This window comes from Anomaloglossus baeobatrachus, chromosome 1 (genome assembly GCF_048569485.1).
Source record: "Anomaloglossus baeobatrachus isolate aAnoBae1 chromosome 1, aAnoBae1.hap1, whole genome shotgun sequence".
In the NCBI taxonomy this organism is placed as follows: domain Eukaryota; kingdom Metazoa; phylum Chordata; class Amphibia; order Anura; family Aromobatidae; genus Anomaloglossus; species Anomaloglossus baeobatrachus.
The window spans coordinates 423,499,044-423,704,242 of NC_134353.1; the positions used below are offsets into that span (position 1 = coordinate 423,499,044).

General features: G+C 46.2%; 2 protein-coding genes and 1 long non-coding RNA gene across 5 annotated transcripts in view; 1 reads left to right on the top strand and 2 right to left on the bottom strand.

Annotated features, from left to right (window-relative positions):
• Positions 1-1,077: 1,077 nt before the first annotated feature.
• On the bottom strand, positions 1,078-69,322 carry ZBTB7A (zinc finger and BTB domain containing 7A). Of its 2 annotated transcripts, none has more exons than XM_075352604.1 (3): positions 66,701-67,224; positions 44,685-45,808; positions 1,078-1,505 (listed from the first exon to the last, which is right to left on the bottom strand). In XM_075352604.1, exons 2-3 carry the CDS (start codon positions 45,794-45,796, stop codon positions 1,157-1,159), a joined length of 1,461 nt encoding a protein of 486 aa, XP_075208719.1. In that variant the 5' UTR covers positions 45,797-45,808; positions 66,701-67,224; the 3' UTR covers positions 1,078-1,156. The 2 variants fall into 2 exon arrangements, with proteins under 2 accessions (XP_075208719.1, XP_075208718.1); XM_075352603.1 differs by lacking the exon at positions 66,701-67,224 and adding an exon at positions 69,253-69,322 and having other exon boundaries at positions 1,079-1,505.
• LOC142316212 (uncharacterized) lies at positions 66,562-115,248 on the top strand. Its single transcript, XR_012754629.1, has 3 exons — positions 66,562-66,688; positions 111,105-111,255; positions 111,333-115,248. It is a non-coding gene; the product is annotated as an uncharacterized LOC142316212 (long non-coding RNA).
• Positions 115,249-198,308: 83,060 nt separating this feature from the next.
• Positions 198,309-205,199, bottom strand: part of PIAS4 (protein inhibitor of activated STAT 4) — a 104,172-nt gene continuing 97,281 nt past the window's right edge. For both annotated transcript variants that reach the window (XM_075352605.1, XM_075352606.1), the window contains 2 exons: positions 202,144-202,274; positions 198,309-201,991 (listed from right to left, as the gene is read on the bottom strand). In XM_075352605.1, the coding sequence (XP_075208720.1) occupies positions 201,786-201,991; positions 202,144-202,274 (337 nt within the window). In that variant the 3' untranslated portion in view covers positions 198,309-201,785. The remainder of the gene's footprint in view (positions 201,992-202,143; positions 202,275-205,199) is intronic.

Sequence of the window (205,199 nt, forward strand, 5' to 3'; positions counted from 1 at the left end):
GAAACACAGATTTCAGTGATGTGTCACTTATTAACCTAAGCTAAACCTGTTGTTTACTTACTGTGAAGGTTTTTTTTCTATTACATTATCATGGCTGGGACTAGCTGCCTTGTGCCAAGTCGGTCAACCACACCTCCTTCTCTGATAGGCAGCTCACTGTCAATAGACAATGTACATAGAGAGCTGTGGGGGGGCTTTCTGAGCTCTGCTACATGAAAGAACTCTGTGTCACAACTGCTTAACCCAATAAACTAAGTGACACATGCCTGGAATCAGGATCTCTTTTCCTACATTATGCTGCTCTCAGATGAGGTAGCAAAAACCTGCTGACCAATTCTCTTTATGGGATATCTATAAATACCTTTTGGCATTTGAGTTTTGGTTAACCAATTGACATATGTTTTTCGCACACTGTATTTAACTTGAAGTAGTTTGTGTGTTGTAACAGTCTATTTCTAATGTATTTTTGGAAGCCTATTCTCTAGTATATACAGTTATGGCTTCTGATATAGTTCTACACAATCAAAAGAACCAAGAAGGATATAGTATACACTAATTTCAGTAAAAAGTGCACAGTTACAAATGCTTCTCTCCTTTAGCTACTATAATACACAACTCAACAAGTGTACACTTTCTTTTGGAAAATTAATTCAAATGTCAATATAAAATTAATCAATAATTTTGTCTATTATTTTATATTCTAAACGATGCCAGAATTACTTATTCTTTAGCGATGACAAACATTCTGGATAACTAAACCCACAGCTGCAGGAAAAGGTAAGCTGAAAAGGGAAATCTTACTGTTCCTAGAGTAGATGAGAAGTCAGATTTCAGTGTTGCTATTGTGTATAGCAGGTATATAAATAGTGCAACCTGCTCAGATATCTCTCAAGCCTATTTGCTTTACCCATAGCCATTCATTCCAAGTATTCCCCACCTCCCACAATCCCAGGAGAACACAGTTCTCCACCCTGGTCCCCTGTGCTGAGTATACACTCTCAAGTCCCATCCCCCCATGAGGATAGTGATAATAAGGCAACCCCATATATACTTTGAGATATATATATATATATATATATATATATATATATATATATATATATATATATATATATATCTTGATTTAGAGACATTTCTAGTTTGTTTTTGGTTTTCTTTAAGAAGTGCTTCCAGCCCCTGTAATTGGACACCCAGCTTGAATTTCTCTCGGGCCAATGACATTTCCTGGAGGTGGAGAAAGTGGGGCAATCCCTTCTCGAATCCTGGGTTTACGTCCTCTGCGAGAGGGGATCCCATTGCAGCCATCCTTCTTTAGGTGTCTGTGAAGGTGGTCAGAACGCACAAAGGTCTTGTGGCATGCCTGGCATTGGTAAGGACGCAGCCCTGTGTGTACTCGAGTGTGATTTTTCAGGTCGTAGTTATGAGCAAACGTTGCACCGCACTGCTGGCAAAGGTAAGGCTTCTCTCCTGTGTGCTTCCGCATGTGGACCTTTAGCTTATCCTGCCTTTAAAAAACAGAAAATTTCAAAGTTAGAAAAGAAAAAACAATAAAATATTCAAAAGTCCCTGAACCAAACATTCTTAGGCTGGGTTCCCACAATCAGATTTACAACCGTTTTGGATGCAGTGTGTTTTCCGTGCATCCAAAATGCTGCATTGGATAGTAGAATCACAGTGGATGGGATTTATAGAAATCTCCTGCCCACTGCGCTTCTTTTCCCCACAGCAAAAGTTGACCTATGGCATGGCTTACTGAGCTGCGGCATTTCAATTTATGTTTGAGGAGACAAAGTCTGCAATACCAAAAACCCTAACTGTGGGCATGGACGCTGCGTTCTCCTGCGGAGAACACTTGCGTCTCCAAGGGAGAGCTGACGCTGTGTCTAGGACGCAGTGTCAACGGATCATGAGCACTCACCCTTATAGTATGACACAGAGTTATTAACGCCTTATAAAGGAAAGGACTAGAAATGAGCGGACCTGTGGAAGTTCGGGTTCTGCGGTTTTCGCCGGCCTTTAGATAAAGTTCTGTTCTGGAGCCGCACTTGACCTGAACCCCAATGGAAGTCAGTAATTAGGCAGGTCTGTCTCCACCCAGATGCAGCCAGCCAAAAACAGAACACTTCTAGGGTAGGGAGGTCAGAGATTTTTCAATTTTCTTTTTTTTTTTTTTGTGCACACTACATCCGATAACGCTGTTGTTATCCGCAATGCAAGCTATTCAAACACTGCCAGCGGCTCACACTGGGCTGAGCACAGAATGTACCTGGGCACAGCGAAACTTGAGAGATTGGTTTGCATACATACATACATAAAGCATCTGAACTCGAACACTGTTTTGTTTTTTTTTTATAAACTCTTAAGTTTGGGTCTGATCATCTCCAGACAGGACCTTATTTTTCTTTAGTGACCAAACATTTTCATTGCCACATTCTAGTTGCCATTTTTAATTGTTTGTCAATGTAGCTGTATGAGGGCGTGTTTTTTGTGGACGGATTTGTATTTGTTGTTGGTGTCATTTTGGAGTATATGATGACATCATCTAACTTCATTATTAAGAGGTTACCAAATTTATTAAGTTTTATCACTTTTGCATAATAAAAAAAACTGCTTGAAAAAAAATAATTCTATTTTATCGCATTGTGAGAGCCATGGGTTTAAATTTGTTTGCTAATAAGACTGTGTGAGGACTTATTTTTATGTAAAAACATATAATTTTTAGTTAGTGGCATAATTTTGTATGACATGACTTTTTGGGAAGTGGAATGAACAATTAAAACTGCAATTCTGGAATGTGTGGTTTTTGTGGTCCAAAAGGCATGCGTTTTGATTTTGCATGACAGTCTATGGAAAATGAAGATTTCCTGACCGCACTTTGCATTTCAAAACGCGGCGTTTAATTTGCATAACTTGTGGCAAAAAACATGCGTTCAAAGAAGCAGCATGTCAATTGTTTTTGCCATTTCTGCAGCGTTTTGCTAACATTGACGTCAATGAGAAGTATCAAAAAGCAACAAACATCAAAATTCCAGCGTTTTACATGCTTTTTAGGTGCAGAAAGACTGCGTTTTTGACCTAAAAAACGCATGCTTTTCAGACATTAAAATAATGGAATAATATGTCCCTTTACACACACACATAGTCCGACAATTAAATTAATGAAAATTATGATTTTATTGCTATTTTAGCAATAAATATTATAAAACCGCTATAATTTCATGAAATATTACTATTTTCTTTATTAAATCAAAAAATATATGTTTTGCTTTTTTTTTCTCTTTTTTCATTCTGTTTGACTATTTAATCTTTATTTAGCAGTGTCTTGATGTTCAAAACGCATCTGTCAAAACGCAGGTGAAAAAGCATGGAAAAAGCGCTGAAAACACATCTAAAACACGGTAAATATGCATGCGTTTTTAGCGCTAAATTTCTTAAAAAGGCAACTTTGGCTAAATCAATTAAAGCCAAAACGTGCGTTCTGAACTGCAAGTAGGAGAACGCAAAGTGCGGTCATAGCCTAAATCCCACCTAGGACAATATCTGCAGGAGTTTTTTAATGTTCTCCCTGTGTTTGCAAACGTTTCCTCCAGGTACCCCAGTTTCCTCCCACACACAATAATGATGTCTGTAAAGCGCTGTGAAAATAACGGTATTATAGATCACAAAAGTGAGTACACCCCCTTCACATTTTTGAAAATATTTTAGAATATTTTTCATGGACAACACTGATATGACACACAATGTAAAGTAGTCAGTGTACAGCTTGTATAGCCGTGTAAGTTTGGTGTGTCCTCTAAATAACTCAATACACAGCCATTAGTGTCTAAACCGCTGTAAACAAAAAGTGAGTACACCCCTAAGTGAAAATGGCTAAATTGTGCCCAATAAGCCATTTTTCCACCCAAGTGTCATGTGACCCATTAGTGTTACCAGGTCTCAGGTGTGAATGGGGAGCAGGTGTGTTAAATTTGGTGTAATTCTTCGCAATCTCTGTGACACAGGTCACTGGAAGTTCAACATGGCACCTAATAGCAAAGAATTCTCTGTGGATCTCAAAAAAACAATTGTTGCTTTACATGCAGATGGCTTAGGCTATAAGAAGATTACCAACATCCTGAAACTGAGCTGCAGCATGGTGGCCAAGACCATACAGCAGTTTAACAAGACAGGTTCCACTCAGTACAGGATTTGCCATGGTCAACCAAACAAGTTGAGTGCACATACTTAGCGTCATATGCAGAGATTGTCTTTTAAAAATAGACGCATTAGTGCTGTCAGAATTCCAACAATACAGGTGTGGTGGGTACGCCTGTTAGTACTCAGACCACACGCTGTACACTGCATCAAATTGGTCTGCATGGCTGCCGTCTCAGAAGGAAGCGTCTTCTAAAGATGATGTACAAGAAAGCCCACAAACAGTTTACTGAAGACAAGAAGACTAAGGACATGGATTACTGGAGCCATGTCTTGAGGTCTGAAGAGACCAAGATAAACACATTTTCTTCAGATAGTGTGAAGTGTATGTGGTGGCCACCAGGCGAGGAATACAAAGACAAGTGTGTCTTGCCTACAGTCAAGCATTGTGGTGGAAGTGTCACGGTTTGGGGCTATTTTTGATATTTATCAGTGTAGGGACCTGCAAGCATGAGGATCCGTGATGAGGATTGCAGACTTATGTATATTGGCCAATTTACTAACTAATATCTCATATATATTTGATATATTTTTTGCACTTTTTTATATGGGGTGCAGCCAGGCCTCTTAATACAGGCCGTGCATAGTGGAGTCTCTGTCCCTTGTGTGTTGCAGTGAGTAGTGTCCGGGTAACCCGCCTAACCTAATAGTAAGGGCGTGATAATCGGTTGCTGGCTGGATACCATGCGCATACGAGTGTGAACAGTGCCCTATGCGCTGTGTGCAATTTACCTTGCACCTGTGAAGTGTCCATCATGTTAAGAGGTTTGTCTGCATCCTGTTGGTGCATTAGATGTGTTGGCCTGAGCTAACTGGACTGGTTGCCCTCTTTTCTGCTGTGAGTACACATGGCGGGGCTCGGAAAGTGAACAGCGCTATTGATTTTTGGAATGCAAATTTGGACAATGTGTTGGATTTGTACAGCTCTAATGTGCCAAAAATGTAGAAACCCCCACGTGACCCCATTTAGCAAACTAAACCCTATAATGAATTCACCTATTGCTGTGGTATTTGTAACCCACAAGTTACATAGAATTTTATTAGATTGGGCAGTGAAAATGAAAAACAGAGGTTTTTCAGCTAAACTTTGACTTTACTTCAAAATTTTAATTCACACAAAAGGTAACAGGAGAAAATGGACAGGGCAATTTGTTATGCAATTTTTACCTAACATGATAGTATCCTATATGTGGCTGTACACTATTGTTTGAGTACACGCCGGGGATCAGATGAGAAGGAACGCTGCATAGTAATTTAGAACACAGATTCAGTTTGAATAGATTATGGCCTCAATTAGCTGAGCCCCTAAGGTGCCAGATCAGCAAGAACCCCACAAGTGACACCATATTGGAAATGTCACTTTGTAAGGAATTGAGTATTTTGAACCCACAGGTGCCTTACAGAATTTTATAACATTGCAATGGAAATATAATAGTTTAATGGTAAAATGTAATTTTTTTTATTAGCTGAAAATGTGTCAGTTACAGAAGGGTTAAAAGATGAAAATGGACCAATTTCCCAAACGTGGTGATGCCCTATATGTCATCAGAAATTCCTCTTTGGCTACATGGCAGGGCTAAGCAGAAAGGAGCACTATTTGGTTTTTGGAGCACAGATTTTGCTAGAATAGTTTGCGGTCAACATGTGCAGCACACCTAAGGTGCCAGAACAGAAGAAACATTTCTAAAGTGACTCCCATTGTAGAAATTGCACCTCTCAACTAATTTATCTAAGGCTGCAGTGACTATTGTGTAGCACCCATGCCATGCTCTTTTTCTGGAGAATTACAGATATGCCAGTTTAGTGCCCATACATTGTGCCCCCATATATTGTAGCACCCCCATACATTGTGCCCAGCTTGTGCTTCTGAAAACACGCATGCTGTAAAATGTTAAGTTCGCTCTCCCCACTACAATAATCCTATACACGTGGTCACTTACTGCGGCTTTGGCACAATATGGCTAAGGAGCAAGGGTGGGGATATATTGATTTGGGATCGTGCAGATTGCACTGGATTTTATTTGAGAGGTAGGAGCCATATCGCTTTCCCAGAGTCTTTGTTCTACCAGTAACGTGAGATATCCCTATATTTCCAGTAACAGACGATGGACCTGAGTGGGAGCTGGTTTTGTGGGGATCAGTTACGGGTTTTATTGATAACATTTTGAGGTACAGTATATTTTTGGGATCACATTTTTGTTTCTGAGCACTTACGTCTGGGTTTCCATGTAAATCCCCCAAAAATATGATTCAGATGAAACCTCTGACGGAAACATTCACTATAATGAGGTAAAAAGCGATACTGTGGATTCCGTTTGGCATCTATTTCGCTGGTGTCCATCTCTTTAGGCAAGCACAGAGTTGTGGTCAACCACATTTGTGAACTAATAAGACGCCTAAAATGATGGCAAATTGTCGGGCCGGAACAGAGACCACATTTATCCTATGCTCTATGTGGAACACTTACATTGGGGTGGGGGAGTGTCTAAATTCTCCCAAAAAAGCAATTCAGAGGAAACCCCCAAATGGAACCATTCCCTATAATGAAGCAGATGTGGTCACCTTGGACTCCATCTGGCCTCTGTTCCACTGGTGTCTGTCTTTTTAGCGCACAAAAGTATTGTCGAACCTCAGTTCTCTGCATGTATAAAAATATGGAACTCTGCTGGAATATAGGTCATATGGAGTTTAAAATGACTAAATCTGCATGATTTTAGTCAATGGTATGGTCTCAAACTCATTTGTTTGGTTTAGATGCAATCCCCATTGTTAATGCTTAACATGAAGTTGAGGATAAATGTGAACCTTGGATCCTGAAAATTAGATCCAAACTCACCAAAGGCACTGCGGCACGCTTTTTGCAAAGAAAAAGTCGTCTCACACTTTACAACTTATAATGATAAATATGCAATTTTTTTCTTTACTTTTCTTGATTTCCGAGTAATATATATATATATATATATATATATATATATATATATATATATACAGGCATGGCCAAAAGTTTTGAGAATGCTACAAATATTAATTTTTACAAAGTCTACTGCATAAGTTTTTCTAATGGCAATTTGCATATACTCCAGAATGTCATAAAGAGTGATCAGCTTAACAGCAATTACTTGAAAAGTCAATATTGGCTAAGAAAATGAACTTCAAACCCCAAAACACATTTCAACATCATTGCATTCCTGCCTTAAAAGGAGCAGGTAACATTGTTTTAGTGATTGTTCCATTAACACAGGTGTGGGTGTTGATGAGGACAGGGCTGGCGATCAATCAGTCATGATTAAGTAAGAATGACACCACTGGACACTTTAAAAGGAGGATGGTGCTTGGTATCAGTGTTTCTCTTCAGTTAACCATGGTTATCTCTAAAGAAACACGTGCAGCCATCATTGCTCTGCAAAAAAAATGGCCTAACAGGGAAGAGTATCGCAGCTACAAAGATTGCACCTCAATCAACAATCTATCGCATCATCAAGAACTTCAAGGAGAGAGCTTCCATTGTTGCCAAAAAGGCTCCAGGGCGCCCAAGAAGGACCAGCAAACGCCAGGACCGTATCTTAAAACTGTTTCAGCTGCGGGATCGGACTACCAGCAGTGCCGAGCTAGCTCAGCAATGGCAGCAGGCTGGTGTGAGTGCTTCTGCACGCACTGTGAGGCGGAGACTGCTTGAGCAAGGACTGGTTTCAAGGAGGGCAGCAAAGAAGCCACTTCTCTCCAGAAAAAACTTCAGGGACCGACTGATATTCTGCAAAAGGTACAGGGAGTGGACTGCTGAGGACTGGGGTAAAGTCATTTTCTCAGATGAATCCCCTTTTTGATTGTTTGGGACATCTGGAAAACAGCTTATTAGGAGAAGAAGAGGTGAGCACTACCACCAGTCTTGTCTCATGCCAACTGTTAAGCATCCTGAAACGATTCATGTGTGGGGTTGTTTCTCAGCCAAGGGAATCGGCTCACTCACAGTCTTGCCTAAAAACACAGCCATGAATAAAGAATGGTACCAGAATGTCCTCCAAGAGCAACTTCTCCCAACTGTCCAAGAGCAGTTTGGCGCCCAACAATGCCTTTTCCAGCATCATGGAGCACCTTGCCATAAAACAAAGGTGATCACTAAATGGCTAATGGAACAAAACATAGAGATTTTGGGTCCATGGCCTGGAAACTCCCCAGATCTTAATCCCATTGAGAACTTGTGGGCAATCATCAAGAGACGGGTGGACAAACAAAAACCAACAAATTCTGGCAAAATGCAAGCATTGCTTATGCAAGAATAGACAGTTATCAGTCAGGATTTGGTCCAGAAGTTGATTGAGAGCATGCCAGGGAGAATTGTAGAGGTCCTGAAGAAGAAGGGTCAACACTGCAAATATTGACTTGCTGCATTAACTCATTCTAACTGTCAATATAACCTTTTGGTACTCATAATATGATTGCAATTATATTTCTGTATGTGATGTAAACATCAGACAAACACAATTAAAAACCAGAGGGCAACAGATCATGTGAAAATATAATTTTGGTGTCATTCCCAAAACTTTTGGCCATGACTGTATATATATATACACACACACACATTTCGAAAAAACATAATACTAATAATTAAATTGACACTTCATAAAAGACAAAGTTACCCAAATAACGGTTTTTAACAAAGTCCAAAGTATTTCAGCACATGAGAACGAGACACCACACAGAGAGGACCTGGCATAGATTATCACGGGTAACTCCTACTTCTCACTAGAGCTAAATCCACACACATGCCAATATAATATTACAATAAAATAATCAAATATATCCAAAAAAAGCTATGATCTGAATTTGGAATATCCCTTAGGCTATGTGCCCACGTTTCGTTGTGTCCCTGCAGAAATGTCTGCAGCGATTTGAACAGCACATGTGCACTTCAAATTGCTGCAGAAACACTGCGTAATGAATGCAGTGAAAGCCGATTTCATGCGCTCTGGATGGAGCCCCCACCATAGACAGAGCGGGACCTGCATCCAAAGCGCACGGAATAAGTGACATGTTGCTTTTTAGAACGCAGCGATTTGGCAGGATGCAAATCTCTGCGTTCTAAAACGCAACGTGCGCATGGATTATACACAATCTTCATAGATTGCACTGGGGATGCAGGATGCATGCAGTTACGCTGCAGTGCAATACGCACACATGGGCACATAGCCTTAGGGAATTAGACAGCATTTTAGCATATAACAATATGTACAGTGCCTTGCGAAAGTATTCATCTCCCATGAATTTTTCAACATTTTCCCACATTTCAGGCTTCAAACATAAAGATAAAAATTTAAATTTTATGGTGAAGAATCAACAAGTGGGACACAATTGTTAAGTTGAACGAAATGTATTGCTTATTTTAAACTTTTGCAAAAAAGGATAAACTGAAAATTGGGGCGTGCAATATTATTCGTCCCCTTTACTTTCAGTGCAGCAAACTCACTCCAGAAGTTCATTGAGGATCTCTGAATGATCCAATGTTGTCCTACATGACTGATGATGATAAATATAACCCACCTGTGTGTAATGAAGGCTCCATATAAATGCACCTGCTCTGTGATAGTCTCAGTGTTCTGTTTAAAGCACAGAGAGCATCATGAAGACCAAGGAACACAACAGGCAGGTCAGTGATACTGTTGTAGAGAAGTTTAAAGCCAGATTTGGTTGCAAACAGATTTCCACAACTTTAAACATCCCAAGGAGCACTGTGCAAGTGATCATACTGAAATGGAAGGAGTATCATACCACTGCAAATCTACCAAGACCCGGCTGCCCATCCAAACTTTCATCTCAAACAAGGAGAAGACTGATCAGAGATGCAGCCAAGAGGCCCATGATCACTCTGGATGAACAGCAGAGATCTACAGCTGAGGTGGGAGAGTCTGTCCATAGATCAACAATCAGTCGTACACTGCACAAATCTGACCTTTATGGAAGAGTGGCAAGAAGAAAGCCATTTCTCAAAGATATCCATAAAAAGTGTCATTTAAAGCTTGCCACAAGCCACCTGGGAGACACACCAAACATGTGGAAGAAGGTGCTCTGGTCAGATGAAACCAAAGTCGAACTATTTGGGCACAATGCCAAGCGATATGCTTGGCGTAAAAGCAGCACAGCTCATCACCCTGAACACACCATCCCCACTGTCAAACATGGTGGTGGCAGCATCATGGTTTGGGCCTGCTTTTCTTCAGCAGGGACAGGGAGGATGGTTAAAATTGATGGGGAGATTGATGGAGCCAAATACAGGACCATTCTTGAAGAAAACCTGTTGGAGTCTGCAAAAGACCTGGGAGTGGGACGGAGATTTGTCTTTCAACAAGAAAATGATCCCAAACATAAAGCAAAATCTACAATGGAATGGTTCACAAATAAACGTATCCAGGTGTTAGAATGGTCAAAGTCCAGACCTGAATCCAATCGATAATCTGTGGAAATAGCTGAAAACTGCTGTTCACAAACACTCTGCATCCAACCTCACTCAGCTCCAGCTGTTTGCAAAGGAAGAATGGGCAAGAATTTCAGTCTCTCGATGTGCAAAACTGATAGACATACCACAAGCAACTCGCAGCTGTAATCACAGCAAAAGGTGGCGCTACAAAGTATTAACTGAAAGGGGCCGAATAATATTGCACGCCCCAATTTTCAGTTTATTATTTTTTACAAAAGTAAAATTTTTTATAAATTTCGTTCAACTTCACAATTGTGTCCCACTTGTTCATTCTTCACCATAAAATTACAATTTTTTATCTTTATGTTTGAAGCCTGAAATGTGGGTAAAGGTTGACAAATTCAAGGGGGCCGAATACTTTCGTAAGGCACTGTATCTTAATTAAACATAAACTGCTCTATGTTTTTTTAATACCAGTAGTTGCTGTTTTTTAATGCCAAATTCAACAACATTAAAACAAAAAACAAAAAACGAAAAAACTTGAGAGGCAATGAAAAGTGCAAATAGAAAATAAAGGAGCGGGCAGCACTCTGCAGGTAGCTTCAGACAGCTTTATTTTTCGATGCTGACAGGTGTAACAGACATGAGGGAGTGGAGGGAGGGGAGCACGAGGACGACGGTACCGTTTCGCACCTCTAGGGGCGCTTTCACGGGTCCATACCATATGGGTATGGACCCGTGAATGCGCCCCTAGAGGTGCGAAACGGTAACGTCGTCCTCGTGCTCCCCTCCCTCCACTCCCTCATGTCTGTTACACCTGTCAGCATCGAAAAATAAAGCTGTCTGAAGCTACCTACAGAGTGCTGCCCGCTCCTTTATTTTCTATGAATTGATGGCTTCGTCTTGGCAATAGCACCACGGTTGAGACAGCAGCTTCCATCATACCAGGAATTTTTTCAGGATTGTGCCCGATGTCACAAAGCAACAACCACACTGCTTAGTGGTGAAACGAGATCATCTCACTACCTCTTGAAAGGGTAAGCAGTGCTGTGCACTTTTCTCTCTATGTTATTTCAGAAAAGTGCAAATAGGGTCTTATCCAGGGAATAAACAACAAAGTAAAGGTAGATGTGCTCATCTTGTGGGGTTGTATATGTCACAACCACTGTAAGGGCGGCGTCACACGCTACGATATATCGGGTGATATGTCGTCGGGGTCACGGATTCCATGACGCACATCCGGCATCGTTAGAGATATCGTAGCGTGTGACAGCTATGAACGACTGTGAACGAGCAAATATACTCACCTTATCGTTGCTCGTTGACACGTCGTTCATTTTCATAAATTCGTTTCTCCTTCTGCGCGCCGGTTGTTCGTCATTCCCGAGGCAGCACACATCGCTCCGTGTGACACCCCGGGAACGACGAACACAGCTTACCTGCGTTCCGCCGGCAATGCGGAAGGAAGGAGGTGGGCGGGATGTTACGTCCCGCTCATCTCCGCTTCTATTGATTGGCCGCTGTGTGACGTCGCTATGACGTCGAACGTCCCTCCCCTTTCAGGAAGAGGATGTTCGCCGCCCACAGCAAGGTCGTTCGGGAGGTAAGTACGTGTGACGTGGGTAAACAACTTTGTAAGCCACTGGCAACAAATTGCCCGTGACGCACAAACGACGGGGGCGGGTGTGGTCGCTCATGCGTTCGCCCGATATATAGCCCCGTGTGACGCCGCACTAATAGCGCGGAAACGGCTGCAGCAGCCACAAGTGGAAGTAGACGCTGAAGAGGAGAAGAAGGGGTTAATTTGTGCTGCCATGAATGAAGAATTGATGAGATCAGGATCCTGGATAAGTGATTTGAAGTCAACGCGTTTCGGAGCTAATAGCACTCCATCAGGATAAATTACAATAAGATTGACAGGTGAATAGATAAACATTTGGAAAAAAGATGCATGAATAACAGTAAGTGGTCAGCTGGTATATCGGTACAAAAATAAAACAAATACACAAAAAGAAAAACAATTAAAATTTGTTGGTATAATCTAATCTGATCATTCGGAGTTATAAAAATATATATTAGTATAAACACTAAATAAAAATATAAATGCTAAAAAAATGAAAGAGCTCTTGGGACTCAATAACAAGAAAATGAGATGTTTATCATGTGCAGGTCACTGGAGTCCAATACCATGGGAAAAAACATAAAAGCTCATGCGTGATGGGGTCATTTGAGTGCAGCTAGAACCTGCACAGTTCAATACTCCGTCGCGCATGCGCATTTATGTTTTTTCCCACGTTATTGAACTCTAGTGACCTTCACTCACTAAAACATCTTATTTTCTTTTTATCAGTTATTTCACATTTTATCTTTAGACTAATATATTTCTCTTAACCACACATTTTTATTCTCACTGCACGGTCTAGTATTTTTATGAACTTATTTTTATGATTAATATTTTTTTTCATCTTTATATATTAAAATGTCAACACATGGTTATTCGTCACCTCCTTAGATTAGATTATACCAATAAATTTGTATTTTCTTTTTGTGTATTTGTCTTATTTTTGTACTGATATACCAGATATTTGTCGTTATTCATGCGTTTTTTTCAACACGTGTCAGAGTTAATACACTCCTTCATCAGGACAAATCACAACAAAGTTGACAGGAGATATACATCTGGTGTGTGCGTGTGTGTATATATATATATATATACACACACACACACACACACACACCGGATGTGTATCACCTGTCAACTTTATTGTGATTACTGCTGATGAAGGAGTGTATTAACTCTGACACGAGTTGACATTAAATATCACTTATCCAGGTCTCATCGATTCTTCATTCAGGGCAGCGGGGGTTCACTCCTTCTCTTCCTCTTCAGCATCTAAATTCAACAGCATGGCGCACATGATTCATGAATTTGACACAAAGCCAAAAATGAGCCGTCTTGAACTGATTTTGTGTATTTTGGCACCGAAGGTCACGTTTGACACCAAAAGTCGTAAGAATTGTGCCAAAATTTTGCTGAACTCAAAAAAAAATACAAAAGAGGGAAGAGTGAATTTGCGCCAAATTTAGCAATTTTTTTTTTTTTTAAAAAGTCCAAATTGATGATGCAGGCTCACATATAAAATAGGTAATTCATGGTAAAATACTTTCTAACACCCTGCAAATTATTGTGCACTCTAATCACTATGGCTTTATGCCCAGCGTTTCCTTCTCCTGCTTCATTAACAGAGTCTTTGCTTGAAGTCACAGAACAAAGTTGGACAAGCAGAAAGTAGTGCTGGGCAGGAAATAGAGTTGGAGGCACAGACTCGCAAAGAGCTTCCACACATATCAATGCAAATGCACATTATGGGGACACGGGGCTAAGTGGGTGCTCTCGTCCGCTAAAACTGGCCGCCTTTAGAAAGACAGCGTGGCTCAGGGCTCATCCCAACTAAACGCCGGCCTCCTTAACCATGGGTGGAACACTACTCAGACAACACAGGGTGAGGGAACCACAGTAATTAGACTTTATTGGATCCCCAAACAATTAATGGCACATAGCACATAACCAGCAAAACACACAAATGTAACAGGCAACAGAGTCTCACCCTTCCACTGGCTCACCAGGGATTTAGAATGTCCATGCCTCAGAGGTTCCAGGGCTACTTACTCCAATCCAGCAGCACCCCGCTTTTGGCGGGCACCCACCGAGACTGGAATAACGCCAGATTTAGGAAGCTGGCTGAGGTCTGCAAAGTCTGTAGCCAGGTGACTAAATTGTCCCAACCTGGGTTTCTTCCTTAAGTAGTCCTTGGTTTGATGATATAATCCTGGCAGCCGGAGTCGAAATCCCTAGACTGTGGATATGGTCTTCAATCGGAACCGGAGTCCCTAGACTGAAGCCACAAGGTATCCTGATCCTCTAGCCAGCTCCTAAGAGCTTAGACTGGATCATGCACATCCATCAACAACAACCTGGTGACTTAAAGAAATCCCCTTTTATAGCCACAGCCTTCCACTTGGATACACTGCGTCCTCCTCGGATTGGTTGGACAAGATTGCTTCTCCCATTGGATGAATTTCAAGCTGCATGGATAATGTTCATTTAAATGATGTGGCTAGGGAGACTGAGGATATCTACATGGAGTCTGCAAGTCACCGACTAGACAATGGCTACTAAGGTAATTACATTAGCAATACACAACTACATTACAATGATTACTGGAAGGGTCTGGAGAAACAATAGCTAAGCAAACATGAGTTAATACACAAAAGAACAATACGTCTGGCTGAATGTTAAGAAACTTTAACCCATGCTAGGCATTGGGTGTCCATGTCGTCACACACATTTCTTAGTAATGATGGAACGGACTATCTAGGCCAGTGATTGCGAACCTATGGCACGCATGCCAGCTGGGGCATGCAGAGCCCTTTCTGCCGGCACGCACGCTGTCGCCTCATGCAGCAGCTTTGTACCGCTGGCGCGGTGGCGCCGGCAGTTCACAGTTGTGTTGGAGCGGAGGAGACATTTCTCTTCGATCTGACACTCCTCCTCTCCTAGGCCGCTGGTCTGTTGCCTAGGAGACATTGGGAAAGTTTGCGGCCGCGCGGGAACTGAGGACCAAGCGGCGCGCAGCGGTGGAGCTGGGTGCTGAAAGGTGACTATGTTTTGGGGTTTTTTGTTTGTTTTTTGTTAACCTGTGTGCGTCTGTATCCGGGGGGAGATAGTGCCCGCATGGGGAAAATATACCAGGAGAGAGACAGTGCCCGCATGGGGAAAGCATGCCCGGGGGGTAAGTGCCAGCATGGGGAAAACATGCCAGGGGGGTAAGTGACAGCATGGGGAAAATATACCAGGGGGAAAGTGCCAGCATGGGGCAAAACATGCCAAGGGGGTAAGTGCCAGCATGGGGAAAACATGCCAGGTGGAAGTTCCAGCATGGGCAAAACATGCCAGGGGGGCAAGTGCCAGGATGGGGCAAAACATTCCAGGGGGGGAAGTGCCAGCATTGGGCAAAACATGCCAAGGGGGAAGTGCCAGCATGGGGAAAACATGCCAGGTGGGGGAAAGTGCCATACCAAGGGGGGAAGTGCCAGAATGGGGAAAACATACCAAGGGGGGAAGTGCCAGCATGGGGAAAACATGCCAGGGAGGAGATAGTGCCAACATGGGGAAAATATACCAAGGGGGAAGTGCCAGCATGGGGAACACATACCAAGGGGGGAAGTGCCAGCATGGGGAAAACAAGCCGGGGGGGAAGGAATGCCAGCATGGAGAAAACATGCCAGGGGGGGAAGTGCCAGCATGGGGGAAAACATACCGGGGGGGGGAAGTGCCAGCATGGGGGAAAACATGCCAGGGGGGAGTGCAAGCGTGTGACAAAACATGCCAAAATGGGGAAACTGCCAGGATCCGGTGAATGCCAGGATGAGATACGTGCCAGGATGAGGTGCATGCCAGGATAAAGTGCATGCCAGGATGGGGAAACTCCCAGGATGAGGTACATGTCAGGATGAGGTACATGCCAGGATAGGGAGACTGCCAGGATGAGGTGCATGCCAGGATGGGGAAACTGCCAGAATGAGGTACATGCCAGGATGAGGTACATGCCAGAATGAGGTACATACCAGGATGTGGAAACTGCACAGGATGGGGTACAAGCCAGGATGGGGTACAAGCCAGGAGGAAGTACCTGCCAGGATGGAGTAAGATATCAGGAATGTAGAACTGGTGGAGGAAGGTTGAACTAGATGGACCTTTTTTCAACCTTAGTAACTATGTAACTATATGGTGGAATGAATGGTGTCATTTAAAAGTACACATCGTCCCGCAAAAAATAAGCCCTCAAATGGTTATGCGGAAAAAGAAATTAAAAAGTCTTGGCTCTTGGAAAGAAGGGGAGGAAAAAACAAACACGGCAACTTTCCACTACTAGTGGTGTTTTCATATCAATGGACCTTCCCATCCTGATAGCACCAGTCACGGTGTTATTTTTACCTTGGTTAGTTATGTAAAATGAGAGGATCCATGTTATTATTATTTTCTAACTATTCCTTCCTGCAGAATCAAGCAGTATGTATCCACTACACTGGCACAATTTATTTCTACAGTGCCTACAAGTAGTATTCAACCCCCTGCAGATTTAGCAGGTTTGATAAGATGCAAATAAGTTAGAGCCTGCAAACTTCAAACAAGAGCAGGATTTATTAACAGATGCATAAATCTTACAAACCAACAAGTTATGTTGCTCAGTTTAATTTTAATAAATTTTCAACATAAAAGTGTGGGTCAATTATTATTCAACCCCTAGGTTTAATATTTTGTGGAATAACCCTTGTTTGCAATTACAGCTAATAATCGTCTTTTATAAGACCTGATCAGGCCGGCACAGGTCTCTGGAGTTATCTTGGCCCACTCCTCCATGCAGATCTTCTCCAAGTTATCTAGGTTCTTTGGGTGTCTCATGTGGACTTTAATCTTGAGCTCCTTCCACAAGTTTTCAATTGGGTTAAGGTCAGGAGACTGACTAGGCCACTGCAACACCTTGATTTTTTTCCCTCTTGAACCAGGCCTTGGTTTTCTTGGCTGTGTGCTTTGGGTCGTTGTCTTGTTGGAAGATGAAATGACGACCCATCTTAAGATCCTTGATGGAGGAGCGGAGGTTCTTGACCAAAATCTCCAGGTAGGCCGTGCTATCCATCTTCCCATGGATGCGGACCAGATGGCCAGGCCCCTTGGCTGAGAAACAGCCCCACAGCATGATGCTGCCACCACCATGCTTGACTGTAGGGATGGTATTCTTGGGGTCGTATGCAGTGCCATCCAGTCTCCAAACGTCACGTGTGTGGTTGGCACCAAAGATCTCGATCTTGGTCTCATCAGACCAGAGAACCTTGAACCAGTCTGTCTCAGAGTCCTCCAAGTGATCATGAGCAAACTGTAGACGAGCCTTGACATGACGCTTTGAAAGTAAAGGTACCTTACGGGCTCGTCTGGAATGGAGACCATTGCGGTGGAGTACGTTACTTATGGTATTGACTGAAACCAATGTCCCCACTGCCATGAGATCTTCCCGGAGCTCCTTCCTTGTTGTCCTTGGGTTAGCCTTGACTCTTTGGACAAGCCTGGCATCGACACGGGTGGAAACTTTCAAAGGCTGTCCAGGCTGTGGAAGGCTAACAGTAGTTCCATAAGCCTTCCACTTCCGGATGATGCTCCCAACAGTGGAGACAGGTAGGCCCAACTCATTGGAAAGGGTTTTGTACCCCTTGCCAGCCTTGTGACCCTCCACGATCTTGTCTCTGATGGCCTTGGAATGCTCCTTTGTCTTTCCCATGTTGACCAAGTATGAGTGCTGTTCACAAGTTTGGCGAGGGTCTTAATTAGTCAGAAAAGGCTGGAAAAAGAGATAATTAATCCAAACATGTGAAGCTCATTGTTCTTTGTGCCTGAAATACTTCTTAATACTTTAGGGGAACCAAACAGAATTCTTGTGGTTTGAGGGGTTGAATAATAAATGACCCTCTGAATAAACTTTTCACAATTTAAAAAAAAAATAAAAAAGAAATAACATTCTTTTTTGCTGCAGTGCATTTCACACTTCCAGGCTGATCTACAGTCCAAATGTCACAATGCCAAGTTAATTCCGAATGTGTAAACCTGCTAAATCTGCAGGGGGTTGAATACTACTTGTAGGCACTGTATGTCTTTTAAACAGAAGCAGGTAATTTTTGCCTGCTGGAGCCCCTGGTTACGTTTTGAAACTAATTCAGGATAAAATGTTGACATGTGAAACAATCTAATTTATTATTTATTGTTTTTGTGTGGATTCACAGATTTGCATATCTGTGCTGGCGGTGCAGTTGATTTGTGGAATGAAAGTCACACACCTGCAGAGGACTGGCAATCAGGGTCAGACTGGGACTATATAACTGAGTAGTTTTCTCTTGTTACTTGCCGGTGCTCAATGGTCTCATGTGTGTTAAGGACATTCTGTAACCAGCCCTGCTCACAGCCATAACTTCTCTCAGATAAGTGGTCTTTGTACCTCTGCTGTTTGTTTTCCACTTTCTTGTTGTTTTTTTTCTGCTTAAGGCTAAGACCGCACTTTGCTTTTTACCTGCTTTTTACCTGCTTTTTACCTGCTTTTTCAACTGCAGCGTTTAATGCCAAAATGGATGTGTTCTGCTTTTCAAGCATAGTCTATGGGAATTTGGGTTTCTTGACCGCACTATGCAGTTCAAAATGCTGCCTGACATGTCAATTGTTTTTGCCATTTGAGTTTTGAACTGCAAAGCAGAGTTTTTGCCCAAATTTCTGCCACAAAAAGGCAGCATTTTAAACTGCATAGTGCGGTCAAGAAACCCAAATTCCCATAGACTATGCTTGAAAAGCAGAACACATCCATTTTGGCATTAAACGCTGCAGTTGAAAAAGCAGGTAAAAAGCAGGTAAAAAGCAAAGTGCGGTCTTAGCCTAATACTAATGCTTGATTCCTATTTTGTCTGTGTGGAGTTCTTGGTGGAATGGGATCATTCCCTGCTGGAAGTGTCAGTACACTTAGCTCCATGATTTTGCAAGGTATTGTGTTTGTCATGCTTGGTATTAATTCAGTCCCTCATCTGTATTAGTGTTTTTGGATCCCAGTAACATCAGAGTGCTGATACAGTGGGGGAGAGGTTGTGTGACCTCAGGATTTTTCCTTATCAGAAGTGCTGGTATTTATTAGGTTTTTTTATGGTTGCAGACAGTGCTCCTTCCTATCCTTTTCTATAAAGAAAGTTTGTGCCTCACCTTTGCTGAATCTGTCTTTCTGGCTTTGTATTGTGTTTTTCTATATCACCGCAGCCTTTACATGTGGGGGGGCTATCTATCTATCTTTGGGGACTGCTCCGAGGCAGATTAGCTTTCTTATATCTCAATCTGTAAGAATATTTAGTTCTCCGGCTGTGTCAAGACGTCCAGGTCATCGTAGGCTCGTCCCACAGCTACTTCTAGTTGTGCGTCAGAATTAGGTCTGCAATCCGTTAAGGTTCCAGCCACTCTGTTACTATTTGGGATTCTGCATTTTTTGATCCTCCTCGGTCCCTGAATCATAACAGGTCTGTTTCTGTGGGTAGCCAGCTAATTCCCAATTCTTCTGGTACATTAGGCAGTTAATTAATAGTGAGGCGTGTCAATTCTGAATATGTAACACAATGCTAGCTGACACTAAGTCACAGAGATAATTTAAAAGTATCTGTCAGAACGATATTGTAATGTAATGACATGGCTGCAATGATGCTGTAATACTGATTACATTTATATCTTTGGTGAAGAAATCCGTTTTGTGGTTCATCTGTAATTAGCATTTGCCTTTTTCTGCTAATTAGATTGCAGGGTGCATGGGCTGGACTGCACACTGGGTTTTCTCCTCCCTGTCTGTGATTCCCCGGCCCCTCTGCCTTCCCCCGGACTGTGAATGACCTTCCTCCTCTGTTTGAAATCTCAGCAGTGACCTGTCATTCATAGACTAGAGGCAGGTGTAGTGGCCGGGGAATCACAGACAGGGAGGAGAAGGCCCAGCGTACAGTCCAGCCCACGAGCACATCTAATTTTGAGAAAACGTCAAATGGTGATTGCAGAACCACAAAGCGGATATCTTCACCAAAGGTATCAATGTAATCAGTATTATAGCACCATTACAGCCATGTCTTTGCTTTACATTACAAAATCATCCTGAAAGGTTCACTGTAAGGGTTCGCTCACACCTGTGTATACAAGAACGGTCCAATTTTCATGCAGAAAAATGGGACAAAGTAAATCCATTTGGTAATCCATATCTTATGCGAGTGTGCAACTTTTTTCTTGACTAGCATCCATCTGCAATTCGTTTTTTTTCTCAGCAGCTATTATTCTACAATTATTTACACAACCATTTATAGTATTCTATGTAATAGAATGGTATTATACCTGTAAAAATAGGATGGCATAAGCATGGTCTGTATAACATCTGATTTTTTTTTCGCACCCACTAACTTGCATTGGCAGTCTTGGCCGGTTTATGAAGCCATAGACAGGATTCTGTGAATTTTTCCTCACACCGCGTAGGTGAAAAAAAAAAAATGTAGATCAGCACTGACTCACTGAATAACATTAGTGCGAGTACAATCGATTTTTTTTTATCGCATTACACTCTTCTTATTTATACGCAGATGTGACCTTACCCTAAAGGTGTCTGTCAGATCCCTCATTACTAATGCATTATAAAGTGTTGCAAAAAATAAAAACTTTATTACAAAAAAAGAAGAAAAACATTATCCTACATCATCCCCCTTTGATCATCTTATTAACCAACTAGATCATGTTTGTTCAACGTAGTACATCAATTCCAATCTAGTCCAAATAGCGATAAGAAAAGTCTCATATTTAGTGTCTCATGCTTTATCTTAATGTACACACAGATGTCTTTTTTGTTGCAGACTATGTCCTCTCTTATTTGTATATTACTGGATGGTGAGCCCCAAGATGTTTGCCATGACATCAGGAGGTCAAATAATAACCTCGTCTACCAGCTGGTCTACCTGGCCTGTCATGCCAAGAGCATGGCCTAAAGCCTGTTTTACAAGTTCCAATTTCGCATACTATATCGTATGCGATTTGCAACGCCCCCATCGTATGTGCGGCACATTCAATTTGTTGAACGTGCCGCACAAACGATTAAACCCCGTCATGCGTACTTACCCGTCCATACGACCTCTCTGTGGGCGGCGAACGTCCACTTCCTGGAATGGGAGGGACGTTCGGCGTCACAGCGACGTCACGCGGCAGCGGCCAATAGAAGCGGAGGGGCGGAGCTGAGCGGGACGTAAACATCCCGCCCACCTCCTTCCTTCCGCATTATCGGCGGCAGTAGCGGGAGGCAGGTAAGTTCTGTTCAATGTTCCCGGGGTGTCACACACTGCGATGTGTGCTGCCTCGGGAACATTGAACAACCACACTTTCAATTCTAGAGAAAGATACGATGTGCGTGCGATGAACGTTTTAACGTTCAATCGCAATCGCATGTACCTGTCACACACTGCAATGTAACTTACAATGCCGGATGTGCGTCACTTACAACGTGACCCCGCCGACACATTGTAAGATATATTGCAACGTGTAAAGCGGGCTTAAAAGGCGTTCATTGCATTAGACCAGTGATCAGACTGATAAAACTTAAAGTACTATAGATGGACTAAGTAAAATAAAAACATGGCAAAAATTAGGCTTTTTCATCAAACAGAAGGAAAAAAGTGGAATAGAACATGATCAAAAAGTCAAATGTAAATAAATACAGTATAACTGAAAAGGTCATCTTGTCCCGCAAACAAGCCCCCAATCAGCTCCGTCAGTGGATAAATACAAAAGCTATAGCTCTCAGAATATGGTGATGCAAAATAAATTTTGTTTTCTATGAAATTGTTTTAATTGTGTGAAAAAGGCAAGGAATTAAAAAAAAACCAAAAAAAAAAACCACTCATATAAATGTGGTATCATTGTAAATGTACTGACCCAAGGTATATAGCCATCTTATCACTTTTACCAAACAGTGAATAGCATGAATAAAACCCTAAAAACCAATTCCTGAATAGCAGTTTTGTTTATTCTACCACCCAAAAATCAGAAAAGAAAGCAATCAAACAATGTTATGTACCCGAAAATGGTAACAATAAAAACGTCAACTCATCCCACAAAAAAGTAGCCCTCACATGACTGTCAGTAAAAAAAATGGAAACATTAAACCTCTCAAAATATGATGATACAAAAACTGTTTTAAAGCGATGTTTTAGTGTGTGATTGCAGCCAAACATAAAAACCCAATATAAATCTGGTATCGCTGTAATCGCACTGGCACGAAGAATAAGGCTGTCATATCACTTATACCACACATTGAATAGCACAAAAAAATAAAAGAAATTCTTCACTTGCTGTGGATTTGTTCATTCTGCCTCTTAAAGATCGGAGTAAGGGGTACTTTGCACACTACAACATCAAGGTGTGATGTCGGTGGGGTGAAATCGAAAGTGACGCACATCCGGCGTCGCTGTCGACATCGGAGTATGTGAATCGTTTTCACTACGATTAACGAACGCAAAAGCGTCGAAATCGTATGATCGGTGTAGCGTCGGTCATTTCCATAACTTCGGAAGGACCGATGTTACGATGTTGTTCCTCGTTCCTGCGGCAGCCCACATCGCTGTGTGTGAAGCCGCAGGAGCGAGGAACATCGCCTTACTTGCGTCCCGGCTGCAATGAGGAAGGAAGAAGGTGGGCGGGATGTTTACGTCCCGCTCATCTCCGCCCCCTGCTTCTATTGGCCGCCTGCCGTGTGACGTCGCTGTGACGCCGCACGATCCGCCCCCTTAGGAAGGAGACAGTTCGCCGGCCAGAGTGACGTTGCAGGGCAGGTAAGTGCATGTGAAGCTGCCGTAGCGATAATTTTCGCTACGGCAGCTATCACAAGATATCGCAGCTGCGACGGGGACGGGGACTATCGCGCTCGGCATCGCTACCATCGGCTTGCGATGTCATAGTGTGCAAAGTACCCCTAAGACTTGGTTCACATTTATCCTGCGCCGTACGCTGAACACTACATTTACGTGTAAATCTCTGAAATACATGACTATTCACTATAATAACGCAAATAGAGACACAGTTGATTGTGTCTGGCCTATGATCCGGTGGTGTTCGTCTTTTTAAGAGTTCATAAAAGAGCGTTGGGACACAGTTTTGTGCACTTCTAAAAAAGTTGGACACTGTCAAACAGAGGTTAGAGTCCGAAGTATCTTTGCCTGCCTCCTGCTAATGACTTGATCTGTCAGGGGTTTCATATGAATCATGTCATTTGGAGATTTAGATGTGAACCCCAAAATAAGTGCTCAGCGGGGAACACAGGATAAATGAGATACAAAATGTCACGTGAAATGTTCCCAATAAAAGCTTCAACTCAAGCCACCCAAAAAAACAAAAACAAATCTTCACTCAGGTTCGTTATCTGTCAATCGAAGTATAGGGGACTTCCATGTTAGTGGTAGCATACGGCTCTGAAAATACAATATGGGCTCCCCCAAAAAAGAAATCTAGTAATATTTGCACTCCCAAATCCAGTTGCCCCCCTCTTATTCTGAGCCCAACAGTGTGCCTAAACCACATTTAGCGTTCACTTGTTTCTCAGTATTGTATCAATGAGAGTCCGCTTAATTTACAGGGTGCATATCTTCAGAAGCATGAGCTGTGCACAGTGTACGAGCACTACAATGTACGCGCTCTACAATGTACTGGGTACTACAATAGCAGATTTGCAATTTTCACTAAGCAACATCCATTACTACTTGTTTCTGTAAAACACACATGTAGTCAAAATTGTCACTACACCTGTAGATAATTCTTAGAGGGGTGTAATTTCCAAAATGGGGACACTTGATGCATCTATAAGGGATAAGCAGGTTATCCTGTAAAACACACCCCCCGTACCATATCTACCTAAATGAAGACGAGAACCACGACTTTATTGCAGGAATGGCCACAGTTTTATTTTACCGTATATATGTATACCAAACTTGTGGCCCAACATGCCACTCAATTGTTAAACTTAACCTTATACATATATACCCGTATAACCAGAAACACCGATAGATCCGTCCGAGAGGCAAACCATCATTCCTAACCCCCCGGCCGTAACCTCCAAACCGGCCCAGAGGACCACCTCGGCCGTGACCACCCGGCCCGAGGTGAGGGGTAACAACGTTCCATCGTTAATTACCCCTACCCAGAACCTGCGGGACCTCCGCCCACAAGTTCCCATCCACTCCGAAGCCACTCCCCTTGAGCGACTTCGTACCAACAAGCCGACTGTCGGTACTCCCAACCTCTCAGACGGACCTATCACCCCGCTGTGACAACAATAAATTAGCAACTCAACCTTGTATTCTCCTTCATTCCTCTTTTTTTTTTTTTTTTTAAAGTTCTTTTTTTTTTTTTTTTTTTTTTGAAAACCATCACCTTTTCACCTTTTTATTTATTTATTTTTTTTTTTTTGAACATATACATATAATTATATATCAGGGCGGGCGGGTGGGACACAAAGATCAATCGACGAAAGGGGAGGTAAACAGCACACCCCCCTCTCTTATACCTCTCCCAACACCCCACCCCTTCCTTGCTCCCCCCCAATCCCCTTACAGCTCCCTACTACCAATCCTGTACTCCCACACATCCCCCATCCCATGCAAACCTATTAACCCTTTCCTAACCTTGCACCCTCCCGATCGTCATGGGGTCCATTCACCCCTATGGGGCTCACTGCCCTTCTTGACGCATCTATAAGGGATAAGCAGGTTATCCTGTAAAACACACCCCCCGTACCATATCTACCTAAATGAAGACGAGAACCACGACTTTATTGCAGGAATGGCCACAGTTTTATTTTACCGTATATATGTATACCAAACTTGTGGCCCAACATGCCACTCAATTGTTAAACTTAACCTTATACATATATACCCGTATAACCAGAAACACCGATAGATCCGTCCGAGAGGCAAACCATCATTCCTAACCCCCCGGCCGTAACCTCCAAACCGGCCCAGAGGACCACCTCGGCCGTGACCACCCGGCCCGAGGTGAGGGGTAACAACGTTCCATCGTTAATTACCCCTACCCAGAACCTGCGGGACCTCCGCCCACAAGTTCCCATCCACTCCGAAGCCACTCCCCTTGAGCGACTTCGTACCAACAAGCCGACTGTCGGTACTCCCAACCTCTCAGACGGACCTATCACCCCGCCACAGGCCGGCCAAGTGACACCCTTACTTGGCCCGGGCCCCCCACACCCCCAGTGCTTGCTCTAGGCCATCCCTCAAACCCAACATCCATAAATCCAGACCCACATCAGTCAGGTGAACCCCATCTCTCCTTAGATACTGCTCCGTGGACTCCTCCAATTCTCTATGCCGCACCACCAACCCACCATTTCTCGCCACAAACCTGCCAATAGCCCGGTTCAGCTTGCTCCGAGCCCTATTAATACGGTCCACCGACCTCCCAAAACGCCACTGCGTCCGAGCTATAATGTCCGACCAAACGATAACTATGCCCGGGAACGCCCTCCACAAATGTAACAGGTCCAGCTTTATATCCCTTTTCAATTCCCTCGCCGACCTTACTCCCAAATCGTTCCCTCCCACATGCAAAATTAACACATCAGGGACACGATCCATACGGCTATAATAAGCCACCTCAGGGCGCACCCTACCCCAGGTCATGCCCCGAATTCCGAGCCACTTTACTCGAGCTTCCGACACCGACACTCCGAGCTGCCGACCGTCACGCCGCACATCCGCCCGTAACGCTCCCCAGTACACATAGGAGTGCCCGAGGATCCACACAAGGCATGGACCTATAAAATACAAAGACCACTAATAAAAACAGCAACAGCACAAGAAATTGCCCACAAACCGGCATCTAACACCAACCTTGAATCCCCCACCCCTGACCATCACCTGACCAAGTGAGGCCTAATGTACAAACGGAACCTGGAAGACTCCCACCTCCCAATCCGCCGGATACAATCCTCACTCAAACCCCACCTGGCGGCCTCCGTTGCCGCCCCAATCCGGAAGGAGTGAGACCCGTACTCACGTGGCTCCTCCCCCACCCTTGCTAGAGCCATCTTCAGCACCGCATTGAATTGATACCGCGACAAAGCCAATCCGTCCGTATGTCTAAGAAAACACCAGGGTAACCGCCGCGCACCTTTAAAAACTCTGACACATGTAACACTGGGCACAACTGGTGCCCCGGTAAAGCGTACAACACTACTAAGCGCCCCCGGCCCCTCTGATCCGTCTTAGAAAAACGAAGCCGACATTCCACTCTATCCTCCCCTAGCATCACATCACCCAACAGCAAACCACCCATCGCTTGCTTAGTCGGGCTGACCAATTCGCCAATACGAAAGGCCCCAAAAAACGCCAGTACAAAAGCTACCGAGAACAACACCCGCTCATAAGGAGACGAACACAACTCCCCTAAACACCCCACCAAACGCACCAACAATGGCAATGACACCGGCCGCCTACAGTCACGCGACTGAGCCCCTTTTCAAAAACCCTTCATCGCCTGTCGCACCAGAAAATCCTTAGTCGCGTCCCGAACCCCTTGCATCTGGAACAAAAAGGCCAACGCCGTCAACTTGCAACCAATCACCGAAACAGACCTGCCTTCCGAAAAATCCCCACTTATTAACATCAGTACCCCCAACACTCGACCCTGGTAACCCGACTCCATGAACTCCCTACTTTCCAACTCTGCCCATTCCTGCCACACCGCCTGATATCGGCACCAAGTAGCCTCAGACACCGATCTCCGAATTCCCTCAAAAGCTACACCGATGCCAGGTCCCACAGCCAGTTCGGGCAAGGTTCCCCTTCAGCGTCCGCTTCCGGCACCAGCTTCCTGAACCTGCAAAACTGAAACCGTGATAGCGCATCAGCCACCTCGTTGCGAATCCCAGGCACATGCCGAGCCACCACGCAAATGTTTAACTCCAAACAACGCAACACTAGATGCCTTAAATACCCCACAACCGGCGGGGATTTTGCCGACAGTGCGTTGATGGAATGCACCACCGCCATGTTGTCACAATGCATGCAAACCCTTCTTCCAGCAAAAACAGGGCCCCACAACTCCACCGCCACAATAATGGGAAACAATTCCAACAGCGCCAAATTCCTCACCAAACCTGCTTCCACCCACCGCCGCGGCCACTTTCCCACACACCAGCGCGTTTGAAAAATTGCTCCAAAACCTGTCGCCCCAGCCGCATCCGTGTACAATTCCAGCTGGCTATTGGACACCGCCTCGCTCATCCAAAGGGTCCGACCGTTGAACCGGTCCAAGAACTCCTCCCACACCAACAAATCCCCTTTCATCATTTTTGTCACTCTGACAAAGTGATTTGGAGCTTTTACCCCTGCGGTTGCGCTCGCCAGTCTCCTATTAAATATCCGCCCCATCGGCATAATGCGACAAGCGAAATTCAATTTTCCGAGCACTGACTGCAACTCGCGCAACCGCACCTTCTTGGCCTGAGACAAAAACCGCACCGACGCCTTCAAATCCAACAGCTTTCCCTCCGGCAACCGGCATTCCATTGCCAGTGTATCAATTTCGATACCTAAGAAACATAATACCGTCACCGGCCCTTCTGTTTTGTCTTTTGCCAACGGAATACCCAGGCTCCGCGCGATCCGCTCTAACGTAAACAACAACAAGGAGCAAACCGAAGAGCCCGCCGGACCCACGCAAAAGAAGTCATCCAAATAGTGAATCACCGAATGGACTCCTGCCACCTCCTTGACTACCCATTCCACAAAAGTACTGAATGCCTCAAAATAAGCACACGAAATGGAACAGCCCATCGGCAGGCAGCGATCCACATAGTATTCACCATCCCACATACACCCTAAGAGATGAAAGCTCTCTGGATGCACCGGGAGTAAACGAAAAGCTGCTTCCACATCCGCCTTTGCCATCAGGGCCCCCCGCCCCGCTACCCTTACCAGCTCCAAGGCCCTATCGAACGATACATAACATACCGCCGACAATTCCGGTGATATCCCATCATTCACCGACAATCCCGCCGGATAAGATAAATGATGAATGAGCCGAAATTTGTTCGGCTCCTTCTTAGGTACCACCCCAAGGGGGGAAATCCGTAAATTAGAGAATGGCGGGTCCTGGAATGGGCCCGCCATCCTCCCTAACTCCACCTCCTTCTGCAGCTTTTCCTTCACCACCGCCGGATGTTCTTTTGCGGACCGCAAGTTTCCCGGGCGAAACACCGGCGCCTCAGATTCAAACGGAATCCGAAAGCCCTCTGTAAAACCACGTTCCAACAACTCCGCCGCCCGCACATCCGGGTATCTACTTAAATAGGGAAGCATCGCCTCTACCCTCACTGGTGTCCTCCCTTTTTCCAGACCCCTCCCCCGCCTTTCCTTTGCCTTTCTTGAAGCACCTGGCCAGAGGGTGGGACCCTCCACATCCGGAACACTCGTGTCTGAACCGACAAGAGGCCCCGAACTTACACTGTCCCTCGTTATACTGCCAACAAGCTCCCTTTTTCTGTCCAGCCGAGGACCCGCCACTCGCACCCGGGCTCCCGGCACCCCCTCGAAAGGGCTGAGCCGGCGCCGTCATTAACCGCATCCACAAAGAAATATCTTTGTGGCCCCACTGGACTCCCGGCCGCAGAGCCTTCCGCTGCCGGAACTGCTCATCATATCTCAACCACCCCAAACCGCCGTATACTCTATACGCTTCCCCTATCGCGTCCATATATCCAAATAGGGCGGAACAATGCTCCGGCTCCTTTTCCCCGATCACACTGGCTAAGATAGCAAAGGCCTGCAACCAATTGGTAAACGTCCTCGGGATCAACCTATACCGCCGTTTTTCCTCATCCTCCTTCTCCTTTTTTGTATCACTAGGTTTCACCTTATCCAAATTAAACTTTTCCAAGGGAAGCAGGGAAAAAATTTCCACATACTCCCCCTTCCAAATCTTTTCCCTCACCTCCTTTTTTAAATGAACCCCTAACTGCCCTTCAAAGCACACATAAATTTCACTCCGTGCCCTATCATCCAAACGCACTACCTCATCCTCCTTTTCTTTTTCCTTTTCCGCCTCCTTACTCGCACCCACGGAAGCCGCCCCACCAGCCTCCTGTCCCGTACCTGCCGCCGAGGTCGTGTCCCCCGCCGCAACATCGCGCACCGGCGCTTCTGTCCGCACCACCTCCGTGGGGCCCACCCACGCCCCCACCGGAGCCCCAGGCCCAGTCCGACTACCCCGTTCCGCAGACAACCCCTGCAACACCCCCAAAAGCTGCCCCCAAAACTTTGGACCCGGTAAACCAGACTGCCCGACCGCACTCGCCCCCAGCGCAATGCGTCCCGCGACGGAACCCCCGCCCTCGCCCGCGCTACCCACAGCATGTAACATTTCTGTTGTCTGCTCACCAGGCTGCCGTTGAGTCGACGCCGGAACAGCCGTGCCACGATCTTCCAGCTGCCGCTCCTTCTTCCTCGCTGGAGTCTGATGCGCTGCCGAAATCCTCAGGGGGGACCAGCGAGGGGACAGCCCGCACCTGGCGGCCGTCGACCCCCACGGTCACCGCACCCCGCTCGTCCGGGCGACTCCTGCTTGACCTCTTCCTTTTTTCCTGCCGTGGCGCCCTGCCGCCGTCTCTTCCCGCTGTAATCGTGATATCCTGCTGCGCCGCCCCTTCTCCCGTCGTCCTCAGTGGGCTCCCTCCCTGCCGACTGCCGGAAGGCCGTGCCGAGCTTGCTCCTCGCCGGGACCCACCCCCAAGCACGCTCCTCGCCGGGGGGGACCGTGACTACCGATCTCCTCTGTGCCTGCGGGCCACCGTACCTCTCCTCCGATCTCCTGACCTCGCCGCTCACATCCGCTCCCGTCCCCCGTCCTGTTGCTCTCCCCTGCGGCCTGCAGGGAGTCTCCTCCGGCAATCCGGCACGCCGAGCGCCACCCCCAGCCGGCACATCACTGGGGGCTGCCGTCATCCATGCTCCGGTCTGGTGCTGCGCAGGCCGCGGACCGGAAGTGGGCCTCGCAGAGGCTCCGCCCACCCCCGACCCACGGGATCTCCGTCGCGGATTCCTCCCGGTGGCCGGCTGCTCCCCTAGGTTAGTTGGAGGGCTCCGCCGCTGCTCCGGAGGGTCCCCGCAGGGGCTCCTTGATCTGATTCTCCCCCTCCAGCTGGGGGAGTAGCGCTCCGGCGGTCGCGCCCGCCGAGCACGTAGCCACGGCCCGGGCGCTGGAACAGCAGGCGGCGCCGCTCCAGCCCCACAGACCGCTGCCAGCTGCTGCCTCAGGGCATCCACTCCCACGACCTCGGATGCCCCCTGCACCATCTCCAGGAGTTCAGCCAGGGCAGCCATGGCAGGAAGCAGCAGCAGCACTACGTCCTGGGACACAAAGATCAATCGACGAAAGGGGAGGTAAACAGCACACCCCCCTCTCTTATACCTCTCCCAACACCCCACCCCTTCCTTGCTCCCCCCCAATCCCCTTACAGCTCCCTACTACCAATCCTGTACTCCCACACATCCCCCATCCCATGCAAACCTATTAACCCTTTCCTAACCTTGCACCCTCCCGATCGTCATGGGGTCCATTCACCCCTATGGGGCTCACTGCCCTTCTTGAGGGGGGAGTTCTGCTTTTCTGGCCTTTAGGAACTCTGTATATGGAGTCTCCAAACTATTTTAGGAAAATCTGTGCTCCAAGAGTCAAATAGCGTTTCTTCCGTCACAAATCTCGCTGTGTGGCTAAGCGGTACTGTACAGCCACATGTGGGGAATTGCCACGTTCAGCAAAATTATGTGACAAATTTTGGTGCCTTTTTTACCCATTTCCGAATGTGAAAATGTAAATTCTGGGGCTAAAACAAAATATTTGCTGTAAAAAGGTAATTCTGTGAACTGTGATACACCTGTGGTGTCAATATGATCACTGCACCCTAAAAATAGGGTCACTCATGGGAGAGTTCTGCTGTTCTGGCACCTCAGGGGCTCTACTAATGTGACATGGCACCCGCAAACAATAACAGCAAAATCTCCACTATAATATGGCACTCCTCCCTTCTGAGCTTTCCACTTTACCTCAAAAGTAGTTCCCGATTACATGTAGGGTATTGGTGCAACTCAGGAGAAATTGCACAACAAACTAGTTTATTTTTCTTCACAGTCAAATAGTATAACATTTTATGAAGTACATGTGGTGTCAACATGCTCACTGCACTCCTACATGAGTTCATTATGGGGTGTAGTTTGTAAAGTGGGGTCAGTTATGGGAGGGGCTGCTTTTCTAGCACCTCAAGGGCTCTGCTAATGTGACATTCCACCCACAAACCATTCCAGCAAAATCTGAATTCCAATATGGTGCTCCTTCCCTTCTGATCTTTACACTGTGCCTCAAAAGTAGTTTTTAGCCACATATGGAGTATTGGCGAACACAGGAGAAATTGTGTAACAAATTGTACCATTCAATTGCTCCTATTACCCCTTTTGAAAGTTAAAAACTTGGATCCAAACAACAACATTTTATTAGAAAAAATAGAAATCTTGAATTTACTCAGCCCAATCTTACATACCGTATTTTTCAGACTATAAGATGCACCCTGGTTTTAGAGGAGGAAAATAAAAATTTTAAGCAAAAAGTGTGGTCATGACACACTGTTATGGGGCGAGGATCTGCTGCTGACACTATTATGGGGGTAATGTCCACAAATTCTCTACCAAGGTACCCCATCCTGGTAATGATCCTCCTGCCTTGTATATGATCCCCATCCTTGTATATATGTCCGTCATCCTGGTATAGCCCCCATCCTGATAAATACCCCCATCCTGATGTATAGCCCCCATCCTGTTACAGTTAGGTCCAGAAATATTTGGACAGTGACACAATTTTCGCGAGTTGGGCTCTGCATGCCACCACATTGGATTTGAAATGAAACCTCTACAACAGAATTCAAGTGCAGATTGTAACGTTTAATTTGAAGGTTTGAACAAAAATATCTGATAGAAATTGTAGGAATTGTACACATTTCTTTACAAACACTCCACATTTTAGGAGGTCAAAAGTAATTGGACAAATAAACCAAACCCAAACAAAATATTTTTATTTTCAATATTTTGTTGCGAATCCTTTGGAGGCAATCACTGCCTTAAGTCTGGAACCCATGGACATCACCAAACGCTGGGTTTCCTCCTTCTAAATGCTTTGCCAGGCCTTTACAGCCGCAGCCTTCAGGTCTTGCTTGTTTGTGGGTCTTTCCGTCTTAAGTCTGGATTTGAGCAAGTGGAATGCATGCTCAATTGGGTTAAGATCTGGTGATTGACTTGGCCATTGCAGAATGTTCCACTTTTTTGCACTCATGAGCTCCTGGGTAGCTTTGGCTGTATGCTTGGGGTCATTGTCCATCTGTACTATGAAGCGCCGTCCGATCAACTTTGCGGCATTTGGCTGAATCTGGGCTGAAAGTATATCCCTGTACACTTAAGAATTCATCCGGCTACTCTTGTCTGCTGTTATGTCATCAATAAACACAAGTGACCCAGTGCCATTGAAAGCCATGCATGCCCATGCCATCACGTTGCCTCCGCCATGTTTTACAGAGGATGTGGTGTGCCTTGGATCATGTGCCATTCCCTTTCTTCTCCAAACTTTTTTCTTCCCATCATTCTGGTACAGGTTGATCTTTGTCTCATCTGTCCATAGAATACTTTTCCAGAACTGAGCTGGCTTCATGAGGTGTTTTTCAGCAAATTTAACTCTGGCCTGTCTATTTTTGGAATTGATGAATGGTTTGCATCTAGATGTGAACCCTTTGTATTTACTTTCATGGAGTCTTCTCTTTACTGTTGACTTAGAGACAGATACACCTACTTCACTGAGAGTGTTCTGGACTTCAGTTGATGTTGTGAACGGGTTCTTCTTCACCAAAGAAAGTATGCGGCGATCATCCACCACTGTTGTCATCCGTGGACGCCCAGGCCTTTTTGAGTTCCCAAGCTCACCAGTCAATTCCTTTTTTCTCAGAATGTACCAGACTGTTGATTTTGCTACTCCAAGCATGTCTGCTATCTCTCTGATGGATTTTTTCTTTTTTTTCAGCCTCAGGATGTTCTGCTTCACCTCAATTGAGAGTTCCTTAGACCGCATGTTGTCTGGTCACAGCAACAGCTTCCAAATGCAAAACCACACACCTGTAATCAACCCCAGACCTTTTAACTACTTCATTGATTACAGGTTAACGAGGGAGACGCCTTCAGAGTTAATTGCAGCCCTTAGAGTCCCTTGTCCAATTACTTTTGGTCCCTTGAAAAAGAGGAGGCTATGCATTACAGAGCTATGATTCCTAAACCATTTCTCCGATTTGGATGTGAAAACTCTCATATTGCAGCTGGGAGTGTGCACTTTCAGCCCATATTATATATATAATTGTATTTCTGAACATGTTTTTGTAAACAGCTAAAATAACAAAACTTGTGTCACTGTCCAAATATTTCTGGCCCTGACTGTATATACCCCCATCCTGATATATACTCCCATCCTGATATATACCCCCATCCTGCTATATACCCCCATCCTGATAAATACCCCCATCCTGCTACAGTGCTGGCCAAAAGTATTGGCACCCCTGCAATTCTGTCAGATAATACTTAGTTTCTTCTTGAAAATGATTGCAATCACAAATTCTTTGGTCTTATTATCTTCATTTAATTTGTCTTCAATGAAAAAAAAAATTCTCATAAAAAAAAGCCAAATTGGATATAATTCCACACCAAACATAAAAAAGGGGGTGGACAAAAGTATTGGCACTGTTTGAAAAATCATGTGATGCTTCTCTAATTTGTGTAATTAACAGCACCTGTAACTTACCTGGGGCACCTAACAGGTGTTGGCAATAACTAAATCACACTTGCAGTTGACATGGATTAAAGTTGACTCAACCTCTGTCCTGTGTCCTTGTGTGTACCACATTGAGCATGGAAAAAGAAGACCAAAGAACTGTCTGAGGACTTGAGAATCCAAATTGTGAGGAAGCATGAGCAATCTCCAAAGACCTGAAAGTTCCTGTGTCTACGGTGCGCAGTGTCATCAAGAAGTTTAAAGCACTGTGGCTAATCTCCCTAGATGTGCAAGGAAAAGAAAAATTGACGAGAGATTTCAAAGCAAGACTGTGCAGATGGTGGATAAAGAACCTCGACTAACATCCAAACAAGTTCCAGCTGCCCTGCAGTCCGAGGGTACAACAGTGTCAACCCGTACTATCCGTCGGCGTCTGGATGAAAAGGGACAGTATGGTAGGATACCCAGGAAGACCACACTTCTTACCCCGAGACATAAAAAAGCCAGTCTGGAGTTTGCCAAAACTTACCTGAGAAAGCCTAAAATGTTTTGGAAGAATGTTCTATGGTAAGATGAGACAAAAGTAGAGCTTTTTGGGAAAAGCCATCAACATAGAATTTACAGGGAAAAAAAAGAGGCATTCATAGAAAAGAACACGGTCCCTACAGTCAAACATGGTGGAGGTTCCCTCATGTTTTGGGCTTACTTTGCTGCCTCTGGCACTGGACTGCTTGACCGTGTGCATCGCATTATGAAGTCTGAACACTACCAACAAATTTTGCAGCATAATGTAGGGCCCAGTGTGAGAAAGCTGGGTCTTCCTCAGAGGTCATGGGTCTTCCAGCAGGACAATGACCCAAAACACACTTCAAAAAGCACTAGAAAATGGTTTGATAGAAAGCACCGGAGACTACTAAAGTGGCCAGCAATGAGTCCAGACCTGAATCCCATAGAACACCTGTGCAGAGATCTCAAAATGGCAGTTTGGAAAAGGCACCCTTCAAATCTCAGGGACCTGGAGCAGTTTGCCAAAGAAGAATGGTCTAAAATTCCAGCAGAGCATTGTAAGAAACTCATTGATGGTTACTGGAAGCGGTTGTTCGCAGTTATTTTGGCTAAAGGTTGTGCAACCAAGTATTAGGTTAAGGGTGCCAATACCTTTGTCTGGCCCATATTTGGAGTTTTTTGTGAAATGATCAATGATTTGATTTTTGTCTCATTCTCTTTTGTGTTTTTTCATTGCAAGCAAAATAAATGAAGATAATAATACCAAAGAATTTGTGATTGCAATCATTTTCAAGAAGAAACCGAGTATTATTTGACAGAATTGCAGGGGTGCCAATACTTTTGGCCAGCACTATATATACCCCCATCCTGCTATATACCCTCATCCTGCTCATAATATACCCCCATCCTGCTATATACCCCATCCTGCTCATAATATACCCCCATTCTGCTATATACCCACATCCTTCTCATAATATACCCACATCCTGGTATATGCCCTCATCCTGCTATATGGCCTGTATCCTATGGCACAGAAAAATATAAACGTTTATACTCCCCTTTCCTCTTTCCCTGCAGCATCGATCATCTTCCTCTCTGTGTAAGCAGCAGCGCCGCTGACCTGTGTGGAGCCGTTCCCCTGCAGCATTGCGATGTCCTCCTGTCTGCCGGCTAGCTGATGTGTGTGGAGACTAGCGGTGCACACAGGGATGATGTCATCGCTGTGCTCACCGCTCTCTACAAAGATCAGCTGGTCGGCAGACAGGAGGACATCGCGATGCTGCAGGGAATGGTGAGTATACCGTACTTATTCACTGCCCCCCGCGCTGATGATGATGCGCGAGGGGCAGTGAATATAGACGCACATGATCACTCCAGGCTGTTGTTGCCAGCGGTGATCATGCGGGCCGGCTCTTTAATATGCGCGCATCCCCCGCCCATCATCCCGCCACCTGTCAGCGCTGGCTTCAGCGCTGAGAGATGATGGGCGGGAGGATGGGCGTGCATATGAAATGAGCGGGCCCACATGGTCGGTCACGGTAGGCGCTGTTACAGCCTCCTCGTTCCACCGATGACCCGGTCCACCGCAGCACCCTCATTTCCCGCAGCCCTACATTCAGACTAAGAGACGCAGCCCCAACTTTCCCCCAACATTTGGGGGGAAAAAAGTGCGTCTTATAGTCCGAAAAATACGGTAATCACCTGAGGGTTAAAAATGCTTACTACTCTAGGCACATCAGGGGCTCTGCAAACGAGACATGGTGTCCACTATCCATTTCAGCCAATTTTGTGCACCAAAAGTCAAATGGTGCTCCTTCGCTTACGATCCCTGCTGTGCACAAAAACAGTAATTTTCCATCACATAAGGAGTATCAGTGTACTCAGGGGAAAAACAACAATGTGTATGGTGCATTTTCTCGTTACCGTTGTGAAAATACAAAATTTTGGGCTAAAGCAATATTTTTGTGGGAAAAAGTAAAATTTTCATTTTTTTCCTTCCACATTGCTTTAGTTCCTCTCAAGCACCTGAAGGGGTAATAAACTTCTTTGATGTGGTTTTGAGTGGGTGCCATTTTTAGAATGGTGTCACTTTTGGGTATTTTCTATCACCTAGGCCTCCCAAAGTCACTTAGATGTGGTCCCTAAAAAATGATTTTGTAAATTTTGTTGGAAAAATGAGAAATTACTGATAAACTTTTAACCTTACTTCCTGTCAAAAAAATTAAATAAATATTTGCTATGGTGCTGATGTAAAGTAGACATGTGGGAAATGTTATTTATTTACTATTTGTGTGACAGAACTCTCTGGTGTAAGGGCATAAAAGTAAAAGTTTGAAAATTGCAAAATTTGACAAATATTCGCCAAAATATTCACAAATAAACATACAAAATTTAAACCTAAATTTACCACTAACATAAAGTACAATATTTCACACAAAAAAAAACAAATCGCAGAATCACCAGGCTCAGGGGTCAAGGGGTAAAGGGTTCCAAGTACACTAAAAATGTTGCATAAAAACAAACTAACGCGTTTTGGACATAGAGTTGTCCTTAGTCATGAGGCTCCATATGAATAAGGGTAGATCTATGTCTGAATAGGACTGGCTTTTATATTGATGCTACATTGGTAATGTACCTAGAACTGTTTCAGCTGTACTAATAAGTTTTATATCCAAATGGTTGGACACCTTTGTTAGCATTGCCTGCAATTATTTTTAAAGGGAACCTGTCACCAGATTTGGGGCCTATAAGCTGCGGCCACCACCAGTGGACTGTTATATACAGCATTCTAACATGCTGTATATAAGAGCCCAGGCCGCTGTGTAGAATGTAAAAATCACTTTATAATACTCACCTAACGGGGGTGGTGCAGTGCAGACTGATCGGACGAGTGTCTCTGTTCTCCGGTACTGGCGCCTCCTCTTTCAGCCCTCTTTGTCCTCCTTCTTCTGAAGCCTGGGTCCATGACGCATCCTACGTCATCCACAATAGCCGACATTGAGGTCTTGCGCAGGCGCACTACAATACTTTGATCTGCCCTTCTCAGGACCTCAATGCCGGCTAGTGTAGATGACGTAGGACGTGTCATGCACCCCGGCTACAGAAGGAGAACAAAGCTGGCCGAAAGAGGAGGCGCCGTTACCGGAGAACGGAGATACCCATCCGACCAGTCTGCACCACACCGCCCCCTTAGGTGAGTATTATAAAGTGTTTTTTTACATTTTACACAGCGGCCTGGACTCTTATATACAGCATGTTAGAATGCTGGATATAAGAGCCCACTGGTGGTGGCTGCAGCTTATAATCACCAAATCTGGTGACAGGTTCCCTTTAAGTCAGATTGAAAACCAACGTTATAACCAGAACATTATTCTCTGTTCAGGTGATGTGTTGCCGATAACATGATATTCTTCCTTATACAAGAAAAGGATTGTTTTTACTGCGCTGGCCAGTTGATACAAATTATGATTCTATAATTAATTGACAACATGATGACAAATAGTAAGTGTTCCAGACTATTTAGGTCTCTTCACCTGGTTTACCCCAATATCTGAGGAGTCCGTTCATTTGTTACCACTTTTTCATTTTGCCTTTACAAGGTGTCAACCACTGGGAGACTACATTTTTATTTCCCATTGTACATAAAATTGTATTACTTTTCACATACAGCTTCCACATTGAAGTCCTCTAGGGCACACGAGTGGGCAATTCATTTTCTCGAGGGGCTACATGAGAGACAGTGAATGATGTGGAGGCCAAAAGGCTGAAATTAATTCTGTTCAATAAAATTTGCATATTAATTATAATTATTTTATCGCAGTATTAGGGTGCGTGCCCATGATCAGTATTTGCAGGGGTTTGGACGCAGCATACGTCAGCTGCATCCAAACCCCTGCGGTGTACAGTACAAGCATAGTAGATGGGATTTCTAGAAGTCCCGTGCCCACTGTGCTTGTTTTTTCCGCAGCAAACAATGACCTGAGCAGCGTCTTTCCAGACTATATACAGTATGATCCTTCACATAGCTCCCTATATACTTTATGAACCCCAAAAAGCCTCCTATACACATAATGAGCCCCCACATAGCCTCCTAATACATTATGAGACCACACATAGCCCTCGATATACAGTATGAGTTGTATGAGTTTCATATAGGCTCCTATATACAGTATATGAGCCCCACATATTCTCCTATATACAGTATGAGCCCATACACATGTATATGTATATATATATATATATATATCATTGCCTTATTCTGTCTGTCTGTCTTGCTCCAAAATGAGTCATTACAGTGACAACCGTCGCATTGGCCTCTTGGCTTGGGCCGGCCCCGCACGCATTCGCCGCTCAGCTGGACTAGGCCATGCCCCCTGCACACTGTGCTCGCTCGGCCACGCCCACACACACATTGCCTGCTCGGCCACGCCCCCCCACACACTTTGCCCGCTCACACTTTCCCCGCTCGGCCACGCCCCCCACACGCTGTGCCAGCTCGGCCACGCCCCCAGACACTGTGTCCGCTCGGCCACACCCCCCACATGCTTTGCCCGCTCGGCCACATCCCCCCACACACTTTGCTCACTTGGCCACGCCTCCCACACACTTTGCCCGCTCGGCCACGCCCTCTACACACTTTGCTCGCTCGGCCACGCCCCCCACACTTTGCCCACTTGGCCACGCCCCCCCACACTTTGCCCGCTCGGCCACGCCCCCAGATACTCTACCCGCTCAGCCATGCCCCCCACACATACTTTGCCCGCTCGGCCACGCCCCACACACATTTTGCCCACTCGGCCACGTCCCCCCACTTTGTTCACTTGGCCACGTCCCCCACACTTTGCCTGCTCGGCCACGCCCCCCACACACTTTGCCCGCTTGGCCACGCCCCACACACACTTTGCCCACTCGGCCACGCCCCCCATACACATTGGGCACCTATACACCTCCCCCCCAGGACTACTCCACCTACTAGACACCTCCCCCCAGGACTACTCCACCTATTAGACACCTCCCCCCAGGACTACTCCTCCTATTATACTCCTCACCTCCAGGACTACTACTCCTATTATACTCCTCACCCGCCAGGACTACTCCTCCTATTATACTCCTCTCCTCCCAGGACTACTCCTATTATACTCCTCTCCCCCCAGGACTACTTCTCCTACTATACTCCTCACCTCCAGGACTACTCCTCCTATTATACTCATCTCCCCCCAGGACTACTCCTTCTATTATACTCATTAGGGTGACCGGATCTCATGGGGGGGGGGGGAATGTTGGAATCTTGTTTGTCTGGACCCCACAAAACGATTCCCCTTTCCAGATATTGAGATAGCCAAAATTTGAGCTCGATCAAACGATGTTAACCCGTGCCGCTTGTTGCTCAAAGTTTGAAAAAATCCAAATTTTTGGCCAAAAAGCTGACATATGGAGCCATAACTCCAGAACGGTAAATAATAAAAACACTCTTAATATCTAAAAAGAAAGCTAATGTTGTTCTTCAAAATTTATATGTTACACACACAGGGTGCATGTAATTTCTATTTTAGGGATGGTGATTTTACTTCAGCGTACAATGCTAAAGTGCCTTTTAATAGCTACTCTAGAAGCACTAAACATTGACCCTCTTGAGTACAAAGTCTCGAAAACTTTATTACATTCTAGAAGGCAAATGTTCAGAGAATAATATACTAAAAAATTTTTAGATAAAGTAAACATTCCTGAAAAAGAGCCCGTGGTTGTCCATTGGGACGGTAAACTTTTACCGGGTGTTTTAAAACATGAGCATTGTGAGCGAATAGCTATTGCTATTTCATATGGCGAAAAGGAACAGCTGCTGGGAGTTCCTGTAACAGCAAGCAGCTCTGGAGAGGAGCAAGCCTTAGCCGTATATGAATGCCTACAGGAATGGGGTCTTCCCAACACCATCAAGGCGATGTGCTTCGACACTGCAGCATCGAACACGGGAAGACTCAAAGGAGCATGCGTCCTATTGGAGCAAATGTTAGGAAGAGAATTGCTACACCTAGCTTGCCGTCACCATATCTTGGAAATTGTGTTAAGAGGCGTATTCGACACAAAAATGGGATCAACCACTGGAACTCATCCAGACATTTTCAAAAGATTCCTCACTGCGTGGCCCAAGATAGACAAAGGAAAATACGACACAGGTATCAGTGACAATCCAATACAAAAGCAGCTAACTCCAGAAGTAATTGCAAATGTTACTGCTGAATTCGAGACCAAATTAACTGAGAACCACCCCAGAGATGACTACAAGGAGCTGTTGCAGTTGGTTCTCGTATTTGTTGGATCACTAGACGGCAATGTTGTGGGTTTTAGAACTCCAGGAGCCATTCATCATGCTAGGTGGATGGCAAAGGCTATTTACTGCTTAAAAATGTTCATTTTTCGTCGTCAATTTAAGATGTCTAAAGAAGAAGAAAGTTCTGTGCGTGCCATTTCTGTTTTCCTAGTTAAAATTTATTGTAAAGCTTGGTTCAATGCTCCAAAAGCTCATCTGGCGCCAAAGCAAGATTTAGGTATTTTGCATAGTCTGTTAGACTATAAAGAATGTGACAACGACATTGCAGAAATAGCCCTGACCAAATTTTCGAACCAATTGTGGTATTTGAATGCAGAGTTGGTGGGATTATCGTTTTTTGATCCCACCATTACAGACGATGAAAAGTTGTTAATGGCTAATAAATTGCTCAGTAGCACAGATGAACCATCAGAGCACGCTAGGGTTGTAAATCCAAAAGTTAGGAAAGAAAAATTAAAAGAGGTAGTTGATGGAGGATTGGTAAATTTACTTACCAAAGAAACATTTACATTCTTTGACCAATTTAATATAAAAACAGATTTCCTAAGACAAAATCCAAACACCTGGCCTCAAAATAATGACTTCCAAGAAGGATTGAAAATTGTCAAAACATTAAAAGTAGTTAATGATATGGCTGAGCGTGGTGTTAAATTAATAACCGACTTTAACGACCTTCTGACAAAAGATGAAGAACAAAAGCAATATGTCCTGCAAGCTGTAAGTAAATGCCGAGCATTATATTCTGACATTTCAAAAACTACTTTAACAAAAGCTCTAGAATAGATTAGATAACTATGTAAAATTATCAACTCATGTAGGTACTACGTCTGTATCTTTTCTGTGTCTGTTTTGTATGTATTATATACCTCATTTTTACATTTTAAAATAAAAAATGTCATTAGACTTATCAGTATTACTTGTTTTTTTTGTTATATTTCTACTTTAAACTCAAAAATATACCAACAAACCCCAAAATTTATCACTTAATAACAAAATATACGAAGTATGCTCCATGTGGTACCAGGTCACGTTCTTGGGGCTAAAAGCTGTTGTAACTCAGTTTGACTTAAAATAATAACAATTATGTATAAAATATAAATTTTGAAGAACAACATTAGCTTTCTTTTGAGATATTAAGAGTGTTTTTATTATTTACCGTTCTGGAGTTATGGCTCCATATGTCAGCTTTTTGGCCAAAAATTTGGATTGTTTCAAACTTTGAGCGACGAGCGGCACGGGTTAATGTCGTTTGATCGAGCTCAAATTTTGGCTATCTCAATATCTGGAAAGGGGAATCGTTTTGTGGGGTCCAGACGGACAAAATTCCGACATCGATTTTTTTGCGGTCACCCTAATACTCATCACCTCCAGGAATACTCTTCCTATTATACTCCTCTCCCCCCAGGACTACTCCTCCTACTATACTCCTCTCCCCACAGGACTACTCCTCCTATTATACTCCTCTCCCCCCAGGACTACTCCTCCTATTATAATCCTCTCTCCCCAGGACTACTCCTCCTATTAGACTTCTCTCTCCCCAGGACTACTCCTCCTATTATTCTCCTGTATTATACTCCTCTCCCCCCAGGACTACTCCTGCAACACACACACACTGCACAAAACATACCTCCCTCAAAACACACACACACACCCACATAAACCGCGTAACACACACAGCTGCAAACACACAGCGCTCCACAAACAACGCAACACACAAACAACACCGCTCTCACACACCCCCACACCCAGACAACACCCAGAACATTTACAGCGCCCTACACAAACACTTGGTAACTACACACAACAACATCTATATATATATATATATATATATATATATATATAACAAAAATCATACATGAACTACACAATAAATTCTAGAATACCCAATGCGTTAGAATCGGGCCACCTTCTAATATATATATATATATATATATACACACACTAGATGGTGGCCCGATTCTAGCGCATCGGGTATTCTAGAATATCTATGAAGATTTAAGAATAATGCAATGAATATACAGGGTAAAATATAATCCAGGGGGCGGTGCAATATTGGCACCAAATGAAGCAGACGCATGAGAACTGTTGATGCTTCTGATATTTTCCATAAAATTTCTACTGTGTTGATGCGTTTGTTTAATCAATTTCTCAAACAGATCTGAGTAGTGAGGTGTCGGTAGCATAACTTTTCCTTTTTGGCAGCATTGAGTAAACAGATTGTCAGATGGTTTTTCATCAATGAAATTCAGAGAGTTGCATTTAGAGCAATCTGCATTCATATTCCCACAGTAGTGTTCAATAATTGTAGTTTCGTTGTCTGTTACGTAACGTGCAAGTTGTTGAATATTCAGCTGGGCTTGCCTTACTTGGTAGATCATTCTTTTTTTATGAATTTGGCGATCGTGTTGTTGTTTGTTTGCCCTGGATTGTGGAGATTCATTCACTCGAGGTTGTCTGTGGGATTCCGCATTGTGTTCCTGCCTAGCGGCAGTTTGTTGTGGGGTCTCCTGTTACCGACGTTGTCCGACGTTGTCGTTGCCTTTGCTGCTGCTGCTTTTCTGTCATGCTCAGTGGCATATTTTCGCTTACGACCCATTGATTGGAAGACAGGAAGCATTAATCGTGATAGCGTACAGTAAAGAAGTATCTGTTCAGCACGCTGTGACTGACAGAACGTGTTGCGTAAACGTGACTGAACTATGTGGCACTGTGATTGACAGAACTTGTCCAGTAAATGTGACTGAATTACATCACACTTGTTTAGTAAACATGAGTGAACTACGCAGGGCCGACGTCAGCACCCACCGCCGCCCACAAACATCGTGCCATCACGCCGCAATCATTATTTTCCCCTGCATGTGCTAATTTTCCCCTCTCCCCTCCATTTGCTCTCCAACACAGGTTCTGTGACAGTCTGTGTCACGTTAATAAGGCTGCAGTCGGGTATCTAAGGGGCCTGCACCATTCCTCAGCAACACCCACATCCAATCCGGAGGCAGCTGAGAAGAGAGGTGGGCGGGACAAGCCGAGGAGGAAATAGGAAGCAGCCGCAATCTAATTTTTTTTGCATTAAAGTCATTTAAAGTGGTGGTCTGAAGCATAAAATACCCTGTATAAATGTTTTTAAACCCTGACCACTTTAGTAATTCACTTAAAAATGTCTCTGTTCTCTTTATACAACTAACTCCTATATACGTTTGATTGCTTTATTTCCTCTCAAGCAGGACGTCATCAGAATGGCCCTGCAGTTTTTTTCCTTGCAGCTTCAATCACCCACCTTGAGGGTGTCATCAAGGGGCAGCGGTGATAGAACTAAAGGACGGACATGACAGCAGCGCCACCCCATGATAATCAGTTTCTTGGTGGTGACAGAAGCTGTAGAGTGGTCATTTCTCCCAGCATCTTTCACTGCAATTGATTCGGGATGTCATCAGGGTGTGGTCGTGAAAGAACACACTACCGATCCCTGATGATATCCTGTTTCAGGGGGGTGATAGGAGCTGTGGGGAAGCGGCATCCTCCTGATGATGTCACGTTTGAGAACGGACAATCCCTTTAAGTTCCTTATAATAAAAGCCTCTTTTCACAGATTGTTATGGCATCTGTAAATCTTACTTCATTTCTAATGCCAGCTGAACCAACACATTCCTTTAAAACATGCATCCAATAACTACATAGGTAAATGTAGAATTCAAATGTGATAGAAAGAATAAATGACCAAGGAAACACGAACAACTAATCATTATTGCTTGATGTTTGGAAGTGTCTGCTGTCATTACCTGGTGAATCGGACCTTGCAGATAATGCACTCATATGGTTTCTCTCCAGTGTGAGTGCGTATGTGCCGAGGCAGCTTTCCCGCTCCTTGAATAACTTTCTCACAGATGGGACACTTTTGAAAAGCTTTAGCCCTCATTTTCTTCTCCACTTTTTGACTCCAACTTGGATAGCCACCTGTCCCTTCTTCACCATCTTCTTCCTCCTCTTCTTCATGAGGACCACTACGGAAGTATTTCAAGTAATAGTCCATGATCCCCTCTTCACTTTCATCATCTGGGCCTACACCCTCCCTCTGAGATGTACTCATCATGTGCTGCAAAAGGGCACTTGCTGTTAGACTGTCCATTTCGTCTAAACATGGCCCCCCAAAGAGATCACCAAGAAGTGGTAAACTTTCTGCATCCGGAGGTTCATGTCCCTCATCACGATTATTATCCTCAGTCAGCCTGTAATGTCCATTCTGGGAAGGGGCATATATTTGGTCCTCATCCTTTTCTTGCCACTGATCCAAAAGCTGCCCTTCTGAAGCATTCTTCTGTAATGATTGGTGATATCTCTCTTCCAATTTAGATGATGGCTCTGTTTCTTGTCCAAGTGGACAAGAGGTGCTCCAAGGACTTCCTTCCTGCCCCTTGCTCTGAAAGTACTCCAGATATTCTTGTGCTCGTGCCAAGTTCTGTGGGTCTCCTGAATGTGCAGATTCTTTCTGTTCTAGAAAAGGGCCATTTAAGAGGTCAGCACACACATTCCGAACTGTGCCTATGTCCAGCAATTGTGAGGCATCCAGAATTTCACCCACATTCCCCGAACTCAATGTTAAGGTGGCAGTATAAGCAAAGTCAAGAAGAGCAGAGAGTGATTCAGCAGTTACAAAGTCCAGCTGATAAACTGTTAGTCTTTCAGCCGCTGGACCTGAGGTAAATAGCTGACGAAAGTAGAGGCTGCAGGCGGCAAGGACTGAGCGATGTGCAGGGAAATCCCGACCTTGGCAAAGAAGGAGTACATCACATAATTCCCCTCGTTGACGCTGCCCATTGAGCGCACACAGTACATCACTACCATGGTCTGGGAAGGGAATTCCAATTGGGCCATCAACAGCAGAAGATGCCATACTGTTTTAACCCTGTAAGTAAAGAAAAGGAGAAATGTACTTTGTTAAAAATATGAAGAGAAAAAAAAAACATATCTAGAACTAATCAGCGGAAACTGAAGACACTTTATAGAGAATAATAAAATAAAAAAACAATACTCACCAGTTTGATCTCCTTCTGCTCTGGTGGTCCCCGACAGGTCTCGGTTTACCTTCCTGCAGCTGAACATGTGCTACCCACATGAGTGTTGTAGCCAAACAGTGACTGATCGCTGTGGCCACGTGAGTAAATGGCTCCTGATCAGCTGCAGAAAAGCAAACAGGCACAGTGAAGTACCATCAGATTAATGGTGCCCAAGCGGAGGATTAACAGATAAGTAACAATGCTTGTAGTTTTTTCAATACACTGTTTTATTGAAAACACTTCTGGCAAAAACCTGGTGATAGATTCCCTTTGAATAAATAATAGTCATTTGTAGTCGTTAGCTTTAGGCCCTGTGCGCATGCTGCGGTTTTTGTCACGGATTTACCGCGGTTTTGCTGCATGACTTGCTGCAGAGAATGTTCATAACCTTTCTGCAGTCATTCCCCGGCAAAACCTATGGTCAAAATAAAATGATGTGCGCACACTGCGTTTTTTTCCCCTACAGGTTTTGCAGAATTTCTACAGCACAAAGAATAAGCATGTCACTTCTTTTCTGCAGGTACCTGCGTTTTTTGCCATAGATAATGGTAAAAAACCGCAGGGACCCACACGCGGAAAAACCGCGGCAAAAATTCGGCAAAAATGCGAGTGCGGTATTCTGCCAGAGGGTGCAGATTTTTCTTAAGAAAAATCCATTTTCTAGTGTGCACAGGGCCTTAATCAGGTATATCAATTAACTACATTAGACAAACATTTAATGAAGGGCATATTCACAAGTGTTCATTTTTGTGAATGCAAAAAATTAATCCATTACAAAAATTCATGGCTTCATCTATTCTTAATGGAGCCTCATACTCTGTATGGCGGAGTCTGATCCACAGAAATGAATGAGTAAAGGACAAGAGACACACGCTCCATCTCAGATGACAATGCTGTGTCAACCCGGGTTTGTGGGATCACTTACTATAGATAAGGAGAACTGCTGGTAGCTAAGGAGTACCAGACAACATAAAAACAACAAACTGGCGGGAATTGAGAAAGCTTTGCTCTTGGATTATTAGATGCACATTTTTATAATCCCATGACTTAATAGAACAGGAGAGCTCTTTTATGCTAATGCTCTTTAATACACTTTTTTTTTTTTACTTTTTACTGTTCATTTTGTTTATTCTGGTACTCTTGCAGCTGGGACAGAAAATAACGGTATCAAGACCAGTCTTAAGCGGGCTTTACACGCAATGACATCGCTAACGAGATGTCGTTGGGGTCACGGAATTCGTGACGCACATCCGGCCTCAATAGCGTCGTCTTTGCATGTGAAACGCACGAACGGCCCGTTAACGATCAAAATTACTTACCTAATCGTTGATCGTTGTCCGGTCGTTCTAATCCCGATTATCATTGCTGTTGCAGGACGCAGATTGTTCGTCGTTCCTGCGGCAGCACACATCGCTATGTGTGACTCCGCAGGAATGAGGAACATCACCGTACCTGCGGCCGGCCGCAATGAGGATAGAAGAAGGTGGGCGGGATGTTCGGCCCGCTCATCTCCGCCCTTCCACTTCTCTTGGGCGGCCGCTTAGTGACGCCGAACGAACCGCCCCCTTAGAAAGGAGACGGTTCACCGGCCACAGCGACGTCGCTAGGCAGGTAAGTATGTGTGACGGGTATAAGCGATGTTGTGCGCCACGGGCAGCAATTTGCCCGTGACGCACAACTGACGGGGGCGGGTGATTTCACCAGCGACATCGATAGCGATGTCGTTGTGTGTAAAGCCCGCTTAAGACTCACCTTTAAGCAAAAAAAAAAAATAGCGTGAGAATTAAGGTATACCTTTTAATCAGATTTCTTTAAAACTCTAAAAATTTAAACAATATGTGATTATAAAAATGATCAACCAAGTCACATACCAGGAAATTAATCCAACAATCTATTACCATTACTTACAGTTGATTATAAACGATCTCAACCTCTCTGGGTCATGAAATACTGTCTCAAACACAACAATAAGGCTTGATGTTAATAATAGCCAATGTGGGTTGCAGCTAAATCTGAGATAGAATCTAGAATCACAGTCTGATTACACTGACAGAAATTATCCCCACCTAGAAACAGCCCCCACAATAAATGGCATTCATCAGAGGAATATACAGTGGTATAGATTCCTCAAGATCATAATTATTTATCAATATACCAATTTGGTTGACAGTTGTCATAAAACCAAACATCAGTGGATAACATTATTCCCCTTAGGGGAAATACTGTAGCTTAGTTCTGGTGGTCAATACAGAAGCATCTCAGGCCTCAAGGTCCCTCCTATAACAACACAGGACCTCACCCTAATCACCCACAGACATCTGTACTGACAAGGACAGACCACAGCTCTCCTTGTGACCTGAACCTAACTTGTCCTCTGTGTCTCTTCCCGACATGTTTCTTCCTTCAACTAGGAATCAACAGGGGAATGTTTAGACGACCACAGGAAAACTCGTTCCGTCTGCCCAATGACAGCAATTCAGAGAATAGAGAAGCCTCACCGACAGACGCTAATCCCCTCATATAGCCGCATATATTAAATTAACAGCAACACATGTGAGTGACCGCTCACCTGACCACAGAGTCTGCCTATAATGATTATTGTGCTGTAGTAGCCCATGTGTGCATCGCCATTATGCCTGCATGTCTAATAGTGCGTGACATGTACGCTGAAACGCAGACTGTATCCAGAAATAGATCAATAAAGTTGATCTCCGATTAACCGATGGGCCCGCGCATGCGCATCATGGTGCTCCGATCTGCTAGTCAGAAGAATCGATCCTGCGTCCATCTCACGCAGGCGCACTGTACTACTCCATGTTGGCATGATGACCATGTCACTTGTGATATGCATGCTGGAAAGCAAATCATATCCGGAATCTAAGACCAACGCAATCAATCCATGAACGGATGACAAACCCGCGCATGTGCATTGTGATACCACGACCTTCAGATCTAAAAAAATCAATCCTCTCTAAGGCCTTGTGCACATGCTGATTTTTGCTGCTTTTTTGGTGCAGTTTTGGATGCAGTTGTGATCATAAACTGCATGTATGACCTTCGCCAGCAAAGTCTATGAGAAATCCGAAAGGCTGAGCACATGTTGTTTCTTTTTTGAATGCAGTTTTGGTTGAGAAAAAATAAGCGGCTTGTCACTTCTTTTTTGCGTCTTTCTCTGTATTTTGCCATTGACAATGTTAAAAAAACCTCAGGGGCAAAAATGCACTAAAATGCTGCAAAAACGCACTGAAAATGCATGCGTTTTATTATGCTTTTTTTAGCCGGAGGTGCTTTTTTCTGCCAGAGGGTACGGTTTTCAATGGAGAAACAAAACTGCAGTGTGCGCACATACCCTTAGTCTTACGCATAATGCGATTTAAAATGCCAGGCGCCAATCGCATTAGATTTTAAGTCCCTGCACTGTTAACCATTACAAATAAACCCTTTATGTGTCAAAATGGGGGATATAATAATTTGCTCTGTATTTCATATACCATGATATTATAATTCATATATGTATATCAATCCTGTCATAATGTTAAGATTCATATACAGTCTCTGACAAAAGTTCTGTCGCTTATCCATGTTATGTAAGTAAAAGCTTATAACCTGACTTTAAATTCATCCATTGGTTTCATAAATTACTCTTTTGAAAGCTGAAACACTCCCAAATTTGGTTTAGCTTATGAAAGCTATTGATGCTGCAAAGCTGAAATATTAACCATTTAATGAACACAGAAAGGTCAGATTTTGGCAAGACAAAAGTTTTGTCGCCTTGTCATATAATGCACCCAATCCTAGTTTACATCCTCACCTGTGCTCACTAAATAATTGGTTAATTAGTGGGTGTGTATAAAAAAGAAACCCAGCACCCCAGACTTTCACTTGAACTGCAACGTGACCTCTGACAACATGCCAAAAATCCACCCTGCGACCAAAGCCTTGATTATCAAGAGGCTGAAGACCAGATCCACTGCAGAAGTGGCGAGCACCTTTAATGTGTCTCAGCATCAAGTACAAAGAATTAAAAAAAGATTTGAAGAGACTGGAGATGCTTTTGACAAGCTCAGGTCCGGTAGACCTTGCAAGACAACTGCTTGATCCAACTGAAGTCTTGGATCCTTGGATGGGAGGTTCAAATTAGTGTAGATAGTCGAACATCATTTGCGAAGCATAGAGAACGGGTAGAATGATAGACAGAGATGAGGGTGGAGATGTAGGGGGTGCCGCTGTGTGGAGAGCTTTGTGGGTGAGAACAAGCAATTTGAATTGGATCCTGTAATATATGGGTAGCCAGTGCAATGACTGGCACAGAGCAAAAGCATCCAAGTAACAGTTAGCCAGATAGGTGACCCTGGCTGCTGCATTAAGGATGGATTGTAAAGGAGAGAGTCTAGTTAGGGAGAGACCAGTTAATAGAGATTTACAATAGTCAAATCGGGAGTAGATCAGGGCCAGGGTGAGGGTTTTTGTAGTTTCCATTGTGAGAAAGGGGCGGATTCTAGAGATGTTCTTGAGGTGAAAGCGACAGGAGCGGGCAAGAGATTGTATATAGGAGGTGAAGGAGAAATCTGTGTCGAGTATAACCCCCAGACAGCAAGCCTGTTGCCTAGGAGTTATCATGGTGCCGCAAACAGAGAGGGAGATGTCAGGTTTAGGAAGTTTAGAAGACGGAGGGAATATAAGCAATTCAGTTTTAGAAAGGTTAAGTTTCAGATAGAGAGCAGACATGATGTTGCAAACTGCAGTCACTGGTGTTCTGTAGTACAGCGGGGGTGAGGTGTATAGTTGTGTGTCATCAGCATAAAGATGGTACTGGAAGTCAAATCTACTGATTTTCTGTCCAATTGGGGCAGTGTAGCGGGAGAAAAGAAGGAGGGCCAAGGACTGAAGCTTGAGGGACCCAAACAGTGAGAGGAAGAGGAGAAGATGTGGAGGTGGCAAATGATACGCTGAATGAGCAGCCAGAAAGATAGGAAGAGAACCAGGAGAGCACAGTGTCCTTTAGGCCAATTGAATGGAGCATAGAGAGAAGGAGATCATGGTCAACAGTGTCGAAGGCTGCAGAGAGGTCAAGAAGAATAAGCAGAGAGTAGTCACCATTACGTTTTGCTGTCAGAAGGTCATTATTCACTTTAATGAGGGCAGTTTCTGTTGAGTGTAGGGGGTGGAAGCCAGACTGTAAAGCAGGGGTGGGGAACCTCCAGCCTGCAGGCCGTATGCGGCCCGCAATGACTTTTTCTGCGACCCCCGGACAGATTCCCAGGGACCGCAGTACTGGGGCAGCAGCCGCATCTTGCTGGCTGCTGGCCCTTTAAAACCCCGCTGAACGCTGTAATTCCTATTCCGAAGGACTATGTCCCCACGCTGGCACTGGCTAGCATGAGGACGTACTTTGTAGGCGGGGTAGGTGCGAGGTGGCTACAATCCAGCAGAAAAGGAGTGACTGCACCATCATCTCCCAGGTCTTATTGTGCCCACAGCGGTCCCCGGCGGCAGCAGCTCTCTCTATCCCCGGCTTCAGCAGCGCTCTCTGTCCCCGGCGGCAGCAGCTCTCTCTGTCCCCGGCTTCAGCAGCGCTCTCTGTGCCCGGCTTCAGCAGCGCTCTCTGTGCCCACAGCCTGTCTTTCTGCCTCCAGCCTCCCCCAGGTCTGTCTGTCTGTCTACCTCCAGCCTCCTCCAGATCTGTCTGTCTGCCTCCAGCCTCCCCCAGGCTGTTTGTCTGTCTGCCTCCCCCAGGCCTGTCTGCCTCCAGCCTCCCCCAGGCCTGTCTGCCTCCAGCCTCCCCCAGGGCTGTCTGTCTGTCTACCTCCAGCCTCCTCCAGGTCTGTCTGTCTGTATGCCTCCAGCCTCCTCCAGGTCTGTCTGTGCTCCCTCAGCTATGTCTATGCCCCCAGCAATGTTTGTGCCCCCAGCTATGTCTGTACACCCCAGTGATGTATATAGCCCCAGTGATGTCTGTGCTGACCAGTGATGTTTGTACCCCCAGTGATGTCTATGCCCCGCTGCTTCCCTAGTTAAGTATATTCCTCCCAGCCCTCCCCTGCAATGTTTATGCCCCCCAGCTATGTCTGTACTCCCCAATAATGATGTATATACCACCAGTGATGTATGTACCCCCCCAGTAATGTCTATGCAAACAGCCCGTCTATGCGCTGCAACTTTGCTAATGATGTACAGTACAGACCAAAAGTTTGGACACACTTTCTCATTCAGAGTTTTCTTTATTTTCATGACTCTGAAAATTGTAGATTCACATTGAAGGCATCAAAACTATGAATTAACACATGTGGAATGAAATACTTAACAAAAAAGTGTGAAACAACTGAAAATATATCTTATATTCTAGGTTCTTCAAAGTAGCCACCTTTTGCTTTGATTACTTCTTTGCACATTCTTGGCATACTCTAGATGAACTTCAAGAGGTAGTCACTGGAAATGGTCTTCCAACAGTCTTGAAGGAGTTCTCAGAGATGCTTAGCACTTGTTGGCCCTTTTGCCTTCACTCTGCGGTGCAGCTCACCCCAAACCATCTCGATTGGGTTCAGGTCTGGTGACTGTGGAGGCCAGGTCATCTGGCGTAGCACCCCATCACTCTCCTTCTTATTCAAATAGCCCTTACACAGCCTGGAGGTGTGTTTGGGGTCATTGTCCTGTTGAAAAAGAAATTATGGTCCAACTAAACGCAAACAGGATGGAATAGCATGCCGCTGGAAGATGCTGTGGTAGCCATGCTGGTTCAGTATGCCTTCAATTTTGAATAAGTCCCCAACAGTGTCACCAGCAAAGCACCCCCACACCATCACACCTCCTCCTCCATGCTCCACGGTAGGAATCAGGCATGTAAAGTCTATCCGTTCACCTTTTCTGCGTCATACAAAGACATGGTGGTTGGATCCAAAGATTTCAAATTTGGACTCATCAGACCAAAGCACAGATTCCTTGTGTTCTTTAGCCCAAACAAGTCTCTTCTGCTTGTTGCCTGTCCTTAGCAGTGGTTTCCTAGCAGCTATTTTACCATGAAGTCCTGCTGCACAAAGTCTCCTCTTAACAGTTGTTCTAGAGATGTGTCTGCTGCTGGAACTCTGTGTGGCATTGACCTGGTCTCTAGTCTGAGCTGCTGTTAACCTGCGATTTCTTAGGCTGGTGACTCGGATAAACTTATTCTCCGCAGCAGAGGTGACACTTGGTTTTCCTTTCCTGGGGCGGTCCTCATGTGAGCCAGTTTCTTTTTAGCATTTGATGGTTTTTGCCACTGCACTTAGGGACACATTCAAAGTTTTCCCAATTTTTCGGACTGACTGACCTTAATTTCTTCAAGTAATAATGGCCACTCGTTTGTCTTTACTTAGAACTTGTATTATGGCAAGAACAAAGCAGCTAACAGTCTATTTAGTAGGACTATCAGCCGTGTATCCACCAGACTACTGCACTACACAACTGATGGTCCCAACCCCATTTATAAGGCAAGAAATCCCACTTATTAAACCTGACAGGGCACACCTGTGAGATGAAAACCATTTCCGGTGACTACCTCTTGAAGCTCATCAAGAGAATGCCAAGAGTGTGGAAAGCAGTAATCAAAGCAAAAGGTGGATAGTTTGAATAACCTAGAATATAAGACAAATTTTCAGTTGTCTCACAATTTTTTGTTAAGTATTTCATTCCACATGTCTTAATTCATAGTTTTGATGCCTGCAATGTGAATCTACAATTTTCAGAGTCATGAAAATAAAGAAAACTCTTTGAATGAGAAGGTGTGTCCAAACGTTTGGTCTGTACTGTATATTCCTCCCAGCCCTCCCCAATGATGTATTTGCCTTCAGCATCTCCTTTGATGTCTATGCCCCCATTCTCCCTAGTCATGTCTATGCCCCCCAGCCTCCAAAGTGATCTATATTCCGCCCAACCCTCCCCTAAGATGCATAGGCCCCCATCCCCTCCTGTGATGTATATACAGCAGTCACAGCCAACTGAAACCTGGAAAAGCAGTCGAGAGAAGCAAGAAGATCAATATAACTTGACATCACAGCTGCACCAAAGAATAGAAGCTCAAGCCGCCACAGTGAGTTAATTGTTTGACCAAATATATAAGGGTAATTTTCAAGTTGATAATTTTGTCCGGACCCCCCCAAACTGTGGTAGAAATTTCCAAATGGCCCCCGGCAGAAAAAAAGTTACCCACCCCTGCTGTAAAGGATCTAGCAGAGAGTGAGTGGAGAGGTAATGGGTATTCCACGGGAATAGACCAGGCGCTCCAAGAGTTTGGATATGAAAGAGAGTTGGAGACTGGTCTGTAGTTGTTGGTACAGGATGGGACAAGAGAGGTTTTTTTTTAATAATGGAGTAATGATAGAGTGTTTAAGGGAGGAGGGGAAGATACCAGAAGAGAGAGAGATAGATTGAAGATTTTAGTTAGGTGAGTAGTGACAACTTGAGAGATAAACTGGAGTAGGTGTGAGGGGAAGAGATCAGAAGTGCAAGTGGTAGCACGAGAAGAAGAGAGGAACCTGGTGACTTCTTCCTCTCTGACTGGGTCAAATGTGGAAAGTGAGCCGGACGGGATGTGGTGAGGGATGGGAATCACGACGCTTAGCGGCTGGGAGCTGATCTCTTGGAGGTTGTTTTCGATTTTATCTGTGAAGTATGAGACCAGGTCATCAGCATGAAGGTCTGTGATAGGGGTCTGAACTTTGGGACTGAGGAGGGAGTGAAAAGAGCTTTTTTGGATTGTTGGAAAGAGAGGAGATCAGGGTGGTGAAATAGGTCTGTTTGGCAAGGTGAAGGGCAGAGTTGTAGATTCTTAACATGAATTTGTAATGGATGAAGTTTTCTGGTGTGCGGGTTTTCCTCCAAAGGCGTTCGGCACTCCTGGAGCATCGCTGGAGAAATCGAGTTTGGGGTGTGAGCCAGGGCTGTTTTACTCTCTTTGGAGGTTCTGAGGGTGAGGGAGACTTCTGAATGTGTGATTGTAGTGATTTACAGCCATATCAGGACAGGAAAGGGAGGGTTTGTGAGCTTGAAGGAAATGATGTTGTGGTCAGAGAGGGGAAGAGGTGAGTTGTCAAAGTAAGACATTGAGCAGAGGCGGACAAAAGCAAGGTCAAGGATGTTACCGTCTTCATGTGTCTCTGAGGATGAGAGCTGTGAGAGGCTAAGGGAGGTGGTTAGCGATAGAACCTGGGATGCAGATGAGGAGGTCGGCTGCTCATGGGGATGTTAAAGTCTCCCAGGATAAGGGTTAGTAATTCTGAGGACATGAAGTGCGGCAGCCAGGCTAAAAAGTGATCAAGGAACTGGGTGGGTGAGCCTGGGGGACAGTATATGACTGCTACTATGAAGGAGAGGGGATGGAAGAGCCTGATGGTGTGGACCTCGAAAGAAGGGAATGAGCGAGATGGAGCTGGGGGGGATATGACCAGGAAAGTGCATTGTGGGGACAGGAGTAAGCCGACTCCATCACCATGTCTATTCTCCAGTCTTGGTGAATGGGAAAACTGTAAGCCGTCATGAGAAATGGCAGCAGAGGAAGCAGTGTCAGAATCCTGAATCCAGGTTTCCTTGAGGGCTAGTCGATTAAGAGAGTTATTGAGAAAGAAGTTGTGGATGTAAGGAAGCTTTTTACATACAGACCGTGGATTCCAGAGAGCACAGTTAAAAGAGGGAGATGAAGGTGTATAACTAATGTTAATGAGGTAAGCAGGGTTTCTATGAGAGGTGGGGGAGGGGTAAAGTTAGCATGGGGTGGACCGGGATTAGGAGAGATATCGCCTGAAAGAGGTAGCAGTAAAAGGAGAAAGAGCAGATAGTTTGTGGAATTGTGATATGGCTTAAAGGCCCCGTCACACTAAGCAACATCGCTAGCAACATCGCTGCTAACGAACAACTTTTGTGACGTTGCTAGCGATGTTGCTGTGTGTGACATCCAGCAACAACCTGGCCCCTGCTGTGAGGTCGTTGGTTGTTGCTGAATGTCCTGGGCCATTTTTTAGTTGTTGCTGTCCCGCTGTGAAGCACAGATCGCTGTGTGTGACAGCGAGACAGCAACAACTAAATGTGCAGGCAGCAGGAGCCGGCTTCTGCGGAGGCTGGTAACCAATGTAAATATCGGGTAACCAAGAAGCCCTGTCCTTGGTTACCCGATATTTACCTTTGTTACCAGCCTCCGCCGCTCTCACTGTCAGTGCCGGCTCCTGCTCTGTGCACATTTAGCTGCAGCACACATCAGGTAATTAACCCGATGTGTGCTGTAACTAGGAGAGCAAGGAGCCAGCGCTAAGCATTGTGCGCTGCTCCCTGCTCTGTGCACATTTAGCTGCAGCACACATCAGGTAATTAACCCGATGTGTGCTGTAACTAGGAGACTGGGGGCTGGTCACTGGTTGCTGGTGAGCTCACCAGCAACTCGTGTAGCCACGCTCCAGCGATCCCTGCCAGGTCAGGTTGCTGGTGAGATCACTGGAGCGTCGCAGTGTGACATCTCACCAGCAACCTTCTAGCAACTTACCAGCGATCCCTATCATTCAAAAATAATCACCAATAATAGATCTCATGGATTATGACTAATGAAGGAATATCACTGATCACAAAAGACAATTGAAATTCAGCTGCTCATTCAGTCCCAAAGGTGCTGTCGTTTTCAAGTCAAAAATCCATTTACAGTCATGGCCAAACATTTTGAGAATGCCACCAAAATTATATTTTCACATGATCTGTTGCCCTCTGGTTTTAATTGTGTTTAGTCTGATGTTTACATCACATACAGAAATATAATTGAAATCATATTATGAGTACCAAAAGGTTATATTGACAGTTAGAATGAGTTAATACAGCCAGTCAATATTTGCAGTGTTGACCCTTCTTCTTCAGGACCTCTGCAATTCTCCCTGGCATGTTCTCAATCAACTTCTGGACCAAATCCTGACTGATAGCTGACCATTCTTGCATAAGCAATGCTTGCATTTTGCCAGAATTTGTTGGTTTTTGTTTGTCCACCCGTCTCTTGATGATTGCCCACAAGTTCTCAATGGGATTAAGATCTGTGGAGTTTCCAGGCCATGGACCCAAAATCTCTGTTTTGTTCCATGAGCCATTTAGTGATCACCTTTGCTTTATGGCAAGGTGCTCCATCATGTTGGAAAAGGTATTGTTGGGCACCAACCTGCTCTTGGACAGTTGGGAGAAGTTGCTTTGGAGGACATTCTGGTACCATTCTTTATTCATGGCTGTGTTTTTAGGCAAGACTGTGAGTGAGCCGATTCCCTTGGCCGAGAAGCAACCCCACACATGAATCGTTTCAGGATGCTTAACAGTTGGCATGAGACAAGACTGGTGGTAGCGCTCACCTCTTCTTCTCCTAATAAGCTGTTTTCCAGATGTCCCAAACAATCGAAAAGGGGATTCATCTGAGAAAATGACTTTACCCCAGTCCTCAGCAGTCTACTCCCTGTACCTTTTGCAGAATATCAGTCGGTCCCTGATGTTTTTTCTGGAGAGAAGTGGCTTCTTTGCTGCCCTCCTTGAAACCAGGCCTTGCTCAAAGAGTCTCCGCCTCACAGTGCGTGCAGAAGCACTCACACCAGCCTGCTGCCATTGCTGAGCTAGCTCGGCACTGCTGGTAGTCCGATCCCGCAGCTGAAACAGTTTTAAGATACGGTCCTGGCGTTTGCTGGTCCTTCTTGGGCGCCCAGGAGCCTTTTTGGCAACAATGGAAGCTCTCTCCTTGAAGTTCTTGATGATGCGATAGATTGTTGACTGAGGTGCAATCTTTGTAGCTGCGATACTCTTCCCTGTTAGGCCATTTTTGTGCAGAGCAATGATGGCTGCACGTGTTTCTTTAGAGATAACCATGGTTAACTGAAGAGAAACAATGATACCAAGCACCAGCCTCCTTTTAAAGTGTCCAGTGGTGTCATTCTTTCTTAATCATGACTGATTGATCGCCAGCCCTGTCCTCATCAACACCCACACCTGTGTAAATGGAACAATCACTAAAACAATGTTAGCTGCTCCTTTTAAGGCAGGAATGCAATGATGTTGAAATGTGTTTTGGGGGTTAAAGTTCATTTTCTTAGCCAATATTGACTTTGCAAGTAATTCCTGTTAAGCTGATCACTCTTTATGACATTCTGGAGTATATGCAAATTGCCATTAGAGAAGGTTAAGCAGTAGACTTTGTAAAAATTAATATTTGTAGCATTCTCAAAACGTTTGGCCATGACTGTAGATTCCCTGAGTAATGTCTGATCCCACATGCTACCTCTTGCTGGTTTCATTATCTGATCAATCCCCATGAAACAAGTCAACCAGGAGATGTCTCCTCTATGTGCGGTGTTGATATGCTTAGCTATTGGCGTTTCCCTTTTGTGCAAAATGTCTCCAACATGATCGTCGACGTCTAAATTCACGTTTTGTTTTTCTGACATATTCAACACCGCATCCACATGGCTTTATAAATTACCTCCTGTGTCTTACAGTTGATAAAACCATTGATGGAGTAGGTTCTGCCTGTAACATTGCTCTTAAGTGTCTTCCGAACCAAAACATGCCGGTATGCCACACAATTTCCACAATGAAAACAGCCCCTCAGCTTCGATTTCAGCCAATTTTGATCATTTGGAGGGTCAAAGTGGCTATGAACTATGGTAGTCTGTCCCTAAGGGACCTCTCCTTTTTGTATGTGATCTCTGGTCTTATACTGATATATTTACCAATATTATCATCAAGGAGAAGAACAGACCAGTGTTTCTGTAACACTTGTCTTATGTCCACTGCCTCATTGTTAAATGTCGTGATAAATCTTCTCTCTTTGTTGTCCTCCCTTCTTTTAGGAACTAACAATTTGTTCCTTTTCATTTTCTTGGCTAAATTAAATGCCTGTTTGAGATGTTTCTCAGGGTATCCTCTCCTCTAAAATTTTTCTCTAAGCTCCCTTGCCTGATTTTGAACAGTCATAGTATCTCAGCAGTTTCTTCGTATACGAAGATACTGACCCTTCTGAATTCCCCTCTTCAATACCTCTGGGTTATTACTACTCTAACTCAACAGCAATTTCGTCACTGTCTGTTTCTGATAGGATGAAATAGTGATTACACAGTCTGTTCCCCTTTTTTTTTTTTTTTTTTACATACACATCAAGGAATGCCAGCACCGATGTATCAGTTTCAAACGTGAAGCGTAGGAGTATATCATTCCTGTTTAACTCGGCCACAAACACTTCGATCCGTTCCAAATTACAAAAATGTCATCAATGTAGCGTGCCCACATCTCGATCTTATCAGTGGCACTACTACCATCGATGGAAACACAAGTCTCCTCCCATCAGACCAGGAACAAATTTGAATACGTGAGGGCACGCGGGCTCTCCATCGCAGTGCCCCTGAGCTGGTTGAAGGACCTGTGATTGAAAAGAAAGAAATTCCTTGTGAGGTAGTATCTAGGGAGCTTCAAGACAAAATCATTATGTGGTCCAAACTGACAACCCCTTGTTTGCAAGAAATATTTCACTGCCTCTAGTCCGAATTCACGAGGGATCGATGAGTATAACACCTCAACAACAATACTTACCAGGATTGCATTGGGGCTGACACCAAGACTATCCAGTTTACCAGGGATACCTCCGATCTCCTATGTAAAGGATTGCAGAGCTCCCACAAAGCCTTTAAGAATTTTATCAAGATAGATGCCTGGATTTTGACCTAGACTGTCTACCCCAGACACAATGGGTCGTCCCCTCAAGGGGTCCACCCCTTGTGAATTTACCAGAGAAAAGTAAAAGATCGATATCACTCTGTTTGGGGGTATCAAGAACTCAAATTCAGATTTATCAGTGACTCTGACCTTCAAGCCATCCGTAATGATAGTTTTTAATTCATTCATATACTCAGCAGAAGGATACCTTTATCTAACACTATTGTATCCACACCTAATTTGGGGTATGGGGTAATGTATCCCTAATTCGTTTAGGACCAGTCCAGAGATAACCCAATTTTTTTTATTGCGACGGTAACTGCGTCATATGTGAAAAGAGCTTGACCACACTTTTTATGATCAAAGCAGATCCCAGATGTATTCTTCCTAATGAATGGGATGTTTCTTCTGAATGATATTGTCCCTTTAGCTTGTCCCCATGAATATGATAGACCGCATATTGTAGATAGGTTGTCATAATTTGATCATGAAATACGGCCATGATTGGAGGGGAATTGATTTGATTTGCCCCTTGGGATGTCAACATGCAAGCATTGTAGTACGTACATGAATCTTAACACCATGACAGCATTGGTATACAGTGCCTACAAGTAGTATTCAACCCCCTGCAGATTTAGCAGGTTTGATAAGATGCAAATAAGTTAGAGCCTGCAAACTTCAAACAAGAGCAGGATTTATTAACAGATGCATAAATCTTACAAACCAACAAGTTATGTTGCTCAGTTAAATTTTAATAAATTTTCAACATAAAAGTGTGGGTCAATTATTATTCAACCCCTAGGTTTAATATTTTGTGGAATAACCCTTGTTTGCAATTATAGCTAATAATCGTGTTTTATAAGACCTGATCAGGCCGGCACAGGTCTCTGGAGTTATCTTGGCCCACTCCTCCATGCAGATCTTCTCCAAGTTATCTAGGTTCTTTGGGTGTCTCATGTGGACTTTAATCTTGAGCTCCTTCCACAAGTTTTCAATTGGGTTAAGGTCAGGAGACTGACTAGGCCACTGCAACACCTTGATTTTTTCCCTCTTGAACCAGGCCTTGGTTTTCTTGGCTGTGGCCTTTGGGTCGTTGTCTTGTTGGAAGATGAAATGACGACCCATCTTAAGATCCTTGATGGAGGAGCGGAGGTTCTTGGCCAAAATCTCCAGGTAGGCCGTGCTATCCATCTTCCCATGGATGCGGACCAGATGGCCAGGCCCCTTGGCTGAGAAACAGCCCCACAGCATGATGCTGCCACCACCATGCTTGACTGTAGGGATGGTATTCTTGGGGTCGTATGCAGTGCCATCCAGTCTCCAAACGTCACGTGTGTGGTTGGCACCAAAGATCTCGATCTTGGTCTCATCAGACCAGAGAACCTTGAACCAGTCTGTCTCAGAGTCCTCCAAGTGATCATGAGCAAACTGTAGACGAGCCTTGACATGACGCTTTGAAAGTAAAGGTACCTTACGGGCTCGTCTGGAACGGAGACCATTGCGGTGGAGTACGTTACTTATGGTATTGACTGAAACCAATGTCCCCACTGCCATGAGATCTTCCCGGAGCTCCTTCCTTGTTGTCCTTGGGTTAGCCTTGACTCTTCGGACAAGCCGGGCCTCGGCACGGGTGGAAACTTTCAAAGGCTGTCCAGGCCGTGGAAGGCTAACAGTAGTTCCATAAGCCTTCCACTTCCGGATGATGCTCCCAACAGTGGAGACAGGTTGGCCCAACTCCTTGGAAAGGGTTTTGTACCCCTTGCCAGCCTTGTGACCCTCCACGATCTTGTCTCTGATGGCCTTGGAATGCTCCTTTGTATTTCCCATGTTGACCAAGTATGAGTGCTGTTCACAAGTTTGGGGAGGGTCTTAATTAGTCAGAAAAGGCTGGAAAAAGAGATAAGTAATCCAAACATGTGAAGCTCATTGTTTTTTCTGCCTGAAATACTTCTTAATACTTTAGGGGAACCAAACAGAATTCTGGTGGTTTGAGGGGTTGAATAATAAATGACCCTCTGAATAAACTTTTCACAATTTAAAAAAAAAAAAAAAAAAAAAAAAAGAAATAACATTCTTTTTTGCTGCAGTGCATTTCACACTTCCAGGCTGATCTACAGTCCAAATGTCACAATACCAAGTTAATTCCGAATGTGTAAACCTGCTAAATTTGCATGGGGTTGAATACTACTTGTAGGCACTGTACATATATGAATTATAATATCATGGCATATGAAATACAGAGCAAATTATTATATCCCCCCGTTTTGACACATAAAAGGTTTATTTGTAATTGTTAAACATGCAGGGACCCTAATGCGATTGGCGCCTGGCATTTTAAATTGCATTATAGAGATGCGCCTGCATAAGACAAAGAGAGGATTGATTTCCTGGGTGTGAAGGTCGTTGTATCACAGTGCACATGCACAGGTTTATCATCTGTTCATGGATTGATTGCATTGGCCTTAGAATCTGCATATGATTTGTGTTCCAGCATGCATGTCACGAGTGACACGGTCATCATGCCAACATGGAGTAGTACAGTGCGCCTGTGTGGGATGGACGCAGTATCGATTCTTCTGACCAGCAGATCGGAGCACCATGATGCGCATGCGCGGGCCCATCGGTTAATCGGAGATCAACTTTATTGATCTATTTCTGGATACAGTCTGCGTTTCAGCGTGCATGTCACGCACTATTAGACATGCAGGCATGATGGTGATGCACACATGGGCAACTACAGCACAATAATCATTATAGGCGGACTCTGTGGTCAGGTGAGCGGTCACTCACATGTGTTGCTGTTAATTTAATATATGCGGCTATATGAGGGGATTAGCGTCTGTCGGTGAGGCTTCTCTATTCTCTGAATTGCTGTCATTGGGAAGATGGAATGAGTTTTCCTGTGGTCGTCTAAACATTCCCCTGTTGATTCCTAGTTGAAGGAAGAAACATGTCGGGAAGAGACACAGAGGACAATTTAGGCTACTTTCACACATCCGGTTTTTGCTCTGCGGCACAATACGGCGCTCTGCAGAAAAACCGCAACCGTTTTTTTTGCCGCCGGTTGCGGGGTTTTTTGCATAGACTTACATTAGTGCTGTATTGTGCCGCATGGGCTTGCGTTCGGTCCGGTTTTTGCCGCATGCGGCAGATTTAGCCGATGCCGCGGCCGGATGGAACATTGCCTGCAACGTTTTTTGCTCCGGAAAAAAAATCGCATTGCGCCGCATCCGGCCGCTGCGGCTCATTTTTCAATGCATGCCTATGGACGCGGGATGCGGCGCGATGCGGAAAAAACGCATCCGGCCGCCGCATGCGGTTTCTTCCACTGCGCATGCTCAGTAGCGTGCCGCAACCGGAAAAAAACGGACGGGCCGCATGTAAAAACTTATGCAAAGGATGCGGTGTTTTCGCCACATCCGTTGCATAGGTTTCACAGCCGGATTGAGCCGCACTGCTCAAACCGGATGTGTGAAAGTAGCCTTAGGTTCAGGTCACAAGGAGAGCTGTGGTCTGTCCTTGTCAGTACAGAAGTCTGTGGGTGATTAGGGTGAGGACTAGTGATGAGCAAGTACCAAAAAGCTCGGGTGCGCGTGGCTCGGGCCGAGCATCCCAAGATACTCGTGTACTCGGCCCAAGCACCGAGCCCAATGTTATCCTATGGGAGACCCGAGTATTATTCTGAAATGACCCCCGGCAGCATGTAGAAACCATAAAAATGTAAAGTAAAAAAAAAAAACGTGCGTGTGTGTGTATGCGTGTATATATATATATATATACATACACATGCGGAGTGGAGTGCGGGAGGGGGCTTAGCCAAGCGGGGAAGTGTCGGGCTAAAGGCACGGTCATGCTGTGAGGGCCGGCCAATCACTGCAATTCCACAACTAACAGGGCTGTGGAATTGCAGTGGTCTGCCAGCCAATCCCTGCATGAGGGCTGGCTCTCAAAAGAGCGCCAACATGCAGGAATGAAGACCACGAGTACAGCACGAGTATCGCGAGATTACTCGGTACCCGCCGAGTAGCCCGAGTACAGTGATACTCGTGCGAGTACCGAGTAGTGACAAGCATACTCGCTCAACACTAGTGAGGACCTGTGTTGTTATAGGAGGGACCTTGAGGCCTGAGATGCTTCTGTATTGAAAACCAGAACTAAGCTATTTCCCCTAAGGGAAATAATGTTATCCACTGATGTTTGGTTTTATGATAACTGTCAACCAAATTGGTATATCTAATATATAAAGCTGAGTGTATGTGTGTAGGTAGGAATGTATGTATGTATGTATGCAGGTATGTATGTATATATATGTCCGCTAAAGGAATCCGCACCGTCACATTTACAATCACAAAATTTTGCACAGACACTCCATGTGACTCAGGGAACGTCATAGACTATGTTTGGATGGGAAAATTTAACCCCACGCTTTACAGTTACTCTACAAAAATCCTGCCTCCATTAAAGTCAATGGAGTGGCGAGATATTAGGTTATTAATAGGAGCTGTGAGTGGTTGCTTTAGGAATAAAATTGTTAGTATAAGAAGCTTCTGTGTGAAATAATAAGATGTCGATGGTCAGACTGATAGAGAGTCAGAAAGAGACAGTCAGTCAAAGAGACAGACAGAGGCAGACAGACACAAACAGAGAGGGAAAGAGAGAGACAGAGGAAGACAGACACAGACAGACAGGGAAAGAGACAGCCAGACAGGGAAAGAGACAGAAACAAGGAAAGAGACAGACAGGGAAAGACACAGCCAGACAGGGAAAGAGACAGGGAAAGAGACAAAAACAAGGAAACAGACAAGGAAAGACAGAGACAAGTAACTAGACAGGGAAAGAAACAGAAACAAGTAAAGAGACAGGGAAAAAGACCGAGACAGACGGGGAACAAGACAGACGGGGAACAAGACAGACGGGGAACAAGACAGACGGGGAACAAGACAGACGGGGAACAAGACAGACGGGGAACAAGACAGACGGGGAACAAGACAGACGGGGAACAAGACAGACGGGGAACAAGACAGACGGGGAACGAGACAGAAGGGGAACGAGACAGAAGGGGAACGAGACAGACGGGGAACGAGACAGACGGGGACTGACAGACAGATAGATACAGACAGACAAACACAGGGAAAGAGCGAGAAACAGATACAGACAGACAGAGACAGACAGAGACAGAGAGACAGTAACTATCCCGGGCAACGCCTAGGTACTACAGCTAGTTGATAAATAATTGTAATCTTGAACCTATACCACTGTATATTCCTCTGATGAATGCCATTTATTGTGGGGGCTGTTTCTAGGCGGGGATAATTTCTGTCAGTGTAATCAGACTGTGATTCTAGATTATATCTCCGATTTTGCTGCAACCTACATTGGCTATTAACATCAATCCTTAAGCGGGCTTTACACGCTGAGACATCGCTAGTGATGTCGCAAGCGATAGCACCCGCCCACGTCGGTGGCGCGTCACGCGGTGATCGCTGCCGTAGCGAACAATATCGCTACGGCAGCGTCACACGCAATTACCTCTTCACCGACGTCGGTGTGGCCGCTGAACAATCCTTTAAGGGGGCGGTTTGTTCGGCGTCACAGCGGCGTCACTAAGCGGCCACCCAATAGAAGCGGAGGGGCGGAGATGAGCGGGCTGAACATCCCGCCCACCTCCTTCCTCATTGCGGGCGGCCGTAGGTACGGTGATGTTCCTCGTTCCTGCGGAGTCACACATAGCGATGTGTGCTGCCGCAGGAATGACGAACAACCTGCGTCCTGCAACAGCAACGATAATTGGGATTAGAACGACGTGTCAACGATCAACAATTAGGTGAATAATTTTGATCGTTAACGGTCGTTCGTGCGTTTCACACGGAACGACGTCGCTAACGAGGCCGGATGTGCGTAACAAGTTCCGTGACCCCAACGACATCTCGTTAGCGATGTCGTTGCGTGTAAAGCCGGCTTTATTGTTGTGTTTGAGACAGTATTTCATGACCCAGAGAGGTTGAGATCGTTTATAATCAACTGTAAGTAATGGTAATAGATTGTTGGATTAATTTCCTGGTACGTGACTTGGTTAATCATTTTTATAATCACATATTGTTCACATTTGTAGTTATAAAGAAATCTGATTAAAAGGTACTGTATATCTTAATTCTCACGCTATTTTGCTTTTTTTACTGTTGTAGCTGGCCAGCAATCAGCACATGTGCAGAGATGCCGACAATAATGCAAACAGTATGAGGAAGAGCATTCATAGTAACAATCGTTAGCAGTAACAATCGTTAGCACATTGGCTGTCACATGTAAAGCCAGCAGTGTTTGCTGTTTGCTAGTGTCTATCCACGCATTTTATCTGCCCATATAATAAGACCTGGGGAGCAATAATTAACTGACACATGATCCATCAGTAAACCGGCTCACAGAGACAGCCCAGGCTTTCCCAGGAGGACATACTAGTTAGCTGTCCGTGTCTTTTCCACTAAGGTGTGTGATATTGTATATGTGAACCACACACTTGTGGACATTACTGCACTAATACAGGTTTAACACTAGAAGTCCCAGAGAGGGGTCATTTAACATTTCTACCATTGGAACCCTATGGAGCTCGACATTTCTGGGACTTCTAGTGTTAATAGAAAAAAAACAGCCCATAAATTGCTATATTCATTATCACCACAATGAATTACATAATGATCCATTATCTTCTACCAGACGTGTTATGCAGTAACCTACATACAGCCCCCAAAAGTCAGCAGATTGTACCCTACTAACTGTCTGGATGTCCCAGATATGCTGATATGCTACTGATAGTCTTCCTGGCGAATGTGCGATAGCACAGCGGGCATTATCCTGGGCTGTGAGTGCGTTACCTTCCCGTAACACTCAGCAACCCCACCCTCAAACTCCTACAGGGTGACGTGCCCAGAACACCTCTCCCAAAGGACAGGTGGTAGAGTTGGGTTTTTTTGACTATACTGGCACTTGATACAGTCCTGTCATATCGTCATGGTGGTAGTCCGTATGCAGCTGGCCAACCTTACTAGGTGAGTACTGACCCCAAACATGACCTGCGCCCTTCCTGGATCCACTCCTGGCCTGCCCATCATCCTCTGTCCTGGGTTTTTGGAAACAGTGGCTTGGCACCATATCTGACCTGGTACAGCCCCTCTCCCTTGAGTACATGCCCCTCTAATTCCCACTGTCACACCTGAGTCAGTCTCGTCTCCAGCTGCTCCCCCACAGCAGGGAGGCTCTCAGCTCACGGACACACACACGGAACAGTCACTGGTAGATTGGCATCTTGCCACCCCCCACCCAGCCTCTCTGAGGTGGGGCTTCGAGCTTCCCGCGCAGCTCTATGGTGAGGGGCTGACAGAACCTCTCTGCTGGCATGCTCTGAGTCTGTCAGTGTGTGCCAGGTCCTTCCGGTGCAGAGCCTGGTATAGCACAGGCTATAATTCCATACCAGATAAGCTCAAGCAAGTGTGCCATAGTGCGAACAGTCTGCCTGCTACTGCTTATCTGCCTAACCCCGCAGAGTCACAGATCACCGCATCTGACTGCACAACCACAGGTCACCCAGAGTCACCCACCTCTGACCACACAGCCCCAGGTCACCGCATCTGACTGCACAGCCACAGGTCACCGCATCTGATCGCACAGCCACAGGTCACCTAGAGTCACCCACCTGTAACCACACAGCCACTTAACACCGCATCTGACCACACAGCCACAGGTCACCGCATCTGACCACACAGCCACAGGTCACCCAGAGTCACCCACCTCTGACCACACAGCCCCAGGTCACCGCATCTGACTGCACAGCCACAGGTCACCGCATCTGATCGCACAGCCACAGGTCACCTAGAGTCACCCACCTGTAACCACACAGCCACTTAACACCGCATCTGACCACACAGCCACAGGTCACCCACAGAGTCACAGATCACCACATCTGACTGCTAAACCACAGGTCACTGCATCTGACCGCACAGCCACAGGTCACCCACAGAATCACAGATCATTGCATCTGACCGCTAAACCACAGGTCATCCAAAGTCACCCGCCTCTGATCACAGAGCCACAGGACACAGCCACAGGTCACCGCATGTGACCGCACAGCCACAGGTCACCCGCCTCTGACCACACAGCCACAGGTTACATCTGACCGCACAGCCACAGGTCACCTGCCTCTGACCACAAAGCCACAGGTCACCCACAGAGTCACAGGTCACCACCACCATTAAACCGCAGTTACAGGTTACCACCCTTGACCGCATAGCCACAGGTCACCCGCAATCACAGGTCACTGTATCTGACAGCACAGCCATAGGTCATCTGCAATCACAGCTCACCGCATCTGACCTCACAGCCAGAGGTCACCCACAGTCACAGGTCACTGCATCTGACCACACAGCCACAGGCCACACGCAGTCACAGGTCACTGCATCTGACCGCACAGCCACAGGTCACACGCAATCACAGGTCACCGCACAGCCACAGGTCACCCGCAGTCACAGGTCACCGCATCTGACTGCACAGCCACAGGTCACCCGCAGTCACAGGTCACCGCATCTGACCACACAGCCATAGGTCACCCGCAGTCACAGGTCACCGGTCACCCACAGTCACAGGTCACCGCATCTGACCACACAGCCACAGGTCACCCGCAGTCACAGGTCACCGCATCTGACCACACAGCCACAGGTCACCCACAGTCACAGGTCACCGCATCTGACCACACAGCCATAGGTCACCCGCAGTCACAGGTCACCGCAACTGACCACACAGCCACAGGTCACCCCGCAGTCACAGGTCACCGCATCTGACCACACAGCCATAGGTCACCCACAGTCACAGGTCACCGCATCTGACCACACAGCCACAGGTCACCCGCAGTCACAGGTCACCGCATCTGACCACACAGCCACAGGTCACCCACAGTCACAGGTCACCGCATCTGACCACGCAGCCATAGGTCACCCGCAGTCACAGGTCACCACCTTTAACTGCAGCACGTACAAGCCCTTCAGACTATGCTGACAGATCACTAGCAGGTGTTTGTAAATATCAGAGCCGCAGCAGTTAGGGAAGGGTTAATGAGCCGCACAAGTAACAGGAACCTAACATGATTGGCCAGTGACGGTTTCTCGCCCCTTCTATCGCGCGCTTCTATTGGACGAGGGATAGTCATCATCCGGCCCTCCTATCAAGTATATCATTAGCTTTGCTGTCAGTTGCGCTGCACCTTGGGATATGCAGTCCAGCAGGGCTCTGTGATCCGCAGCGCTGCATCAGTGAGGGGACTACAAGTCCCAGATACCCAGCAGACGTCTCTAGTGCCCGGCCCGTATTGGCCTTTTCCTCCTCCCTCTCTCACGCTGAACCAACGTATTGGCGTTTGTCGAGTTGTAGGTGCTGCCACATAACCGAGCATCGAGCTGTACGGACGCCTCAGTGCTGTGCGCTCGCGTTATGCCGCTGGTTAGAGCCCCGGAGCAGGATGATGTTATGGTCGCAGCTTCTTGTCATCGTGTCCTATGGCGGTCGTTTCTAGGAACCGAGTTCGAGCCTCGGTCCTTGGTTGTGGGCGTGCGCAGCTTCCTACCTGCTGCCGGGGAGGTAGATATGTGCCGGCGCTGTGCACAGACCTCTGCGCCGCCGCTCTGCTGCTCCCTTCCTGGTTGCTGTGAGGTCGCGCTGGGGTACTCCCTTCTCTTAAAGGAGAAGCACATTCTGCCACCACACTGGTGAGACCTGCTGTCACACAGTCCTCATGGGGGCCCTGAGGCTGGGCACAGACCGAACGCCTAAAAACATGGCTACAAAGCAATATGTGGGAACAGTTATTCCGAAAAGCAAAGGCAGGACTTTCCAAAATGTTTTCCACTTTAAAGGGGTATTCCCATCTCCAAGATCCTGTAAGTGTAATAATAATAAGTACTCTGATTAGAAATGTAGAAGAGTTCTCCTGATATAGCCATGCCTCATGTGCAGGGCATTGCATCTTAGGTTCCCATGGCTATGACCATTCAGTTGCTTGTTGTAATCATAGATACCTAAGCTGCAATGCCCTGCACATGAGGTAAGCAACATGACTAGGTCAGGAGAACTGTACTACATTTCTAACTAAAGGTATTTGCTAATATTATTATAACCACTACATATTGGGATAGGATCTTGGAGAAGGGAATATTCCTTTAAGGACTGTTTCAGATGTCAGTGATTCTGGTACGTATGTGCTTTATATATATATATATGTGTGTATGTATGTATGTACCAGAATTACTGACATATGCAGACCTACTATAATCGATGGGTGTGTGCATACATCAGTGATTTTTCACTGACCGTGTCTCCATGCAGCGTACACGCGTGTCCATGTTCTCCGCACGGAGACGTCCATTTTTTTCTGGCATCACTGATGTCCCACGGACCACACTATCTTATGATCTGTGAAACACGTACCAGAAAAACACGGACATTGAAAATAAAATGATTTTTATACTCCCCTTCTCCAGCACTGCTGTCTCCGGCTGCTGCTCTCCGCAGTTTTCTGCCTGGCTAATTACTGACATGCATATTCATGACTACAGCCAGAGCCGACCCGGAAGTAGCTGCAGAGGTGAGAGACCGGTGGCCGGATACAGCATCGCGGTAGAGTTCAGCACGATGGACAGAAGGAGCGGGGACAGGTGAGTATATGTCATATGCAATCACGGATAACGGAGCATGTATCACGGATTGCACATGGACAACCCACGTGTGCCGTGAATCACAGCACATGGAGGGACACACGCACGCACGCTCCACATCACATCAGGCTCTGCAACCCTCCCCCCACCCACCCACACATGGCGCTCTGTACCGACCCCCCGCCCCCGCTCACCATTGTTCTGTACCGACCCCTACCCCCATAGGGAACACATGTGGGCTACATTCACATGACCGTTCCGTTTTTGCGGTCCGCAAAAACAGTCCATTTTTTCACGGATGCATCCGTGTGCCTTCCGGTTTTTTTTGCGGACCGCAAAAAACGGAAGCAGCAAGAAAGATAAATAGATGAGTAGATATAGAGATGAATAGATAGATAGATATACAGAGAAAGAGGGATGAATGAATTAATGAATGGAGGGATAGATAGACAGACAGATAATGGATAGATGAATAGATAGATGAGAAAGACATATATAGTGTCCTACCCCCCTGCATATTCTAAGCTGGCACCCTTTAGTGACTTTCATGTGGCACTAAAGGGTGCTTAGCCTTGTATTTAGCCAAAAAATAATTAAAAAAAACCCAAAAAACATGTGGGGTCCCCCCTATATTTTGTAGCCAGCTAGGGTAAAGCAGACAGCTGCAGCCTGCAAACCACAGCTGGCAGCTTCACCTTGGCTGATAATCCAAAACAGAGGGCACCCCACGCTGTTATTTTAAATTAAATAAATAATTTAAAACAAAAAACATGGGCCCCCCCCCCCCCAATTGGATCACCAACCAAGGTAAAGCGGACAGCTGTGGTCTGGTATTCTCAGACTAGGGAAGTCCACTATTATTGGACACTCCCCAGCCTAAAAATAGCAGGCTACAGCTGCCCCAGAAGTGGCGCATCCATTAGACGTGCCAATCCTGGCGCTTTTCCCCAACTCATTCCATTGCCCTGGTGCGGTGGCAAACTGGGTAATATTTGGGGTTGATGCCAGATGTGTAATGTCACCTGGCATCAAGCCCTAGGGTTAGTGATGTCACGCGTCTATCAGATACCCGACATCACCAACCCAGTCAGTAATAAAAAAAAAAGACAACAAAAAAGTTTTAGTTGAAAAAACACTTCCCAAAACATTCCCTCTTTCACCAATTCATTGAAAAGAACAATCAAATCTGGGTCCGGCGTAATCCAATAAGGGGGACACATGACTATCCATACCATAGTCAATGTCCCAGTCAATGAAGAACAAAATGTTCCCCATTGGCTGGGAGAGCAGTGCAGTGACCTGAGCGAACATCAATAGCCCAGGTCACTGCAGGGGATGACGAGCGCTGCCACCAAGAGGCAGATGAGATCATTACCTGCTGTGATGATCTTCACTCCTCTCAGCGATGTCACTGCCTTCTATGCCCGCCGCGTTCTCAGCAGTATCGCCTGTGACGTCACCGCTAGTGACGTGAGAACGCAGCGGGCATAGGCGGCAGTGACCGCGCTGACAGGAGTGAAGAGGAGATCGTCCTGGCAGCAGCGCTCGTTATCCTGGCGGCTGCCAGCACTGCAGGGTGAGAATCTGCATGCGGGCAGACACACACTGCAATGAAGGCAGCTGCGGGGTGGAGCGGGACACAGACTGCACGGGCACTCCTGCTCTCCTGAGCAGGGGGCCCGGTGCTGGCGGTGACACCGTGGGCGGGGAGAGTACGGGGTGCGAGGGAATGTGTGGGAGGGTGCAGGGAAGGGGGGCGGGGACTCCCCGCACTGTAGCCGCCCAGCAGGGCGGCAACAAGCTGTTCCAGATTTGCATGTCAAAATGGTCCTGCCCATGTTGACATGAAATGACCGGAAGCAGCAAAATCGTGGCAGGAGCGGTCACATGACCACTCTGAGCCGGGGGAGAGGGGCTGACAGCAGGGCAGGTAAGGCCAGTTTCACACATCCTTCTTTTTGCCGGTTTCGCGGATCCGGCACGCTCCTGTACAGTGAATACAGTACAATGACAGCGCAACAAGCGCCGGTCACGTGCTGTCATGTGACCGGCGCATGTGACCCGGAAGTTACAGCGCTGTCATTGTACTGTATTCACTGTACGAGAGCGTGCCGGATCCGCGAAACCGGCAAAAAGAAGGATGTGTGAAACTGGCCTAAGTGCTCACTATCTACTTACCTGCCCCAATGTAGCCCAATAGTGTAATAATAAAAAAAAAAGTCAAAATAAGCCAGATAACCCCTTTAACGAGTAACCCAGTTAGCGAGTATTTCGCCTAACGAGCAAGGCTTTCTGTAAATTTGTAACTCGGTTTACGAGAAAGCCTTGCTGTACGAGCAAAATACTCACAGCATACACTTCCGGTTCCGTACATCCACCGCTCTCTGACCCGCTCTACACAAACACACACAAGCACGCACGCGCACACACATATTATGCTCACCTTACCTTCCGTTCCCTCGCCGGCTTCCTGGAACTTGCATGTATCGGATAACCAAGGCGACCGATGCCGAACCTGCAGCTCCCAGCGTGCTGACGTCAAAGGCAGGAGCCGCTTGCCTCTGATTGTCCAGCGCGCTGCCTTTGAGTAGCGGCTGACAGGGGAAGGTCCTCCCTCCACAGGATGTGTATCTGGTAACCATTGCGACGAGGGAGGAACTTCCCCTGTCAGGCGCTACTCAAATGCAGCGCGCTGGCCAATCAGAGGCAAGCGGCTCCCGCCTTTGACGTCAGCGCGCTGAGTGCGGAAGGTCCGGCATCGGTCGCCTTGGTTACCCGATACACGTCTTGTACGGGCGAACTGCAAGTTCCAGGAGACCGGCGAGGGAACGGAAGGTAAGGTGAGCATAATCTGCGTTTGTGCGTGTGTGTGTGTTTGTGCATGTTTGTGTGTATTTGTGCATGTGTGGAATGGCATAATAGGGCACCAGGATGGGACATTTAACAAGTTGTGGAACGAATTGTCTGCATTGCAATGATTTCCTATGGGAAATCTTGCTTTGCCGAACGAGTAACTTGGTTAACAAGCACACTCCCAGAACGGATTGTTCTCATTAACCAAGGTTCCACTGTATATAATAATATGCAGTCATGTGCCCTGTTTTGAATACACATAAAAACACCTCATGATCAGGGGCGTTACTTTCTTGGTCGCAGAGATCGCCATTGCGACCGGGCCTGGCAGCTCAGGGACCCGCTCTGTAGACCACGCGGCCGCTATATATACCGATGCCGCTGACACTGAGCCCCCCTGCCCGGTGTCATCGGTGGTGGCATTGGGCCCCCCTGCCCGGTATTATCTGCGGCGGCACTGGGCCCCCTACCCGGTGTCATCAGCTGCAGCATCGGGCCCTCCTGCCCGGTGTCATTGGCGGTGGCATCGGGCCCCCTCCCCATCATTGCGCACAGCAATGATGAAGCATAGAGCGGCGCTCCATGCTCCATCATTCTCCCCCTGTGCGTGGTGACATCACTCCTGTGCAACTACTGTGCTGAGAGCACAGAGCGCAGGACGGACTGCTGTCCGCACTGCAGTGTCAGCAGCTTCTCACACTGCAGTGCGGGCAGCCGCGGGGATGAGGAGCGTTGCCGTCAGGAGTTTAGATAAGATCATTACCTGCTGTGACGATCTCCTGCACTCCTGACGGCAGCGCTGTCACTGCCTTCTATGCCCGCCGCGTTCTCACATCACGTCTCGCGGGTGTCCCAGACTGTCACTAGCGGTGACGTCACAGGCTCCCGCGATTCTTCGCTGTGAACGCGGCGGACAATGGAAGTCAGTGACAGCGCTGACGTCAGGAGTGCAGGAGATCGTCACAGCAGGTAATGATCTCAACTAACCTGACAGCAGCGCTCGTCATCCCCTGCAGTGACCTATTGATGTTGGCTCAGGTCACTGCACTGCTTTCCCAGCCAATGGGGAACATTTGGTTGTTCATTGACTGGGACAGTGACTATGGTATGGATCGTCGTGGGACCCCTTATTGGATTATGCCGATCCCGGATTTGATTGTTCTTTTCAATAAATTGATGAAAGAGGGGATGTTTTGGGGAGTGGTTTTTTTTTCAAATAAAACTTTATTTGTTGTCTATTATTTTTAAATTACTGACTGGGTTGGTGATGTCTGGTATCTGATAGACGCCGTGACATCACTAACCCCAGGGTTTGATGCCAGGTGACATTACACATCTGGCATCAACCCCATGTATTACCCAGTTTGCCACCACACCAGGGCAACGGGATGAGTTGGGGCGAAGCGACAGAATTAGCACATCTAATGGATGCGCCACTTCTGAGGCAGCTGTGGCCTGCTATTTTTAGGCTGGGGAGTGTCCAATAACGGTGGACCTCCCTAGTCTGAGAATACCAGACCACAGCTGTCCGCTTTACCTTGGCTGGTAATCCAATTTGGGGGGGCACCCATGTATTTTGTTTTAAATTGTTTAATTTAAAATAACAGTGTGGGGTGCCCTCTGTTTTGGATTACCAGCCAAGGTGAAGCTGTCAGCTGTGGATTGCAGGGTACAGCCGTCTGCTTTACCCTAGCTACAAAAGATATGGGGGCCCACGTGATTTTTTTTTTAATTTAAATTATTTATTTATTTTTTGGCTAAATACAAGGATAAGCACCCTTTAGTGCCACATGAAAGTCACTCAAGGGTGCCAGCTTAGAATATGCAGGGAGGTGGGACATTATATATGTCTTTCTCATCTATCTATCTATCTATCTATCCATTCATTCATCCATCAATCTCTCTATCTCTCTGTCTCTATATCTATCTATCCATCTCTATATCTACGCATCTATTTATCTTTCTAGCTACTTCCATTTTTTTGCGGTCTGCAAAAAAAAAAGGAAGGCACACAAATGCCTTCGTGCATCCGTGAAAAAAATGGACCGTTTTTTGCGGGCCGCAAAGACGGAACAGTCATGTGAATGTGGCCTTATACACAGGGAGGCCTGGGGGTTCTGCATTATACACAGGGAGGCCTGGGGGCTCTGCATTATACACAGGGAGGCCTGGTGGAGGCTGCATTATACACAGGGAGGCCTGGTGGAGGCTGCATTTTACACAGGGAGGCCTGGTGGAGGCTGCATTTTACACAGGGAGGCCTGGTGGAGGCTGCATTTTACACAGGGAGGCCTGGTGGAGGCTGCATTTTACACAGGGAGGCCTGGTGGAAGCTGCATTATACACAGGGAGGCCTGGTGGAAGCTGCATTATACACAGGGAGGCCTGGTGGGGGCTGCATTATACAGATGGAGGCCTGGGGTGGCTGCATTATACACAGGGAGGCCTGGTGGGGGCTGCATTATACACAGGGAGGCCTGGTGGGGGCTGCATTATACACAGGGAGGCCTGGTGGAGGCTGCATTATACACAGGGAGGCCTGGTGGAGGCTGCATTATACACAGGGAGGCCTGGTGGAGGCTGCATTATACACAGGGAGTCCTGGTGGAGGCTGCATTATACACAGGGAGGCCTGGTGGAGGCTGCATTATACACAGGGAGGCCTGGTGGGGGCTGCATTATACAGATGGAGGCCTGGTGGAGGCTGCATTTTACACAGGGAGGCCTGGTGGAAGCTGCATTATACACAGGGAGGCCTGGTGGGGGCTGCATTATACAGATGGAGGCCTGGGGTGGCTGCATTATACACAGGGAGGCCTGGTGGAGGCTACATTATACCCAGGGAGGCCTGGTGGAGGCTACATTATACACAGGGAGGCCTGGTGGAGGCTACATTATACACAGGGAGGCCTGGTGGAGGCTACATTATGCACAGGGAGGCCTGGTGGAGGCTACATTATACACAGGGAGGCCTGGTGGAGGCTGCATTATACGCAGGGAGGCCTGGTGGAGGCTGCATTATACACAGGGAGGCCTGGTGGGGGCTGCATTATACAAAATGAAGGACACCTTATACATGGACTATAGGGGTGCATTTACATGGAGGAGTATGGGGCTGCATAATACAATATGAAGGTTTTGTGGGGCTGCATTATAACACATAGGTCTATGGGGGCTACATTATAATATATGGAAGACTATGGAGGCTACCTTATACATGGACTATGGGGGTGCATTATAAAACATGGAGCACTATATGGTGCAGTATAATCTATTGAGTACTATGGGGTGAATTATAATACATGGAGAACTATGGGAAATGCATTATAATACATGGAGGACTATAGAGGTGAATTCTATTATATCAAGGGTTATGTGTGACCCTTTATACTATATGGAAGGCTATATGGGGGGCATTACAGTATTTGGAAAACTATATACGAGGGGGGACAAAGATACAAGCATGAGATTCAAACGTTTTGTGCTGAGGGAAAAAGGCTCTTTCCCTCAGTACCCAGCTTTCCCATGCTCTGCTATAATCTCTCAGCACCCAGCTTTCCCATGCTCTGATCTGGGAAAGCTGGGTGCTGAGGGAAAGATGTATAGCAGAGCATGGGAAAGCTGGGTGCCGATGACAAGATGGATATCAGAGCATAGGAAAGCTGTGTGCTGATAGAGGGTTTTTAGATCATGGGAAACCTGGGTGCTGAGGGTAAGAGCCAAGTGTCAGTGTGATTATCACGTACCCCGAGTGCCAGTGTCATCCCATACCCCAAGTGTCGGTCTACGTGGAGGGGGGGGGCCCGGGTCCGAACTTTGCACCGGGCCCATCAATCTCTAGTTTCGCCACCGCTCATGATATAGTATCTATAAACGTTAAGAGTTTAAACTCCAATGTCAAACGAAGACTAGCTTTACAGGAACTTAGGTCCTCAAATGCAGACATAGCTTTATACAGGAGACCCACCATGACGCTTCTGGCTCATTCCAGTTTGCTAAGAGGAGGTTCCCCAAGGCGTATGCTGCGCCTTGTGACAAGAAGAGAGCAGGGGTACTTATACTCATTGCTAACAATTGCCCTCTGCAAGTTACCAAATGTGTTTAAGACTCGGGGGGGTCCGTACATTATCCTGACAGGAATACTTAAGGGGGCTCCAGTTGTTTGTAATATATATGCACCAAATACAGGACAAATCCCCTTCTTGGAGCGAGTTTTTGCTAAAATAATCAAAGAATTCCCTTCAACATTATTCCTAGGTGGGGACTTTAATATGCCTTTTACGGAAATAAGAGAGAGAAATTCCCTGAATAATACACAGCTGGAACCAAACCTGATCAGGCAGACAAAGGCTTTTCGGGCCGGGTCATTCCATGTCAAGTGATCCAAATATTCATTTTTTTTTTTTTACCTGACATCTTTAGATTTTTTTTAAAAAAATTTTTTATGAAGTACAACTTTAGTTAATTACAAATTAAAAGTTTAGAATTTTTTTCTTCATCAGTTAATTTTTTACAGGCTTTTAAAGTTTTTTAAAAAAAAGTGCTAATTTTGGCTTGGTATGGCTTTACATTTTTTATCATATCTCAGGCTAGAAGTAAGATAAAGAGGTGGGAGAGGCATCATTTTTCTCAGAACGGTACCAGCTTTCACTTGATATGTCACAAGACTATGTTTCTTTATATTTTGTTTTGGAGAAATTAAATTCAAAATTTTGGTGCGCAATTGTGAAAAAAACGTATGTTTTAAAATTGTGAAAAATTGCATGTGTGTTACTTGAGTTCTTGGTTATATTTGTGCAGGCATCCAACTCTTCGGTAGTGTAGTCAGTGTCATGAAGTGTTCACTTCTGCTCTGGGTGGATTTACATTTAGCTTTAAGCTGCAGAATGATCTCTGAATCTGTCAGTTTTTCCGTCACCTTCTACTGTGTCACCTGCCAGATTCAGGATCTTTTTTTTTTGTAACTTTTTCTAATTTTTGTTGGCAATATCCTGGATAATGGATTCTTTTTTTTTTTTTGCAATGGGCGATTCTTCGATGTTAGTGATTTATTCAAATACTCTATTGTTACATCAGGATTTATAAAATCTTCTGTGTTGGAAGTAATGTTCTGCCTGCAGAGTATTTTTCTCTTTTGCAAGTTGCTTTCTACAACTGTCACAAATTTTCATGCCTGCATTGCTCGATGGATTTATAGGAAATATCCAATCTTGTACAGGCCTAAGACTTTTTTTTCTTGTTGTGTCCAGTTTTTTCAAAAGGATTCCAGCAGCATATATTATAAAATGCTGTTCCTTGAGAAGTAGCAGCCATTGCTGTGTGAGAAAAATATAGATAATATTAAGTGAGGAAGATGGGTAATAAAGATAAAGATTTACAGTACACTTGAGATATAACTGTCACTATAAAGTCAGTATTAGGGCGCACACACAGCTTTTCTGTCTGCGGATAAACGCTGCGGTTTTGGCAGCATTTTCCTACCCAATTTTCGCTATATCTGCATTAGTTTTTTTTAATCGCTAGTGAAAACAATGGCAGCTTTTTTTTCCTATCAATAGTGATAGATCACTGCAATAAATGCAGCATTTAACAGTTGTGCAAGCAGTGATTTACTCACTCTGTGAGGGTTTAAAAAAAGCACTGCATGTGTTTACCCCATTGAAATGAATGGGGGGGGGTGTTCTGAACAATGATCATTCAGAATAGTGCTGTGTGTAAATTAGCCCTTAATAAGAAAAGCATTAAACTATTAATATAAATTTACTCAAACTTTAAACACACCAATATTGTAGCACACAACTCCCTTGATGCCTGTGTAGAGAACGGTTTGTGCAAAAGTGACCATGTCCGGGCATGGCGTCCACATGAAAGCTCTGAAGCTCTGTCTTACTTCCATATTTTTAAATATGATCCCATTGCGATCTCAACTTGAATTTTGGTACAGATGTGGCCAGGAACATAGCAGGTACATGTGCATTTTTTGAAATTTTTAGATTAAACGGGTTTTTTTTCGGAAATTCGTTTTAAAATTTTGCTTTTGCACGGGTAAAATATTAACAAAGATAATCTTTTGAAATATCTGTTGAAAGCCTGTATAGTTCTGAGTAGAATGGTGTTTATTTTGTTTATCTTTTTTCTAGCCTGAGTTATGAAGAGAAATGTAAAGGCAGGCAACACCGAAATTCACACTTTTTCCGAACTTTGAAAATCATTAAAAAAAAAAAAAATCTAGATTTTTTTTTCTTCACATTTTGCATTCACTGACACACTATTACCAAATAACAAAATCTCAAAAGAATTAAAACTATAGAGGTAAAAATCATTGGTTCACTTGACATTGAATGACCCGGACCTGGACCATAAATATGCGCTCTTTGATCTATGGCGGGTGACCAACCCTACTTCTCGACAATATACATTCTACTCTCCTCTGCATTCTACACATACAGATATATATACGAATTGACACCTTTTTGGCTAATCTTCCAGCCTTGCGACTTACCAAAGACTCAGAAATTGGCCATATTACATGGTCGGATCATGCTCCAGTTATGCTGGACAATTTGTATATCCGCCTCGGCAAGGAGGATATGTCATTGGAGATTAAATGACCACCTCTTATAGGTCCCCATGCACCAAGTTAAACTTCAGGGCCAACTGGAAGATTTTTTTCCAGTTAAACAGTGGCACTGTTTCCTCACTGGCGACCCTATGGGAAGCGCATAAATCTGTTATGAGGGGCAACTGTATCTCCCTGGTATCCTACTTAAAGAGAGATGCTAATGAACAACGCCGAGAGCTGACCAGTCGTTTGGTGCAATTAGAGCAAGAAATGCTCATGTACCCCTCTACTGCTAAACTAAGGCGCATAGTGGAGGTGAGGAACAGGCTGAAGGATTTAGCTGTCAAAAAGGTAGAAAAATTGCTGGTGTATACAAAACAGTGGTACTATGAAAGGGGCAATAAAGCCCACTCTATACTTGCAGCACAACTCAGAGAACAAAGAGCACAGTCTACGCCTCTGGCTATTAGAGATACAAAAGGGCAGTTGAGGTATGACCCTCAGCAACATGCAAATGCCTTTAGAGACTATTATGCCAGACTAAATTCACTCCCCTCTGCTCTTCCAATGGATGTAACAGAGAGGGATCGTTTGCTTAATGAGTATCTCATGGCCAGATTGCTGCCAAAATTAAGAACGGAGGCCTTGCATGCACTCAATACCCCAATTACTACTGAAGAACTAACTTCTACTATCAAAGAGCTCCCACAGGTAAAGGCACCAGGATCCGATGGCTTTTCTTACTTATACTATAAAACATCAAAACATACTTGTCCCACACATGCTAACCATGTTCAATTCGTTCCTGAACGGTGCCCCAATTCCCCCTTCGATGTTGTGATCTCATATAACAGTGATCCCAAAGCTAGGTAAAGATCCAGCTGACTGGGCCAGTTATCTGCCAATATCCTTGCTTAATGCAGATTTAAAAATATTTGCAAGAATATATGCCACTAGACTATCGATGCTTCTCCCACAGTTAATCCATGGGGACCAGGTGAGATTTGTTTTGGACAAGCAAGCGTGAGACAACACCAGAAGAACAATAAGTCTTGTTGACGCACTGAACCATCAAAAAGAGGAGGGATTGCTCCTTAGCCTTGATGCGGAAAAGGCCTTTGATAGGCTAGGTTGGCCTTTTTTGGTTGCCACCCTTCAGCGATTTTGCATTGGGGGGCCTTTTCTTCAAGCTATCAAGGCTTTATTTACCGGTCCAGAGGCGTTGGTAAAGCTCCCTCACGCATCATCATCAACTTTCCCTATACATAACGGTTCCAGACAGGGGTGCCCCCTCTCCGCCTTATTATTTGTATTATGCATAGAACCTCTGGCAGCACACATTTGGGAAAGCCCAGACATTCAAGGGTTCCGGATTAAGGGGCAAGAATATAAACTGTATCTCTTCGCAGATGATGTCCTTTTAACAATTCAAAATCCCTTGATATCTCTAGCCAATCTCCATGCTATCCTGACTGAATACGGAAACCTTTCGGGTTATAAAGTTAACGCCACAAAAACAGAAGCCCTTCCACTGCATTTAAAGCCATCTGTTCTTTCCTCGTTACAGTCAGCATTTGTATATATGTGGAAAAAGGACAGCTTAAAATACTTAGGGATATATTTAACAGGTAACTATAAAGAGTTGTATGCCCATAATTTTCCAGCTTTCTTAGAAAATCTAAAAAAGATGTTGGCCAAATGGGACAAGCTTCACCTACCGTATTTTTCGGACTATAAGACACACTTTTTTCCTCCAAATTTGGGAGGAAAGTGTGGGGTGCGTCATATAGTCCAAATGTCAAAGCGGGGGGTACCTGCGGGTTAGGGAGCTGTGGGGAGGGAGCGGCTGTGAAGTGGTGGGATCACAGGAGGCAGGGAGGATCACTGCTGGAGGAAGCCAGCGGCTGGAGAAACCATGGAAACCATGTGTGGCCGCTGCTTAAAGTAAAAGAATATTCATTAGTTGCTCCCCGCCCACCTCTCCACTCTCTTCAGTCAGTGACTAGAAGCGGGTGTGAGGAGCAGCAAATCAATACCTGTTTAATGTAAACAGCGGACACATGTGAATGCTCTAGCCGCCGGCTTCCTGCAGTGGCTGTGGAGACTGTGTCAGCTATTTAGGACGCAGGAGCAGGGGGCCGCTGCAGCCATGTCTGGCCCAGAGGAAGTGCAGATCACTGCAGTGTCCAGGCCAGAGCACGGCATACCATCACAGCACAGCCTGCAGTCTCTGTGCTGAGTGCTCACATTGCTTTAGTCCTGCCTCTGCACTAGAAACAAAGTCTCCCTTAGCTGACAAGGACCTGCAGTGATGTAATGAAGAAGGGTGGGCCAGAGCAGCACAGTGCCCCACCTCTTCATTACATCACTGCAGGTCCTCGAGATTTGGGAGACTGTTTCTAGTATAATATATATATATATATATATATATATATATATATATATATGTGTGAAGCCCCACAGGTGTAGTGTCAGTGTCGGTGCATTACCTTCAGGGACTCCACGTTGCTGGATCTCCGTCACTGGTAGGAAATCTTCTTGTTTGATCGTGACGCCACTCTCAGTATTGCGGTCAGTGGGGACCGCCACTGCAGGTTAGGGGACGCCTGGGGCTGATGGTGGGTGCAGTCGGATGTAGTAGCCTCCTGAGAGTGAGGCAAGCCCCAGGGCCCTGTGTAGGTTTGTAGTACCACAAGTCGCAGAATAACCACACAGGCAGGAATGTCTTTCAAGGGCTTTACTCACATTTGATGGCAGGGTGAGTAGCCCGGGCGTAGCTGGGATGAACCAGGTGGGAACCAGGTATCCTTCAGGCTGACTTTATGAGGGTGACTACTGACTCGCCTTCCTTAGCCCTTGGTGGTTTGGGGTGACCCCGACTTTTAGTCCCTATGGGGGTCACCCAGGGAAGATGCTGCAGCCTCTCTCTCCCCTTCGTTCGCCGTATGCTTGTTCCCCGGACCAGGCCACTCCAGCTGCTTGCCTCCTGTGACCTATGGGCCCTCACTGTGGTTACGTGGCTGCGGCTTTTGTGGTGTTGTGGTGTGGGCTTTGAGAGCCCCACACCGGCAGGTTTAGCAGGGAAAGGTGGATCTATCCTTGCTTCGGGATCTGCCGCCCGGTTGGGCCTGGTGCTCTCTAGCAGTCTCCTTACTTCCCACTCCGTTGCACTCCCTAGCTGAAGCTGGCTTTCAGGTAGCACTCCTAGTTGACCGTTCTCCCCCGTCTGTAGCCACTGCGCGGACGCTGTCAGATTGCACAGCTCCAGGGATCTGCTCCTCACTTGAGCTCCCTGGACTCTACACTGAACTGGCTCACTGCTCCTCCTCTCCTGTTCTTGCCTACGCCACCTAGCAACCAGACTCTCCACCACACCCCTTGAGAGGAGATGGAGGCTCTACCCCCTCCACTATTCCAGTGAAGGTGAAGGCTTGCCCCCTCCTGGGATCCCCAGGGGTCCTCTCATGGGTACATGTGTGAGACCTGGTCACTATGCGCCTGTGTTCCACACCCCAGTCAGCCTTCTGGATTACCTGTATTGTACTGTCCCCAGCATGGGTGCAGTACTCAGTGGTGCCTGACCAGGTCAGGGGCGCCACATTCCCCCTTAGTTATCACCAGCACGTCCTCGGGCTGCAAGACAACATTTTAAAATGCATAAAACATTAAAACATGTAAAACATTTTTAAAACCACCAGGTATCAGACATCACCACCCTCCACCCACAAGTCCGTTAACCCACCCAAAACCCTCTCAGGAGGCAGGTCACCGGTCCTGTTGGTAACCAGGTCTGGGCCATCCGTTTCCCCAGACCTTTCCTCCAATCTTCCTCTCCCGTTGGCCGCGACTTCAGCCACTTCTGGCAGGATGTAGAGGCGGCTTTCATGGGCTGGTGGTTTCAGGGTCTACCTGGCCTGGTGGATCCGCGCCTTCAGCCCCTTCTGGCAGGATGTAGAGGCGGCCTCCACAGTTGGTGCTGACCAGGTACCCTCTTTGTGGTGGTGAGCCAAGGCCCCATAAACAGGCGTGCTCTCTGGTCGCAGGTGAGCCAAGGCCCTATATACGGACGGGCTCCTCCTGGTTGCAGACGAGCCAAGCCCCTAAACAGGCTGGCTCTGGTGGCGGTGCCACTGGTGTAACTATTTACACTGCGAGAGTTTGTGGCTATAGCAAGTTCATAGCCTTAAAGTTTATTTCTCACAATAGTTTTTGTGGGCACATGCTTAAACAATAACGTTGCAAACTTTTCAACTTGTCAAACTGGTCAAACTTTCGGTACTTCTTTCTTTACTTTACTCCTCGGTACCAGGGCTTTGGCCTATTGGGCTACGGCACCTGCTGTTTTCTTGCTCCTTGTCATCCTCTGAGGTAGTTTCATCTGTAGGCTCTTTGTCTTTTCTTTCTAGATCTTCATCTGTTTCCTTTTCTGCATCTGTTTCTTTATCTCTGTCTTTTCTTTCTTCTTTGGGACATGGTGCTACGTCTAAGGCATAGTAGCCCCTTTCTCCTTGATGCAAGGTGAACTGTACTGCGTCTCCAATTTTCAAATTTCTGCCTGAATGTCCTCTGGGCAGGTGGGCTTGAACATCTCTCCGATTCACAAATATGCCCTCTTTTATTCCTCTTGCTACAATAAAGCCGTATCCGCTTTTCAAATTGAAGTCCTCCACAACTCCTCTGCAAAGGGGTCCTCTGACCTGGGCTTTGGATCTTCTCAGGGCTCGTTTTTCTTGCAGGTCTCTGGCTGTGACTTCTCTCTGCTCTGGAGACTGTGGTGTTGGAGGATACTTTGCTCTGCTGCGCCGTGTCTTGCGGGCTGGGTTCATGCTTGCGGGCTCCCAGGTGAGGTCTTTGGGCTGATCTTCGTCAGCAGACGGGGTTAGGTCTTCCTCATCCCAGCGAGAATAGGGCAGCGTCTCTGGCTCTGGGTATGGGTCCACTGCTGGTGGCACTGGAGTCAGCTCCTCAGCTTCCTGGCCTCCTCTCCCCCTTAGTTCTTCGCTGCACTCTGGTTGTGGCAGCGCTGGGGATGAGTGTTCCTCAGCTGGCCCAGGCGGTGGACTCTTCAGCGTGGTTGCTGCAGGGGTTGCCTTAGGGGTGTGCGGAGGGAGCATGTATCTGTCCACCATCTCCTGTGGGAACTTGGCCTCCAGGTCAGCCTTCAGCTGCCAGTATGCGGAGTCTTCACCTATCAGGGATTTCCTAGTAGGGACTTCCTCAGACCGGGGAGCGGTATCTGCTCTGGCCTTGCAGGCCGGGGAAAATGATGAGGTAGTCTTTTCTTGGCGGGCCGCGCCTGTCATGGCGGCGGCCTGGTCTTGGCGGGCCGGGCAGGGCATCGCTGCGGCGGCCTGGTCTTGGCGGGCCGCGCCTGGCATGGCGGCGGCCTGGATCAGTGTCGCTGTTGCAGGGGGCTCTGTGCAGGCTGGGCTGGACGTCGCTGCAGCGATCGGAGCTTGGCGGGCCGCACCTGGCGGGGCTGCGGCCTGGTTCAGCATCTCACTTGCGGCGCGGACGAGCGTCGCTGCTGCGGTGGGGTCTTGGCGGACTGGGCTCAGCAGGGTGGCAGCCTGGGTCAGCGTCACACCTGCGGCACGGATCAGTATCGCAGTGGTAGTCGGACCTTTGCGGGCCAGGCGGGGCATGGCTGCGGCGGCCTGGATTTGGCGGGCCGCATCTAGCGTGGCTGCGGCCTGGTTCGGTGGCGCCGCGCCGGGCGCCTCTTCTGGGACCGCGGGCGTGGCAGCAGGGGTCGGGGCACTTGCGCTGGCCGGGGCATCACTCGACTCACCCATCGGTGGCAGCATCGGGGTCTGCGTCGTCGCCGCTCGGTCTGGCATGCGTCGCGCGGCTCCCTCCTCGTAGGTCCGCACCGCCGCAGCCATCTCCAGGAGCTCCGTGCGTTCTTCCCTGAGCTGTCGCACAATCCTGGCCTCCAGCTGGTCGCAGAAGATGGCAAGCTCCCGGCACCACCAGGCAGCAGAGCCTGGCTCTGGGTATCCACGTCTGGACTCCATTTCCTCTAGCACGCTACTGGCTTCTTCTCTGCTCCGCCGTCTCTGGACGCTTCCGCTTTCTTCATCAGCGAGGTCAGGACTCTGCAGGGGATCTCTGGGTAGCCACACCTCTTCGTGGGCGGTAACTTCTTCCAGCGCGGGCTGCTGTTGTTTTTCAGCGCGCTTTTCATGGTGGCAATATGGCGGCGCTTCCAATTTTTCAAGCGGACCGCCCAGGCACATGGTCACCTGTCTGAACAGGTCTAGTCCTTATCCTGTTCGTGACGCCAGATGTGAAGCCCCACAGGTGTAGTGTCAGTGTCGGTGCATTACCTTCAGGGACTCCACGTTGCTGGATCTCCGTCACTGGTAGGAAATCTTCTTGTTTGATCGTGACGCCACTCTCAGTATTGCGGTCAGTGGGGACCGCCACTGCAGGTTAGGGGACGCCTGGGGCTGATGGTGGGTGCAGTCGGATGTAGTAGCCTCCTGAGAGTGAGGCAAGCCCCAGGGCCCTGTGTAGGTTTGTAGTACCACAAGTCGCAGAATAACCACACAGGCAGGAATGTCTTTCAAGGGCTTTACTCACATTTGATGGCAGGGTGAGTAGCCCGGGCGTAGCTGGGATGAACCAGGTGGGAACCAGGTATCCTTCAGGCTGACTTTATGAGGGTGACTACTGACTCGCCTTCCTTAGCCCTTGGTGGTTTGGGGTGACCCCGACTTTTAGTCCCTATGGGGGTCACCCAGGGAAGATGCTGCAGCCTCTCTCTCCCCTTCGTTCGCCGTATGCTTGTTCCCCGGACCAGGCCACTCCAGCTGCTTGCCTCCTGTGACCTATGGGCCCTCACTGTGGTTACGTGGCTGCGGCTTTTGTGGTGTTGTGGTGTGGGCTTTGAGAGCCCCACACCGGCAGGTTTAGCAGGGAAAGGTGGATCTATCCTTGCTTCGGGATCTGCCGCCCGGTTGGGCCTGGTGCTCTCTAGCAGTCTCCTTACTTCCCACTCCGTTGCACTCCCTAGCTGAAGCTGGCTTTCAGGTAGCACTCCTAGTTGACCGTTCTCCCCCGTCTGTAGCCACTGCGCGGACGCTGTCAGATTGCACAGCTCCAGGGATCTGCTCCTCACTTGAGCTCCCTGGACTCTACACTGAACTGGCTCACTGCTCCTCCTCTCCTGTTCTTGCCTACGCCACCTAGCAACCAGACTCTCCACCACACCCCTTGAGAGGAGATGGAGGCTCTACCCCCTCCACTATTCCAGTGAAGGTGAAGGCTTGCCCCCTCCTGGGATCCCCAGGGGTCCTCTCATGGGTACATGTGTGAGACCTGGTCACTATGCGCCTGTGTTCCACACCCCAGTCAGCCTTCTGGATTACCTGTATTGTACTGTCCCCAGCATGGGTGCAGTACTCAGTGGTGCCTGACCAGGTCAGGGGCGCCACATATATATATATATATATATATATATATATATATATATAGATCTCTATCTCTCACACGTTGGAGGATCATACATATTCCACGATGGGGGCCATATATACCTGGAAGGGACCCAGAATGGGGGATGTGAGTATAGAATTTGGGGATATTATTACCTCCATAACAGTGTCTGCAGCAGACCCACCCCCCATAACAGTGTGTCATGACCACATTTTTTTACTTTAATTTTTCTTTCTATTTTTTCCTCCTCTAAAACAAGGGTGTGTCTTATAGTCCGGTGCGTCTTATAGTCCGAAAAAAAATAATCCTTTTTCGGGAGGATGGCTGCTATTAAGATGACGATTCTCCCGAAATTTTTGTACTTGTTAGCGACGCTACCGATCCCTAGAATGGTGATCCGGCGATTTCAGAAATGGCTGAACAATTTTATTTGGGCCTATAAGCGTCATCGAATTGCTCAGTCGGTGTTGCTTGCCTCTAAGAGGATGGGTGGGTTAGCTTCCCAGAAATGTGGAAATATTATCTGGTCATGCAAGGGCTACTTTACATGCTGCGACATCGCTACCGATATATTGTTGGGGTCACGACAGTGACGCACATCCGGCGCCGGTAGCGACATCGCAGTGTATAACACTAATGAGTGACAATCAACTATCGCAAAATCGTTCCAAAACAGTGATCGTTGACACGTCGTTCATTTCCTTAATATCGCTGCTGCCACCGGTACGATGTTGTTCATTGTTCCTGCGGCAGCACACATCACTGTGTTTGACACCGCGGGAGCGACGAACATCTCCTTACCTGCGTCCACCGGCAATGCGGAAGAAAGGAGGTGGGCGGGATGTTACGTCCCGCTCATCTCCGCCCCTCCGCTTCTATTGGCCGGCTGCTTAGTGACGCCACAGTGACGTTGCTATGACGTGGAACGCACCCCCTCCTTGAGGGAGGGATTGTTCGGCGGTCACAGCGACGTCGCTGACCAGGTATGTGCGTGTGACGCTGCCGTACGATAATATTCGCTACGGCAGGGAGCATGAAATGTAGCACGAACGACGGAACGGGTGCTATCGCGCTCGACATCGCTAGCAATTGCTAGCGATGTCGTAGCGTGTAAAGCCCCCTTAAGACGTATTCCCTCTTGGACTAGCTTGGTCACGTCAAGTAAGTGGATGGAGTTGGAGAAAACTTGGTTGGCCACTACTCTCCCTGCTGCTCTGTTATGGATGGATGCCTTGGCCCCCCCGGATCCATCTCTCCTGGGGCCCATGGCGTTCACCAGACGGATATGGCGAGGGGCCATGAAGGTCTTCCCACTAACCTCGGCCGGATCCTCACTGATACCATTTCTGTACACTCTGGCGCTGCAGGATAGCTCCCTTAGACAAATACAGTATATATCTGCCCTCTGGGTGGCTGCCCGCCTCTTTCGTTTTGTTGACATAATCGATCCTTGTACCAACTCACTCCTCTCTCCCAACCTTATGTGAAAGATTTAACATTCTGAAGGAGGCTTTCTACATGTATATGAGAATACGTCACTTGGCCGTGTCCGTGATCAGATCCACTTTGTTTCCCAACCTTACCTCATTTGAGAATCTCTGCAGGCAGAGTCCTTCGACAAAGGGACTAATTTCATGCATATATGGCATACTCACTTCTCATGTAGAAGTACAGCATTCATATATGACAAAAAATAGGTGGCGCTGTGCTAGAGTTTGTCTCCTTTACTGGAGAGACAATTTGTATATGACAAAATGGGAGACATATTTAGGGAAGGAGATATCGAAACCGATGTGGCAGGTCATATGGGAGTGGATAGCGAAGACCTCTTTATGCACTACGCAAAAAGAAAACCAGTATAAAATTTGAATGCATTGGTATCATACCCCAGAGGTCCTTGGCAGGCTCTTCCCCGGCACGTCAGATCGGTGTTGGAGGTGTACAAACGATAAGTGATCTCTTACTCATATTTTCTGGGACTGTGAGACCCTTGCTCCCTTTTGGGAAGAGGTGAGAGAGCTGACCCATGGAGTTTTGGGGTATAGGATCCCATTGGACCCATTTAACTATCTTCTCAATGTCCCTCCATCCGGGATTGCAAAAGATTCATCCAGGTTGCTCCTTCATATATGAACTTCAGCAATGTGTTTAATAGCCTCATTCTGAAAACAGACGAGTCCCCCGACCCTCCAGGACCTGGAATCGAGGATCAGGGAAACAAGGAGGACGGAGTATCTTACAGCCTGCATTAATAATCAGTTGGATAAATGTTTGCGTATATGGACTCCTTGGGACATTTTTGTAGATGGACGATAACTGATTATCGGAGTAAAAAGTTGTCATGTCTTAGAGCCTTGTTCGGATGTTTGAAGAACATCACATGTTTGTCATCCCCCCCTTCATATCTCCCCCTGCCCTGTCTTTCCCTCTGTCTTATTCCTGTCGGATGTTATTTTGATACTTTGTCAAAGCACCATGATTATACAGTATACAGTTTGAAGTTTGTAGGAAAAAGTTTAATAAACATTTTACAAAAAAAATACCTAAAAAAATTACGACTGGCACAAAAATGGGCATCAAAGTGGACACTGAGGTATGGTATTGAAGGGGTTAAATGGCTTTGGGCCACTGATCTCACACTACAATTATATACCTAGTGATGCCCGACATCAAATTCATGCTACTTCAGCCTGACCCAAATGGGTTCTGGGCATCAGAACTGGCATCAAAGTGGAAAAATCGCTAATTTTCACAGATTTGAATAAGTAACAGGTGTTTTTGAGAGGTTAAATGGCTTTGGGCCACTGATATCTCACACTACAGTTGCATACCTAGTGATAGCCCGCATCAAATTCATGTCACATTCATGTGCATAAACCTTCAGGATTCTCATTCACTTTGGTGCATCAACATCCTCTTCATGACTTTGTACAAATCTGCACAACTCAAAATCTTCACAAGAACTCACTCATTTACACCAGGCTGGAGTTACTTGACTTTGATGAGGGGTATCACTAGGTATGTAATTGTAGTGTGAGATCACTAGCCCAAAGCCATTTAACCCCTCAAAAACACCTGTTACTTATTCAAATCTGTGAAAATTGGTGTTCTGCCCACTTTGATGCCAGTTCTGATGCCCAGAAACCATTTGGGCAAGGCTGGAGTAGCATGAATTGGATGTGGCACATCACTAAGTATGTAATTGTAGTGTGAGATCAGTGGCTCAAAGCCATTTAACCCCTTCAATACCATACCTCAGTGCCCACTTTGATTTTATTTATTTATTAAACTTGTATGCCACCTCTCTCCAAAGACTCAGAGCGGCTCACAACATATATTGGAATACTGTCCCTATTGGGGCTCACAATCTAGAGTCCCTATCAGTATGTCTTTAGAGCGTGGGAGGAAACCGGAGAACCCGGAGGAAACCCACGTAAACACGGGGAGAACATACAAACTCCTTGCAGATGTACTTGGTGGGATTTCAACCCAGGACCCCAGCTCTGCAAAGCTGCAGTGCTAACTACTGAGCGACCGTGCCGCCCGTGATGCCCATTTTTGTGTCAGTCATAATTTTTTTAGGTGTTTTTCAGTGTAATCACAACAGGGGACATGACGGCATGGTATTATATACTTGGGATGTTTTATTTTTGTTGAGAAACCTGTAAAAAATACAGAAAATAAACAATAGCCGAATAAGAAACTGGACAAATAAGAAACCAACTTCAGCATTGTATTTCCATAGACAGAAGCTGCTAATCACGGAGGCGGAGTCAGACTATAAGGCTGGACTCACACGAACGTATGAAAAAACGTTCCCATTATCGTGTGCGATAGTCGTGCCATAGTGATCCGTGTGGTCTTCCGTGTGTACTGCGTGTGTAATGCGTGTGTCAAACCTTCATCCGTATTACAGTCCGTGTGCAGTCCGTGTGTAATACGTGTGGAATGCATTTTTTAACCTTTAAATTGACATTTAACATATGTTGTCAATGTTTTTTAATTGGGCTCATGAGTAAGTTGTTTGGGCTAACAAATAAATGAACGGCAGAACAATGAGACAGTTGGACTCCTACACATTTCACTGTCCAACAGTGTTTTCAGTCCTGTGTACCCATTGTGTCCTGTCCTTTGGAGAAATGTCTTTGCATCTTACTTTCAACACAACTGAAAGAATTTTATACCATTGGTTATTGTCCAGAGAGTTTGGCACGCAATACCCAGAAGAACATGTTCCGCTGAGGCGTCGTCGCTTTTGGGTCCATCCTCTACTATGCAAACGATACAGCAGAGGACATTTCAATCGTCTTTATATTGAGTTAAGGAGAAATGAAGACAAATTCCACGCTTACACCCGCATGACCATAACTACCTTTGATCGTTTGTTAGATGAGATTAGGCCAATGATCACATACCAGGACACAAATATGCGTTGTGCCATATCTCCTGAGCAACGTTTGCTAATCACTATAAGGTATTTTTTTTTTTATTTTAAAATAATGTTTTATTTTCAAATTATTGACAACACTTAAATTTATTAAAATTCTCCACTTTTTCCCTTTATGATATAGATTCCTTGCAACTGGATTATCCTATTCTGCCTTACATCTTGAATTTTTACTTGGCAAATCTACTATTTCAATCATTGTAAGGAAAACATGTCATGCCATTTGGGAGAAATTACAACCTCTAGTGATGGCAGAGCCAAGTGTTGAAGATTGGTAAAGGATAGCAAATGGCTTTTATGAAAAAACACAATTTCCTAATTGCATTGGTGCCATTGATGGAAAATATATACGTGTTAAAAAGCCACCAAACTCTGGCACACAATATTTTAATTACAAACATTATTTTTCTGTTGTTCTACTGGCCATAGCTGATACTAATTACAATTTTGTGGCTGTAGATATCGGTGCGTATGGTCGAACAGGAGATTCCAGAATCTTTAATAATTCAGTCATGGGTCAGAGACTAAGGTCCAATGATTTGTCTGTACCACCCCCGCGTCTATTGCCTGGCACATCTGACACACAGGCACCTTTTGTAATAGTAGGTGATGAGGCCTTCCAACTTCGTAGAGAAGTCCTTAGGCCTTATCCACGTCGTGTTCTGGATAACAGACGCCGTATTTTTAACTATCGATTAACCAGAGCACGACGTGTTGTTGAATGCGCGTTTGGCATCCTGACAGCCAAATGAAGAGTCTTGATCACACCATTGCAATTGAGTGAAAACAATGTCAACACCATTATAAAAGCACTAGAAGGTGGCCCGATTCTACGCATCGGGTATTCTAGAATTTACGTATTGTGTAGTTCATGTATGATTTTTGTTATATATATATATCTATATATATATATATATATATATAGATATATATATATAGATGTTGTTGTGTGTAGTTACCAAGTGTTTGTGTAGGGGCTGTACATGTTCTGGGTGTTGTCTGGGTGTGACGGGGGGTGAGAGCGGTGTTGTATGTGTGTTGCGTGTGTTGCGTTGTTTGTGGAGCGCTGTGTGTCTGTAGCGTTGTGTGTGTGTTGCGCGGTTTGTGTGTGTGTGGTGTGTTTTGGGGGGAGGTATGTTTTGTGCAATGTGTGTGTTGTGCGGTATGTGCGTATATTTGTGTGTGCCGCGGTGTTTGTGTGTTGGGTGCTGTGTGTGCGCAGCGTTGTCTGTGTGTGTGGGTGTCTGTGTAGGGCAGTTGTTTGTGGTTCCCAGTGTGTGTGTGTGTGTGTGATGTGTGGTGTGTGGTGTGTTGTGCAGTGCGCGCGCGCGCGCGTGTGTGTGTGTGTGTGTGTGTGTTTTGGGGGGAGGTGCGCACTCCCAAACGTGCTCCATCCCCCATGCAGCACACTCCCCATCGTGCTCCATCCCCCATGCAGCGCACTCCCCATCGTGCTCCATCCCCTATGCTGCGCACCCCCCATCGTGCTCCATCTCCCATGCTGCGCACTCCCAAACGTGCTCCATCCGCCATGCTGCGCACTCCCAAACGTGCTCCATCCGCCATGCTGCGCACTCCCAAACGTGCTCCATCCGCCATACTCCGCACTCCCCATCGTGCTCCATCCCCCATGCAGCGCACTCTCCATCGTGCTCCATCCCCTATGCTGCGCACCCCCTATCGTGCTCCATCTCCCATGCTGCGCACTCCCAAATGTGCTCCACCCGCCATGCTGCGCACTCCCAAACGTGCTCCATCCCCCATGCTGTGAACTCCCCATCGTGCTCCATCCCCGATGCTGCGCACCCCCCCATCATGCTCCATTCCCGATGCTGCGCACCCCCCTATCGTGCTCCATCCCCCATGCTGCACCAGCATCAGCCTCTCTGCCCCCAGCATCAGCTTCTCTGCCCCCAGCATCAGCCTCTCTCCTCCCAGCATCAGCCTCTCTCCTCCCAGCATCAGCCTCTCTCATCCTAGCATCAGCCGCTCTCCTCCCAGCATCAGCCTCTCCTCTCTGTCCCCAGCATCAGCCTCTCTCCTCCCAGCCTTCCCCAGCATCAGCCTCTCTCCTCCCAGCCTCCCTCCTCCCACCCTCCCCCAGCATCAGCCTCCCTCTCCCAGCCTCCCCCAGCATCAGCCTCCCCCAGCATCAGCTTCTCTTCTCTCAGCCTACCTCTCCCAGCCTCCCTCCTCCCAGCCTCCCTCAGCATCAGCCTCCCTCTCCCAGCCTCCCCAAGCATCAGCCTCCACCAGCATCAGACTCTCTCCTTCCAGCCTCCCCCAGCATCAGCCTCCGCCAGCATCAGCCTCTTTCCTTCCAGCCTCCTCCAGCATCAGCCTCCCTCTCCCAGCCTTCCCCAGGATCAGCCTCTCCTCCCAGCCTCCGTCCTCCCAGCCTTCCCCAGCATCAGCTTTCCCCTCCCAGCCTCCCTCAGCATCAGCCTTCCCCAGCATCAGCCTCTCTCCTCCCAGCTTCAGCCTCTCTCCTTCCAGCCTCCCCCAGCATCAGCCTCTCTCCTTCCAGCTTCCCTCAGCATCAGCCTCCCCTTCCCAGCCTTCCCGAGGATCAGCCTCTCTCCTCCCAGCCTCCTTCCTCCCAGCCTCCCCCTCCCAGCCTCCCTCAGCATCAGCCTTCCGCTCCCAGTCTCCCCCAGCATCAGCCTCCCCAAGCATCAGCCTCCACCAGCATCAGCCTCTCTCCTTCCAGCCTCCCCCAGCATCAGCCTCCCCTTCCCAGCCTTCCCCAGGTTCAGCCTCTCTCCTCCCAGCCTCCTTCCTCCCAGCCTCCTTCCTCCCAGCCTCCCCCTCCCAGCCTCCCTCAGCATCAGCCTTCCGCTCCCAGTCTCCCCCAGCATCAGCCTCCCCAAGCATCAGCCTCCACCAGCATCAGCCTCTTTCCTTCCAGCCTCCCCCAGCATCAGCCTCACTCCTTCCAGCCTCCATCAGCATCAGCCTCACGTTCCCAGCCTTCCCCAGGATCAGCCTCTCTCCTCCCAGCCTCCTTCCTCCCAGCCTCCCTCAGCATCAGCCTTCCCCTCCCAGTCTCCCCCAGCATCAGCCTCCCCAAGCATCAGCCTCCACCAGCATTAGCCTCTCTCCTTCCAGCCTCCCCCAGCATCAGCCTCCCCAAGCATCAGCCTCCACCAGCATCAGCCTCCCTCGTCCCAGCCTCCCCCAGCATCAGCCTCCCCCTCCCAGCCTCCCCCAGCATCAGCCTCTCTCCTCCCAGCCTTCCCCATGATCAGCCTCTCTGCTCCCAGCCTCCTCCAGCACGCCGTGCTCCTCTGCCGACACTCACACACCCGATCGCATCCACTCACACACACCCGATCGCATCCACTCACACACACCTGATCGCATCCACTCACACACACCCGATCGCATCCACTCACACACACCCGATCGCATCCACTCACACACACCCGATCGCATCCACTCACACACACCCGATCGCATCCACTCACACACACCCGATCGCATCCACTCACACACACAGACACTGACGATATCGCACATACGCGCTGATACTCACAACATCCGGACATACCACATGCCTCTGGCCATGTGATCCTCCGTCAGGTCCTGGAAGATCACAACAGCACAGTATCGAGGCCGAGAAGCAAGCGATATCGCCGGATGCTGTGAGTATGTGGATGCGATGTGTGTGTGAGGTGTTTGTGAGAGTGAGTGCGATCTGATGTGTGTGTGTATGCGTGTGTGTGTGCTGTTATGTTTGTGCGTCTGGAAGTCCCGCCGCTGCAGGACCTTGATTTACTGGTAACTATGCAAGCATGGTTACCAGCGCAACACGTCCCCCGCTCGCACGGGAGCCAACACCAGCATACGGCGGCGGCGTACGCTGATGTGGGCTCCCGTTGGTGAGGGGGGAAAGGGGGGGGGAGTACAGTACTCACCTGGGATACGTGGCTCCGTGACCGTGTCAGTTCGGGCAATGCGGGGGGGGGGGCGAGAGCTAACGTCTATTGCGTGAGGGGGTCGGGGCGTGGCGTGGGCGAGTTGCCAATGCCTGCAGGGTGCCGGGGCGAGAGGCCAATCTGTGGGGGGGGGGCAGAGCCTGGGCGAGCGGCTGGCCAATCCGTGTGGGGGCGCAGCCGGGGCGAGAGGCCAATCCGTGTGGGGGGGCGGGGCCATGGCGAACCCAGCGGCCAATCAGCTTTGTGTCACCGTAAGGACATGTCACCGTGACACAATTTTGGAGCATGACAGACAGACAGACAGAATAAGGCAATTATATATATAGATGTGTTGTGTTGCATAATTTTGTCAGAAAATATGATAACATTGAAGATAACATTACATCTTCAATGGAAACAAATGAAACACATGGCAGCCAAGTCATGGCAAGAAACATACGTGCCCCTTCCGCCATACGTGTGAGAGAAATTTTCACAAATTACTTTGTTTCACCAGAGGGTGAAATAGATTTGCCCCAACATGTTTTGTTTGAGCATGTAAACATGACCTAGCCCTAAATTTAATGTTAAATAAATTTGAAATAAGCTGTTCATGTCTAAAAAATACATATTCATTGTTGATGAAAACAAACTTTTCATTTATTTGGCATAAATAATGCTTTCAGAACTTAACTTGCCACAACTATGTGTGAAAATGACCAAACATTTTTGATTTCTTTAGATTAGCTTCATATTATTTTTAGAAAAAAAACATTGTTTTTTATTTGTGCAAAAAACATAGTGCTTTCATATTTGCTTTATATGGAATAAAATTTAACAAGAAACATGTAACATACAAACTAATATGCTCATAAATTCTGATATGTGTGTGGTGAATGTGGAATGTTAACATTCAGTGGCTGGTGTGTTGATATGTTTGAATTTGGTGTGATGTATTGATTTGTTTGTTGACTATGGGCTGATCCTGATGCTTGACCATGTTGTTGTGCATGATAGGGCATATGTTGAGGCAAATTAGAACCTTGATGAGGCCTTACAAAATTCCAGGATTGATTACCGTGTTGGGCACCTGATCCAGGTGGCTCAATTACATGAGTGCCATAGGTAATTGGTTCACTAGAAACATGTTGAGCAACAAAAGTGTTGTGTGGTACATATTGTTGATGTTGGGATTGGTTTGGTGTTGGTTGTTGCTGTATTGATTGTAATGTTTGTGTTTGAAATTGTGGTGGATGCATTACTGTTTGTGTATTGGTTTGATTTTCAGGTTGTGCTTGCTGCCTACCTGCATTATCAGGTTGTGGCATTCTCAGCTGATTATTATTTGACTGTTGCCATTGTTCTAGTGAATTAAACACTATTTGTGGGTTGTTTGGTGAGGTACATGCATCTATGACGATTTGCATGGCTGCTCTAGCACGGAGACGCACTTCTCTTGGAATTTGCCTAAGATAGTTTGCCATACTTCTTGTGAATGCCTCCTCCCCATCATCAGAAACAGTGCGAGATAGATATTGTAAAACTCCATTATCTACCTCGCGCCGTGTATTGCTGATGGGGAGTTCTCGACGTCGTCGTGGTCGGCGTGACACTGGCAGGGCAACAGGGGAGTGGTCTAAAGCCACTGTAGGACTGCTGCTCTGTTGTTGAACTTCCTCATCAGGATTATGTAACAATGCTGGTGTGTTATTGAAATCTTGCGATTCATTATCATTGTTTAGGGGATTTGCCAAAGAGGTGCCCTCTTCTCTCTGCTCCGCTGCTTGTTCAACTTGTGCCTCAGATTCTGATGTTGACCGACTTCTTAAATTACTGTCTGTTCTGAAATATTATAAATAAAGAATCTTAATTCCAAGCCTTTTTATTTTTAGTTTAAAGTAATATATATGTTTACTTACGGCCTTAAATCCATTATTGGTGCCAAAAAATTTAAACGATCAAAATATATATATTTTTTTTTCCGCTGTGCCTCAGATCCACTACGACATTGCTCTTGCCTTTCCCGTCGGTATTGATCCCAGCAACTACGCCAGCGCCGAGTTACATCAGACACTATATTATGGAGAAACCACATACATAAAAATTTATCTTAACATACATTTTTGACATGTGTGATATAAAACATCTCCAAATTGATTTTGACATTTGCACTTACTTATCTCTTGACGAACTTCAGAAGATGACTCATTATAAATGGGAAATAATTGTTGACATATGTTTATCCAGCTGGCATCACGCCTATCACGGTCACAGTAGCCTGGGTGTCTTGTATCCCAAATTTCAGGCCTTTCCTGCACCATCACCAGCAGCAGCTCTACATTGATGTGCCTGGACATGTTGTCTGGAAGTTGTCCGTGGAGGCTGAACTTCCTGTTTGTTTTTTTTTAACACATGCACACTGAATTTATATGATGTAATTTCCTTTTTTTTCTTTTAAACTCGAATCAAAATTGCACAGCATACGTGAAACACACAGACGGTCCGTGTGTGTTACGTTTCTTAATCGCACCCATTGGCTTTCATTGGCGATTCTCGGCCGTTTCACGCATGAATACGCAGCATGCTGCCGCTTTTCTCGCATCCAGATTCTGGATGCGAGAAAAGCTGACCAACAGCTCGCACTCATAGAATAACATTGGTCAGAGTTTAATGCGAGAAATTCTCGCATTGCTCTCGTCCGTATTTGTCGCTCGTGTGAGCGTACCCTAACTCCCGGGCTGCTGGGTCCAACTAATGGGCTACATGCGCACATTGCGTTTTTTGCCATGTTTTTTGGTGCAGTTTTGTTGTTAGAAAGTTCTGACTTTCGACTTCCCAGCAACGTCTATGAGAATTCAGATTTGCTGTGCGCACATTGCAGTTTTTTGTCTGTAATTTATTGGTCACAAACTTCAGCATGTTCATTCTTTTTGCATTTTGTCCCTGCGTTTGTCACTAGTGATGAGAGTACTCACAAATCAATCCCCCGCCGACTTTGGGTCGGAGGGGTATTGATCCCTGGAATCTGGCTGGACACTGGTCCCCATATAATCTATGGGGACCAGAATCCGGTGCGAAGGGGTAGGAGAAAGTGCTTCATACTTTCCGGGGCAGCTGTCACATTCATCTTTCGGGGCCGCTCATTAGGCTCACACATATTCACTTCTTCCTCCGCCTACCGGTGTCCGTGATTAGTTGCAGTCAGATGCGACCCCCACACTGAGTGACAGCGTGTTTGACGCTTCTGTGTCGCCCAGGGATAGGGTGTACTCAGATCCGGGCCAAGGGGGCACTTCTGTAGGTATCACGGTGGCGTGACCCGGTCTGTGATCCCAGTCTTATTATTTATGTAAAGGGAAATTTGTAAGTCTATGATCCGTGATGCCACCCGTGGTGTGCGGTGAGGTAGTGGAGCACCGCCGCTGCCGGTCGCAGGATCTCGGGGATGGTGATGGGCAGCAAGGTGGTGATTTTCCCTCTATGGGTAGGGTGTTGATGTCCCGGGACCCCGGTGTAATGGATTGGGGAGTGATGGGTGCAGTCCACGGCTTGGACCGGGTGGTGCAGGAGTACTCACAGTATAAGGCAATAACTGACACGAGTCCGTAACTGGTGCCCACAGATGCTGTGAGGACGGGTCAGGTGTAAGTCAGGTGTTTTTCTCCTGCCTGATGTCTGTGTCTGCTCCAGGTACAGGTCCGTACAGGGTCCCGACAGTTGGCACTGGCGGGCCATCACCCTGTCCCGGTCAACTTTGGTTCCCCACAAGCGGCTGGCCTATTCCTGAGGCCCTTGCTGCCACTTTTCCTAGCTCCACAATGGAGCTCCTTCCACACTTCTCTCCTCCTGCAGACTGACTACAGCTCAAACCCTGCTCTGCCCTTCCTAAGCTCCTCTCGCCTCCTCCCATTTTCCTGGGGAGGGGGCAAGTAGGGCCTGATTGGCTGGTGTGTATCTGTGTGGGAAACTCCCCAAGGGAGAGTGAGATCTGCACCAAAAATATGTATGCAGACCTCTATGACACCCTGGATTTGCCAGGGCGGCACACTTCCAATCACAGACCCGGTCTGCAGGACTATAGCGTACAGTAAAATAAATAATAAAATTGGCATAGGGTCCCCCCCATATTATGATAACCAGCATAGATAAACCCACGGCTACAGGCTGCAGCCCTCAGCCCTGTGCTTATCTTGGCTGTGTATCAAAATAGGAAGAACTGCATGTGACTTATTTTGAAATTATTTAAAGAACTCATTTAAAAAACGGCGCTAGGTCCCCCCCAATTTTCATACCCAGCCAAGATAAAGCAAGACAGCTAAGGGCTGGTGTTCTCAAGCTGGGGAGACCCACGGTTATTGGAAGCCCCCAGTGTTGTGGATGTCATCCGAGGGGTGATGGTTTGGAGCTCCCTCTGATGGTCAGGACTGGGGGTGAAGCTGACAGTGACTCAATAGGTGTGGGACTTAATTGGGAGTTTGGGAAGCCCAATTGCAGATCAGCCTGGGTTATATAAAAGAGCGGTGTCTGCTGGCTGGGGCTGGTTATAGATGTTGTTCCTCAGTCTCTGAATTGGCTTGGAGTTTGTCCTTCCATTTATCCTGTGCCTGTACCATTCCAGATAAGTTGCAAGTTTTTTGCTTTATTGCCTGTTTCACACCTTAGGGTGTTTGTTTTTCTTTTTATTTTGCTGTTTTCTTGCAGGAGAGGAATTGTCGTTCTGTTTTGATGAACATGGAGGTTCCCCCTTTGCAGGCCCCACTGCAACAAAAGGGAGATTCTCCCTCTTCTATTTGATTATTTTCACTTTTGTATTTCTTGTGTGTTTTTTTTTTTTGTATTTTGTTTCTCCCATTATTTACAAGAGTACCTTGTATAGTGGGGGAGAGTCCGTGTGGTCTCAGTATTTTTTATTATCAGGAGATTGGTATTTTCTTCAGGGATTTTTTGCTGGCCGCAATCAGTTATCTGTCCTGTCCTGTTCTATCTAGGAAGTTGGGCCTCGCCTTTGCTAATCTATATTTCCTATCTGTGTATAGTGTTTTTTTACATCACCGTTGGTTTTATATGTTGGGGGCTTGCAATTTGTTTGGGGACTACTCTGAGGCAAGATAGGTTTCCTCATTTCTATCTGTGAGGTGTAGTAAGTTTCACCGCCTGTGATGAGGCATCTAGGTGTGTTTAGGAACGCTCCACGGCTACTTTTAGTGTGGTCTGACAGATAGGGGATTACAGTTAGCTCAGGTTCCAACTACTCTTGTGATTTTCTGCTGATGGGAATTTTGTGATCGTCCACGGTGACCAGATCATGACACCCCAGCCTAAAAATAGCAGCCTGTCGCATCCATTAGATGTTACAACCCCAGCACTTTACCCGGCTCTTCCCCATTGCCATGGTGCGGTGGAAATCTGGGTAATTAAGGGGTTAATGAAAGCCCACAGCTGCAACTAAGCCATAGATTAGTAATGGGAGGCGTCTATAAGACCTCTCCCCATCACTAATCTGTAAGTGAAAAGAAGCACAAACACTCCAAAAATCCTTTATTTGAAATAAAATACAAAGAAAGAAAGAGACCCTCTTTCGCCCTTTTATTAACCCTCAAAATCTCCCTGCAGGCAGAGACTGAGTGAGCCATGCGATGAACAGTGACGTTCCTTAGGATATCCAAAGCTGGAGGTTCCCACGTTCCTCCACCTGTGACCACAGGTAACCTGACCTTAGGGGATCTTAATGAACTCAGATGAGGTCACAGAATCCTCGCACCACCCCTCCCTCCGGCTGGCAATGTCATTGTTAAAGGGAACCTGTCACCAGATTTGGGGCCTAGAAGCTGCAGCCACCACCAGTGGGCTCTTATATACAGCTTTCTAACATGCTGTATATAAGAGCCCACGCCTCTGTGTAGAACATAAAAAAACACTTTTATAATACTCACCTAGGAGGTCGCTCCGGTTCAGACTGGTCAAATGGGAGGCGCCGTTCTCCGGTGCCGGCGCCTCCTCTTTCGGCCATCTTAGTCTTCCTTCTTCTGAAGCCTGGGTGCATGATGCGTTCTACATCATACAGACTCACCGGCACTGAGGTCCTGCGTAGGCACACTTTGATCTGCCCTCCTCAGGGCAGATTAAGGTATTGTAGTGCGCCTGCGCAGGACCTCAATACCGACCTGTGTGCATGACGTAGGACGCGTAATGCATGCCGGATTCAGAAGAAGGAAGACCAAGATGGCCTAAAGAGGAGGCGATGGCACCGCAGAACGGCACCACTCATTTTACCAGTCTGCACTGGAGCGACCTCCTAGGGGAGTATTATAAAGGGGTTTTTTTATGTTCTACACAACAGTCTGGAGTCTTATATACAGCATGTTAGAATGATGTATATAAGAGCCCACCGGTGGTGGCCACAGCTTATAGGCCCCAAATCTGGTGACAGGTTCAATTTAAAGTGCGGAGTCATGCCCGCCAACCCTTTAACACTGACAGTGCCGTCCAGAAGTGCAGGGCAGCCTTGCCACCCCCTACCCTTGCTAGTACCGTCACTGTTAAAGTGTGGGGCTGTGCTTCGCACCCCGCCAGCCTTTTAACATTGACAGTGCCAGCCGGGGGAGAGATGCAGGGCTGCCCTGCACTTTAAGCCAGAGTGTGGTACTCAGGTCACCAGAGGTCATACCGTGGGAACCCAGGTATGACCTCTAGTGAATGGAGTGATGTCACTGCTGCCAGCAAAGTCCCGCTTGTCAGTGTTACCCAGAGCCTGGAGAGATCGGACATGTTTTCGGTCCCTAAAGGCTGGGACATAGCAGAGCCAGGACCGTTGTGGGATGTCATATGGATTACGGCGGAACTTGAAGGATCTTTTTGGGGTTAATAATGAGGGTGCTGTATTTTATTTCAAATAAAGGACTTTTCTCTGTGTTTTTCTTTTTACTTATAGGATTAGTGATTGGTGGGGTCTCATAGACGCCTCCCATTACTAATCTAGGGCTTAGTGGCAGCTGTGGGCTGCCATTAACTTCTTAATTACCCCCGATTGCCACCACACTAGGGCAATTGGGAAGAGTCGGGTAAATTGCTGGGGTTGTTGCATCTAATGAATGCAACAATCCTGGGCGGCTGCAGGCTGATTTTTTTAGGCTAGGGCTCCCAATAACTGAGGGTCTAAAAAGCCTGAGAATACCTGCCCCCAGCTTCCTGGATTTATCTTGGCTGGGTATCAAAATTGGGGGGCCCGCACACCGTTTTTTAAATTAGATTAGATTTAGATTAAATTTTTAGCCAAGATAAACGCACAGCTGGGAGCTGTAGCCTGTAGCCGTGGGCTTTATCTGTGCTGAGTACCATAACATGGGGTGACCCTGCGCCAATTTTTTTATTTATTTTTACTGTACGCTATAGACCTGCCCACCGGCGTCTGTGATTGGAAGCGTCAGGCTGTCACACAGCCTGGGGGCGATGTCTGACTGCAACCAATCACAGATGCCAGTTGGCGGGGTAAGCAGTGACTATGCATGAGCCTAAAGGGCACGTTACACGCTGCGATCTCGCTATCAAGATCGCTAGCGAGCGTACCCGCCCCCGTCGGTTGTGCGACATGGGCAAATCACTGCCCGTGGTGCACAACATCTCTTACACCCATCACATGGACTTACCTTCCCTGCGACGTCGCTCTGGCCGACGAACCGCCTCCTTTCTAAGGGGGCGGTTCGTGCGGCGTCACAGCGACGTCACATGGCAGCCATCCAATAGAAGCAGAGGGGCGGAGATGAGCGGGCAGAATATCCCGCCCACCTCCATCCTTCCTTCTTTTCCGGTGGACGCAGGTAGGAGATGTTCGTCGTTCCTGCGGTGTCACACATAGCGATGTGTGGTGCCGCAGGAATGAAGAACAACATCGTACCTGCAGCAGCAACGATATTATGAAAAGGAGCGACGTGTCAACGACCAACGATTTTTGCCGTTTTTGCGATCGTTGATTGTCGCTCCTTGGTGTCACATGCTGCGATGTCGCTCATGGCGCTGGATGTGCGTCACTAACAAAGTGACCCTGACGATATATAATGTTAGCGATGTCGCAGCGTGTGAAGCACTCTTTTAGCTATGTGCCCACGGGACAACGTACCTGCGGATTTTGCCGCAGGTTTCTCCCCAGGTTTACCACAGCTGCTCCCCGGAATCTGCAGCTATCCATTGCTGCGGAATTCGAGCATTTTGGTTGCAGTAAACCTGCGGGACAAGTGCGGAAATACCTACGGAAGTCCCGCCCTCTATCTCCATAGTGGAAAGGCTGGACATCCGCAGATATTTCCGCATGAATAATTGACATGCAGTTACGTGTGGCTGCTGTAAATCCGCCGCATTTTCCGCAGCCGCACATACCGTAGCATTGATACAACACTCCCCAAATCCAAAAGGATAACATGGGGAGTGTCTGTACTTACGTAAACCTGCGGCTTTATCTGGAAAATCCAGCTAAATCTGCGGGTTTTCCACGGAAAAATCCGCGGGTATGTTGTCCTGTGGGCACATAGCCAAATGAGCAACCCCAGAAGAAGAATGAGTGGCCAAAGGAGCAATGTACAGCCACGCTGGTAACTCTGTGAGTAAATTTCGCTTGCTTCATTATTTTTTTTTCTTTATTCTTACTTCTTTTTTTTATTTCCCAAGTGTCCGGCCCCCGCAGGTGTCTTTGAACTCGTGGGGGTCGGACTTCACAATCTGGTCCACCCCATCACTATTTTTTCCTGAAAAAAAAACCGCAGCAAAATCAGAATTAACAAACGCACCAAAAAAGCATCCAAAATGCACTCAAAATTTATTTTTTTACATTTCCAGGCTCTCTGGGACAAGGTGCAGTTTTGCTACAGTTTTTTTTTTTTGTGACAACAAACCTGCAGCGTGCGTATATAGCCTTACTAGTATAGTCACGCATCTGTACCCAGCCACCTCATATTTTTTATTTTCCTTAGACCCGCAACACACATCCGTGTAATTTGTACGTGTGCGGTACGTATTTGCACGTACCGGAGACACGTACACACAGAGACCCATGTTATTCAATGGAAGATGGCACACGTACGTAAAATCACACGGAACGTGTGTCCGTGTCGTACGTACGTGTACGTGTGTGCGCTTTTCTACACGGGCGACATGTCCGTTTTTGGCCGGCAACACGCAGGCACGGACCCGCTTTAGTCTATGGGTCCGTGCCTGCACGGACCGCACACGGAGTATGTCCGTGTTGAGCACGTATCGTCCGTGTCCGTTTTTCATCACAAAATCTGAAACACTTGTTACCAATCTATCAGGTCAATTGATGGTCATTAATTCAGGCGCCAAACATACATTTCCCGTCTCATTTGCACGCCAGACAGCAGCTGGGCACCTGTCCTCTCACTGCAGGGGAACTTTGAGCACAGAGAACAACACAGGTACTGAGCATGGCGCCCAGAATCGATACTGAGAGGCTGATTGGAGAAGTAGAGAGGCATCCAGAGCTGTGGGACACACGTGTTGATGGCTATCATGACAGGTTAATGGTGGAACGAGCATGGATGGCTGTGGCAGAGATAGTCTACCCTAGGAATGGATGGTCTCAATGTACCCCTGGAAAGAAAAATAGATATGGTGAGGACACATATTTGCATTGCTCCTGTCTTTACCTACATGTGCACATTCTGTAGGCAGATTAGAATCATATTTGTATAGTTTGTTTGGCATGTATTAATGGGCCTGACTCATTTTGAGATACACTGGAGACTCACAAACAGGAGAGTGTATTTATTTTGCCTTTTGAAGTATTCATTGCAGTTTACTAGTAATGTCAGCATGTGTATATGTGGTCTGCAAAGCATTTTATGCATGTACAAAAGGCATTTCAGGGTGCTTAAGCCACTATTAAACATGTTTGGGGTTTGTTTTGGTTTGCATTTCTGTGCTTTTTCTATTGCTAATGTGCAGTGATTTCTCTATACATTTTGAGTTGTATTTCTATGGTTAATTATGCATGTTACTTGGGGTCACCATGTCTGAAATGGTAACAGTAATGTGCAGGGCCGTATTTACCATTAGGCACCCGTGGTCCCGTGCCTGGGGCGGCAGGATGCGGGGGGACGGCACCTTCTAGCAGTAAAAAAAAAAAATTTTTTTTTTACATATCCATTAAATCCGCTGTATTTTCGGAGGGGGGAGGGGGGAGAGGCGCACCTCCATTTATTTGTATCCGCATCAATTAAGACGCAAATGCAGACAAACTGCGGCGGCCGGGCACTGAGAGCTGATTGACCCCGGAACTGCCAGCGCCTGCACTTCCGGGGTCACAGGCGCGCCAATCAGCTCCTTCCCCTGTGCTGCGTCCAATGCTGTGTGGATTTCACATGCAGAGCTCACAGCAGGACGCTGCAGAGGATGCCGCGATGGAAGCCGGTGTCAGAAGAGGATACTCACGTGAGCCAGGAAGATGACAGCGGGCCCTGGAGCAGGTAAGTGCTCGCAGAGCTGAAGATTCATAAGGAGCGTGGGGGTGTCTCTAATGCAGACTGGAGATCTGCGCATGTGGTGGGGGGAGAGAGGTTGATATTGGGGGAGACTTGGGGGAAGAGAAGCTGATACTGGGGGAGGCTGGGAGGAGAGAGTCTGATGCTGGGGGAGGCTGATGCTGGGGAAGGCTAGGAGGGGGGAGGCTGATGCTGGGGGAGGCTGGGAGGGGGAGGCTGATGCTGGGGGAGGCTAGGAGGGGGGAGGCTGATGCTGGGGGAGGCTGGGAGGAGGGAGGCTGATGCTGGGGGAGGCTGGGAGGAGAGAGGCTGATGCTGGCGGAGGCTGATGCTGGGGCAGGCTGGGAGGAGGGAGGCTGATACTGGGGGAGGCTGATGCTGGGGGAGGCTGGGAGAGGGAGGCTGATGCTGGAGGAGGCTAGGAGGGGGAGGCTGATGCTGGGGGAGGCTGGGAGGAGGGAGGCTGATGCTGGGGGAGGCTGGGAGGAGGGAGGCTGATGTTGGGGGAGGCTGGGAGGAGGGAGGCTGATGCTGGGGGAGGCTGATGCTGGCGGAGGCTGGGGGGGAGAGAAGCTGATGCTGGGGGAGGCTGGGAGGAGAGAGGCTGATGCTGGGGGAGGCTGGGAGGAGAGAGGCTGGGAGGAGAGAGGCTGATGCTGGGGGAGGCTGGGAGGAGAGAGGCTGAAGCTGGGGGAGGCTGGGAGGAGAGAGGCTGATGCTGGGGGAGGCTGGGAGGAGGGAGGCTGATGCTAAGGGAGGCTGATGCTGGGGGAGGCTGGGAGGAGAGAGGCTGATGCTGGGGGGGGTTGATGCTGGGAGAGGCTGGGAGGAGAGAGGCTGATACTGGGGGAGGCTGGGAGGAGAGAGGCTGATGCTGGGGGAGGCTGGGAGGAAAGAGGCTGATGCTGGTGGAGGCTGGGAGGAGAGAGGCTGATGCTGGGGGAGGCTGGGAGGAGGGAGGCTGATGCTGAGGGAGGCTGATGCTGGGGGAGGCTGGGAGGAGAGAGGCTGATGCTAGGAGAGGCTGGGAGGAGAGAGGCTGATGCTGGGGGAGGCTGGGAGAAGGGAGGCTGATGCTGAGGGAGGCTGATGCTGGGGGAGGCTGGGAGGAAAGAGGCTGATGCTGGGGGAGGCTGATGCTGGGAAGAGGGAGGCTGGGAAGAGGGAGGCTGATGCTGGGGGAGGCTGGGAGGAGGGAGGCTGATGCTGGGGGAGGCTGGGAGGAGAGAGGCTGATGCTGGGGGAGGTTAGGAGGAAAGAGGCTGATGCTTGGTAGGCTGGGAGTAGAGAGACTGATGCTGGGGGAGGCTGGGAGGAGGGAGGCTGATGCTAAGGGAGGCTGATGCTGGGGGAGGCTGGGAGGAGAGAGGCTGATGCTGGGGAGGCTGATGCTGGGAGAGGCTGGGAGGAGAGAGGCTGATACTGGGGGAGGCTGGGAGGAGAGAGGCTGATGCTGGGGGAGGCTGTGAGAAGAGAGGCTGATGCTGGGGGAGGCTGGGAGGAAAGAGGCTGATGCTGGGGGAGGCTGGGAGGAGGGAGGCTGATGCTGGGGGAGGCTGGGAGGAGAGAAGCTGATGCTGGGAGAGGCTGGGAGGAGAGAGGCTGATGCTGGGGGAGGCTGGGAGGAGGGAGGCTGATGCTGGGGGAGGCTGGGAGGAGAGAGGCTGATGCTGGGGGAGGTTAGGAGGAAAGAGGCTGATGCTTGGTAGGCTGGGAGTAGAGAGACTGATGCTGGGGGAGGCTGGGAGGAGGGAGGCTGATGCTAAGGGAGGCTGATGCTGGGGGAGGCTGGGAGGAGAGAGGCTGATGCTGGGGAGGCTGATGCTGGGAGAGGCTGGGAGGAGAGAGGCTGATACTGGGGGAGGCTGGGAGGAGAGAGGCTGATGCTGGGGGAGGCTGTGAGAAGAGAGGCTGATGCTGGGGGAGGCTGGGAGGAAAGAGGCTGATGCTGGGGGAGGCTGGGAGGAGGGAGGCTGATGCTGGGGGAGGCTGGGAGGAGAGAAGCTGATGCTGGGAGAGGCTGGGAGGAGAGAGGCTGATGCTGGGGGAGGCTGGGAGGAAAGAGGCTGATGCTGAGGGAGGCTGATGCTGGGAGAGGCTGATGCTGCGGGAGGCTCGGAGGAGAGAGGCTGATGCTGGGGGCAGAGAGGCTGATGCTGGGGGAAGCTGGGGGAGAGAGGCTGATGCTGGGGGAAGCTGGGGGAGAGAGGCTGATGCTGGGGAAAGCTGGGGGAGAGAGGCTGAAACTGGGGGAGGCTCGGGGGAGAGAGGCTGATGCTGGGGGATGCTGGGGGGAGAGAGGTTGATGCTGGGGGGGCTGGGGAAGAGAGGCTGATGCTGGGGCAGAGGCTGCTGCTGAAGGCGGGGGAGAGAGGCTGCTGCTGGGGGAATGGGAGAGAGGGGCCAATGCTAGAGACAGAGGACAAGGGTTGAGGGATAGTGCAATGACAAAATCGATTGGGTGGGGGAGTGTAAGGACTCAGAATGAGAGGGGGGCAGCATTGGGAGCTCATTATGGAGAAGGGGCAGCATGTGTGGGCTCAGTATGGAGTGGAGCAATGTAGGGGAGTCAATATCAAGAGTGGGGTAGTGTGTGTGTGTGTGGGGGGGTGTCTCAGCATAAGCGTTAGTGTGGTGGTCTTAGTATGATGAATGGGGCAGCATGGAGGTGTCATTATGGAAAAGAGGAAGGCAGCATTAGGAGCTCATGGAAAGGGGCAGCATGAATGGGACATTGTGAGGAGGGGGCAGCATGCATGGGACATTGTGGGGAGGGGGCAGCATGCATGGGACATTGTTAGGAGGAAGCAGCATGCATGGGACACTGTGAGGAGGGGGCAGCATGCATGGGACATTGTGAGGAGGGGGAAGCATGCATGGGACATTGTGAGGGGAGGGCAGCATGCATGGGACATTGTGAGGAGGGGGCAGCATGCATGGGACACTGTGAGGAGGGGGCAGCATGCATGGGACACTGTGAGGAGGAGGCAGCATGCATGGGACACTGTGAGGAGGGGGCAGCATGCATGGGACATTGTGAGGAGGGGGCAGCATGCATGGGACATTGTGAGGAGGGAGCAGCATGCATGGGACACTGTGAGGAGGGGGCAGCATGCATGGGACATTGTGAGGAGGGGGAAGCATGCATGGGACATTGTGAGGAGGGGGCAGCATGCATGGGACACTGTGAGGAGGGGGCAGCATGCATGGGACACTGTGAGGAGGGGGCAGCATGCATGGGACACTGTGAGGAGGGGCAGCATGCATGGGACACTGTGAGGAGGGGGCAGCATGCATGGGACATTGTGAGGAGGGAGCAGCATGCATGGGACACTGTGAGGAGGTGGCAGCATGCATGGGACATTGTGAGGAGGAGGCAGCATGCATCGGACATTGTGAGGAGGGAGCAGCATGCATGGGACATTGTGAGGAGGGAGCAGCATGCATAGGACATTGTGAGGAGGGGGCAGCATGCATGGGACATTGTGAGGAGGGGGCAGCATGCATAGGACATTGGGAGGAGGGGGCAGCATGCATGGGACATTGTGAGGAGGGGGCAGCATGCATGGGACATTGTGAGGAGGGGGCAGCATGCATGGGACATTGTGAGGAGGGGGCAGCATGCATGGGACATTGTGAGGAGGGGGAAGCATGCATGGGACATTGTGAGGAGGGAGCAGCATGCATGGGACATTGTGAGGAGGGAGCAGCATGCATGGGACACTGTGAGGAGGTGGCAGCATGCATGGGACATTGTGAGGAGGAGGCAGCATGCATCGGACATTGTGAGGAGGGAGCAGCATGCATGGGACATTGTGAGGAGGGAGCAGCATGCATAGGACATTGTGAGGAGGGGGCAGCATGCATGGGACATTGTGAGGAGGGGGCAGCATGCATAGGACATTGGGAGGAGGGGGCAGCATGCATGGGACATTGTGAGGAGGGGGCAGCATGCATGGGACATTGTGAGGAGGGGGCAGCATGCATGGGACATTGTGAGGAGGGGGCAGCATGCATGGGACATTGTGAGGAGGGGGAAGCATGCATGGGACATTGTGAGGAGGGGGCAACATGATGTGAGGTCAATGTGCAGATCATATTTCATAATTGAGGAAGGTGTGGTGGGTATAAAGGGAGGGCAGTGTGTAGTTTATTAGGGGCAGTGTGACAGTCACAGTATATAAGTGGTGACGGTGTGGTGGGAATATTTTATACTCATGCTATGTTTTGATGTGCCTGTGGTGATCCCCATAGGTGTGGTAAGTGCCCTTCGTTTCTCATTGATACTTTTTCAAGTGTTTTACAGAGTAGATCTGCCTTAAACAGATGTCGTGTGCGAAAACTCATAGTGTAAGGCTATGTGCGCACGTTGCGTACAAGCCCTGCAGAAATTTCTGCAGCGATCTGAAGAGCTCAGAGCAGGAGCTGCCGGCAAAGCGCAGGAAAGAAGTGACATGTCACTTCTTTTTGCGCAGCGCTTCGGCAGTAGCCGAAGCGCTGCGCTCTTAAACGCCACGTGCGCACAGCCCCTGCACAATCTCCATAGACTGTGCAGGGGACGCAGGACGCATGCAGTTACGCTGCGCTACAAAGCGCAGCGTAACTGCATGTTTTTACGCGACGTGCGCACATAGCCTTACGTTGTCACTAAGGGGCGCGACCACTTAAAGTGCCTAGGGCAGCACGAAGGCAAAATACAGCCCTGGTAATGTGTATTGTATAATGGAAAATATATGTGGAACATATGGCACTTCATGGGTTAGTAGTCATTTTGTTGCTCATGGCTTACTGTTGGGTTTTTTTTTGTTTTTTTTTAAAAATTATAAGGAGATGAATGATTATTCAGTGGTTTAAGATTTTTACTGGTGAACTTTATTTGTTTCCCATGCTTATTGTGTTATTATGTCACTATATGAGTGTTATGGGTTGTTGTTTTCATACACATGGATGTATGTTCCTATTTTTTACAATTGCTGCAATACAAGACTGTCTAATTTTTTGTAATCTACAATTGTTAGAATTTGTGATCTTATTTTTTTTTTTATTTTTTTTTTTACAGTGGATCTTGTCAAACAGCGATGGCGCTCAGCCCGTGACCAGTTCAGGAGAGAGTATAACCCTGTGGCCACCACAGCTGCCGCTGCAAAAAAGAAAAAATATGTCCATTATGAAAAACTGAGCCTCCTTATGCCCATTATGGAAGTACCAAAGTAAGTTTCTACCATTACATCACATGGTGGTTTTATTTAAAAGGCACACACTAATTATTTTTTTTTTGTCATCAAAGTACAGAGGATAACCTGGAAGATAGTGAGGAAGCCCAGTCAGCAGTATTAACAGCGACCTCTGCTTCTGAGATGGAGCCAACCTCATATCAACCTCCACCAATCCCCAACACCAGCCAGCCAGACGCAGAAGAAATGTCCTCTGATTTGGGTTTGGGCACAAGTCAATCCACTAATATAATTGCAGGCCAGTCTACAGGGCAACAAAGTGGCCCTTCACCAGTTCTTGCAGAGAGTAGTCCACAGCAACATGCAGGCACACAGCCAAGAATATCAACTAATAGCATGGTATACTAATACCATGCGCACAGTAGCCCAATCTATCCGTGGTCGCAGACATAGGCGTTATGAAGATTTACGTTCCCTGCCAGATATCATTGATACCACAATTATACACATGATGAATTCACTGATACCAGAGAGTGATGGAGAGAGATTTTGCCGCTCCCTTTCTCCCTCTCTTGCATTGGTTGCACCTGATAGGCAGGACAGATTGAGGGCGTCCTTAATAACACTAATATCTGCTACCCAACGTGAGCCAGAACCCATTTATTGTTTGGAAGTGATAGAACAATGGAGAGCCAATCCACGTGGCCCACACACAAACTCAACTCAACAAACTGTGGAAAGCCAAACAGATGAACATTTCTCTAATTTCCAACCAAATCCTGTAGTGCAACAAACACATATACAGTGTCCATCTTCTTCTATGGTAACTGATGTACAAATTAGGCCAACAGTTATCCCACACCAATCAGGTACATTAATGACACAAACGCCATCTCAACAGCCAACATTTGTCCCACAAATACCCCAACATACACCAATGCAAACCTCTTTTAACTATCCTAGTATTGGTAGTAATTTTCATAGACTACCTCAAATGATTCAACAACCAACAGCATACCATGTTCCTAATAATCTACAACAACAGTACTTTCAACAACAGACTTACCCAACTAACTTCACATACACACATACTCAGCCTCTTCCAACACATCATTATGTACCACCTACACTTGGTCTTCCATCTGCGCAAACATTTTTTTGTCCTAGGACAATGGTAAGCGCTTGACCCAGAGGACTTACTTATAATTCTGCAGCTGGTTTTTAGGCAAAAACCGCCCCAAAAACTTGCCCGGATATATTTAGTAAATTAAAGTAGAGATTTTTTCCATAAATGGAGAATCTCACAAACCAGCGCTGAAAAATAAGATTAGTAAGGACTATCCTTGGATCTTGCTCAGTATAATATTGTGAAGGAGACGTAACTGTCTGTCTGTTCTCTACCAACTACGGAACCTGTCGGTTCACTGGCAGGTGAACGCCCAAGCAGGTGCACGGAGGAGCCTACAACCCAGGGCAGAACAGCCCTGCTCTATTAATCTTTAATCGGCATCCTGTATTCTGGATTTGAAGATTTTGCATATTGCGATTCAGCAACAACTTTCCTCTCCAGACAGGAGAAAAAACTACTCCACGCAAGGACCACATCTCACGGAACTCTCCTTGGTAACATCGGTGTCAGGTAACACACACTGGGGACCTGTAACGGGCCCCCGGTACACTGATTCTTTTACCGCTAGACTCCTCATTAGGAGCACGGTGTATCCAACCCTAACCAGGGGCCGTGAATGAGTGCAGCGTGGCTGTCAGTGACTATCTAACAGGCAGTAAAGTTTTAACCTCGGTGCAGACACCCGTAAGCAGGAAGATTGCCCTGATACACGGGCTAGTACGGTCGTAGCACTTCCTTGGAAAAACTTTCTGCAACTATTTAACTGCTTTTTCCTGAGAAAATCACCCTCTTTTTGATCGCACCATTAACATCAGTAACTTTAGTAATATTCGTGGTTGCCACCGGCCGGGGCCCCACGATTCTACAGTCGTAGTGTGCTCATCAATGTGTACATGTTTGTTTTTGTCTCTTTTTACTTGCAGAAATTAATTGTGTTTCTATTGTTAGGGAATAGTGGTAGCAATAAATTTTAAAAATAGTCCTTACTCTTATTTTTCAGCGCTGGTTTGTGAGATTCTCCATTTATGGAAAAAATCTCTAATTTAATTTACCATCTGCTCAAACAGCCTCATTATTTGTTCCAAGTACAACAACTGTTACTAGTGGAAACACTGATCAGTCACTCACTACAACATCTACTGTTGTGCAGCAAACATATTCTGGAGATGTCAATGCAATGGAGCCTACACAGGAAAACATCACTAGCCTAGAGGATTTAGTTGAATCATAATGTGATATTGTATGTATTATATTACATTTTGGTATGTTTTCTAGGGTATTGCTGGTGGGGAAACATATCAAAATGTAACACATTACTTACTCTATATACATGTGGTCATATTTTTTGTTTTCATTTACAAAAATTCAATACAAATTACTCTTTCACTTCAAAAACAATACCTGCCTGTTAGAATGATGCCTTGCTCTGGACATGTTGTTTGGACCATCCATTAGAATAAACTAGGTTTAGGGAAAAAATGCACGCACATAAACAACTACACTAACATTCAGACACATTTATTATTAAAAATCCAGCCACTATGCAGTATCTGCATTTGGTCTGGTCCCATACTTGTATTCCAATAGTGTCAAACAAATTATGTTTGCGTGACATTATTGCATAATAAAGTATGGTGTTTTGTATGGGCTAATGTCACTGACAAAATTGTATTTTAAAAAAAAAAAAATACAGAGTGTCTTGCAAAAGATAACATACATACATAGGTAAAATAATAAATCTGGACTAACTTTTTCAAATCAAAATTGCCATAATTTTATTAGTCATGTACATTCAGTAGTACTGTTTTTAGATTAACAAAAATTTCTGATGTTAAAACAATATAGTTATATCACAATAGCTTATGGGGACCATAAACACAACCAACCAACCAAAAAACCTCAAATTATACCTATGTATGGTCATTTTCTCTTTTGTAATACATATGTGTTTGTGCTTATCTAACCAAGTGATACAAAACTATAACAATGCCAAAATTATACATGACTATGGTGATTTAAACTAAAATAATCTTTAAACTGATTCCTCACTTGTAGACCAGAAGTGGACACAGTGATTCTGACACTACCATTCTCTACAAATGGTGCAATTAAACCAGGCAACTTCTCAATGTCTTCGTCATTGCTTTCATGTAATCTACAGTAATTATGTAACACTACTGTCGATTTAATGACAGCCTTGACGGTGGTTGGTTGGAGTTGGATGGTGGTTTGATAAATGCGCCATCTTGAGGCCAAAATGCCAAAGGCACGTTCAACATAACAACGTGCTCTTGCCAATTTGCTATTAAATAGGGCTTTTGATCTGTCCAGCCCACTTCTGGGATATGGACGCATCAAATGCCTAGACAATGCAAACCCCTGATCTGCAACCATTACAAAAGGGACAATTGGGCCATTAGTACCAGGCAATGGTCTTGGTGCAGGCAAACTTAAACTATCAGACATTAATTGTCTTGCTAAACGTGAACTTCTGAACATGCGTGCATCTGAGGCACTGCCATAGGCCCCAATATCAGCAAATAAAAAGCAGTAGTTTGTATCTACCATGGCCAAAATAACTACAGAAAAATATTTATGATAATTAAAATATCTTGATGCAGAGTTTGGTGTTTCTTCACTCTAATGTGTTTTCCGTCAATGGCACCAATACAATTTGGGAAAGCTGTTTTCTCCAAAAATTCATCTGAAATGTGCATCCATTCCTGTGTTGAAGGCAGCTGCATGACATGATGCCTAAGAATCTCCCAAAGCACAGTGCAGGTATGCAGGATAATCTTGCCAATTGTGGACCTTCCCAATAAGAATTCGAAATGTAGACTGCTGATGGATTGACCAGTTGCTAGGTAACTGAAATAGAATAAAAACATGACATTACTTATGTGCATATGTGATCTTTACTTTCCATATTGGAAAAATATTTAATTTTGTGTTTAATAAACAAGCTTGTTTGAGTTAAGCCTCTTGTTTCTTCAATTTTGGTTGAGATAGAATGGTAGATGTGACTTCTCAGATCTTAATTTTAAATTGCACTATGGTTAAGTGATCTACAACATGATGCCTTAGCAACTTAACATGTATTTCAATATAACCGTTAAAGCATGAGTATACATGACAACACCTACCGTAAAGTCACCAACAGTCGTTCCTCAGGGGAGATGCTAAGGCACATAGAGGTGTCCTGATGCTTCAAACGATGGTACACAAGGCCAAGGATGTTGTCAAATGAATTCATGGTGAGATGGCAGTAGGCTTGGAATTTAGGAGGAAATGTCCGCATTTCTCCATATAAAATATTAAAATGCCCATGTGTTTTCCTGAGCTTCACAAGGGGGTGAATCCACATCCTTTTCTCCAGTGGTGGCTCTTCTTCAATCATATGTCGCCTAACCCCAAATCTCCTAGATATCAACCAGAGCAAATACATGGTTGCTTCATTGGAGAGAGACATTTTGGAGTGTGTCTAATGTGACAATGAGCTCTGAAGCCATGTTTTTTAAGGTTTTTTTATACAAACTAAACAAATTGGGTAGTTAATTGACCAATTTAATACACCAGGAGCACATTTAGAAGGGCTAACAAGGTTATTTGTGTGAAAATACGGATCTGAACAAACGGACGGCACACGTACGTATTTTGTGTCAATACGGACATACCACACGTACACACAGTTCGCATACGCCATCACACGGATGCCATACGTACCGGAGAAACGCCCCAAAAATAAGGAACACGGACCCGAAAAACAGACCGTGTTACACGGACGTTTTTTTTGCGGAAGTGTGTTTTAGGCCTTAGGGGCACTTTGCACACTGCGACATCGCAGGTGCGATGTCGGTGGGGTCAAATTGAAAATGACGCACTTCCGGCATCGCATGCGACATCGCAGTGTGTAAAGGCTGGATGATACGATTAACGAGCGCAAAAGCGTCGTAATCGTATCATCGGTGCAGCGTCGGCGTAATCCATGATTACGCTGACGCGACGGTCCGATGTTGTTCCTCGCTCCTGCGGCATCACACATCGCTGTGTGTGAAGTCGCAGGAGCGAGGAACGTCTCCTACCGGCCTCACTGCGGCTTCCGTAGGATATGCGGAAGGAAGGAGGTGGGCAGGATGTTTACATCCTGCTCATCTCCGCCCCTCCGCTCTGATTGGCTGCCTGCCGTGTGACGTCGCAGTGACGCCGCACGACCCGCCCCCTTAACAAGGAGGCGGGTCGCCGGCCACAGGGACGTCGCACGGCAGGTGAGTGTGTGTGTGAAGCTGGCGTAGCGATAACTTTCGCTACGCCAGCTATCACCACATATCGCTGCTGCGACGGGGGCGGGCACTATCGCACTCGGCATCGCAGCATCGGGCTGCGATGTCGTAGTGTGCAAAGCCCGCCTTAGACACCACGTTTGAGCTAGGTAACCAGTCATATGGCATAAGATTGGTGTCACTCATTGCTGTCTGCCTAATTTCAGAATGCTTAAACACTCTCCTTTAATCTTTTCTGCACCTGACTTCTTCCAGGCTATGTTGCAGATGCTGCCTATAAGATACCTAGGCCTCTATAGATTATTAATTCAAATAACGTCAAGAGAGTTAAACCTTGCATACACTCAGATGGTAAACTTGTATTATTGTGTATCAAAAATAGAAAAAATTAAGCTGACTGCACAGGTTTAAGGTAAAGACATACATACTCAAAGTGTCTGGTACTGGGAGGTAGAGAGTTGTGAGTAATGTATGGCTGGGATATAGGCAGCAGCTATATTTGAAATCGTGCTGCAGAGTATGTGAACTGTAGCCATAAGGGCATGGATGCAGAAGTATTATGTCTAATTAATACATAAAACCATGTGTGGGACACCAGAGCATTTACAAAAGAGTCAGTTTGCAGGGCACTGCGGCTGATGCCGCTGCCCCTGACTGCTGAGCCCCTTGCTATGTCCTCCCACGGTCATCTCTCCCTCCTCCCCACTGTGCAATGCCTCCAGCTGCCCCCCTTCCTTGCTGGGACTTCCTCCAGGTCATATAAGCAACCTCCGGAGTCCCTCCTTCCTCTTACCACAATCTTCCCTCAGGCTGAGCATCGTCGATGGACCCCCTGGAAGCAGCGGTAAGAGAAAGGATCAGACGGGAAGGAGCTGAATGGCTTGCCTCCCTTGTGGGCACCAGCTCCCTCCTGCCGGTTCCCAGCAGCGGTGGGCGCAGGTCTTCCAGACCCTCTCATCCACCGCAGCGTCTAAGCCCCACAACAGACCCCAGGCGCAGTCCGGTCCAGAAGGTCCGGTCCGCTCTCACCCCCGGCCCCCGGAACCCCGGCTCCCCTGGCAGCGTGGTCGCCACCGCCACGCCGCGCACCTCCCCCTTCGCACAGCAGGCACGGCTCTTGGATGACGCGGCCCCCGTGTGACTCACTGTTGCATGCGGAGGCGTCACATCCAGTACCCATGGCAGCCACGTCACTTCCTGTGACGCGGTGACCATACGTCACTTCCGGTTTTTCCGGCTCCCGGACCGGAAGTGACGTCAGATACAGGAAAAGCGCGAAATTTAACCCCTTCACGACCCTGACGGATCTTTATGTCATGGATCATGTGAGGTTAATCCCCGCCCCCTGCCATGGGCAGGTCATGGCGATCTGCGCACATATCAGCTGTTTTCAACAGCTGACGTGTGCCTGCATGTTCCGTGTGGAATCACCAATCGCCAAAGTCTGGCAGCGAGATGTATATGCGCGCGGCCCCCTAAGGGGACTAGTAAAATAGAAAAAAACAAAACCTAAAAGTTCAAATCACCCCCCTTTCACCCCATTGAAAATGAAAGGGTTAAAAATAAATAAATAAATATACACATATTTGGTATCGCCGCGTTCAGAAATGCCCAATCTCTCAAAAAATAAAATCAATTAATCTGATTGGTAAATGGCGTAGCGGAAAAAAAAAAAATCCAAACGCCAAAATTACGTTTTTGGTCGTTGCAAGTTCTACGCAAAATGCAATAACAGGTGATTAAAACGTAGCAGCTGCACATAAATGTCATCATTAAAAATGTTAGCTCGAGACGCAAAAAATAAGCCGTCACTGAGCCATAGATCCCAAAAAATGAGAACGCTACGGGTTTCGGAAAATGGCGCAAAACATACGCCACTTTTATTGGACAAGCTTGGGAATTATTTTTTTTTAACCCCTTAGATACAAGTAAACCTATACATGCTTGGTGTCTACAAACTCGCACCGACCGGTGAGTACAGCTTTACCAGCGCTTGGGCAGGGGGGACCCACCCAGGAGTAGTCAGGGAAGCGGTTCGTACACCATCGGGAGCAGTTCTGGTCAACCCCGCATTTGTACAACGCCAGGATGTAACGCAGTAGCGTCCCGACTTACACAGGGACATGTTCTACTGCGGTGTATCACCCCTAGGAACTCACCTAACCCCAGATACGGTACAAAACATTTGGGCAAACGAATACGTCGATATCTGGTTCCTAATATCAGTGGACTAAAACACAGTCGACAAAGAGAGGTGAGTCAATGACCGCCAATTCGCAAAAAAAAACCCACTGTAGCCAAGACCATAAATAATTGGTTGCAGGCTTTCTGCGTTCTGGGGTGCGCCATGGGTCAGAAGCACCCCGAATGCTGCTCAGAACTCTTCACGTACTGCGACACCATTTACAACTCTTATAAACCCATGGGGGTTCTGTGTGGTGGAAGTACGACGAAGAATTTAGAAGATGCTTGGCACTCCAACCCCAACTGGGTTGGGGCATTAAGGCTACCGATTCGTGGCTCAGACTTAATGATGGCGCAAAAAGTCCCAGCAGTCCTTTCCAGGACCACCATACTTTTCCTCCCAGCACGCTACATCGGGAGCTGCAAACGTCTGCAGACCAGGTTGCTGCTGGCTCTTCAACGAAGGCCATTGCAGGTTTCAAGGACTCTGCAAATACAAACACGAGTGCTCATTGTGCGGGGGCAACCACACCTCCTCCAAATGCGATAAGCAACCAGCCAGGCATCACACTAAAAATGCACCACCAGGTCCCAAAGACTCCAGTGAACGTGCACGAGATGGAGCCATGGCTAGAACGTTACCCCAATAAGGCTGCGGCCAACACTATCAGGGACGGTTTCAACCACGGTTTCTTTATCCCCTTTATTTTCTCCTCAGAACCAACCTTCGCCCCAACCTCAAATCGGCCCGGGACCTCCCACAGGTCCTGGAGAACAAACTACTGAAGGAAGTGGCATTAGGCCGAGTAGCAGGCCCATTTACAGATTTACCATTCTCAAACCTTTGCGTTTCACCCCTGGGGTAGTGCCTCAGAAAGAAAAGGGTGAATTTCGCCTCATACACCACCTGTCCTTCCCGGATGGGAGGTCAGTGAATGACGGCAGCCCCGCAGAGGACTCAGCAGTTTCCTACGCGTCTTTTGACAAAGCAGTCGCACTTGTGCGAAAAGCAGGGTAAGGAGCACTAATAGCAAAATCGGACATAGCGTCCGCCTTTCGCCTGCTACCAGTGCACCCCGATTGCCACCACCTGCTAGGGTGCTATTTCAACAAAAAATTATTTTACGACATGTGTCTTCCCATGGGTTGCTCCGTATCCTGCTCACACTTCGAGCTCTTCAGCTCTTTACTGGAATGGGTGGTTAAGGACGTAGCAAAGAATAAATCGGTCACTCATTATCTGGATGATTTCCTGTTCATTTTCCCCCGCCAACTCTGGAGCATGCTCAACCGCGTTAAAATATTTCCGGGTCATAGCGGACAAGTTTGGGGTTCCGCTGTCGGCCGAAAAAACAGTTTGCCCTGTGACCTGTCTTTCCTTTTTGGGAATCGAAATAGGCTCAATTAACATGATGTTTCGGCTACCACTCGAAAAGGTTGAAAAAATCACAGCACTTATTGACGGGTTCTGCGCAGTTCGCAAGGTAACCCTGGCACAAATGCAATCTCTATTAGGCTTGCTCGCCTTCGCCTGTAGAGTCATGCCCATGGGAAGGGTCTTTTCCCGGAGGCTCTGCCTGGCCACTAGGGGCATAACTGCCTCCCATCATAGGATTCGCATCACCAGCGCTCTACTTGAGGACCTGGGTGTATGGAGGTCCTTTCCAGCCACTTACAATGGACGCATGTGTTTCCAGCAAAAGGAGGTTTCCAGCTCGGAGTTTTCCTAGGTCCCAATTGGTGCGCTAGTCACTGGCCCAACACATGGCACTTGTCAGGCTGGACAAAAAAACATCATTTTACAAACGATTTTGCTTCTGGACTGACAACGTAAGTGTCGTCCATGCCATTAACCACCTGGCACCTTCCTCCCTGCCAGCGATCAGCTTACTGCGGTACTTAGTTCTCAAGTGCCTCGAGCATAACATCTGGTTCAGGGCTCGTCACATGCCAGGGATCGATAACAGTATTGCTGATGCCTTATCGCGTTTTGAATTTCAGAAGTTTCAAGCATTGCACCGAGAAGCGGACAGCAATGGCCAGAAGTGTCCACAGTTCCTCTGGACGGTCCCCGAGAACAGCTGATGCCTTTGGTCCAGGCATCCCTAGCTCCATCAATGTGGCGTTCGTACGATAAGGCTTGGAAAGAATGGTTAAATCTAGCTCAACCGCTGCCTAGCCTGGTGACCGTGTTTTTCTCAGCAATTCCGTTGCTCGGTATATAGCGCATTTGCATACTAACGAAGTGTCGGGTACAGTAGCGCAGCAGTGGCTCGCAGGCATAGCCTTTCACTTTCGGGTTCGCGGATGGCCCGATGTCACCAAGGCCTTTCCGTTCACGCAGGCCGATAAAAGGCTAGAAGCGGAAGCGTCGGTGCACCGAAAGCAGTAGGCCCATTTCATTTGCCATCCTTTCAGGCATAATAAACAAGCTAGGCGACGTATGCACCAATGACAGCGATGTCCTCTTGTTCTTGGCGGCCTTATCTCTCACATTCTTCGGGGCTTTCCGAATCACCGAATTAGTCAGCAGATCCTCAGTTTGTCCCGGCGGTCTGCTACGCGACAATGTTATAATTTGCAATGGTGGAGTACGGGTTCGCATAGGGCGCTCCAAAACAGATCAGCTTGGACAAGGAGTTTGGTTCCCTATTTTCCCGTTTCCCAGCCCCCTCTGTCCCATCCTTATCTTGCAGCATTACCTAGAGTCTCGGGTTCCCAACAAATTCTTTTTAGAGCATGCGGATGGATCCCCGCTCACTGCAACGCAGTTTTCAGACTTGCTCAAAATGTCACTTTCCAGCCTGGGCTTACAGCCAGGGGATTATAGCACGCACTCCTTCCACATCAGCGCTGCAACCGAGGCAGCAAGGGCCGGCTTCTTGAACAAAGAGATTCAGTGAATAGGGCATTGAAAATCAGACTGTTTCTTCCGCTATATCAGGCCAGACCTAATTTAACCCTGATCCCTGCCAACCACCAAGTTTAACCACAAAATTTACCCTCGAACCGGGCTCGGTAGTTGCTATGCCTTTTCCCCATCCATCAGATAACTAATCATATCTAATCGTTCAGCCCCACAGTTCCCACTACCAGGTGCGCACTGTTTCTCACGTTATGGTACACAAAAAAAAAAATATACGATGATGGTCGCTGACATTATGCAAAAAAAAAAAAAATGCTGGATACAGTAGCTAACAGTTTTCTTCCTAGATCCGTCGAGACCTAGCATCTGGATCGTAAGTCACTCCCACATATTCTGGGCAGAAAGGCGGGCCGAGTCGAGATCGGGTGGAAGTGTGCTGGGATTTCGTCACCTCAAGTTTCATTGGACAGGAGTTCGGGGCCTGGCCTGGACACAGGTCCTGCCCGAGGTAGTGAGCATTATCAAGGATAGCCACGGACCCGGCAGTGCTGGTCATTCACGCAGGTAGAAACGACCTAGTAAACGTAAGGATCCAGGAGCTGCTTGCGGTCATGCAAGCGGACCTGGATAGGTTTAGCAGTTTCTTCAGCAACGTAGTGGTGGTATGGTCCAGTATATTACCGAGATTGAGTTGGACAGGGGCAAGGAATACAGCAGCTGTGGAACGGTCAAGGCGGCACATTAATATGCGGATCACCAAATTTGTAGTGGCAGGAAGAGGTATTGTGCTGGGACACGAGATGCTGGAATCAGATATCAGCCGATTGGTGTTAGAGGATGGTTTTACCCTCAATGATATAGGCCTAGATATGTGGGGGGTCACAGCTCAGGCTTGGGCCTTCGCCACTCCGTGGCCGGTGGAAGAGAGATTTGGTGAGAGCCAACCTGCCACGGACGGCCGTAGGCATCGGGCCTCCTCCCTCAGGTTTAAGCTGGATTTGTGCCTGTGTTTAGAGCTGTGGCCAAAATAACAAGCAACCCCCTTTTATATCAACATTGAATGGTGTTACGTAGATACCTTCAATAAAGTACAAAAGAAAAGATAATCCTTGTGTGGTCTCATTCATTGTGCGGTGGGGAGGGGGAACCGGTGGGTGGGTCTCGGCAGTCTGCAGGGCATTGCGGCTGATGCCGCGGCCCCTGACTGCTGAGCCCCTTGCTATGTCCTCCCACGGTCACCTATCCCTCCTCCCCACTGTGCAATGCCCCCCGCTGCCCCCCTTCCTTGCTGGGACCTCCTCCAGGTCATATAAGCAACCTCCGGAGTCCCTCCTTCCTCTTACCACAATATGCCCTCAGGGTGAGCATCGCCCGCCCTCCCTCCCTTAAGGTTTTGTTACAAGTTCAGAAGTCACAGCCAGTGGAAGAGGAATTTGGTGAGAACCAACCCGCCACGGACGGCCGTAGGCATCGGGCCTCCTCCCTTAGGTTTAAGGCGGATTTGTGCCTGTGTTTAGAGCTGTGGCCAAAATAACAAGCAACCCCCTTTTATATCAACATTGAATGGTGTTACATGGATACCTTCAATAAAGTACAAAAGAAAAGATAATCCATGTGTGGTCTCATTCATTGCGCGGTGGGGAGGGGGAATCGGTGGGTGGGTCTCGGCAGTCTGCAGGGCATTGCGGCTGATGCCGCGGCCCCTGACTGCTGAGCCCCTTGCTATGTCCTCCCACGGTCACCTATCCCTTCTCCCCACTGTGCAATGCCCCCCGCTGCCCCCCTTCCTTGCTGGGACCTCCTCCAGGTCATATAAGCAACCTCCGGAGTCCCTCCTTCCTCTTACCACAATATGCCCTCAGGGTGATCATCGCCCGCCCTCCCTCCCTTAAGGTTTTGTTACAAGTTCAGAAGTCACAGCCAGTGGAAGAGGAATTTGGTGAGAACCAACCTGCCACGGCCGGCCATAGGCATCGGGCCTCCTCCCTCAGGTTTAAGGCGGATTTGTGCCTGTGTTTAGAGCTGTGGCCAAAATAACAAGCAACCCCCTTTTATATCAACATTGAATGGTGTTACATGGATACCTTCAATAAAGTACAAAAGAAAAGATAATCCATGTGTGGTCTCATTCATTGCGCGGTGGGGAGGGGGAACCGGTGGGTGGGTCTCGGCAGTCACCATTGTGTGCGAGCAGCAGGTGTGTGCTTGTGGTGCCCACCCAACGCACCATATGGTGCCCACCCGACGCACATTTCAATTATTGGAAATCAGAATGGTGTAATCCGAGTGCAATGGCTGCTGACTGCTATCCTGAACTCACTCCATAGCTCTGTTTTGTTTTTACATTGTAAAATCTGCAGGTTTCTGTTTCGCTCAGCCTCCATTTCCTAGACAAGGTTGCAATATTGTTGCAATATAGCCAAGCTCAGCCAGGTGCAAAAATGATTTTCCTAGACAACTAATTTGTGTGGCACTTTCATTACTACAGTGTGCATTTTAGGTCATCAGGACATTACTGCCCTTACTCCAATATGGGACACACTGGCAACCCGGGCCCCTCCTCTTTCATTCTTCTGCTCACCGAGCCATAGAGGGCGAGGCCTGGTCACTTAGCAACTGACAGCCGTTATCAGCCAGCCCAGAACAATTTAAATCACTGCGTCAACAACTGACCACAAACAGAATCCTGAGACATGGTGACCTAGCACGCCCGCTTCAGTGCGCACTTGTCAGTACATGACCACGCCTACCATCAGACACTAACCACGTGGAGAAAGGTGGGTGCCAGTAGAAAGAGACAGCAAGCACCCATCCTTTTCAGCTCGCAGGGTGGCAGCAACACTGACTCACTGACTATTTTTGACTGTGAGTCATCATTTCCCATGTTAAGCTGAAAATTTCGCTACAGCAGTTAGTGCGCTGTGCTGCTGTTATGGTTCTGCAGCAGCAGAGCTCTAGAGCCTGGAGGAACCTAAATGTTACAAACTACTGTGTGCCCCCCACTCAGTCCTGTGTGCCACTCCACCCAGTGCTGTGTGCCCGCTTCCTCATATATGCTGAGTCCAGGTCAGGACACCCACGGCCAGTTCATGCACTGCGGTCTGAGTTCAGACCTATTTTCACTGACGGTTGAATGAGCTTAAGGGTTGTCCAGTTTAAAACCTCAAGTCTGCAGTCCCTTTATGTGACTGCAGACTTGTGAATCGTCCCATTGTACACACTGTACGCTGGGGAGATTTGCTGGTGATACAGCCAGAAACAGCGGTCATGTGGCTACAAGGATCCAAAATGCAGACTACGGACAGAATCCAGCTAGAGGAGCACAGCCTCGCTCAATGCAAGTAAATTGAGTCAGGCTGCTCCCATGTTGAGTATTAGACAGGACAACCCCTTTAAGTCCCTTGCCCCTGTCTTATACTTACCTTCACCTGGCTCGCTATTCACGTGACATCCAACATGAAGTCAGGTTGCGTGCAAGAAATGACATTCAAATAGTCATGGATTTATGCACAGCACCAAATAATCCAAGGCTGGTTTTTAATTTTTTAGAACAGTGGTAACTGTCCACCAATAATCAACTAAAAATGACAAGAGTATGGATCAGCCACAGTCAGCCCTACCACAACCACCTCTCCCAAACCCGGATTCACAGACGAATGAACGTGCCCCAGCATCACTGCCAGCAGACCAGGCGCATCCACCTACCCCTCCATCAATGCTAGCCGCAACACCCTGGCCCTCAAATACAGGCTCCATATCATATGCAACATGGGGATGTTACATATTGTGGGCACTGTCGAAGCCCCTGACAAGGTGAGAGCTCCCTCAGCATGGCTACTCGGGCACTACAACCCACCCAACTTTGGCCACGGAACATTTTGAGGTGAATTATCCATACCATAGTGTCCAGTAACAGATGCCCCAGCACCTGACAATCACCTACACAGCTTACAACCCTCTTCCCTCCACCTCATCATTTCATCCCCCTACCCAAGCCACAAGACCAGCTCAGGGCCCCAACAATCCTAACCCTGTATCATTGTCTCCATCCTCCTTTTTGAATTTATAGTTTGCATGTTTTTCATATGTTTATAGTGCAAAAAAAGTGCAAAAAAAACAACTTGACTTTATTTTTATGTTCATTCTCCAGTGGAAAAAAAGGCATTTGAAAGACATTTTTTTTTACCATGTTGTATATCTATGTTTTATTAATGTATTGAAGTTTGCTAAGTTTGGATTCCTTTATTTCCTTTACATAACCAGATTATCTTGTAGAGCAAACTAGGGGGGAAAAAATACACAACACATGTATTTTATAATGTAAATTAAAAAAATAATGATTAAGGTAAAACAACAGCAGTATCTTGCTGGAGAATTGAACCATCATTAGAGATAAATAATTAGTGTAGAGGTTCCTCACTCTTAGGCCTGAAGGAGGTCGACCTGTAGTGGCAACAGATGGTGGTGGTACAAGTTCAGGTCCCATGGCTGAATCTTCATCCTGCGTTTTTCGAAATTTACATGTACAAGTTAAGTTATAGAGAATGACAACAGCTTTGATCACCCAAATCACATTCTCCTCACTTAACTGTATTGCATATATTAGGATCCTCCATTGGCGCATAGCACATTCATCTACTCACCTTGTCCATGATAGCCGATAGTTGAAAATGCACCTATAGTAGGTCAAACTGCGGCGTGGAAAGTGTCGCATTGAATTCCAGCCTAACTAAAAGGTCTTATCACCCTCAATAACAAAAGGGACTGGTTCTGACAGTGAACCAGGTAGTTTGCTTGGGTATGGGACACAATTCATTATTTTGCAGACGCCGACACATTATGGAACAATTTAATATTTGGGAAACTCCACATCCTCAATACACCATAAAAACTACAATTACAAACCAGTAAGTGCTGTAAACCTAGGCCAACAGCACTATAGAAAAGTAGTGTTTTGTAATTGTAATATTGGGATGTTGCACCCCTGAGGCTTCAGTCGCCACAGAGTATTGCATCTGTTTTAGGTTGTAATTCTCTCCCAGGTGGGAAGAGGTTAATCACTGGTTTGTTTCACTTACACAAATCCTGACCTCATAACTTACATAAACACCCAGATAGTGAGCCAGTCACCACACACAGGAAACCAGGCTGGTAAATGCCCCAGCACTGCTGAGTCATTCTTGAGGTGGGCGCTGCTCTCAGGGAGCAGAAAGACAAACAGTTTCATTTCTGAGTGAGTACAGCCCAGGACAGAGACCAGAGCAGACAGCCTTGAGAGAGCAGCGTTTAACAGGCTGGCCCTGGGACTTGAGATAGTCCCAGGGCCAGGGGCCACAACACTGCACTGGGTCTGCAGGTATGAGACTGAAAGAGGGCGAGAGACAGAGGCAGCCGGTGGAGATGTTGGGACAAGAGGAGATGGTAGCTGAGGTCGAGCCTAACTGTTCACACAGTGCCAGTGCACTCAGGGTGCAGGACCCTCGGTTGGGGACACCTCACGGACTCCAACAACTCTGCAGGGGATGGGGATTTCATGTCCCATCATCCACTACGTACACCTCAAAAAATCAAAGCCCACCATAAAATTCAATACTTTATTCCATTAAACCAACAAAGTGCAAATTAAAAACAGAGTGGTTTGATGCATTAAGTTACGGTCACCGGGAGGATCCCGGGCACATTCCCTATTCTTTCCCTTCCTGGCCGCAGGGGTCGGCACCCTACAAGGGTAGACGCAGTGGTGCCCCCGCTCGACGTGGACTGACCCCTCAAACCCTATACTGACAATCTTATTCGTGCTGCTGATCTCTGTGAGAGCCTTATATGATATCTCGTGAGGTTCTCATGCACCCACACAGGCACTCTAGGAAAATATGTATCGTCCACTACCCACTTTCTCAGAGCACAGTGACATATAGGATCCGGGGTCAGGGCTACAGTCAGACCCCATGGCAAGGACCCGCGTCACCTGCATACGGGATGAGACACTTAACACCGATAGCGGGGCCCGCAAATTGCTTCAGGCTATGGGGAACCATGTGTCAGCACAAAGAGAAAGGTCTCACATTTCCACAGACAACGGTGATTGCCCCTGATTCACCCGGGACTGGCTGGAGTTCATCCATGGCGGCGGAGAGCGGCTCCTCCGGGGCACCTTAAGAACCGTGAGTAAACCAGTTTCTTAGAAAAACAACCGTCACGGATCCAGTGAGACTCCACCGCAGTAGGATATAAAGATAAAATTATCCAGCGTGCGTTCCTCTAAAATCAAATTTATTTCATTTTCTTTAAAAAAAAACCCTGCTGCATGAAAGATAAAATCAAAAAGCAAACAACTCCGAGAAGCCTAGAGTCTGTGTACACACAGACATGTTTTGGACATTGTGACCTTTCTCGATGTGTGTAACTCTCCTACTAGTCTAGGCATCTTATAAACTAATTATTTCCACCTGCACCAGGAATAGAGACAGGGAATCTATCCAACCCACCAATGCTACCACTCTTCATATGGATTCACCGTTATACTTACATCACAATTTAGCAACAACCATTAAATTAACATCATAATACTTATTAATTATAAAAATAATTCATATCATGTCTAATATTCATGCCATTTGGTGATCTTGTGCAAAGTAAATGAATCCACCATATCTCACGACCTAACAAAAGCCTCCTATGATCTCCCCCTCTCCTTGGAGGGTTAACCCTTTCAATACCCTGAATGGAACAGTTGGACAGATCATCCTGGTGCACCTCCGAGAAATGCTTTGAGTCAGCTAAGCATTTAAAGCTCAGTCTATTTCTCGCATCAGACAAATGTCTGCGAATTCGAATTTTTGCACCATAAGTGCATCCAATATACTGAACCTGACAGCTAGTGCACGAAATCAGATATATAAATTGTAATAGTACCAACGTTATATATTGAGTAATTGGATATGCTTTTGATGTCACATATGATTCAAAGTTTTTAGAGGGTATGCTACACTACAACAAGTGCAGATATTATGTCCGCAACGAAAAAAAACCTTTTGTTTGCAACCAATTTTCCTTTTTATCTTTACAATCTGATGAAAAATAAGAGGGTGACAAACTACTTTTTAAAGTTGGAGCTTTCCGTGCTATAAATCTAATCTGATCTTGTAAGATCTTTCTCAATGGTTCTGAATCGTATAGAACAGGAATATATTTTTTTATGATGTTTTTAATATCATTAAATTGAGGGCTATAAGTAGTAACAAATGACACAATTTTTTATTATTACGATTATTGATATTGTTAATATTATCAGATTATTCTGATTATATCCCCTCATCCTTGGTTTTTCTTTCAATAATCCACTCTCTCTGTTCAACTCTCCTATCTGCCCTTACTAATGCCCATTCAGGGTACTTCCTATCTCTCAATCTCTGGATAGTTTTTTTGTTTTTCAATCTGCCAATTATCAAGATTATTGGTATTGCGTTTTATTCTAGTCAGTTCCCCTATATTGATATTTTTAATAGTATGACTCTGATGACAAGAATCTGCCCTCAGAATATTATTACAAGAAAATTCCTTTCTGTAAGGGGCAATCTCCAACTAATTATCATCCTTTTTCTTTAAAGTGATGTCTAGATAGTAAATTTGAGACTCCTGAATATTCATGGTAAATTTTAGATTCATGTTGTTATGATTGATATAATTCTGAAAATCAAGTACCTCTTCCTTAGTTCCATACCAAATAATCAGAATGTCATCCAAAAACCTCTCGTACCATTGGATTTTAGTTCCAAATGGGTTATCCATTGAGAAGATAGATCTCTCTTCCCAAAAGAACATGTAAATGTTCGCCATAACTGGGGAGAAACTATCTCCCATTGGCGCTGAGTTTCTGTCTGTAAAACCAATCATCATAACTAAAATAATTATGACTAAGTAGATATTCAGTAGCGGAGCATACAAATTCACAAAAAACATGTTCAAAATTACTATACTTAAACAGAAAAGATTGTAAGCAATCAATAACAACATGGTGAATCATTGAAGATGAGGATATTAAAAACTGACCTTGATAGTACAATATTACAAAAAGATCTGGATAGGATGTCAGAATGGGCAGATACTTGGCAAATGAGATTTAATGTTGATAAATGTAAAGTAATGCACCTAGGACGGAGTAATCCTATAGCTGCGTATACATTAAATGGAAGTAAACTTGGGACTACAGAACAGGAGAAGGACTTGGGTATTCTCATTACAAATAAGCTGAGCAGCAGCACTCAATGTCCAGCAGCAGCTGCTAAAGCAAACAAGATTTTAGGGTGTATAAAAAGAGAATTTAGATCCTGTGATCCCAACGTATTGTTACCCCTCTACAAATCACTTGTAAGGCCACATCTGGAATATTGGATCCAGTTTTGGGCTCCACATTTTAAAAAGGACATTCAGAAGTTCGAATCAGTTCAAAGGCGGGCAACTAGACTATTACAAGGAATGGAAGCCTCCCATATGATGACAGGTTGAAAAAGTTAGATATGTTTAGCTTAGAAAAAAGACGTCTCAGAGGAGATCTCATTTATATGTATAAATACATGTGTGGTCAATATAAAGGACTGGCACATGACTTATTTCTTCCGAAGACAATACTAAGAACAAGGGGGCACTCACTGCGAGTGGAAGAAAAGCGATTCCGACAGCTAAATAGGAAAGGGTTCTTTACAGTTAGAGCAGTCAGAGTGTGGAACGCCCTACCACAAGAGGTAGTAATGGCAGATACTATAACAGCTTTTAAAAAAGGGCTGGATGATTTCCTCAGTACACAAAACATTGTTGGTTATAAATTACTTAGTGACCAAATGTAGAACTGGTGGATGAAGGTTGAACTAGATGGACCTAGGTCTTTTTTCAACCTAAGTAACTATGTAACTATGCAACTATGTAAGAATATAGAGCCACTATATCACATGTCACTAATAATAGATTATCTCCAGTCCAAAAATCATCCAAAGAGGAAATCACATGTTTGGTGTCCCGTAAATAGCTCGATGTTTCCACAATCAATGGTTGGAGAAAAGAATCAAGCCACATACTCAATCTCTCCCCAAGGCTACGTATACCCGCCATTATAGGTCTCATAGGTGGCGGAAAAGCATCTTTATGAGCCTTGGGGAGAGTGAAATATGGGCCTGATAGGACAATCAACATACAATTCTTACATTAAATTTCTCAGATAACACACCTAAGTGATTGCCCTTTCTCTCCACAACTCTAGAAGGTCTTGTTGGTATCTCAATGTGGGGTCACTATTTAGGACTTCATAAGTATATGCATCCTGCAACATTTCCAAATTTAACTTATGATATAACCCCGCATTGAGAACCACAATCATACCTCCTTTATCAGATTGTCTGATAACAAGATCTCTATTAGATTCCAATTCTAGCATAGCTTGTTTATCTTTTTTTTAGACAAATTGTTCTTCTTAAAATGCACATCTCTATCCAATTTATTTTTTTAAATCCATTAAATCTCTTTCAACCAACTCCTGAAAAAGTTTGAGAGAACCTGGTCTGGAGCTTATTTGGTAAAAAAGGGATTTTTCCTTTTATAACTGGATTTAGGTATGCTCTTTTCAGTGATTTCTTCCATTGACAATTGTTCCATAGTCAGAAGGCATGATTATTCATCAAAAGGGCCAATAGGTTGCAAAGTATTCTGTTCAATAATCTCCTGTTCCATCTCCATATTTTCTCCCCCCACTCCAGAAAAATGGCAAATCAATGTAAGAGATCTCGCAAACTTGTTAATATCGAGAATTGTTCCAAACAGGTCAAATTCGTTCGTAGGAGCAAAATTCAGTCCTTTAGCACTAGAAGTCCCAGAGAGGGGTCATTTAACATTTCTATCTTTGGAACCCAGAGATGGGTCGAATGACCTGAAGGATTTTAGCTAACATCCTATAATCACCGTCTTTTGTTCTGTAATTAAGGCCATTACTGTCACACCACAGGAGATCGTTGTTTTCCATTGAGTTTAGCCATTTAGTTTCTAGTTAGTTCTATTCAGTTTATCATCAGTCATTTGACCCTCTTTCGGGACTTCAGGGGGGAGCTCGAAATTTCTTGGACTTCTAGTGTTAGACAACAAATTAATTTGATTATCAGAGAAAATGTAGCCCGATAAATTTATAATTTTTATTTCTTCTTTGCATTGCGGAGATGATGTTTTTTTACCCCGATGTTTTCTTCCACCTCTCCTTCTCTTGACCCGTTTTTTTAAGAATTCTTTATTTTGTTTGGATGCATTATTTTTACCAGATTTTTTTCTTTGGTATACGGGCATTAGAGGCCGCAGGGGAATCAATTGAGGAATCTGATTGAAAATCCAAGGTGTAACCTCCTGAAGAATCTGCCATAGTGTCTCCATCAGTGAAGCTGATTCTTTTTTTATTAAATTTCTTACAATGTGCAATACAAGGTAATATTGCGGTACCGTGTTAGCCAGAAAAATCAATTGAAATACTATGTCCCAGGAATGACAAAAGTATTTTAGGAGTGATACCTTTATAGGCTAACCAGATAAATTATATTAGCAAGCTTTCAGAGCATCAAGGCTCCTTCTTCCTGGCCGTACTCCACGGGTTGCGTTGCAAAGCATCCCCCATTCCCATCCAACACAACCCCTGGAAAAGGAAAAGTCGCATGAAGGGTCGTGGCGGAGGAGGCCGAGACCCCAGTCACCGCTGCAATCGGTGACACGCTTCCCAGGGACCCTTCGCCATCCTTCCATTCCCCTCTACATCTTGCACAGAGCCGGGTCAGGCCAGTCCCAGCAACTCCACAAAACCACTGGCCCAGTGTCGAGTAATCCCTTAGGCCCTATGGGGCGCTACAAGGACCTTGAGTTTGGTGGGTTCCGAACACAAATGTGCTTCCCATAAATCGCACTCAGGCAGTTGGGAAACTGGCACTGGATGTTAAATCCACGGGCTATCCATAGCCAGTCTTCCCCAGTAGGCTCAGGCATCATGGATGTATGTAGCCAGTCCCAGATTGTGCTGCAAGTAGAGCTGACAATGCAGCTGAGGGTTGATCTGCCCAGGAGGAACTAAAGATGGAGTATAGCATATGACACTACCGTTGACCAAAACCTATAAGGAAACAGACAAATTAAGGTGCAAGTTTATTGAGGAGAGCCATTGGATAAAATACTTAATTAACCTCTGTATGCAGAGGATTGTGAGAAGTGTGTTCAATGAAATCGATTCTCTATACATAAGCCAGGTTTTCAGATATAACTAAGATGGTCACCAATGACATCACAGACCCTACCATCAGCATGGATCCACCAGATGACGACAGACCCTCCCATTAGCATCACCGTGGATCCATCCAATGACGTCATAGACCCGCCTATGATGACGCCCACCAATCAGCTCATGGGCTAACACATTGTTCAACCCACTGACCAATGGACACGTCCAAGTATGCTCACTATAGAGCCGACCATGCCCGTTTCCTAGGTTATATAAAGGCATGCTCTTGAATAAATCAGGCAGAGCCTGGGATGACTTTTGTCAAGGAAAGATGAATATCCGACTGTGTGTCTGATCTCATTTTTCAAGTATGCACTCGATCCACACCAATTAGAATCAGGCAGTAGGCAACTTGTGGAACTTTGTAAGAGTTCACCCTAACATTAATGGTGCCCAACGTGGAGCCAATAGACGACACACGAAATCCTGATGAACCGGCAACTGGAATGGCATGATGTACTGGACACCCCAGGAATTTGATCACCTCCTAACAAGAGCACGGTAAGTCTGCTGATTTTTCATATTCTGTAGTCTTCCCGTGGTCTCAGGGGTGTATTTGGCACTGATTGCCTGACCGGGTCCGTTTTTTTGGGGTATCTTATGATGGAAGGTCGGGTCTCACGGCTATTGGCCATATTGATTGCGGAAGAACCGTCACAGATTCAGTTGCCTGCTGCCTGTTGTGTGTTTGTCTTGAGGGGAGATTGACTGGTAGTTAGGATAGCAAGTGGGTTTTTGAGCGGTGTTTGGAAATGTGGAAGACGCTCCATGTAGTATAGTATGTGGGTGTTGCCTGTGATACGGTTTGCGGTTCTGGTGGAGATTTAAATAGAGTTGTGGCTCGAAGCCTAGAGTGAATGACTCGATAAGAGGCCTAGAGATATAACGCGGTTTTAATTGGTCAGGTTAGGCACGTGTTTTCCACGGGCTCTCAAAGTTGTTGATACGGTTTTGTACAAGGCCTAGATAAGAGGCTGGTATGTAATGACTAGAGATATAGAGCGGTTTTAATTGGTCAGGTTAGGCACATGTTTTCCACGGGCTCTCAAATTGATAAAGTGCAGGTTTTAATTGGTCAGGTTAGGCATGTGTTTTCCACGGGCTCTCAAAGTTGTTGATTTGTTGTTGCAGGGATTAGTAAGAGACTTAAGTTATAGAAGTTATAGTGTTTCAGTTGTGAGTCATCTCCCCTGTCTTTTTGTTTGTGGTGTTTTTTTATCTTGGTCTGCATAGAGAAAGATTGCTTGTTTGGTGTTGTTTATCTTGAGAGATGGAGAACTTTATGAAGTTGTGTCTAGTTGTGGTCGGAAAAATCCGGATGAGAGTGGACTTTGTTGGGATGTGGGGACTCTAGGCCGCAATCCTGTGATAAACCATGTGCTATTCCTGGTGGCAGCCATTTTAGGTCAGATTTTAAAATGGTGGACGAAGCACATGGTGGCCGAGGCATGCATGGTTTAAACAAAGAAAAGGAAGTGAGTCGGGGGATGTGTGAAGAAGGTCATGTGCTCTGTAAATGTTTGAACAATAGACTGGGTGGTCTACTATATACTTAGACAGAAAAAATAAGTGTTTTTATCTATAATTAGACTAAGATCGTGGACATATATGTCTGTGTGTGTATAAATATATATATATAAGTACAGACTACAGAAAATAGGAGAGAGAGAGAGTTGGAGCAGATGTGACGTCCTTTTCCCTGCCAGATGCCAAAATGGTGGACGAAGCACATGGTGCCGAGGCATGGTTGAGACAAAGGAAGAGTTTCCCCTCCCCCCACATGATGCTACAATCCCAACAAAGAGAAGGAAATCACGTGCTGTGGGGCCATTTTTCTATAGGCCTCAGTGAAGCTGACAAAACTACAGCCACTGAATATCACATGAAGTATTAGTAAAAGTTTAAAATACTAAAATATTGAATGATTGGGTAGTTGTGCTGAAGGTGGCTGTGGAAGATTGGTCCAGTGTGCATGTTGGATTGAGGTGAAGTAGGCAATTGGATGAAATGAGTATGTGCAGTGTGAGACTTAAGGGGGCTTTACCTATTTTTAAGTTTTTAATTTGTTCATCGATTGAGGTTTTCTATTAAGTTGTCTTTATATTTTTATCTGTAATTGAGGATATAGCAGACATACATATATCTCATGATTGCACTGATGTAACAAGAATTGTCAGGTTTTGAACATGTCTCAGATGAGCCCATTGCTAATGCAGATTTTGAGTTTTTCCGTAGATGGAACCAGATACCAAGATGCTGGTTGATTCTTCACTGGATATGCTGAGGTTACGCAACATAAGGTAATAAAAAAATTGAACCACTCACTCCTCTCCCATTGGAATAGGAGAACGAGATGAAGATTTGTGATCGCTGTAGTTCGTAGAGCGGAGGGGGGTAAGATAGTCAAATGTGGATATAGGCAGCAGATCTTTTCTAGTGTGACGTGATAAACCTATAAAGCTTACCCTGTCTATGTCTGTTTCTTACCCTGTCTGTGTCTGCCTCTTTCCCTGTCTGTGTCTGTCTCTTTCCCTGGCTGCATTGTGACACGCCAACATTCCATATAAGGACGTAGCTGCACATTCTTCTGAAGTTCTGGCTGCACAGTGGCTACCAGCTCCATTCGCTTTAATGGAGGCAGGTTTTTTGGCGAATAACTGTAAAGCGCAGGGTTAAAATTTCCCCTCAAAACATAGCCTATGACGCTCTCGGGGTCCAGACGTGTGAGTGTGCAACATTTTGTGGCTGTAGCTGCGACGGTGCAGATGCCAATCCCAGACATACACACACACTCACATTCAGCTTTATACAGTCATATGAAAAAGTTTAGGCACCCCTATTAATGTTAACCTTTTTTCTTTATAACAAATTGGGATTTTGCAACAGCTATTTCAGTTTCCTATATCTAATAACTGATGGACTGAGTAATATTTCTGGATTGGAATGAGGTTTATTGTACTAACAGAAAATGTGCAATCCGCATTTAAACAAAATTTGACCGGTACAAAAGTATGGGCACCTCAACATAAAAGTGACATTAATATTTCTTAGATCCTCCTTTTGCAAAAATAACAGCCTATAGTCGCTTCCTGTAGCTTTTAATGAGTTCCTGGATTCTGGATGAAGGTATTTTTGACCATTCCTGTTTACAAAACAATTCCAGTTCAGTTAAGTTTGATGGTCGCTGAGCATGGACAGCACGCTTCAAATCATCCCACAGATTTTCAATGATATTCAGGTCTGGGGACTGGGATGGCCATTCCAGAACATTGTAATTGTTCCTCTGCATGAATGCCTCAGTAGATTTGGAGCGGTGTTTTGGATCATTGTCTTGCTGAAATATCCATCCCCTGCGTAACTTCAACTTCGTCACTGATTCTTGCACATTATTGTCAAGAATCTGCTGATACTGAGCTGAATCCATGCGACCCTCAACTTTAACAAGATTCCCGGTGCCGGCATTGGCCACACAGCCCCAAAACATGATGGAACCTCCACCAAATTTTACTGTGGGTAGCAAGTGCTTTTCTTGGAATGCCGTGTTTTTTTGCCTCCATGCATAACGCCTTTTTGTATGACCAAACAACTCAATCTTTGTTTCATCAGTCCACAGGACCTTCTTCCAAAATGTAACTGGCTTGTCCAAATGTGCTTTTGCATACTTCAGGTGACTGTTTGTGGAGTGCTTGCAGAAACGGCTTCTTTTGCATCACTCTCCCATACAGCTTCTCCTTGTGCAACGTGCGCTGTATTGTTGACCGATGCACATTGACACCATCTGCAGCAAGATGAAGCTGCAGGTCTTTGGAGGTGGTCTGTGGATTGTCCTTGACTGTTCTCACCATTCTTCTTCTCTGCCTTTATGATATTTTTCTTGTCCTGTCACTTCTGGGCTTAACAAGAACTGTACATGTGTTCTTCCATTTCCTTACTATGTTCCTCACAGTGGAAACTGACAGTTTAAATCTCTGAGACAACTTTTTGTATCCTTCCCTTGAACAACTATGTTGAATAATCTTTGTTTTCAGATCATTTGAGAGTTGTTTTGAGGAGCCCATGATGCCACTCTTCATAGGAGATTCAAATAGGAGTACAATGAACCTCATTTCAATACAGAAATATTACTCAGTCCATCAGTTATTAGATATAAGAAACTGAAATAGCTGTTGCAAAAACCCAAATTGTTATAAAGAAAAAAGGTTAACATTAAAAGGGGTGCCCAAACTTTTTCATATGACTGTAGCTGTTGCAGAAACCCAATTTGTTATAAAGAAAAAAGGTTAACATTAATAGGGGTGCCCAAACTTTTCATATGACTGTATATTAGATTGCATATTGACGCCTCTTTATCCCCTATATGTCATAGTTTCTATATTCCCTCACTGACATTAGCAGCACGTATTAGCTTAGCAGTGTAGGGATAGGGAGGGTGAGCCATTGGTGAGCGCGCCAATTCGCCTTATAGGGTGCCGACCTCCGCTGCAAGGTAGGAAGAGTTTACGGCTATTGCCCAAATCCCTGCCCCATCCTTTATTGGAATATTTAATTGTGTCTACAGTTATTCACATGGGTGTATGTTGTTTGGAATTTTAATGATTATCACATAAAAATGTAACAATCCACAAGATAATGGTGGACGCTAGCAAATCATGTAACAAATGTTCATTTTCCTTCTTAACAATTAGGTCTTTATATAAGATATTTTTGGTTTAGCACCTACAATGTAATTATATTTCTCATAGATACTTCAGATACAGTGTGATATGCTGACCAGTGATGTACGAGCCTTATACAACTGCCTATATAGTGTATTAAACATGTGTATCCTCCAATTCCAGATCCTAAATCAGTGTTAGGAGCACGTGGTCTCAAGCCAGGAGACTGGGTGATCCTAAAAAGAAAAGTCAGAATAAGCCCTGAGTCAGAATCAGATGGGCCGATCCAGCTTTTCCCAACCACAGCAATTTCCATGAAGCTTGAGGGAAAACCCATCTGAAGACAACAACCGCTGTAAAGAGTCCATCGTAGCGACAGAATGAGGGTCATAACACACATAAAGCTGGATTATGTCACATAAAACGTTATGGAGAATTTCTAGATTGGGGATGATACATGGGAAATAATCAAGATAAGGGAACAATGGGTACAGGAACATTACATAAATAAGGGCTCATAGTGGGAAAAACATTTTCTGACCTGAACCAACCAATTAGTTTAAGGGTTTAAGTGAATTTTTAAGGATAACATACACCTGTCGGAAACTGGTTTTGTCTTATTTGTTGGTATTTGAAGCTGTAAAAGTGCTACTCTGTGTTACTAAAGGTAATCGGATCCATGTGTAAGGGAAATTTTGTTAAAGGCCTCCTGGTGGTAGATTATGGACCCGAGACAAGAAGAAATCCATTAGAGTTGTGATACAAGTAGGTGTATTCAGGTAGAAAACTCTCAAAGATGCGGACAGATTGTGCTGCAAGTAGAGCTGACAATGCAGCTGAGGGTTGATCTGCCCAGGAGGAACTAAAGATGGAGTATAGCATATGACACTACCGTTGACCAAAACCTATAAGGAAACAGACAAATTAAGGTGCAAGTTTATTGAGGAGAGCCATTGGATAAAATACTTAATTAACCTCTGTATGCAGAGGATTGTGAGAAGTGTGTTCAATGAAATCGATTCTCTATACATAAGCCAGGTTTTCAGATATAACTAAGATGGTCACCAATGACATCACAGACCCTACCATCAGCATGGATCCACCAGATGACGACAGACCCTCCCATTAGCATCACCGTGGATCCATCCAATGACGTCATAGACCCGCCTATGATGACGCCCACCAATCAGCTCATGGGCTAACACATTGTTCAACCCACTGACCAATGGACACGTCCAAGTATGCTCACTATAGAGCCGACCATACCCGTTTCCTAGGTTATATAAAGGCATGCTCTTGAATAAATCAGGCAGAGCCTGGGATGACTTTTGTCAAGGAAAGATGAATATCCGACTGTGTGTCTGATCTCATTTTTCAAGTATGCACTCGATCCACACCAATTAGAATCAGGCAGTAGGCAACTTGTGGAACTTTGTAAGAGTTCACCCTAACATTAATGGTGCCCAACGTGGAGCCAATAGACGACACACGAAATCCTGATGAACCGGCAACTGGAATGGCATGATGTACTGGACACCCCAGGAATTTGATCACCTCCTAACAAGAGCACGGTAAGTCTGCTGATTTTTCATATTCTGTAGTCTTCCCGTGGTCTCAGGGGTGTATTTGGCACTGATTGCCTGACCGGGTCCGTTTTTTTGGGGTATCTTATGATGGAAGGTCGGGTCTCACGGCTATTGGCCATATTGATTGCGGAAGAACCGTCACAGATTCAGTTGCCTGCTGCCTGTTGTGTGTTTGTCTTGAGGGGAGATTGACTGGTAGTTAGGATAGCAAGTGGGTTTTTGAGCGGTGTTTGGAAATGTGGAAGACGCTCCATGTAGTATAGTATGTGGGTGTTGCCTGTGATACGGTTTGCGGTTCTGGTGGAGATTTAAATAGAGTTGTGGCTCGAAGCCTAGAGTGAATGACTCGATAAGAGGCCTAGAGATATAACGCGGTTTTAATTGGTCAGGTTAGGCACGTGTTTTCCACGGGCTCTCAAAGTTGTTGATACGGTTTTGTACAAGGCCTAGATAAGAGGCTGGTATGTAATGACTAGAGATATAGAGCGGTTTTAATTGGTCAGGTTAGGCACATGTTTTCCACGGGCTCTCAAATTGATAAAGTGCAGGTTTTAATTGGTCAGGTTAGGCATGTGTTTTCCACGGGCTCTCAAAGTTGTTGATTTGTTGTTGCAGGGATTAGTAAGAGACTTAAGTTATAGAAGTTATAGTGTTTCAGTTGTGAGTCATCTCCCCTGTCTTTTTGTTTGTGGTGTTTTTTTATCTTGGTCTGCATAGAGAAAGATTGCTTGTTTGGTGTTGTTTATCTTGAGAGATGGAGAACTTTATGAAGTTGTGTCTAGTTGTGGTCGGAAAAATCCGGATGAGAGTGGACTTTGTTGGGATGTGGGGACTCTAGGCCGCAATCCTGTGATAAACCATGTGCTATTCCTGGTGGCAGCCATTTTAGGTCAGATTTTAAAATGGTGGACGAAGCACATGGTGGCCGAGGCATGCATGGTTTAAACAAAGAAAAGGAAGTGAGTCGGGGGATGTGTGAAGAAGGTCATGTGCTCTGTAAATGTTTGAACAATAGACTGGGTGGTCTACTATATACTTAGACAGAAAAAATAAGTGTTTTTATCTATAATTAGACTAAGATCGTGGACATATATGTCTGTGTGTGTATAAATATATATATATAAGTACAGACTACAGAAAATAGGAGAGAGAGAGAGTTGGAGCAGATGTGACGTCCTTTTCCCTGCCAGATGCCAAAATGGTGGACGAAGCACATGGTGCCGAGGCATGGTTGAGACAAAGGAAGAGTTTCCCCTCCCCCCACATGATGCTACAATCCCAACAAAGAGAAGGAAATCACGTGCTGTGGGGCCATTTTTCTATAGGCCTCAGTGAAGCTGACAAAACTACAGCCACTGAATATCACATGAAGTATTAGTAAAAGTTTAAAATACTAAAATATTGAATGATTGGGTAGTTGTGCTGAAGGTGGCTGTGGAAGATTGGTCCAGTGTGCATGTTGGATTGAGGTGAAGTAGGCAATTGGATGAAATGAGTATGTGCAGTGTGAGACTTAAGGGGGCTTTACCTATTTTTAAGTTTTTAATTTGTTCATCGATTGAGGTTTTCTATTAAGTTGTCTTTATATTTTTATCTGTAATTGAGGATATAGCAGACATACATATATCTCATGATTGCACTGATGTAACAAGAATTGTCAGGTTTTGAACATGTCTCAGATGAGCCCATTGCTAATGCAGATTTTGAGTTTTTCCGTAGATGGAACCAGATACCAAGATGCTGGTTGATTCTTCACTGGATATGCTGAGGTTACGCAACATAAGGTAATAAAAAAATTGAACCACTCACTCCTCTCCCATTGGAATAGGAGAACGAGATGAAGATTTGTGATCGCTGTAGTTCGTAGAGCGGAGGGGGGTAAGATAGTCAAATGTGGATATAGGCAGCAGATCTTTTCTAGTGTGACGTGATAAACCTATAAAGCTTACCCTGTCTATGTCTGTTTCTTACCCTGTCTGTGTCTGCCTCTTTCCCTGTCTGTGTCTGTCTCTTTCCCTGGCTGCATTGTGACACGCCAACATTCCATATAAGGACGTAGCTGCACATTCTTCTGAAGTTCTGGCTGCACAGTGGCTACCAGCTCCATTCGCTTTAATGGAGGCAGGTTTTTTGGCGAATAACTGTAAAGCGCAGGGTTAAAATTTCCCCTCAAAACATAGCCTATGACGCTCTCGGGGTCCAGACGTGTGAGTGTGCAACATTTTGTGGCTGTAGCTGCGACGGTGCAGATGCCAATCCCAGACATACACACACACTCACATTCAGCTTTATACAGTCATATGAAAAAGTTTAGGCACCCCTATTAATGTTAACCTTTTTTCTTTATAACAAATTGGGATTTTGCAACAGCTATTTCAGTTTCCTATATCTAATAACTGATGGACTGAGTAATATTTCTGGATTGGAATGAGGTTTATTGTACTAACAGAAAATGTGCAATCCGCATTTAAACAAAATTTGACCGGTACAAAAGTATGGGCACCTCAACATAAAAGTGACATTAATATTTCTTAGATCCTCCTTTTGCAAAAATAACAGCCTATAGTCGCTTCCTGTAGCTTTTAATGAGTTCCTGGATTCTGGATGAAGGTATTTTTGACCATTCCTGTTTACAAAACAATTCCAGTTCAGTTAAGTTTGATGGTCGCTGAGCATGGACAGCACGCTTCAAATCATCCCACAGATTTTCAATGATATTCAGGTCTGGGGACTGGGATGGCCATTCCAGAACATTGTAATTGTTCCTCTGCATGAATGCCTGAGTAGATTTGGAGCGGTGTTTTGGATCATTGTCTTGCTGAAATATCCATCCCCTGCGTAACTTCAACTTCGTCACTGATTCTTGCACATTATTGTCAAGAATCTGCTGATACTGAGCTGAATCCATGCGACCCTCAACTTTAACAAGATTCCCGGTGCCGGCATTGGCCACACAGCCCCAAAACATGATGGAACCTCCACCAAATTTTACTGTGGGTAGCAAGTGCTTTTCTTGGAATGCCATTTTTTTTTGCCTCCATGCATAACGCCTTTTTGTATGACCAAACAACTCAATCTTTGTTTCATCAGTCCACAGGACCTTCTTCCAAAATGTAACTGGCTTGTCCAAATGTGCTTTTGCATACTTCAGGTGACTGTTTGTGGAGTGCTTGCAGAAACGGCTTCTTTTGCATCACTCTCCCATACAGCTTCTCCTTGTGCAACGTGCGCTGTATTGTTGACCGATGCACATTGACACCATCTGCAGCAAGATGAAGCTGCAGGTCTTTGGAGGTGGTCTGTGGATTGTCCTTGACTGTTCTCACCATTCTTCTTCTCTGCCTTTATGATATTTTTCTTGTCCTGTCACTTCTGGGCTTAACAAGAACTGTACATGTGTTCTTCCATTTCCTTACTATGTTCCTCACAGTGGAAACTGACAGTTTAAATCTCTGAGACAACTTTTTGTATCCTTCCCTTGAACAACTATGTTGAATAATCTTTGTTTTCAGATCATTTGAGAGTTGTTTTGAGGAGCCCATGATGCCACTCTTCATAGGAGATTTAAATAGGAGTACAATGAACCTCATTTCAATACAGAAATATTACTCAGTCCATCAGTTATTAGATATAAGAAACTGAAATAGCTGTTGCAAAAACCCAAATTGTTATAAAGAAAAAAGGTTAACATTAAAAGGGGTGCCCAAACTTTTTCATATGACTGTAGCTGTTGCAGAAACCCAATTTGTTATAAAGAAAAAAGGTTAACATTAATAGGGGTGCCCAAACTTTTCATATGACTGTATATTAGATTGCATATTGACGCCTCTTTATCCCCTATATGTCATAGTTTCTATATTCCCTCACTGACATTAGCAGCACGTATTAGCTTAGCAGTGTAGGGATAGGGAGGGTGAGCCATTGGTGAGCGCGCCAATTCGCCTTATAGGGTGCCGACCTCCGCTGCAAGGTAGGAAGAGTTTACGGCTATTGCCCAAATCCCTGCCCCATCCTTTATTGGAATATTTAATTGTGTCTACAGTTATTCACATGGGTGTATGTTGTTTGGAATTTTAATGATTATCACATAAAAATGTAACAATCCACAAGATAATGGTGGACGCTAGCAAATCATGTAACAAATGTTCATTTTCCTTCTTAACAATTAGATCTTTATATAAGATATTTTTGGTTTAGCACCTACAATGTAATTATATTTCTCATAGATACTTCAGATACAGTGTGATATGCTGACCAGTGATGTACGAGCCTTATACAACTGCCTATATAGTGTATTAAACATGTGTATCCTCCAATTCCAGATCCTAAATCAGTGTTAGGAGCACGTGGTCTCAAGCCAGGAGACTGGGTGATCCTAAAAAGACAAGTCAGAATAAGCCCTGAGTCAGAATCAGATGGGCCGATCCAGCTTTTCCCAACCACAGCAATTTCCATGAAGCTTGAGGGAAAACCCATCTGAAGACAACAACCGCTGTAAAGAGTCCATCGTAGCGGCAGAATGAGGGTCATAACACACATAAAGCTGGATTATGTCACATAAAACGTTATGGAGAATTTCTAGATTGGGGATGATACATGGGAAATAATCAAGATAAGGGAACAATGGGTACAGGAACATTACATAAATAAGGGCTCATAGTGGGAAAAACATTTTCTGACCTGAACCAACCAATTAGTTTAAGGGTTTAAGTGAATTTTTAAGGATAACATACACCTGTCGGAAACTGGTTTTGTCTTATTTGTTGGTATTTGAAGCTGTAAAAGTGCTACTCTGTGTTACTAAAGGTAATCGGATCCATGTGTAAGGGAAATTTTGTTAAAGGCCTCCTGGTGGTAGATTATGGACCCGAGACAAGAAGAAATCCATTAGAGTTGTGATACAAGTAGGTGTATTCAGGTAGAAAACTCTCAAAGATGCGGACAGCACTCGGATGTTGACTGAGAATCAGTCTTTCAGAAACAGTAATGCTAAAAGCTGCAGTAAAACGGTAAGAAGCTTATTCTTACAATTGCCTTACTCTTTCTAATCGATTAATCTTAAAATCTGGGTGAGCTCTTCGGCATTAAATAGTCTGTTCTAAGGACTGGGACGTTACATATGCCTCTATGAACTGTGTGTGTGGGATGTGATCAGTGGGTAAGTTTGAACAGTTATTATTGTTTGTTGTGTCTTTCCCTGTGTATGGAAGATGATCCAGAAAGGAGTAGAAACATCAGTTCCCACTTTCCTAGCTCAGGAGGTCAGTTATTCTGTAGATATAGAACAGCTAGGCCCCTTCAGTCTTTCACAGTCCCCAGCTAGGCAGTCAGAGTAGGGCGAGTACATCAGGCTCTCTGATCAACAGTCTGAACCAAGGGAGGCAAAGGCTTAGCATTGCTCTAGAGCATTAGAGCTGATGTGTAAGGGGACCACGATAGGGTCAGAAGGTTAATAAAGTATTTAGGGGGGACTGTTGAGGAGAGCCATTAGATCAAATACTTAATTAACCTCTGTATGCAGAGGATTGTGGGAAGTGTGTTCAATGAAATCGATTCTCTATACATAAGCCAGGTTTTCAGATATAACTAAGATGGCAACCGATGACATCACAGACCCTACCATCAGCATGGATCCACCAGATGACGACAGACATCAGCATCACCATGGATCCATCCAATGACATCATAGACCCACCTATGATGACGCCCACCAGTCAGCTCATGGAGTAACACATTGTTCAACCCACTGACCAATGGACACGTCCAAGTATGCTCACTGTAGAGCCGACTATGCCCCTTTCCTAGGTTAGATAAAGGAATGCTCTTGAATAAATCAGGCAGAGCCTGGGCCGAGTTTTGTCGAGGAAAGATAAATATCCGATTGTGTGTCTGATCTCATTTTTCAAGCATGCACTCGATCCACACTGTTACGCTCACCGAGGAGCGGCGAGCATCAGGAGGTGGACCCACTGGACCGTGCACCGGACTCCTCCGAGAAGGCGACCAGCAGCGAACCCCTATACAGGGACTGTGCGGAGCCTCCCCAGAAGGCCTAAATGCACGGCAGCCAGGAGCCGGTAGTAGGAGTCTCTGTAGGGCCAGGTGTAGCAAGGTTGTGACGTCCACAGCCGGCAGAACACGGAAACGGCACCGGAGATGTTCACAGCAGGTGACGTCCACTGCAGGTACGGTACAGATAATGTCCACGGCAGGTAGGGCACGGTGACGTCCACTGTCGGTATGAGCGGTGACGTCCACTGTGGGTATGGCCGGTGACGTCCACTGCGGGTATGTATAGATAGTGTCCACGGCAGGTATGGCACGGTGACGTCCACAGTAGGTATAAGTGGTGACGTCCACAGCCGGAATGGTATAGATGGCACTACGGTGAGACACAGGATTAGAACCAGGTATCAAATGCACGGATATCAAATAATAGCACAAACGGATCTGGACACTGGCAATGCACTAATAGAGGCGTTGCTCGGGCGCCTGCTGCCGGGGGAGGTGAACCTAAATACCTATTAGGCAACAGGTGACCTCTGAGGTCACTTCCAGAAAATGGGGCATACCACTTTAAGAAAGGGGCCGTGGCCTCGCGCGCAGCCTAGAGTCACTTACAGCAATTCTGTGTGAGGAAGAGACTGCAGCAGGCCTGGGAGTGGGAGCAGCATCTGCAGAGCCATGGGACCGGTAAGAGGAAGGCCTTCGCTGTCTGGGAGTGGGAGCAGGAGTGCACGTGGGAGCCATGCTGGGACTGGGCAGATGTGAGGGAGAGCTCCCCCCCGGGGTCTGGTGGGACCAGGCATTACAGTACCCCCCCCCTGAAGCCCCCTCCTCCTCAGGAAGCTCCGGAGGAGACGAGGAGCATCCACGTCCTCCGCAGGTACCCACGTCCTCTCATCAGGACCGAACCCCTTCCAGTCTACCAGATAGTAGGTTTTACCTCGGACCTCCTTAGCCGCAAGGATGGCTTTTACCTCATAGACGTCATCATCACCAACAGGAGGAGGCGAAGCCCCAGGATCACTGTGGAAACGGCTCAGGACCACTGGCTTGAGGAGGGACACATGGAAGGAGTTTGGGATGCGAAGTGTCGACAGCAGCTTCAACTTGTAGGACACCTCATTGATCCGTCGGAGCACTTCAAAGGAACCAATGAAGCGGGGACCCAGCTTGTAAGACGGCTGTTTCAGGCGGACATACTTAGACGAGAGACAGACTTTATCTCCGGGTTGAAAGAAAGGAACATCCAGACGGTTCTTGTCAGCGTGTTTCTTCATGCGGACAGAGGACCGTTCCAGAGCCGACTTGGTCTCAGCCCAGACGGCGGAGAAGGACCTCATGAGGTCATCAGCTGCAGGGTTGCCTGAGGAACATGTCACAGGGCACGGCACTTTGGGTCGCTGTCCATACACCACCTGGAACGGAGATTTAGCAGAGGACTCACTTTCATGGTTGTTATAGGAGAACTCGGCCCATGGAAGCAGTTTGACCCAGTTGCTGTGGTGTTCATCCACGAAGTGGTGGAGATAGTTAGTCAGGACTTGGTTAATGCGCTCCACTTGCCCATTGGACTGAGGGTGGTAGGCAGAAGAAAAGTCCAATTCCATATCCATCATCTTGCAGACTGCTCTCCAAAACCGAGCGGTGAACTGGACCCCTCTGTCGGACACGATATGGAGAGGCAAGCCGTGAAGCCGGAAGATATGTTGAATGAATAATTCGGCAAGAACCGGAGCGGACGGTAGCCCGGAGAGTGGTGTGAAGTGGGCCATCTTGGAGAACCGGTCCACCACCACCCAGATGACTGTGCAGCCAGACGATTTTGGCAGGTCCGTGATGAAATCCATGCCGATATGTTGCCATGGAGCGGATGGTACGGGTAAAGAAAGCAAAGGGCCCGCCGGAAGAGTCTTTGGGACCTTGTTCCGGGCACAGGAGGAGCAGGATGAACAAAAGTCCTGGACGTCTCGACGTAGCCCTGGCCACCAGTAATATCGGGATATCAATTGCAGAGATTTCTTTTGACCCACGTGACCTGCTATTCGGGAAGAGTGTCCCCACCGGAGTACACGTTCTCTATCGACCTCAGCAACAAACGTCTTACCGGGAGGAAGGTGGTGCATGTCAACTGGTGCCGCCATTAGCTTGGAAGGTTCAATGATGTGCCGAGGTTCATCATCCTGATCCTCTAACAGGAATGATCGAGACAGCGCATCGGCCTTCAGGTTCTTCTCGGCTGGACGGAAATGCAGAACAAAATCAAAGCGGGCGAAGAATAATGACCATCGGGCCTGTCGGGGGATTAGTCTGTGGGCTGTCTGGAGATATGCCAGATTCTTGTGGTCAGTATAGATGGAAACTGGATGCAATGACCCTTCCAGCAGGTATCGCCATTCTTCCAGGGCCAGCTTGATTGCCAGCAACTCACGGTCTCCGATTGAGTAGTTTCGTTCTGCTGGGGAGAAAGCCTTAGAAAAGAAGCCACAGGTTACTGTCTTACCCTCTGACGTTTTCTGTGCAAGAACCGCATCAGCTCCGGATGAGGAGGCATCTACCTCAAGGATAAACGGCTTGTTCGTGTCGGGTCTGTGTAAGGCTGGAGCAGAAGCGAAGGCTCGTTTAAGGGTCAGGAACGATTCTTCAGCTTCCAGGGTCCATTTCTTTGGGTTTTCCCCTTTGCGAGTGAGAGAGGTTATGGGATGCACCAGAGACGAGAAGTGTGGAATTAATTGCCGGTAATAGTTGGCGAATCCCAGGAATCGCTGGATAGCCTTCAACCCTTCCGGACGGGACCAATTCAGTACGGCTGATACCTTATCGGGGTCCATCTTCAGGCCGGTATCAGAGACTATGTGGCCAAGGAAGGGTAGCGAGGTCTGCTCAAACAGGCATTTCTCGAGTTTGGCGTAAAGGCGATTCTCTCTCAATCTCCGCAGGACAAGACGGACATGTCTTCGATGGGTATGCAAGTCCGGAGAGAAGATAAGGATGTCGTCCAAATACACGACTACACAGGTGTATAGAAGATCACGGAAGACGTCGTTCACGAACTCCTGGAAGACCGCCGGAGCGTTACTGAGCCCGAAGGGCATCACTCGATATTCATAGTGCCCATCCCGAGTGTTGAACACAGTCTTCCATTCGTCCCCCGACCGAATGCGGACCAGATTGTACGCACCCCGGAGATCTAATTTGGAGAAGATCTTGGCACCTTGAAAGCGGTCAAACGGTTCCGGTATCAGGGGTAGCGGGTATCTGTTCTTCACCGTGATCTTATTCAATCCACGGTAGTCAATGCAAGGCCGTAGACCCCCGTCCTTTTTCCCCACAAAGAAGAAGCCCGCTCCGGCAGGAGAGGAGGATTTTTGGATGAAGCCTCGTGCTAGATTCTCCTTTATGTAGTCAGACATGGCTTGGGTCTCTTCTCGGGACAGAGGGTAGATGCGCCCACGTGGAGGGGTTGTCCCGGGGAGCAGGTCGATGGGACAATCGTAGGGTCTGTGTGGCGGCAACGTCTCAGCCTCCTTTTTGTCAAAGACATCGGCATAGGCCCAATAGGCAGGGGGTAACCCGGGAAGGGTGACCGGTTCAACGGGTCGGTGCGGAGGATGCACTGATTTCAGGCAGTTGCTGTGGCAAGACGCACCCCATTGCAGGATGTCTACAGAATCCCAGTCCAGTACTGGCTTGTGCGACCGAAGCCACGGTATTCCCAGTAGTAGGGCATGCGTCATGCCAGGGAGTACGTGGAAGGCGATGGTCTCAGAGTGTAGTAACCCCACTTGCATAGTACAGTTCTCCGTGATGTACCGGATGGGTTCGGATAGCGGTTTTCCATCCACGGAAGAAAGACTGATGGGGGTAGCAAGACATCGGACAGGAATCTGGTGTAGGTCCACCATGGATTGTTGGATAAAGTTCCCGGCGGAGCCTGAATCCAGGAACGCATGCTCTGACAACCGGATGGAACCACAGGACAGGGATACAGGTACATGAAGAAAAGGAGAGGACTTGGCATAACCTAGGGTGGCCTCTCCGATAGACCCTAGGCTCTGTAGTTTCCCGGCTTTACTGGACAGTCTTGAATCAGATGTTTGGCACTTCCGCAGTAGAATCACTCTCCTGCCATTCTCCGATTCTTCTGTCGCAGTCTGGACTCACTGACACGATCGACCTCCATGGGCTCATGCGGAGCAGTAGGCCGGGTGGAGGGAGGTGACATCGTCCTTTGGAAGGTGGGCGCAAGGCGCGGGATTCTTCTCGCCCGGGTGACTTCTTTGGCACGCTCTTGGAAGCGGAGATCAATACGGGTAGCCAGAGAGATCAGCTCTTCCAGGGTGGTAGGTACATCCCGGCCGGCCTGTTCATCCTTGATTTTACCGGATAACCCTTCCCAGAAGGCAGCTACCAAGGCGTCATTGTTCCACTTGAGTTCGGAGGACAGAGTGCGGAATTCGATTGCATACTGTCCCACGGTGAGATTCCCCTGGTGGATTCTCATAAGCGAAGAGGCAGTAGACGAGAGACGGCCTGGCTTATCGAACACCTTACGGAAGGTGGTCAGAAAGACGGACAGGACTTGAACGGTCGGGTCATTCCTCTCCCAGAGCGGATTCATCCAAGCCAGAGCCTGACCAGTCAGATGAGACATGATAAATGCGATTTTCGAGCGATCAGTCGCTCGCTGCAGCGGCGACAGCTCAAAGTGCAGGGAGCACTGGTTTAAGACACCGCGACACAAACGGGAATCCTCTCCATACATGGGTGGGGAGGCCAGGCGGGAAGGAGACATGCATGTCGATAATCCCGCTGAGTCGGGGGTTGTTGAGGAGGCCGGATTGTGCAGCGCGTATAGACGGGAATCCACATACGCCATATATTCGGCCATGCGTCTCTGGGCCTCATGTTGGCGGGACAGTTCCTTCTGTAGTTCAATTAATTGGAAGCAGTCAGAGGATCCGGAGGTTTGCATGGATGCCAGACGGGATTCCACAGACTTCATGTGAGCCACTAAGCTTGCTTGGGTCTCGCGTTGGCGGGAGAGCTCCTGTTGCAGGTCAGTCAGCGGGTTAACCTTGATCCCGGCGGAGTCCATGGCCCGAGCAAACTGTTACGCTCACCGAGGAGCGACGAGCGTCCGGAGGTGGACTCACTGGACCGTGCACTGGACTCCCCCAAGAAGGCGACCAGCAGCGAACCCCTATACAGGGACTGTGCGGCGCCTCCCCAGAAGGCCTAAATGCACGGCAGCCAGGAACCGGTAGTAGGAGTCTCTGTAGGGCCAGGTGTAGCAAGGTTGTGACGTCCACAGCCGGCAGAACACGGAAACGGCACCGGAGATGTTCACAGCAGGTGACGTCCACAGCAGGTACGGTACAGATAATGTCCATGGCAGGTAGGGCACGGTGACATCCACTGTCTGTATGAGCGGTGACGTCCACTGCGGGTATGGCCGGTGACGTCCACTGCGGGTATGTATAGATAGTGTCCACGGCAGGTATGGCACGGTGACGTCCACGGTAGGTATAAGTGGTGACGTCCACAGCCGGAATGGTACAGATGGCACTACGGTGAGACACAGGATTAGAACCAGGTATCAAATGCACGGATATCAAATAATAGCACAAACGGATCTGGACACGGGCAATGCACTAATAGAGGCGTTGCTCGGGTGCCTGCTGCCGGGGGAGGTGAACCTAAATACCTATTAGGCAACAGGTGACCTCTGAGGTCACTTCCAGAAAATGGGGCATACCACTTTAAGAAAGGGGCCGTGGCCTCGCGCGCAGCCTAGAGTCACTTACAGCAATTCTGTGTGAGGAAGAGACTGCAGCAGGCCTGGGAGTGGGAACAGCGTCTGCAGAGCCATGGGACCGGTAAGAGGAAGGCCTTCGCTGTCTGGGAGTGGGAGCAGGAGTGCACGTGGGAGCCATGCTGGGACTGGGCAGATGTGAGGGAGAGCTCCCCCCCGGGGTCTGGTGGGACCAGGCGTTACACACACCAATTAGCATCAGGCAGTAGGCAACTTGTGGAACTTTGTAAGAATTCACCCTAACAAGTTCTTCAAGGAAACCTGTCAGGGCCCCTATGCCCTCCAACTCAGCAGCATTCATATGTACAGTACAGACCAAAAGTTTGGACACACCTTCACATTCAAAGAGTTTTCTTTATTTTCAGGACTCTGAGAATTGTAGATTCACATTGAAGGCATCAAAACTATGAATTAAAACATGTAGAATGAAATACTTAAAAAAGTGTGAAACAACTGAAAATATTTCTTATAGTCTAGTTTCTTCAAAGTAGCCACCTTTTGCTTTGATTACTACTTTGCACACTCTTAGCATTCTCTTGATGAGCTTCAAGAGGTAGTCACCAGAAATGGTCTTCCAAAAGTCTACGAGGAGTTCCCAGAGATGCTTGGCACTTGTTGGCCCTTTTGCCTTCACTCTGCGGTCCAGCTCACCCCAAACCATCTCAATTGGGTTCAGGTCTGGTGACTGTGGAGACCAGGTCATCTGGCGTAGCACCCCATCACTCTCCTTCTTAGTTAAATAGCCCTTACACAGCCTGGAGGTATGTTTGAGGTCATTGTCCTGTTGAAAAAGAAATGATGGTCCAACTAAACGCAAACCGGATGGAATAGCATGCCGCTGCAAGATGCTGTGGTAGGCATGCTGGTTCAGTATGCCTTCAATTTTGAATAAATTCCCAACAGTGTCACCAGCAAAGCACCCCCACACCATCACACCTCCTCCTCCATGCTTCACGGTGGGAACCAGGCATGTAGAGTCCATCCGTTCACCTTTTCTACAAAGACATTGTGGTTGGATCAAAAGATCTCAAAATTGGACTCATCAGACCAAAGCACAGATTTCAACCGGTCTAATGATCATTCCTTGTCTTCTTTAGCCCAAACAAGTCTCTTCTGCTTGTTGCCTGTCCTTAGCAGTGGTTTCCTAGCAGCTATTTTTCCATGAAGGCCTGCTGCACAAAGTCTCCTCTTAACAGTTGTTCTAGAGATGAGAAGGTGTGTCCAAACTTTTGGTCTGTATATGCCAAAATTCCCAGCCTAACTACCGTGCATAATGCTATTTTCAAAAATCAATGTTTAAAAACTACATTTATAAAGTGCGCTGTTCCTATGCTAATTATGCCTGTGAGTAATCGCAGGGGTGTTGCTTCCCAAGACTAGTCAGCACTCTATCCATGCTATCAAGCCCCTGTAGATGAAATGAGCCATGTGCATGCACAAACTTTTATAGGAGGTGGCGGTATTTCCTGGTATTTCCCCTAACCTTAGCAATTCATCATGAAAAAATTGATAATATATTTTTTCAAAAAAGAGAGTACAACGTCCAAATCACATCAGAATTAGTTTTATTACATTGCAAAACATAAACAATTATTCCCACACCAATAAAAGAGATATATGCAGAAAATCAACATGACAACAGGATTAGCAGCATTCAGAAAAATGGCATTCATATATAATTTTACCATCCAGAAAAAGTGACAAGTGCCTGAAGAATCAGAAGAAACCGCTCTGGATACCAATGCCCATTCCAAATAAAGTGTACGTAGTGCCAAATTGCACATATCCCACTAATGAGGTAGAAAGGAAAGCAGGATCCAAAGCTGTTATCACATAAGCAATCAGCTAGTCACTCCCGGAGGTTAGCAAGACATTACATGCCGCCTCCCGGTAAAGCAACCATTTGTATCCACTATACAATAATCAAAGCGGAGGCATACTCTATGGTGCATGTGTTAGATACGCTAAGTATACTAACATCACAAAACACATTGCACCGCACACCGAGATGAAAATAAAGTATGTATTTGTAGATTACCTTAATGGAGGATATAACATGTGCTGCTATCCTGAACGACCCGACGCGCGTTTCGCACCCGGCTTCAACAGGGGGCGTGCCGGACAAGAGGAAACACGGGGTTTAAGTACTCATATTCCACCAATCGGGAGAATCTGCAGCGCTCGCGTCAGTCTTTCACCACCGTCATCAAAAAAGGACTTCCTGTTAGGCGACCATGGAACGCAACCTGCGTGTCAAGCACCGGAAGTTGTGCAGCGACGCAGGTTGGTCCCATAATATGCGCCCTTCATTCAGTTCCGGAAGGATCGTGACTGTGCGAGCGCATACTCCCGATGGTATAAATGGATATAAATTATCTATAGCTACCATTAGAAAACAGGTGCCAGACTTCATTCTAGAAATTGAGTCCATCCAGCCCTTGTAGAGTTTATACACAGAATATATAAAGAAAAAACCGCGGACATTTAAGACCATCATATTACCGGCTATTATAATGCCAATTATAGAACGTTATAAAAACTGACAGCCGCAAGATCTGTATGAACACTAATTTATATTCAACATGAATTTACCATATAGGGTAGATATAATACCACTAAGAAAAATATATATATATATCAAACAACATGGTAAGTAAAATCCTAACTCCTCAAATTTATTTGTTGAATAAAAAATCAAAGTCCAAAGTTGTCTAATACAGATCTTGAAAAAAGTCCATAGTAGTTCCCGGCTTAGATTTGCAGTCGCATAGGCCATAATACACCCGACCAATAATCAGATGCACATAAAGAGGACAGGGTTGTCACAAATTCATCACTAGATCTTGCTTGATCTTCATACCCCGACCTCAGAAAAGGAAATCCTTTCATCATCAAAACACCGGCACAGCGAACATCAGGAAAAGATGAATACCGGAAACTTTAAATATGCGTGGATCACGCTTCCTTCATGCAACCCCTCCTAGTCAGGCAGGAAAGACCTCCCCACACAGACATGCTGGACTCAGAATGTTAATAATCTAAGGAAGGAAAAATAAATTAGTTAATCAAGCTGGCACCCCAATATTACAACCCCAACCTTATTCCAAATTCCCTCAACACCCGACACACTGCATATATAAACTAAAAACATCTAAAAACAATTAAAAACACACAATGGAGTTGACAGTAGAATACAGAAACAATCTCACAAAAAGGCCCCAAAGCCCAAGGTCTCATTGAGACCCTGGGGACTGAGGGTACCTAACCTAAAGATCCAACGACTTTCAATTCTAGCCAAAATTTTTGCTAGATCTCCTCCTCTAATGCCAAGATCAACTTGATCTATGGCCTTAATTTTTAAAGAGTGAGGGTTGCAGCCATGAAATTCTTTGAAATGTCGTGGTAACGTTTTCAGCGTGGTGTTATCCTCCACAGTCCTAGCCTTGGCTATATCCCTGCAATGCTCTCGTACCCGTATCTTTAGTTCACAAGTTGTGAGGCCCACGTATAATTTCTTACAGGGGCATTCCCCCAAATAAATGACCCCCTTTGAGGAACATGTCAGATGTGTCCTAATCTTAAACTTACGGGACCCATCGAAATTTTCAAAACTTTTTGATTTCGTCAAATTAGCACAAGCTTTGCAAAAGCTACAAGGGAAAAAACCTTGATCAGATATGGGCACCATTCTTTTGTCCTTCCGCTGTGGGTCAAAGTGACTATGCACCAATGTATCCCTTAAATTTCTTGACCTTCTGGCCGTAATAAGAGGTTTCTCAGACAATACTTTTTTTAAAATTGGATCGGAATGCAAAATCCCCCAATATTTTGATATGATATTTCTCATTTCTCCCCAGCGATTATGATACGTGGTGATGTAACGTACCTGTTCCATCTTATTGTCATTCAAATTCATGGACCTCATATCATTGGCGAACAACAGTGAACTCCTGGGGGTCTTTTTTGCCCGATAAAAACCTTTTCTGATAGTCCTTTTGCTATATCCTCTACTCAAAAAACGTTGCGCCAATTCTCCCGCTTGTACTTCAAATGTTTCTAAGCTAGAGCAAATTCTCTTAGTTCTTAGGAATTGCCCAGTTGGTATTCCTGTAATGACCGATTTAGGATGAGAGGAGGATGCATGCAAAAGACTGTTGGTAGCAGTGCTCTTTCTGAAAATGGATGTGGACAAAAACCCATCATCGAGAGTTCTTATAAAGATATCCAAAAAATCCAACTCCCTACCTTGCTTGAATGTCAACCTAATATTTTGGTCATTGTTGTTCAATGTTTGCATGACTTCCTGCAATTCTTCGGGGGTGCCATCCCAGATGAACAGAATGTCATCAATATAGCGCATCCAATTATGGATGCTGCTAGAACCCGGGATGGCCTCCCCCAAGAAAATATCAAGTTCCCAGGCACCTAAAAATAGATTTGCATATGAGGGCGCACATGCCGCCCCCATTGCTGTGCCTTGTACTTGCAGGAAGATCTTACCATCAAACGTGAACACATTGTGGGTCAAGACGAATTCGAGTAAGAGGAGTAGTAGCTCAACCATATCTCCATTGATGGTACTATTACGTAAGAAGAAAGATACTGCCCGGAGACCATCAGTGTGTTTGATTGAAGTATACAAGGACTCGACATCGGCCGTAACCAGAACCATATTTGGATTCAATTGAATATTATCCAATCTACGTAGGGCCGATGTCGTGTCCTTGATGAAAGAGGGTAACTCCATAACCAGTGGTTGTAAGTAATGGTCAATCACATTGCAGATAACCTCGCATAGCCCACCATTACCTGCCACTATGGGTCTTCCGGGAGGATCCATTAAGTTCTTATGTACTTTCGGGATAAGGTAAAAGGTCGCCAATCGGGGATGTAAATGTTTGATGCATTCCGCTAGTTTTTTCGGTATAATACCCTTCTCAAAAGCCGCCATCAGGATAGACAGAAGTTCATCCTGAAAGGCAGGTAGGGGATTACACATTAATTTCTTATAACACTGACGTGCATTTAACAACTTATAAGCTTGTCGTGTGTACATGGTAACTGGCCAAATAACCATGTTCCCGCCTTTATCGGCGGGTTTAAACAATACATCATCCCATGCTTGTAAGTCCTTCAGTGCTTTTTCTTCACTCCTCGTTAAATTCCTAGGGCCCACCATGGAAGAAAACTGCTGCTGGAATTCCTGAGATACCATTCTCGTAAAGACCTCAATGGCCGGACACGAATTGAAAGAAGGAAATTTGGTAGATTTTTTTAACAAAGAATGGGGAAAATCACTCACCATTGTGGGTTCACTTTCCTCCTCTAATGAATGAAGTATGGCCAAAGCTTCCTTCTCCTGTGTGGTGGGCAAATCCACAACATTTTCAGATTTACCGTATAATCTCTTAAAAAATAATTTTCGTGAAAATAAATGAAGATCTTTTATGGACGTGAATACATCTGCAGGACATGAAGGTGAAAAAGACAGTCCTTTACTCAACAAAGACACATGAGATTCAGATAAATTATGTTCAGACAGATTGATTACCTTCAACTGCTGCTTATCTCCAATGTTGTCTTTGTTGAAGATGTCATAAGCACGCTTCCCTGGTTTATATTTATTCTTAGAGCGTGTATTCACCGTATGACTATGCTCAGCAGATGTACTACTACTTGCCACACTGGAGGCAAGGGACTGGACAGAGGAACTTCTAGGACGGTGAGACCCTTGTTCCATTGTTCTCATTTGCCATCGAAAGATCCTCTTATTTTCAAAATCTCCCACATCTCGGAGGTATTTTTTTTGTTTGTCAGCACTTATATCTTTCTCCCACTTCTCAAAGTCTTTTTCAAGTGAAGTTAGTAAATTTTGAAATACATCCTCACTCATTTCTCTCTTGAGGGTCGTTTGAATAGCCTCAATTTCTTTTTCCATTACATTTAAAGTCATGGAATTTTTTTCTATAATTATACGAATAAATTCAAGGGAGCACGTGGTTGCAGCCGTAATCCACCTTTGAATTAAATTTTCGTCCTCCAACTCAAAAGCAGGGTATACTTGTATCCGAAGTCCTCTGGGGACTATTTTTTGTTCTAAATAGCTATCCAAGGACATACGTGTCCATACCAATTTGGTTTCTTTATGAAGCATGTTCCTGTACTTCCTCGTCAACTCCTTATGCGTGCCGTCAGTATTACTAAAACCTGCTACATCTCGTTTAAAAATACCAGAGGCTTTGGACTGCCAGGCTGTAAGCTTGGCTTCAAAGTCCATGATTCAGTACGACCAATCTGTAAAACAGAACAACTAAGTAAATCAACTTGAAAACGGTCAATAAATATCAGGACACTCCCATAAACATTAGCAATTCATCATGAAAAAATTGATAATATATTTTTTCAAAAAAGAGAGTACAACGTCCAAATCACATCAGAATTAGTTTTATTACATTGCAAAACATAAACAATTATTCCCACACCAATAAAAGAGATATATGCAGAAAATCAACATGACAACAGGATTAGCAGCATTCAGAAAAATGGCATTCATATATAATTTTACCATCCAGAAAAAGTGACAAGTGCCTGAAGGATCAGAAGAAACCGCTCTGGATACCAATGCCCATTCCAAATAAAGTGTACGTAGTGCCAAATTGCACATATCCCACTAATGAGGTAGATAGGAAAGCAGGATCCAAAGCTGTTATCACATAAGCAATCAGCTAGTCACTCCCGGAGGTTAGCAAGACATTACATGCCGCCTCCCGGTAAAGCAACCATTTGTATCCACTATACAATAATCAAAGTGGAGGCATACTCTATGGTGCATGTGTTAGATACACTAAGTATACTAACATCCCCAAACACATTGCACCGCACACCGAGATGAAAATAAAGTATGTATTTGTAGATTACCTTAATGGAGGATATAACATGTGCTGCTATCCTGAACGACCCGACGCGCGTTTCGCACCCGGCTTCAACAGGGGGCGTGCCGGACAAGAGGAAACACGGGGTTTAAGTACTCATATTCCACCAATCGGGAGAATCTGCAGCGCTCGCGTCAGTCTTTCACCACCGTCATCAAAAAAGGACTTCCTGTTAGGCGACCATGGAACGCAACCTGCGTGTCAAGCACCGGAAGTTGTGCAGCGACGCAGGTTGGTCCCATAATATGCGCCCTTCATTCAGTTCCGGAAGGATCGTGACTGTGCGAGCGCATACTCCCGATGGTATAAATGGATATAAATTATCTATAGCTACCATTAGAAAACAGGTGCCAGACTTCATTCTAGAAATTGAGTCCATCCAGCCCTTGTAGAGTTTATACACAGAATATATAAAGAAAAAACCGCGGACATTTAAGACCATCATATTACCGGCTATTATAATGCCAATTATAGAACGTTATAAAAACTGACAGCCGCAAGATCTGTATGAACACTAATTTATATTCAACATGAATTTACCATATAGGGTAGATATAATACCACTAAGAAAAATATATATATATATATATATATATATATATATATCTCAAACAACATGGTAAGTAAAATCCTAACTCCTCAAATTTATTTGTTGAATAAAAAATCAAAGTCCAAAGTTGTCTAATACAGATCTTGAAAAAAGTCCATAGTAGTTCCCGGCTTAGATTTGCAGTCGCATAGGCCATAATACACCCGACGAATAATCAGATGCACATAAAGAGGACAGGGTTGTCACAAATTCATCACTAGATCTTGCTTGATCTTCATACCCCGACCTCAGAAAAGGAAATCCTCTCATCATCAAAACACCGGCACAGCGAACATCAGGAAAAGATGAATACCGGAAACTTTAAATATGCGTGGATCACGCTTCCTTCATGCAACCCCTCCTAGTCAGGCAGGAAAGACCTCCCCACACAGACATGCTGGACTCAGAATGTTAATAATCTAAGGAAGGAAAAATAAATTAGTTAATCAAGCTGGCACCCCAATATTACAACCCCAACCTTATTCCAAATTCCCTCAACACCCGACACACTGCATACATAAACTAAATGTTTTCTCTGCTGCAGATCTAGCAGTTAGGGCTCTTTTCCACTTGCGTACTGCTTCCGATGTGGGAGCATCGGAAGTGATATGCTAATGACCCTCTGCTGCGGTGTCAGCCGAGGGTCATGCGACTGTGATATGATCTTGTAATTGCATCATAGGAACGGAGAAGATGGAGGGAACACTTTCTCCTCATCTCCTCCATTGTCTGTCTCTGCGTGCACCGTAATGCAGTCACATAACATGCGAGTGCAGTGTGATTTTACACACACGTGAGTCGAGACTCGGTGCAAATCGCAGCATGCCAAGTAGTCCTCTAATGAGAATCCACTGCTGATTAATTAGTGGTTTTATCAAAACTACACTAAGTAGCCCAGTAAGTGACACCGTTGGAATCAGGGTCTCTGCCCCTATGTTATGCTGTTCTCAGATTAGGTGGCAAAACCCTGGTGACAGATTCCCTTTTACTGCTGCTTCTGTGATGGACCAAGTCGCACCCCCATCAGGATATCCGTTACCTCCATTCCCCTTTTGGAATCACCAACAAGTCCAGGATCTGGGCCATATCTGAGTCATCTAAAGAGGGACAGCAAACTATTAAGTTGGTGACCGTCATTTCCTCATAAGCTAGAGGCGTATCAAGGGGGGGCTGGCGGGGCATCTGCCCCGGGCGCAGCTGTGAGGGGGGCGCTGTCAGGCTCCCTGATGCAGCGCTCTGAGAGTCTCCCAGGTGGCTGTGTGTTACTGCCCTCTGTAGTGGGAGCCGGCTATTCTCCAAGTCCAGTAGTCAAGCTGACAGCCGGAGTCAAAGAAAGTGTGGCGTGCGGCTCCCTGTGATCATTTGCATGGCCGGCGGTAGGTTTGTGCGACCTGTGCAGTGACACAGGGCTCCGGTTGGCAAACAACACTGGGGGGGACTTCCCTCTGCCTCTAGCTCCTGCACATCTCCTGTCAGATTGCAGAGTGATGGGGGAGGGGCCCCGCATGGCAGTGCTGCATATTGCCATGTGCTCAGCCTGTCACCCTCCCTTCCTGTGCACTCAGGCCTGTGTGCTCGGCTCTAGCACCGCAGAGGAGACAGAAGTGGAGAATGAAACCAGCGCTGATCGATCACACATTAACCCCTTAGTGTCCGGCTGCTGTCTCCATCTTACAGGAGGAGGGCGTTAGTCAGGAAATTATGCTGCACCTAAGCTTACAGGGGCAACTAAGCAGATGGTATTTATATCTGAGCTAAGTGTGTTTATGTCTAATATATATCACCATATATCTAATGTATTAGTGACTTCAAATGTTCAGTGTGTGTGTGCTGTATATGTCCAGTGTGTGTGTGTGTGTGTGTGTGTGTGTGTGTGTGCTGTATATGTCCAGTGTGTGTGTGTGTGGGTGCGCTGTATATGTCCAGTGTGTGTGTGTGTGTGTGTGTGTGTGTGCTGTATATGTCCAGTGTGTGTGTGTGTGTTTGTGCTGTATATGTCCAGTGTGTGTGTGTGTGTGTGTGTGTGTGTGTGCTGCATATGTCCAGTGTGTGTATGTGTGTGTGCTGTATATATCCAGTGTGTGTGTGTGTGTGCTGTATATGTCCAGTGTGTGTGTGTGCTGTATATGTCCAGTGTGTGTGTGTGTGTGTGTGTGTGTGTGTGTGCTGTATATGTCCAGTGTGTGTGTGTGTGCGTGTGTGCTGTATATGTCCAGTGTGTGTGTGTGTGGGTGCGCTGTATATGTCCAGTGTGTGTGTGCGCTGTATATGTCCAGTGTGTGTGTGTGTGTGCACTGTATATGTCCAGTGTGTGTGTGTGTGTGTGTGTGTGTGTGTGCTGTATATGTCCAGTGTGTGTGTGTGTGCTGTATATGTCCAGTGTGTGTGTGTGCTGTATATGTCCAGTGTGTGTGTGTGTGTGTGCGCTGTATATGTCCAGTGTGTGTGTGTGTGTGTGTGCTGTATATGTCCAGTGTGTGTGTGTGTGTGTGCTGTATATGTCCAGTGTGTGTGTGCTGTATATGTCCAGTGTGTGTGTGTGTGTGCTGTATATGTCCAGTGTGTGTGTGTGCTGTATATGTCCAGTGTGTGTGTGTGTGTGTGTGTGTGTGTGTGCTGTATATGTCCAGTGTGTGTGTGTGTGTGTGCTGTATATGTCCAGTGTGTGTGTGTGCTGTATATGTCCAGTGTGTGTGTGTGCTGTATATGTCCAGTGTGTGTGTGCTGTATAGAAGGTGTCAGTGCTGTATACGGGGTGTGTGAATGCTGTATACAGGGTGTGAGTGCTATGTACGGCGTGTGTGAATGCTGTATACCAGTTGTGAGTGCTGCATACAGGGGGAGTGCTGTATACAGTGTGTCACATGTGTGAGTGCTGTGTATGGCGTGTGAATGCTGTATACAGTATGTGAGTGCTGTACACAGCGTGTCGCATGTGAGTGCTGTGTTCAGGGTGTGAGTGCTGTGTATGACGTGTGAGTGTTGTACACAGCGTGTGTGAGTGCTGTATACGATATTTGAGTGCTATGTACGGTATGTGAGTGCTGTGTATGGTATGTGAGTGCTGTAAACACCGTGTCGCGTGTGAGTGCTGTGTACAGAGTGTGAGTGCTGTGTACGGCATACAGTATGTCCAATGCATGTGTACTGTATATGGCCAGTGTGTGTCATGTGTAGAATACAATATGACCAGTGTGTCAAGACTGTATGCAGTATACGCCCATTGTGTGAGTACAATGTGCTGTATACTGCCAGTGTGTCAGAGTTGTGTGTGGTATATAGCCAGTGTGTCATGGCTGTGTATAGTATACGGCCAGTGTGTCATGGCTGTGTATAGTATACGGCCAGTGTGTCATGGCTGTGTATAGTATACGGCCAGTGTGTCATGGCTGTGTATAGTATACGGCCAGTGTGTCATGGCTGTGTGCGGTATATGGTCAGGGTATCATGGCTGTGTAGTATACGGTCAGTGTCATGGCTGTGTGCAGTATACGGTCAGTGTATCATGGCTGTGTGCGGTATATCGCCAGTGTGTCTGATCGGCCAGGATCCGGCAACTGGCACTCTTGCCAATTGGCTGTTTTTAAGTGAACCTGTCAGGTGCAATATGCACCCAGGCCCACGAGCAGTTCTGAGTGCATATTGCTAATCCCTGCCTAACTGTCCCTGTATACACTAGAATAGATAAAGAGATCTATAGAAAAAGTATTTCTAAAAATCTTCTATCGTATGCTAATGAGCGAGTGGGTGGGTGTGGCTTCCCTTGCTAGTCGGCCTCATTAGCATGTTAATATGTCGCAGTGGGTGTGCTATCATGCTAATGAATACACAGCATTATAGGATGATGTCACTCACCTCTCCGCTGCTGTTGCCGCCTGACGCTGGATTTCGGCTCAGTGCGCATGACCCCGGAGTTTCTGTAATGCACACTACTTCAGTTTGAAGCCAGGGCGCGTAGAGCCGGCTTCATAGTGCACATGACTAAAACTCCGGGATCATGCGCACTAAGCCGAAATCATAGTATCATAGTATCATAGTTTTAAGGTTGAAGGGAGACTCTAAGGGGCACTTTGCACACTGCGACATCGCAGGTGCGATGTCGGTGGGGTCAAATTGAAAATGACGCACTTCCGGCATCGCATGCGACATCGCAGTGTGTAAAGCCTAGATGATACGATTAACGAGCGCAAAAGCGTCGTAATCGTATCATCGGTGCAGCGTCGGCGTAATCCATGATTACGCTGACGCGACGGTCCGATGTTGTTCCTCGCTCCTGCGGCTGCACACATCGCTGTGTGTGAAGTCGCAGGAGCGAGGAACGTCTCCTACCGGCCTCACTGCGGCTTCCGTAGGATATGCGGAAGGAAGGAGGTGGGCAGGATGTTTACATCCTGCTCATCTCCGCCCCTCCGCTCTGATTGGCCGCCTGCCGTGTGACGTCGCAGTGACGCCGCACGACCCGCCCCCTTAACAAGGAGGCGGGTCGCCGGCCACAGGGACGTCGCACGGCAGGTGAGTGTGTGTGTGAAGCTGGCGTAGCGATAACTTTCGCTACGCCAGCTATCACCACATATCGCTGCTGCGACGGGGGCGGGGACTATCGCACTCGGCATCGCAGCATCGGGCTGCGATGTCGTAGTGTGCAAAGCCCGCCTAAGTCCATCTAGTTCAACCCGTAGCCTAACATGTTGATCCAGAGGAAGGCAAAAAACCCCAATGTGGCAAACAAGTTCCAATGGGGAAAAAATTTCCTTCCTGACTCCACATCCGGCAATCAGACTAGTTCCCTGGATCAATACCCTGTCATAAAATCTAATATACATAACTGGTTATATTAAATTTTTCAAGAAAGGCATCCAGGCTCTGCTTAAATGTTAGTAGTGAATCACTCATTACAACATCATGTGGCAGAGAGTTCCATAGTCTCACTGCTCGTACAGTAAAGAATCCTCCTCTGTGATTATGATTAAACATTCTTTCGTCAAGACGTAGCGGATGCCCCCGTGTTCCAGTCGCAGGCCTAGGTGTAAAAAGATCTTTGGAAAGGTCTCTGTACTGTCCCCTCATATATTTATACATTGTGATTAGATCCCCCCTAAGCCTTTGTTTTACCAAACTAAATAACCCCAAGTTTAATAACCTGTCTTTGTATTGCAGCCCACCCATTCCTCTAATAATCTTGGTCGCTCTTCTCTGCACCCTCTCCAGTTCAGCTATGTCCTTCTTATATATCGGTGACCAGAATTGTACACAGTATTTTAAGTGCGGTCGCACTAGTGACTTGTACAGAGGTAGAACTATATTTTTTTCATGAACACTTATACCTCTTTTAATACATCCCATTATTTTATTAGCCCTGGCAGCAGCTGCCTGACACTGTCCACTAAAGTGAAGTTTACCATCCACCCATACACCCAAGTCTTTTTCTGTGTCTGTTTTACCCAGTGTTCTACAATTAAGTACATAATCATAAATGTTATTTCCTCTACCCAAGTGCATGACCTTACATTTATCTACATTAAACTTCAATTGCCACTTCTCAGCCCAATCCTCCAATTTACATAAATCTCCCTGTAATATAAAATTATCCTCCTCTGTATTGATTACCCTGCAGAGTTTAGTATCATCTGCAAATATTGAAATTCTACTCCGCATGCCCCCAACAAGGTCATTTATAAATATGTTGAAAAGAAGCGGGCCCAATACTGACCCCTGTGGTACCCCACTATGAACTGAGACCCAGTCCGAGTACGTACCATTAATAACCACCCTTTGTTTCCTATCACTGAGCCAGTTGAAATACTGCGTCAGGCGGCGATGGCAACATCACATACGATAAAGAGATCTTTAGAAAAAGTATTTCTAAAGATGTTTTATCTATGCTAGTGTATACAGGGACAGTTAGGCAGGGATGAGCAATATACACCCAGATCTGCTCGTGGTTCTGGTGCATATTACACCTGACAGGTTCCTTTTAATTACCGACGACAGCAGCAGATGGCCAGAGGGCTCAATTCCAGATCTGCTCTGTCTTCTGATAGTGGCCGCGGCTGTGTTCTGCATATCTGCTCCCATGCTAATCAATGAGGCGGATGTGCAGTACTTGGCATAATTATGCTCACATGACCCTCCACTCTTGCCACTGGCATTGGAGAATCCTAAAAGTGTGCAGAGCTTGCTTTGTAAGAATTTAGAAGCCTGCAGTCACCTAGAGTGACTGCAGACTTTCATCATAAAAAATTAAAGGGGTTATCCGGCTTCTTTGACTTTTTTTTTTATTTCCCTATTGGGCTACATTGGGGCAGGTAAGTAGATAGAGACCACTTACCTGCCCTGCTGTCAGCCCCTCTCCCCCGGCTCAGAGTGGTCATGTGACCGCTCCTGCCGCGATTTTGCTGCTTCCGGTCATTTCATGTCAACATGGGCAGGGCCATGTTGACATGCAAATGTGAAACAGCATGTCGCCTCTCTGCTGGGTGTCTACAGTGTGATGAGCCCCGCCCCCCTTCCCTGCACCCTCCCACACATTCCCCCGCACCTCCAGTAACCTCCCCCTGTACTGCTGTGGGGTCCGTGACCTGGGGGCGGGGCCTGGCGGCAGCTGCCATGGTGTCAGCGCCAGCACCGGGCCCCCTGCCCAGGATCGCACATTCAAATATACCGGCATCACAGATCACCGATGCCGGTACATTTGAAAGTGCTGATGAGAAGCAACGCAGTGCTGCTTCTCATCACTGTCCCTCCGGCTGTCTGTGCTCTCTTCAGCACAGCGGTGACGGCAGAGCACAGACAGCGCGCGAACGTGCAGGAGCGGCGGGGACCGAGGACAGGTGAGTATGTACTCCACATGTGTTCCCAATGGGGATGGGGATGGGGATGGGGGGGGTTGCAGAGCCATATGTGTGCGTGTGCAGAGCCATATGTGTGCGTGTGAGGTGCAGAGCCATATGTGTGCGTGTGCAGAGCCATGTGTGTGCATGTACGGTGCAGAGCCATGTGTGTGCGTGTGCAGAGCCATATGTGTGATGTGTGCGTGTGCGGTGCAGAGCTATATGTGTGCGTGTGAGGTACAGAGCCATATGTGTGCGTGTGCGGTGCAGAACCATGTGTGCGTGTGCGGTGCAGAGCCATATGTGTGCGTGTGCGGTACAGAGCCATATGTGTGCGTGTGTGGTGCAGAACCATATGTCTGCGTGTGCGGTGCAGAGCCATATGTGTGCGTGTGCGGTACAGAGCCATATGTGTGCGGTGCAGAGCCATATGTGTGCAGTGCAGAGCCATATGTGTGCGGTACAGAGCCATATGTGTGTGTGTGCGGTGCAGAGCCATATGTGTGCGTGTGCGGTACAGAGCCATATGTGTGCGGTGCAGAGCCATATGTGTGCGTGTGCGGTGCAGAGCCATATGTGTGCGGTACAGAGCCATATGTGTGCGGTACAGAGCCATATGTGTGCGGTACAGAGCCATATGTGTGCGTGTGCGGTGCAGAGCCATATGTGTGCGTGTGCGATGCAGAACCATATGTCTGCGTGTGCGGTGCAGAGCCATATGTGTGCGGTGCAGAGCCATATGTGTGCGGTGCAGAGCCATATGTGTGCGTGTGCGGTACAGAGCCATATGTGTGCGGTGCAGAGCCATATGTGTGCGGGTGCGGTGCAGAGCCATATGTGTGCGTGTGCAGAGCCATATGTGTGCGTGTGCATTACAGAGCCATATGTGTGCGGGTGCGGTGCAGAGCCATATGTGTGCGTGTGCGGTGCAGAGCCATATGTCTGCATGTGCGGTACAGAGCCATATGTGTGCGGTGCAGAGCCATATGTGTGCGGTGCAGAGCCACATGTGTGCGTGTGCGGTGCAGAGCCACATGTGTGCGTGTGCAGAGCCATATGTGTGCGTGTGCGGTGCAGAGCCATATGTGTGCGTGTGCAGAGCCATATGTGTGCGTGTGCGGTGCAGAGCCATATGTGTGCGGGTGCGGTGCAGAGCCATATGTGTGCGTGTGCGGTGCAGAGCCATATGTGTGCGTGTGCAGAGCCATATGTGTGCGGGTGTGGTGCAGAGCCATATGTGTGCGTGTGCAGAGCCATATGTGTGCGGTGCAGAGCCATATGTGTGCGTGTGCGGTACAGAGCCATATGTGGGGCTGTTATTTGCAATGCTGTAGTGATACCAGGTCAGGTGCTGGGGCAGAATATACTAACAGGGAATCTGTGTGCAGGGGGCGGGCAGAGGGCGAGGCTGGACACTGGGGTGGGGCTGGACACTGAGGCTGGGCGGTGACAGCTCTGACTGAGGTTTTGCACAGGAAGTTATCATGTTTGCTGGATCTGAATGTAAACAAGAAGCTGACGAGAATAAAGGGATAATTCAAGAGGAACAAAAGTTAGAAAACAAAAAATAACAATGTAGGTGTGATTTATATGACAATACAGCACAGGTAAACTCAAAAATTTTTGTTAAGCTAATGTCGGACAACTCCTTTAAGCTTTGTAGCCAAAGCTAACAACGTATAATATACTCACTGTCAGGATTCAGCTCCGCTCGCTGTTTCCAGCAGTTATCACATTGTCGCACCACTCATATGCAAGTATCATATTTAGTCATGTGACAATTAGCGTCTCTTTCTACTTCTGTTTTTTAGTGAAGATTAAGAGAGGCTGAAGCCACATGGGGTAATGTGCGAGTCCTCACATGACGCTCGGCTCACACTCGCAGCACAGCGGAAACCGAGGGTCATGCGACTGTGGTCCGATTGTGCATTCAGACCACAGCTGCAGTGGGGAGGGCCGGTGCTGCGGAGGGGAGGGCCGGAATTTTTCTCCCTCACTCCTCCATAGCCGGCTGATGCGAAATGGCACAGCAGTCGTGTTATACCAGTGTAACGCGAGTGCAATGTGATGTATCTCTCGCCCCATAGACTTGAATGGGTCCGAGTGAAACAGGCTCACATTACACTCACAGCATGCTGCGACAGTTTTCTCGGTCCGATTAGGGCTGAGAAAACAATTGCTTATGGGAGCGGGCACATAGAGTAATATTGGTCCAAGTAGAATGCGATTTTATCGCATTCCACTCGCTCTGGTTTTTTTTTCTCCCCGTGTGTGCTAGGCCTTAGGAAGAGCAGCTCGTCTGCACATGACTAAATGTGCAAATCATAAATGAATGAGCACCACATGACGACTACCCAAACCGCGGTGGGGGGGGGCGCCAAACAGGATTCTTGCCCCGGGTGCCAGAAAGCCTAGATACACCTCTGCATAAAGGCTGCTTTACACGTTACAATGTATCGTGCGATCACATTTGCGATTGCACCCGCCCCCATCGTTTGTGCGGCACGGGCAATTTCTTGTTGCACAATGTTGTAACCCCCCGTCACACGTACTTACCTTCCAAATTACCTCTCTGTGGGCGGCGAACATCCACTTCCTGAAGGGGGAGAGACGTTCGGCGTCACAGCGACGTCACACAGCGGCCAGCCAATAGAAGCGGAGGGGCGGAGATGAGCGGGACGTAAACATTCCGCCCACCTCCTTCCTTCAGCATTGTCGGCGGCCGCAGGTAAGCTGCAGTTCATCGTTCCCAGGGTGTCACACGGAGCGATGTGTGCTGCCCCGGGTACGATGAACAACAGGACGTTCGATTTTTAGAAAATGAGCGACGTGTCAGCGATGAACGAGTGAGTATTTCTGCTCGTTCATAGCTGTCAAACGCTACGATATCACTAATGATGCCAGATGTGCGTCACTTACGACGTGACCCCACCGACATCTCGTTAGATATATTGTAGTGTGTAATGCCCGCTTTAGCTTTTAGCTTGTTGACATGGTTGGTCCGTTCAGGAACACCTGCTCGATCCAGAGACACTGTGTAGTTAGTATGTCTGCATTTCCTGGTAATGGTGAACTGACCTGTCCCCATGGCATGCAGGTTGATTTTGCATACCGGTACTAATACTAGAATCTTATGTTCACAAGCAAATTCTCGGAGTCTCGTAGCATGGTTGTAACACCATTGTTGCCTGAGCTACTTCTAAATTCGCTTGGGCTAAAGCCATGAGGTATCTCATCTTTTTCTTAAACGTTTGGACATAATACAAAATGGGAATCTCTTGTGTGAGGAAGATGCCCTCCCAACTCTTTCATACGTGCTCCTCATACTTTTCAGCCATACAGCAATTCGAAGGGAGAGGACCTGGTAGAATCCTGGAGCACTTCCTGGTAGGTAAAGAGAAGCTGCTGTAGTTTTTTATCCCAGTCTCCCTTATTGGACTCTACATACTAGCTAATGAGCTGTTTGAACTTTCCATTGAAGTGCTCACCCAACCCATTAGTTTCACGGTGATAGGAGGTGGAGGGTATGGAGAGGACCTCATGTTTCTTCCAGAGATTCTGAATTAGCTCACTTTGGAACTAGGCCCCCTGGTCGATCAATACCCCTTGCAGAAACCCTACTTGACTAAAGATGTCCAGTGGAGCTTCAGCCACGTGCTCAACATCTATGGATGACAGGGCAATGGCCTCTGGGCAGCGGGTGGCAAATTTGACCAGGGTAAGGATAAACCTCTTTCTGCTGTAGCTGGTGATGGCTATGGGGCCTACTAAATAGATGGCAACCTTCTGTAACGGTTCACCTATGAAGGGTATGGATTGGAGTGGGGGACACCAAGGTGCTGCCCCCATCTCTTGATACACCGGACAAGATCCTTGGTATTTCTGCACCTGTTGAGTGACTCTTGGCCAAAAGAAAACAAACACCTAAAAAACTAAGAAGCTATGTGGGCCCAGGTCTTTTTGACCACCATGTACCCAGCTGTAGGATCATCATGGGCCAAGTGCAGGAATTGGGGTCTGTACTGCTACAGTAACATGAGCTGATGGACATTGGTTTAGGGGTTCAGAGTTTCTCTCGGCAGGATTTGGGCTTTTCACAATATAAGAACCCCTTCTCCTATGTATACATGGCCTCCTGATTTTTTTCCTTATGTCAGGCAGCCGTACAGCAGCCTATATCTAGGGTGGAGTATGTGAGATGGGCTTCCCTAAACTCCTTACAATTTATATTCCCCCCCAGTCAATAGCCACAGTCTAGTCGCTGGCTCAGGGGAGGAATATGGAAACTGGGAATGTGGTTTATCCTCTGAAGGGGTGGCAGAATGATCCGCATTGGAGTGCTGTTTGGGTAGGCTGAGGGTGATGACTGACAAACAGGCTGGACAGCCCTTGTCCTAGTTTCCCAAAATAATAAGTGTGGGGAGGCTGTCCATGAGCCTCACTTTGACCCAGGCCCGGACTGGCCATAGGGCAATTCTGGCAAATGCCAGTTGGGCCGGTGCCTGTAGTGGGCTGGTGACTGTAGTGGGCTGCTTTATCTGCAGTCACCGCCGCTCTGCTCAGCAGTGTGCAGGCCGGGCAGCATTATATATGTGTGTTGTGATGGGTGCATTGTAATGTGTGTGTGTGTGTGTGTGGTGATGGGGGGTGCATTGTATTGTGTGTGTTGATGGGGATGCATTGTATTGTGTGTGTATGTGTGGTGATGGGGGTGCATTGTATTTGTGTGTGTGGTGATGGGGGTGCATTGTATTGTGTGTGTGGAGGAGGTGATGAGGTAATTGCATTGGTGTGAGTGTGTGGTGATGGGGGTGCATTGTGTGTATGTGTGTGCGGTAATGGGGGTGTATTGTATTGTGTGTGTTCGGTGATGGGGGGTGCATTGTATTGTGTGTGTGTGGTGATTGGGGGTGAATTGTATTGTGTGTGTGTGTATGTGGCAATGGGGGTGTGGTGTATTGTGTTTGTGTGTGTGTATGGGGGAGTGGATTGTAGTGTGTGTGTGTGTGTGTGTGTCTGGTGATGGGGGGTGCATTGCATTGTGTTCGTGTTGATGGGGGGTGTATTTGTGTGTGTGTGTGGTGATGGGGGGTGCATTGTATTGTGTGTGTGTGTGTGCGTAGTGATGGGGGTGTATTTTGTGTGTGTGTGTGGTGATGGGGGTACATTGTATTGTGTGTGTGTGGTGATGGGGGGTGTATTGTATAGTGTGTGTGTGTGTCATGATGGGGGGTGCATTGTATTTGTGTGTGCGTGTGTGTGTGTGTGTGGTGATGGGGGGTGCATTGTATTGTGTGTGGTGATGGGGGGTGCATTGTTTTGTGTGTGGAGGAGGTGATGGGGTAATTGCATTGTAGTGTGTGTGTGTGTGTGTGTGTGTGGGGGTGCATTGTATTGTGTGTGTGTGTGTGTGTGTGTGTGTGAGAAGCCAAAGCGATCGAACAGCATCCTGGGCCCGGCCAGTCAAACTAGTCCACCAGTATTTTGCCCAATTAGCAGTGGGCACCTGGTGCATCACCATTAGGATTTCAAAACTTTGTAGGTGCTCATCAGCCTGGGTTATGGACTCATTGAATAATGGCACAGGTAGCGAAAATTATTTTTTGGGTGGTAGACCATCATGGAGATTGGGGTCAGCACTGGAGGTAGGGGAACTCCCAAAACTAATTCCATAACACAAGCTCTCTTTCCACTTGAGGCTTCGGGCACCGGTGTGGCCAACAACTACTGGATTCGATTTGATTGTGAATGAATTCTTGCTTCCAGACTGCCACTGAATCCTTGATCTGGTTCGCTGTTTAATTCCCCTAGGTCAACCTCAACTGGGTTTTTGTCGTCCTCCATGATGTTCTGGCCATCCCACTGGACCAATTTATGGATCAATTGTTGGTGGCTGGTATTCGATCTGTTGAAGATGGCACAGCTCCTGTAGTTGCTGTTTCTTGATGCAGTTGTATATCCACTTAAGTCATCTTCCTAAGGCCAAGCTGGTAAGGTTGAACATGGTGGCATCCGAAACTTGCTGTTTAGCCTCACTGTGAGAGCAGGATTTATTTTATTAAATCTAGACTGCATATTGTCTTTGTCTAAAAGTCTATACTGTCTCTCTACGGAGGCAGGCACTGTTTACTTTAGATAAAGAAGTATATGGTTTCTTTTAAAAGTGAAAATAAAGGCCCCTTTACACACTGAGACTTTCTAGTGATCCCACCAGCGATCCCGACCTGGCCGGGATCGCTGGAAAGTCGCAGGTGAGCTATCAAACAGGCAGATCTGGCCAACGACGCAGCAGCGATACGGACCTGCAGAATGACCTCGCTGGTCGTTGGGGACGTGTCACACAGCAGGGGACGCTATAGCATGCTGGGTTCTAAGTCGCTAACGATGTTGTTGTAACGGTGTCAAACACACCGAAGCATGCTGCGCAGCGGGAAACAAAGGACCAAAAAATGGTCCTGAAAGATTTGTAGTGATCAGCAACCTCACAGCGGGGGCCAGGTCGCTGATGTGTGTCACACACTGCAATGGGTAGGTCGCTATTACGTCACAAAAATGGTGACGTTACAGCGATATCGCTAGCGATGTTGCAGTGTGTAAAGGGGCCCTTAAGAAGTCTTAGTAATGGGAAAATAAGAAGTGTACTTCATACCTAGTCTCTAACATTAGGCCAATAGGATATATATGTGAATATATATATATATATATATATATATATACAGTATATACAAGTTATAGGCATACATCAAACTAATTTGCACTAACGGTCAACCCTATAGATACTTAGTGTAATCACTGGGATTCATTTGTTCCTGACTGATCAAGTGACCACCGTCATTTATTATTTTCCTTGTGACTTTACTCTTTCACCATACCAGATTCTTCTTGGGCCACTTTAAACACCCTGGTTTAGTCCAGTGATAGACTGAGCCCCTCTTTATTTATTCTTAAGGCATATAATTTAAGGTTTAACATATACCTCTTGTTGAGATAACACTTGCACATGTATCTCAATAGATCAATTGTTCTTAAAAAAGACCCCTGAAGGGTCGAAACGTTGGGCGTCTTTGCCTTGTTGTATGCCTTGTTAATAAATTTCGAGTTTTTTACAAAGACCCTTCTATTCTTTTTTGGTGTGCCGAAGATTATCCAATCTACTATTGTCTGCTTTGCTTCTTGGCACCCTTTTTTCCATAGTCGAGCCAGGTTTTATACATATATATGTCTGTCAAGTGTGTCACACCCGTGACACGGAGTTAGTGTGCAATGCGCTCCCGTCCCATAGATGAAGAGGAGTGGCAGCACCAGCATACCCCGATGATGTATGCCCCCCTACCCCAGTAACGAGTATACCCCCAGTGCTGTATGCCCTCCCCAGTAGTACGTATGCCCCCAGCAATGTGTATGCCCCCAGTGATATCTATGCCCCAGCCTCCCCATTGATGTATATACTGTAGTTCCCATGTCTCGTCTGAGGTATACAAAGCAGTCTCAGTGTCTACTATGTAGGCTTTGCTAACAATTGACACTGCTGGACTGGCACACAAACAGAATTAAAGGTGCAGTTCCAGCCCGGTAGCATCACAACTAGCAGACACAGACTCACAGTTCACCTTTCCCCTTGGGAAATTTCAGTACATTGCCAGTATTATCGCCTCTATCAGAGAAATCTAGATTCTGGAACTCACCAGATTACCTGAGCCTCTTATTGTAAGGAGCCTTTGCTATATTGAGCTCCAATTAGATATAATTTGATAACATGCACGTCTGACGTTCTTCCTAGAATTATTAAACATCATCTAGTTATGAAGAAGGCATCAGCCGAAACGTTATAAAGTTCTGGATATGAAATAAATAAAAAAAAATATTTCACCATATACGAGTGCCGGAGTTCTTTTTCTATATGATATTTGTTTCTCCTGAGCACCACTGAATCAGTGAGCCAGACCATAACTTGGACAGTAAATATACTAACGGCATATTAATAATGGCCTATACAAACTGACCCTAATAGGCCCTAGAAATCCCTACCTAAGAATGGAGGGTATGACACCCTGTTTTTGGCGCCCCAATTCACCATCAGGAAGCCCTTAAGCAACCCTTCAAAGCCCTGCACAGACTGAGGGGTACTTTGCACACTACGACATCGCAAGCCGATGCCGCGATGCCGAGCACGATAGTCCCCGCCCCCGTCGCAGCGGCGATATCATTGTGATAGCTGCTGTTTCGAATATTATCGCTACGGCAGCTTCACATGCACTCACCTGCCATGCGACGTCGCTCTGGCCGGCGAACTGCCTCCTTCGTAAGGGGGCGGGTCGTGCGGCGTCACTGCGACGTCACATGGCAGGCGGCCAATAGGAGTGGAGGGGTGGAGATGAGCGGGATGTAAACATCCCGCCCACCTCCTTCCTTCCGCATATCCTACGGGAGCCACGGTGACGCAGGTAGGAGATGTTCCTCGCTCCTGCGACTTCACACACAGCAATGTGTGCTGCCGCAGGAGCGAGGAACAACATCGGACCGTCGCGTCAGTGTAATTATGGAATTCGCCGACGCTACACCGATGATACGATTACGACGCTTTTGCGCTCGTTAATCGTATCATCGAGGATTTGCACACTACGATGTCGAGAGCGACGTAGGAAGTGCGTCACTTTCGACATGACCCCACCGACATCGCACCTGCGATGTCGTAGTTTGCAAAGTGCCCCTGAGACACCTATCACCAGAATAAATGAAACTTCCAGGTAGTTATCTTAGATGTCATATTCATAGGTGTAGTGAAGCAACCAGTCCCATACCGTCCCGATATATTTCTCCCCAGTTGCAAATACACCAGGGTTCATCAGCTTTTCTCTGGGGGTCACTGGATCTGAGACCCCAGATTATTCATTTATGTCCCCTGATGAACCCTGGTTGAAGGTGAGAAATCAGCCTAAAACTACTCAAGGCAGCTGGGACCACTGTCACCAAAAAAACATTGGTAACGCATTACGCTGTAATGGATTAAAATTCTGCAGTGCCTGCAAAGTCCCACTGCCCAAGAAGGCACATGTGCAGGCCCATCTGAAGCTTGCCAATAAACACCTGGATGATTCTGAGAGTGATTGGGAGAAGGTGCTGTGGTCATATGAGACAAAAATTGAGCTCTTTGGCCTTAACTCAATGTGCCATGTATCGAGGAAAAGAAATGCTGCCTATGACCCAAAGAACACTCTCCACTTTCAAGCATGGAGGTGGAAACATTATGTTTTGGGGTGTTTTTGTGCTAAGATCACAGGACTACTTCACCGTGTCAATGGGACAATTGATGGAGCCATGTACCGTAAAGTCCTGAGTGACAACTTCCTTCCCTTCACCAGGATATTAAAAAAGGAGCTGTGGCTGGGTCTTCCAGCATGACAATGACATTCAGCCAAGGCAACAAAGGATTGGCTCAAAAAGAAGCACATTAAGGTCATAGAGTGGCCTCACCAGTCTCCAGACCTTAATTTCATAGAAAACTTATGGAGGAAGCTGAAGCTCCAAGTTGCCAAGCAACAACCTCAAAATCTTAATGATTTAGAGATAATTTGCAAAGAGGAGTGGACCAAAATTCATCCTGACATGTGCGCAAAACTTGTCATCAACTACAAAAAAAAGTCTGACTGTTGCACTTGCCAACAAGAGTTTTGCCACCAAGTATTGTCTTGTTTGCCAGATGGATCAAATACTTGTTTCTCTTTGCAAATGCAAATACATTTATATAATTTATTCAATGTGATTTTCTGGATTCTATTTTGGATATTCTATCTCTCACTGTTAAAATGAATCTACCCTTAAAATTGTAGACTCTTCATGTCTTTGTCAGTGAGCAAACTTAAAAAATAAGGAAGGGATCAAATAATTATTTCCTTCACAGTAGCTGGAATGATTTATAAAAATCTGCACTCGCAGGGAGTTGGACCCAATGGGCATTGAGGTCCTTTCCAACTGTTTAATTCTATGATTCTAATATTGAGTGTTGGAATGCATCTGTAAATTTGTGTGTTGTCCTATTTACACGGACGTTTTGATCGAAGAAACTTGAGAAACCTCTTTTTTCATCTTAGAAAAACGGATGAAATTTGGATGACACTGATCAAAAACCCTCATGAAACTTGGACTTGCTTTCACATGAGAAAAATGAATGCGCCCTAACGGTGTATGGAAGTAATACACAAAGCCCCAACAATAAAGTTTCTCATACTTTACTGACTAAATATGTTCCACCATAATAAGATGGATGGCAGAGTGGGGAGAGAGCTGTATAAATATAAATACATATTATATAGAAACATATATACAGCGTGTTAAATAAGTATTGAACCTATCACCAATTTTCTACATACAGTCATATGAAAAAGTTTGGGCACCCCTATTAATGTTAACCTTTTTTCTTTATAACAATTTGGGTTTTTGCAACAGCTATTTCAGTTTCATATATCTAATAACTGATGGACTGAGTAATATTTCTGGATTAAAATGAGGTTTACTGTACTAACAGAAAATGTGCAATCCGCATTTAAACAAAATTTGACCAGTGCAAAAGTATGGGCACCACAACATAAAAGTGACATTAATATTTTGTAGATCCTCCTTTTGCAAAAATAACAGTCTCTAGTCGCTTCCTGTAGCTTTTAATGAGTTCCTGGATCATGGATGAAGGTATATTTGACAATTCCTGTTTACAAAACAATTGCAGTTCAGTTACGTTTGATGGTCGCCGAGCATGGACAGCACACTTCAAATCATCCCACAGATTTTCAATGATATTCAGGTCTGGGGACTGGGATGACCATTCCAGAACATTGTAATTGTTCCTCTGCATGAATGCCTGAGTAGATTTGGAGCGGTGTTTTGGATCATTGTCTTGCTGAAATATCCATCCCCTGCGTAACTTCAACTTCGTCACTGATTTTTGCACATTATTGTAAAGAATCTGCTGATACTGAGTTGAATCCATGTGACCCTCAACTTTAACAAGATTCCCGGTGCCGGAATTGGCCACACAGCCCCAAAGCATGATGGAACCTCCACCAAATTTTACTGTGGGTAGCAAGTGCTTTTCTTGGAATGTCGTGTTTTTTTGCCTCCATACATAACGCCTTTTTGTATGACCAAACAACTCAATCTTTGTTTCATCAGTCCACAGGACCGTCGTCCAAAATGTAACTGGCTTGTCCAAATGTGCTTTTGCATACCTCAGGCGACTCTGTTTGTGGCGTGCTTGCAGAAACGGATTCTTTCGCATCACTCTCCCATACAGCTTCTCCTTGTGCAACGTGTGCTGTATTGTTGACCGATGCACATTGACACCATCTGCAGCAAGATGATGCTGCAGGTCTTTGGAGGTGGTCTGTGGATTGTCCTTGACTGTTCTCACCATTCTTCTTCTCTGCCTTTCTGATATTTTTCTTTGCCTGCCACTTCTGGGCTTAACAAGAACTGTACCTGTGTTCTTCCATTTCCTTACTATGTTCCTCACAGTGGAAACTGACAGTTTAAATCTCTGAGACAACTTTTTGTATCCTTCCCCTGAACAACTATCTTGAATAATCTTTGTTTTCAGATCATTTGAGAGTTGTTTTGAGGAGCCCATGATGCCACTTTCACAATACCTTTTCTCATGATTGGATACACCTGCCTATGAAGTTCAAAGCTCAATGAGGTTACAAAACCAATTTAGTGCTTCAGTAAGTCAGTAAAAAGTAGTTAGGAGTGTTCAAAACAAGAAATTGATAAGGGTGCCCATACTTTTGCACCAGTCAAATTTTGTTTACATGCGGATTTCACATTTTCTGTTAGTACAATAAACCTCATTTCAATCCAGAAATATTACTCAGTCCATCAGTTATTAGATATATGAAACTGAAATAGCTGTTGCAAAAACCCAAATTGTTATAAAGAAAAAAGGTTAACATTAATAGGGGTGCCCAAACTTTTTCATATGACTGTAAATACATTTCTAAAAGGTGCTATTGACATGAATTTCTCACCAGATGTAACAACCCATCCAATCCCCACATGCAAAGAAATAAAACCATAGATTTCCATAAATTTAGTGATGTTTAATAATGATAAGTGACAGAGGGAAAAAGTATTGAACATGTTTACTGAAATGTAATACTTTGTACAAAAGTGTTGATAGCTTCAAGATGCCTCCTCATTGCTCACGTGTGATTTTGAGCTATTTTTCCACACAAACACTCTTAAAATCCTGAAGGTTTCGTGGGCTCCTTCAATGAACTCTGAGCTGTAGTTCCTTCCATAAATGTTCGATTGGATTCCGCTCAAGCGATTGGCTGGGCCATTCTAGCAGATTTATTTTCTTTTTCTAAAACTAATTGAGAGTTTTCTTTGCTGCTTGGGATTCTTGTCCACTCTCATTTCATCTTCATCATCCTGGTAGATGGCAGCAGATTTTTATCAAGAATGTTTTGGCATATCTTCCCTTTCAGGGTCGGTCTGGCCCGCCGGGGTAGCGAGGAATCCCCCGGTAGGCCCTGGGCCCTCAGTGGGCCCCTGTGCCTTATATAGTGCGGGGCAGTGTATAGTGCCATGGGGCAGACTGGGTAGGGCCCCCATGCTCTGAGGGCCCCCACGCTCTGAGGGCCCCCAGCCTTTCAATCACAAACTGCAGTGATAGCACAAGTTCCGTACTATCGCTGCAGTTTTCGCAGATGCAGAAGGACCTATGGTGACATCACAGTCATGTGATGTCACCAAAGGTCCTGCACTGCGGAAGTCCCAGAACTGTCCTGGAAACCGCACCACTATTCAAATGTATGCGTATCTTTGAGACGCGCGTACATTTGAACAGTGCGGCCGGTGTCAGGACCGAGGCGGAGAAGCTAATCAGCCCCGCACCGACACAGCGGCCGCCATCACACTGCCGCCGGAGCAGCAGAGATGAAGAGGACGTGCAGGGCTGCAGAGAAGAGGTAAGCGCTCAGGAGGAGCCGAAGAAAAAAAAATATATATATTCTCACCTATCCTTCTCCGTTCCCGCAGTGCCTGCAGCTGCTTCTTGCAGACTGCAGGACACAGACCCCTCGGTGATCACATCCTCTGCATGGAGCCACCGCTGCAGACTGACTTCATGGCTTCACTGCAGTTAAATGCTTTATGGTGCCGCAAAGCATTTAACTGCAGTAAAGCTGGTGGTTCCATGCATCGGACGAGATCATGGAGGCGTCTATCAGCCTGCGGACTGGTAAGGTAAGGACACCGCAGGAACGGAGGAGAGGTGAGCATAACGTGTGTGTGTGTGTGTGTGTAATGGGGGGCCCATTCATACACTGCACAAGGATAAGGGGGCTCATTTATACACTGCACAAGGATGGAGGACCCATTGATACACTGCACAAGGATCGGGGGCCCATTCATACACTGCACAAGGATGGGGGGGGTCCATTCATACAGTGCACAAAGATGGGGGGACCATTGCTACACTGCACAAGGATGGGGAGCCCATTCATACACTGCACAAGGATGGGGGGCCCATTCATACACTGCACAAAGATGGGGGGGACCATTCATACACTGCACAAGGATGGGGGTGACCATTGCTACACGGCACAAGGATGGGGGACCCGTTCCTACACGGCACAAGGATAGGGGACCCGTTCCTACATGGCACAAGGATAGGGGACCCATTCCTACACGGCACAAGGATGGGGGGACCATTGCTACACTGCACAAGGATGGGGGACCCGTTGGTACACGGCATAAGGATGGGGGGGGGGGGCATTCATACATTGCACAAGGATGGGGGGGGCCCATTCATACACTGCACAAGGATGGGGGGAACCATTGCTACACTGCACAAGGATGGGGGACCCATTGCTACACTGCACAAGGATGGGGGACACGTTGCTACATGACACAAGGATCGGGGGGCCCGTTGGTACACGCCACAAGGATGGGGGGGCCCATTCATACATTGCACAAGGATATGGGGGGCCCATTAATACACTGCACAAGGATGGGGGGGCCCATTCATACACTGCACAAGGATGGGGGGACCATTGCTACACTGCACAAAGATGGGGGGGACCATTGCTACTCTGCACAAGGATGGGGGGGACCATTGCTACACTGCACAAGAATGGGGGGGCCCATTGCTACACGGCACAAGGATGGGCACATTACTACAAGGGGGCACATTACATTTTATTGGGGTCTATTTTTATTTCTGAAATTTACCTGTAGCTGCTGCATTTTCCACCCTAGGCTTATACTTGAGCCAATAAGTTTTCAGGTTTTTTGTGGTTAAATTAGGGGCCTCGGCCTATACTCGGGTCGGCTTATACTTAAGTATATACAGTAACTTGAGTTGAGGGGGCTTTGGTAGGGGAGGAGCGGTATTACTTTACAAGTGACATTATGGGGTAGTGGGGGACTTTTTGGGGAAATGAGGATCATTATGAGGCAATTAGGAAGGTGATTGTGACAGGCAGCATAATATCATGAGGAGCGGGGGGAATTTATGCAGAGAGATATTATAGAAAGGCCAAGTTTTGGGGGTACATTATGGAAAGGGGCACTTTGTGTCCCTATTTTGGAGAGGAGCAGTGTGTAGTGGGATAGTTTGTGCAGGAAGCAATTAACAACCCTTCTGATTCCACTTGTTCCCCCAGATATTATTAAATAAAAGGGGCCAGGATGAGGGATATACATTATTGGTTTATGGTGGCCTGTGGGGCATAATTACTGTAGGGGCAAATTAGGGGACATTATTACTGATGAAAATAGTTTAATTTTGAGGATATTGTCTTCCATGGGGGAACAAAACTCTGATGTAGTGTAGAAGTTGGGGAAAAAGTGTGGAATGTGCCCTGGGAGTGATCGGCTATAGGTGACTGTTATTTTCTGCAGAGTTGTGTCAGGGCAGGAAGAAGTGATGACGGTCAGTGCTGGATAAAGAGAAAAAGTGGAGATGAATAACCTCAGCTAGAGATGTCACTGGTAAGTCAGTGTGTTACATGTACACACACTATACACTATACTATAATATTAATGTTATTAGTATTGTGGTTTTTATTCATGATCATTTATTGTAGTATTCGTCACTGTGTAGTAGTAATATGTGGTCTTGTCATGGTTTGGTGGTACTTGTCTCTTGTATGTAGTATTATTTGGTAGTCTGGTCATAGTGTCGTGGTATTTATCCCTTGTATGTGGTAATATTTGTTTACTATGTGGTCTAATTATGGTGTGGCAGTATTAGGCTATGTGCCCACGGGACTCTGTACCCGTGGATTTTGCCGTAGAAAACCTGCGGATTTTTCTGGATTTTCCAGATTAATCCGCAGGTTTTAGCATGTACAGACACTCCCCATGTTACCCTATGGGACATGGGGAGTGTCTGTGTCCACGCTGCAGAAAGTGCTGCGGAATCTCCTGCGGAGATCCCGCAGCCGCACCTAACTGCATGTCAATTATTCGTGCGGATTTACTTGCGGAGATCCCGGCCCTCCGCTATGGAGATAGAGGCCTGGACGTCCGCAGGTAAATCGCGTGAATGTCCGCATGTTTCCTGCAGCTATTCCGCTTGAATCTCGCGGCTAAAAATAGCTGCAGATGCCGGCGGGCAGCTGTGGGAAACATGCGCTCGTACCTGCGGATACATCCGCAGGTACGAGCGCCTGTGGGCACATAGCCTAACTCTCTTGTATGTGGTTGTGTTTGACCACTATGTATTGGTAATATGTTATCTGGTCATGGTGTGGCAGTATTTCTCTCTTGTATGTGATTGTATTCGGTCACTATAGTATGTGGTGGTAATATGTTGTCTGATCACGGCGTGGCGGTATTTCCCCCTTGTATGTGGTATTATTGGAAAACAAGTAATCTCCTTTACTAAGGCCACGTGCACACAGTGTTTGGTGAGTTTTTTACCTCAGTATTTGAAGCCAAAACCAGGAATTGTAAAATCAGTAAAATGAGAGGAATAGTATAATAGAAAGACAGGCACCGCTTCTGCATTTTTCATCCACTACTGATTTTGGCAACAAATACTGATGTAAGATACTGACCAAATACTGAACGTGTGAACATGGCCTAAGGATAAGTGATAACTTTTTCATCAGTGGGGTCTGATTGTTGGGACCTGCACTGATCTGCAAAATGTGCAACTTTTATCCCCATTACACTGATGTCCGACTCGACCCCTGATCCATTCATTCCCTCAGTGGCTGTGAGCGCTGCACTTGTTTTTATCTGACTGCTCCAAAGAGGATGAATGGCGCTACGGTCACACATCCCACCTGCCGCTGCATTGTATAATAGGCATACAAGTGTCCGGTCAGGGATAAAAGTTCCTCATTCTTTGATTGGTGCGGTTTCCACTGGTTTTGTTCCAGCGATTAATAAGTTATCACGTACTTAACAGGTGGATCGTGATAACTTGTCACCAAAGACCCCCTACTGCAAACTACCGTAATTGTATATTAGTTATTGTGTGTGCTCAGATGTGCAGGAGCCGCCTGTGCTTTACAGTCAGCGCTCCACAATAATGGGGATAGTGGCTAATAGATATTTGCATGTAGCTGTAGGGTGGGCCCCTAGAGTTATTTCCCCTGGTGGGCCCCAGACACCACAGTCCGACCCTGCATCCTTCCTTCAATTATATGAAGTTTGCCAGTGCCATATGCTGAAAAAAAGCCCCACACCATGATTTTCCCACCTTCAAACTTCACTGTTGGTATAGTGTTTGTTTGTTTTTGAACATAGTGTGTATTATTGCATCGAGACTATATTCTCACAGATTAATATTGTCTAAATGTTGTTGAGCAAACTATAAATACACTTGAACATGCTTTTTGTTTAGCTATGGAGTGTTGCGTGGTGAGTATTCATACAGGCATTGAAGGTTGAGTGCATTACTTATTGTTTTCTTTGAAACAATTGTACCTGCTGATTCGAGGTCTTTCTGTAGCTCTGCACAAGTGGTCCTTGGCAGTTGGACAACTCTTCTGATAATTCCTTTCACTTGTCTGTCTGAAATCTTCCAAGGGTCACCTGGTCGTGGCTGGTTTACGGTGAGATGATGTTCTTTCCACTTCTAGCTTATGGAGCCAACTGGAGCCTTCAGCAGTTTAGAAATTCTTCTGTAATTAATGCAATCAGTATGTTTAACAAGCAGGCTGCAAAAGTCTTGAGACAGCTCACTGGTTTTTACCCAGTGATGTGTCTTGTGTGGCAGCTTGGTAATAAGTCATCTTTTATAGCCCATCAGTTTAACCAGCTTATATTTTTCATCAAGTGGCAAGATTGCTTTATAACTACTCATAGATTTCAGCTGATGTCAAGAATGGCCGGAGCACTGCCCCCCTTCCCCCCGGGTGTGTGTAGAGGCCAGTATGACACTGATTGGAGGGGAGGTCATGGGGGGGGGGGATTGGGCCCGGGTAGAGTTTAAAAGGGCTAGCTGGGGGACAAGCGGCACCATTCTCGCTCTTTTTGGGACAGAAGTGAGATTCCCCATTCCCCTTACCTGCATAGATAGAGCCCGTGGATAAACTCCTGGAGCGGCTGAGAGCTGCTGCTGGCTACCGTTTCCCTGGCTGGCTACAGGACACGATTGCGGGGATCATCGGTGGGAGTCCGGAGGCGGCAGCGCCCCCGGAGGTCTAGGCCGCCAGACAGGCTGTCACCTGACTTGACTCCCAGGGCCCAGCGTCACCGCAGAAGCCCCTCTAGGGACCTTCCAGGCTGTGTGCCGCGAGCAAAAAGGTACAGCAGGCCCTGGCTTGGGAGAAATTCTAATGGGTGGCTGGGCCCAGCGGCGGTTAGCAGGCCTGCGCTGGAGTTGAGAGCAGGGCCTGCTGCCGCCTTGTCGGCGTGTGACGTCAGCGGTGTAGTGGGGCGCTCTGGTGATGTACCTGCCGAGTGCCCTGAGCCCCTCCCCACTGCACTGAGAGTGATCCGGCCAGGTCCCTGAGATATGGATGCAGACAGGCCGCGGCTGCAGTAGTCTGCTGGAAATTGGGCCTGGCGTCCGCAAAGAGTGAATAGGGGGCTGTGCTTGTGGGACTGGGAAGAATGTCTGCAGCCCCCTGGTCCTGCCAGCGCCGTCAATCAGCAACAAGTCCAGGATATGCGGCCTGAGGCGTCCTCGGGCCTTACAGGTTCAGGGATCAACGTCGGGGAGTCGGTGGGGAGGAGCCAGATGATGGATTGGCTTGATGGACGTATGCAGGTGCAGGTTGGATGCAGGTGGTCCGGCTGGCGGGGCTTCTACCCTCGTGCAGCCTGGTGAGTATGGATCTATGTCATGTTTGTCTTCACATACTGGTCAGGTACTCAATGTGGGGGGGGGGCGACAGGGCAGTTGGGGTTAGGACGGGGGTGCAGACGGGTATTGGGGGAGTTACGTCGGATGTGGGGGAGTTTGTAGCGCTTTGGTAGCGTTTATATGTTGCTTGCACGGATTGAGGGGCCGGGGGAATCACCAGCGCCTGCAGCGGCTTGGAATAATTCGTCCATCGTTGTGGCAAGTGAGCCCTCGGTCGTGAGCATTTCTTCCCCGGTGTCAGTGTCTGTTAGATGGAAAAAAATAAGGAGGATAGGATTCATTTGGATGATCGGGCGCGCGGTGAGGTTTATGTGTGTTTTGAGAGCCCACTGGGTTCCCATCTTAAGAAGGAAAAGATCTGGAAGAAAGAATATGTCGAGATCTTTTCCCTCCTTCCCTTGGCAAAATTTTATTTGGCTAAGGGAAAGAAGGATGATAGCAAGGAGGATGAAGAATGAAGAAAAGTGGCGGTGGCGCTGGATTCCTGACATTTGCTAATTGGTTGCAGGTGTTCGCGATATTAGCTAGTGTAATTGGTGAAAAGGTGCCTGAGAATTGTTCACATTTATTCTGCTATATGGATTTGATTGGTGAAGCTTATAGAGTCTACGGGGGGCAGAGTTGGCTCCACTATGACGAGCAGTTTCGTCAGCGGATGGTTGTCTGTCCATAAGATGTGATCAAAAAGATACCGGTTTGTAGTTGCGTGTAATGGCGCCGGCTAGTTTTGGCCAGTGCTTTCAGAGTGGGGCCAGGTCTTCTGGCCAGTCAGGAAGTCAGAGAGGCAGTGGTCAGTATGGGCAGTCAGAGTCCCAAAAGCCGGGTTTGTGTTGGCAATTTAATGAGGGACAATGCAAGTTCGGTCCCACTTGCTGTTTCAAACATCTCTGTACCCAATATAACAGAACGTCCCATGGGGCGTCCAGGTGTTTTAAGAAGGGTAAGCCCAAATCCGCCACCGCAAATACCCAAGGGACAGATGCCACTGAGATAAGTCACGATGCTTCCATATCTAAATAGGTACCCTGAGAGGGAAAAGGCTGAAGTTTTGAGGTTGGGAGTTGGGGAAGGTTTCAGGATTCCTGCTCTTGTTTTTGAAGTTCCAGTGACAACTAGGAATCTCCCTTCGGTGTATCAACATGTGGAGTTCGTGGCTGAAAAATTAAGGAAGGAAGTTACGTTGGGGAGAATGGTGGACCCGTTTTGGGCCCCTCCTTTTTCCTGATTTTTTGATCTGGCCTTTAGGGGTTGTTCCTAAGAAGGAGCCAGGCAGATTTCAGCTTATTCATCATTTGTCTCATCCCAGAAGCAGGTCGGATAATGATGGTATACCACCTGAGCTTTGTTCCGTTGTATATACGTCCTTTGACGAGGCCACAAACTGGGTAAAAAGATGTGGGATGGGTACGTTGATGGCAAAGATGGATATTGAGTCAGCTTTTCGGCTCTTGCCCGTACATCCAGACTGTGTTAGGTTGTTGGGTTGTTTTTGGGAGGGAGGGTATTTTGTGGACTGCTGCTTCCCCATGGGTTGTTCAATATTGTGAGCATTTTTTGAAGCTTTTAGTAGTTCCTTTTTGGAATGGGATTTTCGGGACGTTTCTGGCCTGGCCTTGTTGGTGCACTACTTGAATGATTTTTTTTGTGCGTGGGACCTGCTGATTCAGTACATTGCGCGAGCATTCTGGCAGCAATGGAATGGGTATCGAAGTGTTTTGGGGTTCCTTTGGCACCTGAGAAAACGGTTAGGCCAACTAATTGTATATGCTTTCTGGGTATCGTGATTGATTCAGTGGCTTGGGAAGTTCGTCTTCCCAACGATAAGGTACACTTCGCCGCACTAAAGGATGAGGTGGCGAGGGCATGCCGGATGAAGAAGTTGCAATTGAGGGAGGTTCAGTCTCTATTGGGTAAACTCAACTTTGCGTGTTAGGTAATGCCGACGGGCCGAGTTTTTTCGCAAAGGCTAGCTTGTGCCACAGCGGGGGTACTCGCCCCTCACCACTACATACGTTTGTTGGCGAAACATAGAGCGGACTTATTGGTTTGGGGCGAGTTTTTGGACCAGTATAACGGTCGATTGCTGCTAATGGACGATGCAATGCACAATTTCGAATTGGAATTGTTTACGGATGCTGCGGGCAGTACAGGATTTGGGGCCTTTTTTTCAGGGCCAATGGTGTGCGAGTTGGTGGACGGAGAGATGGATTGCGGAGGCCTTGACCAAATGTTTCCAATGTTAGTTGCACTTCATCTTTAGAAAGAGCAGTTGTTGAATAAAAAAATGTGTTTTAATTGCGACAACATGGGGGTGATGTTGGCAATTAATAATGTCTTGGCGCCTTCTCCCCCAGTCATTCGGGTGTTGCAGCAGCAGTGTGTTGCCTGAGGATGATCAGTTAGGAATATTGCTGGAAAAATTGAGTGAAGTGGCAGTGACAGGCTGGTCTGCCTTGAAGGTGGCTCGTTTCATTGTGGGTTTGGTGTTCGGTTTCAGGTTGCGAGGTTTACGGGACTTGACGAACAGTTTTTGGGTAGTACAGGCGTTGAAGGGTTTTCATAAAGGCCATAGGCAGTGCGATTGTAGAAGGCCTGTGTCTTTTAGTTTATTGGAACGTTTGGGTAGGGGATTGGGAACAATTTGTACATCTGTGTTTGAGGAATTATTCTTTCAGTTATTGTAGGATCGGATGCACACAGGAATTTTTCCGTATGCCATCTGATCCTACACAAAATTCATTGAAAAGATGGTCCTGTCCGTGGGTCCGCAAAAAAACAGGAACTGACCAGGACAAACAGAACGGTCATGTAAATAAGCCCTTAGCCTTTTCATTGCCATTTTTCGGGGCTTTGCAGGTCGGCGAGCTAGTATCGCCTAGTAAGACGTCCCCTGGGGGTTTGGGTCATAGTGACATCATCGCTTTAGGTGATGGGATTGAATTTTGGATCCAAAAATCAAAACCGGATCGAGTAAGAGTGGGTAGGCAGGTTCATTTAGGGGCGGTGTCCGCATTGGGCATGTGCCCGGTGAAGTGTTTTTTTGAGATTTGGAAGGGTCCGTCCGAATCAGGACAGCCCCTTGTTATGTCATGAGGACGGTTCGTTTTTGTCCAGATATCAATTCACTAGTGTTTTTCGGGCCTGCCTGAGTCTGATGGGGTTAGATCCGGGAACTTTTGCGTCGCATTCTTTTCGCATTGGAGCAGCGATGGAGGCCTCAATGTGTGGTCTTCCTGCTGAGACAGTCAAGCATATTGGTGGGTGGAAGTCTCAGCATTTTAAGTCATATGTTCGCCCCCAGGCTGTGGCGAGTGACTGAAATTGGCTTGTTCAGAAGGGATGTGGTTGGTCTGGATCTTGGGCCATTTATATGTTTACTGGGGAACGCGGCGAGCAGATGCGAGAAGGAATAGGAGACAGCTCAGTTTTGAGAGGGATAGGGCCTTCGTCAGGTGGCTCGGGATCAGGGGAATGGGGTGGAATAGGGTGTTGCAGGAAGTTCATAGGCATGCCCGGTTGGACAGGCCCCCTGATATTTTGGTATTACACGTTGGGGGAATGATTTGAGTGGGCGTCCTGTTGTGAATACATTTTCCAGTTTGGGGCTCCCTCTTGTGGTTATTGCTGGCGGTGCAGTTGACTTGTTGAATGGGAGCCAAACTCCTGTGTAGGACTGGCAATCGGGTCATTCAGATTGGGCCTATATAACTGAGTAGTTTTTCCATTTCCTTGCCAGTGCTCAATGTATCTACTGTGTGCTAAGGACATTCTCAAACCAGCCCTTCGCTCTACCAGAACTCCTCTCAGATAAGTTGGTCTTTGTACCTCTACTTATTGTTTCCACTTTATTGTAGTTTTTTTCTGTTTTGATACTAATGGTTGATTCCTGATTTTGCCTGTGTGGGGTTCTTGGTGGAGTTGGATCATTCCCTGCTGGGAGTGTCTGTATAACTAGCTCCATGTACTGCTATGTATTGTGTTTTGTCATGCTTGGTATTAAATTCAGTCCTTCATCTATATTAGTGTTTTTTGGATCCCAGCAACACCAGAGTACTGATATAGTGGGGGAGAGCCTGTGTGGGCTCAGGGCTTTTCCATATCAGGCGTGCTGAGATTTATTAGGGTTTTTACAGCTGCAGACAGTGCTCTTTCCTATCCTTTCCTATGCAGATAGTTTGGGCCTCATCTTTGCTGAATCTGTTTTCTAGCTATGTATTGTGTTTTCCTATATCACCGTAGTCTTTACATGTGGGGGGCTATCTATATCTTTGGGGATTGCTCCGAGGTAATTAGCTTTTCTTATATTTCTCTCTGTAAGAATATTTAGTTGTCCGGCTGTGTCATGGCAACTAAGTCATCATAGGCATGTCCCACGGCTACTTTTAGTTGTGTGTCAGTATTAGGTCTGGTCCAGCCACTCTGGTTACTTTTTGGGTTTCCACATTTTTGTCCTTTTTCTGATCCTCTTCGGTCACTGAATCATAACAGCGTCCCTTTCGTATTTTAGTAAAACATATCAAGCATGATTTGTTACGGTTCTGGGTGTCTTTTCCAGGTATGAAAATTAGGTATGAAAATTGTTTGGGCAGAGATGGTTCCGAGCAGGGCTGTGGAGTCGGTAAGCCAAACCTTCGACTCCGACTCCTCAAATTCTCTTGCACCGACTCCGACTCCGACTCCGACTCCGACTCCTACATATATTGCTTATAGTTAGGTGAAAAATTTATTGTAGTACATGAATATGTGTATGTGAACATTAGACATTTAATAATTTTTATGATACAATAATCAAGATATTTGGATAGAACATAAAATATATTTATTGGATACAACTTTAGAACACAAAAAACTGTAATAAATTGTAAATATGTAATACACTATGTAATATACAGTAGATTACATATATATCTTGTGTGTGTATATACACTGTGTATATATATATAATATTACATATTTACAATTTATTAGTTTTTTGTGTTCTAAAGTTGTATCCAATAAATATTTTATGTTCTATCCAAATATCTTGATTATTGTATCATAAAAACAATTAAATGTCTGATGTTCACATTATACTACAATAAATTTTTCACTTAAATATAAGCATTATACTAAATGTTATTATTTAGTAAAATATTCAGCACATTCTGCATTGCACTCCTGTCCCCAATTTATTATATATTTTAGGAGTCGGAGTCGGTGCATTTTATACCGACTCCAACTCCGACTCCGACTCCACCAAAATGAGCTCCGACTCCGACTCCGACTCCACGACTCCGACTCCACAGCCCTGGTTCCGAGGAGGACTTGGGGAAATGCACGGTCTGTGGAAAAGTTGAAAAAGGCACGAGTCAAGGTCAATAGGGCTATCTCAAAATTTGTTAGCCGCAATGGAGGAATTTCAGTGTGACATTTTGAGCTGGAATGGAAAAACGAAGAATTTTGATTGGCAGACAGGGTGTATTTGAACGCACTGGGCATTGATTTATGGGCCCTCTGATTGCAAAGTGGTATTGAGTGGGCTCTGCTGTTGCAGGGGGTCTCAGGCACTTGAAGGTTATCAAGGTGCCCTCGTTGTGGCAGGTTTATTGGTGGGTCCTTGAAATTGGTTCAAATTGGTTCAGGCAATCCTTCTGGGTATAGATCCCCTCATTGGCAGAATGGCTGGTCACCTGGTGATTTTTTTGGGGGATTCCAACGGGGCATGTTAGGGCCCCCGTGGGTATTTTGGTTAATGGAGGAAATAACACTTCCTGTTTGGTGTTCCTGAGCCAGTGTGGGTAACAGCTGTGAGCAAGTTGGTTATATGGCTTGGTTATGTGAATCACCAGGGCTTTTAGCTTCAAGGACCTTACCACACTGCAATATTTTCATGTTATGTATTGTTTAATATTGTTTAATAAATGGCTACTATGGCCAAAATTATCCAAAGATAAAATGGTGTTTGCGAAGTTATTACTAGATAAGATGGGTGAATGAGGTGTATTTAGAAAAGTCCGGAATCTACAATTCCAGGGTCATGACTTCCCATGGCTTTTTGCACCGTTCTTCACGTTTAATACTTTTTCCCTGTCATTTCTCATTATTACATATCACTAAATTTATGGGCATCTATCCTTTGAATCTTTGCCTGTGTTGATTTCATGGAAGATCCCTGGAGGGGAAAACGGAAGGGGCCACATGGGATTGTGGAACCTAAATGAGTATGAGTTTTATGGATTAGGATCCCTAGTTAGTAAATCAATAATTGTCAGTTTTTTATTCCATTAGTTGTCATGTTTGTGAGGTAATTCTGCTGGTCACTCAAGGGGGCTTTGCCCTAACCTTAGTAACAGTGGATCGTAATCCTTGATTGGCTGAGTCATCTGACTGGACCTTGGTGCCGATTGAATGCTATTGTGGCAGGGAAGTGGACTAGTTATACCCCCTCAGGGGTTTGGATCACCTCAGCAGCTGTTTAGCAACTGGAAGAGACATGCTATGGATGCACTCCTGGAGCAGTTTAGGGATTTGCATGACTTCTGAGGGTGGCTTAGACTGGCTGAGGACCTGACTTGCTACCCCTCCTGCACAGGACCATCCAGCTACTGCCCCTGTTACCAGTGCTTCCCTGGCGGACTTGGTGGTGGCTGTTCAATCAGGACCGCCTGCGTCCCTGGCGACCTGGGAGAGGAGGAAGAGGAGGTCGCGCGATGTTTATTCGCCATTGGTATCCCCATGTTGGAAGGAGAGAGGTCATAAGAAGGAGCGCCCAGCAGCAGCTGGCAGCGCAGGCCATTTAACCAGCACTGCGACATCGTGAGAAGGCCGCCCCCGCTATCACGGGAACACGACCGAGGTCTCGAACGTCATCAGAGGGACAGTCAGGCCTAAAGACTCGGCATGGGTCCCGCTGCCGTAGCGTGCGGGTCGGAGAGCGGATTTGTCAGCAGGCCCTCCCGGGGGCGCTGTACAGTTGGCAAGACCCGTGCAGCCAGGAGCGTAGGTGCGGGAATACACCACTCTGTCTGAAATCAGCACACAGCTGCACACCCCTCGCTCTGGTCCCTTAGTGGAACAGGTCTGGCTGTCACCAGAGGTCATGACTGAGGAGGGAGCAGCACGTCAGCTAATGGGTTCGGTTCACCAATGGTCCACAGATGAGAGCCAACCCCATGGACAGCAGGACACGAGTCATGATGAGATGCATCCTATGGTAATTAGGGATGATGGGGAAGTGGTAGAGGGGCTCTACTCATTGATTCAGAGAGCTGTTCAGGAAGCCCTGGGTGGCAAGCAGTTAGATAGTGGGTTGAATAGCCTTGTGGGGGTCAAATAGGTCCTCTAATATTGCTACTTCTTTATTAAAAGAAGCTATGACGTGTCACATCTCCCCCTCGGTTTTCATTTAGCTGAGGGGATTTAGGAGAGGATTTGTTGCCAGGAATATGCCAGGATCTTCTCTCTTCTACCCACCTCTAAAGCTCCAAACACTGCTTTATCTGAGGAGGATAAAGCAGATTTGGGTACGGATAAACGCCTTTAATCCTAGGTCATTTCTGTCATGGTTACAAGCGATTTCAATCTATTCAGCGGTGTTTGTGGAGAAGGAACCAGGTCTGTGTATAGGCCTGTTCCAGCATGTGAACGTAATCCTAGAGGCTTACAGACACGTTTGCGGTTCCGTTTGGCTAACTTATGACGAGTGCTTCCGCCAGAAGTTGGCTGTACACCACAATGTAGTTTGGGGAGTCAAGGATGTGGGCCTCTGGATTAGTCTCATGCTCCCTCAGCATCAGTCCTTTCAGAGGTCGAACAACACAGCCTGTACGAAAAAGAGTATGGTTCTCCTTTAATGATGCAGGTTGCAAATGGCTGAACACATGTCGACATGAGTGTTCTTTTTGTGGGGGCTCCCATTTCGCCTCCAAGTGCTTCAAGAAATTGGGTATTAGCCAGGCAATCCGGGTCACCCAGATATATTAACAGCAAATTGTCAGACTCCAGTGTTGCTAGATATATTTCGAGATGGGGTGAAGGCTGAGTTAATAATTGAGGGGTTTACAACCGTTTTTTTTTTTTGTTCCGGAGATTTTAGGAAATGGTTGCAGGTGTTTTGATAACCCTCAGTCAGTTTTTTCACATGAGGCCTCGGTTGAGAAGTATATCTTTAAGGAATTATCGCTGGGCTGCATAGCTGGCCAGTTTTCAAACCCTCCACTTTAGAATATCAGGGTATCCCCGCTTGGGATGGTGCCCAAGAAGGACCCTAGAGCGTTTCAGGCATCATTTATCGTATCCTCCGGGCGGCTCCTTGAACGACGAGGTCACGGATTTTCCGGCGATGATGACTTCTACTTCTTTTGATGCTGCGGTTTCCATTTTCCAGAGGTTTAGAGTTGGTTGACTGCTGGCTAAGGCGGATATCAAATCTGCATTTTGGCTTTTGCCTGTTTGCCCTAATGGCTTCAACTCATTGGGTTTTTAAGTTTTCGCGACGGGTTTTTCTTCAACAAATGCCTACCGAAGGGCTTGACCTTGTCTTGCTTCTATTTTGAATCATTTTCTTAATTTTTACAATAGGCCACGGAACATACAGTGAAGGTGGGTGGGGGGGTCTTATCCATTACTTGGATAGTTTTTAATTTTTCGGCCATCCGAACTTGAGCGACTGTGATGCATTATTGGGTACTGTCAGCTGATGTCTTCTTTTGGTGTTCCGCTGGTGGAAGACAACACGGTAGTGCCGCTGGAATGTTTGGAGTTTCTGGGCATTGTAATCGACTTGGCACGCATGGAGCTTAGATTGCTGCAGGATAAAGTTGTTACCCTCCATGCTACGATTTTGGAGGTTCTCCGGAGGGAGAAGATTACGCTGAAACAGCTTCAATCCTTCTTGGGCAACTTTGCACTGAAGATCATGCCCATGGCAAGAGCGTTTAGTACTATTGTACAATCTATGGCAAAAGTGTTGTCTTCACCTTTTGCGCATATTCAGGTTTCGAAAGCGCTTCGATCCAATCTAGAAGTATGGTTGCGATTTGTGGAGTCTTTCAATGGATGGTGTTACGTTCAGATGCCGTTTATTGAAGTGCCAGCTTTGGGTTTATCTACCAACTCAGTTTGGGGTTCGGGTTTTGTGGTTTCCTGGAACCACCAATGGGTTCGAGAATGGTGACGATTGGGCATTTCTTTCGCGAGGAATTGGATGTTTTTGAAAATTTTTGCCATTTTGGTTGCAGTTTTCGTGTGGGGTCCGCGGTTATCGAATCGGCAGATTCAGCTTCAATCTGACTGCAGAGGCATTGTGCTGACCATCAATATGCAGGCCTCGCCTTGTGCTCATGTTTCTAGACGGCTTAGAAAATTATTTTTGGTTTGTTTGCAATGGAATTTGTGGTTGAAAGTTAGTTTGGTGGATGCTATGTGCAATGGAGCAGATTGATACTTATTTGTTCAAAATTGGTCATCACTTTTACAGGAAAGGTCAGATATAGAGTGGGAAGGCCTTCAGTCTCCGCAGGAAATGTTTGAGCTACTGTGGACGTAATGTTGGATTATATTCGGAAATCAGTTTCCCCTTCGATTTGGGCAGCATACACTGCTGCGTGGCATGAATAGTGTGCTTTCTGTAGCTCATATAATGTGAAGCCTGTCGTGGTTGATTTGGCTTTGATCTTATGGTATCTTCAAAGTCTTGTGACCAAGTACAATCACTCTCGTATTCACAAATCTTTATCTGGTATATCCTTTTCCCTAAAACTATATGGGACAGTTTTGTTGCTCTCGCTATTTCCTGTTAAGCAATTTATCTTCAATGTTGGAGAGTAGAAGGGGTTAACGCCATGCTGTCACCAAAGGATGATAAAAAAAATTGTTGATTTAATGAAAAATTATTTTATTCCATAGGTCTACGTGTTTCGAGGTGAGGACCATTAAAATCAAGAGACACTATTTTGCATTCTCTCTTATTTTAATATCTAGTATCAAAGTAAAATAACAGTATGTTAAGACATTATTTTGCGCTCGCTTTCTCTTAGTTTTATTTTCCGTTAAACAATTTATGACAGGTTTTCAAAAACAGCACTTCCGTCCCGAGGGGAGGAGGCCTATTTCACCTCAGATGTTGTTGGGCTTGTTGAATGTTCTAGAAAAAGTTTGTTTTAATAAATTTGAGTGCTTCCTCTTTAAATCCTGTTTTTCTTTGGGGTAGAGTGAGCGAATTAGTTAGCCGGAGCACCCGTTGACGTTCGCGTATTTCCGTTCAGGATGTTCAGCTCCACACTGTAGATATTTGTTTGTCCCTTCGGGCATCAAAACCAGATCAGAAGGGCAGAGGGATTTTAATCCAGATCAAGACAATCCCCGGTTGCTTGATTTGTCTGCATTTACATTTGGCAAATTGGCTGTTGTGATGCTGCACTCACTGAATGTATTGGGAGACACTAGTCTGGCAGCGGAACTAAGGCATGCAGGAACGATTGTCATTTAGGCCCTGTGCGCACTGGAAAACGGAATTTTCTTAAGAAAATTCCACAGGGTCTGAAAGATTATCACACCCATGGTAAAAAAAAAACGCGGCAAACCGCACCCAAAAACAGCATGCGGTTTGCCACGGTATTGTTCGTAGTATTGCCGCGGTTTTGCTGCGTGCGGGTTGGTACATGTGCTTTAGTGCATTCAATGCAATAAAGCACATTGAAGAAGAAGAAAAAAAAAGCCATTTCCTAGATAGAAGAATAGATAGAGAGATAGCTAGATAGAGTCTCTGTGAGCACACGCTGCATTTCTCACGGTCGGTAGTATGTTCACATTACCGGCCGTGGGAAATGACCGGTAATTACCTTTCTACTGTCTCGTTGCGAGGCTGCATTCAGCACTGTGTCAGTCACGGCTAGATCGTGGATTACGCCGGAGCTGTGTGTTTCGGGGGGAGGGGGGTGGGGTTAATAAATGGGTGAACTAGGAGCTTGTGTTTTATTTAAAATAAAGGATTTTTCGGTGTGTATGCTTATTCACTTTACTTACGGGTTAATCATGTCAGCTGTCACATAGACGCTGCCATGATCAAGCCTGGACTTAGTGGCGGCGATCCGCCGCCATTAACTCCTTATTACCTGGATCGCCACGGCATCTGGAAGAGCCAGGGACACTCCGGTACTGCCGCATAATGCATGCGACAGTCCCGGGGCAGCTGCGGGCTGGTATTTGCGGCTGCGGGAGGGGGAGGGAGGCGAGGAACATTAACCCTGCCCCTCTCCCTCCCCAGCCTGAGAAAACCGGGCCGCTGCTGTGTGTTTACCTCGGCTGGAAGGTAAAAATACAGCGGAGCCCACATCTTTTTTTTTTTTTTTTCTTTATGTCCATTTGATTTGTATGTGCATTCTATATGTCAGTGTGTGAGTGTGATGTCTCTGTGTGTTTACTCTGCTCCGCTTCCTCTTCCTGGCATAATGACATCACTTCCCTGCAAACCGCAGGCAGCGATGTACATTACCGCAGGTAAACCGCGAAATACCAGAGGGAATAACGCAGAAAAACGCAACGAACCGCACAGAATTTGCTCCCTGCGTTATTCCCTGCGGGATTTCCCGATTACATTGCAGTCAATGGAGTGAAATCCTGCAGCTACCTGCGGAAAAGAAGTGACATGCAATTGTTTTTGCTGTGGGAATCCCGCAGCAAAACATGCAGCTGTCAAATTCCGCATAGTGCACACAGCATTTTTTTTTTTCCATAGGTTTTGCTGGTGAATCACTGCAGGGATGTTATGAACATTTTCTGCAGCGAAACATGCAGCAAAACCGCAGGAAATCCGCGGGAAAAAACGGTAAGTGCGCACAGGGCCTTAAACAATCCAGTCCGGTTTATGCACTTCCGGATAGCTCCAACCAGCACACAGAGCTCACGTGACCAACAACTACCTCATTAAAACACATTAGACACACCTATGTATGGGAGGTATGTGGATGGTCAGTTCCATCCATCACTTATGACCATCACCTGAACCCAGCCCTGGAACTTTATGTTCCAGAGAAACATTCCACATTCAGATCGTAGAGAATGTCCACCTCTGCGACACATACCGGCCATTTACAACATTGCCGGTTGCTATATCACATACCCTCCCCCTCTGTTCAAACTTATATGGTTGAACATTTGCCAACAAACAGGAGCCCCGAAACAGTGCCTCCATGCCACCTTGCCCTACCAGTCGAGAGGACCTTCTGTCGATTATGAGCATCAGCTCCTGAGACACCGTTCTTCAGTCACCAACCGTTTTGTGAACCATGCGCCATCAGACTTAGTTATCCCACGTTTTGGAGTCATAACTTTGTTAGGCCAACTCCACCCCCAGCGGTTAATATGATTGTGTGATTCCCATGCCCCTTTCTGGTCTTGGGCTTCAGCCCTGGATATACAGTGTCACTGTAACTAGACCCCCTTTTGTCACACTAGGTTTAAAGGTACGTCTCTTTCCCCGACTTTTCTCTCCCTGACCACCTCCCAGAGTCAGTGTAGTAGTGAAACTGAATCAGTCAAACCTATTGTCTCGTCTGAACCTAGGTTTTCTTCTGCGCTAGTAGGACTACTGTCAGGACAGTTGCGACAGACAGGTTTTGCTTTCATTACATCCTCTGCAACCGCTTTTGGCATGTCTACCGTGGCCTTCTCCACGGCCTTGAAGCCTTCTACTGTAGGGCCTGTTCACTGTACCAGACCAAACCACCACTTCCTCAGGTGCACACTGCTTCTCCTCAGGGCATCGTTGGTTGCTTCTCTGTTGGTGGTTTCTTCTGTTAGTCAGAGGACCCCTTTCTTTCCCCAGTGCCTGGGGTTGAAGGTGGCAGCCCTCTTCTACTGCAGTAGCTCAGCTGTCTTTCAATTCGTCTTTTTTCAAGCATTGTTCTTCAATGCGTGCTATTCTGTCTTCCAAGAGAGTCCGCACCTTTCTAAGACTCTTCCCCGTACCGATAAGGCAGAACGGAATTATACCAACTTCTTTGGGTATCATGTCCTCGTTCCTTGGAATTCTTATTCTTGCCCCTCCAGACTGATCGATCATTTCCTGTATTCCATGACCATTTTTCCCAACGTTTCTCCCCTTCAGACCACGGGGCACTTGGACGACCTCTTCCCGAAGACTGACCTTTTCTGGTATGCCACCACCATTTAGCGGCTCCTTTCAAGTCTTTGGGTACATCTACCCTGCTCTGGAACAGAAGAGTCCCCTCCTTCTGCGCTGTCACGAGCCGATCATCTTTTTCAGCTTTCAGAGCCAGTTCTTTATGAAATACACCTTCGTTAAGTCGTGCAACCAAAGCAAGAGGGACACTTGTCGCTCCACTTTCTCCAAGGCAGACGTATTAACTGATTGGCATTCTGCCAGGCGACCTCTGAGTTCAGAAACTTCCCTTTCCAACTCACTTACACGGCTCTTGGCAGCCTGTCTACGGAGCTCTTCCTGCTTCAGATAGTCCTTTATGGTCTCCGGGACCATCTCCCCAGAATGAGTTGAGCTTGCATCCTCTGGTGAGAACTCTGATTCAAACCTCACGTTTTCCATGGCTTCATCCATTTTTGTAGCTTTGGCCTCCTCTGGTTGACTAGCAATGGCCCTCTCATGCCTCTCTTGGGGCTCTGTAGCACCAACTGTCGATTCTGTAACTTTTCGTTCCACCCCCTCTAGGGTCTCAGCTTGATCTCCAGGGATGCCCACTTCCCTGACGCTCTCCAGGACTTCCATCCCTACAACGTTCTCCACTGATATACCATTAGTTACTTGCTTGGACATTGGAGACAACACTTATACTGTCTTCTGGGCCGGCTCTTTCTCGTGGTCTTCATTTTGTCAGTCAGAGTCGTGACAATGTGTCAGTTTCTTCTGCACTACATTATGGTCTGCCACTGCACTGACTATTGCAGCTGGCAAGGTTGCTTCATCCGTCTTCTTTTTCTCCTCAACCCCTGGAATAGGATTCGCCCTTTGAACAAAAGCACACAACTTTAAGTTAGTCGATTAAATTCTCTGCAAGAGCCATTTCTGCAGCTCCTCCACAGCCCCTGCGCCTTCTGCGACGGGAGGGTGTTCCCTTCGCCTTACTTGGCTTTTCCTGACTGTACTCACTCTCTAAGACGTGATCTCCTACAGCGCTCATCCGACCGGTCATCAGTCCTTCCTCCTTCATCCTCTCCTGACAAGTATCTCAAATATAAAAATCTGTATTCACTGAAGACAAATTTTACCCAGGATTTGATAATTTTTAGATTATCAGTTTAGGAGGAGAAAAAAAAAAAAGCAGATTTGTCTGATGAGATATTTTAAAAAGTTGCTAATTTTAATGTGCACTATTGATTTATTAAATAAAAACTAAAATGACAGTCACACTTTGTCTGATTCATCACTTGATCGTCATTTGCCTATACGTTTACATAAAATTGTAATGGCTTTTTCCTTTTAAAATTTCCCGTGTATTTTTTTGGGAGGGGGTGGCCTTAGTAAGTCAACCATTTTAAGTGAACTGTGTCTGTATTACACAGTTTCTGCCCAGGTAAATACCAGTATGGAAGACCACCTTAAGAATCCATATTCACCTTCAAATAAAGGAAGCACAATAATGTGGTATAAACTTTCAGCAACTACATAATTGCAAATATTTTATTGTAACAAACACTATCTTTTTGTGTTTTTTTCCTTTTAAATTTGGGAACAAAAAAGAAAAATAAAACTTTTTGCAAAGCATGTAAAAAAAGAAAAGAAAAACTTCCAATAAGGGAATAACAAATAAGATGTTAACAGACACTAGAGACTAATTAGGAAGGTTTAAAAACACTTAAATTATAATAAGAAAATAAGATACAGGATGCCATTCTCATTGTGGCTGACTGATCCAGATATATTATGTCTTGTATACATCTCTGCAAAGAAATGAGAGAATTACAAGCGTCTTCACAGGGAAGGAGAGACCGCTGGCTCTGTACATTTCATTTAGGGTACTGCACAAATAGTTAAATATTTCACAGGAAAGGTATTGGCACAGCTACAACTTTTCAGAATGCAGTGTTTTTAACTATTTTGCATGTGCCATTTGCATAATTATTTTTCTTTGCGGTTGCAATTCATATTTCCATAAGATGCCAAAGAAGTTTTGTAAAATGATGGTATAGCTGAATATCTACAGAATAGGGAGTTAAAAATGATGCAATAAGTTAGATTGGAAATATTAATTGTACAGTTAAAATGATATATACTGTATAATAAAAAAAAATTTGTGTAACATTTACACTGCCCAGCAACGCAGGTAACAAGTTAAACAGTTTTTTCCTATATGACAGTGCCCCTATGAACTCTTATGCACAAAAGCAATATTGAAAGATTGTAAAATCAATTCATTCCTCTCAGGCTACTCCTGACACGGTTATTCTTAGGACCCCCAATAAGTGCAGCTAAAAAAAAAAATTAAAGAGGACCACGAGGAAGAAGGAACCGATAATAAAAATTCATGTAAATTTCAGGCCATTTTTTCACAGAACAAAGAAAGAAAACAAAAGTCTTGCAGTATAACAGTTAAACAAATTCATTTTTTCATGACAAAATTTTCACCAGAGGTGTTGCTCCATGCAGGAAGCACCCATATACACATCTGAATGCCATCTGCTTGCTTATATGCAGACCCAGCTTTCTGTTACATATGTATATTATTCTAAGCATGATTTGCAACCAATATGAAGAGACTTATTTTTGGTGATGAGCGAGCACTACCATGTTCGGGTGTTTGGTACTGGTAATGTGTAGTGGAATGCTCGAATGGGGGTGCATAACTGAATATAATAGAAGTCAATGAGGAACTTGAGCATTTTTTATATTAGAATTCCCAGAAAAATGCTGGAGTTTCCCCATTGACTTACGCACCCATCCAAAGATCCAACTGTTAGGAGTGCCGAGCACCCAATCATGATAGTGCTCAATCATCACTACTTAAGTTATTTTAAATAACCCAAGTATTCGATTACCACAGCTGTTGTGATGGTTTCACATTAATTGTGGCAAGCACAAGCTATATTATTTTGAGCAGACTAAGTGACGATGGTCAAGTGAAGAGCATGAATATAAAGTTAGTCAAGAGGCAATAATCTTAAAAGGAACCTTGACACCTGATGCACAGGCTGCATCAGACACTGGCTGCATTATTGCAGCCATGTAAGTTTTACCCTGAAACGCTGTGACATTTCAGAGCACACATGCTTTGAAAAGCTGGTTGGGGACTATTTGTCTTTGATAACTAGTTTGCACCAGTCCATGAAGGCCTCTCCCATTCTTTTTCCCCACAAGTGACATTTCTCCGTATACACACACATAGGGTGACACCCATCATTGTATGGAAGGGCAGGGGGAAACTCTTGGGGGAACTGCGTATGACTAGTCATCAGACACACTCAGGGCCTGACGCAACAAGACTGATGTTTTGAGAACCGCTCTTATAGGAACCTGTCAACACTATTAACCTGCAGATATGGTTAATAGCATATTAATAGGAAATTAATTTTATTCTTCCTAATAGCCTTGAGCTTCTATTCAGAGGCGCAGCTGATGCAGTTTCAGATAGTGCTCAGTACCGTAAGCGGCGGCTGTAACCACAGCCTAGTGCTCATTGACAACCAGCACTGTGCTAATGCAATGCTGAGCCAGCTGTCAGCCTCGTTACAGCCGTCGCTCACCATGTACTGAGTAGTGACTGGAATTGCTCTGGCAACACCTCTATGACCAAAAGTCAGAGGCTGCAATAAATATAGAGGTGTGCGCCGCAGAAATGTTACTGCGACTGGAGTAATATTTTTAACATAAGTAACGCAGCATCTATCCATTAATTTTACGGGATTACATAGCCACAGTCTCCTCTCAAGCTCTGAAAGAGCTGCTTGAGACTGACATGGAAATACCAAAAGTCACACTGTTTGCAACACTCTTTATTGTTAAAAATTTTGAGACTATTCAAAGTGTTTTATACCAATTTTTTGTTGAAAGCAATTTGATGCATCAGCCTCAAAGCTCCTGGTCAGTTTTTCAAAGCATGTTTTCACTAAAATGCCGCATTTCATAGTAAACCACACACAGATGCAATAACGCAGCCGCTTTCATGCTGCCAGTCGGTTAGGCTAAATTAATCAGCCGACAAGTTCCCTTTGATCATGTGGGACTTTATACAAAGGACAAACCATATTCAAATAAAGTCTGGTCACCTAACCCTATGCAACTACAGATAATGAACGTAAGAATACATCTAAGATGTTTGCGAGGCTCCAGAAGGCTGTGAAGTTTTCAATAGTAAGAACAGATTGTGTATGGTGTGAGGGGGGCAGAAGAGTGAAGGCTTTAGGAAGTATTACTGAGAAGAGAAGAAAGTTAAGAGCAGCATAAACACCTCCCCTAACTAGCACAGAAACAAAAACCTGAATAGCAGAGAGGTAGTTTGATTGAAAGCATTGTGTAAACCCCTCTCCCACCCCTCAATGTTGCTTACAAAAATCTAAACACACCCTGCTAAATAGATTAAAACTGCACCTCCTGCAAATCAGCAGGAAGTGAGAAGTTCGTATATTGAGGTGGCCATTTTTACCAATCCCCAATGGCGGTCGTCATCATCAAAGTTCATTTCTGAATAGAAATTAACAGTTTTAATCTTTTACCTTGAATTTGCCACCAAAACATTTACATCCCTTCAGTGACAAAGTAACTGCTCCAAATATTTAACTTTACTCACTACTCATACATGAGTGTATAAGGGTAAAATGTCTGCATTATAAACTTGTTTCTGAAGGCAAGGAGAGTGGTTAAGGAGGCATGGAATGGTTCTTCCCCTCAGTCTGTCTCCTGGACCCACATTGAAAAGAAAAAAAAAGAAAAAAAAAAAGGGGGGGCGGGGATGAGGACAAATCAGTAACCCTCTGCAGGTCAACATGATGTTCTGTCTCCTAAATTATACAAGTCAAAGAGACCTGACAAAAGTCGTGATGCATACAAGTATTGGTAGGAAGATGGGACAACAGCCCCTAGCTGTGTCTGATTTCAAGGTCCATATCCATAGTAAGAAGCAGGAAGGGGTCAGCAAGCTGATAATAGGTTTTTTTCGAAGCAGCGTCTCTTATGAGGTGGGCGGTCCTCCTCATCTTCTTCGTCTTCGTCAGAGGAGGACGATGACGACGAAGAGCTGTCCAGTGTTAGATCCACCACATCCGGCCCAGGCTTTCCATTCTCAGTCGACACTATGCTGCTAGGAGGGGGAACCTTTGCAGCCATTTCTGGAGAACCTGATAAACAGGACAATATGGTGCACAGTTTTTATTTATATCAAATTAACATACATGCATATTTTAAAAAAAAAAACAAAAACACTGAACAGAGAACAACCCAAAATTGATGTAACCAAAAAGAAAATGCAGAAGAAACAAATGGCACATACCTAAATCAAGAATTGGGCACGCTGGACTACAGCTTCTCTCTTTTTCAGCTTTTATTGGACGCCAAGACCCATCAACCAAAAATTCAATTTCATCTGCATCCTTACACTCCATAAGGATCTTTGACAACAGTCTGAAAAAAAAAACCAAAACATTTTGTTCACAATCATCACATACTGTAATATTGTGCATGGTCCATAATACATATATCCCAAAGCATTGAATGATGGGGGCATGCAACTGCAGCCATCTAGAAAGTCTGTGATGGCTTTTATTTTCTTTTTATATAAAACATTTTATTTTTTTTACAAATTTGTTACTCTTCAAAATGCAGCATCATCTAGAATTTACATTAGACTATACTATACAGACACCCATATTACCATCAGCATAGAAAAGCATAGATTTTGTATTGTGATAATTTTTTTGTGCAGAGTGTAATACTTCCTTATACATAGAAAGATATGCTCACCATTTTTAAACAGTTTTTAGATCATTGTATACTTTCCTGCAACGCCATTACAGTAGTGCTATAAGAAATTACACAGAAAAACCCACCAAGTATCTCACACACTACACATTCTAATCTATGAACTATAAAGTCAGGAAAAGTTAATTCAAGAGCTTGATACCTTATAATTTTTAATTTCTATGTTCATGGGTCTGGGCCTCAATTACTGCACTGCATATTTTCAATTTTATTTTAACCCCTAACCACCATTCCATATGTCAAGGAGCATCAGGGTGTTTGGAGTGTGCTCAGGAGTGGACCTTGCTGCACACAGGACAGATACCAGCTATATTACATAGCCGGCATCTGCATTTAACAGAAGAAATTGGCACTGCTGCAGATTGCTACTGTTAAAGGGAGCCAGTCATGCCCCAAATATCATTAACCTACAAGCAGTGCCTTGCAAAAGTATTCGTCCCCCTTGAATTTTTCAACCTTTTCCCACATTTCAGGCTTCAAACAAAAGATACAATTTTTAATGTTATGGTGAAGAATCAACAACAAGTGGGACACAATTGTGAAGTTAAACGATATTTATTGCTTATTTTAAACTTTTGTAAAAAATAAATAACTGAAGTGTGGCGTGCAATATTATTCGTCCCCTTTACTTTTAGTGCAGCAAACTCACTCTAGAAGTTCATTGAGGATCTCTGAATGATCCAATGTTGTCCTAAATGACTGAAGATGATATATATAAGCCACCTGTGTGTAATCAAGTCTCCGTATAAATGCACCTGCTCTGTGATAGTCTCAGGGTTCTGTGTAAAGCGCAGATAGCATAATGAAGACCAAGGAACACAACAAGGAGGTCCATGATACTGTTGTGAAGTTTAAAGCCAGATTTGGTTGCAAAAAGATTTCCACAACTTTAAACATCCCAAGAAGCACTGTGCAAGCGATCATATTGAAATGAAAGGAGTATCATACCACTGCAAATCTACCAAGACCCGGCAGTCTATCCAAATTTTCATCTCAAACAAGGAAAAGACTGATCAGAGATGCAGCCCAGAGGCCCATGATCACTCTGGATGAACTGCAGAGATCTACAGCTGAGGTGGGAGAGTCTGTCCATAGGACAACAAACAGTCGTACACTGCACGAATCTGGCCTTTAAGGAAGAGTGCCAAGAAGAAAGCCATTTCTCAAAGATATCCATAAAAAGTGTAGTTTACAGTTTGCCAAAAGCCACCTGGGAGACACACCAATCATGTGGAAGAAGATGTTCTGGTCAGATGAAACCAAAAATTGAACTTTTTGTGCACAATGCCAAACGATATGTTTTGTGTAAAAGCAACACACAGTTCATCACCCTGAACACACCATCCCCACTGTCAAACATGGTGGTGGCAGCATCATGGTTTGGGCCTGCTTTGCTTCAGCAAGGACAGGGAAGATGGTTAAAATTGATGGGAAGATGGATGGAGCCAAATACAGGACCATTCTTGAAGAAAACCTGTTGGAGTCTGCAAAAGACCTGAGACTGGGACGGAGATTTATCTTTCAACAAGACAATGATCCAAAACAAAGCAAAATCTACAATGGAATGGTTCACAAACATATCCAGGTGTTAAAATGGTTTCATGGAGCTCCCTGACGAAGCTACGTGAAACGATCGTTGGAGTGGTGTGGGGAGGGTCTGTCTATATTGGGTAAAGTATCCCTATGATTATTTACATGCTGGTTATATGTGGACTTTGTTCTTTCACTGTGAGTAATGCCCCCTAAGGCTCTTTACATAATATGAGATACCTATAAATGTACTACATCTCCTTTATATGGATTTTGCCTTTTCTCTATATGTAATGCATTTTTTACATACAGGTTTACCAATATAACATCTTTCCTTGTGATATGTAGTGGTATTCCTCATATGAATTCATTTATTAATCCTAAAACAAGGGGATTACACACAGTGATTCAAACCTAATAAAATACATTGACTTATAAATATTCTTATATCATAAATTACATCAATTAATTATTATGATGGACCCTCCATTTTACGCCCCATCAAATTTTAATCATGTCTATTGTGTCTATTGTGTTCATGTTTTTTAATCATGATAATAAAGATGTTTTTTATATATTTATAATATAGTCTTTGGAGTGATTTAATTTGCTCCTAGTATCTGTGCTTTCCGTAATGCGCCAGACAGCATTGCAGCACTGTTAACCTGCAGATTAACCCTATATCTGCAATAGTGTTATGTACATTGCAGGTTCCTTTTAACTTCTTGAATACGGCAGTAAATAACTAATCGTGGCATTTAAGTGCTGTGCTCTAGCCCAGGCATTCATTTGGGCAACCTTCAATGCAGTGAATGACTATCACAGGATGTAGATGGGTCGCCATGATGTATCTGTCATGCTAATTCTCCTGTGAAGTCCAGCCATAGGGCAGGCTGCATATGAGACAAGTGAATTTTATTATGTGCAGAAATACTGTAGTATTGCAGTAGTAATACTGTATTACAGTATTAACTATTGCCTTAAATGAAGATGGGAGCTTTAACTGCATATACTTTGAACATGGACAAGTCCGAGGCT

Coding starts and splice junctions, on each gene's coding strand:
- ZBTB7A (XM_075352604.1), bottom strand. CDS start 45,796: ATGGCATCTTCTGCTGTTGATGGCCCAATTGGAATTCCCTTCCCAGAC. Junction 1,506..44,684: donor TGCAAGGTCCGATTCACCAG/GTAATGACAGCA, acceptor TGTTTTTTAAAG/GCAGGATAAGCTAAAGGTCC.